The sequence below is a fragment of the Ranitomeya variabilis genome, chromosome 3 (genome assembly GCF_051348905.1).
Source record: "Ranitomeya variabilis isolate aRanVar5 chromosome 3, aRanVar5.hap1, whole genome shotgun sequence".
NCBI lineage: Eukaryota > Metazoa > Chordata > Amphibia > Anura > Dendrobatidae > Ranitomeya > Ranitomeya variabilis.
In genome coordinates, this window is record NC_135234.1 from 521,649,623 (window position 1) to 521,937,980 (window position 288,358).

Below are 288,358 nucleotides of genomic sequence, written 5' to 3' on the forward strand. Positions count from 1 at the left end.
GAACTCATCATCCTTCCTCCATCTCATAGATCTTCCTTACCCGACCTATCTATCGCAGTAAAGGACATCACGCTTTTCCCCGTACTGGAATTCTGCTGCCTCGGAGTGACCCTTGTCTCTACAATGTCCTTCAAACAGCACATCCAAGCTCTTTCCACCTCCTGTCACCTCCAGCTCAAAAATATCTCCAGAATCCATCCTTTCCTCAACCATCAATCTACTAAAATTCTTGTGCATGCCCTCATCATCTCTGGCCTTGACTACTGCAACATCCTTTTCTGTGGCCTCCCTGCTAACACCCTTGCACCTCTCCTGTCCATCCTTAACTCTGCTGCCTGACTAATTCATCTCTCTCCTCGCTGCTCCTCTGCTTCCCCCACTGCAAATCTCTTCACTGGCTCCCATTCCCTCAGCGTATCCAGTTAAAATTACTAATACTGACCTACAAAGCCATAACTGTCTCCTCCATATATCTCTGAACTAATCTCCCGATATCTTCCCTCACGTAATCTCCGATCCTCCCAAGACTTCCGTCTCTCCTCCATACTTATTCGCTCCTCACCCAACCACCTTCAAGACTTCTCCCGAATATCCCCCATCCTCTGGAATTCTTTGCCCCAACATGTCCGATTATCAACCACATTCGGATCCTTCAGACAGAACCTGAAAACCCACCTCTTCAGGAAAGCCTACAGCCTGCTCTGACCCTGCTGCCTCTTCACCACTACCGAAGCTACTGCCTCACCAACTTTGGAGCTCCTGCAACCCTCAACCTATTGTCTCCATCCCCACCATCCTGTAGAATGTAAGCCCGCAAGAGCAGGGTCCTCGCCCCTCTGTATCAGTCTGTAATTGTTAGTTTGCTTACTGTAAGTGATATCTGTAATTTATATGTAACCCCTTCTCATGTACAGCACCATGGAATCAATGGTGCTATATAAATAAATAATAATAATAATTCAGTGGCTTGCAAAAATATTAACCCCCTTGACATTTTTCATGTTTTGCTACCTCACAACTTGGAATTTCACAGGTTTTTCTGAGGGTTTGCATTACTTCATGTGAAGAACATAAACCTAAGATAAAAACATAATAAGCAAATTCCCTGCAGTAAATGTTTAAAAAGCAGTATTTCTTGAAAATAATATAGGGTGTGTTACGCACTGGGATTCTTCCTCTGCACAGGATGGATCCCAAGCCTTGTCTTCCTGATTCACTCCTTGTCCCATGTGAATGCTGCTGAGCAAAGACATCTTGCTCAGATCCAGGCTGTACGCTTGGTTACTGCTGCCTCTCCAGATTCAGCTATAGTAACTGGCAATACTCAGCAGCGAGCAGTCACTCCTGAGACTAAGTTCAGGTTTCACGCTACTGAGCATGCTTGTGGGTCAACTTCTCGCTGGTGGTCACCAGTCACATGCTCAGGTCCTGGTCCGGCTCTGGATTGGCTAATGAGCAAGGTCCTATCAGATTGACAGAAACTATAAAAGGATCTCTGGCTCATCCATCATTGCGCTAAGATCATTTATGTTTGGTGTGTGTGAGGAATCTAATGGTAGTGTGGGCTCTGCTGTTTGTGCTCAGGGCAAGCTCAGTGCCTTAGGAATTCCAGCTTCTCAGGAGAGGAGTTTGTGTGGTTGAATTCAGGGCAGGCACTAGTGCCTTTAGAATTCTGGCCCCTCCAAAGAGGAGCTCAATGATTGTCTGAATCCACTACTGGTTCCCTTGCCTCAGTGAGATAGCAAACACCTGTCAACAGGATTCGTGTTTAGCGTCTATTCACTCTGCGGCTGTGTGCCCATAACACAGTTCTGCTGTAGAGCATCTTTCCATTGCTGTGTGCAATTGGCACTGCCACGTCCTACTCCACTGAGTGACGTTAATTCAGTGCAAGTCTGTTACACTCACTGTAAGTCTCACCATTGTCCTCTTAGCTGCAGTTTACCATCTCTGCCCGGTGGACCCCTGGTGGCGAACGCATTTCATTATTATAATTTATTTAGTGCATTCCGCCCAGCCTAACAGGGTGCTTAGTTAGCACATTAACATTATATTATTATTATTATAGCACCATATATTCCATGGCACTTTAAGCAGTTACCCATGGCTATGTGTCCACTAGCCAGGTTTCAGTCCTTCTCTGCCCTTATCCACAAGTACGTCACTTGACAAATGGTATGGTAATTTAATATTAGAGGTTAGGAACTTCCTAAATAGGGTCACCGTGGTGTGGTGGGATGACTTTTGCATTTTTTTCATAAAAATTATGTTAACCAATCACTCTGTTTTTTTCATGCTGCAGGGTATTTGCTTATTATGTTTTTATCTTGGGTTTTTGCTTTTCAATGGCCAGTGTGAACATGCGCTTACATACTGCATGCACACCAACTTGTATTCCAGTTCATCTCGTTAGGCTTCATGTAAAGAACATGCCTACAAGTGTGAAGTTTTGATTTTCTTTTTATTGTGAAGCAAACATCAAATAGGCAAGATAGCTGAAACCTTCAATGTGCATAACTACTCACCCCACTAAAGTCAGTACTTTGCAAAGCCTCTTTTAAAGCTGCAAGTCACTTTGGATAAGTCTCTATGAGCTTTCCAAATCTTGCTAGTGGGATTTTTGCCAATTTCTCAAAGCAAAACTGCTCTAGCTCCTTCAAGGTAGATGGTTTCCTCTGGTAAACAGCAATCTTCCAGTCTGACCATAGATTCTCAATTGGAATAAGGTCTTGGCTTTATATAGCCCACTCCAAAACATTTACACATTTCCCCTTAAACCACTCAAGTGTTGCTTTAGCAGTATGCTTTAGATCATTGTCTTGTTGGAAGGTGAACCTCCGTCCCTGTCTCAAATTACTGACAGACTGAAACAAGTCTTGCTCAAGAATATCCCTGTATTTTTCACCATCCCTCTTCCCCTCAACTCAGACAATTTTCCCTGTCCCTCCGGCTGAAAAACATCCCCACAACATGATGCTGCCACCAACATGTTTCTGTAATGCTGTGATGGTTTTAGGTTATGAAAGAGGGGCCTCAAACAGTCTCTGGAGCTGGGACCATAACTATCCCTGTCCCAAGGGTACTCTTGACGGTAGAGGGGCCTGAGTCTCCATTCTCACTATGCTCCTGTTAATTCCTGGTCTGTCCCATCCCCCACTCCATGGAGCTTGGGACAGAAATTTAATTTGAAGAAGACACACAAGACAAAACAGGGGTAAGAAAAATCCTCCATAAAGCAAAAGCACCAACCAACAATAGGAAGGAGAATGGGTACAGGGAGGAATAAACTAAACAGGAAACAGGGACCAGGAGATAAACACACACATACAACAGAACACCTCTACAATAACTTTTCTCCAAAACACTTTGCTTAAGCACACCGCACAGGAAGACAAGTCTCCAATAGCAAAAACAAACTCTTATTCAGCACAGCGTCTCCTAAGAGCAAGGAAGCAGAGCTTTCACTGGCAAGACAGAGAGGGTCTGGCCAGGTTTTGTAGGAAGGGTTACCTACCAGATCAGAAACAGCTGAACTGGAGCTGCGTGTTTCTTACCAGCACAGAAAGGGTTGTTAACTTTTTCAGCACCAAAGAAAACAAAATTCATTTAATATGGGATCCAAACACACAGGCTAAATGTAAGATCTACGATTCACAATACGCAGTGATCTTCTACCCCATATCTATGTCTTATAGTGATGGAATGGGTAGATGCTCCAGTCTCTGCTTGTGAACTCTGCAGGTCCTTCAGCATTACCTTTGATCTCTGTGCTGATTCTCTGATTAACAAACTCTTTGCCCGGGTTGAGAGGTTTGGTGGGAGACCCTCTCTTGGCAAGTTTATTGTGGTACCATGTTCTTTCCATTTCATGATAATGGCTTTGATGTTGCTCCAAGGGATCATTAGAGACTGGGATATTTTTTTATAACCTAACCCTGAGTTGTACTGCTCAACAACTTTGTCCCTGACTTGTTTGGAGATGTCCTTGGCCTTCCAGTTGTTGTTTGGTTTGCCTCTTACTTAACAGTGTTGCAGCCTCTGTGGCCTTTCAGCCTCTGTGGCCTTGAAGGAGATATATACCACAGAATGGGCTGTACATAGAGGGGATAGAAGTGAGAAATATACTAAAAGTAGGCTGTATATAGAGATGCCAGAAAAGAGAAACATCTTGCATGATGCACTGTATATAGTGGACTGAAAAGAGAGCTACTCTGCAGCATGGGGCTTTGTGTATAGGGACTAAAATTAGTTGAGCTTTGTTTGTTACCAATTGATGACAGTTTAGTGATGTGAAAAGACATATGCTGCTCGTTTGATGCATATGACAGAGGATTATCTTTTGCAACTTGCATCAACAGAGCAGTATTTTCATTTTCACATGACTGACCTGTTTGCAGCAGGCAACAAACACAACTCTGCATTGCCATTGTGGAGGTATTAAGGACAGATGAGCTATGCTAGAATCAGCTAATGATCTAAAACCATGCAGGCAGGTATACTGATGTAGATGGCAGAACATAATATCATTCATTCAGTATACTGTACAATAGCTACTAGTGCACAGAAAGATGACATAACTTCAACTAGTGGGAGCAAACAGGAGAGTGGGGAGTAGTCTGCAGCACTTAGAAGAATCAATTGCTGCTGCAAATGTAGTTTTAACTGATTATAGGACTGCCCACTGAACATGAATGCACAAAAATGCAGTTAGAGATGAACAAAGACCCCAAAGTTAAAAGAAGAAAACTTTATGTTGCGCTTAGTCTGTTTATTGACAATAATTATTCATTTTCGGTGCTTTGTCAAAAATAATGTAATTCTACGAATAACCCTTTAACCAAGAAGGTAGGGGCTTAATAATGTTTGTATCCTAATCAGTCAGGGTGGAGACAAGAAATCTGACATTATGCTGTTAAGGGGGTAATATATGGAGATATATATAAATTAAATCCAGCTTATATTTAAAAATGGATGCTTTGCTGAATATTGGAATCGTGTAGCTTTAATGTTCTCTGATTCATCATTTGTCACAAGAGTTACTTCTGAGTCCTAAGTTTATAATTGTCATCAAGTTACAAATGAAAGCGCTTAGCTTAAGTGTATACCTACCGGTTAATCCATTACTTGTCAAATTAAAATTTTTACAAGTACGGATTTTTCAGAAAAGGGTTTCCCAATATTCAATTAAAAATGACAATGACAAGATTTCCTATTTTGAAAACATTCATTTTACAAACACAACACAAAAAATTGGACCTAATTATAAAAATTATAAAATCTTAGTTGCTAGAAGCTAAAGATTAGGCATCCCAAAAAAAGGACATTGGTAGATAATGGGTTAACTGTTCAAAACCCCATGAGAACTTGTATCAAGAGATAGACACACATGTCCCTCAGACGGACTCAGAATTCAGATGATAGTATGGGTGGTGGTAACATGAAGCCCATGGTTGTGGAGCAGTGAAGGAGAAAGCATGTTAAAAAGAACCCTCCGATCCAGAAAAGAGGAGGATTAGATAAGAAGGAGTGGAAAAATGTGTTAACGTAGGGGCTTAATAATGTTTGTGTCCTAAATCAGTCAGGGTGGAGACAAGAAATCTGACATTATGTTGTTAATTGGATAATATAGGGATAATATATGAAGATATATACATAAATTAAATCCAGCTTATATTTAAAAATGGATGCTTTGCTGAATATTAGAATTGTGTAGCTTTAATGTTCTCTCATTCGTCATTTGTCACAAGAGCTACTTCTAAGTCCTAAGTTCATAATTGTCATCAAGTTGCAAATGAACTATGAGATGGTTGTATAACCCACTCAGCTTATATTGCCCCTCTCATAAACCAAAGATTGATACAATACGTGCAAAGACAGATGTCAGCTTGACCTAGCAATAACCATTAGAGTAATAATCCTATAGTAATAAAGATAATGACATGGAACATGTGTAATCAGCAATAACTGCAAAAACTTGCAATAATTATAGATGAGCAAACAAATTAAGTAATGTGGAAACCACCTAAATTTTTTCAATAAATACTGAACTGTTCAACCAATAAAAATCAGAAATCATTTTGAGACACAACTGCTTGCATTTGTACTCTATTTTTTCTGGCCATAAGCTTCTCACATACAATTTGGCAGCAGACAATTAAGATGAGAACACACGCATCCTGTGTGGCCTAACATTTGGCGCCCAACATGGGGCTAGGATGAAAGTTTGCACCTGACCGCCCATGAAGAAGACCTCCAATCTTAGACCGGACCATTTGAGGGTGGAGAGTGCACCTCCTACTAGGTAAGAAAATCATTCATCTTACCTGTAACCCTCCAGTGTCTCGTGCTGAGATAATGGTCAGTCGACTGTCAGACTCTGATCTGACCGATCTGATAAGTCCTAGCACCAAAACCCACCCTGGTCATGATTTCCATAATTGTCTGCCTTATTTGTTTGCCTCTCTGCTTTACTATTTTGTTTGTTTGCATTGTTACCTCAGCCAGCCTGAAAAAAGATAGGGAGATGTATTGAGCAAATTCACTGTCACTCTGATTCCGGTCCAAATAGTCCTACCCTATTCCCAATTATTTATGTAGATGGCAACACCTTATGCCACCTCCTGTCCAGCATCCACTATAGCTCCATTAATTAATACAGCCTATAAAAAGAATAAAGAAGAAAAAGATGAGGCTGACATGGAGGTACATGATCAAGCAGAACAGGGAAGACAGGAATCAACAACTGAAGCTGATAATCCACAGCATCCACCACTGTATGGTGGGGACATCATCATCATCATCTTTTAAACATCAAAGCTTACATACTCGTACACAAACTGCTCCCCGCAAAGACTCCTGGAAATACCAGGAGACAGATACTCTAGTGAGCAGCTTGCCATGCCCAGTAAGACATCCCATGCCATTTTTTAAGAGGATGCATCAAATACAGAAGGCACACTCTGCCTCATGGACAGATCTAGAGAAGCTCATTCAAATTACAGCAGGATATTCCTTTTGCCAAGGATGCGACTAGCCATTGAGCCTGACAACCTCCATGTAGAATGCCTTGAATCAAGTGTATCCAGAGAATATTTCCTCCGTAAGCTTTACGTCTTGGCAAAAAACTGGCTGCCAGCCCAGACCCCCACTCTTCAGGATGTCATGCAGGGAAAAGGAGAACCTGTGGATAGTTTCTTCCACCGATGTAATCAAAAGTTTCAGGATTTCAGATTTGACATGCAACTTAGTCCCCCATTGGAAGTAGCTTTGACACTAGCCATTCAGCCATGACATCAGCCATTCCTAGGACCACCCCACCGAGCTCCAGACCTTTATAGGATATTGGCATACTGAAATCGCAAGTGAAGAAAGTATATATACTCTTACAGTCCACAAAAATACCCGAGAGAAACAACACCTGTCAACCAGATAGTGGTTGAGGGTACCCCTCAATTTCCTGGTAGTTCCTGGTACAGCCAGAAGCGTAATCAGGAACATTGACTTCCCTGACACAGACTGTCTAACAGATGGAGTAGTGCCTTGTGTAGGGGTGGATGGTAACACACAGTACACTCCAATGACCCAACCCCTCCATATACTGTAGGCTTACAGCCCACACAGAATATGTTGTCTCAAACAGTAGTCTAATCCACCTGCCCTGTCAATCTACTAGGATCAGATCTACTATCAAAACTCCAAGCCAGCATTCTGTTTCATGAGGACAGAACTGTCACTCTCATAACTACACTCTCACAGGAACATTCATCAGAAGTGTATGGCCTCTTCTCTTTACAGGACACACCTGTAGATCCTGTAGATGCTGAACTGATGGCACAGATCCCAGACTCACTGTGGGCATAAGGTCCAGAAGATATTGGCAGGCTCAAAGTCTAGCCTGTGGAGGTGGAAGTGAAGCCAGGAGCCCTGCTACCACAGAAACCACAATACTCACTCTCCATTTCACAATCTGCTGCCATTACACAACTATAAATCTACCTGGAGAATGGAGCAATCATCCCCACCAAGTCACCCTGCAACATCCCATTGTTTCCAGTAAAGAAAACACCAAAGGGACAACCTACAAAGTTCCACATGGTACATGGCATGCTTTAATTCAAGGCACAGTACTGAAAAAACCCATTGTGCCAAACCCACACACTCTGCTTTCATCACCTCCTTATGGTTCACGGTGACTGACCTGGCCAATGCTTTCTTCAGTGTACCCCTACATCCAGTTTCTATTTGCTTTCACACATGAGGGTCGGCAATATAACTGGACTGTGATGCCTCAGTGGGCACAAAATAGCCCCTCTATGTTCACCCAAGCCATGACCACGGTCCTGGAACCCGGGAAGATTACATATTCCACTGCTGCTCTCTTACAGTACGTGGATTACCTCCTCTTCCTTCTCCTGACTGAAAACAGGAAAGCAGCTGTTCAGAACATACCTCTGCCATCCAAGCCAATACAGCTACAGTCCTTCCATGGATTTGTATCCTACTGCCATCCCTCGATCTTTGATGCCTCTCTACACATGCAACCCCTGTATGACTGCCTCAAGGGCACTCCTTCCAGTCTAACCAAGAAAGCCATCGATGGGTTTTACATGCTAAAAGCTGCAATCACATCCTCTCCTGCCCTAGGACTACTAGATAATAACAAACTGTTCTGCCTGTTTGACATGGAGAAGCAAGGCCATGCAGCCGGAGTCCTGACACAGGTTCACAGAGAAAGACTATACCCTCTGCCAGACTTGACCCAGTTGCCCATGAAGCACCAACCTGCATGTAAGCCATGTGTGCAACCCATCTGATGCTGGATAAGACTTCTGACATAATTTTAGGTCACCAGCTGAAGATCATAGCACCTCTTGACATTACTGCCATCCTGGCCCAGACATGGTCAAAGCACCTGTGCCACCTACATCTGCAATGCCCAATTCTGCTAATCTCCTACCTCTGCCAATGGGGGAGAGGGTGAAGGTCACATCTCTGACACACCAGTGGAAGAGGTAGTTGGCTCTGAAATTGCTCAACACGATTGTCTCACTGTCATGAGACAAGTAACCTCCGGATGTGACTCAGTCACTGATGTACCTTTGGAAGATCCTGACCTGATGCTCTTTGTGGATGGATCAAGGTATGCAGACCAAAAGGCCATTTGCACACTGGTATAGCAGTAGTCACAGAAGATACCTGCTGCTAGGAAAGCCACTGCCTCCACCCAAATGCAGAACTGTGGTCTTGACAGAAGCATACAAAGAGGTCCACTTAACACGAAGCTGCAACCAATTTGGAGGGAAATAGACTTCATCATGGCTAATGGAAAGCTGGTAGGACACCACAAAGGCATACAAGAACTGATGGAGTCCTTGTTGATGCCAGGAGGAGTTGCGGTGGTAAAAGGTGAAAATACACACTGGAGACACTTCAAGGGAAGTAGTGGGCAGCAGATTGGCTGAAGCAACAGCAAGGAAGCAGCAGTGATACCACTTGACACCAAAACATCTCACCTGTACTCTAATATGGATACAGAACCAGAGGAAAGGGCATAACCCTGGAAAAAGATGTTCTGACACTCCAGAAGCTAGCATCCAAAGAAGAAAAAGAAGAAATGGATAAAAGATGGAGCGACACCGGATGAAATACGCCTAACAATGAACAAGGAAAATTTAAGGCCTCAGAACAAAAAAACCCTACATACTTAATGCTGGACAGGAAACAGGGGAGCCATAACATAAGAGTATTAGTCTTGCCCTTGGGTTCACACACGCACACACACAAACACACACACTACCTGCTCCACCAAAACTCAACCCTGTAAGATCCTATTTGTAAATACTCACAGTTTAGGATTATACTTTTCTCACTATAGTAGTCCATATGCAGACTTAGTTTGTTGTTAAGTTAAATAAAACATGTGACTAAAGTATCTTCTCAAGTTCCATCCATCCCAGATCCTGAGAACCTAGAAGGAGCCCACCAGATCCTGCCTGATGTCTGAGTCTTCCTCACCTAGAGGTTCAACAGATGTACCCTCAAACCTAGAGATGACAGCCCTTTCCAAGTCCTGTCTACTACCACAGCAGTCCATGGATCCATGCTTCCCATTGCAAGGAGAGGCCAGATTTAGAGTCCAGTGGCGGGTGCCACGCTTCATCCCTCTGACACTTATCCTTTACCTAGCCCAAGGGGTAGCCAGTTACCAAGAGGTAGTCATGAGAAGGGTATAGTGACCTTCTGGTATAATGTTTCCACCCCAATTCATCTGAGCTGTTCGACCAATAAAGATCAGAAATCATTTTGAGGCACAACTGCTTGCATTTGTACTCTGATTTCTCCAGCCGTAAGCTTCTCACATACAATTTGGCAGCAGACGATTAAGATGAGAACACACGCATCCCATGTGCCCTAACATTGTCTGTCTGAAACTGGCCTTTGAAAAAAAGCATTGCGCAAAAAATTCAAAAATCTATAATGTGATATTTCCATATCAAAGAATGACAAAATAGCAAAATATGTTTATTTTAAAAAGTATCACTAAGAGATTTGTAAATAATAAATAGAAACAATTGTATAGTATATTGTTACATGCATTTCAATGGGTTTAGCATTGTGGAAAAATAATACATGACCTGAATATTTTTCATTTAAAACATTCTCGTTTTGTTCAAAATTAGTCTAAGTCTAAATGAGAAGGTGATAAAGAAAATGCAAAAGAGTAAAACAATGAAGACATTAAAGTGTCACAATACAAAACTCAAAGCTATAGACCTGAAAAACAAAACACAAAAGTTTTAAATAGGAGTAAATGTTTGTGATAGAGTTGTAAAGAATTGCCTGAATTCAATTATAGTTACATATAGGGTTGAGCGACTTTCATTTTTTTAAGATCGAGTCGGGTTTTGGGAAACCCGATTTTGTCCAGAGTCGAGTCGAGTGCAGTCGGCCGATTATCGCTAAAAGTCAGGGATCGACCGAAACACGAAACCCAATGCAAGTCAATGGGGAAGCATAGTCGGCAGTGAGTGGAGGCCAGGAAAACACATACAGTGCCCATTTTAATGCCAAAAACATCCATTCTTGTTTCTGAAGCTTGTCAATCTTAATTGACTTTATAATAATAGTTGGGCATTGGAAATTGGGGGTCATTTGGCCAAAGTTGTGGGGGAGTAGGGCTGGCTCAAGTTTTTCGTGGGCCCAGGAAACGCGAACTACGTCACGGCGGTGGAGCAGGGAGAGGTAAGTATTTCAACGTTGCAAGTGCTGTGATCCTGAGTAAGCAGGGGGGGGCCACTCGTTCGCATTGGCACTGGCACAGGGCCCCTCAAAGTACGGCGGTGTGTTTGCATGGCGGGGGCGCCTCCCACCAGCAGCGACACTTTTGCGTACTCTGAGGGGCCCTGTGCCAGTGATGTCGCCAACGAGTATGCCCCCCCCCACCTTATAAAGGAACCTGCACTTTCATCTGCACCTTCCTCTTTGTCCCTGTGTAAGGTGGTATAACATGCGGGAAGGGGAACCTTACTTTCAGCAGGGTCAGATTCTGGCTGTTTAGAGTGCAAGGGGAATGTAGTGGTCTAGGTCAATGTACCAGCAGACTCATCTAGCAGTGGCTGGGCAATGGGCAGGATGAAGAGGAAACAGATATAGGGCCAAAGAATAAAGTAGGCTAAATGCAGTTCAAAATTGGTAACAGGACTAAACAGGCGGCATTGCTTTGTTCAGTGGAGTAGCAAACCCAAGAGCAGCAGACACTGTTTCAAGGGCCCAACCACACTAGTAGGCCAAATGCAGTTTAATATCTGATAGTATAGGCCGAAAGCCAGAAATTAGAAGCTCAGCTTTATTCAGTTGAGGACAACACCAGGCAGGGGCAGACACCATTAGTAGGCCGGAACCACCAATTTTTTAAAAAACAGCAGTTAATCAGAGCCAGAAGGTAGAAGCTCAGCTTTATTCAGTTGAGGACAACACCAGGCAGGGGCAGACACCGTTAGTAGGCCGGAACCACCAATTTTTAAAAAAACAGCAGTTAATCAGAGCCAGAAGGTAGAAGCTCAGCTTTATTCAGTTGAGGACAACACCAGGCAGGGGCAGACACCGTTAGTAGGCCGGAACCACCAATTTTTAAAAAAACAGCAGTTAATCAGAGCCAGAAGGTAGAAGCTCAGCTTTATTCAGTTGAGGACAACACCAGGCAGGGGCAGACACCGTTAGTAGGCCGGAACCACCAATTTTTTAAAAACAGCAGTTAATCAGAGCCAGAAGGTAGAAGCTCAGCTTTATTCAGTTGAGGACAACACCAGGCAGGGGCAGACACCGTTAGTAGGCCGGAACCACCAATTTTTAAAAAAACAGCAGTTAATCAGAGCCAGAAGGTAGAAGCTCAGCTTTATTCAGTTGAGGACAACACCAGGCAGGGGCAGACACCGATAGTAGGCCGGAACCACCAATTTTTTAAAAAACAGCAGTTAATCAGAGCCAGAAGGTAGAAGCTCAGCTTTATTCAGTTGAGGACAAACACCAGGGAGCAGCAAACAGAGGTACTAGGCCCCATCCAGCAATTAAAAAAAAAAAAAAAAAAAAAACTTAATCAGAGCCAGAAGGTAGAAGCTCAGCTTTATTCAGTTGAGGACAACACCAGGCAGGGGCAGACACCGTTAGTAGGCCGGAACCACCAATTTTTTTAAAACAGCAGTTAATCAGAGCCAGAAGGTAGAAGCTCAGCTTTATTCAGTTGAGGACAACACCAAGCAGGGGCAGACACCGTTAGTAGGCCGGAACCACCAATTTTTTAAAAAACAGCAGTTAATCAGAGCCAGAAGGTAGAAGCTCAGCTTTATTCAGTTGAGGACAACACCAGGCAGGGGCAGACACCGTTAGTAGGCCGGAACCACCAATTTTTTAAAAAACAGCAGTTAATCAGAGCCAGAAGGTAGAAGCTCAGCTGTATTCAGTTGAGGACAACTTGAATTAGGGACTGCAGACAGACTTAGCAGGCTGTCCCCTGTGTGGACCATGCATCCAATACATTAACCCATTGCGCCACAAAGGACACGTAACCTTCCGTGGCCATGCCTACAGGTCCATGTGTCTGTTGTCAGGTGTACCTTTGGACTCACAGATTGACAGAATGCAAGGACAATGCGGTCTTTAACATGCTGGTGGAGGGGTGGGATGGCTTTTCTCGCAAAAGAATTGTCAACTGGGTAGCTCATAGCGTGGTACAGCGTAGTCCATCATGGCTTTATTAATATTAAATAAAATAAAAAAATAGGCTCTATGCACTGTAAAATAGGTTCCAGGGGTACACGGGCAGCAGTGGTCTGGTCAGTGGAGGCCTAGTGGAAGGAGGGACCGCAGACAGGCTTCGAAGGCCTAACATAATAAAATGGGCTGGCTGTAGGCACTGTAAAATAGGTTCCAAGGGTACACGGGCAGCAGTGGTCTGGTCAGTGGAGGTCTAGTGGAAGGAGGGACCGCAGACAGGCTTCGAAGGCCTAACACAATAAAATGGGCTGGCTGTAGGCACTTTATAATTGTTTCCAGGGGTACACGGGCAGCAGTGGTCTGGTCAGTGGAGGCCTAGTGGAAGGAGGGACCGCAGACAGGCTTAGAAGGCCTAACACAATAAAATGGGCTGGCTGTAGGCACTTTATAATTGTTTCCAGGGGTACACGGGCAGCAGTGGTCTGGTCAGTGGAGGCCTAGTGGAAGGAGGGACCGCAGACAGGCTTCGAAGGCCTAACATAATAAAATGGGCTGGCTGTAGGCACTTTATAATTGTTTCCAGGGGTAGACGGGCAGCAGTGGTCTGGTCAACGGAGGCCGATTGTAATGAGTGTCTGCCAGTTAGTAGTCAAAAACAACAATTAAATGTGAATGTCTCGCATTAAAACAAAACAAAAACACTAAAGGGTGCAATCATTAGGTTCAGTGGTGGGATCCTCTGCGTTGTTTCAGACCTACTAATTTAGCGCTAAGTATTTACTGTGGTAAATAGAGGACACTGCCCCTGACTATGTTAAGTACCATCATACATGTCAACACAATGGTATTGTCAGTGGCAGGTATGGAAGGATGTCAGCGCATAGACTAAACATTGGTGGAAGTGTGAGAGATAACTGTGGAAGTGGTAGAGCAATGTTTGACCTGGGGGTGGGTGAACTCTCTTGTGGCCGGCAGTACAGGCCCAGGGCCCCTCATGTTACAACAGTGTGTCCGACGTTGGGTGCGCACCACCACCGCCAGAGACACTTTATTGTACTATGAGGGACCCAGTAGCAATGCCGTCGACCAAAAGCAAGCACACCCACCTCTTCAGACAAACAGCAGTCTCACGGGTGCTTGCGCCAAGTCGCGATACCACGGCCCCGTGTGGGGAGTTTGGCCATTGGAGGTGTAAACATGTCGTATGCTGGACAATCAGCTGCAGAAAATTAGACATTAGAAAAGTAATTCACAGTAGTCCACAGGCAAGAGCTTTTCATAGGAAAGCTAGGTGTCGGCCGGGCAAGGTGGGGCAAAAGATTTTGAAATCCAGTTGTGGTTCATTTTAATGAATGTTAGATCGTCAACATTTTGGGTAGCCAGACGAGTCCTTTTTTCGGTTAATATTGAACCTGCAGCACTGAATACTCTTTCTGATAGGACACTTGCTGCCGGGCAAGCAAGCTCCTGCAATGCATATTCTGCCAATTCTGGCCAGGTGTCTAATTTTGATGCCCAGTAATCAAATGGGAATGACGGTTGAGGGATAACATCGATAAGGGATGAAAAATAGTTAGTAACCATACTGGACAAATGTTGTCGCCTGTCACTTTCAATTGATGCAGCAGTACCTGTCCTGTCTGCGGTCATAGCAAAATCACTCCACAACCTGGTCAGAAAACACCTCTGTCCAACGCCACTTCTGATGTGTGCACCCCTAACACTCCTAGTCTGCTGCCCCCTGTAGCTCGTGTGAGAACGATCACGTGCGCTGTGTGCTGGGAATGCCTGAAGCAAACGGTCAACAAGAGTTGATTGTTTGGTTGCTAATATTAGTTCCAAGTTCTCATGTGGCATAATATTTTGCAATTTGCCTTTATAGCGTGGATCGAGGAGGCAGGCAAACCAGTATTCGTCATCGTTCATCATTTTCGTAATGCGTGTGTCCCTTTTTAGGATACGTAAGGCATAATCCGCCATGTGGGCCAAAGTTCCAGTTGTCAAATCTCCGGTTGTGATTGGTTGAGGGGCAGTTTCAGGCAAATCTACGTCACTTGTGTCCCTCAAAAAACCAGAACCCGGCCTTGCCACGCAACCAATTTCCAGTGCCCCCGGGAAAGCTTCCGCATTAAAAATATACTCATCCCCATCATCCTCCTCGTCCTCCACCTCCTCTTCGCCCGCTACCTCGTCCTGTACACTGCCCTGACCAGACAATGGCTGACTGTCATCAAGGCTTTCCTCTTCCTCTGGTGCAGACGCCTGATCCTTTATGTGCGTCAAACTTTGCATCAGCAGACGCATTAGGGGGATGCTCATGCTTATTATGGCGTTGTCTGCACTAACCAGCCGTGTGCATTCCTCAAAACACTGAAGGACTTGACACATGTCTTGTATCTTCGACCACTGCACACCTGACAACTCCATGTCTGCCATCCTACTGCCTGCCCGTGTATGTGTATCCTCCCACAAAAACATAACAGCCCGCCTCTGTTGGCACAGTCTCTGAAGCATGTGCAGTGTTGAGTTCCACCTTGTTGCAACGTCTATGATTAGGCGATGCTGGGGAAGGTTCAAAGACCGCTGATAGGTCTGCATACAGCTCGAGTGTACAGGCGAACGTCGGATATGTGAGCAAAGTCCACGCACTTTGAGGAGCAGGTCGGAGAACCCAGGATAAGTTTTCAATAAGCACTGCACCACCAGGTTTAAGGTGTGAGCCAGGCAAGGAATGTGTTTCAGTTGGGAAAGGGAGATGGCAGCCATGAAATTCCTTCCGTTATCACTCACTACCTTGCCTGCCTCAAGATCTACTGTGCCCAGCCACGACTGCGTTTCTTGTTGCAAGAACTCGGACAGAACTTCCGCGGTGTGTCTGTTGTCGCCCAAACACTTCATAGCCAATACAGCCTGCTGACGCTTGCCAGTAGCTGGCCCATAATGGGACCACTGGTGTGCAACAGTGTCATCTGCCGATGGAGTGGTTGGAAGACTGCAGTCTGTGGAACAGCTGTAGCTTCTGCAGGAGGACGAGGAGGAGGAGGAGGGGGTGCGAACGCCTACAGCCAACTGTTTCCTAGACCGTGGGCTAGGCACAACTGTCCCGAAATTGATGTCCCCTGTGGACCCTGCATCCACCACATTCACCCAGTGTGCCGTGATGGACACATAACGTCCCTGGCCATGCCTACTGGTCCATGCATCTGTAGTCAGGTGCACCTTTGTACTCACAGATTGCCTGAGTGCATGGACGATGCGCTGTTTAACATGCTGGTGCAGGGCTGGGATGGCTTTTCTGGAAAAAAAGTGTCGACTGGGTAGCTCGTATCGTGGTTCAGCGTACTCCATCAGGGCTTTGAAAGCTTGGCTTTCAACTAACCGGTAGGGCATCATCTCTAACGAGATTAGTCTAGCTATGTGGGCGTTAAAACCCTGTGTACGCGGATGCGAGGATAAGTACTTCCTTTTTCTAACCAGAGTCTCATGTAGTGTGAGCTGGACTGGAGAGCTGGAGATCGTGGAACTTTCGGGTGTGCCGGTGGACATGGCAGACTGAGAGACGGTTGGAGACGGTATTGTTTCCGCCGGTGCCCTAGATGCAATATTTCCTCCAACAAAACTGGTGATTCCCTGACCCTGACTGCTTTCGGCTGGCAAAGAAACCTGCACAGATACTGCCGGTGGTGTGGAAAATGGTGGCCTTACAGTGATGGAAGGGATGTTGCGTTGCTGACTAGCTTCATTGGCCGAGGGTGCTACAACCTTAAGGGACATTTGGTAGTTAGTCCAGGCTTGAAAATGCATGGTGGTTAAGTGTCTATGCATGCAACTAGTATTGAGACTTTTCAGATTCTGACCTCTGCTTAAGCTAGTTGAACATTTTTGACAGATGACTTTGCGCTGATCAATTGGATGTTGTTTAAAAAAATGCCAGACTGCACTCTTTCTAGCATCGGATCCCTTTTCAGGGATTGCAGACTGAGCTTTAACCGGATGGCCACGCTGTCCTCCAACAGGTTTTGGCTTTGACACGCGTTTTGGGCCAGTTACGGGCCCGGCAGATGGAACCTGTTGCGATGTTGATGCCTGCTGCGGCCCCTCCTCCACCTCCGCTTCTGAACTACTGCCGCCTGCACCCTGTTCCCCCAATGGCTGCCAATCGGGGTCAACAACTGGGTCATCTATTACCTCCTCTTCGAGCTCGTGTGCAACTTCGTCTGTGTTACTGTGTCGGTCGGTGGTATAGCGTTCGTGGCGGGGCAACATAGTCTCATCAGGGTCTGATTGTGGATCAGTACCCTGAGAGGGCAATGTGGTGGTCTGAGTCAAAGGAGCAGCATAGTACTCTGGCTGTGGCTGTGCATCAGTGCACTCCATGTCAGAATCTACTTGTAATGGGCATGGCTTGTTAAGTGTTTCACTTTCTAAGCCAGGGACGGTATGTGTAAAGAGCTCCATGGAGTAACCCGTTGTGTCGCCTGCTGCATCCTTCTCTCTTGTTGTAGTTTTTGCTGAAGAGGACAAGGAAGCGACTTGTCCCTGACCTTGAACATCCACAAGCGACGCGCTGCTTTTACATTTACCAGTTTCAGAAGAGGAGGCAAAAGAGCTAGAGGCTGAGTCTGCAATGTGAGCCAAAACTTGCTGTTGCTGCTCCGCCTTTAAAAGCGGTTTTCGTACTCCCAGAAAAGAGAGCGTTCGAGGCCTTGTGTAGCCAGACGACGAAACTGGCTCCACAGCTCCAGACTTAGGTGGAATATTTTTATCCCCACGACCACCTGATGCTCCACTACCACTACCATCATTACCAGCTGACAATGAATGCCCACGGCCACGACGACCTCTTGCACCAGACTTCCTCATTGTTTTAAAAACTTAACCAAAGTAACTTTATTTGTTGCTGTCAAACAACTTACACAGTGAGCTATAACTTCAGTATGATTTCAATATCCCTTAACAGGTTGGTGAGACCACAAGGAAAATCAGGCACAATGTTACACACTCTGTTTTCTGTGGCACCAAATCACAGAGATGCCACACACGCAGGACTGTCACTCAAGCACAAATGTCAATATTAATCTCCCACTGTTTTATTTTTTTTTTATTTTTCAGGGAGACTTTAGAAACCAAATAATAAAAAATATATAGGCTTTCTATGGCCCACTGAGTGAGAGATGGCACACACAGGAGTCAGGAGTGTCACTCAAGCACAAATGTCAATATTAATCTCCCACTGTTTTATTTTTTTTTATTTTTCAGGGAGACTTTAGAAACCAAATAATAAAAAATAAATAGGCTTTCTATGGCCCACTGACTGAGAGATGGCACACACAGGAGTCAGGAGTGTCACTCAAGCACAAATGTCAATATTAATCTCCCACTGTTTTCTTTTTTTTTTCTTTTTCAGGGAGACTTTAGAAACCAAATAATAAAAAATAAATAGGCTTTCTATGGCCCACTGAGTGAGAGATGGCACACACAGGAGTCAGGAGTGGCACACAAGCAGAAAGGGCAATATTAATCTCCCACTGTTTTATTTTTTTTTTATTTTTCAGGGAGACTTTAGAAACCAAATAATAAAAAATAAATAGGCTTTCTATGGCCCACTGAGTGAGAGATGGCACACACAGGAGTCAGGAGTGGCACACAAGCAGAAAGGGCAATATTAATCTCCCACTGTTTTATTTTTTTTTTCTTTTTCAGGGAGACTTTAGAAACAAAATAATAAAAAATAAATAGGCTTTCTATGGCCCACTGACTGAGAGATGGCACACACAGGAGTCAGGAGTGGCACACAAGCAGAAAGGGCAATATTAATCTCCCACTGATTGATGTAGTGATTTTTTTTCAGGTAGATTTTAGAACCCAAATCAAGCAAAAAAATTAATAGGCTTTCTATGGCCCACTGAATGAGAGATGGCATACACAGGGATGGCACTCTAGTAGAAATGCCAATCTTAATCTCCCACAAAAAAAAAAAAAAAGAAACTGTCCTACAATTACTATCTCCCTGCAGTAATCTCAGCCAGGTATGGCAGGCAGCAATAAGGAGTGGACTGATGTACAAATTAAATAAAAAGTGTGGACAAAAAAAAGATAGCTGTGCAGAAAGGAAGGAACAAGAGGATATGTGCTTTGAAAAAAGCAGTTGGTTTGCACAGTGGCGTACACACGGCAATACAGCTATCAGGGAGCCTTCTAGGGCAGTCCAATGAGCTACAGCACTGAGAGAAAAAAAAATGTAGCTTCCACTGTCCCTGCACACCGAAGGTGGTGTTGGACAGTGGAAATCGCTACAGCACAAGAGGTTTGGTGGTTAATGGACCCTGCCTAACGCTCTCCCTGCTTCTAATGAAGTGGCAGCAACCTCTCCCTAAGCTCAGAGCAGCAGCAGTGAGATGGCGGTCGGCGGGAACGCCCCTTTATAGCCCCTGTGACGCCGCAGACAGCAAGCCAATCACTGCAATGCCCTTCTCTAAGATGGTGGGGACCAGGACCTATGTCATCACGCTGCCCACACTCTGCGTTCACCTTCATTGGCTGAGAAATGGCGCTTTTCGCGTCATTGAAACGCGACTTTGGCGCGAAAGTCGCGTACCGCATGGCCGATGCAACGCTGGGATCGGCTCGGTTTCATGAGACGCCAACTTTGCCAAAAGTCGGCGACTTTTGAAAATGAACGACCCGTTTCGCTCAACCCTAGTTACATATATTAACCCCCTAATGCCCCATGATGGATGTATTTGTCAGAGGCATTGGAGCAAGATCATAAGCAAAGCTCAGCACAGGGCAGATGCTGGTTATATTATATAACTGGCATCTGCCTATAACAGCAGCAATGGTATGCCTGCTGATTGCTGCTGTTAACCACTTAAATGCCGCTGTCTGCTGCTGACCGCTGCTTTTCAGCACCACGATCTGGTCAAGACGTTAGTTCGGGCAGATATCTGTTAGGCGTCGGGATTCTTCCACTGTGTGGGATAGATCCCAAGCATTATCTTGTGCTGTGGTCTCCCATCCTGGTCCAGCCACTGGGACTACTGCTCAGCACAGACATCGGTCCAAGCATCCTGCTCAGGCTCATGGTATACGTTTGGTTACTGTTGGCTTTCCAGTCAAGTCTATGGTAACCAGTAATATGCAGGTGCAGTCTTGCACTCTGGAGTCCAGAGATCACCTTACTGAGCATGTCCGTGATGTGGCGTCTTCTCATTGGTGGTCAGACGTTAACTGCTCTGGTGATGTGGCAGCTCCGATTTGGCTCGCGGGCTATGTCACGGCCGTCTGGGTGTGACTGGGATGGAGCCTAGTGTTTAAAAGGCTCTCAGTGGCACACGCTGGCATGCCAGTATCATTTATGTTTGGTGTGTTTGGATCGATACTCTACCACTCTGTCTGCACGTTTGTGTGTGTCTGTTTATGCACAGAGTCTGTACTCGATGGCAGGCAGGTTGCACATTTATGTGGTTTCGTACCCTTGGCTCAGTGCCTGAGTCTCTAGTCTGCTACATGCTTAGGGTGCCGGTCACGCACAGGTTCAGTAGTGTCAGGACTGGGGTTACTAGCTGCTTGGCTGAGCATCTTTTTGATACATGTGCGTGATTGGCACAGTTCAGTTACAAAGCAAGCTCAACCCTTATGCTGTACTTCTTTGTGAAGGCAACCGGGTATTGTACCTAGCGTCATATGAGTTCTTTCTCTTGGCTCAGCATCTGCTTCATTCATGTATGCGGTTAGCAGTTTAGTTGCAGAACAAGCTCTCTCCACGTGCTATCATCCCTGTGACATTTAACAGGGTACAATACTTAGCAAACTCGGAACTCTACCTCTCTGTAAAGTTAACAGAGCTAGGTGTTCTGTGTCCTGTTCATACTGTGTGGAGTTAACACAGTGTGTTTAAGGTAACGCTTGCTGTTTTGTTCCGTCATTGTTCACTAGCAGCCAGAGTCGGACTGGGGTGTCTGGGGCCCACCAGGGGAATGGACTCTAGGGGCCCACCCTACAGATATATGCAAATATCTGTCATTATAGTGGAGCATCGGCTGTAAAACACCGGCGGCTGCTGCACATCTACCGTGTGCCCCAATAACTGGGATGTATAATTACGGTAGTTTACATTAATGGGGTTCTTGGTTAAAACAAGTTATCACCGATCCAATGGCTCCACAGGATAGGTGATTGCTTAGGTCCGACCATTAGAAACTGCACGGATCAGAAGAATGGGGAAGTTTTATCCCTGACAGGACACTTTTATCACTATTTTAAAATGCAGCAGCAGGTGGGATGTCTGACTGCAGCTCCATTCATTCTATTTGGGGCTTCCAGAAAAAAACAAGTGCAGCCACTGAGGGAATAAATGGATCAGTGATCTAGTCGGACATGCCACTCCAGTCTAATGGGGATAAAAAGTTCCACATTTTGCTGAAAGGGTCCAAGCAGTCAGACCCCCACCAATCAATACATTATCACTTATCCTGTGGAGAGGTGATTACTTTTTTCCACAGGAAACCCCCTGTAAGTGCATCTCCGCTGCTGTGTACAAAGCTTTAAAACTCTAAAGGAAATAAAGAATCTTCTCCTAATTAATATCAGAGAGAACAAATGACCACCATACACAACACAATCCACTATACCAAGACCAATATTACCACATACAGGAAGAAATACCACCGCACCATGACCAGACCACATAGTGACCGAATAATACTACATACAAGGGACAAATACCACCACACCATGAACAGATCACATATTACCACCACACAGTGACTGAATAATATGACATATTAGGGCAGCACAGTTCAGAGGTTAGCACTGCAGCCTTGCAGCGCTGGGGTCCTGGGTTCAAATCCCACCAAGGACAACATCTGCAATGAGTTTGTATGTTCTCCCTGTGTTTGTGTGAGTTTCCTCTGGGTACTCTGGTTTCCTCCCACATTTACAAAGACATACTGCTAGGGAATCTAGATTGTGAGCCCCATCGGGACAGTGGCAATAATGTCTGTAAAGCGCTGTGAAATTAATAGCGCTATATAAATGACTCAAAATAAATAAAAGTAAATATTACCAGCATATAGGGACCACATGATACCACATACAAGGAGAAATACTGTCACGCCGTGACCAGACCACAAATTACCAACACATAGTGCCCGAATACTACAATATTGATTATGAATACAAACCACAATACTAACAACACTGTTATTACCACCAGTGACAATGTACACAGTACCTCTGTATATAGTGTCAGTGTACAGGTAATATAGTGATATTATACACAGGAGCTCTGTATATATTGTATAGTGTACGGGTAATACAGTGACCACCAGTGATATTACACACAGGAGCTCTGTATATAGTGTCAGTGTACATATAATACAGTGATCACCAGTGACATTATACAAAGGAGCTCTGTACACAGTATATAGTGTAAGTGTACAAGCAACACACTGACTCACCGGTGACATCTGTAGTTGAGGTCTTTTTTCTTCATCCAGTGCAGACCGCCATTACTTCTTCCAGCAAAGACTCGTCTCTGCAGAAAATAACACAGTTAGCTATAGCTGATCGCTTCCAGAGCACATTCCCCACTATTTTCCTCGACTTCTATACTATGTCAGATGAAGAAAAAAAAGACATAGTGCCACCCTGCTCAGTAGCAGGACCATTTTGTTCTCCCCATGGAAGACAGTAAAATCAAAAGTAAATTACAGCAGTAATAATGTCCCCTGATTGGCCCCTACAACAATTATGTCCCCATTTGCCACCATAAACCAATAATGTATGTTCCTCATCCTGACCTCAATACAGTAATTTTGTCACCCCTTTATTTAATAAGGTGCCAGATCCTTGGTCCCTTTATTTAATGTCTCCATCTTGGACCCCAATGTCCACCTTAATAAGGTCCCTATCCTGGGCCCCTTCCAGTAATAATGTCCTCATCCTGGGCCCCTTTATTTAATGTTCCCTCCCTGGGCCCCTATGTCCGTCCCTATGGCCACTACCTTGCCCAACTACAGAGGGGGGATTCTTCTCACCTTCTTGCGCTCCCCAGCATCCTCTTTTGGCTTCATATTCGGCGTGGTCGTTACAATGGCTGCCGACTGCAGCTGTGACAGGAGTCATTTATCAAAACTGCTATGTGACTTCAACACATGGCCTGTCACAGAGCAGAGCGCCCTGTCACAGAAGCAGCCGGTATTCATCTTGATGTGCATTGTCGCCAGGGTCGGCTCCAGGTTTTCATGGGCCCCTTTAACACATGCCACGATTCCTGATGCACAGATAAAAAAAACAGATATAGTACAAAATATAGGCACCACACAGTGCGCCATACAGTATTATGGGCACCTCATAGTCCTCCATACAGTATTATGGTCAACCACATAGTCCTCCATACAGTATTATGGGCACCTCATAGTCCTCCATACAGTATTACGGGCACCTCGTAGTCCTCCATACAGTACTATGGTCAACCACATAGTCCTCCATACAGTATTATGGGCACCTCATAGTCCTCCATACTGTATTATGGGCAACCACATAGTCCTCCATACAGTATTATTGGCCCCATATAATGCTCCTCCATACAGTATTATTGGCCCCATACAATGCTCCTCCATACAGTATTATTGGCCCCATATAATGCTCCTCCATACAGTATCATGGGCACCTCATAGTCCTCCATATAGTATTATGGGCCCCATGTAATGCTCCTCCATACAGCACATCATGGTCCCCCTGCTCCTACATACAGTATTGTGGGCCCTGTGCTTCTCCACACAGTATTATGCCCCCCAGCTCCTCCACACAGAATTATGGGACCCCCACTCCTCCACACAGTATTACGCCCCCCCCAGCTCCTCCATACAGTATTGTGGGCTTCCCGCTCCTCCACACAGTATTCTGCCCCCCTGCATAGTATTTCCCCCCCAGCTCCTCCACACAGCATTATAGTTACATAGTTACATAGTTATTAAGGTTGAAGGAAGACTTTAAGTCCATCTAGTTCAACCCATAGCCTAGCATGCCCTAACATGTTGATCCAGGGGAAGGCAAAAAAACCCCATGTGGTAAGAATAAGCTCCATCATGGGGAAAAAAATTCCTTCCCGACCCCACATATGGCAATCAGACTAGTTCCCTGGATCAACGCCTTATCAAGGAATCTAATATATATACCCTGTAATATTATACTTTTCCAGAAAGGTATCCAGTCCCCTCTTAAATTGAAGCAATGAGTCACTTATTACAACATCATACGGCAGAGAGTTCCATAGTCTCACTGCTCTTACAGTAAAGAATCCGCGTCTATTATTATGCTTAAACCTTTTTTCCTCCAGACATAGAGGATGCCCCCTTGTCCCTGTCACCGGTCTATGATTAAAAAGATCAGCAGAAAGGTCTTTGTACTGTCCCCTCATATATTTATACATTAACATAAGATCACCCCTTAGTCTTCGTTTTTCCAAACTAAATAGCCCCAAGTGTAATAACCTATCTTGGTATGGCAGACCCCCCAGTCCTCTAATAACCTTGGTTGCTCTTCTCTGCACCCGCTCCAGTTCAGCTATGTCTTTCTTATACACCGGAGACCAGAACTGTGCACAGTATTCTAAGTGTGGTCGCACTAGTGACTTGCATAGAGGTAAAATTATGTTCTCCTCATGAACATCTATGCCTCTTTTAATGCATCCCATTATTTTATTTTGCCTTTGTAGCAGCTGCCTGACACTGGCCACTGAATATGAGTTTGTCATCCACCCATACACCCAGGTCTTTTTCATTGACGGTTTTGCCCAGAGTTTTAGAATTAAGCACATAGTTATACATCTTATTACTTCTACCCAAGTGCATGACCTTACATTTATCCCCATTAAAGCTCATTTGCCATTTATCAGCCCAAGCTTCTAGTTTACATAAATCAGCCTATAATATAAAATTGTCCTTCCCTGTATTGATTACCCTGCAGAGTTTAGTGTCATCTGCAAATATTGAAATTCTACTCTGAATGCCCCCTACAAGGTTATTAATAAATATGTTAAAAAGAAGAGGGCCCAATACTGACCCCTGTGGTACCCCACTACTAACCGTGACCCAGTCCGAGTGTGCTCCATTAATAACCACCCTTTGTTTTCTATCCCTGAGCCAACTCTCAACCCACTTGCACATATTTTCCCCTATCCCCATTATTCTCATTTTATGTATCAACCTTTTGTGTGGCACCGTATCAAAAGCTTTTGAAAAGTCCACATACACTACATCTACTGGGTTCCCTTGGTCCAGACCGGAACTTACCTCTTCATAGAAGCTGATCAAATTAGTCTGACATGATCGGTCCCTAGTAAACCCGTGCTGATACTGGGTCATGTGGTTATTCCTCTTCAGATACTCCAGTATAGCATCCCTTAGAATGCCCTCCAGGATTTTACCCACAGTAGAGGTTAAACTTACTGGCCTATAATTTCCGAGTTCAGTTTTTGTCCCCTTTTTGAATATTGGCACCACATTTGCTATACGCCAGTCCTGTGGTACAGACCCTGTTATTATGGACTCTTTAAAGATTAAAAATAATGGTCTATCAATGACTGTACTTAATTCCTGCAGTACTCGGGGGTGTATCCCATCCAGGAATGGAGATTTGTCAATTTTTGTGATTTTTAGACGCCGCCGTACTTCCTGCTGGGTTAAGCAGGTAACATTAAATTGGGAATTATTATCACTAGTCATATTGGCTGCCATGGGATTTTCTTTTGTAAATACTGATGAAAAAAAGTCATTTAGCATATTGGCTTTTTCCTCATCCTCATCCACCATTTCACCCAGACTATTTTTAAGGGGGCCAACACTATCATTATTTAGTTTCTTACTATTTATGTAGTTAAAGAATATTTTGGGGTTATTTTTGCTCTCTCTAGCAATGAGTCTCTCTGTCTCAATCTTTGCTGCCTTGACTTGCTTTTTACATAATTTATTTAATTTTTTGTATTTATTTAATGCCTCCTCACTACCTACTTCCTTTAATTCTCTAAATGCTTTCTTTTTGTCACTTATTGCACCCCTTACAGCTTTATTTAGCCATATTGGTTTTCTCCTATTTCTAGTATGTTTATTCCCATACGGTATATACTGTGCACAGGTCCTATCCAGGATGCTAATAAATGTCTCCCATTTTCTTTGTGTACTTTTATGTCTCAGGATATCGTCCCAGTTAATTGCACCAAGATCCTCTCTCATCCGTTGGAAATTTGCCCTCCTGAAGTTTAGTGTCCTTGTCACCCCTCTACTACACATCTTATTAAAGGAGACATGAAAACTTATTATTTTGTGATCACTATTCCCCAAGTGACCCCCAACCCTTATATTTGATATGCGGTCTGGCCTGTTGGTTAATATTAGGTCTAGCAGTGCCCCCCTTCTTGTTGGGTCCTGAACCAGTTGTGAAAGGTAATTGTCTCTCATAGTTGTCAAAAACCGATTACCTTTACTGGAACTGCAGGTTTCTGCTCCCCAATCTATTTCAGGGTAGTTGAAGTCCCCCATAATAATGACTTCTCCTTGAGTCGCAGCTTCATCTATTTGCTTTACAAGGATATTCTCCATTCCTTCCATTATTTTTGGAGATTTATAACAAACCCCTATCAGTAATTTATTATTTTTTCCCCCTCCCCTTATCTCCACCCACAGGGACTCTACATTTTCATTAGATTCACCTATATTATCACGCAGGATGGGTTTTAAGGTCGATTTTACAAACAGACACACCCCACCCCCTCGCTTATCTGTACGGTCATTTCTGAAAAGGCTATATGACCCCCCGCACAGTATTATGCCCACCCCCTGCACAGTATTATTGCTCCCCGCATGGTATTATTGCCCCCTGCACAGTATTATGACCTGCACAGTATTTTCCCCCCAGCTCCTCCACACAGTATTATGCCCCCGCACAGTATTCCCCCCAGCTCCTCCACACAGTATTATGTCCCTGCACAGTATTTCCCCCCCAGCTCTTCCACACAGTATTAAGCCCCCCTGCACAGTATTATGCCCAGCACAGTATTCCCCCAAGCTCCTCCACACAGTATTATGCCCCCGTATGGTATTTCCCCCAGCTCCTCCACACAGTATTATGCCCCCCCGCACAGTATTATGCCCCGCACAGTATTTTCCCCCCAGCTCCTCCACACAGTATTATGCCCCCGCAGAGTATTCCCCCCAGCTCCTCCACACAGTATTATGGCCCTGCACAGTATTTCCACCCCCAGCTCCTTCACACAGTATTATGCCCCCCGCACAGTATTATGCCCCGCAAAGTATTCCCCCCCCAGCTCCTCCACACAGTATTATGCCCCCGTACAGTATTTCCCCCCAGCTCCTCCACACAGTATTATGCCCCCCACACAGTATTATGCCCACCCCCTGCACAGTATTATTGCCCCCTGTACAGTATTATTGCCCCCTGCACAGTATTATGCCCCGCACAGTATTTTCCCCCCATCTCCTCCACACAGTGTTTTCCCCTCGCACAGTATTTCCACCCCAGCTCCTCCACACAGTATTATGCCCCCGCACAGTATTTCCCCCTAGCTCCTCCACACAGTACTATGCCCCACACAGTATTTCCCACCCCCAGCTCCTCCACACAGTATTATTCCCCGCACAGTATTTCCCCCCCAGCTCCTCCACACGGTATTATGCCCCCGCACAGTATTTCCCCCCCAGCTCCTCCACACAGTATTATTTCCCACACAGTATTTCCCCCCAGCTCCTCCACACAGTATTATGCCCCCACATAGTATTTCCCCCCAGCTCCTCCACGCAGTGTTATGCCCCCACACAGTATTATGCCCCCCTCCCCCTGCACAGTATTATGCCCACCCCACACAGTATTATGCCTCCCGCTCCTTCATAAATTATTATGGACCCCTGTCAGATGAAATCCTCACCTCTCCCGTTCCCAGTGCAGGTCCGGTGCACTCAGCATCTCTCCGGCTCTGCAACGCTCAGGACAGAGAGGCTGAGCGCGCAGTGATGACGTCATCGCACCCTCTGCTCTGAGACGTCGTAGAGTCAGAGGGCGCTGAAGACATTGCAGCTGCTGCAGGAACCAGGAGAGGTGAGTATTAGAAGGGGGGCCCGATGCCAGCGCCCCTGGTCGTGGCGGCGGTCGGTGCCACCCGAAGATTTAAAGGGCCTGCATCTCTCTTTTTTTTTTCTTCTTCTTCCTCCTCCTTCTCCTCCTTCTCCTCCTCCCTGGGTCGGGGCCCACCGGGCATTTCACCGGTATTCCGGTGGGCCAGTCTGACCCTGCTAGCAGCAATTATACATCTCTGCACGGTGGACCCTGGGTTGCGAATGCACTTTAATTTATATTTTATTTAGTGCAGTCCACCAACCCTAACAAAATCTACTTCTCTACAATATGATTGCAGGTAACCTTTGTGTTGGTCAGATGCCTGGGGCTAGCTGAATGCCCCCATGCCTGTCATGTGATCTCTTCTATGCAGTCCAGCCTGTGGGCATCATAGAAGAGAGGTTTTTTTACAAAAAACTGAAATACTGTGGTATTGCTGTATATTCTTCAATTCCCCTAAAGAGACTAATAAAATAAATAAAATGAAGAAAATAACTTTTTAAAAATATAATAAAAATAAGAAAGATATAAACATTTGAATTTGTGAAAACGATAAAGGGAAAAAATATTGAAATGTCAGAATTGCGGATTTTTCATTGCCGCAATGCTCCAAAAATGCAATAAAAAGTGGTAAATGCATCATATGTACTTCAAAGTAATACCAATAAAAACATCAGGTCATTATGCAAAAAACAAGCACTCATACAACTCTGATTTTTTTTCCCATTTCGAGTACACATGATAAAATGGATAGTATCAGGTATGACTAGTAAATATGGAATTGTCAGTAGGGAAATATAAAAAAATTACAGCTCTTAGAAGAAGAGATGGGAAAATGAAACAGCAGAAATGAAAAATCTCTCAGTTGTTAAGGCATTAAAGAGAACCTGTCACCAAGTTTGGCCGATAAGAGTTTCAGCCACCACCTTTCAGGGATTATTTACAGCATTTTATAATGTAGATAAGCCCCCGGTCCGACCTGCAAAAGAAGAAAAATAACTTTTATTATACTCACCTATGGGGCGACCCGGTCCGATGGGTGTCGCTGGTCCTGATCCGGCGCCTCCTATCTTCTTGCGATGCCGCCCTCCTGCTTGCTTCATGTGGATGATGTGTCCCTGCGTCATCCACATGGGCATCGCGCTCATGTGCAGATGTACTTATCTGCAGAGCAAAGTACTGCAAAGCGCAGGTGCCGGGAAATAGAGGGCCAGCGCTTGCACACTGCAAGAATTTGCTCTGCCCTCAACAGGGCAAGATAGGTATGCCTGCGCAGGAGCACAATGCCGGGGAGCCTGTGAAGCAAGCAGGAGGGCGGCATCGCAAGAAGATGGGAGGCACTGGAGCAGGACCTGCGACACCCATCAGACTGGACCGCTCCCAGGTGAGTATAATAGAAGTAATTTTTCTTCTCTTGTAGGTCGGATAGGGGGCTTATCTACAGCATTATAGAATGCTGTAGATAAGCCCTGAAAGGCAGTGGCCGTAACTCGTATCGGCCAAACCTGGTGAAGGTTCCCTTTAAAACCCAAAGAAAACCAACAGCACATAAATAAAAAAGAGGGTTACAGTGGGCTTAAGAGAAGAAAACATGGATGGTCAATGATTGGATAAAAGTGATATCTCATGGTGATTCATTAGTCTGAAATATTGATGATTTCATACATTTATCTCACCTGTTTATAGATACTTTCTCCTCAAGCTAGTCTTGTGGCATCACTCTGCCTTTAAAACAGATCTGTCACAACATTTAACTATACAAACAGTATACATTATTAAATAGATCTATTAAACCTAATACATCTGATGTACTTACTTTGAAAAAAAGTCAGAATCCTAATATTAAAATGAGAATTTTATGACTACTGTGAAAAAGTGAGAGAGATCATAAATCCAAATGTATTTAGTCTCTGCCATACTAGCCTGACTGACAGCTGCAGCTGTATTGAACAGAGTGAAATCTCACTAGTAGGAGGGACCCTGAGGGCCTATCAATTAGACTAGCTGGGTGGAGACTGAGCTTAAACTTTCAGAAGGAACTACAGGGTGGGCCATGTATATGGATACACCTAAATAAAATGGGAATGGTTGGTGATATCAACTTCCTGTTTGTGGCACATTAGTATATGGGAGGGGGAAAACTTTTCAAGATGGGTGGTGACCATGGTGGCAAGAGGGTCATGTGACACATCAAACTTATTGAGAAAAACAATGGTGTGCTTGGTTTTAACGTAACTTTTTTCTTTCATGAGTTATTTGCAAGTTTCTCTTTGTTTACAGCCATTGACATGTCGCAGAGGTTAACACATAAGGAGCAGATAGAAATTGTGTTGATGTCTGATGGACCCAGTACCCAGGTAATTTTAGCAGATTTCAATGCAAGACACCACAGCCATTCTGACATGGATTTTCAAAGTAAGTATTTCAGCCTCAATAGGGCTAAGAGATCTAGATAATAATGCATGAAGTAAGAATTGTGAAATCTACTGACAGATACACTTTAACCCCTTCACCTCAAAGCCTGCTTTCACCTTCCTGACCAGGCAAATTTTTACAATTCTGACCACTGTCACTTTATGAGGTCATAACTCTGGAATGCTTCAACGGATCCTGGGGATTCTGAGAATATTTTCTCATGACCTATAGTTCTTTATGATAGAGGTAAAATTTCATTGATATGACTTACGTTTATTTGTGAAAAAAATGGAAATTTGGCAAAGATTTTGAAAATTTCCAATTTTCAAACTTTTAATTTGTATGCCCTTAAATCAGAGAGTCATATTGCATAAAATAGTTAATTAATAACATTTTCCAAATGTCTACTTTACACCAGCACAATTTTGGAAACATAATTTTTTTTGTTAATAAGTTATAAGGGTTAAAAGATGACCAGCGATTTCTAATTTTTACAACTAAATTTTCAAAATCATTGTTTTAGGGACCATCTCATATTTCAAGTGACTTTGAGCAGCCTATATAAGAGAAAATACCCCAAAATAACACCATTCTAAAAACTACACCCCTCAAGGCACTCAAAACCACATTCAAGAAGTTTATTAACCATTCAGGTGCTACACAGGAGTTTTTGAAATGTGGAAGAAAAAAATAAACGTTTAGCTTTCCTTCACAAAAATTTAGACCTAAGTTTTTTTTCCTTTCGCAAGGGTAACAGGAGAATATGGACGATACAATTTGTTGTGAAATTTCTCCTGGACATGCGGATACCCCATTTTGAATGTAAAATTTGCTGGAATAACCAGCGGATGCCTTGTCGCGTTTGGAGAGCCCTTGATGTGCCTAAACAGTGAAAACCCTCAACAAGTGACACCATTTTGGAAACTAGACCCCTTAGGGAACCTATCTAGATGTGTATCGAGCACCTTGAACCCCCAAGTGTGTCGCAGGAGTTTATAATGTTAAGCCAAGAAAATAAAAAAACAATCACATTTTTCCCACAAAAATCTTTTTTAGCTACAAATTTTGTATTTTCAAAAAGGAAAAAAAAGAGAAAATGGACCAAAAAGTTTGTCGTGCAATTTCTCTTAAGTTCACCGATACCCCATATGTGGTCAAAAACTACTTTTGAGGCACAGTGCAAAGCTCAGAAAGCAAGTAGCATCATATTACAGTGCAGATTTTGCTGCACTTGTTTGAGGGTGCCATGTTACATTGGCATAACCCATGTGGTGCCAGAACAGCAGAACCCCAATAAGTGACCCCATTTTACCAATTAAACCTTTCAATGAATTCATCTAGGAGTGCAGTGATTATATTGGTACCACAGGTGTGTCATACCATCGGGCAGTGAAGAAAAAATAATTTACATTTTTACCACCAAGAGAGTGTGGTAGCCCCAAGTTTTACATTTTCACACTGGGAAATGGGTAAAAATGGCACCAGAATTTCTCCCACAATTTCTGCTGAATGTAGAAATATACCATATGTGCTGTACAGTACTACTTTGTCATACAGAGTGACTTGGGAGGGACGAAGCGCTATTTGCCTCCTGGAACGCAGATTTTCCTAGACTAGATTGCAGATTCCATAAAAAGAGCCCCCAAGTGCTAGAAAAGCAGAATCCCCACTCAAGTGACCACATTTTGGAAATTATAACCCTTTGGGAAATTATCTACAGGTGTAGTGATGATTTTGACTACATGGGTGTTTTCCAGATGCAGGTATGTTGTGAATTTGGTTTCTGGGCTCCCCCGGTGGTTACTGGTGGTACTGAACTTGTGTGCTTCATCTCCTCTGTTCACCTGTTTCCATCAGGATGTGGGAGTTTCTATTTAGCCTTGCTCCTCAGTCATTTCTGTGCCGGCCAACAATGTTACCAGAAGCCTTTCTGTTGCATGTTCCTGCTCCTAGACTACTATCAGCTAAGTTGGACTTGTAGTCCTAAGATTGTTTTGCATTTTTGTTCCAGTTCTCTGTTTTTGAATATTTCTGAGGCTGGAAGCTCTTGTGAGCTGAAATTGCCACTCTGGTGTCATGAGTTGATATTAGAGTCTTAAAGTAATTTCAGGATGGTGTTTTGAAAGGGTTTTCAGCTGACTGTGAAGTTCCCTTTTCTGTCTTCCTACTATCTAGTAAGCGGACCTCAATTTGCTAAACCTATCTTCATACTTCGTATGTCATTTTCCTCTAAAATCACCGACAATATATGTGGGGGCTACTGTCTGCCTTTTGGGGAAAATTTCTCTAGAGGTAAGCCAGGTCTGTATTTTCCTCTGCTAGGGTCAGTCAGTCCTCCGGCTGGCACTGGGCGTCTAGGGATAAAACGTAGGCACGCTACCCGGCCACTGTTAGTTGTGCGGTAGGTTTAGCTCACAGTCAGCTCGAGTTCCCATCTTCCAAGAGCTAGTCCTTTTGTATGCTTTACTACGGTCTCTTGCCATTGAGAACCATGACAGTTTGGCCGGCCAAGAGTTAAAATAATTGGCAGAAGAAGGGAGAGAAAAGAAGTCTGCAGAGAATTTTTTTTTTTTTTTCTGAGTTTGCTCATTAGTTGATTCACTTGCATCTCTGCTTACTGCAGCCTTCGTCTCTCTCTCCTTCTAATCCTTGAATGGTTCTGATTTCACCTGATTAAAATGGATCCTCAGAGTTTAGCTACTGGTTTGGATAATCTCGCTATGAAGGTTCAAAGTTTACAGGATTTTGTAATTCATGCTCCTATATCTGAACCTAGAATTCCTTTACCTGAATTTTTCTCCGGGGATAGATCTCGCTTCCAGAATTTCAAACATAATTGTAAATTATTTTTGTCTCTGAGATCTCGCTCCGCTGGAGATCCTGCACAGCAGGTCAGGATTGTAATTTCCTTGCTCCGGGGCGACCCTCAGGATTGGGCATTTGCTTTGGCACCAGGGGATCCTGCGTTGCTCAATGTGGATGCGTTTTTCCTGGCTTTGGGGTTGCTTTATGAGGAACCTCATTTAGAGATTCAGGCTGAAAAAGCCTTGATGGCCCTGTCTCAAGGGCAAGATGAGGTTGAAATATACTGCCAAAAATTTCGTAAGTGGTCTGTGCTTACTCAGTGGAATGAGTGCGCCCTGGCGGCGAATTTCAGAGAGGGTCTCTCTGATGCCATTAAAGATGTTATGGGGAGATCGTGCGCGTCCTGCCGCCCCGTGTGAACGCGTCCTTACCATCCATGTCCTCTGCCTGGTGGTGAACTGTAAACATGAAGTTATCCTTCGGAATCCACGGGCCGGCCCTGGCCTACTCCATGACCACATTAGGGGCTGGAATGATGAACAGCATATTCCATTTCTATTACGTGAAGCTGTTTCTTAACCACTACAAAATATCAGAAGGAGCCTTTCACCAAGCGCAGGTAATTTTTATGGTCTGGAATGCCATAAACGACCCGCTATTTGGGTATATCCAAGATAATTCCAAAACCGGCTTCTGCTCTATACGACGCCGCTCCATATTATACGGTGCTCCATTTTATGCCCTCGCTTTTCTGGTTCCTTGGTTTCCTTGGAAGGATTACGCAGAAGGTGAATGGCTCAGTGGTGTCCATCTCATGGTAGCCCTCTGCATTTTTGATGGCATGCTTACCTTTGTCTTGCTTGCCCAATGCGCCCTCTTTGCCGAGATTTCATCCAAGCACGAAAATCGTCTTCAGCTCATTAAGTACAACCAAGTAGCTTCACTTCTGGCATCATCGAGCATTCTCTTCTGCGGACTTGCATCTGATAACATGGATTTTATTTCTGATCTCCCTGTTTCTCAGAAGATGTCTGTCATCTGGGTGGTGTGTGACCGTTTCTCTAAGATGGTCCATTTGGTCCCCTTGCCTAAATTGCCTTCCTCATCCGAGCTGGTTCCTCTGTTTTTTCAAAATGTGGTTCGCTTGCATGGTATTCCGGAGAATATCGTTTCTGACAGGGGAACCCAATTCGTGTCTAGATTTTGGCGAGCGTTCTGTGCTAGGATGGGCATTGATTTGTCTTTTTCGTCTGCTTTCCATCCTCAGACTAATGGCCAGACCGAGCGAACTAATCAGACCTTGGAGACTTATTTGAGGTGTTTTGTGTCTGCGGATCAGGATGATTGGGTTGCCTTTTTGCCCTTGGCGGAGTTTGCCCTCAATAACCGGGCTAGTTCTGCCACCTTGGTTTCTCCTTTCTTCTGTAATTCGGGGTTTCATCCTCGTTTCTCTTCCGGTCAGGTGGAGTCTTCGGATTGTCCTGGAGTGGATGCTGTGGTGGAGAGGTTGCATCAGATTTGGGGGCATGTGGTGGACAATTTGAAGTTGTCCCAGGAGAAGACTCAGCAGTTTGCCAACCGCCGTCGTCGTGCTGATCCTCGTCTTTGTGTTGGGGACTTGGTGTGGTTGTCTTCTCGTTTTGTCCCTATGAAGGTTTCTTCTCCTAAGTTTAAGCCTCGGTTCATCGGCCCGTACAAGATATTGGAGATTCTTAACCCTGTGTCCTTTCGTTTGGACCTCCCTGCATCTTTTTCTATTCATAATGTCTTCCATCGGTCATTGTTGCGCAGGTATGAGGTACCGGTTGTGCCTTCCGTTGAGCCTCCTGCTCCGGTGTTGGTTGAGGGTGAGTTGGAGTACGTTGTCGAGAAGATCTTGGACTCCCGTGTTTCCAGACGGAGACTTCAGTATTTGGTCAAGTGGAAGGGCTACGGTCAGGAGGATAATTCTTGGGTGACAGCCTCTGATGTTCATGCCTCCGATTTGGTCCGTGCCTTTCATAGGGCTCATCCTGATCGCCCTGGTGGTTCTGGTGAGGGTTCGGTGCCCCCTCCTTGAGGGGGGGGTACTGTTGTGAATTTGGTTTCTGGGCTCCCCCGGTGGTTACTGGTGGTACTGAACTTGTGTGCTTCATCTCCTCTGTTCACCTGTTTCCATCAGGATGTGGGAGTTTCTATTTAGCCTTGCTCCTCAGTCATTTCTGTGCCGGCCAACAATGTTACCAGAAGCCTTTCTGTTGCATGTTCCTGCTCCTAGACTACTATCAGCTAAGTTGGACTTGTAGTCCTAAGATTGTTTTGCATTTTTGTTCCAGTTCTCTGTTTTTGAATATTTCTGAGGCTGGAAGCTCTTGTGAGCTGAAATTGCCACTCTGGTGTCATGAGTTGATATTAGAGTCTTAAAGTAATTTCAGGATGGTGTTTTGAAAGGGTTTTCAGCTGACTGTGAAGTTCCCTTTTCTGTCTTCCTACTATCTAGTAAGCGGACCTCAATTTGCTAAACCTATCTTCATACTTCGTATGTCATTTTCCTCTAAAATCACCGACAATATATGTGGGGGCTACTGTCTGCCTTTTGGGGAAAATTTCTCTAGAGGTAAGCCAGGTCTGTATTTTCCTCTGCTAGGGTCAGTCAGTCCTCCGGCTGGCGCTGGGCGTCTAGGGATAAAACGTAGGCACGCTACCCGGCCACTGTTAGTTGTGCGGTAGGTTTAGCTCACAGTCAGCTCGAGTTCCCATCTTCCAAGAGCTAGTCCTTTTGTATGCTTTACTACGGTCTCTTGCCATTGAGAACCATGACACAGGTAGCAGTGGATGTTGCTGAGTGAAAATTGCAAACTGCCATTGTAGTGACCAGTACGCTGTAGTGACCAGTACACTGCATTCTCTAGTACATTATGCCCAGCTCATACTTCTGGAGACATGCACCTGTAAATTACAATACGATACAATACGATACGATACACTTTATTGATCCCGAGGGAAATTATGGTATGGAAATTAGGTGGGCTCTCATCACTGCAGAAATACCAAACATATGGGTGCTAAATGTTATTTAGGCACATTGGGGCTCAGAAGGGAGTTGGGGCATTTTGATTTGGTAGCATAGAAGTTTCTGAATTTCTTTTGGGGGGGTGAAGAACCATTTTGCTTTTCCAGAGCCTTTGTGCTGAAGGACCCAAGTGAGGGCTTGCTTTTTAGTGGATTGAGTTGAAACTTTTATTGGGAATGATTTACATAACGTTTGGGATCACATTTATCCGAGCTCTATGTTGATTACTTACTTTGGGGTCATGGGGTCAATCTCCCAGTGACGTGACAGATGAAACCCCAGAGGAATCCATTCACTATAATGAGTTACTCTGGACTCAGTCTGGCCTCTGTTCAGTGGTGTCATTTTCAGAATGCACAAAACTGTGGCCGATGTCACTTTTATGCAATCCTAAAAAGACGGACACAGCCGGATCACAGGTCCTCCACACTGTGGCATCCACAGTGACTCCATCTGCCTCATTATAATTAATTTTCCACTGGGAGTTCTGTCTGAATCATGTATTTCAAAGTTTCATGGAAACCTCGGTGTAAGCACTCAGTGCAGAGTGCAGGATAAATGTGCGCCAAGCCTTACTGTGTTCTTTGGGAGGCAGAATAAAAAAATCAACAGAATGTAAAGAATTGGCTTTATTTAATTTTTACGCCATTCCTCATGCAGTATAAGTGATTTGGAGACCTTATTCTTTGGGTCGTTGCCATTACAGTGATACCAGATTTATATCGGATTTTTATGTTTGGCTGCTGTCATATACTAAAAGACGCTTTTTATTGTGAAAACTAGTTTTTGAATCCCCATATTTTGAGAGCTACAGTTTTTTCATATTTCGGCCAACAGAGTCATGTGAGGGCTTGTTATTTGTGGGACGAGCTGACATGTTTATTGGTACTATTTTTGGGCACATGACATTTTTTGATCGCTTTCTTTTCTGATTTTTGGGAAGCAGGATTTGCTTTTTTTTATATCGTTCTGCGTGTGGCAAAATTGGTAAGACTGTTTTATTCTTTGGGTCAGTGTGACTACGGCGATACCTAATTTATATTATTTTTATATGTTTTGGCTCTTTTACACAATAAAAACTATTTTATAGAAAAAATAATTATTTTTGCATTGCTCTATTCTGAGAGTTATAACTTTTTATTTTTCTGCTGATGGAGCTGTATAGATGACATTTTCAGCTGTACCATTTTTATTTACATCCGTCTTTTTGATCGTGTTTATTGCACTTTTTGTTTAGCAGTATGATGATAAAACATTGCTTTTTGTCTCATTTTTTTATGGTGTTCATTGAAGGGGTTAACTAGTGCTACAGTTTTATCGAGCGGGTTGTCGCGGACTCGACGATGCCAAATATGCGTACTTTTATTTTTTTTTAATTTGCATAAGTAAATACATTTATTGGAAAAATATTTAATTCTTTTTTTATTTATTTAGGGATTTTAAAAATATATATTTTTATACATTCTATTTTTTTTTTTTTACTTTTTTACATTGTCCCAGTATGAGACATCACTGTATTATATCAGATCGCTGATCTGACACTCTGCATCGCAGAGTATCAGATCAGGATCTGACAGGCAGGGAAGGAGACATGCCATCACCTGCTCTGAGCAGGCGCTCACAAGCCACCTTTCCTGCAGGACCTGGAAGGACCTGCCAAATTGGTGCCGGGGGTCTCCATGGAGACCATCAGGACAACTCTATAGCATCCCCCCTCCCTGTGCAATGACCCTTTATGTCGCAGTTACTACCGACAGCAGCATCAGAGGGTTAAAATCCCACGATTGGTGCTAGCACCATGATCTTTAAAAGGCTTACATTTAAAGATAACACATTTCCTTTTTATTTTAGTAAAAAAATGACATTACAAAATTACAAAAAGTAAAAAGTAAAAGTTAAAAAAAAGTAAAAGTGCAAAAGTTTGGCCACCATCAATGCAAAAGTTTGGCCACCATTGAAAATTTGTGTACTCAAATAACTTTGACCAAGGTTTCAAACCTTAACCCCTTAACCCCCAAGGGTGGTTTGCATGTTAATGACCGGGCCAATTTTTACAATTATGACCACTGTCCCTTTATGTGGTAATAACTCTGGAACGCTTCCATGGATCCTGGTGATTCTGACATTGTTTTCTCGTGACCTATTGTACTTCATCTCAGTAGTAAAATTTCTTTCATATGACTTGCGTTTATTTGTGACAGAAATGGAGAAGTGGCAAAAATTTTGAAAATTTTGCAATTTTCCAAATTAGAATTTTCATGCTCTTAAATAACAGAGATATGTCACACAAAATACTTAATAAGTAACATTTCCCACATGTCTACTTTACATCAGCACAATTTTGGAACCAAAAATGTTTTTGTTAGGAAGTTATAAGGGTTAAAACTTGACCTGCGATTACTCATTTTTACAACACCGGTTTTTAGGGACCACATCACATTTGAAGTCATTTTGAGGGGTCTATATGATAGAAAATACTCAAAAGTGACACCATTCTAAAAACTGCACCCCTCAAGGTGCTCAAAACCACATTCTAGAAGCGTATTAACCCTTCAAGTGCTTCACAGCAATTTTTGGAATGTTTAAAAAAATGAACACTTAACTTTTTCACAAAAAATTTACCTCAGATCCAATTAGTTTTATTTTTACCAAGGATAACAGGAGAAATTGGACTCCAAAAGTTGTTGTGCAATTTGTCCTGAGTATGCCAATACACTATATGTGGGGGTAAACCACTGTTTGGGCACATGGCAGAGCTCGAAAGAGAAGGAGTGAATATTCAAAGCAAAATTGGCTGGAATTGAGATCGGACACCATGTCACGTTTGGAGAGCCCCTGATGTGCCTAAACAGTGGAAACCCCCCAATTCTAACTCCAACCCTAACCCGAACACGCCCCTAACCCTAATCCTCACCCTAGCCATAACCCTTACCACACCCCTAACCTGAACACGCCCCTAACCCTAATCCCAAACCTAACCACACCCCTAACCCCAACAAACACCCTAACCCCAACACAACCCTCACCCTAATCCCAACACTAACCATAACCCTAAACACACCCCTAACCCTGACACCCCTAACCATAATCCCAACTGTAACCGCAATCGTATACGTAATCCAAACCCTAACCCCATCTCTATCCTCAACCCTAACTTTAGCCCCAACCCTAACCCTAACTTTAGCCTCAAACCTAACCCTAACTTTAACCCTAACCCTATCCCTAACCCTAATGGGAAAATGGAAATAAATGCATTTTTTACATTTTATTATTTTTCCCTAACCAAAGGGATGATAAAGGGTGATTGATTTACTGTTTATAGCTGTTTTTTTATAGCGGGTTTTCATGTTTGGCAGCTGTCACACACTAAAAGACGCTTTTAATGCAAAAAATAATTTTTGCATCACCATATTTTGAGAGCTATAAATTTTCCATATTTTGGCCCACAGAGTCAAGTGAGGACTTGTTTTTTGCAGGACAAGTTGACGTTTTTGTAGGTACAATTTTTGGGCACATGACATTTTTAGATTGCTTTTTATAACGATTTTTGGGAGGCAGAATGAACAAAAACCAGCAATTCATGAATTTCCTTTGGGTGGGGCGTTTATACCGTTCCGCGTTTGGTAAAATTGATAAAGCAATTTTATTCTTCGGGTTAGTACGATTACAGCGATATCTCATTTATATCTTTTTTTATGTTTTGGCGCTTTTATACAATAAAAACTATTTTATATAAAAAATAATTATTTTTGCATTGCTTTATTCTGAGGGATATAAATTTTTTATTTTTTTGCTGATGATGCTGTATGGTGACTCATTTTTTGCAGGACAAGATGACATTTTCAGCAGTACCATGTTTATTTATATCCGTGTTTTTGATTGCATTTTATTCCACTTTTTGTTCGGCAGTATGATGATAAAGCATTGTTTTTTGCCTCGTTTTTTTTTTTTTATGGTGAAGGGGTTGACTAGTGGGACAGTTTTATAGGTCGGGTCATTACGGGGGCAGCGATGCTAAATATATGTACTTTAATTATTTTTATATTTACATAAAAAATATATTTATTGGAACAACATTTTTTTTTCTTTATTTAAGAATGTTTTAAAAATTATTTTTACACAGTCTAATATATTTTTTAAACTTTTTTACATTGTCCCAGGGTGGGACATCACTGTACAAAGTTAGATTGCTGATTTCACACTTCGATCTGACAGGCAGTGAAGGAGGCTTCTCAGTTCCTGCCCTCAGCAGGCACTGACAAGCCACCTCTCTGCAGGACCCGGAAGGACCCCATGGCCATCTTGGATCCGGGAGTCTGCAGGCAGGGAGAACCTCAGAACTACGCGGTGACATAAAATGTCATCAGGACACAATGCACTGTGTTACTTACAAATTGTGCTCCCTCCGCAGTCTGCAGCAGCTGAACATGTCAGCTGTGTTATCAGTGATGCCCGCATTGCTCTCTGAGTAGCTCTGAGCACCAGAGCCAGGAGTAGTGGTGATGTCAAGCTGGGAGGATGTCCTGCTTGCAGCTCCTCCCACAGTTATTCATAGAGCAGTGTGGGCATCACTGATAACACAGCTGCCACGATCAGCTGCTGCAGACTGCGGCACACTGTTTGTATGTAACAGAGCACTCTTGTGTTCTGATGACTTTTTCTGTCATTGCTTTGCCCAATAAGCTAAAGTGAAATTAATATTCACCGCTCTCCATGCCCATGTGCGCGTGGGGAGCAGTGAACATTCATTTCTCTTTAGCAATGGGGACAGGCTCCGCCGGCACCGGGGGCCCCCAGAGCAGCTGTCCACTGCCTGGGGGCCCCTGGAGCAGTTGGAGCCCTAGGCAGCTGCTTGCTAGTATGCCAGCAGGTGTCAGTGCCTGGGCCCATCGGAGAACCAGACTCTGTGTCCTGTACACGTAGTATATGGTAAAACTGGCTACTCTTACCGAGTGAGTAAGGTAACAACTTGTCTTTTCACAAGTAGAGTGCAGCAATGTACAAGAAGTTCTGTACTTTAGAGCTGCCCTACTAAGCAAGCAATATAGTATTCGCCAATTTGCTCTACTCTCCCTGTGCATTGATTTACTGTTCACTACTGGTAATCACAGATGTTTTACCAGTGAAATGCGCTGCACACTCATTGACTCAATATTCTAGTCAATAGCATGTGACAGAATGAAGTCATCACCAAACCAAACCTCTGTTCTCTACATAGGTATTGATCTCAGTGATAGGACCTACATCTATCAGGCATATCCTGCATATGACATAAATGCATGACTTTTGAAGACTCTTTAAACTTCCTGTAAACATTGTTTAAACTAAGTTATATAGGATTTTGATTTGAGGATGTCAAAGTTGCAAATGCTGTCGTGTGCCAACTAATGTAATAATTCAGTATGACTGCTAAAGCTTATTTTGAAGCAACAAGGATAAAGAAACTTTCTCTCTTACAAAAAGCATAGCATGAGATTTACAAAAAGCTTGCTATATTATTCTTGCTCAGTGTGTAAGCGGTGCATGCTGTTTAGAAAAAATGCAACTAGATTTAGGTTCAAATGAGTCTCTGATCTGGAAAGCAGAAATTTACACCTTTTACTTATAGATTTTGCACTTCTGTTTTGGTCATGAATCAGTGCTGAAGAAGAACTTCTTTTCATGAGATTCCTAAGAAATATGGAAAATAATAACCACTGTACCTGCTTTACTAGTGATGACCAAATACAGCCTGGAAGCTTAAAAGAATCAGTAGACTGAAGTAATAGGCAGCAGAGAGCATGCTGTGTTTTGTTCTGAATCTAAATAATGTAACAAACGGGAACTGATAAGGGTTTTTTTAGGTCTTAAAAGTCTAGCTAAAAAGCAATGAAAGGATAGCATCACAGAAAAGCAACTATTAAAATATATTTAACTCTTTTCAACCCTTGGGGAATTCCATTGACCTTAGGACATAAGTAACAAATTAAATGATTCAGCAATAGTGGAATCAATTAAGTTTTAAACAAAAAATTTACAATATTTTTTGTACATTGTTAAGAAATTAAAATAATAGAGGATAGATGAACAGATAGATAAGTAGATAGCTGGATGGATGGATGGATGGATAGATAGATAGATAGATAGATAGATAGATAGATAGATAGATAGATAGATAGATAGATAGATAGATAGATAGAAAGATTTGTCATGCATCATACTTATAATGCCACAATTTTATCTTCTTTTTTATGAGATGTTTAATATTTCATATACTTCTTCTATATCTATTGAAGTTCAATGTTTTCTTTTTGCATACCATATTAACCCCTCCTTCACAGCCAGCTTTTTTAAAAATAATTTTTGTCTTTTTATTCCAGCATTCTGCAAGCCATAACTTTTTTATTTTTCCATCTACAAAGTTTCATGAGGGAAATGCAGTTTTCATTGGCACTATTCATTTTTTCATGCAATTTACTGGAAAATAGAAAATAAAATCTTTGTGCAGTGGAATTAAAATAACAGTAATTCTGTGACTGTTTTTGGATTTTGTTTTCATAACATTTGATGTTATTTTGTATAGTTTTATTTATGCTCTACTACTGTTACAAAAATAAAATTGGTTTATATAATCAGGAGGGGCAAAGAGTCAATTATAAGCCATAAAAGTAAAAATTCCAAACATTTTTTATTAATATCAATAGCTTAGAAAAATATTCAACATATAAAACCGTATGATGGATTCAAATAGGTCTTAACACAGTGTGACCCAAGGAGAAAACAAATAAAAGGGACCAAAGTCAGGGCTGAATCAGGTAAGCCATACCAAAGAGAACATGTATACAGTGCTAAAAAATATCCAAATGCATAAGGTGTCAAAGGGTTACATAATGATTCAATATATAAGGCTCCATTAGTACAGTAATAAAGTGCCTGTGCATAAAATGGGGTAAGTGCAATCACATATAGAGAACTTTTCTATCTATAAGGAAGCAAGTCAAGGTACATAGTTATAGGTATTTATCCATGAATGGCATCTAGTCCTGACTTTGATCCGATTCCCCGACGTACTGTACGTTTCGTGTAAGTCACTTCTTCAGGGTGCGTGGTTTATGCTGCTAAATTCTGCGAGTTGTAACTTTTTTTATTTTTCCTTCTATGTAGCTGTGAAAGGGCTTGTATTTAAAAGGGCAATTAGTAGTTTGGTACAATTTTGACATTCAAATAACTTTATGATTAAATGTTGATCCATTTTAAAGGGAACCTGTCACCTGAATTTGGCGAGACCGGTTTTGGGTCATATGGGCGGGGTTTTCGGGTGTTTGATTCACCCTTTCCTTACCCACTGGCTTTATGCTGGCCGCAATATTGGATTGAAGTTCATTTTCTGTCCTCCGGAGTACACGCCTGCGCAAGGCAATATTGCCTTGCGCTGGCGTGTACTACGGGGGACACAGCATGAACTTCAATCCAATATTGCGGCCAGCATGCAGCCAGCGGGTAAGGAAAGGGTGAATCAAACACCCAAAACCCCCGCCCATATGACCCAAAACTGGTCCCGCCAAATTCAGGTGACAGGTTCCCTTTAAGGTAGGCAAGGTAAACTTGAACAACAATTTTGGAATTTTTTATGATGGTCAGCAGTATTATGTGTAAGGTGAATTTAAGAAATTAAAGAGCATGAATATGCGGTATTACAGCCAACAACAAAATCAGTTTTACATTACAAATTTGGCAATCGTCTGCACTACAGTGAATAATGTCAGAGAAGGAGGGCATTGCTTTCATATCTTCTATGTACATCCACCTAGCAAGCAGCCATTTTTGCTTTTCATATGGTTTTAAGAACCTGTAAATTACAAAGGAATTTGTAAAATGCATTTGAGGTACCAAAGTAAAAGAACATACTTCATGTGTATACTATACTATATGATCCTAGCCCATTCTTCATGATAGAGTAAGTTTCACTTTATAAAAATCCTTATAGTGTTTAATCTTTTATATTTAACCATTTTAGAATTTTATGTCATAAAACCAATAAATAATAAAGTATGTGTATTTATATGATAACATTTGTGTTTTATATGTAATATACTGTCTGAAATCTTCTGTGGGATTTTTCATTTGAATTTGCGAAGGGTAAAGTCAACTGTCGTACATTATTTAATAATAAATTATTTTTGCACAGCCCTTCCTTTGATTTTTCATATTTTGTGCTTGAAAGTTATTTTTCCTCTAAATAAAAATTATCTGATAAACCATGGGCTAGTGTTGTAGAGTGATACAAAATCTATTCCATGCATTAATTTAACCCCATGTTTTGACACTTTGCAACACATTTTTGTTGAATGTTTTAACAATTCACAATTAAGAATGTTAAAAATTTCTTGTCAAATTATTTTTTGAATTTTGCTTTTTTCTACCATAACAATAGATATTTATTTGAGAAACCTTTAGTGTTCCAGCATTGTTATTATTAAAGTTTGATGCCTTAGAATGCCGTTTCTTAGAAAAAAAAAAAAAGAAATTGCAATTTAAAGGAGCTTTATGCGAAGACTTCACTGTTTTTTTCTATTTATTATTCATCTATTTTATTTTAAAATTTCAATGTTGAGAGTCAAGAAACCTAAGACAGGTTCTCCTGATCAAAACTGTGCTGAGTCTAGACAGACCATCTTAGTTATATGGCTATTCAATCACATTTCTTTCATCTGAGTAAGCAGAAATATTAGAATAATATATATATATATATATATATATATATATATATATATATATTATATTACATTGTCTAAGCAGCAGGTAATCTGGACTACTATGTTTTCATATTGCTTAAGTAAAAGCTTTCAATATGACTGCTACAAAACATGAATGAGTGGTCATTGAATGGTTAATAAATTTACCTCTAAAAGATGTTTCTCGAAGATCAGTTTAGTATGCCATGAACATCTGATCAGTTGGGACGAATCATTCCGATCTCCAATGCTAAAAAAGTGGGAAGTCTAGTTTCTCATCTACGGTAGATCAGATATGGCATGATAGTCTATGGGGGTATCAATACAGTCAAGCACATTAGCTTAGCTGTTTCAATATCTTTCACAGACTGTACTCACAAGTCAAGTGAATGCACCGCTACTTCTTGTTGTAGGTTTTGGAGATAGAAGTTTGGATGATCAAGAAATTCTAGCGCATCAAATCAGTCATAAATCAGCATATTTAAGTTTATAACAAAATATAAATCGGAATGATAAATATCACTTCCACAAAAAAGTTTCTCAGTCAAATTATGTGTAAGAAAATTACTTTTAGCTAGCAAATTATTTTGTAATATAGCATTTTGCTTTAGAATTCCTATTGAAATGATTAATTCTGTTATTTCTTAATGTTGAGGTAGTATTTAAGTATTTGCTAAGTGTATGGTAACTATTTCTACAGTAAGGGTTAAAGTAATGGTTTTGTAGCAGAGATTTGTGTTGATTGAGAGTATCCTTTCATGAGTCTATTTATTTCTCAAAGCATTCTCTGAATGTATCGATTGATTCTATTATATGGGTCGTACATGTATCTCTAACTAAGATCTTCATTTAACCTTGAGGAAATAGGATAGAACACAGATAACAAATAACACATTGAAGTGCCATGATTGCTTGGAGTGGTAAAAAAAGAAGAATAGCAAAGGTTTACAAAAATTTGCCGACATTCTTGTCTAGATGGAAAAAAAGACAAAGATTGCAGGAGAAAAGAATAGTACATAGCGTATTGTCAAATCTAGTGAAGAGAGAAAAACATAATTAATTTGGCACTTGCTTCCTTGTATTATTGTGTTCACCAGTTTAGTGCAATGAAATAATCCTACAATTTATTAATAACATCCTGTATCCTTGTGATGAATAACCCTGCTTCATGTAAAAACAAACGCAGATAGAATAGTTTGCCAAGGAACTCTACATCCAGAGTGTGATAATTACCCACTTCTACTTATAAATAGGCTGATGCGAAAAGCCCAATGATGGATGTTTTATCATGTCACCTTTAACCTTTTAACAATCGCACAATTAGTTTACAGCTGATGAAAAGTTCTTTTACATTGCTCAACTTATCTAGCAAATTTCAGTCTATTTTGTAGGATGAGCATATAGTAGATCCATTATCTCCCCATGCGATGGCCATGCTCTCCTGGCATCATTTTTGAATGCATCAAAATAAGTCTCTTCTCCTGTCACCATCATATAATGGCTGCCAAAAGCACAAAGGAAACAAGAAAAACTAGTTACAAGTGAAATGCTAGATCTGTCCTTCAATTTTAAATTTTAAAGCCATTTTATGTATGGGGATTTGTAACTAATATACAGGGAAAACAGATTGTCATGAATACAACAGTCACATGTGTATGAGTTCTGCTTCCTTAGTCAAATGTATGCAAAATGATTTAAGCAAATTAAAAGGGTTGTTCAGATAAAAAAAATACTTAAATGTGCTTAAATATGACATTATACAATTTCTTCAGATATCTGTTTCAGTCCTGGTAACCCTACTTCTGTCCTGTCCCATGTCAAGTGGAAACTAATGAGGACCTGCTAGGACCAGTGTCTAGAGCAGATGTATGAAGCTCAGGGTACCTTTAAAGCATTTTAGTTAGGTCTAGAACTGATTTTATTTAAAGGATATTTAAGTTTTTATTTAACTGAACTATTCATTTAACTGTAGTTATTTATTCTGGATCAATATTAATTTGACTGCTCAGATAAATAAACAGATAACATAAATTATGCCCATAATTCAAGGTAGGGCTATTTAGAATTAATACATCTACAGTATGTAACATGAATGAAGACAAAAATAGTAAAAATAAAGAATAATACAGTGAAACATTGCCTAAATGAGTAAGTTGATTATTCTATAGGAAGTCAAATATTAATGAGTATTTATATTATAGTATTAGCAATTAAGTAATTATTATTGGAAGTTTAAGCTGGTATAATTAAGTGTCCACTAGATACAGATTTCCAGAAAATATTTGGGTGCTGAACATTGATGTACTATTTAAATACTGGCTAAAGAAATATAGTCTGGTGGATGGATAAGAAGATACAGTGCATTGTCTTAGGACATAAAATTGTTCCATAGTATAGCTGTGATTAAGATCGATCAAGAATGTATTTATGGAGAGGGTAGTTTCATCTTTCCAGTGTTTGGATAAAATAAAGTTTACAGCAGAAACAATATGTCTGGCAAGTATACGGCCTTTGCACGGCAGCTTAAGAACATTTAGGAAACATAGTACTATAGCTGAATCAGGAAGGTTTGGTCTATTTAAGAAATTGAGAAATTGGTTAGAAAATATGACCACAATAAACAAGTCTTAGAGCATGGCGACCACATATGAAACAGCGACCACATATGAAACAGCGACATTCTATATCAACACATTTTTTCCAGCAGGAATCTGGGTAAACAGCATTTGGTTCATGGACAGTATAAGATACAAAAATGAATATGTTTCGATATGTTCCAAATGGACATTCCATAAATGAACTTTTCAGGACTATTGCATGGCCTTTATGGGCCTCTAGACAACCATTAGCTTTAAACTTCTGGTCGCTCTCTTCATTATTAGACATACTCATAAACATTTATAAGGATTTACACATAATTAATTTTTTTAACAGACTTTAAATTTTAATTTATTTATCAATGTATAATTTCACTTAACATCAATGCAAATTATTATTAAGTAGTGTTGAGCATTCCGATACCGCAAGTATCGGGTATCGGCCGATACTTGCGGGTATCGGAATTCCGATACCGAGATCCGATACTTTTGTGGTATCGGGTATCGGTATCGAAACAACATTAATGTAAAAATGTGTAAAAGAGAGAATTAAAATAAAAAATATTGCTATACTCACCTCTCCGACGCAGCCTGCACCTTACCGAGGGAAGCGGCAGCGTTCTTTGTTTAAAATTCGCGCTTTTCTTTCCTTTACGTGAAGTCCCGGCTTGTGATTGGTTGCGTCGCAGTCACATGGGCGACGCAACCAATCACAGCAAGCCGTGACATAATTTCAGGTCCTTAAGGATTTTAAAATTACGTCCCGGCTTTGTGATTGGTTGCGTCGCAGTCACATGGGCGACGCAACCAATCACAGCAAGCCGTGACGTAATTTCAGGCCCTTAAGGATTTTAAAATTACGTCCCGGCTTTGTGATTGGTTGCGTCGCAGTCACATGGGCGACGCAACCAATCACAAGCCGTGACGTCACGGGAGGCTGGACACGCGCGCATTGTAAAATGCGCGCTTGTCCAGACTCCCGTGACGTCCCGGCTTGTGATTGGTTGCGTCGCGGTCAACAAATTTTAAAATGCGCGCGTGTCCAGCCTCCCGGCTTGTGATTGGTTGACCGCGATGCAACCAATCACAAGCCAGGACGTCACGGGAGGCTGGACAAGCGCGCATTTTAAAATGCGCGCGTGTCCAGCCTCCCGGCTTGTGATTGGTTGACCGCGACGCAACCAATCACAAGCCGGGACGTCACGGGAGGCTGGACAAGCGCGCATTTTAAAATGCGCGCATGTCCAGCCTCCCGTGACGTCACGGCTTGTGATTGGTTGCGTCGCCCATGTGACTGCGACGCAACCAATCACAAAGCCGGGACGTAATTTTAAAATCCTTAAGGGCCTGAAATTACGTCACGGCTTGCTGTGATTGGTTGCGTCGCCCATGTGACTGCGACGCAACCAATCACAAAGCCGGGACGTAATTTTAAAATCCTTAAGGACCTGAAATTACGTCACGGCTTGCTGTGATTGGTTGCGTCGCCCATGTGACTGCGACGCAACCAACCACAAAGCCGGGACTTCACGTAAGGAAAGAAAAGCGCGAATTTTAAGCAAACAACGCTGCCGGTTCCCTCGGAGAGGTGAGTATAGCAATATTTTTTATTTTAATTCTTTCTTTTACACATTAATATGGTTCCCAGGGCCTGAAGGAGAGTTTCCTCTCCTTCAGACCCTGGGAACCATCAGGGATACCGTCCGATACTTGAGTCCCATTGACTTGTATTGGTATCGGGTATCGGTATCGGATTGGATCCGATACTTTGCCGGTATCGGCCGATACTTTCCGATACCGATACTTTCAAGTATCGGACGGTATCGCTCAACACTATTATTAAGTGAAAAGTTGTATATTTCATATATGAGTATTGCATGCACTACATTAGCACTAAAACTATTATGACATTTGAAAAATATTATCCTGTGATTATTGTTGGACATTTAATTTGTGAAAAATAACTGGTGGAAAATCAATAAAATATAACTTTTAATGATAACTAAATAAAATAAAAAATATCCACTGTGCTTATGTGCAGAGTATCCAACTTCCCCCTTATATTTATCAAACAGGGGTATTAACATGGACACTAATAAAGTGTAAAATAGGACACAGGGATGTCAAAGATGAGCTGAACGGGTGAATAGTATACCCTATAGTGGAACACTCCTACTGATAAGTGCCTCCCACAATGTAACTACAATGGCGAGGAATATTCCACTAGGTATTCCTTAATTATGGAATGCGCATGAAAATTATTGCACTATGCTCTTAATCAGAGGAATTAACAATATGTCATTAATTACTAAGTGACCCTTCCTAAGTTCAGGATCATCTGCTTAATAAAGTGCATAGCTTATTGCACATTGTCCTCATTAGTCATGTCAGAATTTCATTCGGTGTCCTATGGCTGAATAGATATCGCATTTGCCATCTAATACCGATCCCATTAGATGCACATTGTCATCATTAGATATATACTAGTCTCATTTATTATACTGTGACTAAACATATACCGCCACCTAGTACAATTAAACCAGTGTCGCTACACTTAACTGTTCAATCATTAAGCTACTTAAATAAGGCAAGGCGGAGGGGTGACATATAATGTCTGAAGAGATCACCTCTACTCTCATTCATATGCTAAATATCTCCCCCCATAAGCACATATTGTCCCTTTAAGCTATTTTGGGACTGATGAAATTGCAGCCTAACATTGGTGCTGGCCCCTGATTATATAGTCCTTGGCACCTAGGTAATCTCGTCTCAACGCGTTTCGCCCTTTACTATGATATTTGATACATCAGGAAGCTATTTTTTACACTCTATGCTGTTTAAATTTATATAGGAGCATCATACTCCAAGCCACGATATCAGGAGAAAGTTGGATAGACTGCGCATAAGATTTTTTTTTTCATTTAGTTATTAAAAGTTGTAGTTTATTGGTTTTCTACCACAGTCAGCGATTTTGTTTAATTTGGTGGGATACCGTAATTATTTTGGCCTCTAGGGTGATACATTTAATCTGTGAATATAAAAGAAAGTGTTATGCCCCCCAAAAAATACCGAATTTAGATTGTTTGGTAACCCAGATAAAATACTAAAGATATACTGTTTCACTGTTAGTTACATGTGTTATAAGTAGGTTTTGTGTAGCTGTTTCTTTTCTCCTTCTGTTTCTGTATTTCTAGAAAAGATAGGGATCAACTAATATGATATACAATGCAAATTTTCTGCCATTACACAGATTGTGATATTGTACATTTATATGTTCATGCATGATACAGGTGCTGCTCACAAAATTAGAATATCATCAAAAAGTAAATGTATTTCAATTCTTCAAAACAAAAAGTGAAACTTATATATTATGTAAAGTCATTACAAAGAGAGTGATCTATTTCAAGAGTTTATTTCTGCTAATGTTGATGATTTATGGCTTACAGCCAATCAAAACCCAAAAGTCATTATTTTTCTGTAAATTAGAATACTTTATAACCCCAGATTAAAAAATTATTTTAAAATCCAAAATGTTGGCCTACTGAAAGATATGTTTAGTAAATGCACTCAATACTTGTTTGGGGCTCCTTTTGCATCAATTACTGCATGAATGCAGCATGGCATGAATGCGATCAGCTTGTGGCACTGCTGAGGTGTTAAGGAAGACCAGGTTGCTTTGAGAGCAGCCTTCAGCTCATCTGCATTGTTGGGTCTGGTGTCTCTCATCTCCCTCTTGACAATACCCCATACATTCTCTATGGAGTTAATGTCAGGTGAGTTTGCTGGCCATTCAAGCACAGTGATACTATTCTTTTTAAATGAGGTATTGATAATTTTGGCAGTGTGGACAGGTGCCAAGTCCTGCTTTAGAATCAAATTTCCATCTCCAATAGGCTTTTTGGCAGATGGAAGCATGAAGTGCTCTAAAATTTCCTGGTGGACGGCTTTGCTGACTTTGGTCTTGAAAAACACAGTGGACCTACACCAACAGATGACATGGCTCCCCAAACCCTCACTGATTGTGGAAACTTCATACTAGACCTCAAGAAGCTTAGATTGTGTGCTTCTCCACTGTACCTCCAGAGTCTGGGACCTTGATTTCCACATGAAATGCAAAATGTATTTTCGTCTGAAAACATCACCTTGGACCACTGAGCAACAGTTCAGTTCTTTTTCTCCTTTGCCCATGGTAGGACGCTTCTGGCATTGTCTGTTGGTCATGAGTGGCTTGACACGGGATACGTCTGTGTGTGGTGGCTCTTAAAGCAATGACTACAGCAGCAGTCCACGCCTTGTGAATCTCCACAAAATTTTTGAATGGCCCTTTCTTAACAATCCTTTCAAGGCTGAGGCTATCCCGGTAACTTGTGCACCTTTTTTACCACACTTTTTCCTTCCACTCAACTTTCCATTAATATGCTTGGATACAGCACTCTGTGAACAGCCAGCTTCTTTAGCAATGACCTTTTGTGGCTTACCCTCCTTGGGGAGTGTGTTAATGACTGCCTTCTGGTCATCTGTCAAGTCAGCAGTCTTCCCCATGTTTGTGGAGCCTACAGAAACAGACTAAGGGACATTTTTAAACACTTAGGAAGCCTTTGCATGTGTTTTTTGTTATTTATTCTAATTTACTTAGATAATGACTGTTGGGTTTTTATTGGCTGTAAGCCATAATCATCAACAGAAATAAACGCTTGAATTAGATCACTCTGCTTGTAATGACTCTTTTGATGATATTCTAATTTTGTGAGAAATACCTGTATATCCAGGTCAATAGGAAACTAACAGTTGAATGTGGCTAAGATCATTGATAATATTTATTGCAGGCATGACATCACACGACATAGAGCAACCAATCAGGAGGGACTATCATAACCTCTATAAAAGCAGAACAAAATGTAGCAGTCATTTTATGGTTAATCTGGATAATGAAAGGATGTCACAGATTACAGTTTAGCCATAAAGCTATAAAACATTGAAAAAGCTGCACAGTTAGTGTGAGATAGCACAGCATTGAAGAAGGTTAGTGTGTGAAGAAAAGAGAATAATTGATAGAGAGAGAAGATTATCTTTGTCTGTGAGGCAAGGCCTGGGAGATGTCTATAGCTGGCAACTGCTACTTGCTTGATCAGTGTGGATATAGTGCTATTACAATTTCACACAATTTTTTGGCATTCATTCAGAAACAAACCATCAATTTTTATGAAAGATAAAAAAGCATAACTTTATGACTTCTTCACCAAGGGCATGTGTCACACACAGACCTGATCTTTTGCACATGCCTTTAAGTAGCTGCAACCAGATGCTATTATTATTTTTTGCATTTACATATAATTTTTGGTTGTTTATTTTTTGGGAACAATGAACTCGTGTAAAAAAAAAGTTTAAGAAATAGTTATTTTATGTTGTGACTAACTCATGAAGTGTGCTTCTCAGACATAGTACCGATTTAGATTGACAGAGGAAATAGTCTGATTGCAAAGAAGGGATAATTTTTGAACAGCTTTTTAATTTAAAAATGCAAAATATGTGTAACATGACAGTATTATTAATCATGTGATTTTTTTTAACCACCATTTACCATCCATTTGTCCATAGCCTAATATTCACTTTGACATTAGTAAGGCCAAATTTGTGTTAAAGAGCTTGAAAGGGGTAGAATACGGTAGTAAGAGACCTTAAAATGTCATACACATCTTATCAGGACAATTGGATATTTTACATGTTTTCAATTTGTAGTGAATCGATTTGTTGCTAATCAATTTTCCTATCCAAATTTGGAAAAGGTAACAAGTTCTAAATTCCGAAAACTTGCTCATCACTGTCATTTCTGGGTTTAGAAGTTCAGTGAACAGGTTTCTCATGATTGACTATTTTTCCTGTATAATTGTGAATGCCGAAATAGCTGTCAATCACTGAGTGAGACTACTAGATGGATTTCTAAATCTAGAATTAACAGAAATTTAAAGAAATTGAATGTTAAGTGATACTGACTATTACATAAAACTAGAGTTTCACCACAGAAAACAGAACATTATTTTTATGTTGCTTGATTTGTAAATGATAATGAATCATATTGGCAAATTAAATAAATTGAAACAGCAAATAACAAGTGTGCTACAACATTTGGTAGATTTGAAATGAAGGCTCACCACCTAATACAAATGATACATAATGTGAGCAGGGTCCATAGGGTCTAAATAATGAGTCGGGTAGAAAAACTGTAACACAGCCACTGGTATCTTCATAAATGACACAGTTCAGATGAAATAGAGTGAATAAATCCAACTGATAAGGTACCTATGCTGATAAAAAGGAAATCCACTAGATTGAATGAACAGTAAGAATTGTGCTTATTATACTCACAAATGTAGGTGGAACCAGACCTTTATGTCTTGAAAACAAATGCATGGTGCAATCCATCTCATGCATACTCGGCTTTTGCCCAAGGTGGATTGATCCATGCACTTTCACTCTCTCTTGTTAGTGCAGCTTTCCTCACACACTAACCAGCATTTCTGTCCACACAGTGGTGGCTGGTGATGGAATATGTGACCAGACTTATACAGCCTCCTCCAATAGAAAAGTATCTTATGTCTCTGGGCATTTCACAATTGGAGTAGGCTGATGGATTTTTCTGGATACTTGTTCCTCCATCGGCCACCTTTTTATGGCAGACTTGCTGGTCACTTTGTGAATAAAGCTGCACTAATAGGAAAAAAGTGGCCAACCTAATTACCTGAGAATCCATCAGTGAGCTTGTTCTGATAGTCCAAGAGAAACATTTGCCACTCTGTTTTATTTGTTTGCTTATGACCTGCTCTCAGCTGATTTATGGCCCAGAGTGCATTACAGTTTAATACGCAGTAAAGCAAAGAGCTATTAAAAGAAAATTAGTGTAAATTTTTTTAATAAAACCCAGCTGAAAAATTATTTTTTCTCCAAATGCTTCTAGTATTTGGGTAATAAAAAATGTCAGCAAAAGTGGGGTTGGACACAACTATTCAAACTTATACTTTATATATATAATTATAACAGCAATAGTTTACAAGGCAGCAATTTGCAAACCTTGCTTTGTATAGCCAAATTCTCACTCTTAGGGAACAGTCAGACGGCCGTATAACAGGAGCAAGGTTCGCAGCACAATGCTCGGACTGGCTGTCAGCTCTCCCGGCCTAAGCGTGATAGCTGCATAGAATTTCATACTATCTTGCTCAGGTCGGGAGAACTGACAGCCAGTCTGAGTATTGCATTGTGATCACCATCCAAGTTATATGGCTGTCTAACTCTTCCCTAATAGAACTTAATTTAAATAGTATATATGATGAAACAGTACAGCAAACTCAAGTTGATAAAACTAACTCTCTCTCCCTTTTTGTGTCCCAGAAGGAACCCCCAGAAGATTTTTATAAAATGCCTGAGGCATGTTTTACAAATGCGTGTTTTTTTTAAATTATCTTTAAAGTTCTAATATTCAAGATTATTAGTTCTAGCTGTCCCTTGCAAAGGGTTGAACGCCCCAATATAGCACTTTTTTCAAAATTCCCCAGCACCTTTGCAGAAATGCCCCGTGATCATTATGGCACAAGAGCATAGTTACTAATGAAATACTTTCTTCTATTACATTTACTGTGCTCTTAAAATGAAAATAGTTTTAGGGTTAATTGATTTTCAGAGAAACTGGAAAAGTTCTGAAAAGTTTTAAGAGATTTTTCATGCTGACATTTTTTTTTACCTGTAACTTTCCAGGATATGTAAACAGATAGAAAGCCAGCAAAATACTTTTAACAGTTTGGATATGTTAATTACCCTAATCAGTTACTTATGATAATATTATTTTATCAAGATTATTTTTTATAGTTAATTTTATTATTATATTGCCTTTAAAATTACATATTGTATTTTATATCAAATATAAAAGAAGTAAAATACTGTATATCACATTCTAGTGATAATGGGATTAACAATGCATCTGTGGTGTTGTCCTTAACTTTCTTCCTATATAATGTATTTAATAATTATTATGGTAATTTGTCTCAGAATCATGGGAGAAGAGGTTAAAGAAATTACAAACAAAGAAAGGAAATAATCTCTCTAATAAACAGAAGTAATCAAAAACCTCCAATTCTCATAAATCAAAAAAGTTGTAAGTGGAAAGGTGATAGCTTATAATTTTATCTTTTTATATACTAGTTAACTTTTTCTGATGTCATACAATTTTACAAAATACAAGTGAAGGGGGAAAGACTCACAATTATATATACATAGTTTTATAACTTGAGGTAAAAAATACTAATTTCCAAATTTTAAATTATGATATTTGCATCCAGCTTTACCATGTTCTCTAATAGCTTCTCTGTACATGTTCCGGTCTATAGTGGTGGTATAATTCTAAAGCAATGTTTACTCTATTCTTTGATTGACTTAGCTGACAGATGTAGTACCCTGCAGCATGCCTCAGTGCTCTATGCTATTTTCATAGTGACGCCATTCTTATTGACTTCAAATTAGCAGCTGCACTATGCAAATAACATAAGTGCACTACGATATAGCTGTAGTATGCTGCAGCTGTCAAGTTGGCAGCTGGTACATTTGTGACATCCAATAGTTAGCAATTACATTTTATTTTGCAGCAGAATAATTTTTTTTTTTAATTTCTCAATCACAAATAAAACCTGAATAATGAAATAAAGTAAACAAATTGTACTCCGACACCAAGTGGCAAAACTTGAAACTTGTAGGCCATAATGCTAAATTTTCATCTGTGTTTCGAACTATCCTGGGTCTTTAATAGTGTTGTGTTGGTCTTCTCGTATGGACCAAAGAAACTTTTTGGTGACCCTAAGCTTCAGAGCCCCGGGTCAACTGCAAGCCCTGCACATTGCTACCTATCCATTCTTTCATAATGTTGACAACTGCCAGATTGAGAAAATGTCACCTGGGACTTTACATTTATGGATGCCTTTAAAAAATATTTCATGAAGGTGTAACATTTTGAAAATAAAAAAAAAAATATTTGGGTAGAGCCTGAGAAACATACCTCCTAAAAATGTCCTTGTTAGACACAGTTTATACATGCTCATATCTTCACATAATTATTAGATATGAGCAAATCAATTCAAGGCAAATCAAATTCAACTTGAATTTTAGAAAAAGAAAAATCTGAACTGCCCAAACACTAATTTCTTGGGATTCGCTTCAGGTAAGTCCAGCAAAATACCAGCTGGATGTCATTTTTCTATATTACTAAACAAGGGGTTAAAAAAATTATACTCACTTTGTTGATCAACTATCTCATCATTGGAATTCTATACCCCATTAACAATCAATCACTGCATTTTTGGAGTCTTCTTGTGTTCAGGTGTCATGAAAGATTTCCTTGTCTGGATCTTTTAAGTTCACTGGCCCTTCCAGCATCGACTAGGCCATGAGTGACGAATGTCTTGACCTAATGACATCCTGGTGTACATTCCCAATATGTGTTGCCGAGGCATTTTTGGTGCTGGAATTCTGAAGATACAGAAGAGCACATATGTCACCACATGTTTCGAAAACAAGAAAACTCAGTCACATACCAAGAAAGATTACCAGGCAGGAAGTTTTGGCAGAATAACAGATGGGCAGCAAGCTTAGCCTTTTTCTTTTCCAGAAATATACTTTTATTATGTTTAAGAGCCTGAACAGACCTCAGGCATAATAAGCTACATTTGACTCACATTGAATAAACTATATGCAAATTTAATTTCCTGGTCAAATTTAAGCCAAATACAGAATTTTGGCAGATTTTAGTGTTTGTAATAGCCACACCTGTTCCTTTCTGGTCGGTGAACTAAAAGTTCCAGTGACTACAAGTGAAGGCTGCTGAGTGGCACAGGGGCTGCATTTTAAGAGCATGGGAATTTTTAAACACAATATAATAGTTTGTGATAACTGTAATTTATGTATTTGTTTGGGGTACTGTTTGTCTGTCTGTGTTGCTGTGATTTAAATGTCTTGTGATTTGAGTTCTTTGTAGTAGCCACATCTGTTAATTGGTGGTTGGAGAATTACAAGTTCCAGTGACTCCAAGCAAAAGCTGCTGACCAGAGTGGGGGGTGCGAGGGCTGCATAAACAGTGCCTTGCGAAAGTATTCGGCCCCCTGGAACTTTTCAACCTTTTCCCACAAATCATGCTTCAAACATAAAGATACCAAATGTAAATTTTTGGTGAAGAATCAACAACACGTGGAACGCAATTGTGAAGTTGAACGAAGTTTATTGGTTAGTTTACATTTTTGTGGAGATTCAAAAACTGAAAAGTGGGGCGTGCAATATTATTCGTCCCTTTTAACTGAATACTTTGTTGCGCCACCTTTTGCTGCGATTACAGCTGCATGTCGCTCGGGGTATGTCTCTATCAGTTTTGTACATCAAGAGACTGAAATTCTTGTCCATTTTTCCTTGGCAAACAGCTCGAGCTCAGTGAGGTTTGATGGAGATCATTTGTGAACAGAAGTTTTCAGCTCTTTCCACAGATTCTCGATTGGATTGACGTCTGGACTTTGACTAGGCCATTCTAACACCTGGATACGTTTATTTGTGAACAATTCCATTGTAGACTTTGCTTTATGTTTGGGATCATTGTCTTATTGGAAGACAAATCTCCATCCCAGTCTCAGGTCTTCTGCAGACTCCAACAGGTTTTCTTCAAGAATGGTCCTATATTTGGCTCCATCCATTTTCCCATCAATTTTAACCATCTTCCCTGTCCCTGCTGAAGAAAAGCAGGCCCAAACCATGATGCTGTCACCACCATGTTTAACAGTGGGGATGGCGTGTTCAGGGTGATAAGCTGTGTTTCCTTTACGCCAAAAATATTGTTTGGCATTGCTGCCAAAAAGTTCGATTTTGTTTTCATCTGTCAACAGCACCTTCTTCCACATGTTTGGTGTGTCTCCCAGGTGGCTTGTTGCAAACTTTAAATTACACTTTTTATGGAAATCTTTGAGAAATGGCTTTCTTCTTGCCACATTTCCATAAAGGCCAGATTTGTGCGGTGTAGGACTGATTGTTGTCCTATGGACAGACTGTCCCACCTCAGCTGTAGATCTCTACAGTTCATTCAGAGTGCTCATGGGCCTCTTGGCTGCATCTCTGATCAGTCTTCCCCTTGTTTGAGAAGAGAAATTTAGAGGGATGGCTGGGTCTTGGTAGATTTGCAGTGGTATGATACTCTTCCATGTCAATAAGATCGCTTGCACAGTGCTCTTTGGGATGTATAAAGTTTTGGAAATCATTTTGTATCCAAATCCAGCTTTAAACATCTCCACAACAGTATTACGGACCGGCCTGTTGTATTCCTTGGTCTTTATGATGCTCTCTGTGCTTCAAACAGAACCCTGAGACTATCACAGAGCAGGTGCATTTATACGGAAACTTGATTACACACAGGTGGATCATATTTATCATCATTAGCCATTTAGAACAACATTGGATCATTCAGAGATCCACAGTGAACTTCTGGAGTGAGTTTGCTGCACTGAAAGTAAAGGGGCCGAATAATATTGCACGCCCCTCTTTTCATTTTTTGAATTTCCACAAAAATTGAAAATAACCAATACATTTCGTTCAACTTCACAATTGTGTTCCATTTGTTGTTGATTCTTCACCATAATTGTACATTTGGTATCTTTATGTTTGAAGCATGATATGTGGGAAAAGGTTGAAAAGTTCCAGGGGGCCGAATACTTTCGCAAGGCACTGTAAGTGTATAGTTAACTGCAATATCAGAGTTTAACACAAGAGTATAGTTTGGTGTTTTTCTTACCAGTTTTCAATTGTTTTCTGCTTTTATCTTTACTGTTTTTCCTCATTTACGAAGTGCTCTGTGGACTGCTGCAAGGTGTGCATCTTGTGTGATGTATGCATGCCTTAAACAGCTGTTTGAGGTTGAATATATCTGCACTCAATGTCAGCGAGTTACATGTTTGGAAGCCCAGGTAAATATGCAGCTTGCAACACTGAAAACCTGGAGAGGAGTTTAGAGCTCACTGAGCATGCTCTGGCTGGTGCCAATCATATGAAGGAGGGTGGAAGTGGGAAAGATCAGGACCCAGAAGTAAGTAGTTTGGTAACAGTTAAAAGGGGTAGGGGGTAAAGTGCCAGGGAGCGCAGCCCTGATCTGGCGCAATTTAGTAAATATGCCTGTTTATCTGATATTAGGAATGCAAGCACAGGACTAGGATCACCACAGCAGAACGTTGTTCCCAGCAATCAGGAAAATGACTGCTGTAGGAAGGAGGGAAATAGGAGTACAGCAAAGCCCAGACAGATGCTGGTGGTAGGGGACTCTAGAACATGGTAACATAGTAACATAGCTAGCAAGACCAAAAAAAGACATTTGTCCATCCAGTTCAACCTATATTCTGTCAGAATAAATCCCCAGATCTACGTTCTTCTAAAGAACCTAATAACTTACTGTAAGATAGAATATTGATATGCTTCAGGAAGACATCCAGGCCTTTCTTGAACCCCTTGACTGAGTTCGCCATCACCACTTCCTCAGGCAAGGAAACCCATATTCTCACTGCCCTAATAGTAAAGAATCCTCTTCTATGTTGGTGGAAAAACCTTCTCTCCTCCAGATGCAGAGAATGCCCCCTTTTGACTGTTACCTTCCTTGGTATAAACAGACCCTCGGAGAGATATTTGTATTATCCTCTTATATACTTATACATGGTTATTAGATCTAGAAGGACAGACAGGGTCATCTGCCACCAAGACCGTGAATGCTTAATAGTGTTGTCTGCTGGGTGCTTTGGTTTGGCATATTGCTGATTAGATAAACATTGCTGGGTGAGGCTGGGGAAAATCCAGTCATCATGTTACACATTGGTACCAATGAGAATGTTAGAGGGAGGTGGCAGATCCTTAAAAAAGAGTACAAGGAACTAGGAGGGAAGCTGAAGTCCGGACCTCCATATGATGTTTTCAGAAATACTGATGGTGCCATGAGCATCATTAGAAAGACAGCAGGAGCTAAGGGGGCTACATAAGCTGATTAGAAATTGGTGCAGGAAGGAAGGTTTGGGTTTATGGAGAACTGGACTAACTTCTCTGTCAGCTACAGTCTCTACGGTAGAGACAGGCTGCACCTCAATGGAGAGGCAGCAGTTGTGCTAGTGGACAAAATAGTCAGATGGATAGAAAAGCTTTTAAACAAGGATTTGGGGAGGGTAGTTGTGCAATTAAAGGGACAGATAGAATAGAAAGAGAGAGTAGGAAATCAGGAGATAATGAGGATTTACGGGAGCTGGGACATGCAAGGAAAGGAGGTAAGTAGAAGTAATAAATGTGCTGATATTATTAAATGTCTACTGGCAAATGCAAGAAGACTTGCAAATAGTGTTGAGCGATACCTTCCGATACTCAAAGGTATCGGTATCGGATGGGATCGGCCGATATCCCAAAAATATCGGATATCGCCGATACCGATACCCGATACCAATGCAAGTCAATGGGACACAAGTATCGGAAGCTATCCTGGATGGTTCCCAGGGTCTGAAGGAGAGGAAACTCTCCTTCAGGCCCTGGGATCCATATTCATGTAAAAAATAAAGAATTAAAAAAAAAAATATGGATATACTCACCCCTCCGGCGGCCCCTGGACCTTAGGGATGTAACCGGCAGCCTCCGTTCCTAAGAATGAGGAGTGAAGGACCTTCGATGATGTCGCAGCTTTTGATTGGTCGCGTGACCGCTCATGTGACCGCTCACGCGACCAATCACAAGCTGCGACGTCATCGCAGGTCCTAAACTCACTGCATTCTTAGGAACGGAGGCTGCAGGTTACATCGCCAGGTCCAGGGGCCGCCGGAGGGGTGAGTATATCCATATTTTTTATTTTAATTCTTTATTTTTTACATGAATATGGATCCCAGGGCCTGAAGGAGAGTCTCCTCTCCTCCAGACCCTGGGAACCATACACTGGGAACTTCCGATTCTGATTTCCGATATCACAAAAATATCGGAACTCGGTATAGGAATTCTGATACAGCAAATATCGGCCGATACCCGATACTTGCGGTATCGGAATGCTCAACACTACTTGCACACAAAATTAATGAATGGGAGACTTTTATGTCAGCCATGGATTACGATGTTGTGGGAATTACAGAAGCCTGACTGGATGAAAGTCATGATTGGATGACAACCGTAGAGAGTTACACTGGAAATTCAAAAAAGGTGGAAGGGTGTTATTTTTGTTAAATTCACCTTAAGATGTGCTCAATGGCAACATTGGAGGAAGCTGCGACAATGAGTAAAGTATCAGGATGGCAATAATTGAAAGCAAAGCTGCTAATTAGAGCTGGTTGTAAGTTTACTAATATAGCTGAACAGATAGAGGATGAAATGTTACAATAAATTAAAAAGGCAGGAAACAATAATAAAGCCGTTATTATAGATGATTTTAACTATCCAGGCATTCAATGAGACATTGAATCTTCTGGTTGTGCGAAAAGCTGTGAATTCTTATCTCCAGTTCAAGACACTTACTAGGGAAGAGCGAATGTGCTCTTTGATAATCGGATATCACTCGAATATCTGGGTGTTCGGATGTACTCAGCTCTCAGCGAGCATTAGCCATGCTCGATTTCAAGCTCAAAGCCCAGCATGTTTGTCACCTGTTACACAGCCAAAAAGAGATTGCCTGCAAGTCACTGTAATGCCATAGCCATCTTGGTAGTGCCATTACTGTGATTGGATGGCTGCGTGACATCATCAGGGACTACAAAAAGGCGCCGCCAGGCTCGACACACTGACGTCATTCCATATCTCTGTGACAGTTTTTCTTGGAGGGAAAGAGTTCTTGTCCGGGCATGTGTGTACACAGTTTAACGAATCAGAGTCCTGTGGAGTTGATATTGGTGCTGAAGCCGAGCCATCATACAAACAATCCTTGTAAGAGCTAATTTTGTGCTTTACTATTTGTATTACATACAATCTGCATTTAGCTTAGGGAGGGAGATAGAGTTGCAAGAGCAGGGAGCGTAGCTGAATGTAATATCTGGCCAGGCATTGGAGCTTTAAAGTCCATTGCTAAATATATAGCTGCGACAGTTGACCACATTTTTATTTTTTGGATGAAAAAAATTGACTATATTGTCATCCATAGAGAATTAGGTGTGATGTGGTACATTTCTGTGTTATATAACACTGCCAAAAAGCATTGAAACATTTTAAACATTTTTCTGCATTCATTTATGTACTAATTTATGCTTCTACGGTATATACTACTACCTGGTCAATTACTCATCCATACAGGGCTGGTGTTTGGGGCAGGCATACCAGGCAGATGCCAGGGGCCCCCAGTCACAAAGGGGGCCCCTGCATCTGCAGCCCCTTTATGAAGTGCCCAGAGGGTGGACAGCAGTGAATAATGCTGTGCATCCTCTGTAGTCCCTGAGCGTCTCTCCCAAACCCCCCTCAAGCCCCCCTCCCTCTCTCTTTCTCCCTGCAGTCAGGTTAGAATTTGAGGGGGAAGGGCCCGAATACAGCACAGCAGACAGAGGTCAGAGCTGGGCCAGGATGATGCCTGCAGCCCTGTGTGTCTGTGTCCTCTCATGCTGCTCCTAGCAATCTCCTGGGAATGGATCTGTACAAGTGAAGCCACAGAACCTGGTAAGTATATATGTATATGTGTACCTGGTTGTGTACATGTGCAGTATATAGTGTGTGTGTGTCTGTATATGTGTATATAGTATGTCTGTGCATATATACAGTATATAGTATGATTGTGTATATATGTGGTGCATGTGTGTATATATATATATATATATATATATATATATATACTAGCTATTGAACCCATTCTACGCCCGGTGGCGAGCATTTATATGCCTCCATCCTATCATGTGCTGCTCCATCCTGCGTCCCCATCCTGTCATGTGCTGATCCATCCTGCATCCCCATCCTGTCATGTGCTGTTCCATCCTGCGCCCCCATCCTATCATGTGCTGCTCCATCCTGCGTCCTCATCCTGTCATGTGCTCCCATCCTGCGCCCCATCCTGTCATATGCTGCTCCATCCTACACCCCCATCCTGTCATGTGCGTGCCCTTATTCTGTCATGTGCTGCTCCCATCCTGTGCCCCCATTCTGTCATGTGCTGCTCCTATCCTGTCATGTGCTCCCATCCTGCTCCCCATCCTGTCATGTGCTCCCATCCTGCACCCCCATCCTGTCATGTGTGCACCCCCATTCTGTCATGTGCTGCTCCCATCATGCACCCCCATCCTGTCATGTGCTGCTCCCATCCTGTGCCCCCATTCTGACATGTGCTGCTCCCATCCTGTGCCCCCATTCTGTTGTAATGTGTTGCACCTATTCTGCCTGTTCCTGTTTCCATTCTGCCATATGTTGCTCCCATCTTTCTCTCTCCGGCTCTACTGCCCGAGGGCGGCTGTGCTGAGTGCGGGCAGCTGTGCTGAGTGCGGGCGGCTGTGCGTGGTGGTGCTGAGTGCGGGCGGCTGTGCGTGGCAGTGCTGAGTGCAGGTGGCTGTTCGTGGCGGTGCTGAGTGCGGGCGGCTGTGCGTGGCGGTGCTGAGTGCGGGCAGCTGTGCGTGGCGGTGCTGAGTGCGGGCGGCTGTGCGTGGCGGTGCTGAGTGCGGGCGGCTGTGCGTGGCGGTGCTGAGTGCGGGCGGCTGTGCGTGACGGGGCTGAGTGCGGGCGGCTTTGCGTGGCGGTGCTGAGTGTGGGCAGCTGTGCGTGGCGGTGCTGAGTGCGGGCGGCTGTGCGTGACGGTGCTGAGTGCGGGCGGATTTGCGTGGCGGTGCTGAGTGCGGGCAGCTGTGCGTGGCGGTGCTGAGTGCGGGCGGCTGTGCATGGCGGTGCTGAGTGCGGGCGGCTGTGCGTGACGGTGCTGAGTGCGGGCGGCTTTGCGTGGCTGTGGTGAGTGCAGGCGGCTGTGCGTGGCTGTGCTGAGTGCGGGCGGCTGTGCGTGGCGGTGCTGAGTGTGGGCGGCTGTGCGTGACGGTGCTGAGTGCGGGCGGCTTTGCGTGGCGGTGCTGAGTGCAGGCAGCTGTGCGTGGCGGTGCTGAGTGTGGGCGGCTGTGCGTGGCGGTGCTGAGTGCGGGCGGCTGTGCGTAGCGGTGCTGAGTGCGAGCAGCTGTGCGTGGCTGTGGTGAGTGCGGGCGGCTGTGCATGGCTGTGCTGAGTGCGGGTGGCTGTGCATGGCGGTGCTGAGTGCGGGCGGCTGTGCGTGGCTGTGCTGAGTGCGGGCGGCTGTGCTGAGTGCGGGCGGCTGTGCTGAGAGCGGGCAGCTGTGCGTGTCGGTGCTGTGTGCGGGCGGCTGTGCGTGGCGGTGCTGAATGTGGGCGGCTGTGCGTGGCTGTGGTGAGTGCGGGCGGCTGTGCGTGGCGGTGCTGAGTGCAGGCAGCTGTGCGTGGCGGTGCTGAGTGCGGGCGGCTGTGCGTGGCGGTGCTGAATGCGGGCGGCTGTGCGTGGCTGTGCTGAGTGCGGGCGGCTGTGCGTGGCGGTGCTGAGTGCGGGCAGCTGTGCGTGGCGGTGCTGAGTGCGGGCGGCTGTGCGTGGCGGTGCTGAGTGCGGGCGGCTGTGCGTGACGGGGCTGAGTGCGGGCGGCTTTGCGTGGCGGTACTGAGTGCGGGCAGCTGTGCGTGGCGGTGCTGAGTGCGGGCGGCTGTGCGTGACGGTGCTGAGTGCGGGCGGCTTTGCGTGGCGGTGCTGAGTGCGGGCAGCTGTGCGTGGCGGTGCTGAGTGCGGGCGGCTGTGCGTGGCGGTGCTGAGTGCGGGCGGCTGTGCGTGACGGTGCTGAGTGCGGGCTGCTTTGCGTGGCTGTGGTGAGTGCAGGCGGCTGTGCGTGGCTGTGCTGAGTGCGGGCGGCTGTGCGTGGCGGTGCTGAGTGTGGGCGGCTGTGCGTGACGGTGCTGAGTGCGGGCGGCTTTGCGTGGCGGTGCTGAGTGCGGGCAGCTGTGCGTGGCGGTGCTGAGTGTGGGCGGCTGTGCGTGGCGGTGCTGAGTGCGGGCAGCTGTGCGTAGCGGTGCTGAGTGCGAGCAGCTGTGCGTGGCTGTGGTGAGTGCGGGCGGCTGTGCATGGCTGTGCTGAGTGCGGGTGGCTGTGCATGGCGGTGCTGAGTGCGGGCGGCTGTGCGTGGCTGTGTTGAGTGCGGGCGGCTGTGCTGAGTGCGGGCGGCTGTGCGTGACGGTGCTGAGTGCGGGCGGCTTTGCGTGGCTGTGGTGAGTGCAGGCGGCTGTGCGTGGCTGTGCTGAGTGCGGGCGGCTGTGCGTGGCGGTGCTGAGTGTGGGCGGCTGTGCGTGACGGTGCTGAGTGCGGGCGGCTTTGCGTGGCGGTGCTGAGTGCGGGCAGCTGTGCGTGGCGGTGCTGAGTGTGGGCGGCTGTGCGTGGCGGTGCTGAGTGCGGGCAGCTGTGCGTAGCGGTGCTGAGTGCGAGCAGCTGTGCGTGGCTGTGGTGAGTGCGGGCGGCTGTGCATGGCTGTGCTGAGTGCGGGTGGCTGTGCATGGCGGTGCTGAGTGCGGGCGGCTGTGCGTGGCTGTGCTGAGTGCGGGCGGCTGTGCGTGGCGGTGCTGAGTGCGGGCGGCTGTGCGTGACGGTGCTGAGTGCGGGCGGCTTTGCGTGGCGGTGCTGAGTGCAGGCAGCTGTGCGTGGCGGTGCTGAGTGCGGGCGGCTGTGCGTGGCGGTGCTGAATGCGGGCGGCTGTGCGTGGCGGTGCTGAGTGCGGGCGGCTGTGCGTGGCGGTGCTGAGTGCGGGCAGCTGTGCGTGGCGGTGCTGAGTGCGGGCGGCTGTGCGTGGTGGTGCTGAGTGCGGGCGGCTGTGCGTGGCGGTGCTGAGTGCGGGCGGCTGTGCGTGACGGGGCTGAGTGCGGGCGGCTTTGCGTGGCGGTGCTGAGTGCGGGCAGCTGTGCGTGGCGGTGCTGAGTGCGGGCGGCTGTGCGTGACGGTGCTGAGTGCGGGCGGCTTTGCGTGGCGGTGCTGAGTGCGGGCAGCTGTGCGTGGCGGTGCTGAGTGCGGGCAGCTGTGCGTGGCGGTGCTGAGTGCGGGCGGCTGTGCGTGATGGTGCTGAGTGCGGGCGGCTTTGCGTGGCGGTGCTGAGTGCGGGCAGCTGTGCGTGGCGGTGCTGAGTGCGGGCGGCTGTGCGTGGCGGTGCTGAGTGCGGGCGGCTGTGCGTGACGGTGCTGAATGCGGGCGGCTTTGCGTGGCTGTGGTGAGTGCAGGCGGCTGTGCGTGGCTGTGCTGAGTGCGGGCGGCTGTGCGTGGCGGTGCTGAGTGTGGGCGGCTGTGCGTGACGGTGCTGAGTGCGGGCGGCTTTGCGTGGCGGTGCTGAGTGCGGGCAGCTGTGCGTGGCGGTGCTGAGTGTGGGTGGCTGTGCGTGGCGGTGCTGAGTGCGGGCGGCTGTGCGTAGCGGTGCTGAGTGCGAGCAGCTGTGCGTGGCTGTGGTGAGTGCGGGCGGCTGTGCATGGCTGTGCTGAGTGCGGGTGGCTGTGCATGGCGGTGCTGAGTGCGGGCGGCTGTGCGTGGCTGTGCTGAGTGCGGGCGGCTGTGCTGAGTGCGGGCGGCTGTGCTGAGTGCGGGCAGCTGTGCGTGTCGGTGCTGTGTGCGGGCGGCTGTGCGTGGCGGTGCTGAATGTGGGCGGCTGTGCGTGGCTGTGGTGAGTGCGGGCGGCTGTGCGTGGCGGTGCTGAGTGCAGGCAGCTGTGCGTGGCGGTGCTGAGTGCGGGCGGCTGTGCGTGGCGGTGCTGAATGCGGGCGGCTGTGCGTGGCGGTGCTCAGTGCGGGCGGCTGTGCGTGACGGTGCTGAGTGCGGGCGGCTTTGCGTGGCGGTGCTGAGTGCGGGCAGCTGTGTGTGGCGGTGCTGAGTGCGGGCGGCTGTGCATGGTGGTGCTGAGTGCGGGCGGCTGTGCGTAGCGGTGCTGAGTGCGGGCGGCTGTGCGTGGCTGTGCTGAGTGCGGGCGGCTGTGCGTGATGGTGCTGAGTGCGGGCAGCTTTGCGTGGCGGTGCTGAGTGCGGGCAGCTGTGCGTGGCGGTGCTGAGTGCGGGCGGCTGTGCGTGGCGGTGCTGAGTGCGGGCGGCTGTGCGTAGCGGTGCTGAGTGCGAGCAGCTGTGCGTGGCTGTGGTGAGTGCGGGCGGCTGTGCGTGGCTGTGCTGAGTGCGGGCGGCTGTGCGTGGCGGTGCTGAGTGCGGGCGGCTGTGCGTGATGGTGCTGAGTGCGGGCGGCTTTGCGTGGCGGTGCTGAGTGCGGGCAGCTGTGCGTGGCGGTGCTGAGTGCGGGCGGCTGTGCGTAGCGGTGCTGAGTGCGGGCGGCTGTGCGTGGCGGTGCTGAGTGCGGGCGGCTGTGCGTGACGGTGCTGAGTGCGGGCGGCTTTGCGTGGCGGTGCTGAGTGCGGGCAGCTGTGCGTGGTGGTGCGGAGTGCGGGCGGCTGTGCGTAGCGGTGCTGAGTGCGAGCAGCTGTGCGTGGCTGTGGTGAGTGCGGGCGGCTGTGCATGGCTGTGCTGAGTGCGGGTGGCTGTGCATGGCGGTGCTGAGTGCGGGCGGCTGTGCTGAGTGCGGGCAGCTGTGCGTGTCGGTGCTGTGTGCGGGCGGCTGTGCGTGGCGGTGCTGAGTGTGGGCGGCTGTGCGTGGCTGTGGTGAGTGCGGGCGGCTGTGCGTGGCGGTGCTGAGTGCAGGGGTGTGTGCGTAGCTGTGCTGAGTGCGGGTGGCTGTGCGTGGCTGTGCTGAGTGCAGGCGGCTGTGCGTGGCGGTGCTGAGTGTGGGCGGCTGTGCGTGGCTGTGGTGAGTGCGGGCGGCTGTGTGTGGCAGTGCTGAGTGCGGGGGTGTGTGCATAGCTGTGCTGAGTGCGGGTGGCTGTGCGTGGCTGTGCTGAGTGCGGGCGACTGTGCGTGGCTGTGGTGAGTGCGGGCGGCTGTTCGTGGCTGTGATGGGCGCCGAGTGCTGGGGGGCCTGAGCAGGCGGGGACACCGGCGCGCTGTGGGGGTCAGGTGCCGGAGTCGCCGCAAGCTCAGGCCCCCGGCACTTGCTATAGTCACCTGTCCCCCGTTCCACCGATGCGCGCCGCTCCGTCTTCCAGGTCCTGTGCCTGTGACTGTTCAGTCAGAGGGCGGCGTGCATTAAGCGCGTCATCGCGCCCTCTGAACTGAACATCACAGGCAGAGGATGTGGAGGATGGAGCAGCGCGCATCGGTGGAACGGGACAGGTAAATATTGCATACTCACCCTCCTGGCACGTCCCTGCTTCTCCGTTGGAGATCGCGGTGTGCGTTCAGTGCTTACGCATACCGCGATCTCCTGGGAGCGTCACTCTGTGGGGTCCAGACTGCGCCGGCACTTGCGCAGCCTATAAAGGCTTTGGACAGAGTGACGCTCCCAGCATTATATTATAGACATACACACATGTACATACAGTATATATTATGTGTATGTATACAATATTTGTATAATGCATGTGTGCAGCATATTGTGTAGAGATATATAATCTGCATATGTATGTGAGCATACTGTATCTACTATATATAAATGAATGTTTCTGTGTGTGTATATACTTTGTATAGTGTGTGTTTCTATATTTATAAAGTATATATAATGTGTGTAGATGTATAGTGTGTATATGTGCTGCATACAGTATATAGTTCTGTAATTGTAGTGTCACTATAATAGTTGCATGGCATGGTTTCCTATGCGGTGGACTCGTGGGAAAATGGCATCCGGGGGCAGCACATACGTAGATGGAGGTCTCGACACCAAGATCTCGGGAGCTGAGATCTCAGCCCTGAAATCTCATCTCCCGAGTTCTTGGTGCCAAGATCTCCATCTGCTCATGCGCCACCCCCGGCAGCCATTTTCCCGGAGTCCACCCCATAGGAAACCATGCAACTGTGGGGCCTCTGACCTTTCACAAAATGTTTGGCAGAGCCCCCGCAGCACAGTACACCTGCAGCGGTGCACTGCACATGCAATAACCCCTTCATCCCAGTCTGCGGCCTGCAGAGACCCAGGCCTCTGCTCCACCATGGCAGGTAAGGTATATCTGCATTATAAGATGCACCCCCATTTCCCCCCCCCAATTTTTTTGGGAAAAAAGTGCATCTTATAATCTGAAAAATATGATATGTCTAATGCCTGTCTTACATTACGACCTGTTCACACTTTCTTTACTGCTCCCAGTGCGTTCTGCCTGCATCCTGTATAGATTTATAGATTGCAATGACAGGAATGGAGATCAAATTAATTCCACATGTGCTGTTTTTTTTATGAACATGTCCGTCTGTCCCAACAGACACAGAAAAATGGACACTTTTAGACAAAAAAAAACAAACAGACTCTGAGGGTAGGTGCAGTCAGTAATCGCTGCTGGTTGGACGCTGTGTACTTGTGCAGCGTCCAGATGTTACAGCATAGTGGATGGAATCTCAAGAAACAGGGCTTAACCCCTTCACCCCGGAGCTTTTTCCGTTTTTTCATTTTCGTTTTTCACTCCCCTCCTTCCCCTCATTTTCTGTCAATATGGCCATGTGAGGGCTTATTTTTTGCAGGACGAGATGTACTTTTGAATGATACCATTGGTTTTACCAATTCCAAGTGTGATGAAATTGCAAAAAAAGGGCAATCTCACACTTGTTTTTTGTTTGGATTTTTTGCTAGGTTCAGCAAATGATAAAACTAACCTGCCATTATGATTCTACAGGTCATTACGAGTTCATAGACACCTAACATGTCTAGGTTATTTTTTATCTAAGTGGTGAAAAAAAATTTCAAAGTTTGTTAAAAAAAAAAAAAAGAATTGCGCGATTTTCCGATACCCGTAGCGTCTCCAATTTTCGTGATCTCGGGTCAGGTGAGAGCCTATTTTTTGTGAGCCGAGCTGATGTTTTTAATGATACCATTTTGGTGTAGATACGTTCTTTTGATCGCCCGTTATTGCATTTTAATGCAATGCTGTGGCGACCAAAAAAACATAATTTTGGAGTTTTGATTTTTTTTCTCGCTACGCCATTTAGCAGTCAGGTTAATCCTTTTTTTTATTGATAGATATGGCGATTCTAAACGCGGCAATACCAAATATGTGTATGTTTGATTTTTTTAATTGTTTTATTTTGATTGGGGCGAAAGGGGAGTGATTTGAACTTTTATATATTTTTTATTTTTTTGTTTATATTTTTAAACACTTTTTTAAATTTTGGCATGCTTCCCAAAATTGCAGAAGAAGCATGCACTACACGATCGCCTCTGCTACATAGAGGTGAAGCACAGATCACCTCTATGTAGCAGAAATGCAGGTGTACTTTGAACGCCGACCACAGGGTGGCGCTCAAAGTAATCGGCCATCAACAACCATAGAGGTCTCAAGGAGACCTCTGGTTGTTATGGCAATGCACCGATGACCCCCGATCATGCCGTCTGTGTGCCATACGTGTGATGTACATGTGCCATCCTTGTTTAACATTGAAAGTATATGAGAAACTTTGTAATTTCATTTCCATTATCCATACCGGAAAAACACAGATGGCACATGGATGGCACACTGATTGAAAACACTTGTGATGCCGATATCGGTGTAACATGTACTGTACGTGTTTTATATGGACATGGGGGCCCAACTTTGAATTTTGCCTAGGGCCCGAACTTGTCTAAGATGGCAGAAATATGTGAGACTCCGGAAGGAATGACCAGAAAAATATTGTAGTCAGAGTAAGCTAGTGCAGCAGTAGAGGTGGCATTAGCCTGTTGTCTAGAACCGGCTGTTTTCTCTGAAATACCAAGGTCCAAACCCTGGCCGCAACCTTCACCTCTGGGGTTCTTGCGGACTGCGAATGGGTGAGCCAGGATCCAAGAATTGATGAGCATACTGCGGGGCCTAGGCTGGTTGGAAGAGACAAGGAGGCGAGTCAGGATCAGGGCTAGAGAAATTCTAAAGGCCCTGCTAGCCGCAAGGCACCTGGAATTGGAATCTCGGAGGGAGGTCATTACATACGACCGGCATCAGAAATGGGGGTTCATAGAAGAGTTTAGGACTTGTCATCACATCTTGTTCAACCAGCGGGCAGTAGAGACAGAATACTTGTCTCGAAGGCTGCAAGAGTTGACGGCTAGAACCATGGTCACATTTTTAAAATTGGATGTTCAACATTGCAGCTATACACCCATTTTTACAAGTTAGGGGCTCTGACACTACCTGAAGCTGGATCATTTACAGCCCAGGCACCTGGGAATCGGGCTCCAAGAATTAGTTGGAAGCAGTACCCCCAGCTTTCCAAGGGAGGAGAAGAAGCAGACACCTGAATAGGATTAGCCTCCTTAGAATTTTTTCCTAGCTTTGCACTTTGTGTAAGCCTTTATGAGTGTAAAAGTACAGCAATTACACTTTAGAAATATTTGAATGAGGCCCGTCAGTTGTTGTCTTTCAGGGGTCTATGGATGGTTGGAGGACCCTCCTAAAAATAAATTTGAATGAGGCCTGCCAGTAGTGATGAGCGAGGATGCTCGCCACTACTTGTTACTCGCCCGAGCATCTCACTGCTTGAGATGCTCGGAGCTCACAGATTATTTCCGGGGTTGCTCGGCGGGAGCTTGGGTCCCCGCCCTGCATGTTTGGCACTATTTAGAGAGCCAATGAACATGCAAGGATTGTCTTTCACACACTGTAATGCCGCAGCCATGTTGGTTGTGCAATAACAGTAATTGGCTGGCCGCACAGTGTCATCAGGTCTATATCAGACCTGGCGACACCATGCTCGCCACAGTCTACTACAAAATCAGGCAGTGTAGGGAGAATTGCTGCTGAGCTACGGAGAAATTTGCTTGGTTCTTACTTAGTGTGGGTATATCATATATTATACACATATCCATCTCAACTAACAGCCATTCTGAGGACTAATAAAGATGGAGAGATATACAGTTAGGTCCATATATATTTGGACAGAGACAACATTTTTCTAATTTTGGTTATAGACATTACCACAATGAATTTTAAACAAAACAATTCAGATGCAGTTGAAGTTCAGACTTTCAGCTTTCATTTGAGGGTATCCACATTAAAATTGGATGAAAGGTTTAGGAGTTTCAGCTTCTTAACATGGGCCACCCTGTTTTTAAAGGGACCAAAAGTAATTGGACAATTGACTCCAAGGCTATTTCATGGACAGGTGTGGGCAATCCCTTCGTTATGTCATTCTCAATTAAGCAGATAAAAGGCCTGGAGTTGATTTGAGGTGTGGTACTTGCATTTGGAAGGTTTTGCTGTGACGTATACATGCGGTCAAAGGAGCGCTCCATGCAGGTGAAACAAGCCATACTTAAGCTGCGAAAACAGAAAAATCCCATCTGAGGAATTGCTACAATATTAGGAGTGGCAAAATCTACAGTTTGGTACATCCTGAGAAAGAAAGAAAGCACTGGTGAACTCATCAATGCAAAAAGACCTGGGCGCCCACGGAAGACGACAGTGGTGGATGATAGCAGAATAATCGCCATGGTGAAGAGAAACCCCTTCACAACAGCCAACCAAGTGAACAACACTCTCCAGGAGGTCGGCGTATCAATATCCAAATCTACCATAAAGAGAAGACTGCATGAAAGTAAATACAGAGGGTTCACTGTACGGTGCAAGCCACTCATAAGCATCAAGAATAAAAAGGCTAGACTGGACTTTGCTAAAAAAAAACATCTAAAAAAGCCAACACAGTTCTGGAAGAACATTCTTTGGACAGATTAAACCAAGATCAACCTCTACCAGAATGATGGAAAGAGAAAAGTATGGCGAAGGCGTGGTACAGCTCATGATCCAAAGCATACCACATCATCTGTAAAACACGGCGGAGGCAGTGTGATGGCTTGGGCATGCATGGATGCCGGTGGCACTGGGTCACTAGTGTTTATTGATGATATGACACAGGACAGAAGCAGCCGAATGAATTCTGAGGTATTCAGAGCCATACTGTGTGCTCAGATCCAGCCAAATGCAGCCAAACTGATTGGTTGTCGTTTCATACTACAGATGGACAATGACCCAAAACATAAAGCCAAAGCAACCCAGGAGTTTTTTAAAGCAAAGAAGTGGAATATTTTGAATGGCCAAGTCAGTCACCGGATCTCAACCCAATTGAGCATCCATTTCACTTGTTAAGACTAAATTTCAGACAGAAAGGCCCACAAACAAACAGCAACTGAAGACCACCGCAGTGAAGGCCTGGCAGAGCATCAAAAAGGAGGAAACACAGCGTCTGGTGATGTCCATGAGTTCAAGACTTCAGGCAGTCATTGCCAACAAAGGGTTTTCAACCAAGTACTAGAAATGAACATTTTATTTAAAATTATTGATTCTGTTCAATTACTTTTGGTCCCTTTAAAAACAGGGTAGTACATGTTAAGGATCTGAAACTCCTAAACCCTTCATCCAATTTTAATGTGGATACCCTAAAATGAAAGCTGAAAGTCTGAACTTCAACTACATCTGAATTGTTTTGTTTAAAATTCATTGTGGTAAAGTCTATAACCAAAATTAGAAAAATGTTGTCTCTGTCCAAATATATATGGACCTAACTGTAAGTGCTAGGCAGGCAGGCAGTGTATGTGGCAGACTGCAGTGCATATAGCAAGAGGGTCCATTCCAGTTCTCTCTGCTGCTGCTATTACAGATATTTCTAGACATAGCCCCAGGTATCAGGGGCCAGGAATTTTTTTTTACAGGCCAGTTAATAAAAAGTTACCTACAGGCCAGCTATTTAAAACTGTGGTTTGTCCATCACACACGGATCAGAGATAAAGTGTGCTCCAAATTCTTCCATTTGTGGCCTCCCTTTAAATTTTGTTGCAGTGTGTTAGCGAAGTTATTGAAACAGTTTGCTGGTAAAAATAGTTACCTACGTTCCAGTTATTTAAAACTGTGCTTTGTCCGTCACGCACTGATCAGAAATAAAAAGTGCGCTCCAAATTCTGCCATTTCTGGCCTCCCTTTCAATTTTGTTGCAGTGTGTTAGCAAAGTTATTGAAACTGTTTGCTGGTAAAAATGATTACCTACAGGCCAGCTATTTTAAACTGGCCGTGGGCAAGCTGAAATTGTGCCACAACAAACACCCATATCTTCTTGCCCGACCTTCCTGTACAAATTACTAGGGGACCACAGCACATCACTTTTGAACCCAGAGCAGTGTCAAAAGGTTGTTTGTTGGATAGCGGATAATGCTTTAAGTCACTTTGCCACCACCCTGTGTAATAATTATAGGGGATAACTCAGGAGACTCGTTGCGTGGAACAAGACAACTACAGGACACAGTTTTATAAGTGGTAAATAGTGTTGAGCATTCCGATACCGCAATTATCGGGTATCGGCCGATACTTGCGGGTATCGGAATTCCGATACCGAGATCCGATACTTTTGTGGTATCGGGTATCGGTATCGAAACAACATTAATGTGTAAAAGAAAGAATTAAAATAAAAAATATTGCTATACTCACCTCTCCGACGCAGCCTGGACCTCACCGAGGGAACCGGCAGCGTTCTTTGCTTAAAATGCGCGCGTTTACTTCCTTCCGTGACGTCACGGCTTCTGATTGGTCGCGTGCTGCCCATGTGGCCGCGACGCGACCAATCACAGCAAGCCGTGACGTAATTTTCAGGTCCTCAATGCCTAATTCTAGGCATTCAGGATTTTAAAATTACGTTCCAGCTTGTGATTGGTCGCGTCGCGGTCACATGGGCGACGCGACCAATCACAAGCCGTGACGTCACGGGAGGCAGGAGACGCGAGCATTTTAAAATTACGTCACGGCTTGTGATTAGTTGCGTGCCGCCCATGTGACCGCGACGCGACCAATCACAGCAAGCCGTGACGTAATTTTCAGGTCCTGAATGCCTAATTCTACATTCAGATACAAAAAAACCGTGTGCACTACTGGAAGGTTTGGTGCTAAGGATAGGTTCCCACACCTTCATAAACTACGAAAAAGAACCTAGCACTCAACTTGATGCTTAGAAGTGAGTTTTATTGTAGTGGTACTCAAACGTTTCGGTCCTACATATGGACCTTCGTCAGTTACTACATGTGAAAAAAACCAGATGTGAAAACCATAACATAAATAATAAAAATAACAAAACAATTATACAAATAAAGTATATACATGAATATTGGATAAAGATTACAGCATCTGTTCAAAAATTCTGGTCACTGATATCAGAGTAATAGAGATGGGGAGACGCCCCAAGTATCAAGGCTATAAGCTCCACTTAGCCTGAAAAAGAGGATCACCCAGACATAATAGGGAAGAGAAAGGTACATACCGTACTAGAGAATAGTAGGAAGACCATAGGGTCAAGAAGCACAAAAGGCAGCGTCTGCAAGTGTATAGAACAAAAACCCCTTTTAAAGGATCCTGTTAGTGGATGGATAGATAATGTGGGGGGATGTGGAAGACATTACCTTTACAAGAGCGTCAGATAGGAGCGGTACTGTGGGTGTACAAATGAAGGGTTACATACCGGATGGGGAGAGAGACAGAGAAAGATCTGCGTTAGTGCTGTAATTACCTGCGGAGACCGTGGCTGCTGGAGAGCATGGACAGACGCGGATTCCACCGCTAGTCTGTCAGGAAGTGACAGAGACTGCCATGTAATAGAGGGCGGGCGGGACCAAGGGAGGCAAAAAGCCAATCCGTGGCTGGGAGGCCGACCGTAAGTGACGTCGCGCTGCGATTGTATGTGTGTGCAGCTAAGTGCCGGGCTGAGAGAACGTAGTGAGCGGAAATGACGTAGCATTGTCATGGTAACCCAGCGAAACAGTGCCACTTGTAAGGAATAGAGCAGGTTTGATAGCGCTGAAAGGGAAAGAGACCGTGCAATCAGAATAAGGGTTGCTTGACTAGACCGGTAATGGTACACATAGACATGGAACTGAAGTGCCCAGATGGGAATCTGTTGAAGGTGAACGGTCTCCTTGGTGATGGTGCTCCTATGTTCTATCGTACTGCCGTGTGACACAATAGGCAGGTGTGGATAGTGGACCTGGTCCAGTGAGACATATGTGAAGACAAAGAAATTTCAGTACAGACGACTCTCTAATGGCAAAAAAGAAAAGGAGAGTTAGCAAACGGTATAATATACTTCAAATACATAGGTAAAAATTAGACAAGTACATAAACAATTGGATTACTGGAGTCGGTAGTAACCTATGGATTAAATGTATAACACCATATCATTGAGATTTCAAACATTGGAGTGATATAGTCTCAGAGAAAAGAGGCTAGATCATAGTCTCTGTTAAGCCCCAAAGGGTGAAGGGTCTCTAGTGTATGAATCCAAAACGCTTCCCGTCGCTTGAGACGGGCCACCCAGTCACCACCCCTCCGGATAGGGGGGATGTGTTCTATGACCTGAAATTGTAACTGAGACACATTGTGGCCCTGATTGTGGAAATGAAGGGGAATGGGTAACAAAAGGTTCTTCCGGCGTATTGTCGATTTATGTTTAGAAACTCGATCACGTATGGGTTGCGTGGTTTCCCCTATATATAGGAGTCCACAGGGACATTTGATTAGGTAAATAACCCACGATGAAGCACATGTGAAGTACTCTGGAATGCGAAATGACCTACCGGACCGGGGATGGTGAAAGGAAGAGCCTTTAAGTACATTGTGGCATTGAGAACAATTGAGGCATGGGAAAGTGCCTGTACGTGGACTCTGTAGAAACTGTTGGCGAGGGGATACAATGCCTGACCCCAGGTCTGCCCTGACTAGAGAGTCCTTGAGGTTAGGTGGGCGTTTGAAACAGGGAAGGAAAGGATTCTGGAATTCAGGTACTTTAGGATATCCCTTGGACAGCAGGTGCCAGTGTCGACGTATAGACCTATGTAAGATGTATGTGAATGGATGATATGAATGAACAAAAGGAATCCGATTGGAGGCTCTATTGGATTGTGGGATAGGTGGGGCTGCAGCTTTTTCCAATACGGATGGTGGGTAACCCCGTTGAGTAAATTTGGAGGCCATTTCCTGGAGGCGGACCGGTCTCAGCTCTGTATCCGACAAGATTTTGGAGACCCGTTGGAATTGGGACTTGGGTACTGATTTTTTAGTGGCAGGAGGGTGGAAGCTTGTGAAGTGAAGTAAGCTGTTGCGATCGGTACTTTTTGTGTAGAGATCAGTGCCCAAAGAGCCGCCGGATTGGAGAATGACCATGGTGTCCAGAAAGTTAATCTGAGTTGTGCTATGAGCCATGGTGAAAGAGATGCCTGGCCAGGCCGTGTTAAGCCAGTCGAAGAATGTCGTGAGGGCCTCCAATGAGCCCCCCCATATGCAGAAAACATCATCGATATAACGTTTCCACATGATGACGTTGTCATGGGCCTATCCTGGGGGTTTCTCTAGATTTTTGTGGATTTTCGGAATGGTGTAAAACACCGGAGTAATGGGGTGTGATTTAGTCAGAAAATCCCGTGTTTTGGGGTCTAGAACACCCAGTTCGGTATATATTTTTCCAGTGTGTCGGTAATGATTTGTCGGGTTGCGGACAAAGGGTCGCGTGGTAATTTAACATAAACCGTGGAATTATCCAACTGGCGTTTTATCTCCTGAAGATAATCAGATCTATTCATTAACACAAGGGCGCCCCCTTTATCCGCGGGTTTAAAAATGAGATTGCTGTCATTCTGTAGGCTCCGCAAGGCTTGTCGTTCTATAGAGGAGAGATTGGGAGGAAAGAAAAGTTTACCCCTTTTGATGTCCTCACATAATGATTTAAACGACTCTGTGACGAAGCCAATAAAAGACTCCATGGCATGTGAGCCGTGTGGAGGTCTGAAGTGACTTTTAGTGTAGAGACCTACTCCGGTGTTTTACACCATTCCGAAAATCCACAAAAATCTAGAGAAACCCCCAGGAAGGCCCATAGTCGCTTCCACCGACTCCATTCTTTCCCCGCTGGCTATCTACCTAGAAAAGATCCTCACCCCATTGATCAGGTCATCCAGATCCTTTATCCTGGATACAGGTTCTTTCCTCAAGATCCTGGAAGACATATGCCCCATTCCTCCACACTCCATACTAGTAACCATGGATGTAAAGGATCTTTATACATCCATCCCCCATGTGGAGGGTATCAACTCGGTCCGTAAACTCCTGACTAAATCCGGCCTTTCAGCAGACCAGATTCAAATGTGTATAGAATTACTAACCATTATCCTTACCCGGAATTATTTTTTATTTCAGGATGATTTTTACCTACAAATTCGTGGCACCGCGATGGGCTCCAATGTAGCACCCCCATATGCCAACTGCTATATGGCTGACTTTGAGGAGGATCTGATTTACCCTCACCCACTTTTTCGTGACAACGTCATCATGTGGAAACGTTATATCGATGATGTTTTCTGCATATGGGGGGGCTCATTGGAGGCCCTCACGACATTCTTCGACTGGCTTAACACGGCCTGGCCAGGCATCTCTTTCACCATGGCTCATAGCACAACTCAGATTAACTTTCTGGACACCATGGTCATTCTCCAATCCGGCGGCTCTTTGGGCACTGATCTCTACACAAAAAGTACCGATCGCAACAGCTTACTTCACTTCACAAGCTTCCACCCTCCTGCCACTAAAAAATCGGTACCCAAGTCCCAATTCCAACGGGTCTCCAAAATCGTGTCGGATACAGAGCTGAGACCGGTCCGCCTCCAGGAAATGGCCTCCAAATTTACTCAACGGGGTTACCCACCATCCGTATTGGAAAAAGCTGCAGCCCCACCTATCCCACAATCCAATAGAGCCTCCAATCGGATTCCTTTTGTTCATTCATATCATCCATTCACATACATCTTACATAGGTCTATACGTCGACACTGGCACCTGCTGTCCAAGGGATATCCTAAAGTACCTGAATTCCAGAATCCTTTCCTTCCCTGTTTCAAACGCCCACCTAACCTCAAGGACTCTCTAGTCAGGGCAGACCTGGGGTCAGGCATTGTATCCCCTCGCCAACAGTTTCTACAGAGTCCACGTACAGGCACTTTCCCATGCCTCAATTGTTCTCAATGCCACAATGTACTTAAAGGCTCTTCCTTTCACCATCCCCGGTCCGGTAGGTCATTTCGCATTCCAGAGTACTTCACATGTGCTTCATCGTGGGTTATTTACCTAATCAAATGTCCCTGTGGACTCCTATATATAGGGGAAACCACGCAACCCATACGTGATCGAGTTTCTAAACATAAATCGACAATACGCCGGAAGAACCTTTTGTTACCTGTTATGACCCCAATGGCGAGGGTCTCAGAGGAACGTGGAAGTCTGCAGAATACAAAAATCCAGCTCATAGGGCAGTGGTAACTGGGTTGACCATATATCTACTCCTAACGCCAACACTAGAAGTAGCCGGGGATCATTCCTACGTTGATTCTAGATGACACGCGCCAGCCGGAGAATCTAGCTACCCCTAGTAGAGGAAAACAAAGACCTTTCTTGCCTCCAGAGAAGGGGACCCCAAAGCTGGATAGAAGCCCCCCACAAATAATGACGGTGAGGTAAGAAGAAATGACAAACACAGAAATGAACCAGGTTTAGCACAGAGAGGCCCGCTTACTGATAGCAGAATAAAGAAAGGTAACTTATATGGTCAACAAAAACCCTATCAAAATCCACACTGGAAATTCAAGAACCCCCGAACCGTCTAACGGTCCGGGGGGAGAACACCAGCCCCTAGAGCTTCCAGCAAAGGTCAGGATATAGATTTGGAACAAGCTGGACAAAAATACAAAACCAAAACAAATAGCAAAAAGCAAAAGGCAGACTTAGCTGATATAACTGGAACCAGGATCAGTAGACAAGAGCACAGCAGACTAGCTCTGATAACTACGTTGCCAGGCATTGAACTGAAGGTCCAGGGAGCTTATATAGCAACACCCCTAACTAACGACCCAGGTGCGGATAAAAGGAATGACAGAAAAACCAGAGTCAAAAAACTAGTAACCACTAGAGGGAGCAAAAAGCAAATTCACAACAGTACCCCCCCCTTAGTGAGGGGTCACCGAACCCTCACCACGACCACCAGGGCGATCAGGATGAGCGGCATGAAAGGCACGAACTAAATCGGCCGCATGAACATCAGAGGCGACCACCCAGGAATTATCCTCCTGACCATAGCCCTTCCACTTGACCAGGTACTGAAGCCTCCGCCTGGAGAGGCGAGAATCCAAGATCTTCTCCACCACGTACTCCAACTCGCCCTCAACCAACACCGGAGCAGGAGGCTCAGCAGAAGGAACTACAGGCACAATGTACCGCCGCAACAAGGACCTATGAAATACATTGTGAATAGCAAACGACACAGGAAGATCCAGACGAAAAGATACAGGATTAAGGATTTCCAATATCTTGTAAGGCCCAATAAAACGAGGTTTAAATTTGGGAGAGGAGACCTTCATAGGAACAAAGCGGGAAGAAAGCCACACCAAATCCCCAACGCGTAGTCGGGGACCCACACCGCGGCGGCGGTTGGCAAAGCGCTGAGCCTTCTCCTGTGACAACTTCAAGTTGTCCACCACATGATTCCAGATCCGCTGCAACCTATCCACCACAGAATCCACCCCAGGACAGTCAGAAGGCTCCACATGACCCGAAGAAAAGCGAGGATGGAAACCAGAGTTGCAGAAAAAAGGCGAAACCAAGGTGGCGGAACTAGCCCGATTATTAAGGGCAAACTCAGCCAACGGCAAGAATGTCACCCAATCGTCCTGATCAGCAGAGACAAAACACCTCAAATAAGCCTCCAAAGTCTGATTGGTTCGCTCCGTCTGTCCATTAGTCTGAGGATGGAAAGCAGACGAAAACGACAAATCAATGCCCATCCTACTACAAAAGGATCGCCAGAACCTGGAAACGAACTGGGATCCTCTGTCTGACACAATATTCTCAGGGATGCCGTGCAAACGAACCACGTTCTGGAAAAACACAGGAACCAGATCGGAAGAGGAAGGCAGCTTAGGCAAAGGAACCAAATGGACCATCTTGGAGAAGCGATCACATATCACCCAGATAACGGACATGCCCTGAGATAGCGGAAGATCAGAAATGAAATCCATGGAGATATGTGTCCAAGGTCTCTTCGGGACAGGCAAGGGCAAGAGCAAACCGCTGGCACGAGAACAGCAAGGCTTAGCTCGAGCACAAGTCCCACAGGACTGCACAAATGACCGCACATCCCTTGACAAGGAAGGCCACCAAAAGGACCTGGCCACCAGATCTCTGGTGCCAAAAATTCCCGGGTGACCTGCCAACACCGAGGAATGAACCTCGGAAATGACTCTGCTGGTCCACTTATCCGGGACAAACAGTCTGTCAGGTGGACAAGACTCAGGCCTATCAGCCTGAAATCTCTGCAACACACGTCGCAGATCCGGAGAAATAGCTGACAAGATAACTCCATCTTTAAGAATACCAACAGGATCAGCGACTCCAGGAGCATCAGGCACAAAGCTCCTAGAAAGAGCATCGGCCTTCACATTCTTTGAACCTGGTAAATACGAGACAACAAAATCAAAGCGGGAGAAAAACAATGACCAGCGGGCCTGTCTAGGATTCAGGCGTTTGGCAGACTCGAGATACATCAGATTTTTGTGATCAGTCAAGACCACCACACGATGCTTAGCACCCTCGAGCCAATGACGCCACTCCTCAAATGCCCATTTCATGGCCAACAACTCCCGATTGCCCACATCATAATTTCGCTCGGCAGGCGAAAACTTCCTAGAGAAAAAGGCACAAGGTTTCATAACAGAGCAACCAGGGCCTCTCTGCGACAAAACGGCCCCTGCCCCAATCTCCGAAGCATCCACCTCAACCTGAAAGGGAAGTGAGACGTCAGGCTGGCACAAAACAGGCGCCGAAGTAAACCGGCGTTTCAACTCCTGGAAAGCCTCCACGGCAGCAGGAGCCCAGTTAGCTACATCGGAGCCCTTCTTGGTCATATCCGTCAAAGGTTTCACAATGCTAGAAAAATTAGCGATAAAACGACGGTAGAAGTTAGCGAAGCCCAAGAACTTCTGAAGACTCTTAACTGACGAGGGCTGAGTCCAATCAAGAATAGCTCGGACCTTGACTGGGTCCATCTCCACAGCAGAAGGGGAAAAAATGAACCCCAAAAAGGGAACCTTCTGTACACCAAAGAGACACTTTGAGCCCTTGACAAACGAAGAATTTTCACGCAAAATTTCAAAGACCAACCTGACCTGCTCCACATGCGAATCCCAATCATCAGAAAAAACCAAAATATCATCCAGATAAACAATCAAAAATTTATCCAGATACTTCCGGAAAATGTCATGCATAAAGGACTGAAAAACTGAAGGCGCATTGGAGAGCCCAAAAGGCATCACCAAGTACTCAAAATGACCTTCGGGCGTATTGAATGCGGTTTTCCATTCATCACCTTGCTTAATGCGCACAAGGTTGTACGCACCACGAAGGTCTATCTTGGTGAACCACTTGGCACCCTTAATCCGGGCAAACAAGTCAGACAACAGCGGTAAAGGATCCTGAAATTTGACAGTGATCTTATTTAAAAGCCGATAATCAATACAAGGTCTCAAAGATCCGTCCTTTTTTGCCACAAAAAAGAATCCCGCACCAAGAGGGGAAGAAGACGGACGAATATGTCCTTTTTCCAGAGACTCCTTGATATATGAACGCATAGCGGTATGTTCAGGTACCGACAGATTAAACAGTCTTCCCTTAGGAAATTTACTGCCTGGGATCAAATCTATAGCACAGTCACAGTCCCTATGAGGAGGCAGTGCACTGGACTCAGACTCACTGAAGACATCCTGATAATCAGACAAATACTCCGGAACTTCCGAAGGCGTAGAAGAAGCAATAGACACAGGCAGGGAATCCTCATGAATACCACGACAGCCCCAACTTGAGACTGACATAGCCTTCCAGTCCAGGACTGGATTATGGGTCTGTAACCATGGCAGCCCTAAAACGACCAAATCATGCATTTTATGTAAAACCAGGAAACGTATCACCTCGCGGTGTTCAGGAGTCATGCACATGGTAACCTGAGTCCAATACTGCGGTTTATTTGCTGCCAATGGTGTAGCATCAATACCCCTAAGAGGAATAGGATTTTCTAATGGTTCAAGAGTAAAACCACAGCGCTTAGCAAATGAGAGATCCATGAGACTCAGGGCAGCACCTGAATCTACAAACGCCATGACAGGATAAGATGACAGTGAGCAAATCAAAGTTACAGACAGAATAAATTTAGGCTGCAAATTACCAACGGTGACAGGACTAACAACCTTAGCTATACGTTTAGAGCATGCTGAGATAACATGTGTAGAATCACCACAGTAGTAGCACAAGCCATTCCGGCGTCTATGAATTTTCCGCTCATTTCTAGTCAGGATTCTATCACATTGCATTAAATCAGGTGTCTGTTCAGACAACACCATGAGGGAATTTGCGGTTTTTCTATCACATTGCACCGAATTAGGTGTCTGTTCAGACAACACCATGAGGGAATTTGCGGTTTTGCGCTCCCGCAACCGCCGGTCAATTTGAATAGCCAGTGCCATAGTATCATTCAGACCTGTGGGAATGGGAAAACCCACCATAACATTCTTAATGGCTTCAGAAAGGCCATTTCTAAAATTAGCGGCCAGTGCACACTCGTTCCAATGTGTCAGCACGGACCATTTCCGAAATTTTTGGCAATACACTTCAGCCTCGTCCTGCCCCTGAGACATAGACAGCAAGGCCTTTTCTGCCTGAATCTCAAGATTGGGTTCCTCATAAAGTAAACCGAGCGCCAGAAAAAACGCATCAAGATCAGCCAATGCCGGATCTCCTGGCGCCAGCGAAAAAGCCCAATCCTGAGGGTCGCCCCGTAAGAACGAAATAACAATTTTTACTTGCTGAGCAGAATCTCCTGATGAACAGGGTCTCAGGGACAAAAACAATTTACAATTATTCACGAAATTCCTAAACTTAAACCTGTCTCCGGAAAACAGTTCAGGAATCGGTATTTTAGGTTCTGACCTAGGATTTCTGATAACATAGTCTTGTATGCCCTGCACACGAGTAGCCAGCTGGTCCACACTTGTAATCAAGGTCTGGACATTCATGTCTGCAGCAAGCATAGCCACTCTGAGGTAAAGGGGAAGGAGAAAAAAAAAACTCAGAATCTTCTTTCTTATAATCCCTCTTCTGCAATGCATTAAACATTTAATACTGGCCTGGCAAACTGTTATGACCCCAATGGCGAGGGTCTCAGAGGAACGTGGAAGTCTGCAGAATACAAAAATCCAGCTCATAGGGCAGTGGTAACTGGGTTGACCATATATCTACTCCTAACGCCAACACTAGAAGTAGCCGGGGATCATTCCTACGTTGATTCTAGATGACACGCGCCAGCCGGAGAATCTAGCTACCCCTAGTAGAGGAAAACAAAGACCTTTCTTGCCTCCAGAGAAGGGGACCCCAAAGCTGGATAGAAGCCCCCCACAAATAATGACGGTGAGGTAAGAAGAAATGACAAACACAGAAATGAACCAGGTTTAGCACAGAGAGGCCCGCTTACTGATAGCAGAATAAAGAAAGGTAACTTATATGGTCAACAAAAACCCTATCAAAATCCACACTGGAAATTCAAGAACCCCCGAACCGTCTAACGGTCCGGGGGGAGAACACCAGCCCCTAGAGCTTCCAGCAAAGGTCAGGATATAGATTTGGAACAAGCTGGACAAAAATACAAAACCAAAACAAATAGCAAAAAGCAAAAGGCAGACTTAGCTGATATAACTGGAACCAGGATCAGTAGACAAGAGCACAGCAGACTAGCTCTGATAACTACGTTGCCAGGCATTGAACTGAAGGTCCAGGGAGCTTATATAGCAACACCCCTAACTAACGACCCAGGTGCGGATAAAAGGAATGACAGAAAAACCAGAGTCAAAAAACTAGTAACCACTAGAGGGAGCAAAAAGCAAATTCACAACAGTTACCCATTCCCCTTCATTTCCACAATCAGGGCCACAATGTGTCTCAGTTACAATTTCAGGTCATAGAACACATCCCCCCTATCCGGAGGGGTGGTGACCGGGTGGCCCGTCTCAAGCGACGGGAAGCGTTTTGGATTCATACACTAGAGACCCTTCACCCTTTGGGGCTTAACAGAGACTATGATCTAGCCTCTTTTCTCTGAGACTATATCACTCCAATGTTTGAAATCTCAATGATATGGTGTTATGCATTTAATCCATAGGTTACTACCGACTCCAGTAATCCAATTGTTTATGTACTTGTCTAATTTTTACCTATGTATTTGAAGTATATTATACCGTTTGCTAACTCTCCTTTTCTTTTTTGCCATTAGAGTCGTCTGTACTGAAATTTCTTTGTCTTCACATATGTCTCACTGGACCAGGTCCACTATCCACACCTGCCTATTGTGTCACACGGCAGTACGATAGAACATAGGAGCACCATCACCAAGGAGACCGTTCACCTTCAACAGATTCCCATCTGGGCACTTCAGTTCCATGTCTATGTGTACCATTACCGGTCTAGTCAAGCAACCCTTTTTCTGATTGCACGGTCTCTTTCCCTTTCAGCGCTATCAAACCTGCTCTATTCCTTACAAGTGGCACTGTTTCGCTGGGTTACCATGACAACGCTACGTCATTTCCGCTCACTACGTTCTCTCAGCCCGGCACTTAGCTGCACACACATACAATCGCAGCGCGACGTCACTTCCGGTCGGCCTCCCAGCCACGGATTGGCTTTTTGCCTCCCTTGGTCCCGCCCGCCCTCTATTACATGGCAGTCTCTGTCACTTCCTGACAGACTAGCGGTGGAATCCGCGTCTGTCCATGCTCTCCAGCAGCCACGGTCTCCGCAGGTAATTACAGCACTAACGCAGATCTTTCTCTGTCTCTCTCCCCATCCGGTATGTAACCCTTCATTTGTACACCCACAGTACCGCTCCTATCTGACGCTCTTGTAAAGGTAATGTCTTCCACATCCCCCCACATTATCTATCCATCCACTAACAGGATCCTTTAAAAGGGGTTTTTGTTCTATACACTTGCAGACGCTGCCTTTTGTGCTTCTTGACCCTATGGTCTTCCTACTATTCTCTAGTACGGTATGTACCTTTCTCTTCCCTATTATGTCTGGGTGATCCTCTTTTTCAGGCTAAGTGGAGCTTATAGCCTTGATACTTGGGGCGTCTCCCCATCTCTATTACTCTGATATCAGTGACCAGAATTTTTGAACAGATGCTGTAATCTTTATCCAATATTCATGTATATACTTTATTTGTATAATTGTTTTGTTATTTTTATTATTTATGTTATGGTTTTCACATCTGGTTTTTTTCACATGTAGTAACTGACGAAGGTCCATATGTAGGACCGAAACATTTGAGTACCACTACAATAAAACTCACTTCTAAGCATCAAGTTGAGTGCTAGGTTCTTTTTCGTAATTCTACATTCAGGACCTGAAAATTACGTCACGGCTTGCTGTGATTGGTCGCGTCGCGGTCACATGGGCGGCACGCAACCAATCACAAGCCGTGACGTAATTTTAAAATGCGCGCGTCTCCTGCCTCCCGTGACGTCACGGCTTGTGATTGGTCGCGTCGCCCATGTGACCGCAACGCGACCAATCACAAGCCGTGACGTCACGGAAGGAAGTAAACGCGCGCATTTTAAGCAAAGAACGCTGCCGGTTCCCTCGGTGAGGTCCAGGCTGCGTCGGAGAGGTGAGTATAGCAATATTTTTTATTTTAATTCTTTCTTTTACACATTAATATAGATCCCAGGGCCTGAAGGAGAGTTTCCTCTCCTTCAGACCCTGGGAACCATCAGGGATACCATCCGATACTTGAGTCCCATTGACTTGTATTGGTATCGGGTATCGGTATCGGATTAGATCCGATACTTTGCCGGTATCGGCCGATACTTTCCGATACCGATACTTTCAAGTATCGGACGGTATCGCTCAACACTAGTGGTAAAGTCTATATTATCACACGGTGATTCAAACAGGTGCAGAGAGAAACTCAAGTCCACAACACTTGGTGCAAATATCAAATGCAGCTCAGCAGTCTATAGGAAACTTCAGAGGAAAATGCAATAACGCAGAAAGTCTATGAAGCACAATTATTCTTGAGGATACTTGACACAAATAAGTCTTTGCTTAGTCCAAAACACAGATAGATATGCTTATAAGGCAGTTCAAATAATATCTTAGCTCAACCAGGGAGGTCTGGGTAATAGTCTCAGGTTCTTGCAAAGCAGCAACAGCTTACATGTCCAGCAAATGCAGATGGAAGTAAACACAACCAGCAGATGAAGGAGGATTACTGGAACTGGTATATGCAGCAGGAACTCAGAGCAGTGTAGCAGCATAACCCCACAGGTTCACAGGAGCAGGTATATAGCCAGGGAGTCACCAGAGGTCAGGAGTTGGATGCAAGGCAGAATACTCTATCACAGACTGAAGGCTGGGGTGGAGTTTTATAGCAGGAAGACACAGTGCACATGAGGCCAAAGATGCCATCTTGGAAAAGGGAAGTAATGCACAAAAAGTTAATAAAAAATGTTCAGAGTCCTGACATTACTCCCTCCTTAGAAGCGGCCTCAGGACGATCCTGGACCTGGTTTCTCAGGGAATCTCTGATGAAAACGAGAAATCTTCTGTTGGGCATTGATGTTTTCCACAGGTTCCCAAGAGTCTTCCTCAGGGGGATATCCCTGCCATCTTATCAGATATTGGAGCCAATTCCTGCGAATCCTGGAATCAACAATTTCCTCCACCACAAATTGTTCTTGCCCATCAATCACCACAGGCTGCGGAGGTGGCACAACACGTCCCTGGAAGGTATTAGGAGATACAGGCTTTAGTAAAGATACATGAAAAACTGGGTGTACCTTCATTGTCCTAGGCAGCTTCAGCCGGCAGGCCACAGAGCTCACAATACGGTTGATCTTGAAAGGGCCAATGAATTTCTGTCCAAGTTTTTGTGAAGGAACGTTTAACTTCAGATTATTAGTTGCTAACCACACGGAATCTCCTACCTTGAACATGGGTGCAGGTTTACGGAATCTATCAGCCGATCTCTTATAACGTTCTTGAGCTGTGGTCAGGGATTTCTTCAGAACCTCCAGATTTTGCCTCATCACAGTCAGCCTTTTCTCCACTGCCGGAACTAGAGAATTAATTGGAGACCTAGGTAAGATACACGGATGATAACATAGATTGGCAAAGAAAGGTGTAAATTTAGTGGAGGCGCTCTGAGAATTGTTACTGTATATGAAAATTCAGCTAACGGCAGCAACTCCAACCAATCATCCTGGAGATGGCTGACATAGCATCTTAGATATTGTTCCAGCGTCTGGTTGGTACACTCAGTCTGACCATTTGTCTGGGGATGCTAAGCGGAACAGAGACAGACATTAATATTGAGTGCAGAGCAAAACCCCTTCCAGAATCTGGAAGTGAACTGCACTTCACGGTCAGAGATGATCTCATCCGGAACCCCATGCAACCGAAAGACATTCTGTATAACAAAGTTCACTGTATCTTTAGCTGAGGGGAGGCCAGTGTATGGAACCAAATGAGCAGCTTTAGTCAGGCGATCAACTACCACCATGATTGTATTCATGCCCCCCAATGTAGGCAGCTCCACAAAAATCCATTGATATAGTCCCCCAAGGGCGGGACGGAACAGGTAATGGTTGTAGAAGACCCATAGATGCCACATGAGGAGTCTTGTAATGAGCACATACCTTGCAAGAGAGAACATAGTCCTTGGTATCCTTCAGGCAAGTTGGCCACCAGAAGAATCGGCTCAGGAACTCTTGTGTCTTCTGTACCCCCCTGTGACCAGCCAACTTGGAGTCATGTACCAACTTGAGGATCTGCAGACGGACGACCTCAGGGACGTAGATACGTCGATCTCTGAACCACATGCCACCCTTAAAGACAAGATATCCACAGGTGGGTTGGCCAGAAATACATCACCGTCATAGGCCTCCCTGCACTCCTTCCACAAGTCCTGATCATGGATAACTCTGATGAAATTGGCATCAGATAGAATGGTCTTGGACGGGGCTCCAGGTACGGAATCCGCAGCATGGATTCGGGATAAAGCATCAGCCTTCCCATTACGAGATCCTGGACGGTACGAGATAACAAAGTTAAATTGATTTAAAAATAAGTTCCAACGAGCCTGACAAGGAGAAAGACATCTAGCGGATCTAAGGAACTCTAAATTGCGATGGTCAGTTAGCACTATAATCTGTTGTGCAGTTCCTTGCAGATGATGCCTCCATTCTTTGAAAGCCGCAATAATAGCCAGCAATTCCTTGTCTCCCACGTCGTAATTCTTCTCTGCTGAGGTTAGTCTATGGGAAAAGAAAGCACAAGGATGTAGCAGACCCTTCTCTCCAGTTCTTTGGGAGACAATAGCCCCCAAAGCATCATCAGAAGCGTCCACCTCCACAATGAAAGAAGGTGTTGGATCTGGTGTATCAACAGCGGTGCTGATGTGAATCTTAAGCCGATCAAAAGCTTCTTGAGCCTGTGATGACCACTTAAAGGGCTTTTCCTTCTTTGTCAAGGAAGTAATGGGATGGACAATATCAGAAAAATTTCGAATGAAGCGTCTGTAGAAATTTGCAAAACCAATAGGGGTCAGTATTGGGCCCTCTTCTTTTTAACATATTTATTAATGACCTTGTAGGGGGCATTCAGAGTAGAATTTCAATATTTGCAGATGACACTAAGCTCTGCAGGGTAATCAATACGGGGGGGACAATTTTATATTACAGGCTGATTTATGTAAACTAGAAGCTTGGGCTGATAAATGGCAAATGAGCTTTAATGGGGATAAATGTAAGGTCATGCACTTGGGTAGAAGTAATAAGATGTATAACTATGTGCTTAATTCTAAAACTCTGGGCAAAACCGTCAATGAAAAAGACCTGGGTGTATGGGTGGATGACAAACTCATATTCAATGGCCAGTGTCAGGCAGCTGCTACAAAGGCAAATAAAATAATGGGATGCATTAAAAGAGGCATAGATGCTCATGAGGAGAACATAATTTTACCTCTATACAAGTCACTAGTGCGACCACATGTAGAATACTGTGCACAGTTCTGGTCTCCGGTGTATAAGAAAGACATAGCTGAACTGGAGCGGGTGCAGAGAAGAGCAACCAAGGTTATTAGAGGACTGGGGGGTCTGCCATACCAAGATAGGTTATTACACTTGGGGCTATTTAGTTTGGAAAAATGAAGACTAAGGGGTGATCTCATGTTAATGTATAAATATATGATGGGACAGTACAAAGACCTTTCTGCTGATCTTTTTAATCATAGACCGGTGACAGGGACAAGGGGGCATCCTCTACGTCTGGAGGAAAGAAGGTTTAAGCATAATAACAGATGCGGATTCTTTACTGTAAGAGCAGTGAGACTATGGAACTCTCTGCCGTATGATGTTGTAATGAGTGACTCATTGCTTCAATTTAAGAGGGGACTGGATACCTTTCTGGAAAAGTATAATATTACAGGGTATATATATTAGATTCCTTGATAAGGCATTGATCCAGGGAACTAGTCTGATTGCCGTATGTGGGGTCGGGAAGGAATTTTTTTCCCCATGATGGAGCTTACTCTTACCACATGGGTTTTTTTTGCCTTCCCCTGGATCAACATGTTAGGGCATGCTAGGCTATGGGTTGAACTAGATGGACTTAAAGTCTTCCTTCAACCTTAATAACTATGTAATAAAATGTTGGACCTCCTTATCGTTCTTGGGTACCGGCCAGTCAAGGATAGCCTGAATCTTACCAGATTCCATGTTCAGCCCCTGGGGAGAGATGATATAACCTAAGAACTGTATCTCAGGACGATGGAACTCGCATTTCTCCAGCTTAATATACAGATAGTTCTCTATCAGATGTCTTAAAACAGTTTTGACATGTTCTTCATGTTCCTGTAGAGAGTCAGAAAAGATTAGTATATCGTCCAAATAGATCACTACAAACTGGTCCAACAAATCTCTGAAAATGTCATTAGCAAGGTGTTGAAACGTTGCAGGGGCATTACAAAGCCCGAAGGGCATCACAAGAGATTCAAAGTGTCCATACCGGCATCTGAATGCTGTCTTCCACTCATCCCCTGGACGAATACGCATCAAATTATAAGCCCCACGAAGATCCAGTTTAGAGAACACCTTAGCATGGAGGACTCTTTCCAGTAATTCAGGAATCAGAGGCAAAGGGAAACGGTTTCGTACGGTTACCTTATTGAGTTCCCGATAGTCAACACAGGGTCTCAGGGTCCCATCCTTCTTCTTTACAAAAAAGATAGGTGCCCCTGCTGGTGAGGAAGAAGGACGTATGAAGCCTTTGGCCAGATTTTCAGCAATATACTCTTTTAAGGCATGAAACTCAGGTGCCGCCAAAGGGTATACGTTACCAAAAGGAATAGCTGCCCCAGGAAGCAACTCAATGGGACAGTCATAATGCCTGTGTGGAAGAAGCTGATCTGCATTCTTTTTGTCGCAGATGTCAGAGAACTCTTTATATGCTGGAGGTAAAGAAAATACCTGTACATGTGGTTCCGTAGCCGTGGACTCGGGACAGCTTCTGTTAACGCTGAGTTGCTCCTTGTTGGAAAGATAATCTCCTTGGACTCCCAGTTGATAATTGGGTTCTGAGAACGCAACCAAGGAATGCCTAAAATCACAGGAAAATGAGGAGAAGAAATTAGCAAGAAAGAAAGTTGCTCCTGATGATTAGGCTCCAACAAAATTTCAGGGTATGGTCTCCTGATCCACAGGCCCAGAGATTAAAGGTGACCCATCCACTGTTTCTATGGTAATTGGGGAGGCTCTTTGCTGAATTTCAATACCATGTTCTTTGGCAAATGCGATATCCATGAAATTGCCACCTGCACCAGAGTCAATTATAGCTGCACTGGAAATCCACTGTCCTGAGCACAGGATCTTAGTAGGGAGAGAACAGTGAGAGTTTTTTTCCTTAAGCTCCTTGGGGGGGTGAAGTCATAGAAAGTAAATGGAATACAGCGTTTAAAGGCAGGCTACATTCAGAGATGTCAGATTCATCATCACAGTTGTCATACTCCCCTACTGCTGCTAGCACCTTGTTAGGCCGTCTAGGACACTTAGGACAATTGATCAAGAAGTGGTCAGACTGGCCGCAGTAGAAACATAGACTTTCACGAAGGCGATGCTCCCGGCGCTCATTGATCTCGCGCCTCTGAACGGAATCAATTTGCATGGGCACCTCCTCCACCTCCCGAGATGTTTTATCTGCAGGATCTTTGGAAGGAAGGGAAAAGTTAGAAATACGGTTATATGCAGCAAACTTCTCCTGCCTACGCTCAGTAAGGCGAATGTCAATGCGCACTGTAATGATCTGGTGGTTTAGGAGCAACATGGGGCGAGCTCTGGAGGAGGTGGTACCTGTACTGACCGCAGTTCCTGAGCTTAACACAACACTAGAAGTAGCCGTGGGATGTTCCTGCCACTCCCTAGACACCTCGTCACAGCCGGAGGACTAACTACCCCTAAAGATAGAAACAGGAAAGCTATCTTGCCTCAGAGAAAATCCCCAAAGGATAGCCAGCCCCCCACAAATATTGACTGTGAGTGGAGAGGGAAATGACATACGCAGAATGAAACCAGAATGAAGCAAAGGAGGCCATGCTAGCTAGATAGATAGAATAGGACAGAATACTGTGCGGTCAGTATTAAAAAACTAGAAAAATCCACCACAGAGTTTACAAAAATCTCCACACCTGACTAAAGGTGTGGAGGGTAAATCTGCTTCCCAGAGCTTCCAGCTTAACTGAATAAATCCATACTGACAAGCTGGACTAGAAAAAAACATAGAATGTGCTGAACGAGAAAGTCCACAAAATGTGGACTGCAAAAGAACAAAGCAAGGACTTATCTTTGCTGAACTGGTCAGAATATCAGGGAAATCCAAGAAGATATGTGAATCCAACCAGGAACCATTGACAAGTGGCACTGGCTGAAGGATAGAGCCAGGCTAAATAGCCGAGCCAGAATAGACGATCAGTGGAAGCAGCTGCTGACTGCTAAATCCAAGGAGCAGCCGTTCCACTTAAAACCACCGGAGGGAGCCCAAGAGCAGAATTCACAAAAGTGCCACTTACAACCACCGGATGGAGCCCAAGAGCGGAATTCACAACAGTACCCCCCCCCTTGAGGAGGGGTCACCGAACCCTCACCAGAGCCCCCAGGCCGATCAGGACGAGCCAAGTGAAAAGCACGAACCAAATCGGCGGCATGAACATCGGAGGCAACAACCCAAAAAATTATCCTCCTGGCCATAACCCTTCCACTTGACAAGATACTGAAGCCTCCGCCTCGAAAAACGAGAATCCAAAATTTTCTCAACCACATATTCCAACTTCCCCTCCACCAACACCGGGGCAGGATGATCAACAGAGGGAACAACGGGCACCACATATCTCCGCAACAAAGATCTATGGAAAACATTATGGATGGCAAAAGAGGCTGGAAGGGCCAAACGAAAAGATACCGGATTGATAATCTCAGAAATCTTATAAGGACCAATAAACCGAGGCTTGAACTTAGGGGAAGAAACCTTCATCGGAACATGACGAGAAGATAACCAGACTAAATCCCCCACCCGAAGCCGGGGACCAACACACCGACGGCGGTTAGCAAAACGTTGAGCCTTTTCCTGAGACAACGTCAAATTGTCTACCACATGAGTCCAAATCTGCTGCAACCTGTCCATCACAGAATCCACACCAGGACAATCAGAAGGCTCAACCTGCCCCGAAGAAAAACGAGGGTGAAAACCAAAATTACAAAAGAAAGGTGAAACCAAAGTAGCCGAACTAGCCCGATTATTAAGGGCAAACTCGGCCAACGGCAAGAAAGCCACCCAATCATCCTGATCAGCAGACACAAAGCATCTCAAATAGGTTTCCAAGGTCTGATTAGTTCGCTCAGTTTGGCCATTTGTCTGAGGATGAAACGCCGAAGAAAAAGACAAATCAATGCCCATCCTAGCACAAAAGGCCCGCCAAAACCTAGAAACAAACTGGGAACCTCTGTCAGACACAATATTCTCCGGAATGCCATGCAAACGAACCACATGCTGAAAAAACAATGGAACCAAATCAGAGGAGGAAGGCAATTTAGGCAAAGGTACCAAATGGACCATTTTAGAGAACAGGTCACAAACCACCCAGATAACAGACATCTTCTGGGAAACAGGAAGATCCAAAATAAAATCCATGGAAATATGCGTCCAGGGCCTCTCAGGGACCAGCAAGGGCAAAAGCAACCCACTAGCTCGGGAACAGCAAGGCTTGGCCCGGGCACAAGTCCCACAGGACTGCACAAAAGAACACACATCCCGCGACAAGGAAGGCCACCAAAAGGACCTAGCAACCAAATCTCTGGTACCAAAAATTCCAGGATGACCAGCCAACACTGATCAATGAACCTCAGAAATTACCTTACTTGTCCATCTATCAGGAACAAACAGCTTCCCCACTGGACAGCGGTCAGGTTTATCAGCCTGAAATTCCTGAAGCACCCGCCGTAAATCAGGGGAGATGGCAGAAAGAATCACACCTTCCTTAAGAATGCCAACCGGCTCAAGGACTCCAGGAGAATCAGGCAAAAAACTCCTAGAGAGGGCATCAGCCTTAACATTCTTAGATCCCGGAAGATACGAGACCACAAAATCAAAACGGGAGAAAAACAGGGACCATCGAGCCTGTCTAGGGTTCAGCCGCTTGGCCGACTCGAGGTAAATCAGATTCTTATGATCGGTCAAGACCACTACGCGGTGCTTGGCTCCCTCAAGCCAATGTCGCCACTCCTCAAATGCCCACTTCATAGCCAACAACTCCCGATTGCCAACGTCATAATTGCACTCCGCAGGCGAAAACTTTCTGGAAAAAAAGGCACACGGTTTCATCAAAGAACCATCAGAATTCCTCTGAGACAAAACGGCCCCTGCCCCAATCTCAGAAGACTCAACCTCAACCTGAAAAGGAAGAGAAACATCCGGCTGACGCAACACAGGGGCAGAAGTAAATCGGCGTTTAAGCTCCTGAAAGGCCTCAACAGCCGCAGAGGACCAATTCGTCACATCAGCGCCTTTCTTCGTCAAATCGGTCAGGGGCTTAACCACACTGGAAAAGTTGGCAATGAAACGGCGATAAAAATTAGCAAAGCCCAAAAATTTCTGAAGACTCTTCACAGATGTGGGTTGAATCCAGTCATGAAAACCTTAACAGGATCCATTTCTATAGACGAGGGAGAAAAAATAAAACCCCAAAAAGAGACCTTCTGAACTCCAAATAGGCACTTAGACCCCTTCACAAATAAAGCATTATCACGAAGGATCTGGAATACCATCCTGACCTGCTTCACATGAGACTCCCAATCATCGGAAAAAATCAAAATATCCAAATACACAATCATGAATTTATCAAGATAATTGCGGAAAATATCATGCATGAAGGACTGAAATACAGAAGGAGCATTAGAAAGCCCGAAAGGCATCACAAGGTATTCAAAATGACCTTCGGGCGTATTAAATGCAGTTTTCCATTTGTCACCCTGTTTAATACGAACAAGATTATATGCCCCTCGAAGATCAATCTTAGTAAACCAACTAGCCCCCTTAATCCGAGCAAACAAATCAGAAAGCAAAGGTAAAGGGTATTGGAATTTGACCGTGATCTTATTAAGAAGGCGATAATCAATGCAGGGTCTCAAGGAGCCATCCTTCTTGGCAACAAAAAAGAATCCCGCTCCCAATGGTGACGAAGACGGCCAGATAAGAGAAATTTAGGCTGTACAGTACTCATGGTAACAGACCTAGCAACCCTCTTAGTACGCTTAGGGCAAACAGAAATAACATGAGCAGAATCACCACAGTAAAAACACAGCCTATTCTGACGTCTGAATCCCTGCCGTTCTGCTCTAGTCAAAATCCTATCACATTGCATAGGCTCAGGACTCTGCTCAGAGGATACCGCCATATGGTGCACAACTTTGCGCTTGCGCAGGCGCCGATCAATCTGAATGGCTAGAGACATAGATTCGCTCAAACCAGCAGGCGTGGGGAACCCCACCATAACATCTTTAAGGGCTTCAGAAAGACCCCTTCTGAAAATTGCTGCCAGAGCATCCTCATTCCATTTAGTGAGCACAGACCATTTTCTAAATTTCGGGCAGTATAATTCTGCCGCTTCCTGACCCTGACACAGGGCCAACAAGGTTTTTTCTGCATGATCCACAGAATTAGGTTCGTCATACAATAATCCGAGCGCTTGAAAAAATGCGTCTACATTAAGCAATGCCGGATCCCCTGATTCAAGGGAGAATGCCCAGTCCTGAGGGTCACCACGCAGCAGAGAGATGACAATTTTAACCTGCTGATTGGGATCACCAGAGGAACGGGGTTTCAAAGCAAAAAACAATTTGCAGTTATTTTTAAAGTTCAAAAACTTAGATCTGCCCCCAAAAAACAAATCAGGAGTAGGAATTCTAGGCTCTAAAGCCGGAGTCTGGACAACATAATCTTGGATACTCTGAACTCTTGCAGCAAGTTGATCCACACGAGAAAACAAACCCTGAACATCCATGCCAGCGCCAAAATCCTGAACCACCCAGAGATTAAGAGGAAAAAAAAGACAAAACAGACTGCAAAAAAAAATGGCTCAGAACTTTTTTTCCTTCTTTTGAGATGCATTTAATTCATTTTTGGCCACTTGTACTGTTATGATCTGGTGGTTTAGGAGCAACATGGGGCGAGCTCTGGAGGAGGTGTTACCTGTACTGACCGCAGTTCCTGAGCTTAACACAACACTAGAAGTAGCCGTGGGATGTTCCTGTCACTCCCTAGACACCTCGTCACAGCCGGAGGACTAACTACCCCTAAAGATAGAAACAGGAAAGCTATCTTGCCTCAGAGAAAATCCCCAAAGGATAGCCAGCCCCCCACAAATATTGACTGTGAGTGGAGAGGGAAATGACATACGCAGAATGAAACCAGAATGAAGCAAAGGAGGCCATGCTAGCTAGATAGATAGAATAGGACAGAATACTGTGCGGTCAGTATTAAAAAACTAGAAAAATCCACCACAGAGTTTACAAAAATCTCCACACCTGACTAAAGGTGTGGAGGGTAAATCTGCTTCCCAGAGCTTCCAGCTTAACTGAATAAATCCATACTGACAAGCTGGACTAGAAAAAACATAGAATGTGCTGAACGATAAAGTCCACAAAATGTGGACTGCAAAAGAACAAAGCAAGGACTTATCTTTGCTGAACTGGTCAGAATATCAGGGAAATCCAAGAAGATATGTGAATCCAACCAGGAACCATTGACAAGTGGCACTGGCTGAAGGATAGAGCCAGGCTAAATAGCCGAGCCAGAATAGACGATCAGTGGAAGCAGCTGCTGACTGCAAAATCCAAGGAGCAGCCGTTCCACTTAAAACCACCAGAGGGAGCCCAAGAGCAGAATTCACAAAAGTGCCACTTACAACCACCGGAGGGAGCCCAAGAGCGGAATTCACAACAGCGCACACAATGCTGTATAAATGTCCCTAGCTCTTGTGGTGACTCAGAGCGAGCTAGTTCATCTTTTACAATACTACACAGACCCCTTTTAAAAATAGGCAATTGTGCATAACTGTCCCAATTGGTATCTACCGCTAATCTCCTGAATTCAGTAGCATACTCAATAACAGAACGTTTTGCTTGGCGTAAAGACAATAAAGCAGATTCAGCGGTTTCACAGAGATTAGGATCATCAAACATTAATGCCATAGCGGCTAAGAAATCATCCAAGTTATTTAACCGTGGGTCACGAGACTCAATCATCGGATTCGCCCAGGCGAGCGATCGTGCGGTCAGCAGCATTATTACACACAATACTTTGGATCTATCATTAGGAAAACGGTCAGCATGCACATCAAAATATAGCATACATTGATTCACAAAGCCACAAAATTTGTCACGATCACCATTAAATCTGAATGGGGGCAACTTAGGTGGGCTAGCTGGTGGTGGTTGCCCAGAGGGAAAAGTCGCTTGTGCAGCTATTTGCGTGCTTATGTCCTGAAAAGCCCATCCATACTGGGACTCTATGCCAGCAAGTTTGTTTTCCTGGGCTGCCATGCGGTGCTTAAGTCCTGGAAAGTCTGTCCAAACACTTGTTAACTGTGTTCAAAGCTTCCAAACTTCTTTTGCAGACCTTCCACATCTTTCTGCAGTGATCTAATTATGGAAAACACCTGCTCTAGTCTGCTTTCTGCAGTCATTGTTCCAGCAGTCTCCTTTTTTTTTTAGGCTAGAGTATCCTGTAATAATTATAGGGGAAAACTCAGGAGACTCGTTGCGTGGAACTAGACAACTACAGGACCCAGTTTTATAAGTGGTAAAGTTTATATTATCACACGGTGATTCAAACAGGTGCAGAGAGAAACTCAAGTCCACAATACTTGGTGCAAATATCAAATGCAGCTCAGCAGTCTATAGGAAACTTCAGAGGAAAATGCAATCACGCAGAAAGTCTATGAAGCACAATTATTCTTGAGGATACTTGACACGAATAAGTCCTTGCTTAGTCCAAAACACAGATAGATATGCTTATAAGGCAGTTCAAATAATATCTCAACCAGGGAGGTCTGGGTAATAGTCTCAGGTTCTTGCAAAGCAGCAACAGCTTACATGTCCAGCAAATGCAGATGGAAGTAAACACGACCAGCAGATGAAGGAGGATTACTGGAACTGGTGTATGCAGCAGGAACTCAGAGCAGAGTAGCAGGATAACCCCACAGGTTCACAGGAGCAGGTATATAGCCAGGGAGTCACCAGAGGTCAGGAGCTGAATGCAAAGCAGAATACTCTAGCACAGACTGAAGGCTGGGGTGGAGTTTTATAGCAGGAAGACACAGTGCACATGAGACCAAAGACGCCATCTTGGAAAAGGGCAGTAATGCACAAAAAGGTAATAAAAAATGTTTAGAGTCCTGACACCCTGTCTTCTACACGGTGAAGTCTCAGTAGCTGTGATTCTGGACCACATATTCCTCACACTGATCCTCCTTCCTCCCACCATGTCGAGTGCCCGAAGACAACTGCTGAAGAGCTGTTCTCTTTTCCATTTATTGATTTGGGTCTCTCGCCTAGTCCACTTGAAGCGGGGCAAGAGAAGATTGCATGTAGCGATGCCCAAATATTTGAGCAGCCACGGTCACATGAATGCAATGGTGGGAAAGTGTCACAAGAGGTGGATGATGATGATACACAATTGCCAGAAAGTCAGGAGGAGGACCAGGGTGCGGAACTGGAAGATGAGGTGGTGGATGATATAGTAACTGACCCAACATGGCAGGAGGACATGCAGAGCGAGGAAAGCAGCACACGGAGAAGGAGATGTAGCACTCCAACAGGCAGGAAGAAGCAGTGTGATGGCCACAGACAGAAGGCGGTCATCCGTTCCCCGTAACACCAACAGTCCAAATGTTAGGTCTTCCTGAGTTAGGTTGCTTTCTAAAGACTCTGCCGATAACTTCAAAAAGGCCATTTGCACCACCTGCCAGGTCAGCATCAGCAGGGGTAGCAAAACTACCAGCCTGACCACGACCAGCATGATCAGGCACATGGCAGCAAAGTAACTGACTTTGTGGGCCGAACCCCAGGCTCCAGGAACAGTGTCAGCGGTTGACACCACTGCTTCTTCCGCTGTTGTGCATGCAAGTCAATCCCCTGTCCATGGTGCATGCACACACTCAACTAGCACCATCAGCAAGCACGTCCACATCCTTGTCTCAATGCTGCCTTCTTTTATCCATACCTCAGTCCTTGGAAGACTAGCACAAATGCACAGCCAATGCCCCACAGGCCACACTACTAAATTCATACATTTTGCGACTATCTAGAAATGTTGCCTTTTAGACTCGTGGAGATGGAAGCTTTCTGCAACTTGATGGCGGCGGCCATCCCTAGGTACTCGGTCCCCAGTCGCTATTATTTCTCCCGGTGTGCCGTCCCCGCATTACAAAATCACGTGCACCACAACATTAGCCAATCCCTCAACAATGCAATTACTGGGAAAGTCCACCTAACCATGGACACGTGGACAAGGGCTTGTGGGCATGGACGGTACATCTCGCTGACGGCACACTGAGTTAACAAAGTGGAAGCCAGGACCCAATCGGATCTTGGGATGGAACACGTCTTCCCAACGCCAACGATTTCAGGCCATAGGTCAATCAGGGTTACCCCTACAGTCTACAGCTCCTGTGCCTCATCCTCCACCTCCTCTTCAGCCTCCATCTCTGAAATGACAACATCAGTCACAAGCTGGAAGCACTGCAGCACTGCCTCAGCCAAGCAGCAACAGACTGGTGTGAAGCTAATATGCTTAGATGACAAACCACACAATGCTGAAGAGTTGTGGACAGCTCTGAAAGAGCCTGGCCCATGTGCTTAACGTCATGGTTCAGCAGTTTCTCAAAACCTACCTGGAGCTGCCGGATCTGCTTATGAAAGTACGCCACCTGTGTGCCCGTTTTAGAAAGTCAGCTACAGCTTCCACTGCCCTTGCCATGCTTCAGCAGTGTTTGCAGCTTTTGGCTCATCGACTAGTGTGTGATGTCCCCACATGTTGGAACTCTACACTGCAGATGTTGGAAAGGATTTGTGAGCAGAAGAGGGCAGTTGTTGACTTCCAGCATCAACAAGGCCATCAGTATTCAGTTCAGACTCAACACATAAAACCTTAGGAGTGGACATGGATGCCAGACATTTGGATGGCCTGAGGATAGTGAGGAGGAGGAGAGCATGGTCAGTCATCCCCTTGATGAGGACACGGAAGTCTTGCCTGTTAGCAGTCTTGCACTCATGGCTGAGTTTATGTTATGCTGCCATTCCCGTAACCCTCGCATTTTCAAAATTTTGGGTGACAGTCATTACTGGTTGGTGACACTTCTAGACCCGTGCTACAAGGAGAACTTTCTATCTCTTATTCCCGAGGCGGACAAGTCTACTAAAATAGGGCAGTATCAGAAGGCCCTTGTTGTGGAATTATTTAAAAAAATTCTCATCTGAAAACACTGGTGGCAGAGGTCACAGTTTGTTAGACAACCAATGAGTACAGGCGAGAGAGACACAACTCCAATCCAGCAGAGGCAGGGGAACACAGTCATAGTTTTGGGAGAGTTTTCTCAGACTCTCTCATCACACAGGCTCTGAGGCTCGGGGTACTCTCCCTAGGAGTGAAAAGTTTGGGAAGATGCTGAGGGAGTACCTTGCTAACCATACCAACGTTCTCCATTATTCCTCTGTGCCTTATAATTAGGGTTGAGCGACTTTTACTTTTTTAGGATCGAGTCGGGTTTCGCAAAACCCGACTTTGTCAAAAGTCGAGTCGAGTGAAATCGGCCGATTATCGAGCAAAGTCGGGGATCAACCGAAACACGAAACCCAATGTAAGTCAATGAGGAAGCAAAGTCGGCAGTGAGTGGAGGACAGGAAAACACCTACAGGGCCCATTTTAATGTCAAAAACATCATTTTGTGTCACTTAAGCTTGTGAATCTTAATTTACCTTATAATAATAGTTAGGCATTGAAAATTGGGGGTCATTTGGCTAAAGTTGTGGGGGGGTAGGGCTGGCTCAAGTTTTCCGTGGGCCCAGGAAATGCAGACTACGTCACGGCAGTGGAGCAGGGAGAGGTCAGTATTTAAACTTTGCAAATGCTGTGATCCTGAGCAAGCAGGGGGGCCCACTCGTTCGCATTGGCACTGGCACAGGGCTCCTCAAAGTACGGCGTTGTGTTTGACGGCGGGGGCGCCTCCCACCGGCAGAGACACTTTTGCGTACTATGAGGGGCCCTGTGACAGTGACGTCACCATCGAGTATGCCCTCCCCACCTGATGAAGGAACCTGCACTTTCATCTGCACCTTCCTCTTTGTCCCTGTGCAAGGTGGTATAGTATGTGGGAAGGGGAACCTGACGTTCAGCAGGATCAGATTCTGGCTGTGTAGAGTGCAAGGGGAATGTAGTGGTCTGGGTCAATGTACCAGCAGACTCATGTAGCACTGGCTGGGCAATGGGCAGGATGAGGAGGAAACACAGATATAGGCCCAAATAATAAAGTTAGCTAAATGCAGTTCAAAATTGATAACAGGACTAACCAGGCGGCATTGCTTTGTTCAATGGAGGACAACTGTAATGAGAGGCAGACACAGTTAGTAGGCCCAAATAATAAAGTGGGCCAAATAAAGTTCAAAATTGGTAACAGGAGTAAACAGGCGGCACTGCTTTGTTCAGTGAAGGAGAACACCAAAGAGCGGCAGACACCGTTAGTAGGGCCCAACCAAACTAGTCGGCCAAATGCAGTTTAATATCTGATATAGGCTGAAAGCCTGAAAATTGAAGCTCAGCTTTGTTCAGTGGAGGAGAAAAGCAAGCAGTGGCAGACACCGTTAGTAGGGCCCAACCAAACTAGTAGGCCAAATGCAGTTTCATATTAAAAATATAGGCCGAATGCCTGAAGATTGAAGCTCAGCTTTTTTCCGTGGAGGACAACACCAAGCAGCGGCAGACACCGTTAGAAGGCACAACCAAACAAGAAGGCCAAATGCAGTTTAATATCGGATATAGGCCGAAAGCCTGAAGATTGAAGATCAGCTTTTTTCCTTGGAGGACAACACCAAGGAGCGGCAGACACCGTTAATAGGGCCCAACCAAACTAGTAGGCCAAATACAGTTTCATATTAAAAATTAAAGCTGAAAGCCTGAAGATTGAAGCTCAGCTTTGTTCAGTGGAGGAGAACACCAAGGAGAGGCAGACATCGATAGTAGGGCCCAACCAAACTAGTAGGCCAAATGCAGTTTAAAATTTGTAAATATAGGCCGAAAGCCTGAAGATTGAAGCTCAGCTTTGTTCAGTGGAGGACAACACCAAGGAGCGGCAGACACCGTTAGTAGGGCCCAACCAAACTAGTAGGCCAAATACAGTTTAATATCTGATATAGGCCGAAAGCCTGAAGATTGAAGATCAGCTTTTTTCCTTGGAGGACAACACCAAGGAGCGGCAGACACCGTTAGTAAGGCAAACCAAACTAGTAGGCCAAATGCAGTTTTATACTAAAAATTAAAGCTGAAAGCCTGAAGATTGAAGCTCAGCTTTGTTCAGTGGAGGAGAACACCAATGAGAGGCAGACACCATTAGTAGGGCCCAACCAAACTAGTAGGCCAAATGCAGTTTAAAATTTGTGAATATAGGCCGAAAGCCTGAAAATTTAAGCTCAGCTTTGTTCAGTGGAGGAGAAAAGCAAGCAGTGGCAGACACCATTAGTAGGGCCCAACCAATCTAGTATGCCAAATGCAGTTTCATATTAAAAATATAGGCCGAAAGCCTGAAGATTGAAGCTCAGCTTTTTTCCGTGGAGGACAACACCAAGCAGCGGCAGACACCGTTAGAAGGCACAACCAAACAACAAGGCCAAATGCAGTTTAATATCTGATATAGGCCGAAAGCCTGAAGATTGAAGATCAGCTTTTTTCCTTGGAGGACAACACCAAGGAGAGTCAGACACCATTAGTAGGGCCCAACCAAACTAGTAGGCCAAATGCAGTTTCATATTAAAAATATAAGCCGAAAGCCTAAAGATTGAAGCTCAGCTTTGTTCAGTGGAGGAGAACACCAAGGAGCGGCAGACACCGTCAGTAGGGCCCAACCAAACTAGTAGGCCAAATGCAGTTTAAAATTTGTAAATATAGGCCGAAAGCCTGAAGATTGAAGCTCAGCTTTGTTCAGCGGAGGAGAACACCAAGGAGGGGCAGACACCATTAGTAGGGCCCAACCAAACTAGTAGGCCAAATACAGTTTAAAATCTGATATAGGCCGAAAGTCTGAAGATTGAAGATCAGCTTTTTTCCTTGGAAGACTACACCAAGGAGAGTCAGACACCGTTAGTAGGGCCCAACCAAACTAGTAGGCCAAATGCAGTTTCATATTAAAAATATAAGCCGAAAGCCTAAAGATTGAAGCTCAGCTTTGTTCAGTGGAGGAGAACACCAATGAGAGGCAGACACCGTTAGTAAGGCCCAACCAAACTAGTAGGCCAAATGCAGTTTAAAATTTGTAAATATAGGCTGAAAGCCTGAAGATTGAAGCTCAGCTTTGTTCAGTGGAGGAGAACACCAAGGAGCGGCAGACACCGTTAGTAGGGCCCAACCAAACTAGTAGGCCAAATGCAGTTTAATATCTGATATAGGCCGAAAGCATGAAGATTGAAGATCAGCTTTTTTCCTTGGAGGACAACACCAAGGAGCGGCAGACACTGTTAGTAGGGCCCAACCAAACTAGTAGGCCAAAAGCAGTTTCATATTAAAAATATAAACTGAAAGCCTGAAGATTGAAGCTCAGCTTTGTACAGTGGAGGAGAACACCAAGGAGTGGCAGACACCGTTAGTAGGGCCCAACCAATCTAGTAGGCCAAATGCAGTTTAAAATTTGTAAATATAGGCTGAAAGCCTGAAGATTGAAGCTCAGCTTTGTTCAGTGGGGGACAACACCAAGCAGCGTCAGATACCGTTAGAAGGGCCCAACCAAACTAGTAGCCCAAATGCAGTTCAATATCTGATATAGGCCGAAAGCCTGAAGATTGAAGATCAGCTTTTTTCCTTGGCGGACAACACCAATGAGCGGTAGACACCATTAGTAGGGCCCAACCAAACTAGTAGGCCAAATGCAGTTTAAAATTTGTAAATATAGGCCGAAAGCCTGAAGATTGAAGCTCAGCTTTGTTCAGTGGAGGACAACATCAAGGAGCAGCAGACACCGTTAGTAGGGCCCAACCAAACTAGTAGGCCAAATGCAGTTTCATATTAAAAATATAGGCCGAAAGCCTGAAGATTAAAGCTCAGCTTTTTTCCGTGGAGGACAACACCAAGCAGCGGCAGACACCGTTAGTAGGGCCCAACCAAACTAGTAGGCCAAATGCAGTTTAAAATTTGTAAATATAGGCCGAAAGCCTGAAGATTGAAGCTCAGCTTTGTTCAGTGGAGGAGAACACCAAGGAGCGGCACACACCGTTAGTAGGGCCCAACCAAACTAGTAGGCCAAATGCATTTGTAATATCTGATACAGGCCGAAAGCCTGAAGATTGAAGATCAGCTGTTTTCCTTGGAGGACAACACCAAGGAGCAGCACACACCGTTAGTAGGGCCCAACCAAACTAGTAGGCCAAATGCAGTTTAAAATTTGTAAATATAGGCCGAAAGCCTGAAGATTGAAGATCAGCTGTTTTCCTTGGAGGACAACACCAAGGAGCAGCAGACACCGTTAGTAGGGCCCAACCAAACTAGTAGGCCAAATGCAGTTTAAAATTTGTAAATATAGGCCGAAAGCCTGAAGATTGAAGCTCAGCTTTTTTCCTTGGAGGACAACACCAAGGAGCGGCAGAAACCGTTAGTAGGGCCCAACCAAACTAGTAGGCCAAATGCAGTTTCATATTAAAAATTTAAGCCGAAAGCCTGAAGATTGAAGCTCAGCTTTGTTCAGTGGAGGAGAACACCAAGGAGCGTCAGACACCGTTAGTAGGGCCCAACCAAACTAGTAGGCCAAATGCAGTTTAAAATTTGTAAATATAGGCCGAAAGCCTGAAGATTGAAGCTCAGCTTTGTTCAGTGGAGGACAACACCAAGGAGCGGCAGACACCGTTAGTAGGGCCCAACCAAACTAGTAGGCCAAATGCAGTTTAATATCTGATATAGGCCGAAAGCTTGAAGATTGAAGATCAGCTTTTTTCCTTGGAGGACAACACCAAGGAGCGGCAGACACCTTTAGTAGGGCCCAACCAAACTAGTAGGCCAAATGCAGTTTCATATTAAAAATATAGGCCGAAAGCCTGAAGATTAAAGCTCAGCTTTTTTCCGTGGAGGACAACACCAAGCAGCGGCAGACACCGTTAGTAGGGCCCAACCAAACTAGTAGGCCAAATGCAGTTTAAAATTTGTAAATATAGGCCGAAAGCCTGAAGATTGATGCTCAGCTTTGTTTAGTGGAGGAGAACAACAAGGAGCGGCACACACCGTTAGTAGGGCCCAACCAAACTAGTAGGCCAAATGCATTTGTAATATCTGATACAGGCCGAAAGCCTGAAGATTGAAGATCAGCTGTTTTACTTGGAGGACAACACCAAGGAGCAGCAGACACCGTTAGTAGGGCGCAACCAAACTAGTAGGCCAAATGCAGTTTAAAATTTGTAAATATAGGCCGAAAGCCTGAAGATTGAAGCTCAGCTTTTTTCAGTGGAGGACAACACCAAGGAGCGGCAGACACCGTTATTAGGGCCCAACCAAACTAGTAGGCCAAATGCAGTTTATTATCTGATATAGGCCGAAAGCTTGAAGATTGAAGATCAGCTATTTTCCTTGGAGGACAACACCAAGGAGCGGCAGAAACCGTTAGTAGGGCCAAACCAAACTAGTAGGCCAAATGCAGTTTCATATTAAAAATATAAGCCGAAAGCCTGAAGATTGATGCTCAGCTTTGTTCAGTGGAGGAGAACACCAAGGAGCGGCAGACACTCTTAGTAGGGCCCAAACAAACTAGTAGGCCAAATGCAGTTTAATATCTGATATAGGCCGAAAGCCTGAAGATTGAAGCTTAGCTTTTTTCCTTGGAAGACAACACCAAGGAGCGGCAGACACCGTTAGTATGCCCAACCAAACTATTAGCTTAAATGCAGTTTCATAGTAAAAATATAGGCCAAGAGCCTGAAGTTTGAAGCTCAGGAAAAAAAAAACGGAGAACACCAAGGAGCGGTTGACACCGTAAGTTGGCCCAACCAAACTAGTAGCCTAAATGCAGTTTAATATTCTAAATACAGGCCGAAAGCCTGAAGATAGAAGCTCAGGATAAAAAACCAGGAGAATACCAAGGAGCGGCAGACACTGTTAGTAGGCCCATCCAAACTAATAGCCCCAATGCAGTTTTCAAATTCCTATAGGCTGAAAACCTGACAATTGAAGCTCAGCTTTTTTCAGAGGAGGACAGCTGTATTGAGTGGCGCAGACAGACACAGGTAGTAGGCCTTAACCAAAAAAAGTTGGCTCAATGCAGTTTAAAAAAGGATACAGGGGTACACAAGCAGCATTGTTGTGGTCTGCGGAGGACAATTGGAAGGAGTGGTGCAGACTTACTAGGCCTAAAATAAAAAGTGGGCTCTATGCAGTTTAAAATAGGTTACAGGGGTACACAGGCAGCATTGGTGTGGTCAGCGGAGGACAATTGGAAGGAGTGGCGCAGACTTACTAGGCCTAAAATAAAAAAGTAGGCTCTATGCAGTTTTAAATAGGTTACAGGGGTACACAGGCAGCATTGGTTTGGTCAGCGGAGGACGATTGCAAGGAGGGACCGCAGACAGACTTACTAGGCCTAAAATAAAAAAGTAGGCTCTATGCAGTTTTAAATAGGTTACAGGGGTACACAGGCAGCATTGGTTTGGTCAGCGGAGGACGATTGCAAGGAGGGACCGCAGACAGACTTACTAGGCCTAAAATAAAAAAGTTGGCTCTATGCAGTTTAAAATAGGTTACAGGGGTACACAGGCAGCATTGGTGTGGTCAGCGGAGGACAATTGGAAGGAGTGGCGCAGACTTACTAGGCCTAAAATAAAAAAGTAGGCTCTATGCAGTTTTAAATAGGTTACAGGGGTACACAGGCAGCATTGGTTTGGTCAGCGGAGGACGATTGCAAGGAGGGACCGCAGACAGACTTACTAGGCCTAAAATAAAAAAAGTTGGCTCTATGCAGTTTAAAATAGGTTACAGGGGTACACAGGCAGCATCGGTTTGGTCAGCGGAGGACGATTGCAAGGAGGGACCGCAGACAGACTTACTAGGCCTAAAATAAAAAAGTTGGCTCTATGCAGTTTAAAATATGTTACAGGGGTACACAGGCAGAATTGGTTTGGTCAGCGGAGGACGATTGCAAGGAGGGACCGCAGACAGACTTACTAGGCCTAAAATAAAAAAGTTGGCTCTATGCAGTTTAAAATAGGTTCCAGGGGTACACAGGCAGCATTGGTTTGGTCAGCGGAGGACGATTGCAAGGAGGCACCGCAGACAGACTTACTAGGCCTAAAATAAAAAAGTTGGCTCTATGCAGTTTAAAATAGGTTACAGGGGTACACAGGCAGCATTGGTGCGTTCAGCGGAGGACGATTGCAACGAGGGGCAGATACAGTTAGTAGGGCCAAAAAAGTAATAGGCAAAATGCAGTTAAAAATAGGGTACAGGAGTACGCAGGCGGCCTAGCTTTGTTCAGTGGAGGACAACTGTAAGGAGTGTCTGACACAGTTAGTAGGCCAAAATAATAAAGTAAGGTTAATGTCTGGCAAAAAAAAAAATTTCACAAATAAACAGGTGGCATACCTAGGTACAGGGGTGGGCTCCTCTGCTGACTTGCAGACAGTGGTAGTTGGCGCAAAGTATTAACTGGTGTAAATGTAGGACAGGGCCCCTGAATATTTTTACTAGCATCAATCATGTCAACAAATTGGTATTGGCAGTGCCATTGAAGGATTTAACAGCACAGACTAAACAGTGGTGGAGCAGTGAGAGGTAATTTTGCAAGTGGTAGAGCACTGTTTGAGCTGGGGGGAAGAACACTCTCTGGTGGGCGGCGGTACTGGCCCAGGGCCCCTCATGTTACGACGGTGTGTCTGACGTTGGGTGTGCACCACCACCGCCAGAGACACTTCATTGTACTATGAGGGACCCTGTGCCAGTGCCGTCACCCAAAAGTGGGCACACCCACCTGTTCAGCCAAACGGCACTCGCACGGGTGCTTGCGCCAAGTGGTGACCACGGCCCCGTGGGAAGAGGCAGCCCATTTAGGGAGGTGTAAAAATGGCCTATGGTGTACATACAGCAGCTGCAAATGCAGAAATTGGAGCAGTCAATAAGATGAGTCCAAAAGCAAGACCTTTTTACAGGAAAGCTAGGTGTCAGCAGGGAAAGGTAGGGCAAAATAATTAGAAATCCATGATTGGTTCATTTTAATGAAGGTTAGATCATCAACATTTTGGGTAGCCAGAAGAGTGCTTTTTCAGTCAGTATTGAACCAGCAGCACTGAATACTCTTTCTGATAGCACACTAGCAGCTGGGCAAGCAAGCTCCTGTAATGCATATTCTGCCAATTCAGGCCAGGTGTCTATTTTGGATGCCCAGTAATCAAATGGGAATGACATGTGAGGGAGAACATCGATAAGGGTGGAAAAATAGTTAGTAACCATACTGGACAAATGTTGTCTCCTGTCACTTTGAATTGATGCTGCAGTACCTGTCGTGTCTGCGGTAATTGCAAAATCACTCCACAACCTGGTCATAAAACCCCTCTGTCTAACGCCACTTCTGATTTGTGCACCTCTAACACCTCTGCCATGTTGCCCCCTGCAGCTCGTGTGAGAACCATTACCGCCGCTGTGTGCTGGGAATGCCTGAACCAAACGGTCTACAAGAGTTGCTTGTTTGGTAGCAAATATTTGCTCAAGGTTCTCATGTGGCATGATATTTTGCAATTTCCCTTTATAGCGTGGATCCAGGAGGCAGGCCAACCAGTTATCGTCATCGGTCATCATTTTGATAATGCGGGGGTCCCTTTTAAGGATACGCAAGGCATACTCAGCCATGTGGGCCAATGTTCCAGGTGTCAATTCACTGCTTGTGCTGGGTTGAGGAGCACTTTCTGGCAAATGAACATCACTTGTCTCCCTCAAAAACCCTGTACCTGACCTTGCAACGCCACCAGTTTCTATTGCCCCCTGAGAAGCTTCCTCCTCCCATAAATATTCATCCCCATCATCCTCCTCGTCCTCCTCTTCTTCGTCCGCCACCTCGTCCAGGAGACTTCCCTGAGCAGACAATGGCTGACTGTCATCAAGGCTTCCCTCGTCCTCGGCTGCAGATGCCTGCTCCTTTATGTGCGTCAAACTTTGCATCAGCAGACGCATTAGGGGGATGCTCATGCTTATGATGGCATCGTCTGCACTAACCAGGCGTGTGCATTCCTCAAAACACTGAAGGACTTGACACAGGTCTTGTAGCTTCGACCACTGCACACCTGACAACTCCATGTCTGCCATCCAACTGCCTGCCCGTGTATGTGTATCCTCCCACAAATACATAACAGCACACCTCTCTTCGCACAGCCTCTGAAGCATGTGCAGTGTGGAGTTCCACCTTGTTGCAACGTTGATTATTAGGCGGTGCTGGGGAAGCTGCAAAGATCACTGATGGTTCTGCATACGGCTGGAGTGTACGGGCGAACGGCGGATGTGCGAGCAAAGCCTTCGCACCTTCAGGAGCAGGGCGGGTAACCCCGGATAACTTTTCAGGAAGCACTGCACCACCAGGTTCAAGGTGTGAGCCAGGCAAGGAATGTGTTTCAGTTGTGAAAGGGCTATGGCAGCCATAAAATTCCTTCCGTTATCACTGACTACCTTGCCTGACTCTAGATGTACACTGCCCAGCCATGACTGAGTTTCTTGTGGCAAGAACTCAGACAGAACTTCTGCAGTGTGTCTGTTGTCACCCAAACACTAGATTTCCAACACAGCCTGCTGACGCTTACCACTAGCTGTTCCATAATGGGACACCTCGTATGCCACACTGGCAGCTGCGGATGGAGTGGTCGTGCAACTGCAGTCTGTGGATGAGCTCTCGCTTCTGCTGGGGGACGAGGAGGAGGAGGGGTGGCGAACGCCTACAGCCAACTGTTTCCTAGACCGTGGGCTAGGCAGAACTGTCCCAATATGGCTATCCCCTGTGGACCCTGCATCCACCACATTAACCCAGTGTGCCGTGATGGACATGTAACATCCCTGGCCATGCCTACTGGTCCATGCATCTGTTGTGAGGTGCACCTTTCTACTGACAGATTGCCTGAGTGCATGGACAATGCGGTCTTTGACATGCTGATGGAGGGCTGGGATGGCTTTTCTCGCAAAGAAGTGTCGACTGGGTAGGTCATAGTGTGGTACTGCGTAGGCCATCAGGGCTTTGAAAGCTTCACTTTCAACCAACTGGTAGGGCATCATCTCTAACGAGATTAGTCTAGCAATGTGGGCGTTCAAACCCTGTGTACGCGGATGAGAGGACAAGTACTTCCTTTTCCTAACGAGAGTCTCTTGTAGGGTGAGCTGGACTGGAGAGCTGCATATGGTGGAACTAGCGGGGGTGGTGGTGGACATGGCAGACTGAGAGAGGGTACTAACCTGATGGTATTCTTGCTGTTGGCCTTCATACAGTGTTTTCTACCAAGAACCTGTTGATTCCCTGACTGCTTTGGCCTTGCGATGATACCTCCACATTTGCTGCAGGTGGTGTCATAAACGGTGGGCTTACAGTGAGGGAAGGAATGTAGCGTTGCTGCCTAGCTTCATTGTGAGCGGGTGCAACAACGTTATGGGACGTTTGGTAGTTAGTCCAGGCTTGCAAGTGCATGGTGGTTAAATGTCTATGCATGCAAGTTGTATTTAAATTTTTGACATTCTGACCTCTGCTAAAGGTCCTTGAGCATTTCTTACAGATCACTTTGCACTGATCATTCGGATCTTGGTTAAAAAATTGCCAGACTGCACTCTTCCTACTATCGAATACCTTTTTTAGGCATTGCACACTGTGCTACTGTAACCGGATGGCCACGCTGTCCTACAACTGTTTTTGGTTTTGACGCACGTTTTTGGCCAGATAAGGGCCTGCCAGATGAAAGCTGTTGCGATGTTGATGCCTGCTGCGGCTCCTCCTCCTCTGCTTCAGAGCTACTGCCAGCGGCACCCTGTTCCCCCAATGGCTGCCTATCGGGGTCAACAACTGGGTCATCTATCACCTCCTCTTCTATGTCCTGTGCACCTTAGCATTCGGGATGGGGCACCATAGTCTCATCAGGGTCAGATTGTGGCTCAGTACACTGCGAGGGCAATGTTGTGATCTGAGTCAATGGAACAGCATAATAATCTAGCTGTGGCTGTGCATCTGTGCACTCCATGTCCGATTCAACTTGTAATGGGCATGGCCTGTTAACAATTTCCCTTTCTAACCGAGGCATGGTATGTGTAAAAAGCCCCATGGAGTAACCTGTTATGTCACCTGACACATCCTTCACTGTTGTTCTGGGTGAAGGACACAAGGAAGCGACTTGTTCCTGACCAGGAGCATCCTCTGACGACGCGCTGCTTTTAAATTTTGCACTTTCCGAAGAGGAGGCGAAAGAGATAGAGGCAGAGTCAGCAAGGAAAGCCAAAACTTTTTCCTGCTGCTCCGGCTTTAAAAGCGGTTTTCCTACTCCCAGAAAAGGGAGCATTCGAGGCCTTGTGTAGCCAGACGATGACGCTGGCTCAACAACTCGAGACTTAGGTGCTATTTTGCTTTTCCCACGACCACCTGATGCTCCACCACCGCTACCATCATTACCAGCTGGCAATGATGGCCCACCGCCACGACCTCTTCCACCAGACTTCCTCATTCTTGGAAAAATGTAACCAAACTAACAACCGTTATATGGTACTGTAAAACCAGGTAGAAGGTGTACGTAAACTTGTTGTGAATTTAAATCTCCCTTTATAGGTGTGGGAGACTGTTTGAAAAATCTGGCCCACTGTATTACACTACACAGTTTCAGTGTCAGAAAGTGGCTGACAGATATGCCACAAACAGGACTGACGCAAATGCCCTTAGTGGCAATAGAAATTTCCCTTAATAGGTGTGGGAGACTGCTGGGAAAATCAGGCCCACTGTATTACACTACACAGTTTCAGTGTCAGAAAGTGGCTGACAGATATGCCACAAACAGGACTGACGCAGATGCACTTAGTGGCAATAGAAATTTCCCTTTATAGGTGGGGGAGACTGCTAGGAAAATCAGGCCCACTGTATTACACTGATAGGGAATTTAGATTGTGAGCCCCATCAGGGACAGTGATGATAATGTGTGGAATCTGTAAAGCGCTGCGGAATATGTTAGCGCTATATAAAAATAAAGATTATTATTATTATTATTATTATTACACTGCACAGTTTCAGTGTCAGAAAGTGGCTGACAGATATGCCACAAACAGGACTGACGCAGATGCCCTTAGTGGCAATAGAAATTTCCCTTTATAGGTGTGGGTGGGAGACTGCTGGGAAAATCAGGCCCACTGTATTACACTACACAGTTTCAGTGTCAGAAAGTGGCTGACAGATATGCCACAAACAGGACTGACGCAGATGCACTTAGTGGCAATATAAATTTCCCTTTATAGGTGTGGGAGACTGCTGGGAAAATCAGGCCCACTGTATTACACTACACAGTTTCAGTGTCAGAAAGTGGCTGACAGATATGCCACAAATAGGACTGATGCAGATGCACCTAGTAGCAATAGAAATTTCCCTTTAAAGGTGTGGGAGACTGCTGGGAAAATCAGGCCCACTGTATTACACTACACAGTTTCAGTGTCAGAAAGTGGCTGACAGATATGCCACAAACAGGACTGACGCAGATGCACTTAGTGGCAATAGAAATTTCCCTTAATAGGTGTGGGAGACTGCTGGGAAAATCAGGCCCACTGTATTACACTACACAGTTTCAGTGTCAGAAAGTGGCTGACAGATATGCCACAAACAGGACTGACGCAGATGCACTTAGTGGCAATAGAAATTTCCCTTTATAGGTGGGGGAGACTGCTAGGATAATCAGGCCCACTGTATTACACTGATAGGGAATTTAGATTGTGAGCCCCATCAGGGACAGTGATGATAATGTGTGGAATCTGTAAAGCGCTGCGGAATATGTTAGCGCTATATAAAAATAAAGATTATTATTATTATTATTATTATTATTACACTGCACAGTTTCAGTGTCAGAAAGTGGCTGACAGATACGCCACAAACAGGACTGACGCAGATGCCCTTAGTGGCAATAGAAATTTCCCTTTATAGGTGTGGGTGGGAGACTGCTGGGAAAATCAGGCCCACTGTATTACACTACACAGTTTCAGTGTCAGAAAGTGGCTGACAGATATGCCACAAACAGGACTGACGCAGATGCACTTAGTGGCAATATAAATTTCCCTTTATAGGTGTGGGAGACTGCTGGGAAAATCAGGCCCACTGTATTACACTACACAGTTTCAGTGTCAGAAAGTGGCTGACAGATATGCCACAAATAGGACTGATGCAGATGCACCTAGTGGCAATAGAAATTTCCCTTTAAAGGTGTGGGTGGGAGACTGCTGGGAAAATCAGGCCCACTGTATTACACTACACAGTTTCAGTGTCAGAAAGTGGCTGACAGATATGCCACAAACAGGACTGACGCAGATGCACTTAGTGGCAATAGAAATTTCCCTTTATAGGTGTGGGAGACTGCTGGGAAAATCAGGCCCACTGTATTACACTACACAGCTTCAGTGGCAGACAGTGGCTAGCAGATATATAAAAAGGGGACTGTGCTACAATAACAATCTCCCTACAATAATCTCAGGACAAGTATGGCAGCTAGCAGTAAAAAGGACTGCTGCACACAAAAGTGTGGACAAACAAAGAAACAAGAAAACTGTGCAGAAAGAGGCAACAGGATTTTTGCTTTGAAAAAAGCAGTTGATTTACACAGCGGCGTACAAACAGCAATGCAGCTATCAGGGAGCCTTATAAGCTACAGAGCTGATGCACAGAAATCTAGCCTCCACTGTCCCTGCAAAGAAAAGGTGGTGTTGGACAGTGGAAATCGCTACAGCACAAGCGGTTTGGGGGTTTATATTTCCTCCCTAACAATATCCCTGCTTCTGACGAAGCTGCAGCAACCTCTCCCTATGCTACGATCGGCAGAAGTAAGAAGGCGGTCAGCGTGCACACCCCTTTATAGCCCCTGTGACGCCGCTGAAAGCAAGCCAATCACTGTAATGCCCTTCCCTAAGATGGTGGGGACCGAGACCTATGTCATCACGCTGCCCACACTCTGCGTCCACCTTCATTGGCTGAGAAATGGCGCTGAATGCGTCATATGAAACGCGACTTTGGCGCGAAGATCGCCGATCACATGGCCGATCCCACACTGGGATCAGCTCGGGTTTCACGAAACCCGACTTTGCTAAAAGTCAGCGATTTATGAAATTGACCGATCTGTTTTGCTCAACCCTACTTATAATTATTGGGTATCCAAGCTGGACACATGGCATGAACTGGCTCTCTATGCCTTGGAGGTCCTGGCCTGCCCTGCCACTAGCATTTTGTCAGAGCTGGTTTTCAGTGCCACTGGTGGAATTATAACTGATAAGCACATCCGCCTGTCAGCTGAAAACGTGAGAGGCTGACTCATAAAAATGAACAAGGACTGGATTGGGACAGACTTCTCAACACCACTGAATGATAGCAGCATAACAAACTCAAACCCAGTCTCTTTTTGAAAGTTCTATTCCCATGCACTTCTTCACACCCACACATGGGTATATGCTTCCTGATTTTGATTATTTGCTGTTGTCCTCCCCCTTCTCCCCATCCTCATCTTCCACTACTATATCACCAGGGTGACTGTGGTCCGTGATGCAACACCCACATCATTTTGTTAAAGGGTGTTTATGATGCCTGTAAAAACAATTTACTAGACAGTATGTTCACGTACACCCCCCGGGGTAAATGTTTGTCAGCCCATACACTTAGTGCATGAGCATTACAAGTATAGGAGACCCACTCCTTTCTAATTGGAACATTTTTGTATGAGGCCCTTGCATTCCTTGCATACTCAAACACTATGGGAGACCCACTTCCTAATAATGGGAAAAGCTTTTTACGAGGCCCTCGTCTACGTCTCTTCAAAGGGGAATTGGAGTGCCTGCAAATTTTTGGCAGCCTTTGCATTCACTGCATAGGCAAACAGTATGGGAGACCCACTTCCTAATAATGGGAACATTTTCTAATAAGGCCAATCCCTATGTCTCTTCAAAGGGGCATTGGCAGTCCTTGCATTCACTGCACAGGAAAACAGTATGGGAGATCCACTTCCTAGTAATTGGAATATTTTTTCATAAGGCCCTCCTCTACGTCTCTTCAAAGGGGCATTGGAGTGCCTCCAAATTTTTGGCAGCCATTGCTTAACTGCATAGGCAAACAGCATGGGAGACCCACTTCCTAAAAATGGGAACATTGTTTTCAGGAGGCCATCATGTACTTCTCTTCAAAGAAGTATTGTGGTGGGTCCAAATTTTGGGCTGCCCTGCCACTCACTGCATATGCAATAACAGTATAGGAGACCCACTAATAATGGGAACAACAAAGCATAGCCGGCTAACAGCTCTCTAAGAATAGTGAGGGCCGACTGCTGGTCCTTTAAAAATAGTAAAGGCCGCCTGATGGCCCTATAAAAATAGGCTTTGTGACTTTCAGAGTCCCTCCTTCATAAATGAAACAGGATGTGTCTGATGATGTGTCACACACCACATGGCCAGATAAGGTTGTAAAATGTTAAATTGACATTTCCTAGTGAATGCATTTGTCTTGGTTGAAAGCAATTCTAAAGTTGAAAAAGGCATCAGAAATGCTACACGTGAACATAGCCCAAGGTGTGAAGGAGCATTATTGTTTTTTGTTATTTATTTTGCCTTATATACAAGTCATTACCCTGGAAAGGATGTTCCTTAACATATTTCCCAGGAAAATCCATTTGGTTTCTTTTTTGAATGTTTCTTTTTTGTATGTCAGAGTAAGACTCTGACAACATTATTCACAGCAGTGACCTGGGAGTCAGAAATGCTTCAAGGAGTATTCCCCATGCTGTTCCCATGTCATCTGAGCACTGTTCCCATCGATTTCCACAATTTCTAGTCCCTTTGCAGACCGCCAGGGGTGCCGCCACCAAAATGCTCAACTTTCCCATAGACTTACATAGGGCTAGCTGCTCGAGTCGAGCACACGAGCATTCTAATTTGCTCGACCCAAGCAACGAGCATCCGAGCATTTTAGTGCTTGCCCATCACTAACCGCCAGTTATCGCCTTTCATAGGTCTATGGATGACCCTCCTAATAATTTTTTCATGCCTTTGCACATTCTGCAAAGCCTTAATGTACAAATACATCAACTAAAATATTTATGTTCAAATATTTTTATGGGTTCAATTAGTCATCCATAAAGTTTAATGCAGCTCTTGTTACATTACGGTGGTATGTTACACTCCAAAAAAACATGTACATTATTTTATGAATTCAATTACTCATCCATACAGTATTAAGTGCTCTATGGTACAGTTCAGAGGTTATATAACACTCCCAGAAACTGTTGAAACATTTTTCTGTTTTCAATTAGTAATCTATATACTATTGCGTGGTCTGTGGGACATATTGATGTTATATAGCACTCCCAAAAAGCGTTGAAAAATGTTTCAGTATTCAGTTACTTTTATGTATACTTTTGCGTGGTCTACGGAACATATTGATGTTATATAGCACTCCCAAAAAGCGTTGAAAAATGTTTCTGTATTCAATTACTCATCCGTATACTATTATGTGGCTGGGGTACATTTCGGTATTATATAACAGTCCTAAAATGCATTGTAATTTTTTTCTGCATTCATTTACTCAACCATAAACTATTGTGGGTTATGTGGTACATTTTGGTGATATATACAGTGGTTACGGAAAGTATTCAGACCCTTTTAAAAAGCAATGTTGAAAAAGGGGAGACACGAGAGGTGGATGGTAACAATTTCTTTAGTTGATGATGATGGTGCTATTTGAGTGTGGGCAACGGCAGTGGCAGGGCAGGAGTCATCTTCGCATGCACCATGGACAGGCGATTGGCTTGTATGCACAACAATGGAAGAACCAGTGGTGTCACCCGCAGACACTGTTCCTGGAGCCTGGGGTTGGACCCACAAAGTTGGGTGCTTTGCTGCCATGTGCCTGATCATGCTGGTGGTGGTAAGGCTGGTAGTTTTGCTACCCCTGCTGATGCTGGCATGGCAGGTGGTGCAAATGGCCTTTTTGAGGTTATCGGCAGAGTCTTTAAAAAATAACCAGACTCGGGAAGACCTAACAGTTGGACTGGCAACTTCCGTCATGTTGGTGTTAAAGGGAATGGTTGCCGCCTTCTGTCTGTGGCCACCACATTGCTTCTTCCTGCCTTAAGGGGTGCTGCGCTTCCCTCTTTCTGTGTGCTGCTGTCCTCGCTCTGCATGTCCTCCTGCCAGGTTGGGTCAGTTACTATATCATCCACCACCTCATCTTCCACTTCCGCACCTTAGTCCTCCTCCTGACTTTCTGGCAATTGTATCTCATCATTGTCTACCTCTTGTGACCATGGCTGCTCAAATATTTAGCCATCACTACATGGAATCTCATCTTTCCCTGCTTCAAGTGGACCAGGCGAGAGGGCCGAATCTATAAATGGAAATGTGAACAGCTTTTTGGATTGTCCAAGTATGGGATCAGTTTTCTCAGGGCACTCAGCATGGTGGGAGGAAGGAGGATCAGGGTGAGTAATATGCGGTCCAGATTCATTGCTACTCAGACTTGACCGTGTTGAAGACAGGGTGCTGGTGGTGATGGCCAAGTAACTGGAAGTATTATTCGCAATCCAACCAACAACCTTTTCACACTGCTCTGGCTTCAACAGTGCTGTCTTGCTGCAGTCACCTATGTCTTCGGACACTAAGGTCCAGAGAGAAGATGTGGGTGTTTTTTGTTGCCCAATTTCAGCTTGCCCATGGCCTCGGCCTTGGCATGCACCATCACCATCACATCCACTTGCCCGTCCCTTGCCACGTGCCTTGCCCATTGTAAATGGACTAGAATTTTTTACACGTTCACTATAAATGGCTGAACTGGGAGCAAACTTGTATGTAATACGTGTGCGGGAAAATCACACTGTAAACTAGTTAAAAAATGTTTTGGTTATCAAATTGGTGTCAATAAGTAGGGTAACAGACAGCAAAAACACTAGAATATGTAGGCCTTAAATGGCCAAATTTTTAGCACAGATATATGAGACCTTTAACGGAGATACCACACTGCCAAATATGTGGCCTGTATTTTTTTTATGTTTGCTAAATAGTGCTGTATATAATTAGAGTACCAGACAGGAAAAAACTGCAATAATGGCCTAAAATGTCCAAACTTGTAGCACGCACATATATGAGGCCTGTCACGGAAATACAACACTGCCAAATATGTGGCCTGTATTTTTTGGAGGTTTGCTTAATATTGATGTATATAAGTAGAGTAACAGACAGAAAAAAAAAACTGGAATAATGGCCTAAAATGCCCAAACTTGGAGCACGCAGATATGAGGCCTGTCACAAAAATACCACACTGCCAAATATGTGGCCTGTATTTTTTTGGAGGTTTGATAAATAGTGCTGTACATAAGTAGAGTAACAGACTGGAAAAAAACCTGAATAACGGCCTAAAATGACCAAACTTAGAGCACGCAGATATATAAGGCCTGTCATGTGAAATACCACACTGCCAAATATGTGGCCTGTATTTTTTTGAGGTTTGCTAAATAGTGCTGTATATAAGTAGAGTAACAGACAGGAACAAAATGGAAATAACAGACTAAAATGCCCAAACTTAGAGCACCCAGATATATGAGGCCTGTCATGGAAATACCACACTGCCAAATATGTGGCCTGTTTTTTTTTTTGAGGTTTGCTAAATAGTGCTGTATATAAGTAGAGTAACAAACAGGAACAAAACTGGAATAATGGCCTAAAATGACCAAACTTGGAGCATGCAGATATATGAGGCCTGTCATGGAAATATCGCACTGCCAAATATGTAGCCTGTATTTTTTTGGAGGTTTGCTCAATAGTGCTGTATATAAGTAGGGTAACAGACAGGAACAAAACTAGAATAACAGACTAAAATGCCCAAACTTGGAGAACCCAGATATATGAGGCCTATCACGGAAATACCACACTGTCAAATATGTGGCCTGGTTTTTTTTGAGGTTTGCTAAATAGTGCTGTATATAAGTAGAGTAACAGACAGGAGCAAAACTGGAATAATGGCCTAAAATGCCCAAACTTGGAGCACGCAGATATGAGGCCTGTCACGGAAATACCACACTGCCAAATATGTGGCCTTTATTTTTTGGGAGGTTTGCTAAATAGTGCTGCATATAAGTAGAGTAACAGACAGAAAAAAAAATGGAATAATGGCCTAAAATCCCCAAACTTAGAGCACCCAGATATATGAGGCCTGTCACAGAAATACCACACTGTCAATTATGTGGCCTGTATTTTTTTTTTTTTAGGTTTGCTAAATAGTGCTGTATATAAGTAGAGTACCAGACAGGAAAAAACTAGAATAATGGCCTAAAATGCCCAAACTTGAAGCACGCAGATATATGAGGCCTGTCACGGAAATACGACACTGCCAAATATGTGGCCTGTATTTTTTGGGGGGTCTGCAAAAATAGTGCTGTATATAACTAGAGAAACAGACAGCAAAAAATGGAATACAGGCCTAAAATGCACACATTTTTAGCACACGGATGTATGAGGCGTGTCACAGATATACCACACTGTGAAATATGTGGCCTGTATGTATTTTTTGGGGGGTCCAGCAAAATAGTGTCACGAAATTGTGTAAGACACTCAAAAAAAATTCTACTCTACCGTACCACAAAAAAATTAAAGATGTTTCTGCGCACTCATAAATTATTTTTGTGACCCCTTTAAAATTGCTGGATTTTCACGCTGTGCTAGGAAAAGGATCTGGCTGTATTGTGCAGTGTGAAAAAGCAAATTGAGAATCAGAAAGGGCTCTGGATTGCTATGCAATAAAATAATCTCTATTAACCTAGCCAAAAAAAAATTCCTAGTCAATTATACCTGGGGCTAGGTATATACGGTCAATATATGCTATAGGTAGCAGTAGCAGCAGACAGTAATGGAATGGACCCTCTTGATGTATGCAATTATATCTATATACACACATACAATGCCTGCAGATCTTGCACTGATATGTATAGAGCAATGTACACTCCCCTGCCTACCTAACAATGCAACCTATATACTCCAGAATTAGTCCTTAAAAGGACTGTTGGTTTAGCTGGATTTGAGTAGTTTAGGATGGTAGACACCCACACTGACTAAAGGTACCGTCACATTAAGCGACGCTGCAGCGATAGCGACAACGATGCCGATCGCTGCGGCGTCGCTGTTTGATCACTGGAGAGCTGTCACACAGACCGCTCTCCAGCGACCAACGATGCCGAGGTCCCCGGGTAACCAGGGTAAACATCGGGTTGCTAAGCGCAGGGCCGCGCTTAGTAACCCGATGTTTACCCTGGTTACCAGCGTAAAAGTAAAAAAAACAAACAGTACATGCTCACCTGCGCGTCTCCCAGCGTCTGCTTCCTGACACTGACTGAGCTCCGGCCCTAACAGCACAGCGGTGACGTCACCGCTGTGCTTTCACTTTCACTTTAGGGCCGGATCTCAGTCAGAGCAGGAAGCAGACGCTGGGGGACGCGCAGGTGAGCATGTACTGTTTGTTTTTTTTACTTTTACGCTGGTAACCAGGGTAAACATCGGGTTACTAAGCGCGGCCCTGCGCTTAGTAACCCGATGTTTACCCTGGTTACCAGTGTAAAACATCGCTGGTATCGTTGCTTTTGGTGTCAAACACAACGATACACGGCGATCGGACGACCGAATAAAGTTCTGGACTTTATTCAGCGACCAGCGACATCACAGCAGGATCCTGATCGCTGCTGCGTGTCAAACTAAACGATATCGCTAGCGAGGACGCTGCAACGTCACGGATCGCTAGCGATATCGTTTAGTGTGACGGTACCTTAACAAATCCCCAAATCTGACCCTATCTCAGCAGTAGCTCTCCCTACACTGATCCTGGAGATGAATGCGCCGAGCTGGGCGGAGTCCGGTATCTTATACCCATGATGATGCTGTGCAGCCAGCCAATCACTGCAAAACCACAGCAAAGATGGCTGCGGCATTACAGTGCCTTGCAGACAATCCCTGCATGTTGATTGGGTCTCTAAAGACCGCCAAAAATGCAGGGTGGAGACCCAAGTTCCCGCTGAGTAATCCTGGAAATGCTTGGTGCTTGCCGAGTACACTGAGTACAGTGATACTCGGGCAAGTAACGAGTTGTTTGCTTATCACTAGTTAGGACCCATAAGTTTTGAGACCACCTTGTCGTTGGTTGATGGGCATGCATGAATTGGCCAAATTATGTGCTAAGTATCTCATTTTCCCTAGTATCCAGAAGCAGTATTGCTATTCTTATTTCATATATTTCACATATACATGCTTTAGCACTACACAGTGCAATTTTTTTGTTTATTTCTTCTGTTGTGGCATACCAGCACATGTCCAGGAACATCACCCATGCCCTTACAAATGCCATTGCTGGGATTGTCCTCAGAATGACGGACATGTGGACAAGTGCTTGAGGCCAGGGATGCTTCATTTTCTTGATGGCACACTGTGTGAACATTGTAGAGGCTGTGGCTGGGTCCCACTCTGCCTTGGCACATGTTTTACCGATGTCACGGATTGCTGGCCATACTTCTATCAGAGTTTCCTCCACCTCAGATAGCAATTCCGGCACCCACTCCTGCTCCTCTTCATCCTCCATCTCCAATCAGCTATCTCAAAACACGTCGTCCACATCAATATGAAGCTCTGCAACACAACCTCAACAAACCGCCAACAGGCTCTGTTGAGGCTCATTTGTCTAGGAGACAAACCACACACTGCTGCAAAGTTACTTAAAGGAATAAGAGACTAGACATATCTCTAATTTTTGAATTGCTGAACCTCCAACCAGGCATGGTCATGTGTGATTATGGGTGTAACCTGGTGGTGGTTGTGAAGTTTGGCAAGCTCACACATGAGTATAGTTAATAGCCCTCTGTGTCTGTACTGCTACATACTTAGGCAGTGAACTGGTTCATGCAGCTTTACATGAACACCCGAGCCTTACACTATGGCTGGTCCGAATAACTAAAGCAATTGTTACCATCCACCCCTCGTGTCTCCCCCTTTTCCTCATAGTTTGTAAGCTTGCGAGCAGGGCCCTCGTTGCTCTTGGTATCTATTTTGAACTGTGATTTCTGTTATGCTGTAATGTCTATTGTCTCTATAATTTGTAAAGCGCTGTGGAATATGTTGGCGCTATATAAATAAAATTATTATTATATTATTATTATGTATCATGCTTTGCACATGTGCTCAACTTTGTAATATATTTAGGTAGGTATTTAGGCTCATTATCTTTAGGCATTTATTGAAAAATTAGTAAGGTTAAGGTAAAGAACAACCTCTTTAATTAATTTTGTGCATTTTATCACTGGAAACCAGCTCTGTGTGCCTCCTCAAAAATGTTACTACAGTCAAATACTGGAGTAACATTTCTGGCATAAGTTACAATGCAGCTTTTAACAAATTTGTTAGGTGGACATTGCTATGCCTCATTCTGAACCAGCTCCTCCCCAGCTCCATCCATTTTGGTGGAACTGGACAAAAATGGCAAGAAAAAAAGTCACAAATTGATTCTGTAACAAAAAGTTGAGCAAAAATGTTACAACTTTTGAAGGTGATTTATGCCGTAATCTTCTGTATCAATTGAGACAGAAGTTTCTGTGTTAATAAGCATATTGGTCTGTTAGCAAAATTAGAGCCTTCCTTCATGTTTCTTTACATGTTATTGCATAATAATAAACAGGGATTGTTTGTCCTTTTCTGTTACTATCTTTAGAGGTGAAAAAGGTTGGCATGTTCATTGCCTATGTTAGTTTTTGATAAAAATGTACAACATTTGGAGAAGTAGCCATTGCTATACTGTAAAAGGGACAGAGTCCTGTTCCACTGTGACAAGACACATAGCATCAGTCTGGATTGCATATTTTTTCTGCAATTATTATTTTAATTTATTTATTTTGGAAAGTTCAGTTTAATTTTGTTTTTGACAAATTAGTTAGCGCATTTTACAATATTAGAAATGTACGATTGTGAATGCAACTGTTAGAAAAAAAAATTGTCAGTATACACATTCTAATAACCTTCTAGCAGAAGACTTAAATTAGATTATATTCATGTTTAATTCCGTCCATGTCAGGATCCAGTAAGGGAACTTTGGGAAATCGCGTTTAATTTAATGGACATGGGGAATTGATAGAGACGCCAACTAAATTACAAATGAAAAGACAAGAAGAGCCCAAGGGAGATTTCAAGCAGTAGAGCTGCTGATGATGACCAGTGATCGGACAACCTTGAATTGGAAATGTCTTCTATCTCATTATCATAACAAAAGTCTCAACATTTAAAATAAAGCTTTTTAATAAATGAAACATAAAAGCAGCTTGAAAAAGATGTTTAACTTGTGTAACTGTAATATATTCACTTTAGGAGAAGCAGTGAATCATTTCCTTTCTTTAGCATCCTCCGTTTCACCTGGATTAAAGCTCTGATAAATGTAAATACTATGATGCTCATTTATTTAAAAAATAATAATTGAGGAGGAGAAGTGATGCAAAAAATACTATGCGCCATACACTGTATATCACCTTATTCTTATTCACACTGGTGAATTGTGGGCATGAATAGCTGAATAGAAAACAGCCATGATCTTGTTTAACCCCTTAACGACCGCCGATACGCCTTTTAACGGCGGCCGCTAAGGGTACTTAAACCACAGCGCCGTTAATTAACGGCGCTGTGGAAAAAGTGAATAGCGCCCCCCAGAGTCGGATTTTCTCTGGGGTCTCGGTTACCGGGGGTAGCCGAGACCCCAGAGAACATGATTCGGCGTTTTTTTACCCCTGAGTTGCGATCGCCGGTAATTAACGGCAATCGCAAAAAAAAAAAAAAAGGCGATTTCCCATTTAATTTCTCTGTCCTCTGATGTAATCGCACATCAGAGGACAGAGAAATGGGGTCCCCGATAGCCCCCGATACTCACCTGTCTCCTCCGGTGCTCCTCGTGGCTCCCGATGGGCGCCGCCATCTTCTTCCAGCAAAAAAATGGCGGGCGCATGCGCAGTGCGCCCGCCGGCCGGCACCAGGGAGATCTTTGGAGTCTCGGCTGCCGGGGGTAGCCGAGACCCAAAAAAACATGATTGGGGTTGGTTTTTACCGACCCCTGCTTTGCGATCGCTGGTAATTAACTGTTTACCAGCGACCGCAAAAAAAAAAAAAAAAAGCGATGTGTAATTCTCTGGACAGAGAAATAGGGGGATTCGGGGACCCTATCATACTTACCGGTGTCCCTGGATCCTCCTGTGTCCTCTTCTGGCCACCGGCTTCTTCCTTCAGTAAGAAAATGGCGGGCGCATGCGCAGTGCGCCCGCCATGATCTGCCGGCCGGCAGTTAAAGGAGTTGGGGCTAAATTTAGGGTTAGGGTTAGGGCTAGGGTTAGGGCTAGGGTTAGGGTTAGGGCTAGGATTAGGGTTAGGGCTAGGGTTAGGGTTGGGGCTAAATTTAGGGTTAAGGTTGGGGCTAAATTTAGTGTTAGGGCTAGGGTTAGGGTTGGGGCTAAAGTTAGGGCTAGAGTTAGAGTTGGGGCTAAATTTAGGGTTAGGGTTGGGGCTAAAGTTAGGACTAGGGTTGCGGCTAAAGTTAGGGTTAGAGTTGGGGTTAGGGTTTGGATTAGGGTTGGCATTAGGGTTACGTTTGGGATTAGGGTTAAGGTTAGGGTTGGGATTAGGGGTGTATTGGGATTAGGGTTAGGTTTGAGGTTAGGGTTGAGATTAGGATTAGGGGTGTGTTGGATTTAGGGTTCTGATTAGGGTTATGGTTGTTTTGGGGTTAGGGTTGCGATTATCCTTAGGGTTGTGATTAGGATTATGGATCGGGTTGGCATTAGGGTTAGGCCTCTTTCACACTTCAGTCTTTTGGCATCAGTCTGAAACCGCCATTTTCATCAAATAGCGGATACGCCATTTTCTTTGGCGGATCCGCTATTTTCCCATAGACGTGCATTAGCGACGGATTGTGGCAGATGGTCTTTTGTTCCATCCGCCATGCGACGGATCCGTCGAGATTTGGCGGACGTCATCTAGACATTGACGGCCATTGTAACGTTTTTTGCCTGCGCCGAAATGGCGGTTCGCGACGGATCCATCGCGTCCGTCATTCCATAGAATGGCCGCCTATGGGCGACGGATCCGTCGTTACCGTCATTTCGGCGGATCCGTCACCCCAATCCGCTTTTTCAATTGCGCATGCTCCAAAAAGTTGATACTTTTCCCAGACAACCCCCAAGTAACGGATCCGTCCAAAAAACGGATCCGTTAGAACCGTTTTCTCAACAATTGTGATGGATCCGTCAATCCGTCACTATGTCGGAGCTGACTGACGCCAAACAACTGAAGTGTAAAAGAAGCCTTAGGGGTGTGTTGGGGTTAGGGTTGGAGTTTTGGGGGGTTGGGGGGTTTCCACTGTTTAGGTACATCAGGGGGTCTCTAAACACCACAGCCAATTTTGCGCTCAAAAAGTCAAATGGTGCTCCCTCTCTTCCGAGCTCTGCCGTGCACCCAAACAGTGGTTTACCCCCACATATGGGGCATCAGCGTACTCGGGATAAATTGGACAACAACTTTTGGGTTCCAATTTCTCCTGTTACCCTTGTGAAAATAAAAACTTGGGGGCTAAAAAATCTTTTTTGTGGAAAAAATTTTTATTTTATTTTCACAACTCTGCATTATAAACGTCTGTGAAGCACTTGGGCATTCAAAGTTCTCACCACACATCTAGATAAGTTCCTTGGGGGCTCTAGTTTCCAAAATGGGGTCACTTGTGTGGGGTTTCTACTGTTTAGGTACATCAGGGTCTCTGCAAACGCAACATAATGCCCGCAGACCATTTTATCAAAGTCTGCATTCCAAAATGGTGTTCCTTCCCTTCCGAGCTCTGCCATGCGCTCAAACAGTGGTCCCCCCACACATGGGGTATCAGTGTACTCAGGACAAATTGGACAACAACTTTTGGGGTCCAATTTCTCTTGTACCCTTGTGAAAATAAAAACTTGGGGGCTAAAAAATCTTTTTTGTGGAAAAAAAAAATATTTTTTTTTTCACGACTCTGCATTATAAACTTCTGTGAAGCAGTTAGGCATTCAAAGTTCTCACCACACATCTAGATAAGTTCCTTGGGGGGTCTATTTTCCAAAATGTGGTCACTTGTGGGGGGTTTCTACTGTTTAGGTACATCAGGGGCTCTGAAAACGCAACATAACGCCCGCAGACCATTCTATCAAAGTCTGCATTCCAAAACGGCGCTCCTTCCCTTCCGAGCTCTGCCATGCGCCCAAACAGTGGTTTACCCCAACATATGGGGTATCAGCCTACTTAGCATAAATTGCACAATAAATTTTGGGGTCCAATTTCTCCTGTTACCCTTGAGAAAATAAAAAATTGCAGGCTAAAAAATCATTTTTGAGGAAAAAAGGATTTTTTATTTTCATGGCTCTACTTTATAAATTTCTGTGAAGCACTTGGGGTTTTAAAGTGCTCACCACACATCTAGATAAGTTCCTTAAGTGGTCTAGTTTCCAAAATGGGGTCACTTGTGGGGGGTTTCTACTGTTTAGGCACATCAGGGGCTCTCCAAACGCGACATGGTGTCCGATCTCAATTCCAGCCAATTCTACATTGAAAAAGTAAAACGGCTCTCCTTCTCTTCCAAGCTCTGCGATGTGCCCAAACAGTGGTTTACCCCCACATATGGGGTATCACCGTACTCAGGAAAAATTGTACAACAACTTTTGTGGTCTAATTTCTCCTGTTACCCTTGTGAAAATAAAAATTTGGGTGCAAAATATCATTTTTGTAGAAAAAATGTGATTTTTTATTTTCACGGCTCTACGTTATAAACTTCTGGGAAGCACCTGGGGGTTTAAAGTGCTCACCACACATCTAGTTAAGTTCCTTAAGGGGTCTAGTTTCCAAAATGGGGTCACTTGTGGGGGGTTTCCACTGTTTAGGCACATCAGGGGTTCTCCAAACGCGATATGGCGTCCGATCTCAATTCCAGCCAATTTTACATTGAAAAAGTAAAACGGCACTCCTTCTCTTCCAAGCTCTGCGGTGCGCCCAAACAGTGGTTTACCCCCACATATGGGGTATCGACGTACTCAGAAGAAATTGCACAACAACTTTTGTAGTCTAATTTCTCCTGTTACTCTTGTGAAAATAAGAATTTGTGGGCGAAAATATCATTTTTGTGTAAACAAATGCGATTTTTTATTTTCACGGCTCTACTTTATAAACTTCTGTGAAGCACTTGGGGGCTCAAAGTGCTCACCACACATCTAGATAAGTTTCTTAAGGGGTCTAGTTTCCAAAATGGTTTCACTTGTGGGGGGTTTCCACTGTTTAGGCACATCAGGGGCTCTCTAAACGTTACATGGCATCCGATCTCAATTCCAGCCTATTCTGCATTGAAAGTCAAACGGCACTCCTTTTCTTCCAAGCTCTGCGGTGCACCCAAACAGTGGTTTACCCCCACATGTGGGGTATCCGTTTATTCAGGAGAAATTGCACAACAAAATTTATGGTTAAATTTCTGTTTTTACACTTGTGAAAATAAAAAAAATGGTTCTGAAGTAAAATGTTTGCAAAAAAAAGTTAAATGTTAATTTTTGCCTTCCACATTGTTTCAGTTCCTGTGAAGCACGTAAAGGTTTAATAAACTTCTTGAATGTGGTTTTGAGCACCTTGAGGGGTGCAGTTTTTAGAATGGTGTCACACTTGGTTATTTTCTATCATATAGACCCCTCAAAATGACTTCAAATGTGATGTGGTCCCTACAAAAAAATGGTGTTGTAAAAATGAGGAATTGCTGGTCAACTTTTAACCCTTATAACTTCCTAACAAAAAAAAATTTTGTTTCCAAAATTGTTCTGTTGTAAAGTAGACATGTGGAAAATGTTATTTATTAACTATTTTTTGTGACATATCTCTCTGATTTAAGGGCATAAAATACAAATTTTGAAAATTGCTAAATTTCAATTTTTTTTGCCATATTTCTGTTTTTTTCATAAATAATCGCAAGTAGTATCGAAGAAATGTTACCACTAACATGAAGTACAATATGTCATGAAAAAATAATCTCAGAATCAGCAGGATCCGTTGAAGCGTTCCAGAGTTATAACCTCATAAATTGACAGTGGTCAGAATTGTAAAAATTGGCCTGGTCATTAAGTACCAAATTGGCTCTGTCACTAAGGGGATAAAGAAAACTATAGTTGCTCAATACCTTAGCTTATAAAAAAAATACAGATTAGTTGATATGTCACATAGCAACATCAGTAAACAGGCATAAATAAATTTATATACTTGCCCATACAATAGACTCATGTTGAATCATGTGACATTTCCTTACGTAACAGAAAACAAGGAAGACCTGGCATTCATAGGCAAACAAACCACAGATAAATTAATATCTCAATAAAATCCACAATAATACAAGGAAAAGTGGCTTACACATTTGGGCCATTTGGCCCTTTGTCATGACTCTATCAAATACAGAGTAAGGAGAGCTAGAGAAAGGGCATTGTAGCCAATCATGTTTCAAGAAAACATAGCTGTGACTCGAACCAGAAACATATCAAAAATCAGAAAGATATACATGTCAGTATATCAACATATAATTACACAATGCATGCTAAACAAGATCTCTATTGCGGTTACCCCGTGACAGTAATGCACTCAATCTTTATGGTCTGTATGCATTCTCACCATTCAAGACTCCATTGCTAAACAAAAACATGTTCAAGCACATTTATTGTTTGCTCATCAACATTGAAATATTGGGAGAATATAGTCTGGTCAGACAAAACCAATATTGAACTCTTTGGATGCTACAGTACACATCATGTTTGGAGAGCAAAAGCCACTGTATATCACCCCAAAAACACCACACCAACAATGAAGTTTGGAGGTGGAAACATTGTGGTGTGGGTCTATTTTTCAGCTTGTGGCACTGGCAGACTTCATAAAATTAAAGGAAGAATGAATGGACATACTGTATGTACTAAGACATTCTTGATAAACATCTGCTGCCATCTACCAGGATGATGAAGATGAAATGAGGATGGACATTTCAGAAAGACAAAGATCGCAAAAACACAGCAAATGAAACTCTCAACTGGTTTCAAAGAAACAAAATAAAGAATGACCCAGCCATTCACATTACCTGAATCCAATAGAAAATTAATGAAAGAAACTAAATCTCAGAGTTCATATAAGGAGTCTATGGAACCTTCGGGCTTTGAAGAGTGTTAGTGTGGAAGAATGAGCCAAAATCACACCTGAGCAATGCATTCACGAGAAGGTGTCTTGAAGCTGTTATCACCAACATAGACTTTTGCACAAAGTATTAAATACATTTCAGTAAGCGTGTTCAATACTTTTCCCCTGTGTAATTTCTCATTATGATTAGGTCAAGAGTGGTGCACTCTATATTGTTATGTGGTGCTCAAAGGAAAAAAGTAAAATATAGTCAAGAAAACCTTTGGCACTCAACTAGTCCACAATTCTTTGCTTTTGAATTCAAGTTTATTTTGGCAGCCAGCAAAAAAATATAACAGACAAATCCAACGTTTCGGCATATATTGCCTTTTTCAAGGTAGTCTATAATAGAAATTTTTTTTTTTCATAATTTACAACAGTTTATTTTTGCAAGGAAGAAAATGGCCGACCGCACAATATGCTGAATAAGTTTCACCAAAAGTAGGTGCAAGATTGAAAAGAGTCCTTTTCTATAAAGTAAAAGTAGTGTGTAACCCAAAAAACACCATGAAAAGGTAATGGTTAAATTTAAGAAGAAACTTAAGTTGCCAAACTGACCTAGGGAACAAGTAGGTAAGATGCACAGAAAGAAATGTGAGATAAAGAAAACCACCAATCCAGAAATCGTACAAAAAATGTGATTTAGAAGAAAAAGGCGTGAGCCAATAGATAAAATGTATGTACATATATATGTACACCCATATACACACACAAACATGTGCATATACACACAGGGAGGTACATACAGCCATATGTCCACTAGTAGCTATATAGCAGTAGGGAAAGGGACGGTCTAGTAATATGGAAAATACCTGCACATAGTATATAGCGCTCCTAATGGGTTAATTAGTCAAACATGACAGGGAAACAGGGCGCATACTGAAAAAAATAAGATACAAAGCTGTAAAAGTAATAAATTGGTAAAATATAACACCCAAATATCATAAGTAAATCAAAGAGGTCCCATAGGGCAAAAAATAAAAAGCATCGGGCATATCCACCCCACATATATAAAAAAGGCATATGGAGAAACCCGGTCTCCCATATGGAGATCCCGTAAAAAGAAACAAAACAAGCAATACAGAAATAGAGAACCACCAATACCTGAAAAGGATGAGAGGCTGGCGTGTGTCCAGTGGCCCAGAGCAAGACGTCATGTGAGTGCCGTACTTCGAGCCTAAATATCGCAAAGTATATGACGTAACTTCCGGTGATACGAGTAAGAACTTGTGTCAGGTCCGGAAAAAGCCGAATATAGAAGACAGCGCAGGCGCATCACATAAGCTGTATAACGCAACGTGCGTTAGAGACCCGAAAGAGGTATATGCCCGATGCTTTTTATTTTTTGCCCTATGGGACCTCTTTGATTTACTTATGATATTTGGGTGTTATATTTTACCAATTTATTACTTTTACAGCTTTGTATCTTATTTTTTTCAGTATGCGCCCTGTTTCCCTGTCATGTTTGACTAATTAACCCATTAGGAGCACTATATACTATGTGCAGGTATTTTCCATATTACTAGACCGTCCCTTTCCCTACTGCTATATAGCTACTAGTGGACATATGGCTGTATGTACCTCCCTGTGTGTATATGCGCATGTTTGTGTGTGTATATGGGTGTACATATATATGTACATACATTTTATCTATTGGTTCACGCCTTTTTCTTCTAAATCACATTTTTTGTACGATTTCTGGATTGGTGGTTTTCTTTATCTCACATTTCTTTCTGTGCATCTTACCTACTTGTTCCCTAGGTCAGTTTGGCAACTTAAGTTTCTTCTTAAATTTAACCATTACCTTTTCATGGTGTTTTTGGGTTACACACTACTTTTACTTTATAGAAAAGGACTCTTTTCAATCTTGCACCTACTTTTGGTGAAACTTATTCAGCATATTGTGCGGTCGGCCATTTTCTTCCTTGCAAAAATAAACTGTTGTAAATTATGAAAAAAAAAATTTTCTATTATAGACTACCTTGAAAAAGGCAATATATGCCGAAACGTTGGATTTGTCTGTTATATTTTTTTGCTGGCTGCCAAAATAAACTTGAATTCAAAAGCAAAGAATTGTGGACTTGTTGAGTGCCAAAGAATTTCTTGACTATAATTTCTCATAATTACACGTGATTTAATTTATGGACACCTACAATGGGGAAATAAATATTTGATCCCTTGCTGATTTTGTAAGTTTGCCCACTGACAAAGACATGAACAGTCTATAATTTTAAGGGTAGGTTAATTTTAACATTGAGAAATAGAATATCAAAAATAAAATCCAGAAAATCACATTGTATAAATTGTATAAATTTAATTGCATTTTGCAGTGAGAAATAAGTATTTGATCCCACTGGCAAAGAAGACTTAATACTTGGTGGCAAAACCCTTGTTGGCAAGCATAGCAGTCAGATGTTTTTTGCAGTTGATGATGAGGTTTGTGCACATGTCAGGAGAAATTTTGCTCCACTCCACTTTGCAGATCATCTCTAAATCATTAAGATTTTGAGGCTGTCGCTTGGCAACTCGGAGCTTTAACTTCCTCCTTAAGTTTTCTATGGGATTAAGGTCTGGAGACTGGCAAGGGCACTCCATGACCTTAATGTCCTTCTTTTTGAGCCACTGCTTTATTGCCTTGGCTGTATGTTTTTTGTCATTGTCTTGCTGGAAGTCCTAGTCACGACCCATTTTTAATGTCCTGGCGGAGGGAAGGAGGTTGTCACTCAGGTTCATGGCTCCATCCTTTCTCCCATTGATGTGGTGAAGTAATCCTGTGCACTTAGCAGATAAATATCCCCAAAACATAATGTTTTCACCTCCATGCTTGACAGTGGGGCTGGTATTCTTTGGTCATAGGCAGCATTTCTATTCCTCCAAACACGGCGATTTGAGTTAATGCCAAAGACATAAATATTTGTCTCATCTGACCATAACACCTTCTTCCAATCACTCACAGAATTATCCAGGTGTTCATTGGCAAACTTCAGATGGACCTGCACATGTGCCTTGTTGAGCTTTAACATTGTGATGTGTTACCAATGGTTTTCTTGGTGACTGTGGTGAAAGCTGCCTTTAGATCATTAACAAGATCCATCGTGTAGCTTTAGGCTGATCTCTCACCTTCCTCATGATTAAGGATATCCCACAAGGTGAGATTTTGCATGGTGCCCCAGATCGATGTCGATTGACAGTCATTTGTATTTCTTCCATTTTCTTACTATTGCACCAACAGTTGTCTCCTTATCACCCAGCATCTTACTTATGGTTTTGTAGCCCATTCCAGCTTTGTGTAGGTCTATGATCTTGTCCCGTACATCTTTATAAAGCTCTTTGGTCTTGCGCATTTTGTAGAGGTTAGTTTCACAGATTAATTGAGTATATAGACAGGAGTCTTTTATAAAGGTTACTATGTAAGACAACTGTCTTTAATTATGGTTTATTAGGAGCATCTAACTGGTCTGTAGGAACCAGAAATCTTAATGGTTGGTAGGGGATCAAATACTTATTTCTCACTGCAAAATGGAAATAAATTTATATAATTTATACAATGTAATTTTCTGGATTTTATTTTTAATATTCTATCTATCAATGTTAAAATTAAAATACCCTTAAAATTATAGACTACTCATGTTTTTGTCAGTAGGCAAACTTACAAAATCAGCAAGGGATCAAATACTTATTTTCCCCACTGAATGATTTGATTTATTTGACTGTGTGGAATGAATGGGTTCTTACCGTCATCTGGTGAGAATTTTATGTCAGTAGCACCTTTAGAAATATATTAACTTAGAAAATTGGTGACATGTTGAATACTTATTTCATTCGCTGTATTTATTGTGGTCACATGTATTATTTTGTAATCCTATTTATTTGCATCACAGATAAATGAAAAAATTAAAAACACACATTTTTCAAATTGGAGTCAAATTTTGGGTTGTGTTGCATCTTATCTTGATTTATCTTACTGGATGCTGAAACTTTCTTTTCTGCTGTTTTGAATTCTGTATTCCCGTAAATCCATTATTGAAACGCTTGGAAAGCCAACTATGTGCATGTTTTCCCAAAGCTGAATAAAGTGCATGTGTGATAAAACCTACTTTACAAAACTAGCAGCAAAACAATACTACAGGAAAACTGGAGGCATTCTAGACCCTTGAAAATAAACTGTAGAGCAAGACTTTTCAACTTTAATTAAAGTAAATCATGCAAGCAATCTCAACTTGCATGAAACTTACAGAAACAGAGGTAAAACAGTATTTTCTAATATTTGTTTAAAGACAAAGTTTACTGGAAGGACTATATTATACTTCTGTCTATCTCCATCAACCCTAAGAGTTATATTAAAATGATAACAATTACTTACCAGAGAGGTAGTAAGTATAGGAATTAAATAAGAAAGTAAATATACAAATATTTCTGGACACAATATATAGCATCTATCCATCTGAATCTCCACCTCTGACCTTCTATTCATGAAAGTCATATTAGAAATTGAGTTTTGCACCCCATTTCATGTGTTATCTTAAAAGCAACATAGTGAATTTAAAGGAATTTGGTATGGTGGAAATAAGAATACACACTTTCTGCTATGCTGAAAATTTGCAGGATCAATAGAGACCCCAATGGCCAGACTTTTGGTAATCACATTTAGTTCTATCTCTAACTGACATAAATACAAACACCTAATATTTGTTGCATAGTAGCTATACTTCTAGAGCTTCATATTAAGCCTAAAATAAAGAGAATTAGAAAATTCTATCTACTCTTCTGTGAGATAGATGGAAGTAAAAAATTGCTACCTTATTAGAAAAAAGATTTTTATCAGTGGACCTATATTTCAGCGGTCAGATTGTCTAATTAAGGAGGGATTAAGGTCGTGGACTTCAGAAAATGATTTCCTTGTTTTGTATATTTTAATACATTCATAAATAAATATACATTCTTCTAGTTTCAATTTCCTGTTTCTCGCCTTCTACCCATAATACTGGACAATATCTGATACTTATATAGAAAATTAATTTTTCATCTGCAAAATTGAAGCTATGGTAACTAATGTAAAATCATAAATACAATTCAAATATTTTACATATGAGTCATTATTTGTGATTTGTAACTAGGTAAATATGTTCTTTTTGTGGACACACTTTGTCCCAGGGCAACAGCTTAAAAAAATGATATTTTTGGGTAGAAATCAACATCCAAAAAAATCAAAGTTTTCTCAATGTTAATGAAAAAATATTAATGAATAGATGCTTTTGAAATGTCAGTTTCTAGCAGTAGAATGGTTTAGCCTAAATAATGACAGCATTGAGTAAATGTACGCCATAGATAGATTTTACATAACAATGAATGGATCATTTGAAATTTGCATTTCACAGATTTTCCACATTTTCCCCCAAAATTTGATTTATAAAGTACCTGCAAATCACAATAGTGCAAAATCTCTATCACGAAAATATGTGTATATCACTCAAAGATCTCCTAAAATTATATTGAACCCATTTTAGGCTCTTTAAATCAAACATAGCTTTACTAATCTTCAAGTGATCTGAGCGTATCTGGCAATGGGAAAACAGATGGTTAACCCCTTTCCAACATCGGGCGTAATAGTACGCCGATGTCGAATTCCCTTCCTTTGATGTGGGCTTCGGTGCTGAGCACACATCATTTCTGGCACATGTCAGCTGTTTTGAACATCAGACATGTGCCTCTAACAGCTGCATGTGAAATTGTAATCCACCCATGGCTGTAAACTAGTTAAATGCCGCTGTCAAACTCTGATAGCAGCATTTAACACATGCTTCCGGCAAGCGCTTCGGAAATCTTGCCCATTGGTGCCCATGTCACATGACCGCAGCTCACCTATAGGTTGGCTTGACAACCAGAGCTCTTCAGCAGAGACCTCTTGTTGTTGCTGCCTGATTGCTATGAGCGCCGTTCGGTGGTTGGCGCTCATAGCAAGTGAGAAATTCTGCTACATACAGGCAATCTGATCATTGCCTGTATCTAGCAGAGCCGATTGGGTTATGGCAGCTACTAGTTTCCCATAGAGACCATTGAAGCATGCCAAAAATAAAAAAATGTTTGTAAAAATGTTTAAAAAAATAAAAAAGTATAAAAGTTTAAATCACCCCCCTTTCGCCCCACTCAAAATATAACAATAAAAAAAATCAAGCAAACACATATTTGGTATCACCGCTTTCAGAATTGCCCTATATATCAATTTAAAAAAAATAATTAACTTAAAGGTATAATGAGAAAAAAAGTAAAAACTCCAGAATTGCATTCTTTTGGTTGCCACAACATTCCATTAAAATGCAATAAAGGGCGATCAAAAAATCATATCTGCACTAAAATGGTATCATTAAAAATGTCAGCTCAGAGCACAAAAAATAAGCCCTCACCCAACCCGTGATCATGAAGAATAAGGACACAATGGGTATCAGAAAATTGCACAATTTTATTGGGAATTCTTTTTCACCACTTAGATAAAACAACCTAGACATGTTTGGGGTCTATGAATTCATAATGACCTGGAGAATCATAATGGCAAAAAAAAATCCTGTTTTCCAGTACACGATATGTTAAAACCAATGGGGTCGTTCAAAAGTACAACTCATCCCGCAAGAAACAAGCCCTCACATGACCATATTGACCAAAAAAGAAAAAAGTTGTGGCTCTGGGAAGAAGCGAAGCAAAAAACAAAAATGGAAAACGAAAATACTTCCAGGGTTAAGGGGTTAAAAATAAGCAAGGACGTGTACAAAAATAAAAAAAATATATATATATTTTATTATTAACATGTACAATTTTTTTAGGCAGTTAGTTGGTTTCAATGTTTTTGTTTGCTAATTAAATTATGGCAGAGGGATTGTAAACTGCCCTCCTTGTTTGCAGTGTGTGATAAGAAGAATAAGAAAAAAATGTTGTTATTAAGGTGCTGTTTCTGCAGTATATCACTGGTGAATTCACAGTCACACTGACTATGCAGGTACAGCACCTCACTTCCATGCGCTTCAGTGCTGCATTAGTACACCACAATCACATTAGGCCTTTTTTTATCCTTATGTGGACCAAGCTGTGCACTATGACCTCCATTTCCTATATTGTAAAGCACTAAAATTGCACTGCTTGGTAAGCCCTCATTTGTAATAGTATCACTGATAGTTCCCCCTGATTGGCTGATCATGTGATGTGTAAGGCACGCACCTGAAGTTATTAGCCTGCTCTCTGAGTCTTCAGTGCAGTAGTGTGTGAAATGGTGGCATGCTTTTTTTGTGATCTGCTCAAGTCACAAAGCATTTGAGTTTGTGGTGACTTGCGAATTTGAAGGAATTCTGCACAAAGTCAATCCTTCGCATGTCGATCTTCTGATCTCTAACTTTAACCCTTTATTAACAAGGTCAGAAAGGACGTTAATAAAAGTCCTATTCTTTTTTGTTTGTTTGTTTGTTTTTGCTTTTTTTTTAACAGCAGTAATAACTTTTTTATTTTTTCACCAATGATTTTGTGATGCTTTGTTTTATGCAGGACAAATTGTATTATTTTTAAGCACTTTTTGGGAATACATATAAATTGTGAAATTTATGAAATTATTTTGCAACACAAATGTGAAAAAAACTTTTTTTGTTTTGTTTTTCTGTTTTTTTTAATTATTCTTATTTCACATAAAAAAAAACTTCAAAAGCCGTTAAATGGCTAAAAGAATTTACTGGACCATACTACTGGTGATTTCTAGAAGCCATTGAATAGTTTATATACACACAATAAAAAAATATTCTTGTGGTAAGTCCTATTTGTTGTCCTACTTCAGTCTACATTTGAAATTTTCTACTAATTAGCTTTCAGTGCACAGGGGATAGACTGTATAGGGGTTCTTCTCCTCCGTGTCTGTGATTTTGCAGCCTCTATTACTGCCTCTGTTCTGCGATTTACCTGCATCCTCTGTTTGAAATCTTACCAGTAATCTGTTATTCAAAGACCAGAGACAGCTTGGTGGCTGGGGAATCACAGACCAAAAGGAGAAGACCCAGTGTACAGTCCAGCCCCTGTGCACCGAAATCTAACTAGCAGAAAACTTCAAATGGTGGTTTAAAAAGAACAGCAAAGTGGATTTTTTTCACCAAAGGTATTAATGTAATCTGTATTATAGCACCATTATAGCCATACCTTTACATTAAATAACAAAATAGTGTGTACAGATCCTCTTTAAAGAAAATCTATTGTCACTCCTGACATGGTGCGTGTTTTAGTTAAAGGACTGCATTTCTAATTGAATAATAATTCATGATCATTTATTTCTTAGAAATGTGCATTGAGCTTTTCTTCTAATATTCCTCCTGGAAATGTTTGAAGAAATTATCAACTAGATTTAACCAATTCCATTGTCAAAAAAGTATGTCCCTACCAAAATAAAGACCGTAAGCACTGACTGGAGATTGTCAGACTGTGTTGGGACACAGCTCTATGGTATCTCCTAGTTACCAATTTATTCATACATTCTATGAGGAATTTAAATTTTTTATTTTATTTAACTATCTTATATAGCACCATTAATTACACAGCGATTTACAGACATTGGTACTGTCCCCATTGGGGCTCACAATCTAGATTCCCTATCAGCATGTCATTGGAGTGTGGGAAGAAACTGGAGTACAAGGAGGAAATCCACACAAATACGGGGAGATCATACAAACTTCTTGGAGATGTTGTCCTTTGTGGGATTTGAACTCAGGATGCCATCCTTGTAACCATGGAGCCAATGTGCTGCCCAACTACAGAGGAATGACACAATGTAGAAGGTTCTCTTTAATAGACTAGCAGTTGCACATGTTCACTACTTTGGTGATTTTGAGATATTCAATCCTGTGATCAGTGGGAATATGAGTAGTCATTTATTTATTCATCACCTATCCTATAACTAATTATATGTTCTGTTTTGAAAAGTTCTCTTACGGTTGCAGTTATCCAAAACTTCTTAAAGACTAACACTTTTTTAACTTAAAGAGTTACAGTGGCCTCTGGTATGTAGTCGCTTGGCTGAGCAAGTAAATGGTAGTATAGGGTTGTTGACAGGACTTATAGAAATTAAGAGATAACACAAGAAAGCAATTCCTGTTACTATGGTGAACCCAGATTTGTTTGAAGCATTTCATATAAGCTGTCTTGCAGACAGATGAGACCAAGATAGACATTTTTGGTAGAGCACATCATTCTACTGTTTACTGAAAATGGAATGAGGCCTACAAGGAAAATAACACAGTATCTACAGTCAAACATGGTGGAGGTTCAAATATGTTTTGCGGTTGTTTTGACTGCGTTTAAGGCATCATGGAATCTGAAAATTACCAAAGGATTTTAGTTTGAAATGTAGTGCCAAGTGTCAGAAAGCTGGGTCATGGGTCTTCCAGCAGTACAATGACCCCAAACATACTTCAAGAAGCACCCAGAAATGGTTGGAAACAAAGCGCTGGAGAGTTCTGAAATGTCCACATCTAAATCCCATTGAACACCTGTGGAGCGATCTTAAAATTGCCATTTGGAGAAGGCACCCTTCAAATATGGGACATCTGGAGAAGTTTGCAAAGGTAAGCGATTGCAGTTATTTATTCCAATGTGTGTCCAACCAAATATTTTATCATCCCATTCTGGTGGCTTTGTGTGAAATTATGTCCAACTTTCCTTTAGTTATTTTCCAATGCACACAAAGGAAATAAACATCTGCATGATAATTTTCTGGGAGAAATACTTCATTTTCTGGAAGAATATCAAGGGTGCCAACACTTTTGGCCATAGTAATAACCTTTATTTTTATATAGCGCTAGCATATTCGGCAGTGCTTTACACACATTATTATTGCTGTCCCCGTTGGGGCTCACAATCTAAATTTTTCTTTGGAATGTGGGAGGAAACCAGAGTACCCAGAGGAAACCTAGGCAAACATGGGGAGAACACACAAACTCCTTGCAGATGATGTCCTTGGTGGGATTTGAACCCAGGACTCCAGCGCTGCAAGGCTGCAGTGCTAACCGCTGAGCCACCATGTTGCCCATGCTACTATGACTGTATACATATAAATAAACGTATATATAGACATATACGTATATGTATACATTTACAGTATGTATACAGTATGTATGGATTATATGAAAAAATGCAGAATTGACCATGCGTTACTTAACTAATTGTTTTCTTCTCGATAAAGCCAGCCCTGTCTAATTTTGTAAAAAAAAGTTTATCATTGTTATTAATACAGAAGAATATTACACAGTTCTATTTTTTCTTTCCAACTCACCACTGAACTGTATTTTGCTTGAAATGTAAAAGATAATAAGTTGCTGGAAGAAAAAAATAAACTAATTTCCAACACTCTAATGTGAATTACTTTTATTTATAGGCATGTCTCCCAGGCATTTACACCAGTGGAATCTATTCTTAATTGCCACTGGCAGTAAAATGGTCCACAAGACCATCACAGTCCCATGATGCAAAATGTACCTGCTGCTAGCAATTCTAGATAAAGGTGTGTGTTTACCTCACTATTGCATAGCAATTATTTGGTTCCTTTCACTAGATGAAGAGGCTTCGATTTGTAATGTATAAGACTAGCAATTAATCCAATATTTTGTTTTCCAGTTGTAGCAGAACATTCATTTCAGTAAAGAGTTAGAGTAAGGAAGGCCTATCTATATCTGTAAATGAATGATATCATTATTTTGGGAAATGAAAGTTTAAGCTCTGTAAAACATACAATCCCACTGAGATCTCAGCAGAGAAACTTGTACGTGCAGGTGTTTAATGTGATAAGGTACGATGCCATTTATCTGTGTACTTGCAGACAAATATTAACATAGGCATGAATTAAGCTTTTAATCCCTTTATTATGAATTGAATATCTTTATTTTAACAAACATCAACAATGCACAATATTGTATTTCAAACTATTCATTATGATTCCCCACAGTGCACCATTACATGATACACCATAATACATGTGTTAATATAATGCTAGACATCTGCTTCACGTTACCTAGTATATATTTATATTATTGAGGATGCTTCATGGAAACGTGAGCTATTCAATTCTTCATTAACTACTACAAATAGAGACAGTGGCATGTTGTTTTCGGGAAGATATGGCAATCATTCATATTAACTAATTCATAATTTATTTAGTGAAAAAATGACTAGGTACACTTTGTGAAATAATGGTTAAAGTTGAAAAAATGTTCTAAGCAAAGGGCTGTTTGAATTACTTTTTTCTGATAATGATGTGTGACAAATGAGTTATAAAATTTTGTTTCTATAAAATTAATGAAAGTGGGCTGAATTCAATGTTTCTTCAATGGTAATTTTCAGACTTGTGATGTAACACATTATATTCCTTTTTTTCTTAAAATAGTATAAAAAATGTAAACAATCACTTATATTTCTGAAAACTTTCAATCCACGTGCAAGTCAAATTCTTGTATCTAAAGATGAGCGTGTTAGGCGTCGAGTTCCTGCCACTGCACAAGGGGAATCTCGAGCCATGTCCGCTGCGGTCTCCCATTCTTCTCCACCAGTAGTGGAGCCTGCTCAGAGGAGACGTCGGTCCCAGCGCCTGGCTCGGACTCATACTGCATGTTTGGTTACTGCTGCCCTTCCAGGTCCAACCATTATAACCAGTACTGTTCAGCGGCGAGCAGGCGCTCCTGGGACGAAGTCCTGCTTTTCTCCTCCTGAGCATGCCCAAGGGAAAACCTCTCATTGGAGGTTGGGGGTCACATGCTCAGGTCCTGTAGCAGCTCCTATTGGTCCACTAGGAAGGTCCTGAACTGCTACAGCTATAAAAGGTTCTCATGGCCACACGGCCATACGCTAGTATCATTTGTGTTTGGCAGTTGCCAGTGGATACTCTGCCACACTGTATATAAGTGGTGTGAGCAGGGCCGGCTCCAGGTTTTTAAGGGTCCCGGGTGAAAGAGTCTCAGTGGGCCCCCCTTTAACCCATACCACAATTCATGATCGCATATAACACAGCCATGTAGTATATAACACAGCCCATGTGGTATATAACACAGCCACGTAGCATATAACACAGCCATGTGGTATATAGCACAGCCCACGGAGCATATAACAGCCCATATAGTATATAGCACAGCCACATATTATATAGCACAGCCCACGTAGTATATAACATGGCCCACATAGTATATAACAGCTCACGTAGTATATAGAACAGCCATCTAGTATATAGCACAGCCCAAGTAACATATAACAGCCCATATAGTATATAGCACAGCCACATAGTATATAACACGGCCCACGTAGTATATAGAACAGCCATGTAGTATATAGCACAGCCCACGTAGCATATAACAGCTCATATAGTATATAGCACAGCCACATAGTATATAACATGGCCCACGTAGCATATAGAACAGCCATGTAGTATATAGCACAGACACGTAGTATACAGCACAGACACGTAGTATACAGCACAGCCCCCCTCCCCCATAGTCCACTACTCACTGTTATAGTTACAAAAAAAACCCACTCCTCACCTCTCAATGTGCCCGCGCTGCTCTCTGCTCCGGTCTCGGCGGCTGTCGCTGCACCGCCTGACACACAGCGAGTGCACGATGACGTCATCGCGCACCCACAGCGGCAGTGTCAGAGGCAGAGTGGAGAATGATGGGAGAGGGAGCATCAGGTGACGCTCTGTAATACTATTGTAGGAACTCAAGGATTGTGATAGCATGGGGCAATGAACAGACAGAGAAGGGTTTCTTTAGTGCAAATAGTGTATTTGTACAACAGCAATAACACCCATAACAATATACTGATAATCCACAGTGTCCTAGAATGAAACAAGTCCTTGAAATATATACAGTAAATCAGTGGAGTTCTTAAGGCAGAGTTCTCAGCAAGGTGAGTGTGACGGGTGACGTGGTGCAGATCCAAACACTGTCGGCATAGAAAGAGTCAAATCCAGGTATGAAGTAAACACAGGGAAGTCCAGAACAAGTCCACAAGTTCATACCAGGTGTGGCATGAACATGGGTAAGTCCAGAAAGTAGTTCTCAAGTTGATCCCAAATGTGGCATAAACACTGGTAAGTTCAGAAACAGGTTCACATGAAAGTATTATACTGGTGTTGTTTCCAACAGCTCCAACCGGGGGGAGTAAATGAAGGATTAAGTAGCAACACACAGTCCCGAAACAAGTCCTGAAACAAAGTTCCAAAAACACAGTTCTTACCAGAAGGAGTGAACCGAGGGTTAAGTTCCAAGTCAGCAGACTAATGATAACCTAGAGAGTGTAGCTTACAAATGCAGGAAATGTCCAGAGCCAGAGGTAGAGACACACTCGGAACCAGCAGCTGAGCTGAAGGAGAACAGAATCAGAATACCCCAGCAAAGAGACTGACACCTGACCCGGCTTTTAAACAAACGAACAGGAAGTAGGGCAGACAAAATCAGCAAACTCCATCTTAACAAAGGGTAAAATCATTCACAAGGTGACTTAGAAAACCCGGAATACTGACACGCTCTCTCCTTCATTATTTGCTTTGAACTTTACCGGCAGACACCGGTATAGTTCAATGCAGCGGCGGGGGAGTTGGTGCTGGGGACAGGTGGCCCCCCCTGCCTCACAGAGGCCCCATAGCGGCTGCGTGATGTGCTGCTAGCTGAGGGCCCACTCGGGGCTCTAGGTAGCTGCCTGCCCCTAACGCCGGCCCTGAATGGGCCCCCCTGTCTTGCCAGGGCTCCGGCACTTGCCCGGGTATGCCGGGTGCTGATGCCGGCCCTGGGTGTGAGTCTGTTTAGCCTTCAGGTTGTACACTCAGGCAAGCAGCTAGCATCAGTGGGGACAATTAGCCTTGGCTTAGCATCTGGTTCCTTCATGTGTGCGGTTAGCACAGAAGAGTTCCAGAGCAAGCACAACTTTTAATTAGGGTTTTAGTCCCTCTGTACAGCGAGACTCTGTGAGGCAACAGAGCTCGCTATCATTTCACAAGGGGTGAAGTTTTACCCACGTGTGAGCACAGTGTCTATCTGCCATTACTTGCAGCAGGTATCTCTGCATGGTGGACCCCAGGATGCGAACGCACCTCGTATCTATCACCTTTTTACTTGGTGCGTTCCGCTAGCCCTAACAGTGTACTAGCGCCAGGGTCTGGTTAGCAATTGCGGAGGAACAGCAACTGCTGTGGTACATCCAGCAGTTGGAGGGCAGGTTGGAGGCTCTCAAGTGCACAACCTCAGCTGTGGATATTTCCGCCATAGCTGTTCAGGCTGCAAGCGTGGCTGCAGCAAGTTTGTCCACTGCCACCCTTGTTCCAACCTTATCTCGCCTCCCACTGCCAGATAAATACTCTGGTGATAGCGCATCTTGTAGGGGTTTCGTGAGCCAGTGCGCAATACACCTCGAGCTCCTAGCTGCACGTTTTCCCACAGAGTGGGCAAATGTGGTATTTGTTATATCTCTTCTATCGGACAGGGCGTTGGAGTGGGCTATGCCGCTGTGGGAGCGTGGTGATCATGTGGTGCAGAGTGCTCTGCTGTTCTTGAGCACTCTGAAACAGATCTTTTTGGGACCTCATGTCACCCATGATATGGCACTCCAACTGTTGGCATTGACTCAGGGCTCGTCCATGGTCAACCATTTTGCCGTCCTCTTCCGGACGTTAGCATCTGAGCTGGAGTGGTTGGAAAAAGCCCTCATTCCTGTATTTTGGAGGGGGCTGGTTGACCATGTGAAGGATGCTTTGGCCACTAGGGAGATTCCTGCCACACTGGAGGTGCTAATAGCTGTATCCACTCGCATTGACCCCCATTTTAACAAGCGGAGGTTAGAGTGAGCCCAGTGTAGGCAGTGTATTCCGTCCATGTGGGGTGGGCCCTAATTCCCAAGGACGGAATAGTACGTCCAGCACGATCGGCCGCGCTCACGGGGGGAGCGCGGCCGATCGCGGCCGGGTGTCAGCTGCCTATCGCAGCTGACATCCGGCACTATGTGCCAGGAGCGGTCACGGACCGCCCCCGGCACATTAACCCCCGGCACACCGCGATCAAACATGATCGCGGTGTGCCGGCGGTACAGGGAAGCATTGCGCAGGGAGGGGGCTCCTTGCGGGCTTCCCTGAGACCCCCGGAGCAACGCGATGTGATCGCGTTGCTGCGAGGGTCTCCTACCTCCTATCCCTGCAGGCCCCGGATCCAAAATGGCTGCGGGGCTGCATCTGGGTCCTGCAGGGATTACTTCCGGGTGCCGTGCAGGCTGCAGATGAAAGCTGCAGCCTGCACGGCTGTAAGTGAGATCGGTGATCTGACAGAGTGCTGTGCACACTGTCAGATCAACGATCTGTAATGTCCCCCCCTGGGACAAAGTAAAAAAGTAAAAAAAAAAATTCCCACATGTGTAAAAAAAAAAAAGAAAAAAAAAATTCCTAAATAAAGAAAAAATATATATATATTATTCCCATAAATACATTCCTTTATCTAAATAAAAAAAATCAAACAATAAAAGTACACATATTTAGTATCGCCGCGTCCGTAACGACCCCACCTATAAAACTGTATCACTAGTTAACCCCTTCAGTGAACACCGTAAAAAAAAAAAAAAAAAACCCGAGGCAAAAAACAACGCTTTATTCTCATACCGCCAAACAAGAAGTAGAATAACACGCGATCAAAAAGACGGATATAAATAACCATGGTACCGCTGCAAACGTCATCTTGTCCCGCAAAAATTGAGCTGCCATACAGCATCATCAGCGAAAAATAAAAAAGTTATAGTCCTCAGAATAAAGCGATGCCAAAATAATTATTTTTTTTATAAAATAGTTTTTATCGTATAAAAGCGCCAAAACATAAAAAAATGATAGAAATGAGATATCGCTGTAATCGTACTGACCCGAAGAATAAAACTGCTTTATCAATTTTACCAAACGTGGAACGGTATAAACGCCTCCCCCAAAAGAAATTCATGAATAGCTGGTTTTTGGTCATTCTGCCTCACAAAAATCGGAATAAAAAGCGATCAAAAAATCTCCCATGCCCGAGCATGTTACCAATAAAAACGTCAACTCGTTCCGCAAAAAACAAGACCTCACATGACTCTGTGGACTCAAATATGGAAAAATTATAGCTCTCAAAATGTGGTAACGCAAAAAATATTTTTTGCAATAAAAAGCTTCTTTCATTGTGTGACGGCTGCCAATCATAAAAATCAGCTAAAAAACCCGCTATAAAAGTAAATCAAACCCCCCTTCATCACCCTCTTAGTTAGGGAAAAATAAAAAAATTTAAAAAATGTATTTATTTCCATTTTACCATTAGGGTTAGGGCTAGGGTTAGGGCTAGGGCTAGGGTTAGGGCTAGGGTTAGGGCTAGGGTTAGGGCTAGGGCTAGGGTTAGGGCTAGGGTTAGGGCTAGGGTTATGGTTGGGGCTAGGGTTAGGGCTAGGGTTAGGGTTGGGGCTAGGGTTAGGGCTAGGGTTAGGGCTAGGGTTGGGGCTAGGGATAGGGTTTGGGCTAGAGTTGGGGCTAGGGTTAGGGTTGGGGCTAGGGTTAGGGTTGTGGCTAGGGTTAGGGCTAGGGTTAGGGTTAAGGCTACAGTTAGGGTTGGGGCTAAAGTTAGGGTTAGGGTTTGGATTACATCTACGGTTGGGAATAGGGTTGGGATTAGGGTTAGGGGTGTGTCTGGGTTAGAGGTGTGGTTAGGGTTACTGTTGGGATTAGGGTTAGGGGTGTGTTTGGATTAGGGTTTCAGTTTTAATTGGGGGGGGTTCCACTGTTTAGGCACATCAGGGGCTCTCCAAATGCGACATGGCGTCTGATCTCAATTTCAGCCAATTCTGCGTTGAAAAAGTAAAACAGTGCTCCTTCCCTTCCGAGCTCTCCCGTGCACCCAAACAGGGGTTTACCCCAACATATGGGGGATCAGCGTACTCGGAACACATTGGAGAACAACTTTTGGGGTCCAATTTCTCCTGTTACCCTTGGGAAAATACAAAACTGGGGGCTAAAATATAATTTTTGTGGAAAAAAATATTTTTTATTTGCATGGCTCTGCGTTATAAACTGTAGTGAAACACTTGAGGGTTCAAAACTCTCACAACACATCTAGATGAGTTGCTTAGGGGGTCTACTTTCCAAAATGGTGTCACTTGTGTTTTTTTTTACTGTTTAGGTACATTAGAGCTCTGCAAACGCAATGTGACGCCTGCAGACCATTCCATCTAAGTCTGCATTCAAAATGGCGCTCCATCCCTTCCGAGCCCTCCCATGCGCCCAAACAGTGGTTCCCCCCCACATATTGGGTATCAGCATACTCAGGACAAATTGGACAACAACTTTTGGGGTCCAATTTCTCCTGTTACCCTTGGAAAAATACAAAACTGGGGGCTAAAAAATAATTTTTGTGGAAAAAAATATTTTTTATTTGCATGGCTCTGCGTTATAAACTGTAGTGAAACAATTGGGGGTTCAAAGCTCTCACAACACATCTAGATGAGTTCCTTAGGGGGTCTACTTTCCAAAATGGTGTCACTTGTGGGGGGTTTCTACTGTTTAGGTACATTAGGGCCTCTGCAAACGCAATGTGACGCCTGCAGACCATTCCATCTAAGTCTGCATTCCAAATGGTGCTCCTTCCCTTCCGAGCCCTCCCATGCTCCCAAACGGTGGTTCCCCCCCACATATGGGGTATCAGCGTACTCAAGACAAATTGGACAACAACTTTTGGGGTCCAATTTCTCCTGTTACCCTTGGGAAAATACAAAACTGGGGGCTAAAAAATAATTTTGGGGGGAAATTTTTTATTTTTTTATTTTCACGGCTATGCGTTATAAACTGTAGTGAAACACTTGAGGGTTCAAAACTCTCACAACACATCTAGATGAGTTTCTTAGGGGGTCTACTTTCCAAAATGGTGTCATTTGTGGGTTTTTTTTCTGTTTGGTAAATTAGGGCTCTGCAAACGCAATGTGACGCCTGCAGACCATTCCATTTAAGTCTGCATTCAAAATGGCGCTCCATCCCTTCCGAGCCCTCCCATGCGCCCAATCAGTGGTTCCCACCCACATATGGGGTATCAGCGTACTCAGGACAAATTGGACAACAACTTTTGGGGTCCAATTTCTCCTGTTACCCTCGGGAAAATACAAAACTGGGGGCTAAAAAATAATTTTTGTGGGAAAAAAATGTTTGTTTTATTTTTACGGCTCTGCATTATAAACTTCTGTGAAGCAGTTAGTGGGTCAAAGTGCTCACTACACCCCTAGATAAGCTCCTTAGGGGGTCTACTTTCCAAAATGGTGTCACTTGTGGGGGTTTTCAATGTTTAGGCACATCAGTGGCTCTCCAAACGCAACATGGCGTCCCATCTCAACTCCTGTCAATTTTGCAGTGAAAAGTCAAACGGCGCTCCTTCCCTTCCGAGCTCTCCCATGCGCCCAAACAGTGGTTTACCCCCACATATGGGGTATCAGCGTACTCAGGCCAAATAGTACAACAACTTTTGTGGTCCAATTTCTTCTCTTACCATTGGGAAAATAAAAAATTAGGGGTGAAAAGATGATTTTTGTGAAAAAATATGATTTTTTATTTTTACGGTTCTGCATTATAAACTTCTGTGAAGCACTTGGTGGGTCAAAGTGCTCACCACACCTCTAGATAAGTTCCTTAGGGGGTCTACTTTCCAAAATGGAGTCACTTGTGGGGGGTTTCAATGTTTAGGCACATTAGTGGCTCTCCAAATGCAACATGGCGTCCCACCTCAATTCCTGTCAATTTTGCATTGAAAAGTCAAACAGCGCTCCTTCCCTTCGGAGCTCTCTTATGCGCCCAAACAGTGCTTTACCCCCACATATGGGTATCATCGTACTCAGGACAAATTGTACAACAACTTTTGGGGTCCAATTTCTTCTCTTACCCTTGGGAAAATAAAACATTGGGGGCGAAAAGATCATTTTTGTGAAAAAATATGATTTTTTATTTTTACGGTTCTGCATTATAAACTTCTGTGAAGCACTTGGTGAGTCAAAGTGCTCACCACACCTCTAGATAAGCTCCTTAGGGGGTCTACTTTCCAAAATGGTGTCACTTGTGGGGGGTTTCAATGTTTAGGCATATCAAGGGCTCTCCAAACGCAACATGGCGTCCCATCTCAATTCCAGTCAATTTTGCATTGAAAAGTAAAATGGCGCTCCTTCGCTTCCGAGCTCTGTCATGCGCCCAAACAGTGGTTTACCCCCACATATGGGGTATCGGTGTACTCAGGAGAAATTGTACAACATCTTTTGTGGTCCATTTTCTCCTGTTACCCTTGGTAAAATAAAACAAATTGGAGCTGAAGTAAATTTTGTGTGAAAAAAAAGTTAAATGATCATTTTTATTTAAACATTCCAAAAATTCCTGTGAAACACCTAAAGGGTTAATAAACTTCTTGAATGTGGTTTTGAGCACCTTGAGGGGTGCAGTTTTTAGAATGGAGTCACACTTGGGTATTTTCTATCATATAGACCCCTCAAAATGACTTCAAATGAGATGTGGTCCCTAAAAACAAAATGGTGTTGTGAAAATGAGAAATTGCTGGTCAAATTTTAACCCTTATAACTCCCTAACAAAAAAAAATGTTGGTTCCAAAATTGTGCTGATGTAAAGTAGACGTGTGGGAAATGTTACTTATTAAGTATTTTTGTGACATATCACTGTGATTTAATTGCATAAAAATTCAAAGTTGGAAAATTGCAAAATTTTCAAAATTTTCGCCAAATTTCCCTTTTTTTCACAAATAAATGCAGGTAATATCAAAGAAATTTTACCACTATCATGAAGTACAATATGTCACGAGAAAACATTGTCAGAATCACCGGGATCCGTTGAAGCGTTCCAGAGTTATAACCTCATAAATGGACAGTGGTCAGAATTGTAAAAATTGGCCCGGTCCATAATGTGCAAACCACCCTTGGGGGTGAAGGGGTTAAGGGGACAATTACCGTAGGCTCATCCACTCATTCGGTAGAGCTTTGCATGGATTCCGGGGCAGAGGGCAATTTTATTTCATCTGACTCGCCCAACGACACGCAATACCCCTGGTGATGCTCACCAAACCAGTGACCGTACGAGTGGTGAATGGGTTGACACTGCCCTCACAGATAACACACCAGACCATCCTATTTACTCTATCTATGTCGTCATTTCGTCAGGAGATTATAAATCTGCTCATCATTCCTGAGGGAATTGATGAGGTCCTGTGAGGGATACCTTGGCTACGGTACCACTCCCCTCATATTGAGTGGTCCACAGGCAGAATTTTGGGATGGACTGAATCTTGTAGGGGTAGATGTTAGAGGGAATGCGTTCAGGTTGCTACTACTGAGGTACCCACAGATCTTTCCTCTCTCCCCAAGCAATATTGGCCCTATGCGGACGTGTTCTCCAAAAGGGCTGCGGAGACCCTTCTGCCCCACTGCCCCTATGACTGTCCTATTGACCTCTTGCCTGGTGCTGAGCCGCCCCGGGGTCGAGTCTACCCGTTGTCTCTCCCAGAGATGGAGGCAATGTCTCAGTACATCCAGGAGAATCTGGTAAGAGGATTCATTAGGAAGTCAGTGTCACCTGCAGGGGCTGGGTTCTTCTTTGTGCAGAAGAAGAATGGAGAGTTACGTCGATGCATAGATTACAGGGCTCTTAACACCATCACCGTTAAGAACAAGTACCCATTGCCCATGATAGCTGAGCTTTTTGATAGGCTTCGGGGAGCAAGGTATACCAAACAAGCAAACAAAGAACCACAGTCAAAAAGGTCCCATAAATATATAAACTTCATTCAATAACAAATTTTAAAAGATATTGATACAGGTACAGTGGCATGGGTAGGGGAAGTAACTACCTGCCCACAGTGGTCTAATATGGAAAAAGGGGCCAATTTAACCCAACACCCATGCACCCTCGCAATTCAATGCCACAATCCGGCAAATATGAATACTGGGGCAGTACTAATAGCACTACATAACAAGCCTAATGCAGAAATAGCAAACCACATGGTGTATACTTACGGGGTGCAGGAGTGTAAAGATAATGGCCCACCCCGACATGCATTTCGGAGTAAGAAACTCCTTCCTCAGGGGGCGTATGGGACTAAATGCTAGTGGCGTTTAAGTATATACAGCACCACTGATGAATATGCCTTTCACCTGAACACTGCACAACCATCGCCGCATGCCGTACCACAGCCCTCCCCCATCTGTGAGCGTCAGGCACACGTGTGGCCCCATGTGACTGGATGACTACGTCAGAGGGGGGCCGGCACCGTGGGATGGAAACACACATGCGCATTGAGAGCAGCAGCACAGAGCAGCCATCATGGAAATGGGGCACAGCGAAAGGGTATTTATTAAACTAGATCTGTGGGGTGCTTACAACCTTATTCGCATCGGTGAGGGGATGAATGGAAGACAGATTTTAACACCAGGGATGGGCACTATGAATACCTGGTGATGCCCTTCGGGCTCTGTAATGCCCCAGCTGTTTTCCAAAACTTTGTGAATGATATCTTCTGGGATATGCTCTCCACCTCGGTTGTAGTCTACCTGGATGATATTCTCATCTACTCTCCAGATATAGGCTCCCACCGGAGAGGAGTTTGCAAAGTCTTCGACCTCCTACGAGCAAACTCCCTCTATGCCAAGTTGGAGAAGTGTGTGTTTGAGCGGGAGTCTTTGCCTTTCCTGGGCTATATCATCTCGGCCCAAGGATTGGCTGTGGATCGCGCCAAGCTACAGGCTGTGATGGACAGACAGGAACCCCATTCTCTCAAAGCAGTGCAGCGCTTTATGGGGTTCATCAACTATTATCGCCAGTTCATTCCCCACTTCTCAACATTGGTAGCTCCTCTGGTTGCCCTCACCAAGAAGGGAGCTAATCCCAAATTGTGGTCGGAGGAGGTTTCCAAGGCCTTCCTCTCTATCAATCAAGCAAATAAGGCAGCACACTGCAGCGCTAAAACATGCAAACATGAAACACGAAAATTGAACTGTATTACTGCACTAGAAATGTGAAAAATGAGAGTGTTTAGCGCTTAAAAAAGGCCAATTTTATGTGTACCTGGTAGCCACTTTACGGCATCTCTCTTATACCAGGTCCTATGCTTTCCTTCCTCGCTGAGAACAAACGTCTCCATGTGAATGGGTACCTATGAAAACCTCTTATGAGACTAACATTCTCTCTCTCTGTGGAGGGGTACTGGACCTGTTGCAATTAAAACACCTGTGACTAGGAGGCGGAGTGCTCGGTCAGAAGGCTAAATAATACATTTCAAAAAACTGACCGTCACATCCAAACATAGACTAAGTGTGAACAGGTGCTGAACCTTAGAGTCACCAACTCCTATACAGTCAAGCAAATAAGGCAGCACACTGCAGCGCTAAAACATGCAAACATGAAACACGAAAATTGAACTGTATTACTGCACTAGAAATATGAAAAATGAGAGCGTTTAGCGCATAAAAATGGCCAATTTTATATGTACCTGGTAGCCACTTTACGGCATCTCTCTTATACCAGGTCCTATGCTTTCCTTCCTCGCTGAGAACAAACGTCTCCATGTGAATGGGTACCTATGAAAACCTCTTATGAAACTAACATTCTCTCTCTCTGTGGAGGGGTACTGGACCTGTTGCAATTAAAACACCTGTGACTAGGAGGCGGAGTGCTCGGTCAGAAGGCTAAATAATACATTTCAAAAAACTGACCGTCACATCCAAACATAGACTAAGTGTGAACAGGTGCTGAACCTTAGAGTCACCAACTCCTATACAGTCTAGCAAATAAGGCAGCACACTGCAGCGCTAAAACATGCAAACATGAAACACGAAAATTGAACTGTATTACTGCACTAGAAATATGAAAAATGAGAGCGTTTAGCGCATAAAAAAGGCCAATTTTATGTGTACCTGGTAGCCACTTTACGGCATCTCTCTTATATAAGAGTGCAGAAATACAGTTCAATTTTCGTGTTTCATGTTTGCATGTTTTAGCGCTGCAGTGTGCTGCCTTGTTTGCTTGACTGTATAGGAGTTGGTGACTCTAAGGTTCAGCACCTGTTCACACTTAGTCTATGTTTGGATGTGACAGTCAGTTTTTTGAAATGTATTATTTAGCCTTCTGACCGAGCACTCCGCCTCCTAGTCACAGGTGTTTTAATTGCAACAGGTCCAGTACCCCTCCACAGAGAGAGATAATGTTAGTCTCATAAGAGGTTTCCATAGGTACCCATTCACATGGAGACGTTTGTTCTCAGCAAGGAAGGAAAGCATAGGACCTGGTATAAGAGAGATGCCGTAAAGTGGCTACCAGGTACACATATATTGGCCTTTTTTATGCGCTAAACACTCTCATTTTTCATATTTCTAGTGCAGTAATACAGTTCAATTTTCGTGTTTCATGTTTGCATGTTTTAGTGCTGCAGTGTGCTGCCTTATTTGCTTGACTGTATAGGAGTTGGTGACTCTAAGGTTCAGCACCTCTTCACACTTAGTCTATGTTTGGATGTGACGGTCAGTTTTTTGAAATGTATTATTTAGCCTTCTGACCGAGCACTCCGCCTCCTAGTCACAGATGTTTTAATTGCAACAGGTCCAGTACCCCTCCACAGAGAGAGAGAATGTTAGTCTCATAAGAGGTTTTCATAGCTACCCATTCACATGGAGACGTTTGTTCTCAGCGAGGAAGGAAAGCATAGGACCTGGTATAAGAGAGATTCCGTAAAGTGGCTACCAGGTACACATAGAATTGGCCTTTTTTATGCGCTAAACGCTCTCATTTTTCATATTTCTAGTGCAGTAATACAGTTCAATTTTCGTGTTTCATGTTTGCATGTTTTAGTGCTGCAGTGTGCTGCCTTATTTGCTTGACTGTATAGGAGTTGGTGACTCTAAGGTTCAGCACCTGTTCACACTTAGTCTATGTTTGGATGTGACGGTCAGTTTTTTGAAATGTTCCTCTCTATCAAGTCAGACTTCGCTGGCGCTCCCATTTTACATCACCCCGATGTTGATAGACCTTTTATCATGGAGGTGGATGCCTCTTACGTCGGTGCTGGAGCTGTGCTCTTCCAGAAGGATGCTCAAGGTCGGATGCATCCTTGCTTCTTCTTATCCAAGACCTTTACACCGGTGGAGAGAAATTATTCCATCGGGGATAGGGAGTTACCCTTGGCCTTTTCGGAGTAGAGACACCTCCTGGAGGGGGCTCATTTTCTCTTCCAAGTTTTCACCGACCACAAAAATTTGGTGTATTTGCAAACCGCCCAGAGGATAAATAAACTCTCGCCAGGCCAGATGGTCCCTGTTCTTCTCCCGATTCTACTTTACCCTCCATTTTCTCTCTGGGGAGAAGAACACTTGTGCCGACGCTCTCTCCCGCTCCTTATTGTCATCAGAGGAGGAGGAGCCTCGGCTTACTGTCCCTTCGGAGAACCTGAGAACTGTGGCTCCGGTTTCGCTAGAGTCTGTTCCCCCAGGCAAGACTTTTGCTTCATCTAATTTGCGACCGGAGGTTCTCTCTTCGGCTCACTCATCCAGGGTGGGTAGACATTTTGGGACCAAGAGGACATCTGAGCTTTTGGCGAGGACGTACTGGTGACCGCATATGGCCCGTGACATTGGGGACTATATTCGGGCATGTGTCTCCTGTGCCAAGAATCGGTCTCCTTGGCAATGGCCTGCTGGGCTACCTTACCCCCTGCTGGTGGCAGACAGGCCCTGGGAGATGGTTGGGAAGTACTTCGTGGTAGGCTTACCCAAGTCTCGTAGCTGCACAGTTATCTGGGTTGTCACCAACCCTTTTTCTAAAATGGTGCACTTGGTTCCGCTTCCACTGTTACTTTCTGCACGGGCCTTAGCTGCATTGTTCATAACACATGTTTTCCGTCTACATGGTGTGCCTGACAAAATTTCAGTGACCGGGGTCCTCAGTTTGCATCTCGGTTCTGGAGAGAGCTCTATCTTTTACTCAGCATTGAGCTGAATCTCTCTTCTGCATACCATCCCGAGATGAATGGGTTGGTAGAGAGGGCCAACTAGACTCTGGTCACATACTTACGACATTTTGTCTCCCCCAGGCAGGATGACTGGGCATCTTTGTTTCCTTGGGTGGAATTTGCTTTGAACAACGCTGTAGCCAACTCTACCCGGCAGACTCCATTTCTCATTAATTACGGCCAGCATCTGCATGTCCCTTTGCCCATGCCCGTGTCATCCACAGATTCTTGGGTGGCAGACTGGGTGGTGGAGGCACGTGACATTTGGGACCACACACAGGATGCCATCCGGGCCTCCAAGGAGAGAATGAAGGTTTCTGCTGATGCACACCGGTGCCCCGCTCCGACCTTTGCTCCTGGTGACTTAGTGTGGCTCTCTGCCCGTAACATCAGGCTGCGAGTTGAGTCCGCTAAGTTTGTGCCTCGCTACATAGGCACAAGGTTCTGGAACTGGTCAACCCTGTGGTCTACCGTTTGGCTATTCCTCCGCACCTAGGTATCACTGACACTTTTCATGTATCCCTCTTAAAGCCCATCTATATGTCTCGCTTGTCTGGGTCATCTGCCGGGGCATCAGGTTCGTCCGCAGATGAGTATGAGGTGAACTCTATCTAGGGGTGCAAGGTTGTATGTGGCAAAAATACTATCTGGGGGACTGGAAGGGCCACGGCCCAGAGGATAGAACCTAGTTGCACAACTTTTAATTAGGGTTTTAGTCCCTGTGTACAACGCGACACTGTGAGGCAACAGAGCTGGCTTTCATTTCACACGGGGTGAAGTTTAACCCACGTGTGAGCTCAGTTTCCATCTGCCATTACTTGCAGCAGGCATCTCTGCATGGTGGACCCCGTGCTGCGAACGCACCTCGTATCTGTCACCCTTTTACTTGGTGCGTTCCGCTAGCCTTACCGGAGCGAATATTTCTGTCATGATCTGTTCTGGTTTTTAGTCCTGTCTGCCCTTTTCCTGGACTGATCATGTTAAGGGTTAGCTTTGCTCTTCCTCAATCTGGGTTCAAGTTTGCTATTTAGCTCCATTGCATCCTGCAGGTGGTGTTAGTTATAGCTTCTGCCTACGGCATGAGTAGCTGACTCTGGTTATATCCTGATTTGTCTTGCTGTGATCCCTGACTGTTCCTGTGTCTGTTTTATTCCCCTTTCCTCATTCCAACTCAGTGTTTTCCCTTTGTGTTTGGACTCTCTGGTACTTGATTCAGCTTTGTCTCTGACCTGACTCTGTCTTTTGCACCTGGTACTTCTGCTTCCATATGGTATTGACCCTCTGGCGCATCTCTGACTCTGAGTTGATTTCCCCCTTTGTACTACGCTACACTCTTGGTTTTGATGCAGGCTTGACTACCCTGTTGCCACCTGGTGGTGTCCTCGCTGCAGGTCTCCTCTGGCAAGTGTTGCAGTCTTTCCTCCACTCCACTCTACTGCCATCTAGTGGACCATGCATCTACCTGCATAGCTGCGGTGTGACAATATAACTGACCACTTTTTTTTTCTTTGCTCTGCTCCTTATGGATCTGCTGCACACTCTTGCGAGTCAAATTCAACCCAAATGATGCAGAATTTGTCAGTGGAACATAGGGCTCTTGCTTCCTCTCGCAACCAACTCCAGCGGGAGCTTACTGAAACTGGAAAATCTTTTCAGGGTTCCATGACAAAATCAGCTGTTAAGTAATCAAACCCCATTGATATTTCCTCACACTTTCCTGAACCTATGGTCAGGCTCGCTTACATTTTCTTACATTCAGGGAGGGTTGTAAGCTATTTTTTTTCCCTTAGACCCAGATCCTCAGGAGATGAGAGTCAACAGGTGAGGATAATTATTCCGTTGCTCCAGTAAGGTCCTCTAACCTGGGATAACTCTGCTTTGAGATGCCAGTTCAGGAGAGGATGTTCGAATCGTCTCAAGGATGCTCTGGCCCTCCATCAGCCACCCAGTTCCATGGAGGAGGCCATGACCCAGGCCATTCACATGGACTGGAGATTATGGGAAAGAGGAATTATCCAGTGAGAGATTCCCGTATTGCGTGCTAAGTCTGAGGTGATGCCATTTACGGAGACCATGGAGGTTGGTGACACCAACTTCAAGGAGGAAGCGATGACGTGATGGGAAATTATGTTTTTATTGTGGAGAGCTGGGACATTAGAAGAAGGACTGCCCCTCTTGTCCATCAATTAACAAGCTTCAAGGTCTGGGTGATTGTTGAGGAGGTCACCCAGACTCTCAAGTGCCATTTTCATCATTTCAAAAAGTTTTGTTAGAGGCGGAACTGTGTTATGGAGGTAGTTACGTATCTACTTCAGCTTTTGTGGACTATGGATCTTCCATGAACTTCATTGACTCTAGTCTGGTGTTCAAGTTAAAGTAAAGGTACCGTCACACTAAACGATATCGCTAGCGATCCGTGACGTTGCAGCGTCCTCGCTAGCGATATCGTTTAGTTTGACACGCAGCAGCGATCAGGATCCTGCTGTGATGTCGCTGGTCGCTGAATAAAGTCCAGAACTTTATTTGGTCGTCCGATCGCCGTGTATCGTTGTGTTTGACACCAGAAGCAACGATACCCAGCGATGTTTTACACTGGTAACCAGGGTAAACATCGGGTTACCAAGCGCAGGGCCGCGCTTAGTAACCCGATGTTTACCCTGGTTACCAGCGTAAAAGTAAAAAAAACAAACAGTACATACTCACCTGCGTCATACCTCCCCCAGCCTCTGCTTCCTGACACTGACTGAGCGCCGGCCCTAAAGTGAAAGTGAAAGCCGCTGTGCTGTTAGGGCCGGCGCTCAGTCAGTGTCAGGAAGCAGACGCTGGGGGACGCTGGGTGAGTATGTACTGTTTGTTTTTTTACTTTTACGCTGGTAACCAGGGTAAACATCGGGTTACTAAGCGCGGCCCTGCGCTTAGTAACCCGATGTTTACCCTGGTTACCCGGGGACCTCGGCATCGTTGGTCGCTGGAGAGCGGTCTGTGTGACAGCTCTCCAGCGATCAAACAGCGACGCTGCAGCGATCGGCATCGTTGTCGCTATCGCTGCAGCGTCGCTTAATGTGACGGTACCTTTAGGGACAGTTAGGCTAGAGATGCCCATTGATATCATTGCCATTGATAAGACACCATTGGTTCAAAATGTTATTAAGTTTGTCTTTGAGGAGTTCCTCCTCAAGGTGGGTTCCTTGCACGAGGAACAAATTTCATGATATGTTGTGAATAATCTTCCTGCGGGACTGGTGTTGGGGTTCCCCTGGTTATAGAGGCATAATCCTGTCTTAGACTGGGGATCTCGTGATTGCACAGCTGAGACACAGAGCTGGCAGAGACACTGGACTGGCAGGAAGGACAGAGACACAGGGCTGGCAGGTAAGGCAGAGACACAGGGCTGGCAGGTATGGCAGAGACACAGGGCTGGCAGGAACAACAGAGACACAGGGCTGGAAGGTATGGCAGAGACACAGGGCTGGTTGGTGTGGTGTATGAAGGAACAGGTAGGGACCTGTTCACACAGGAGGTGCAGGTACGGATATGTAGTATGAAGGAACAGGTAGGGACCTGTTCACACAGGAGGTGCAGGTAAGGAAACAAACAAAAAGGAATGAAGTATGAAGGAACAGGTTGGGACCTTTTTAGACAGGAGATGCAGGTACAGAACCAAGCAGGAAGGAATGGAGTGTGAAAGAACAGGTTTGGACCTGTTCACACAGGAAGAGAACCACAAGGCTGTGAATAGGAATGGTAGAGCAGCAGGAGATGGAACAGTAACAGAAGCTAAGCAGAGCGAAACCGCAAGGAATGTGGAGAGGAGCTGCAGCAAGAGGTTTCTGCAGCAGCAAAGCAGAGCGGAACCACAAGGAATGCAGAGAGGAGCTGCAGCAAGAGGTTTTTGCAGCAGCAAAGCAGAGCAGAACCCCAAGGAATGCGGAGAGGAGCTGCCGCAAGAGATTACTGCAGCAGCAGAAGCTAAGCAGAGTGGAACCACAAGGAATGCGGAGAGGAGCTGCAGCAAGAGATTCCTGCAACAACAGGAGCGGAGCAGAGTAGAATGGAGCAGAACCACTGGAGTGCGGAGCAGAGGTGAAGCCACATAGGTACAGAGCAGGCAGAGCCACAAGAATGCGGAGCATAAGCAGACACAGAACACAAGGAAAGACACAGCAGGGAAGGAAGCCACAGACAAGGAGACCGAGATAAGAATAAGTTCAGACAAGGTAATGGAACAAGACAAGGAACAAGAACAAAGACACAGGGACCAGGATATTCTGCCTCCTGGAGGGCAGACAACAAGATCAAGGCAAGAACACTGAGAAAAGCCTCTAGAGAGGGAGTAACACAGAGCAAGGCTTGGCAAACTCAGAAGCTAAACACAAACTGAGGTAACACATTGCACAGGCCCAGTCCACTGGGTGGAGCTGCACTAAATACTGGAGGCCTCTTGGTAATTGGTCAGGAACAGATTAGACAGGTGCACCTGATTCCTATAAGAACCAAAGAGTTCAGGTGCCGCCCCCCCTATGCACACAGCCAGGAAGCATGCAGAGAGCAGAGGCACAGAATATGGAGCTGGCAAGAAACAGAAGCCACATCATGACCTGGAGCAGTGGGTAAGATAGTGTAAGAGATGAGAGGCCATGCCATGATGCCAGCAGAGTTGTTACACTGTTTTTCTGTTTGCCATTAATTTGGAGGGTATTCTGGAGTACCTGAAGGATTTTGGGGATGTGTTCTCCAAAAAAGACGCTGAGGTCTTGCCACCACATCATCATTATGATTGTACTATAAATCTTATTCGGGGTTCTAAATTGCCCAAGGCCTGTTTGTACAATCTTTCTGGCCCGCAACGTTCCGCTATGAAAAACTTCATCTCTGATAGTCTAGGTTATATCCATCCCTCTGCCGCTCCTGTGGCTGCTGGATTCTTTTTAATTAAGAAAAAGATTAAGGTTTACGCCCATGCATCGATTTTCAGGAACTAAATATAATTACAGTGAGAAATACCTACTCTCTCCCACTCACTCCAGATCTTTATAACCAATTGTCTGGGGCTAAGTGGTTTTCTAAACTTAATCTCAGGGGAGCATATAACCTTATCCACATTCGGGAAGGTGATAAGTGGAAAACGGCATTTCTCACCTCTGAAGGTCTGTTTGAAAATTTGGTCATGCCCTTCGGTCTCGTGTATGCGCCTGCAGTGTTTCAGAACTCTTTGTATGATGTTTTTTCTGATTTTGTCAGGCGCTTTATGGTTGTATACCTTGTTTTCTCTCCTGACAAAGAATCCCACATTGGCCATTTACGTGCTGTACTTCATAGGTTACGGGGAAATTCTCTGTTCACTAAACCCGAGAAATATTCGTTTTTGTGTCCAGGACCTTTCCTTTCTGCGGTTCATCTTTTCTGCCAATGGGTTTTGGATGGATCTCGGAAAGGTACAGGCCATTGTTGATTGGGTGCAACCCAGAGATGTCAAGGGTCTGCAGCATTTTCTGTGTTTCACCAATTATTATCGAAAATTCATCAAGGGGTTTTCTCAGGTGGTCAAGCCACTCACCAATCTCACTCACAAGAAGGCTGATCTCAAGGTCTGGTCACCCCTGGCGGTTGAAGCATTTACTACATTAAAGAAGCGTTTTATGTCTGCTCCTGTATTGGTTCAACCCGCTCCATCAGAACCAATCATTGTAGAGGTGGACGCATCTGAGGTGGAAGTAGGGGCGGTGTTGTCTCAGGGACCCACGACTTTGACCAATTTAAGACCATGTACCTTTTTCTCCAGGAAGTTTTTCTCTGCGGAGAGGAATTATGATGTTCGTAACCAATAGTTATTGTCCATAAAATTGGCTTTTGAAGAATGGAGGCACTTTTTGGAGGGGGCGGTTCATTTGATCACGGTGATTACGGACCACAAGAACGTGTCCTACAATGAGTCTGCCAAGAGGATAACTCCTAGACTGGTGAGGTGGTCACTCTTTTTTCTCATTTTCATTTTTCTATCACCTTTCGGCCTGGTTCCAAGAATGTCAAGGTGGTTGCCTTATCTCGCAGTTTTGATCCGATATCACCTCCCAAACCCCGGGGTATTCTCTGAATTGGAGCTTGAAATTCGGGAGGCTCAGTCTCTTGCTCCTCCGTCTTTACCTGGCAATAAGCTCTTTGTCCAGTTTCAGTATCGGTTGAGGGTTCTCCAGGAGTTCCATGATTCTGCTCTCCATGGACAACCAGGAATCTCGGCCACCTGAAAAGCCATTGCTAGGCTGTTTTGGTGGTCCTCCATGACCTCTGATGTCACTGTGTTTGTGTCTGCTTGTGATACCTGTGCCCGTGCTAAGAGCTCCCTTAACCGGCCAGCTGGGGAATTGGTGCCATTGCCAATTCTGGATAGACCTTGGACTCATTTGTCCATGGATTTTATCACTGATCTCCCTCCTTCCAATGGCAAAACTGTGATCTGGGTAGTTGTTGACAGATTCAGTAAACAGGCACATTTTGTACCTTTGGCAGGACTGCCTAATGCAGAAACATTATCTAAGTTGTTGGTTGAGCACGTTGTGCGGTTGCTTTGTGTGCCTTTGAGTGTGGTTTCTAATAGAGGGATACAATTTGTGTCCTAATTTTGGAGGGCATTTTGGGTTCAGGTTTGCTATTTTTCTCCGTTGCATCCTGCAGGCGGTGTCAGTTATAGCTTCTGCCTACGGCATGAGTAGCTGACTCTGGTTATATCCTGATTTGTCTTGCTGCAATCCCTGACTGTTCCTGTGTCTGTTTATTCCCCTTCCCCCATTCCGACTCAGTGTTTTCCCTTTGTGTTTGGACTCTCTGGTACTTGATTCAGCTTTGTCTCTGACCTGACTCTGTCTTTTGCTCCTGGTACTTCTGCTTCCATCTGGCATTGAGCCTCTGGCGCATCTCTGACTCTGAGTTGATTTCCCCCTTTGTACTACATTACTCTCCTGGTTTTGAAGCAGGCATGTTTGACCCTGCTGAAAAAGCGAAAACGCGAAACGCGCGTCTAGGGGAGCCACACCTGGAAGGGGAACCTCACTATAGCCAACTATACATGGGTAAGCTTGAATGGATATATGGCGCATTTTGCATGTCATGCATAGTCACTTATATGAAGGGGATACCGGTAGGACCTCGTATAGGTTTGTGTATGGGCTATAACTTTCAGGGATAAAGGTATATATGAGGTATATTACATATTACTTTTTCCCTTCTGGTGCTTTTTGGTAAACCATCATGTCTCTTTTCTGTAACTGCTCTGTTTGTGCAGAGTGCATACAGCACTTACTGCAGTATTAGTAATGATGTTGTTTAGGATATAATATTTAATAAAATGTATACCTTTTATACATAAAAATATGGTATTATGGATATTTTTGCTCCGTTTTTTGTCTACAAGTTTTGTTTGGAGCCATCCAATTTTGCTAATGCCTGGCGGGCGTATAGGGAGAGTGTATGAGAGTTTCTCTCCAGTACTATGTAATGTGTTGCTTCATGATTTTGCATCTAAATGTTTGACTACCCTGCTGCCACTTGGTGGTGGCCTCGCTGCAGGTCTGCTCTGGCAAGTGTTGCAGTCTTTCTTCCACTCTACTGCCATCTAGTGGAGCATGCATCTACCTGCATAGCTGCAGCATAACAATTTCAATGTTCACTTCATTGTGATCACCAAATTTGCAATATTCACCGATTTATTTGTCGAATATTCGCTGAACACAGCCAAACGTCATACAAGTCAATAGGACACAAAATAAATACATGTACAACACCTTCAAACAGCCCCAAAAACTGCCAAAACATATCAAATTAGGGGCAGACACCAGGAAAGGGGTGTACATACAATTCACTCATAGTACAAATTGTAGCATGGCACGGAAGCAATCAGCCATGCATGAGGTATCGGGGTCTGGGCCAACATTTACATCTTTCTATTGACCGTCAAAGTAAGACAAGATGGGTGAGGGATCAGTTTAGGCTTGTTGTGCTGAAAGCCCTGATACCACATGCAACAGTTCAACCTGCTTACATGCTGAGCCACAGTCAGGTGGCCCAAAAGTCAGTTTTGTAGACTACCATTGTCAGAAAACTCTAAGGACAGTAATATGGGTTGTTGACTCAAAGGCAGTGGTGGACTGATGGTCTTGGCGGCCTACTGCTACAGGCAACACGCATTAAGGAGACCCAACCAGGAGTGTTCACATTTCCAAAAATGAATGGCAGACACCAATAAATTTCACCACAGTAGAAATAGTATAATAGGGATCGACAGGTCTTCCTCTATACCCAACCCTGAAAATGGACAGTTGGACACCCAACCAGGAGTGTTCACATTTCCAAAAATTAGTGGCAGACACCAACAAAATGGCATCAATTTCACCACAGTACAAATAGTATAATAGGGACAGACAGATCTTCCACTACACCCAACCCAGCAGATGGACAGTTGGACACCCTACCAGGAGTGTTCCTATTTCTAAAAATTAGTGGCAGACACTAGTGATGAGCGAGCACAAAAATGCTCGGGTGCTCGTTGCTCAGGTCGAGCAGATTGGAATACTCAGGTACTCGGCCAGAACGAGCCCAATGTAAGTCTATGGGAGACCCGAGTATTTTTACCATGATCCCCCCAGGGGTCCATTTATGATCTAAAAATGTTTGAAAATGATGTAAACACTGCTCAAAAGACACAGGGACATCATGGGGATCGCCCCTGGAAGCATTCCTGACTCCTATTTTACAGCTGTAAATATTTTTTTCCGAGATTCATGCCACTTTTCCCGCTGCAACAAAAAACACACTAAAACAAAACTAAAACGGATTTTACTGGGAAATATGTTAAGGTACATCCTTTGCAGGCTAATGACTTGCCTGTAAGGCCAAATATTTAACCCCAGACCGAAAATTTCCTCCCCCACTTAGACTTAGTTCAGACGCAGCGTTTTTTAAGTGTTTTTCAACTTTAACATTGCTTTTAACCACTACAAATGCATTCACTGGGAAATGTCATTGTAACATTTAACAACCCTAGCTGGCCATGTGGTGTGTGACACATAAGCAGACCCATCTTGTTTCATTTATGAAGGAGGGACTCTTAAAGTCACAGGGCCTATTTTTACTGGTGCATCAGGAGGCATTCATCTTCTTAAAGGGCCATTATAAAACAATGGGTCTCCTAAGCTGTTGTAGCCTATGCTGTGAGTAGATGGGCTGCCAAGAATTACGACGCACCACAATACCCCTTTCATAAGATGTCCAGGGGGAACTCCTGAAAAAGTGTTGCATTGAATTCAAGGCCTGCCCTGCTACCAATTCATTTGCACCCCAATAAGCCTTTGAACCCACATACTGGATGGGCCCCTGAAAATCCACTTCACAATATGCATTTTGTACTCCGTACTCCTTTGTTTTACACATTGGCAGGAAGGCGAGCCTTGCTGTATAGTCAGTCATATGCACCCCATTACGCCTTGGAACCCACATACTGGATGGGCCCATGAAAATTCACTCGTATTTTTTAATAATATGATGTTTCCCTCTTTGCAGAATTATTTACAGGAGAATTCGGCAATTTTATTTGCCATGTTTTTAACACTTCAGATACGGCTTTAAATAAGGCTAATACTTGCAATACAATGCAATTTTATATCAAACTACAAAATTCAAGGAACAGTATGATTGAATAGTGTGAGTGCGTACACTTTTGTATATGTTAACATACAAAGGTTAATAAGTACATATAAGGCTCAAATACATATAGTGATTACATATTTATGAAGATTAACTACATACAGTATACTTACATCATCCACAAGAGGCTTTTAAACATCATCTGTCTGGAATATCAGAGAAGCAAGACCAAGACAGAGAACCCCTTGGAGATTATCTACACTGCATGGGCGTCCCCAATTATGCCGGAATCAGCACACTGTACATGTACAGGTATCCCAGCTTTGGCATCTGTCTTAGTCATGTTTCTCTGGTCTTATATAGTGATTTACACTATGTAGTAACTCTACTTTGACCCAGACCTTCAAGTGGCCAGCTTTCAAGGTTGTATGAAACTGAGATATCATGGAGTCATCAGACGAGGGGCCATAAACCCCTAGAAAATAAAAGCCACAAGAATTTAGATCAAACCACCACAGGCAGAGTTTCAGTAAACTTTAATGTTTTACAATGACAAACAGCAAACATATAGAGGCTTAGAACTATTCGTGAAGTGAATAAACAAACATGTCTCGAGATTGTGTCACTATGAGCATTGTCTGTCGCATCTGTAAATGTTTTACAAGAAATGCAGCTATGTAATTGTCTGAATGCATTCGGTATACAGTTTTTTAATCTGGATTCCAAATCGCCACTTGTATATTCGCCATTTGTAAATTTTAGGCAGCCAAAGTTATCGCTCTCAAGGAGAGAAAGTAATATAGTCGAAATATTTGTAATGATCTACTGAGCCAAACTAACAGCATTGCTTTATCAAAGTTATATGATGTCTATTGTGTCCAATGTGAGCAAACAGGCAACACAGAAAGGAACATTTCAAGTGAGCTCTTTAAGATACACCAATGTTATGAAGTCTTTGCCAACAAGGATGTGGTTTCACAAATGGGGGGTACCTTTTTTAAAAATATACTATTGCCATCACAGCACACCTTGCTCTAAATTCTGTGGCCTATAAAAGTACAGAACACGTTCACCCAGGTCATGTTGTCTGAGATAAGGTAGAGACATTGCGGGAAACAGAGTTAAGAGGTAAGCCCAATGTAGGGGTGTGGGTCTCTGAGACTTGTAATGGAGGGCATGAGCTGACAAACAATTTCCCAATGAGGGATTATTTTTTTACTAAATAAAATAGTTACATCACAGCCCCCTTGCCCAAAATTCACCATACAGAGCACCTTCACCCTGGTGATCTAGTGGCAGGTAGAGGACACATTGCAGGAGGCAGAGTTAAGAAGTATGCCCAATGTAATGCAATGCCCAATTCCCCAATGTGGGGTCCTTTTTTACTAAGTAAAATAGTGCCATCACAGCCCCCTTGTCCAAAATGCACCATACAGAGCACGTTCACCCTGGTGATCAAGTGTCAGTTAAAGGACACATTGCAGGAGACAGAGTTAAGAAGTATGCCCAATGTAATGTAATGCCCAATTCCCCAATGTGGGGTCATTTTTTTACTAAATAGAAAAGTGCCATAACAGCCCTCTTGCCCAAAATTCACCGTACAGAGCACGTTCACCCTGGTGATCTAGTGGCAGGTAAATGACACATTGCAGGAGACAGAGTTAAGAAGTATGCCCCATGTAATGTAATACCCAATTCCCCAATGGGGGTCATTTTTTTACTAAATAAAATAGTGCCATCACAGCCCCCTTGCCCAAAATTCACTGTACAGAGCACGTTCACCCTGGTGATCTAGTGGCAGGTAAAGGACACATTGCAGGAGACAGAGTTAAGAACTAGGCTCAATATAATGTAATGGCCAATTCCCCAATGTGTGGTCCTTTTTTTTCTAAGTAAAATAGTGCCATCACAGCCCCCTTCCCCAAAATGCACGGGCCTATGACAGTACAGGGCACGTTCACCCTGGTGATCTAGTGGCAGGTAAAGGACACATTGCAGGAGACAGAGTTAAGAAGTAGGCCCAATGTCATGTAATGCCCAGTTCCACAATGTGGGGTCATTTTTTTATTAATTAAAATATTGCCATCACAGCCCATCCCCCTTGCCCAAAATTCACGGTACAAAGCACGTTCACCCTGGTGATCTAGTCGCAGGTAAAGGACACATTGCAGGAGACAGAGTTAAGAAGTAGTCCCAATGTAATGTAATGCCCAATTCCCCAATGCGGGGTCCTTTTTTTACTAAATAAAATAGTGCCATCACAGCCCCCTTGCCCAAAATTCATCGCACAGAGCACGTTCACCCTGGTGATCTAGTGGCTGGTAAAGGACACATTGCAGTGGACATAGTTAAGACGTAGGCCCAATGTACTGTAATGCCAAATTCCCCAATGTGGGGTCCTTTTTTACTAAATAAAATAGTGCCATCACAGCCCCCTTCCCCAAAATTCACGGGCCTATAAGAGTACAGAGCACGTTCACCCTGGTCATCTAGTGGTTCTGGATGATGAGGATGAGGATAAGGAGGAGGATAACAACAAACAGACCAAATCTGGAAGCATACACTCATGTGTTGTTGTGAAGAGGCACATGAGAATACACCTCCCCAAAAGAGAGAATGTATTTGAGGTTATGTTTTGCTGTTTTCACTTGGTGGTGTACAGAAGCCTTTTCGCAATCCAGCCCTTGTTCATTTTTATAAGAGTCAAGCTGTCAGCATTTTCAGTTGACAGGCGGAGGCGCTTATCTGTTATAGTTCCACCAGTGGCACTAAAAAAACGCTCTGACAGAAAGCTAGCAGCAGGGCAGGCCAGGACCTCCAAGACGTAGAGAGCCAGTTCATGCCACATTTCCAGCTTGGATACCAAATAATTAAAAGGCACAGAGGAATCACGGAGGAAGTTTGTATGATCTGCAAAGGAATTCCCTCACCATCTTCCTAAACATTGCACTTCTTGTGACAGCACCCCTTGCCTCTTTGCCATCACGATGGGAGGGTCTGAGAAAAGTGTCCAAGAACTTTGCCATTGTTCCCCTGCCTGAGTTGGATTGTACTTCTGTCTCTCTCGCTTGGACTGTACAACAAACTCTGGCGTCTGCTGCCAGCGTTCTCACATGGGAATTTTCTAAGTAATTCTGCTACAAGGGCCCTCTGGTACTGCAACATTTTAATATACCTCTCTGCCTCTGGTTGAAGAGTTTGAAAGTTCTCCTTGTAGTGTGGATCTAGAAGTGTCACCAACCAGTAATAAGTGTCACCAAAAATTTTTATAATGCGAGGGTCACTTGAAACGCAGCACAACATAAAGTCAGCCATGCATGCCAGACTGCTAACAGGAAAGACTTCTGTGTCCTCACCAACAGGATGACTGATCATGCTGTCTTCCTCATCCTCATCCTCCTCCTCCCTGTCCTCAGGCAATCACCGCTGAACAGATGGTATGACAGCTGTGTTTGTAGTACCGTCTATAGTGCATGAAAGTAGCTCCTGTTCTTCCTCCTCCTCCTCATTGACTACCAATCCACATTGAGAAGACATGAGGCTGGGCTGAGTGTAATCCCCCTGTATGGTTCCTGATCCATGTCCTCGTGCTCTGTCGGCAATGCATCCTGTTTAATTGTGAGCAGAGAGGTTTTTGGAATGCTGAGAAGAGGGATGGTGATTCTAGTTATGGCGTCATCACAGCTCACCATCTTGGTGCAGTCCTCAAAGTTTTGGAGGATGGTACATGTCAGACATCCATGTCCACTCCTGAGGTCTTATGTGTGGAGTCTGAACTGAATATCGAAGGCCTTGTTAATGTTGGTAGTCAACAACTGCCCTCTTCTGCTCACAAATTCCTTTCCAACATATGCAGCGTAGAGTTCCAGCATGTGGGGACATCACACACCAGCCGGTGAGCTGGAAGCTGCAAATGCTGCTGAAGCACGGCAAGGGCGGCTGAAGCTGTAGCTGACTTTCTAAAGTGGGCAGACAGACGGCGTACTTTCACTAGCAGATCCGGCAGCTCTGGGCAGCTTTTCAGAAAACGTTGAACCACGAGGTTAAGCACAAGGGCCAAGCAAGGTACTTTTGTGAGCTCACCTTGCCTCAGAGCCGCCACCAGGTTATGGCCATTGTCACACATGACCATGCCTGGCTGTAGGTTCAGCTGTGTCATCCAAACATCTGACTGCTCTTTCAGCACTGTCCACAACTCTTCGGCATTGTGTGGTTTGTCACCTATGCAGATTAGCTTCAGCACAGCCTGTTGCCGCTTGGCTGAGGCAGTGCTGCAGTGCTTCCAGCTTCTGACTGATGTGTTGATTTCAGAGATGGAGGATGAAGAGGAGGAGGAGGTGCAGGAGCTGTAGACTGTGGGGGCAACCCTGATTGATGTAGGGCCAGCAATCCTCGGCATTGGAGGATGTGTTCCATCCCAAGGTCCGACTGGGTCCCGGCTTCCATTATGTTAACCCAGTGTGCAGTCAGTGAGATGTACCGTCCCTGCCCACAAGCACTTTTCCATGTGTCAGTGATTAGGTGGACTTTCCCTGTAACAGCATTGTTGAGGACACGGGTAATGTTGTGGGACACATGCTGGTGTAATGCTGGTACGGCACACTGGGAAAAATAGTGGCAACTGGAGACCGAGTACCTTGGGATGGCTGCCGACATCTGGTTGTGGAAAGCTTCCGTCTCGACAAGCCTAAAAGGCAGCATTTCTAGCGCAGGCAGAAGAGAAATATTAGAATTTAAGACTGTGGCCTGTGGGGCGTTGGCTGGGTATTTCCACTTGCATTCCAAAGACTGGGTTATAGACAACTGAAGGCTGTGCTGAGATAAGGACGTGGACAGGCTTGATGATGGTGCTGCTTGACTGTGGGCCACAACAGGTGTAGGGCTAGAGGCATCTTCACATGCACGGTGTACTGGTGATTGGCTTCTACGCAAAACAATGGAAGAAGCAGTGGTGTGACCAGCAGGCAGTGGTCCTGGAGCCTGGGGTTCGGCCCACAAAGACGGGTGCTTTGCTGCCATGTGCCTGATCATGCTGGTGGTGGTCAGGCTGGTTGTTTTGCTACCTCTGCTGATGCGGGCATGGCAGGTGATGCAAATGGCCTGTTTGGGGTTATTGGCAGAGTCTTAAAAAAATAACCAGATTCGGGAAGATCTAACAGTTGGAATGGCAACTTCCCTCATGTTGGTGTTTCGGGGAACGGATCCACGCCTTCTCTCTGTGGCCACAACACTTCTTCTTCCTGCCTGTTGAGGTGATATGTTCCTTCCCCATGCGTGCTGCTGCACTCACTCTGCATGTCCCCCTGTCAGGTTGAGTCAGGCACATAGTCATCCACCACCTCATCTTCCACATCCGCACCCTGCTCCTCCTCCTGACTTTCTGGCAATTGTGTCTCATTATCGTCCACCTCTTCTGATTCTTTCCCACCATCGCCTTCGCATGACCGGGGATGGTCAAAGCTTTGGGCATCTCTACATGCGATCTCATCTGTCCCCACTTCAAGTTGACCGGCTGAGATGTTCTGAATCTTGAAATGGAAAACTGAACAGCTCTTCAGAGTGTCCAAGTGTGGGATCAGTTGTCTCAGGGTGCTCTGCATGGTGGAAGGAAGGAGAATCAGGGTGAGGAATATCCGGGCCACACTCACGGCTACTCAGACTTGACCATGTGGAAGACATGGTGGTGGCGGTGGCTAAGTGACTGGAATCATTACCTGCTATCCAACCAACAACCGCTTCACACTGCTCTGGCTTCAATAGTGGTGTGCTGTGGTCCCCTAGAAACTGGGACAGGAAGGTTGAGTGAGAAGATGTGGATCTTTGCTGTTGCCCACTTTCACCTTGGCCATGGCCTCGTCCTCTGCATGCACCATCATCATCACATCCTCTTCCCCGTCCCTTGCCTTGCCCATTTTAAATGGACTAGTGCACCATTTCAAATGCTCAGCACAAATATATTTATTAGTTGTGAAATAATATCTGATCAGTATGCCTGCAAATCTATGATTTTTCAAACCCAAACACCAAGCAGGCCTCAGCCTGACATAACAGACTGTATTCAATTTTTGGAGGCTTTTTTGTGAAGATAATTTATGTAAAAATAGTGCTGTAAATAAGTAGAGCAACAGACAGCAAAAAAAGGGGTACACCGGCCCACAATGCCCAAACTTGGAGCACGCAGATATATGAGGGCTGTCACGGAAAGACCACACTGGCAAATATGTTACCTTTTTACAATTTTTTATGCTAAATAGTGCTGTATATAATTAGAGTATCAGACAGCAAAAAAAGTGGTACACCAGTCTACAATGATGAAACTTGGAGCACGCAGATATATGAGGGATGTCACGGAAAGACCACACTGGCAAATTGTGGCCTGTTTTTTTTTTTAAAAATGCCAAATATTGCTGTATGTAATTAGAGTAACAGACAGCAAAAACAGTGGCAAAACGGCCTACAATGCCCAAACTTGGAGCATGCAGGTATATGAGGGTTCTCACGGAAATACCACACTGGCAAATATGTGGCCTTTTTATTTTTTTTATGCTAAATAGTGCTGTATATAATTTAAGTAACAGACAGCAAAAAAAGTGGTCCCCCTGTCTACAATGACGAAACTTGGAGCACGCCGATATATGACCGATGTCAAGGAAATACCACACTGGCAAATTTGTGGCCTGATTTATTTAAAAAAATGCCAAATAGTGCTGTATATAATTAGAGTAACAGACAGCAAAAACAGTGGCAAAATGGCCTACAATGCCCAAACTTGGAGCATGCATGCATATGAGGGTTCTCACGGAAATACCACACTGGCAAATATGTGGCCTTTTTATATTTTTTATGCTAAATTGTGCTGTATATAATTTAAGTAACAGACAGCAAATAAAGTGGCCTAAAGTACAAAAACTTGGAGCACGCAGACATATGAGTCCTGTATTGGTGAATTTAAAATACCAAAAAAAAAGTGGCACAAGTCTAGCACATACAACTATGCTACATATGCCTGACAAACTATGATTTTTGCAAATAGCTATATAGAAATGCAACTAGCTATATAGTAAAGAAGCTGCAGCAGCAGACAGTTATGGAGCTTTGGGAGGGATGAAGTGGGAGCAATGGACGCACATATAGTGCCTGCAGGCCTTGCACTGATGGATGTGGATATGCTGTGCCCTGCCTACCGAGTACAGCAATATCGGGACCCACGAATTATCCCTAAAAAGGACTGTTGGTTTCTCAGGAGTTGTGGATTTAAGAGTTGCAGATAGTGTTGAGCAATACCTTCCGATATCCAGAAGTATCGGTATCAGATTGGATCGGCCAATATCCCAAAAATACCGACCATAGCAATACCCGATACCAATGCAAGTCAATGGGACACAAAAATTGGAATGTAAATAAGCCCTTTCTGTCCTTCTACATCCTGTTCCGGAAGGGGAAAAAGTGTGGGCAGTGCATGGGCGGACACTGTGCGTGTCTGTGTGTGCGGGCGGGGACTGTGCGGGCCTGCCGGGGATCTGTACGGGCCTCTCGGTGCTCTGTGTGGGCTGCCGGGGCTCTGTGCAGGCTGCCGGGGCTCTGTGCGGGCTTCTGGGGCTCTGTGTGGGCTGCTGGGTGCTCTGTGCGGGCTGCCGAGGGTCTGTGTGGGCCTGCCGGGGCTCTGTGCAGGCTGTGGGGGCTCTGTGCGGGCTGCCGGGGGCCCTGTGTGGGCTGCGGGGGCTCTGTGCGGGCTGCTGGGGGCTCTGTGCGGGCTGCTGGGGGCTCTGTGCGGGCCTGCCGGGGCTCTGTGCAGGCTGCCAAAGCTCTGTGTAGGTTGCTGGGGCTCTGTGTGGGCTGCTGGGGCTCGGTGCGGGCTGCCGGGGCTCTGTGCGGGCTGCCGGGGCTCTGTGTGGGCTGCCGGGGGTCTGTGCGTATGTGCAGGCATCGTCTGATGGGACTATAAGTCCCATCGGACGATGCCTGCTACAGTGACAGTGATTGACACATTAGCCAATGATGGGACAGTAGTAGTCCCATCATCCGGCTAATGTGTTGAATGTAAAAAAAAAGCAAAACAAAAAAAAACCAAAACATACATACTACATACTATACATACAAAACACTACATATATACAACATACATACTACATACATACAACATACTACATACATACTACATACATACTACATACAATACATTCATACATTACATACAATACATACATACAGACATTCGAGTCTTACAGATGCGCAATTTCCGGGGCGGCTGCGGACTGGTATTTGTAGCCAGGGGGCCAATATCCATGGCTCCTCTCTAGGCTATGAATATTAGCCCGCAGATGTCTGCGTAGCCTTTCTGGCTATTAAATATAGGGGGACTGCACGTCATTTTTTTTGGGGTCCCCCTATTTTAATAGCCAGTAAAGGCTACGCAGACAGCTGCGGGCTGATATTCATAGCAGGCTACAAATATTGGCCCCCGGCCGTCCCGGCCGTCGGCTTTCCCCCTCTGGCGCAGAAAATTGGGAGGGAGCCCACGCTATTTTTTTCCTTTTTTTTATAAATTCAGCACTCATTAAGGCCTCTTTCACCCTTGCGTCAGTACGCGTCCGTCGCTATGCGTTGGGCCTACGTACCGACGCATGTTGTGAAATTTGTAAATGACGTGGGCAGCGGATGCAGTTTTTCAACCCATCCGCTGCCCATTCTGAAGTCCGGGGAGGAGGGGGCAGAGTTTCGGCCACGCATGCGCGGTAGAAAATGGCGGATGCGATGGACAAAAAAGTTCACTTGAACGTTGTTTCGTGCCGATGGTCCACCAAAACACGACGGATCTGTTGCACGACGGACGCTATGTGTGGCCATCCGTCGTGATCCGTCGGCAATACAAGTCTATGGGTAAAAAATGCATCCTGTGAGCACATTTGCAGGATCTGTTTTTTTCTGCGGGATCCTTTTTTTCCGCCGGATCAATTTTTTTCGCCGGATCCATTTTTTTCTCATAGAGTTGTATTAGTTCCGGATTGCGCCACATGTTTCATCCGTTTTTTGCCAGATCCATCAAAAAAGCTGTTTCTGTCAGACGGAAAACACATCCAGAGGAACGTTTTTCCTGTCCAATGAAAAAATGCACAGTTTCATACTTTTTTGCCAGATCCATCGCTGTGTGTTTTTTCGCCGGACAGAAAAAACGTTCCTCTGTATGTGTTTTCTGTCCGGCGGAAACAGCTTTTTTGATGCATCCGGCAAAAAGCGGATGAAACATGTGGCCATCAGGTGTAATCCGGCGCTAATACAACTCTATGAGAAAAAAACAGATCTGGCTGAAAAAAATGGAACCGGCGGAAACAAACGGATCCGGCGGGAAAAAACGGATTCGGCAGAAAAAAACAGATCCAGCAGAAAAAATGGATCCAGCGGAATAAAAAAAGGATCCGTCGGAAAAAAAAACGGATCCTGCAAATGTGCTCGCAGGATGCGTTTTTTACCCATAGACTTGTATTAGTGACGGATCACGACGGATGGCCACACGTCGCGTCCGTCGTGCAACGGATCCGTCATGTTTTGGCAGACCGTCGGCACGAAAAAATGTTCAAGTGAAAGTTTTTTTGTCCGTCGCGTCCGCTATTTTCAACCGCACATGCGCGGCCGAAAGTCCGCCCCCTCCTCCCCGGACTTCAGAATGGGCAGCGGATGGGTTGAAAAACTGCATCCGCTTCCCACATCGTGCACAAATTTCAAAACGTGTGTCGGTACGTCGGCCCGACGCATAGCGACGGACCCGTACCGATGCAAGGATGAAAGAGGTCTTAATGAGTAGGGTTGAGCGAAACGGGTCGGCCATTTTCAGAAGTCGCCGACTTTTGGCAAAGTCGGGTTTCATGAAACCCGACCCCTGTGTGGGGTCGGCCATGAGGTCGGCGATCTTCTGAATCTGGTATCGGAATTCCGATACCGAGTTCCAATATGTTTGCGATATCGGAAATCAGTATCGGAATCCACATTTAAGTGTAAAATAAAGAATTAAAATAAAAAATATTGATATACTCACCTCTCCGGAGGCCCCTGGACATCGCCGCTGGTAACCGGCAGCCTTCTTTGCTTAAAATGAGCGCGTTCAGGGCCTTCCATGACGTCACGGCTTCTGATTGGTCGCGGCCGCCCATGTGACCACCACGCGGCCAATCACAAGCCGTGACTTAATTCTCAGGTCCTAAATTCCTAATTCTAGGAATTTAGGACCTGAGAATTACGTCACGGCTTGTGATTGGTCGCGTGGCGGTCACATGGGCGGCCGCAACCAATCACAAGCCGTGATGTCATCTAAGGCTCTGAACGCGCTCATTCTTAAGAAGGAAGGCTGCCGGAAAGAAGCAGGGCACGTCCGAGGGTGAGTATATACCTAATAGGAATATACTCACCCTCGGCTTCTTTCCGGCAGCCTTCCTTCCTAAGAATGAGCGTGTTCAGGGCCTTAGATGACGTCACGGCTTGTGATTGGTCGCGGCCGCCCATGTGACCGCCACGCGACCAATCACAAGCCGTGACGTAATTCTCAGGTCCTAAATTCCTAGAATTAGGAATTTAGGACCTGAGAATTACGTCACGGCTTGTGATTGGTCACGTGGCGGTCACATGGGCGGCCACGACCAATCAGAAGCCGTGACGTCATGGAAGGCCCTGAACGCGCTCATTTTAAGCAAAGAAGGCTGCCGGTTACCAGCGGTAAGGTCCAGGCTGCGTCAGAGAGGTGAGTATATCAATATTTTTTATTTTAATTCTTTATTTTACACATTAATATGGATCCCAGGGCCTGAAGGAGAGTTTTCTCGCCTTCAGACCCTGGGAACCATAGTATCCCATTGCACTGCATTGGGTTTCGTGTTTCGGCCGACCCCGACTTTTTTATAGGATCGGCCGATTTCACTCGACCCGACTTTTGAGAAAGTCGGGTTTCGTGAAACCCGACCCGATCCTATAAAAATAAAAGTCGCTCAACCCTATTAATGAGAGCTGAAATTAACAAAAAAACTGAAAAAAATGGCGTGGGCTCCTGCGCAATTTTCTGCGCCAGAGGGGGAAAGCCGACGGCCGGGGGCCAATATTTGTAGCCTGCTATGAATAACAGCCTGCAGCTGTCTGCGTAGCCTTTACTGGCTATTAAAATAGGGGGACCCCCCAAAAAATAACATGCAGTCCCCCTATATTTAATAGCCAGAAAGGCTACGCAGACATCTGCGGGCTGATATTCATAGCCTAGAGAGGGGCCATGGATATTGGCCCCCCCGGCTACAAATACCAGTCCGCAGCCGCCCCGGAAATGGTGCATCTGTAAGATGCATCAATTCCAGCACTTAGCCCCTCTCTTCCCACTCCCGTGTAGTGGTGGGATATGGGGTAATAAGGGGTTAATGTCACCTTGCTATTGTAAGGTGACATTAAGCCGGGTTAATAACGGAGAGGCGTCAATAAAATGCCTATCCATTATTTAACCAATAGTAATAAAGGGTTAATAAAACACACACATTAGGAAAAAAGTATTTTAATATTCTTCATTTAACCATACTTACCATACTTCAGCGCCTGCAAAAAACATAAAATAATAAACCACATACTACCTGTCCGCCGTAGTCCAATTAATAACGAGTGTTCCACAACAATCTCCCCTATAGAACAGTGACATCGGTTAATGTCACTGCTCTATAGGACCCTCAGTGACACACTGATAGGAGACAATGGCTCCTGCAGTGCATCACTGAACTATAGTAACCTCTCAGTCTCACTTTATGGCAATTGCTGCGTGGGAAAATTTCTCACACAGCAATGGCATAAAGTTAGACTAGGGACTATTTTTTACAGTGGCGGAGGAATACAGTGCGGAAGGATACCTTCCTCCTGTCATTGTGTTCCTGGAGCCCCTGGAGAGCGGTCGCATCAGCTGACGCTGCCATTCTCCACGAGAGGTCGTCATGGGACACTCGTGGATTTTTGCAGTCAGGGAGTATATTGGTTGTTTTTTATTTTAATCTTTTTTACAGATGACACTGGCTTCGGGGAGCAAAGTGACAAGTAATGGTGAGTATGAACTCTATGTTTAATGTACTGTATGTCTGTATGTATGTATTGTATGTAGTATGTATGTAATGTATGTATGTAGTATGTATATGTATGTATGTAGTATGCATGTAATGTATGTATGTAGTATGTATGTATTATGTATGGAGTATGTATGTAATGTATGTAGTATGTATATAGTATGTATGTATGTAGTATGTATGTAGGTATGTAGTATGTATGTAGTATGTATGTTGTATGTATGTAATGTATGTATGTAGTATGTATGTATGTATGTATGTTGTATGTATTTATGTAGTATGTATGTAGTATGTATGTAATGTATGTATGTAGTATGTATGTAGTATGTATGTAATGTATGTATGTAGTATGTATGTAATGTATGTAGTATGTATGTAGTATGAATGTATGTAGTATGTATGTTGTATGTATGTAGTATGTATGTATGTAGTATGGATGTAGCATGTATGCAGCATCTACAGGGGTTGGCCAAAATAATGGAAACACCTGGAAACATCAACAAAAGTTAGTTTAATATGGTGTAGGTCCAACTTTTGCGGCAATTACAGCCTCAATTCTCTGAGGTATGGATTCATACAAGGTGTGAATTGTTTCCAAAGGAATTTTAGCCCATTCTGCAGTTAAAACACCCTCCAGTTCTTTGAGCGACGATGGCGGCGGAAATCGACGTCTAACTTGAATCTCTAAAATCGACCATAAATGCCCAATAATGTTGAGGTCTGGGATTGTGGGAGCCAGATGAGATGCTCAACTTCATTAGAATATTCCTCGTGCCATGCTTTAACGATTCTAGCTGTATGAATTGGTGCATTATCATCCTGAAATATGGCGTTCCCATCCAGGAACAGTGCTTGAACCATTGGATGCACTTGGTCGCCCAAAATGCCTAAATAATCTCGGCTGTTAATTCTTCCATGAAGGGATATCATTGGCCCGGCGGATCTCCACGAAATAGCACCCCAGATCATCACAGAACCTCCACCATGTTTTACGGTTGGGAGAAGGCAGTCTGGATGGAATGCTTCTTTCGGCTGTCTCCAAACGTACACTCGGCCGGAGGTCGGGAATAGGGTAAACGATGATTCGTCTGAGAATATCACATGTATCCACTGCTCTAGGGACCAATTCTGGAGGTTTCTACACCACTCTAAATGCTTGGAAGCATTTGTCATTGAGTGCAGCGGTTTTCTAATTGCAGCTCTTCCGTGGAATCCAGATTTGTGCAGCTCCTGACGAACAGTTTTTGTGGAAACTGGGTTCTGTAGGTGTTCATTGAGCTCAGAAGTGATTTTCGGAGTCGTGCTCTTGCAATCCTCTCTCACAATTCGCTTTAGAGTTCGATGGTCTCTCTCAGTCAACGTTGACTTTCGGCCAGACCTGTGCTTTGCTGCGGATGTTTTTCCTTCTCTTTCAAGCGCAGTCATTACTTTTGAGACAGTACCTCTTGATACCCCAAGCATTCGGGCACTTTCTGTTACATTAGTGCCTGCCTTACGAGCACCAACAATTTGACCTCTTTGAAAATCCGAGAGGTCTGTCATTGGTATCAGGTTCTCATTAATGTTGTTACAATTATGCAAAACAAACAGTTAATTTACATACACATATCACATAACACAAATAATCAACTACAAAACATTACCATATGTCACGGTTTGCATGTTTATAACGTGTTCGAAGATAATGATGCCAAAACGTTAGGTGTTTCCATTATTTTGTCCAACCCCTGTATGTAGCATGCAGTATGTATGTAGCATGTATGTAGCATGTATGTAGTATGTTGTATGTATGTAGTATGTATGTAGTATGTATGTAGCATGTATGTAGCATGTAGTATGTATGTAGCATGTATGTTGTATGTATGTAGTATGTTGTATGTATGTAGTATGTATGTAGTATGTATGTAGCATGTATGTAGCATGTAGTATGTATGTAGCATGTATGTTGTATGTATGTAGTATGTATGTAGTATGTTGTATGTATGTAGTATGTAGTATGTATGTATGTAGCATGTATGTAGCATGTAGTATGTATGTAGCATGTATGTTGAATGTATGTAGTATGTATGTAGTATGTTGTATGTATGTAGCATGTATGTAGCATGTATGTAGCATGTACATAATATGTTGTATGTATGTAGTATGTATGTAGTATGTATGTAGCATGTATGTAGCATGTAGTATGTATGTAGCATGTATGTTGTATGTATGTAGTATGTATGTAGTATGTTGTATGTATGTAGTATGTATGTAGTATGTATGTAGCATGTATGTAGTATGTATGTAGCATGCATGTAGTATTTTTTTTACATTACTACTACTGTCCCATCATTGGCTAATGTGTCAATCACTGTCATTGTAGCAGGCATCGACCGATGGGACTTGTAGTCCCATCGGACGATGCCTGCACAGACACAAAGACCCCCGGCAGGCCCACACAGACCCCCGAGAGGCCCGCACAGACCCCCAGCAGCCCGCACAGACCCCCCGGCAGCCCGCATAGACCCCCGGCAGGCCGCACAGACCCCCGGTAGGCCGCACAGACCCCCTGGCAGGCTGCACAGACCCCCCAGCAGCCAGCAGAGACCCCCAGCAGCCCGCACAGACCCCCGGCAGGCACGCACAGACCCCCCCACGGTCCCGCCAGACCCCGCCCGCACAGAGACACACAGTCACCGCCCATACACCGCCCACACTCCATTATAGTGCATAATTGCATGGGAACATCCGATTCCGGTATCCGATATCGCAAAAATATCGGAACTCGGTATCGGAATTCCGATACAGCGAATATCGACCGATACTCGATATTTCGGAATACTCAACACTAATTGCAGAGCTACACCAACTCTAAAAACCACAATTCTGACCCTATCTTGGCAGCAGCTCTCGGATCTCGGTATCCGAATTCCGATACCGGCAAGTATCGGCCGATACCCGATACTTGCGGTATCGGAATGCTCAACACTACTGCTGAAATGATGTCATGATGCACTATAAAAGTCGCCGCTGCCATTTTGGGCTCACTCTGCTGTGAATTCAGTTAGGGACAGGACGCTGTGTTCTGACTGAGGGCCAGTTTAGAGATAGCGATTAGCTTCATTGTGCTTTACCCAGGCCAATTTAGCAACCGCAGTGTGAGAACCTTGCTTTTGCCTTGCAGCGCTGTTCACAGCTGTCTGCAAGGTCTCTGTGTGTGTGAGTGCACCTCACTCTGTAGTCTGTCTGCAGCCACAGCCGGTTGTAGTCAGCTCAGGGTGCGTCACTGCCTCATACTGTTCCATTGTCCGTTTTGCAATTAGTGCAGCCTGCTGCACATTTTTTCAAATTTATCCTATTAGTGGCTTTCCATCCGTATCCTGCTAGATTGTGGAAAAACACTATATAGGATTACGTAGAGGAGCTTTTTTGGCCTTGCAGCGCCGCTTATGGCTGTCTGCACGGTCTGTGTGTGAGTGCAGCTCGCTCTGGAGTCTGTTCTGCTGCCACAGCCGGTTGTAGTCAGCTCAGGGTGCGTCACTGCCTCATACCGTTCCATTGTCCTTTTTTGCAATTAGTGCAGCCTGCTGCACATTTTTTCAAATGTATCCTATTAGTGGCTTTCCATCCGTATCCTGCTAGATAGTGAAAAAACACTATATAGGATTACATAGAGGAGCTTTTTTTGGCCTTGCAGCACCGTTTATGGCTGTTTGCACGGTCTGTGTGTGAGTGCAGCTCGCTCTGTAGTCTGTTCTGTGGAAAAAAGTTCACCAAACACTCCACTTTAGAGTTGTGTAGGCCACATTAGCTCATATTAAAGTCTAGTCCACACTTGATAAAATTAGTGTTCCTTATACCTGTTAGCAGCTGTTCAGGAATAAGCACACTAAGCACTTAGTACTTTTCTGCCTATCTTTATCAGTCTACCAAGATGAAGAAGGCAGGGAGTAAGGCACGTGGGCGTGGAGCAGGGAGAGGACATGGGGATTCTGTGCCTGCTGCGGGCACCGGTGAATCATCATCCCCCAGTTTTAGCAGGGAACAGCTCTTCATGCGCAGCTTTGTAGGAGCTCGCCATGACTCCCTGCTGCGGGACAAACAAATTGAAGCCGTTGTCGGATGGATGGCAGCTAACGCATCAACTTCGATTAGTGCCACATCCTCTCAGGCACAGAGAACTGACGAGCACCCATCTGTCTCTTCACCACCTGCCAAATTGCCCAGGCAGTCAGAGAGCCCAGGACAGGAGCCATCTCTACTTCTGTTCTCTGAATCTCTTGGCTTGGAAAGAGGGGGCCAGCCAAGCAGCATTGGAGAAATGGAAGAAGAGGCAGTGATGCCCAACAGCTTTGTCTCTCTGACTCTGAAGAGACAGGTGGGCCAGTGCCTCCGGTCAGCACACCTCAGTACGCATCTGATGATGAGACTCAGGTGTCACTTTCAGGAACATACTGTGCTGCCGAGACTACCCCGGAGAAGCAGTTGGTGGAAGAGGGGAGTGTAGATGATGAGGTCCTTGACCCATCGTGGCGTGAGGTACAGGAAGGTAGTGGGAGCAGCCCTGAGGAAGAGATTCCCCGAACGGGCCAAAGAGGGATAGGGAGGGGGAAGAATGCGGTTCCTGTAGGCTCCACTTCAGCACCCATTAGGAGCATGCCTCTTCCAAAAGCCAAAACGGGCGCTCCCAAGACTTCCAGTGCCTGGTCCTGGTGTGTCATCAGAAAGTCAAAAGAGGGAAAAGTGTCTGCAACCTCAAAACCACAAATATGTGGAAAAATGTGCGGACCAAGCACGCGATGGAGTTACAAAAACACACTGAAGACCTAGGCCAACCTACAGCGGCACCTACCACCTCTTCAGCTCGTGTTGTTGCCTCTTCCTCCAGCTCACAGACAGCTGGTTCAGCTTTCTCACAGGATCGCCATGGAAGAACCTCTGGCACTGTTGTCCACAGACCCAGTGTAATTCCACCCACAGCACCACGTTCCCAGTCATCCTCACACTCCCAGCCCAGTCTACAGCCATCGGTAGCACAGGCATGGGAGAAAAGGCGGCCATTCTCGGAAAACCACCCCCGAGCACAGGCTCTGAATGCTGGCATTGCAAAACTACTGTCCCTTGAAATGCTATCATTCAGGCTGGTGGAGACTGACAGCTTCTGTAACTTGATGGCATTGGCAGTCCCACAATACAATGTGCCCAGCCGCTTTTATTTCAGCAGGCAAGCCGTCCCTGCCCTGCACAAGCATGTGGAGGGACACATAAAACACACGCTACTGAACGCCGTCAGTAGCTAGGTCCACCTCACCACCGATGCGTGGACCAGTCACCATGGACAGGGGCGATACCTTTCCCTCACTGCCCATTGGGTTAATGTTGTTGAGCCGGGTACAGATCATGCGAGTGGCGCAGGACATGTTCTGCCAACTCCAAGGATTGCAGGAATCCAGTCGGTATGCATTGACTCCTCCTCATACTCAAGTTCCTCAGAATCATCGCTGCAGGAGCCGTCACAGTCCACCTCCACATGGACCCGTGAACATTTACCTGTTACGACCGATATGAGCACAGCCGTGGCCAAATATCAACAGGCCGTCTTGAAATTAATTTCTTTGGGGAATCGAAGCCATGCAGCGCAGAAGCTCTGGAATGCTATCAAGCAGGAGAGCGACATGTGGTTTGTGCCAGCGAATCTCCAGCCAGGCATGGTAGTATGTGACAATGGCCGAAATCTGGTGGCAGCTCTGCCCCTAGGCAACCTCACTCACATCCCATGTCTGGCACATGTGCTCAACTTGGTCATGCAGAGTTTTTTGAGGGACTATCCGGATCTGCACAAGGTCCGCCTAGAGTGTGCTCACTTGAGGCGTTCCAGCATGGCAAGATCGCGCATTGCAGCTCTGCAGCGCCGATTCCGCCTTCCGGAACATCGCATCATATGTGACCTACCCACCAGGTGGAATTCCACGTTACATATGTTGGAGCAGTTGTGTGAGCAGCAGCAAGCATTAATGGAGTACCAGCTGCATCAGGCGCAAAGAAGTCGCACTGCGCGCCGTTCAGTCTTCACAACCACAGAGTGGGCCCACAAAAAGAAAAAAAACGTCTGTAAAAAGCCGTAGCCAGCTCACCAAGCAGACCATCAGATGCGGTGCACGGAAGTTCGTCCAGACCAAGACGTCCTGCAATAGCAATCTCAAAAAAAACGTGGATACTCCAGCTCCAGCAAGATGGGTAAAAAAAACCACAAACCTTTTTTTTCCTTTATATTTTATTGTAAATCCAACATGAAGATAAAAAACAAATCCTTACAAAAGGTAGACCAAACAGGTGATTGTGAAGATATGGCTACGCGTTTCGACCAAAATAGGTCTTACTCATGCCTAGGCATGTTGGATTTACAATAAAATATAAAGTAAAAAAAGGTGGGTTTTTTTTTTGTTTTTTTTACCCATCTTGCTGGAGCTGGAGTATCCATGTTTTTTTGAGATTGCTATCACAGAGTGGGCCACTATGAAGGACGTCTGCCAGGTTTGCATTCCCTTGATGATTCCACGCGGATGGCGAGTGCAGATGATGCACTAGTCAGCATGACTGTCCCCCTAATCTGCCTGCTTCAACAAACACTGCAAGAGCTAAGGGATGATGCTGTGGAAGAGGTGGAGGATGAGGAGTCACCAATTCCATCAGCTTCTGGACAGTCAGCGCTACGTGGTTCCCCACAAAGGCCTAGGCAGAGGACACTTTGCGAGGATGAGGAGGAGTCAAAGGAGGAGGAAGACATCGGTCCAGAGGAGGGAGTTACACGATTCTCCAATAGTCAGTGTGTTGAGCAAGGGTGGGGTGATGCAGAGCAGGCAGAGATCACGCATCAAGCAGGGGACAGCGTTTGTTGGCCAATTGGCAGTCTGAAGCACATGGTTGATTACATGCTGCAGTGCCTGAGAAATGACCGCAGCGTCGCCCACATTCTCAACACGGCTGATTATTGGGTGTACACTGTTATGGACCTGGTGGTTAGGTGCACCTGGAATGACCTGATGGTTAAACTAGAAGGCAGGACGAGCTCTGGGAAGTGGGAACTCTGCTGACCGCAAATCCTAATCCTATAACACACACACTAGAAATAGCTGTGGAGCGTACCTAACTCTCCCTAGATGCCTCTTCACAGCCTAAGAGCTAACTACCCCTAAAGATAGGAAAATAAGCCTTACCTTGCCTCAGAGAAAATTCCCCAAAGGTAAAGGCAGCCCCCCACATATATTAACTGTGAGTTAAGAGGAAAGTCACAAACACAGGGATGAAACAGGTTTCAGCAAAGGAGGCCAGACTTACTAGATAGACTGAGGATAGGAAAGGGATCTATGCGGTCAGCACAAAATACTACAAAAAGCCACGCAGAGTGTGCAAAAAGACCCCCACACCGACTCACGGTGCGGAGGTGCCACTCTGCAACCCAGAGCTTCCAGCTAGCAAGGCAATATCATGTTAGCAAGCTGGAATAGAACTTAGCAAGTACTAAGAAATATATTCAGTACACAATGAACAACAAATGAACTAGCAGGGACTTAGCTTCTGCTGGAGTAGACAGGTCATCAGAAAGATCCGAGAGAGATCTGAACCAGTGATAATACATTGACAGCTGGCATGGAGTAACGATCTGAGTGGAGTTAAATAGAGAAGCCAACCCAGCCGCAAACGAGGCCAGCTGAGGAAGCATCCTCAGAACCAGCAGTTCCACTCACAGCCACCAGAAGGAGTCCATGGACAGAACTCGCCGAAGTATCATTCATGACCACAGGAGGGAGTTCAAGAACGGAATTCAAAACAGTACCCCCCCTTGAGGAGGGGTCGCCGAACCCTCACCAGAGCCACCAGGCCGATCAGGACGAGCCAAATGAAAGGCACGAACCAAATCGGCCGCATGGACATCGGAGGCAAAAACCCAGGAATTATCCTCCTGACCATAGCCCTTCCATTTGACCAGGTACTGAAGTTTCCGTCTCGAAATAAGAGAATCCAAAATCTTCACCACATACTGCAACTCCCCCTCGACCAACACCGGAGCAGGAGGGTCAACGGACGGAACCATAGGCGCCACATATCTCCGCAACAACGACCTATGGAACACATTATGGATGGCAAAAGAAGCTGGAAGGGCCAAACGAAACGACACAGGATTGAGAATTTCAGAAATCTTATAAGGACCAATGAAAAGAGGCTTAAGCTTAGGAGAAGAAACCTTCATAGGGACATGACGAGACGACAACCAAACCAAATCCCCAACACGAAGTCGGGGACCAACACAGCGACAGCGGTTGGCGAAACGTTGAGCCTTCTCCTGGGACAATGTCAAATTGTCCACTACATGAGTCCAAATTTGTTGCAACCTGTCCACCACAGAATCCACACCAGGACAGTCCGAAGGCTCAACCTGCCCTGAAGAAAAACGAGGATGAAAACCAGAATTACAAAAAAAAGGCGAAACCAAGGTAGCCGAACTGGCCCGATTATTAAGGGCGAACTCAGCCAATGGCAAGAAAGTCACCCAATCATCCTGATCAGCAGAAAGAAAGCATCTCAGATAGGTCTCCAAAGTCTGATTAGTTCATTCGGTTTGGCCATTTGTCTGAGGATGGAAAGCCGAAGAGAAAGACAAATCAATGCCCATCTTAGCACAAAAGGGCCGCCAAAACCTTGAAACAAACTGGGAACCTCTGTCCGACACGATGTTCTCCGGAATGCCATGCAAACGAACCACATGCTGGAAAAATAGTGGAACCAAATCAGAGGAGGAAGGTAATTTAGGCAAGGGTACCAAATGGACCATCTTAGAGAAGCGATCACAAACCACCCAGATGACCGACATCCTTTGAGAGACAGGGAGATCTGAAATAAAATCCATGGAAACATGCGTCCAAGGCCTTTTCGGGACTGGCAAGGGCAAAAGTAACCCACTGGCACGAGAACAGCAGGGCTTGGCCCGAGCACAAGTCCCACAAGACTGCACAAAAGAACGCACATCCCGTGACAAGGAAGGCCACCAAAAGGACCTAGGCACCAAATCTCTGGTACCAAAAATCCCAGGATGACCAGCCAACACCGAACTATGAACCTCAGAGATAACTCTACTAGTCCATCTATCAGGGACAAACAGTTTTTCTGCTGGACAACGGTCAGGTCTATCAGCCTGAAACTCCTGCAGTGCCCGCCGCAAATCAGGTGAGATGGCAGACAGAATTACCCCCTCTTGGAGAACACTAGCCGGCTCAGGAACTCCTGGGGAATCAGGCACAAAACTCCTTGAAAGGGCATCGGCCTTCACATTCTTAGAACCCGGAAGGTATGAAACCACAAAATTGAAACGGGAGAAAAACAGCGACCATCGAGCCTGTCTAGGATTCAACCGCTTAGCAGACTCGATATAAGTCAGATTTTTGTGATCCATTAAGACCACTACGCGATGCTTGGCTCCCTCAAGCCAATATCGCCACTCCTCGAACGCCCACTTCATAGCCAACAACTCCCGATTGCCAACATCATAATTACGCTCAGCAGGCGAAAACTTTCTAGAAAAGAAAGCACATGGCTTCATCAGAGAGCCATCAGAAGATCTTTGAGACAAAACAGCCCCTGCTCCAATCTCAGAAGCATCAACCTCAACCTGAAAAGGGAGCGAAACATCTGGCTGACACAACACAGGGGCCGAAGAGAAACGACGTTTCAACTCCCGAAAAGCCTCAACGGCCGCAGAGGACCAATTCACCACATCAGCACCTTTCTTGGTCAAATCAGTCAACGGTTTAACAACACTAGAAAAATTAGCGATGAAGCGACGGTAAAAATTAGCAAAGCCCAAGAATTTCTGAAGGCTCTTCACAGATGTAGGCTGAGTCCAATCATAAATTGCCTGAACTTTACCAGGATCCATCTCGATAGTAGAAGGGGAAAAAATGAAACCCAAAAAGGAAACCTTCTGAACTCCAAAGAGACATTTAGACCCCTTCACAAACAAAGAATTAGCACGAAGAACCTGGAACATCATTCTGACCTGCTTCACATGAGACTCCCAATCATCCGAAAAGACCAAAATATCATCCAAATATACAATAATGAATCTATCGAAATACTTTCAGAAGATGTCATGCATAAAGGACTGAAACACAGATGGAGCATTAGAAAGCCCGAATGGCATCACCAGGTACTCAAAATGGCCCTCGGGCGTATTAAATGCTGTTTTCCATTCATCGATTCGCCATGTTTAATACGCACCAGATTATAAGCCCCTCAAAGATCTATCTTGGTGAACCAACTAGCCCCCTTAATCCGAGCAAACAAATCAGACAGTAGAGGCAAAGGGTACTGAAATTTGACCGTGATTTTATTGAGAAGGCGGTAATCTATACAAGGTCTCAGAGAACCATCCTTCTTGGCCACAAAAAAGAACCCTGCTCCCAACGGTGACGACGACGGGCGAATATGCCCTTTCTCCAAGGACTCCTTTATATAACTCCGCATAGCAGCGTGTTCTGGCACAGATAAATTGAAATGTCATCCCTTAGGAAATTTACTACCAGGAATCAAATTAATACCACAATCACAATCCCTATGAGGAGGTAGGGCACTGGATTTGGGCTCATCGAATACATCTCGGTAATCCGACAAAAACTCAGGGACTTCAGAAGGAGTAGAAGGAGAAATTGACAACAACGGAACGTCACCATGTACCCCTTGACAACCCCAACTGGACACAGACAATGATTTCCAATCCAATACTGGATTATGGACCTGTAGCCATGGCAAACCCAACACGACCACATCATGCAAATTATGCAACACCAAAAAGCGAACATCTTCCTGATGTGCAGGAGCCATGCACATGGTCAACTGAGTCCAGTACTGAGGCTTATTCTTGGCCAAAGGCGTAGCATCAATTCCCCTTAATGGAATAGGATACTGCAAGGGCTCCAAGAAAAAACCACAGCGCCTGGCAAACTCTAAGTCCGTCAAATTCAGGGCAGCGCCTGAGTCCACAAATGCCATAACAGAGTAGGACGACAAAGAGCAAATCAGAGTAACGGACTAAAGAAATTTAGGCTGTACAGTACCAATGGTGACGGACCTAGCGAACCGCTTAGTGCGCTTAGGACAATCAGAGATAGCATGAGTGGGGTCACCACAGTAAAAACACAGCCCATTCTGACGTATGTGTTCTTGCCGTTCAGCTCTGGTCAAAGTCCTATCACGTTGCATAGGCTCAGGCCTCTGCTCAGAGGACACTGCCAAATGGCGCACAACCTTGCGTTCACGCAAGCGCCGATCGATCTGAATGGCCAAGGACATTGATTCATTCAGACCAGCAGGCGTGGGAAACCCCACCATAACATCCTTAAGGGCTTCAGAAAGACCTTTTCTGAAAATTGCTGCAAGGGCACACTCATTCCATTGAGTAAGCACAGACCACTTTCTAAACTTCTGGCAATATACCTCCGCTTCATCCTGACCTTGACACAAAGCTAGCAAGATTTTCTCTGCCTGATCCACAGAGTTAGGTTCGTCATAAAGCAATCCAAGTGCCAGAAAAAACACATCTACATTAAGCAATGCAGGATCTCCTGGCGCAAGGGAGAATGCCCAGTCTTGTGGGTCGCCACGTAACAAAGAAATAATGATTTTTACTTGCTGAATGGGGTCACCAGAGGAGCGGGGTTTCAAAGCAAGAAACAGTTTACAATTATTTTTGAAATTCAGAAATGTAGATCTATCTCCAAAAAACAAATCAGGAATTGGAATTCTAAGCTCTAACATAGGATTCTGAACTACATAATCTTGAATGCTTTGTACCCTCGCAGTGAGGTGATCAACACAAGAGGGCAGACCTTGAATGTCCATATCTACACCTGAGTCCTGAACCACCCAGAGGTTAAGGGGAAAAGAAAGACAAAACACACTACAGAGAAAAAAAAATGGTCTCAGAACTTCTCTTATCCCTCTATTGAGATGCATTAACACTTTGTGGGCCAGCTGTACTGTTATGGACCTGGTGGTTAGGTGCACCTGGAATGACCTGATGGTTAAACTAGAAGGCAGGACGAGCTCTGGGAAGTGGGAACTCTGCTGACCGCAAATCCTAATCCTATAACACACACACTAGAAATAGCTGTGGAGCATACCTAACTCTCCCTAGGCGCCTCTTCACAGCCTAAGAGCTAACTACCCCTAAAGATAGGAAAATAAGCCTTACCTTGCCTCAGAGAAAATTCCCCAAAGGTAAAGGCAGCCCCCCACATATATTAACTGTGAGTTAAGAGGAAAGTCACAAACACAGGGATGAAACAGGTTTCAGCAAAGGAGGCCACACTTACTAGATAGACTGAGGATAGGAAAGGGATCTATGCGGTCAGCACAAAAAACTACAAAAAGCCACGCAGAGTGTGCAAAAAGACCCCCACACCGACTCACGGTGCGGAGGTGCCACTCTGCAACCCAGAGCTTCCAGCTAGCAAGGCAATATCATGTTAGCAAGCTGGAATAGAACTTAGCAAGTACTAAGAAATATATTCAGTACACAATGAACAACAAATGAACTAGCAGGGACTTAGCTTCTGCTGGAGTAGACAGATCATCAGAAAGCTCCGAGAGAGATCTGAACCAGTGCTAATACATTGACAGCTGGCATGGAGTAACGATCTGAGTGGAGTTAAATAGAGAAGCCAACCCAGCCGCAAACGAGGCCAGCTGAGGAAGCAACCTCAGAACCAGCAGTTCCACTCACAGCCACCAGAGGGAGTCCATGGACAGAACTCGCGGAAGTATCATTCATGACCACAGGAGGGAGTTCAAGAACGGAATTCACAACAGTACACCCTCCTAGATCCTTGCTACTGGGACAACTTACAAAGCCTCATAACACCGTTGAACCGGGTGCGTAAAATGAGGGAGTACCAAGACACACTGGTGAATTCCATCATCTTCTCCAGTCCAACTGAGAGCAGTGCTGCTAGTGCTTTACAAAGCAGCTCAGTGCGTCGAGGCAGTGGAGGAAGCTCTGCACAAATAGGGAGCAGAAGCAGTGCCTCAGCACAAGGCAAGTCCAGTATGGCCCAACTGTGGCACAGTTTTGTGTGCCCACCACAAATGTCTACACCATCCCAGGCAGCTCCAGTCAGCAGGAGGCAACGTTTCCGTCAGATTGTGACAGACTACATGTCTTGCCCTCTTACTGTACTCCCAGATGGCTCTTCCCCCTTCAAGTTTTGGGTCTTTAAGCTGGATACATGGCCAGAGCTAAGCCAGTATGCATTGGAGGTGCTGGCTTGCCCTGCTGCTAGTGTATTTCGGAACGCATATTTAGTGCTGCAGGTGGTGTACTAACAGACCGTCGCATGCAACTATCCTCCGATAACGTTGACCGGCTTACTTTTCTGAAAATGAACAAGGGCTGGATCTCACAGGAATTTGCCACTCCTCCTCCAGATTAAATAATTGGTTGGCAACAGTATCCATGTCTCCTGTTGCATTCATGTTTCTACCACCTGAACTGTAATCCCTGGGCTCCAACACCGCCAGTTGATGCTCAGAAGTGCCGTCTGCACAGTCAAAACACATGACCCAGTGTTATTGGGTTTCAGTAACGTCAGCTGATCCCCAGCTGTGTATCCGGCAATGTGTCCTGCGACCACCACGCTGACGCAACAACTGAAATTTAAGGGAGCCTGTTCCCCCCCCAGCGTTTGTTACTGAAAAAGCCACCTTGTGCAGCAGTGATGCTGCACAAGGAAAAGGTAGCTCTTTTAGTTTTGCTTCTTGCACACGCTGAACTTAACACTTATAAAATGTGTCCTGTTGTGAATTTGGATTCTGGGCTCCCCCGGTGGCTACTGGTGGAATTGAACTGGTGTTTTCATCTTCTCTGTTCACCTGTTCCCATCAAGATGTGGGAGTCGCTATATAACCTTGCTGCTCTGTTAGTTTCTTGCCGGTCTGCAATGTTATCAGAAGCCTCTCTGTGCTTGTTCCTGCTCCTAGACAACTACTAGATAAGTTGGACTCTTGTCCATGTTTGTTTTTGCATTTTTGTTCCAGTTCACAGCTGTAGTTTCGTTACTGTGTCTGGAAAGCTCTTGTGAACAGGAATTGCCACTCTGGTGTTATGAGTTAATGCCAGAGTTTTAAAGTAATTCCTGGATGGTGTTTTGATAGGGTTTTCAGCTGACCATGAAAGTGTCCTTTCTGTCTTCTGCTATGTAGTAAGTGGACCTCAAATTTGCTAAACCTATTTTCATACTACGTTTGTTATTTCATCTTAATTCACCGCCAATACATGTGGGGGGCCTCTGTCTCCTTTCGGGGTATTTCTCTAGAGGTGAGCTAGGACTAAAATTTTCCTCTGCTAGCATTATTTAGTCCTCCGGCTGGTGCTGGGCATCTAGAATCAACGTAGGCATGCTACCCGGCCACTGCTAGTTGTGCGTTAGGTTTAGTTCATGGTCAGCTCAGTTCCCATCTTCCAAGAGCTAGTTCCTATATATGCTGATGCTATGTTCTCTTGCCATTGAGAACATGACAGTTTGACCGGCCCACAAAGTGTTAATTGTTTGGGCTGAAGCAGGAGAAAAAGAAGTGTTTAAGGGAATTTTTTTTTTTCCCCTCAGAGTTTTGCTGCCTAGCCCTTAATTGCTGTCTAGCTGCTTCTTACCTCCTCTTAACCCTTGAATGGCTCTGTGTCCACCTGTTTGTAATGGATCTTCAGAGTGTAACTGCAGGTTTGAATAATCTCGCCACGAAGGTACAAAATTTGCAAGACTTTGTTTGTCATGCACCTGTATCTGAGCCGAGAATTCCTTGGCCGGAATTTTTCTCGGGGAATAGATCTGGGTTTCAGAATTTTCGAAATAATTGCAAATTATTTTTGTCCCTGAAATTTCGCTCTGCCGGAGACCCTGCACAGCAGGTCAGGATTGTGATTTCCTTGCTCCGGGGCGACCCTCAAGACTGGGCTTTTTCATTGACACCAGGGGATCCTGCGTTGCTCAATGTGGATGCGTTTTTTCTGGCCTTGGGGTTGCTTTATGACGAACCTCATTTGGAGCTTCAGGCAGAAAAAACTTTGATGTCCCTATCTCAGGGGCAAGATGAAGCGGAAATTTACTGTCAAAGATTCCGTAAATGGTCTGTGCTTACTCAGTCGTATGAGTGCGCCCTGGCGGCGACTTTCAGAGAGGGTCTCTCTGATGCCATTAAGGATGTTATGGTGGGGTTCCCTGTGCCTGCGGGTCTGAATGAGTCCATGACAATGGCTATTCAGATCGATAGGCGTTTGCGGGAGCGCAGACCAGTGCACCATCTGGCGGTGTCCACTGAGAAGTCGCCAGAGAGTATGCAGTGTGATAGAATTCTGTCCCGAAGCGAGCGGCAGAATTTTAGACGGAAAAATGGGTTGTGTTTCTATTGTGGTGATTCTACTCATGTTATATCAGCATGCTCTAAGCGCACTAAAAAGCTTGATAAATCTGTTTCCATTTGCACCTTACCGTCTAAGTTTATTCTATCTGTGACCTTGATTTGCTCTTTGTCATCTATTACCACGGACGCCTATGTCGACTCTGGCGCCGCTTTGAGTCTTATGGATTGGTCCTTTGCCAAACGCTGTGGGTATGATTTAGAGCCTTTGGAGACTCTTATTCCTCTGAAGGGGATTGACTCCACCCCATTGGCTAATAATAAACCACAATACTGGACACAAGTAACTATGTGTATTAATCCGGATCACCAGGAGATTATTCGCTTTCTGGTGCTGTATAATCTACATGATGATTTGGTGCTAGGATTGCCTTGGCTGCAATCTCACAACCCAGTCCTCGACTGGAGAGCTATGTCTGTGTTGAGCTGGGGATGTAAGGGGGCTCATGGGGATGTACCTGTGGTTTCCATTTCATCATCTATTCCCTCTGAAATTCCTGAGTTCCTGTCTGACTATCGTGACGTCTTTGAAGAATCCAAGCTTGGTTCATTACCTCCGCACCGAGAGTGCGATTGTGCCATAGATTTAATCCCGGGTAGTAAATACCCAAAGGGTCGTTTATTTAATCTGTCTGTGCCTGAACATGCTGCTATGCGAGAATATATAAAGGAGTCCTTGGAAAAGGGACATATTCGTCCATCCTCATCTCCCTTAGGAGCCGGTTTTTTCTTTGTGTCAAAAAAAGACGGCTCTTTGAGACCATGTATCGATTATCGGCTTTTGAATAAAATCACTGTAAAATATCAATACCCATTGCCGTTGCTGACTGATTTGTTTGCTCGCATAAAGGGGGCCAAGTGGTTCTCTAAGATTGACCTTCGTGGGGCGTATAATTTGGTGCGAATCAGGCAGGGGGATGAGTGGAAAACCGCATTTAATACGCCCGAGGGCCACTTTGAGTATTTAGTGATGCCTTTTGGTCTTTCAAATGCTCCGTCAGTTTTCCAGTCCTTTATGCATGATATTTTTCGCGATTATTTGGATAAATTTATGATTGTGTATCTGGATGATATTCTGATTTTTTCGGATGACTGGGACTCTCATGTCCAGCAAGTCAGGAGGGTTTTCCAGGTTTTGCGGTCTAATTCTTTGTGTGTGAAGGGTTCTAAGTGTGTTTTTGGGGTACAGAGGATTTCCTTTTTGGGATATATTTTTTCTCCCTCTTCCATTGAAATGGATCCTGTCAAGGTTCAAGCTATTTGTGATTGGACGCAGCCCTCTTCTCTTAAGAGTCTTCAGAAATTTTTGGGCTTTGCTAACTTTTATCGTCGATTTATTGCTGGTTTTTCGGATATTGCTAAGCCATTGACCGATTTGACTAAGAAGGGTGCTGATGTTGCTGATTGGTCCCCTGACGCTGTGGAGGCCTTTCGGGAGCTTAAGCGCCGTTTTTCCTCTGCCCCTGTGTTGCGTCAGCCTGATGTTGCTCTACCTTTTCAGGTTGAGGTCGACGCTTCTGAGATCGGAGCTGGGGCAGTGTTGTCGCAGAAAAGTTCTGACTGCTCCGTGATGAGGCCTTGTGCCTTCTTTTCCCGTAAATTTTCGCCCGCTGAGCGGAATTATGATGTTGGGAATCGGGAGCTTTTGGCCATGAAGTGGGCTTTTGAGGAGTGGCGCCATTGGCTTGAGGGGGCCAGACATCAGGTGGTGGTATTGACTGACCACAAAAACTTGATTTATCTTGAGACCGCCAGGCGCCTGAATCCTAGACAGGCGCGCTGGTCATTATTTTTCTCTCGGTTTAATTTTGTGGTGTCATACCTACCGGGTTCTAAGAATGTTAAGGCGGATGCCCTTTCTAGGAGTTTTGAGCCTGACTCGCCTGGTAACTCTGAGCCCACAGGTATCCTTAAGGATGGAGTGGTATTGTCAGCCGTTTCTCCAGACCTGCGGCGGGCCTTGCAGGAGTTTCAGGCGGATAGACCGGATCGTTGCCCACCTGATAAACTGTTTGTTCCTGATGATTGGACCAGTAGAGTCATCTCTGAGGTTCATTCTTCTGCGTTGGCAGGTCATCCTGGCATTTTTGGTACCAGGGACTTGGTGGCAAGGTCCTTCTGGTGGCCTTCCCTGTCACGAGATGTGCGAGGCTTTGTGCAGTCTTGTGACGTTTGTGCTCGGGCCAAGCCTTGTTGCTCTCGGGCTAGTGGATTATTGTTGCCCTTGCCCATTCCTAAGAGGCCTTGGACGCACATCTCGATGGATTTTATTTCAGATCTGCCTGTTTCTCAGAAGATGTCTGTCATCTGGGTGGTGTGTGACCGTTTCTCTAAGATGGTCCATTTGGTTCCTCTGCCCAAGTTGCCTTCTTCTTCCGAGTTGGTTCCTCTGTTTTTTCAAAATGTTGTTCGTTTGCATGGTATTCCTGAGAATATCATTTCTGACAGAGGGACCCAATTCGTGTCTAGATTTTGGCGGGCATTCTGTGCTAGGATGGGCATAGATTTATCTTTTTCGTCCGCTTTCCATCCTCAGACGAATGGCCAGACCGAGCGGACTAATCAGATCCTGGAGACATATCTGAGGTGTTTTGTGTCTGCTGACCAGGATGATTGGGTTGCTTTTTTGCCATTGGCAGAGTTCGCTCTCAATAATCGGGCCAGCTCTGCCACTTTGGTGTCCCCGTTTTTCTGTAATTCGGGGTTTCATCCTCGATTTTCCTCTGGTCAGGTGGAATCTTCGGATTGTCCTGGAGTGGATGCTGTGGTGGAGAGATTGCATCAGATCTGGGGGCAGGTGGTGGACAATTTGAGGTTGTCCCAGGAGAAGACTCAGCTTTTTGCCAACCGCCACCGTCGTGTTGGTCCTCGGCTTTGTGTTGGGGATTTGGTGTGGTTGTCTTCTCGTTTTGTCCCTATGAGGGTCTCTTCTCCTAAGTTTAAGCCTCGGTTCATCGGCCCGTATAAGATATTGGAGATTCTTAACCCTGTTTCCTTCCGTTTGGACCTCCCTGCATCCTTCTCTATTCATAACGTTTTTCATCGGTCATTATTGCGCAGGTATGAGGTACCGGTTGTGCCTTCCGTTGAGCCTCCTGCTCCGGTGTTGGTTGAGGGTGAGTTGGAGTACGTTGTGGAGAAAATCTTAGACTCTCGTGTTTCCAGACGGAGACTCCAGTATCTGGTCAAGTGGAAGGGATACGGCCAGGAGGATAATTCTTGGTTGAATGCATCTGATGTTCATGCCTCTGATCTGGTTCGTGCCTTTCATAGGGCCCATCCTGATCGCCCTGGTGGTTCTGGTGAGGGTTCGGTGCCCCCTCCTTGAGGGGGGGGTACTGTTGTGAATTTGGATTCTGGGCTCCCCCGGTGGCTACTGGTGGAATTGAACTGGTGTTTTCATCTTCTCTGTTCACCTGTTCCCATCAAGATGTGGGAGTCGCTATATAACCTTGCTGCTCTGTTAGTTTCTTGCCGGTCTGCAATGTTATCAGAAGCCTCTCTGTGCTTGTTCCTGCTCCTAGACAACTACTAGATAAGTTGGACTCTTGTCCATGTTTGTTTTTGCATTTTTGTTCCAGTTCACAGCTGTAGTTTCGTTACTGTGTCTGGAAAGCTCTTGTGAACAGGAATTGCCACTCTGGTGTTATGAGTTAATGCCAGAGTTTTAAAGTAATTCCTGGATGGTGTTTTGATAGGGTTTTCAGCTGACCATGAAAGTGTCCTTTCTGTCTTCTGCTATGTAGTAAGTGGACCTCAAATTTGCTAAACCTATTTTCATACTACGTTTGTTATTTCATCTTAATTCACCGCCAATACATGTGGGGGGCCTCTGTCTCCTTTCGGGGTATTTCTCTAGAGGTGAGCTAGGACTAATATTTTCCTCTGCTAGCATTATTTAGTCCTCCGGCTGGTGCTGGGCATCTAGAATCAACGTAGGCATGCTACCCGGCCACTGCTAGTTGTGCGTTAGGTTTAGTTCATGGTCAGCTCAGTTCCCATCTTCCAAGAGCTAGTTCCTATATATGCTGATGCTATGTTCTCTTGCCATTGAGAACATGACAGTGTCCCCTCATACCGTGAAACTGTCCCGGAGGTGGGACTTTCCTTCGTAATGGGATATAACACAGCCATCATTCCTACCCCCTAGGCGCCGGGCACGGCCTCCTCAGCGTTGTTTGAATCTGTCCCAGAGCCTGCGCTGTTATGTTATCCCTTGGCCATGCGCAGTTAGCGCTGCCCGTCTTCTGACATCATTTGTTGTCAGGCTGCCTGTGTGGCCGTGCTGCCCGAGATCCTGCCTCACAGTGTCTTCTGATTTAATCACACTGTGGGCCTGGGATCCATGGGCATGCGCAGTGCATATCTTCACCTCAGGCTCTCACTCATTTCCCTCCACCTTCTTCAGACTGTGCGCCGTCAGCTGATCCCTAATAGCATGCCGAGACGCCGCACAGTCTGAAGAAGCTGGAAGGAGGTGAGTGAGAGGCAAAGATATGCACTGCGCATGCCCATGGATCCCAGGCCCGCAGTGTGATTACATTACACGACACTGCGAAGCGGGATCTCGGGCAGCGCGGCTGCACAGGCGCAGCCAGCCTGACAACAAATTATGTCAGAAAACAGGCAGCACTAACTGCGCATGGCCAAGGGATAACATAACAGCGCAGGCTCCGGGACAGATTCAAACAACGCTGAGGAGGCGGCGCACGGTGCCTAGGCGGTAGGAATAACGGCTGTGCTGCGTCCCATTACGAAGAAAAGTCCCACCTCACGGTATCAGGGAACACATTTTATAAGTGTTTAGTTCTGCGTTTGCAAGGAGCATAATTAAAAGAGCCACCTTTCCCTTTTGCAGCATTAGTGCTGCACAAGTTGGCTCTTTCAGCTACAAACGCCTGGGGGGTTAAAGGTTCCCTTTCAACTTGCTCCAATTAGGCCTCGGCCTAGACTCTGCTTCTCCTGCTTTCCCTGGGCTTCAACACCGCCAGTTGCTGCCCGGAAGTGCGGTCTGCACAGTTAACAGTTGCTCCTCTGTTATTGGGGTTCAGTAACGCCAGCTGCTCCCCTGCTGTGTTGCGGCAATAACTCTAGCCTGCTGCTCCTGCTATCCCTGGGTTTCAACACCACCAGTTGTTGCCCGGAAGTGCTGTCAGCACAGTAAACAGTTGCTCCTCTGTTATTGGGGTTCAGTAACGCCAGCTGCTCCCCTGCTGTGTTGCGGCAATAACTAAAGTCTGCTCTTCCTGCTTTCCCTGGGCTTCAACACCGCCAGTTGTTGCCCGGAAGTGCTGTCTGCACAGTAAACAGTTGCTCCTCTGTTATTGGGGTTTAGAAATGCCAGCTGCTCCCCTGCTGTGTTGCGGCAATAACTCTAGCTTGCTCCTCCTGCTATCCCTGGGTTTCAACACTGCCAGTTGTTGCCCAGAAAACACTCGTCACTGTGTTAGTGGGGTTCAGTAAGGCCAGCTGCTCCCCTACTGTGTAGCCGGCAATGTGTCTTGCGACCGCCACGCTGACACCACAACTGAAATTTAAGGGAAACTGTCCCCCCAGGCGTTTGTTACTGAAAGAGCCACATTGTGCAGCAGTAAAGCTGCACAAGGAAAAGGTAGCTCTTTTAGTTTTGCTCCTTGCACATGCAGAACTAAACACTTATAAATTGTGTCCCCTGATATTGTGAAACCGTCCTGGAGGTGGGACTTTCCTTCATAATGGGACGCCGTCATTCCTACCCCCTTGGCACCGTGCGCTGCCTCCTCAGCATTGTTTGAATCTGTCCCGGAGCCTGCGCTGTTATGTTATCCATTGGCCATGCGCAGTTAGCGCTGCCCATCCTCTGACATCATTTGTTGTCAGGCTGGCTGCACAGGTGTGTGCATTCCCTGGGTTCCAACACCGCCAGTTGCTACCCGAAAGTGCTGTTTGCGCTGAGAAAACCACTTGCTCCTGTGCTATTGGGGTTCAGTAACATCAGCTGCTCCTCTGCTGTGTATCCTGCAATGTGTCCTGCGACCGCCACGCTGACACTTCAACAGATGTTAAACTTCCTCGAGTGCAGGCCTCAGCCTACACTCTGCTCCTCCTGCATTCCCTGGATTCCAACACAGCCAGTTGCTTCCCGGAAGTGCTGTTTGCACAGAGAAAACCGCTTGCTCCTGTGTTAGTGGGGTTCAGTAACATCAGCTGCTCCCCTGCGGTGTATCCGGCAATGTGTCCTGCGACAGCCACGCTGACACTTCAACAGATGTTAAACTGCCTCGAGTGCAGGCTTCAGCCTACACTCTGCTCCTCCTGCTGACCCTGGGCTCCAACACCGCCAATTGCTGCCCGGAAGTGCTGTTTGCACAGTCAACACTTGCTGCCGTGTTATTGGGTTTCAGTAACGTCAGCTGATCCCCAGCTGTGTATCCGGAAATGTGTCCTGCGACCGCCACGCTGACACTCCAACACAAATGGGGAACCTGTCCCCCCCAGGCGTTTGTAACTAGAAGAGCCACCTTGTGCAGCACTAATGCTGCATTTTGACAAGGTGGCTCATTTAGTTATTCTCCTTGCAAACGCAGAACTAAACACCCTTGGCGTTGTTCGCCGTCTCCTCAGCATTGTTTGAATGTGTCCTGTAGCCTGCACTGTTATGTTATCCCTTGGCCATGCACAGTTGGTGCTGCCCGTCTTCTGACATCATTTGTTGTCAGGCTGACTGCGCCTGTGCAGCTGCCCTGCCTGAGATAACGCCCCGCAGTGTCTTATTTATTCTCACTGCGGGGCTGAGATTCATGGGCATGCGCAGTGCATATCTTCGCCTCTCACTCATCTCCTTCTGCCTTCTTCAGACTGTGCGGCTTCATGGCCGTGGCATGTGATTAGGGATCAGCTGAATCCACACAGTCTGAAGCAGGCATAAGGACATGAGTGAGAGGTGAAGATATTTACTGCGCAAGGCCATGAATCCCAGCCCTGAAGTGTGAATAAATTAGAAGGCACTGCGGGGCTGGGATTCATGGGCAGCGAAACCGCACAGGCTGACATCAAAACATGTCAGAAGACGGGCAGCGCTAACAGCGCATGGCCAAGGGATAACATAACAGCGCAGACTCCGGTACACAAAAAAGCAACGCTCAGGAGGCTGCGCCCAGTGCCAAGGGGGTATTTTGACAGCTGTGCTGTGTCTCATTAAGAAGGAAAGTCCCGCCTCCATGACGGTTTCACGGTATGAGGGGCACAATTTTATAAGTGTTTCGTTCAGCGTGTGCAAGGAACATAATTAAAAGAGCCACCTTTTCCTTGTGCTGCACAAGGTGGCTCTTCTAGTTACTAACGCATGGGGGGGTTTAAAGGATCACTTTCAATTTGCTCCAATTAGGCCTCAGCCTACACTCTGCTCCTCCTGCTGTCCCTGGGCTCCAACACCACCAGTTGCTGCCCGGAAGTGCTGTTTGCACAGTCAACACTTGCTACCGTGTTATTGGGTTTCAGTAACGTCAGCTGATCCCCAGCTGTGTATCCGGCAATGTGTCCTGCGACCGCCACGCTGACACAACAACAGATATTAAACAGCCTCGAGTGCAGGCTTCGGCCTACACTCTGCTCCTCCTGCATTCCCTGGGTTCCAACACTGCCAGGTGCTTCCCGGAAGTGCTGTTTACACAGAGAAAAACAATTGCTCCTGTGTTAGTAGGGTTCAGTAACGTCAGCTGCTCCCCTGCTGTGTATCCGACAATGTGTCCTGCGACCACCACGCTGACATTCCAACAGATGTTAAACTGCCTCGAGTGCAGGCTTCGGCCTACACTCTGCTCCTCCTGCTGACCCTGGGCTCCAACACTGCCAGTTGCTGCCCGGAAGTTCTGTTTGCACAGTCAACACTTGCTGCCGTGTTATTGGGTTTCAGTAACGTCAGCTGATCCCCAGCTGTGTATCCGGCAATGTGTCCTGCAACCGCCATGCTGACACAACAACAGATATTAAACTGCCTCAAGTGCAGGCTTCGGCCTACACTCTGCTCCTCCTGCTGTCCCTGGGCTCCAACACCACTAGTTGCTGCTCGGAAGTGCTGTCTGCACAGAAAAAAACACTCGCTCCTGTGATAGTGGGGTTCAGTAATGTCAGCTGCTCCCCTGCTGTGTTGCGGCAATAACTCTAGCCTGCTACTCCTGCTATCCCTGGGCTTCAACACCGCCAGTTGTTGCCCGGAAGTGCTGTCTGCACAGTTAACAGTTGCTCCTCTGTAATTGGGGTTCAGTAACGCCAGCTTCACCCCTGCTGTGTCGTGGCAATAACTCTACCCTGCTCCTCCTGCTGTCCCTGGGCTCCAACACCACTAGTTGCTGCTCAGAAGTGTCTTTGGCACAGGTACTCCCTCCTGCCCAGCCCGGTTACAGCACGCCAGCTGTTTCTGGGTAGTGTCAAGGTCACTTGGCCTCCAATACATTGTCCTGTCGGGTTGAGGTCAGGTTAGCCAACTCCATGGTGCCTGCAGTTTAGGTGCTTCCTATGTGGGCTGCGGGAACTGGCAATCAAGGCTGGTTCGGTAGTGCCAATAGGACAAGCTCCCCCTGTAGGACTGTGGATTTTCGGTAACCACGGCCAGCTCGTGGCCTAACTTCTTTTGTTTTTCCTGTGGACCTTCTTCTGCCTATCAGAGTTCCAGCACCATTAGCTGGATCTTAGGAAGACAATCTTGAATAGGTCCCCCTGGTTCCAGTACTGTCAGCTGGTTCCAGGTAGAGCCTTTGGCTTAGGTGCCTCCTTCTGGGTATCCGAGTTCCACCAACGTCAGGTGGTCCTTGGTAGTGCTTTCTGGCATGGGTACCTCCTGCTTAGTAACCGGGTTCCAGTAACGTCAGCTGGTCCTCGGTAGTTCCATTGGCTCTTGTACCTTCGGCTACCCATCCGGGTTCCAGTACCATCAGCTGGTTTTCGGCAGTGTCTTTGGCTCTTATACCTTCTGCTCCCCATCCTGGTTCCAGTACCGTCAGCTGGTTCCAGGCAGAGCCTTTGGCTTAGGTGCCTCCTACTGGGTATCCGAGTTCCACCAACGTCAGGTGGTCCTTGGTAGTGCTTTCTGGCATGGGTACCTCCTGCTTTGTAACTGGGTTCCAGTACCATCAGCTGGTCCTTGGTAGTTCCATTGGCTCTTGGACCTTCGGGTAGCCATCCGGGTTCCAGTACCATCAGCTGGTTCTCGGCATTTCCTCAGCCTTCTTGTACCTTCTGCTACATTTCCAAGTTCAAGACCCTAAAGATGATGACCCTGAAGACCACCACTAAGATAACGACGACCCCAGAGACGACGACCCCTGAGACGACGACCCTGGAGACGACGACCCTGAAGACCAAGAAACAGAGGAACGAGAAGCGGCAGAACAAAGAGCAGAAGAACATTAAGCATAAGACTAAACATCAGAGCAAAATATATTATCTAAATTATAAGCAGAAGAAGACTAAGCAGTGTATGGGGGTGAGTCCGTTCCTCCTTGTGGTGCCCCTGGAAAAAGCCTGCTACTGCAGGCCTAACTGATCGCGGACAAATCCTGTTGTTGTAACTCTTTTGTGACAGGCAGAACGGAAGGTGTAATCTTCAAACTTTTATAGATAACAACTACAGGAATGCCTGTCACAAATAAGAATATGATGAAGAAGTAGAATATGAAGAAGAATAATAGTTGACTAAAAAGAATATGAAGAATGTAACAAAAATGAATAATAGGTAGAAGATGAAGACGATGAATAAGGTGAAGAAGAAGTTGATGTAAAAGATGCTGCTGCTGAGGATGATGAAGAAGAAAATGTCGGAGAAGTAAAAAAGAAGGTGAAGAGCATGGAATTAGTGAAACATCAATATCTGACAAAATATAAAAAATCTTAACATAGTCAATATCTTTGTAACTCCGAACGTCTTAAAAAAAAACCTTAATTCTTGCTATTCCATTTGATTGGGCTAAACCTCTATGCCTTTAATGTCTCCTCCACATCCCACACGGGATGCATTTTAGCACTGGGCAGCTCGCCATAGGGCGTCATTAATAGGCTGGAGCCAGATGCTTGCATTCCTTGTTTGAACATGCCACATACAGAGTTTTTATCTTAGTGCATTGGTGTACCACACGGCCAAATCCTTATTGAAGGCTGGCTGTTTCATTAGGTATTGCACCTGTGCATTTGCTATTTTATTTGGGTCTGCTGCACCCTGTTTGTGCATTTGTATTGAGGCCCATTCAGACAGGTAAGCATCGCTGCCTGTTTTTGGTGTATTTTCTTGAATTTTTCCTTTTTGGTGTTTTTCATGTTAGAGTAGGACTGGCAAATCGTAAGGACCCTTGGCGCGGGTTGCCAGCTTGCATATTATGGCCAGAATATCAAGTAATACCTTACATATATTAACATAGTAACATAGTAACATAGTAACATAGTTAGTAAGGCCGAAAAAAGACATTTGTCCATCCAGTTCAGCCTATATTCCATCATAATAAATCCCCAGATCTACGTCCTTCTACAGAACCTAATAATTGTATGATACAATATTGTTCTGCTCCAGGAAGACATCCAGGCCTCTCTTGAACCCCTCGACTGAGTTCGCCATCACCACCTCCTCAGGCAAGGAATTCCAGATTCTCACTGCCCTAACAGTAAAGAATCCTCTTCTATGTTGGTGGAAAAACCTTCTCTCCTCCAGACGCAAAGAATGCCCCCTTGTGCTCGTCACCTTCCTTGGTATAAACAGATCCTCAGCAAGATATTTCTATTGTCCCCTTATATACTTATACATGGTTATTAGATCGCCCTCAGTCGTCTTTTTTCTAGACTAAATAATCCTAATTTCGCTAATCTATCTGGGTATTGTAGTTCTCCCATCCCCTTTATTAATTTTGTTGCCCTCCTTTGTACTCTCTCTAGTTCCATTATATCCTTCCTGAGCACCGGTGCCCAAAACTGGACACAGTACTCCATGTGCGGTCTAACTAGGGATTTGTACAGAGGCAGTATAATGCTCTCATCATGTGTATCCAGACCTCTTTTAATGCACCCCATGATCCTGTTTGCCTTGGCAGCTGCTGCCTGGCACTGGCTGCTCCAGGTAAGTTTATCATTAACTAGGATCCCCAAGTCCTTCTCCCTGTCAGATTTACCCAGTGGTTTCCCGTTCAGTGTGTAATGGTGATATTGATTCCTTCTTCCCATGTGTATAACCTTACATTTATCATTGTTAAACCTCATCTGCCACCTTTCAGCTCAAGTTTCCAACTTATCCAGATCCATCTGTAGCAGAATACTATCTTCTCTTGTATTAACTGCTTTACATAGTTTTGTATCATCTGCAAATATCAATATTTTACTGTGTAAACCTTCTACCAGATCATTAATGAATATGTTGAAGAGAACAGGTCCCAATACCGACCCCTGCGGTACCCCACTGGTCACAGCGACTCAGTTAGAGACTATACCATTTATAACCACCCTCTGCTTTCTATCACTAAGCCAGTTACTAACCCATTTACACACAGTTTCCCCCAGACCAAGCATTCTCATTTTGTGTACCAACCTCTTGTGCAGCACGGTATCAAACACTTTGGAAAAATCGAGATATACCACGTCCAATGACTCACCGTGGTCCAGCCTATAGCTTACCTCTTCATAAAAACTGATTAGATTGGTTTGACAGGAGAGATTTCTCATAAACCCATGCTGATATGGAGTTAAACAGTTATTCTCATTGAGATAATCCAGAATAACATCCTTCAGATATAAACATATTTATATGTTTTGTTTTGCATGTATATTTTTGGCAGGGTGCAGTTGGGCCCAAATTGTTCTGTACACTGTGGCCTCTGGTCACACAGGATGCATTTTAGCACTGGGCAGCCCGCCATAGGGCGTCATTAATAGGCTGGAGCCAGATGCTTGCATTCTTTGTGTGAACATGCCACATACAGAGTTTTTATCTTAGTGCATTGGTGTACCACACGGCCAAATCCTTATTGAAGGCTGGCTGTTTCATTAGGTATTGCACCTGTGCATTTGCTATTTTATTTGGGTCTGCTGCACCCTGCTTGTGCATTTCTATTGAGGCCCATTCAGACAGGTAAGCATCTCTGCCTGTTTTTGGTGTACTTTCTCCTCCACCTCCCCCAATACATCCTACATTATTCTTAGTTGTTTTACTTCATGTAGAATGAACCTACAAGGAAAGAAAGGGTTTATTTTCATTCCGATATTTTGGTCATATTGACTTGCATTGGTATCGGGTATAGGTATCGGTGATATCCGATATTTTTTGAATATCGGCCAATCCAATCCGGTACCAATACTTTTGGATATCAGAAGGTATCGCTCAACACTAGTCATTGGTCCACAGAACTTGTTTTTAAAATGCATTGGGCTTGTTTAGGTGTTCTTTTGCAAACTTCTCATGCTGAATTTTATGAGGAGGATGCAGGAGAGATTCATTAGTATTAATGTGTTGTTGGTGGTTCTGATGATGTATTCATGTACTGATCATGGATCTGGTGATGTACTCCAGTACTGATAAAGGTTCTGTTGCTTTATTCATGTGCTGATGGTGGGTCTGGTTTTGAATTCATCTAACGCTGATGGTTCTGGTGTTATACTCCTTCATAGTAGGTGACCACAGGTTCAAGTCCTCAAAGAGGACTAAATAATAATAAAAAAATTATGCAAAAGCAAAATCTAAAAAAACAATAATGGAATTGCATTTGTCCATTTTGGGCTTATAATGTGCACTGCTGGGAGGGACACCATTTACATTTTTTACTCAAGCACCAGAAAAGCTTGGATTGGCCCTTGTTGTTAGATGTGACATTTTCTCACTGTCAAGATTTACCACACAATGGCTGCTACAGTTCCTGATTCTGCTTTTAAACAGACTATGATAGTTCCTCTTGATTCACAGTGCTATACATTGCAATGTGACAGCTGTAAGGCATTGTGAGGAAGTCTGCCCAGCTCAGCCCTAGGTCATGAGATCCATTTCTGTTTGATGCAGCCATTTCATGTAATTCATGTGAATTGAATACCAAATTGTACAAGTTCCTAAAATTTGATACAAATGTGCATAGAATCAATTCAATCATCTCTATATATTATGATCCTTCATGTTCTGCCTAATGTATTTGTTCCTTTTTCATAATGACCTATGCTTAACTTATGTGGCTTCCACTTATTTACTAGACAATTTGCATATATAATATTGTAAATAATTTAGAAGATGATATCACTGCCTCACAATATATAAATTAGGACTATACAGACTCAGTGACATTGTGTCTAATCAATATGAACAGCTCCTGTTTACTTTATAGAAGAGAAAGCTTAAGAACTTTAAATGTACATCTTCAACTGCATAGCCATATATAAGTACATAATGTGCACTTCTAAATGGACAAATAAGAAAATGACATTAAGAAAAACCTTGGAATGGGCATAATGTTAAGGAAAGTGTATAGCTGTTGAGAATAAATAAATTATACATTGTTCTGTGTTAATGTTTCTCCTTTTTTCATGACATTGCAAGGAGCACATTTGGTTTATAATTGCTATAAGCATTTATGTTACATTCATACTCTCAACTTCATTAATATGTTTATTTAAGATTTCTTTGCAAAGCCTTGCTTTTATGTTAACTTATTTTCTGATATTTCCTATATCCCTCTTGGAAAATCATTTGCTGCCCTTTTACCTGGACCAGCCAAAGTGGCCTTTGCCAATAATTTAGCCTTTGCTAAGATGAGAGCATATAATGAGGACATTTCTGTTGTCTGCTGTGACCAATCCTCTTTTTTGTAAAGTCCCTCTAGCAATAAGCAGATTAGAGGTCCCACCAGTATGATTCCTTACAGTGACGCCAATGGAGAAATAAAGCATTCCTTATTTCCGATCCTCCACAGCAAGAACATGCTTTGCAGCACAATTTTCTAATAGATTATTTGAAACATTATTTTTTAAAGCCACAAAACCATTTTGTAAAAAACCTGTCAGCTCACCGCAGGTTTTAATAAATACTTGTATTCTCCATGAAACAAAAATTTTGGAGATTTTTCTTCTGTTTAAAGGGAACCTGTCACCCCCCAGGGCGTTTTTAAGTAAAAGAGCCACCTTCAGCAGCACTAAGACTTCACAAATCTCGCAAGACTTCGGCACTATCTTCAATGGAGCACGGTGACCCGCTCCACCGTGCAGGCACCAGATTCCCAGCCCCGCAGTGTGAATACATCATAACACACTGTGGGACGGGATCTGGGGCCTCGTCTACACGAAGGCACTGGTGATGTCATGACAGAGAGGATGCGGCGCCCGCTGGGATGATGGACAGTTGCGTGGCGCTTGAGTCAGGGAGAAATCATACCTCCCTTACTCAATAGAGGTATGGCGCCAAATTTATAAAAGTGATTATTTCAGCATTCCTAAGGATGCTAAACATAAGAGCCACCTTTACAGAATGCAGCCCTAGTGCTGCTGAAGGTGGCTCTTTTACTTAAAAACACCCTGGGGGGTAACAGGTTCCCTTTAATGCCATTTTTATTATTTATCTTGAAACTGTTTGAATAAATTATTTCATGGCTAAGACAAGTATTACTTACATATGTGTTGGTCAAGTGTTCATTGTCAGCAGCCTTTTTAACTCCCCTCCAAAAAGTTTTTTAAGCATAGAGAGGCAGATCAACCATTTTTAGCTTTTTAGCTTATCCCCTGTTCAAGCAAAGGATTAGGCAAGCTGTAATCTTATATTTTCATTTCTCCTTTTTCATAACATCTGCCATCATGGGTTAGTTAAAAAATGAATACACCAGTTAGTCTGCAAATCATATCAAAATTATAGTGTTCAACCAACAGTTAGGTAATATGTAATATGTACCTTAGCACAGGAACAATATTGGTACCCAAAATGTTGTAAACATTAATTTTTCATTCTAATTACACTTATATAATTAAATGTATAGCATTAAGATGATACAGCATACCTGCAAATGAAAACTAAAAAATTAAAAAATAAATAAAAAAGGGGGTAAAAGGTAATTTTGTTTAACTCTTTGCTGACCATCTGAATTTTTAGATTTTACCCTCTCCATATTCCAAGGGTCATAACCCTTTTTTATTTTTCAGTTGACATACGCTACCATTCAAAAGTTTAGGGTCACCCAGACAATTTTGTGTTTTCCATGAAAACTCATACTTGTACTAATCAAATGAGTTGCTAAATGAATTAAAAATCTAGTCCAGACATTGACAAGGTTCGAAAAAAAGATTTTTATTTGAAATAAAAATTTTCTTCTTCAAACTTTGCTCTCTTTGCAGCAATTACAGCATTGCAGACGTTTGGCATTCTAGCAGTTAATTTGCTGAGGTAATCTGGAGAAATTTCACCCCATGCTTCCAGAAGCCCCTCCCACAAGTTGGTTTGGCATGATGGGCACTTTTTGCATACCATACGGTCAAGCTGCTCCCACAACAGCTCAATGGGGTTGAGAACTGGTGACTGCACTGGCCACTGCATTACAGATAGAATACCAGCTGCCTGCTTCTTCCCTAAATAGTTCTTGCATAATTTGGATTTGGGTCATTGTCCTGTTGTAGGATGAAATTGTCTCCAATCAAGCGCTGTCCACAGGGTATGGCATGGCATTGAAAAATGGAGTGATAGCCTTCCTTATTCAAAATCCCTTTTACCTTGTACAAATCTCCCACTTTACCAGCACCAAAGCAACCCCAGACCATCACATTACCTCCACCATGCTTGAAAGATGGTGTCAGGCATTCTTCAGCATCTTTTCAGTTGTTCTGCGTCTCACAAATGTTCTTCTGTGTGATGCAAACACCTCAAACTTGGATTTGTCTGTCCATAACACTTTTTTCCAATCTCCCTCTGTCCGATGTCTGTGTTCTTTTGCCCATATTAATCTTTTCCTTTTATTAGCCAGTCTCAGATATGGCTTTTTCTTTGACACTCTGCCCTGAAGGCCAGCATCCCGGAGTCGCCTCTTCACTGTAGATGTTGACACTGGCTTTTTGCGAGCACTATTTAATAGAGCTGCCAGTTGAGGACCTGTGAGGCATAGATTTATCAAACTACAGACTCTAATGTACTTGTCTTGTTGCACAGTTGTGCAGCAGGGCCTCCCACTTCTCTTTCTACTCTGGTTAGAGCCTATTTGTGCTCCTCTGAAGGAAGTAGTACACACCATTGTAGGAAATCTTCAGTTTCTTGGCAATTTCTCTCATGGAATAGCCTTCATTTCTAAGAACAAGAATAGACTGTCAAGTTTCACATGAAAGTTCTTTTTTCTGGCCATTTTGAGAGTTTAATGAAACCAACAAATGTAATTCTCCAGATTCTCAACTAGCTCAAAGGAAGGTCAGCTTTATAGGTTCTCTAATTAGCCAAACTGTGTTCAGCTGTGCTAACATACTTGCACATTGTTTTCAAGGGTATTCTAACCATCCATTAGCCTTCTTACACAGTTAGCAAACACAAAGTACCATAAGAACACTGGAGTGATGGTTGTTGGAAATGGGCCTCTATACACCTATGAAGATATTGCATTACAAATCAGATGTTGGGGCATGGCTTGGGCATGGAGCTGTGAGCACACATCTCTCCTGAGCTCCAGCGTGCCTGAGGTCTCTGCAGTAATTATATAGCCACCATCAGCTATACTCACCCACTGATGTTGAAGAGCAAGGCCGGGCTCCACTCCCAGGCACCCAGGGAGCTCACAGCGGGTCCAGCAGGCTCTAGTATCACCAGGTACATGTCAGTGTCTGGAAGCGCGGGAAAGAGAGCAGCTCCTTCAGCCATGGTGGAGGGGGGAGGTGCCTCCTCCTCCATGCAGCAGCATGCACACAGGAGTTCCCCAACTGGGACTACAGGCACACAGAAGAATGGGGCCACAGCAGAGAGGGCACAGGAGAGAGGATGGGTGACTGCCGCACCAGAGGCCAGCCGCTCACCACAGAAGCTGACAGGAGGGAGCCGAGCACAGAGCAAGGGAAAGATGAGAGGTGTGATCTGCCCCTCCCCCCTGGACAGACCGTGTCACAGGCTGAGCTGGCTGAGGACCTGTCTCCCCCTATACTGCACCCTTATCAGGCTCAGGAATCTGAAATGGGCCCCCCACTACTACCACCAGGGAGACATGAGAGAGGGGCTTCTCCCAACCTAGTGACCCAGGGCATTGTGCCCACCATCACTGCATCTCATGGCCTCCCCACACAGGCTCCTGTTAGGTCCCTGGGCTCTGATGACTATATAACTGCCTCTGAGCTGAGAGCGCAGCTGAGTGCCTTCCCTACAAAGGCTGACATGGAGGGCTATATACAGCGTCTGGAGGCAGTGTGCAGGAGTGAAGTGGGGTCCCTTAAGGAGGACGTGTCCCATCTTACCACCACTGTCTCAGCACTAGAAGCTAAAGTGGAGTCGCTTTCCTCACAATTGCAGAGTCAGCAGCAGCTTCTGGACCTACACTTGGAGACTTTCAATGTGGTTCTAGATATGCTAAAGGACTCTGAGAATTGGAACCGGAGGAATAATATCAGGCTCCGTGGGAACCCTGAGTTCGTAGCCCCACGTGACCTCTCCTCGGCCCTCCATGGCATTTTCAATTCTCTCTTAGGGAGGTCACCCACTGAACACATTGAAATTGACAGAGCCCACCGCTCGCTAGGCCCAAAGAACCCCGATACATCTAAGCCAAGGGACGTCATCTGTGGGATTCACTACTTCCAAACTAAGGATGACATCATGCGTAAGGCGAGGGACCACGATGCTATTGACTTTAATGGGTCTGATGTCCTTCTCTTGTCTGACCTCTCACACTTCACCTTGGCTAAACGGAGGGCTCTGCGCCCCATCCTGGAGGTGCTGCGAGAAAATAAGATCCCCTACAGTTGGGGGTACCCATTTCAATTACAAGTACGCAGTGATAAAGTATTGATAATTTTGATATCCCCATCAGATCTGCAGAACTTCACCGCTGCACTGGGCTTACCCATGGTCACACTGGGAGACTGGCCTCACCTTACTGCATCTGACCTATGGTGCCCACGCCATACTGGTAGCCCCCCTGCCGGGTCGCTGGGAAAGAGGAAACGGGGCTCCCACCGTAAACGTGCCTCCGTTACTCATGCAGATGACACTTGATCACCTAAGTCAGACCTTATGATCACTACCGCCCCTTTTCTCTTTTTGCTTTCTTGCCGCCTATATTGTCCCTCCATGTTGCCGGGCTCCCACGGGGGGCTTGGTCGTGACTTTGCTTTAGCCTGTTAATTGTGGATGGACTGGAGCCACATGTTTTGTAGCGGTGACATTTCTACTTGATTCTACCTGGGACTCCTGAGCGGGGTTCCTAGCATGGTTCATTTTGCACTATTTATGAATGTCCACCTACTTCAATTGACTCCTCATGTACTGTGCTCAATTGTTGCACTACCGCATTAATGTGCTAATGTTATTCTATGTTGGCTAACGCTGCTCTTTCTCCTGAAATGTGACTTTTGATGATACCCCTTCGGGGGCTTGTTATGACTCTGCTCATTTCGACAAATGTTCTTGGCCCACGATCCGCTGTTATGCTCGTTAACAATGTTTATGTTACCAGGGTCATGGGCCTACTGGGTAGAGTTGGATTTTTTTATTTTCTTTTTTGCTGCAGGGGCTCAGCTGGTTGCTCTCTGCTCAATCACCTCCCCACTAGGGTTTGTCTCTGACACTACTTCTCAGAGTTTTCTCTGATATTGTTCTGTACCCTTGAGGCCTAGTGGCTTCTTGGTTTTTCTCTTTCTTTTTGGTCGGAACCCTGTCTTCCGGCTGAACTACTATCTTTCCTTGGTGCTTTACTTTCTCTGTTTCTATTTTTCCCCACTTTCCACCCCTTCTACTCCTTTCCAACCCGATTGTACCACCTGCAGGCCCAATAGTTCCTATGGCATCCCTACAGCTCTGCTCGCTTAATATCAGGGGGTTTAATGTCCCTGAAAAACGATCAAAGGTTTTATACGGTATGCATAAGAAACGGGTTGACATACTTCTGCTGCAGGAGATGCATTTCTGATCAGACAGGTCCCTAAGCTTAGCCATAAACACTAAACAAAGTGGTTCCGTGGCAGTAACTCTGACTCCAAGTCCAAAGGAGTTAGCATTGCATTGCACAAGTCTTTACAGGCTCAGGTAGTTGCCTCTAAAGCGGATTCTGATGGTCGATATGTGTTTTTGAAGCTTAAAATTGCCCATGATTTGTTCACCATAGCTAACATTTATCTCCCCAATCAAGACCAGGTCCAAGTTTGCAGAAAGTACCTACGGGACCTCTCGGCCTTTGCGGAAGGCTATGTGATTATGGGAGGGGACTTCAATATGGTGTTGGACCGCGCTGTGGATTCCTCTTCGGGTAGGTTGGCAGTGTCCCTCTCACAGCTGGGGAGACTACGGCGGGCCCTGACGGACTCAAGGTTGGTGGATGTATGGAGGTTACTGCATCCCACTACCTGAGATTATACCTACTTCTCCACAGCACATAATTCCTATAGTAGATTGGATTATTTTCTGATCAGCCACGGGCTCCTGTCTCTTGACCCAAAGTCTGACATTGAGACACGATGTTGTGGTCAGATCATGCCCCGGTTTTGCTCTCCCTCCGGCTGCCGAGCCTTTCTCTGAGAGAATGGACCTGGTCCTTAAGCCCTGGTCTCCTCAGAGATCTAACGTGTCAGGCGGCCGTGTGAACAGCAATCTCGGACTTTCTAGATTTTCACAAGCATGACCCCACGGCCATCCCATACCAATGGGAGGCTTTGAAAGGAGTTATACGGGGAGTATTTATACAAGAGGGGGCACGACTGAAGAGAGAGAGGGAGACTAACATTGTAGGTTTGTTGACTCGTATCCAAACTCTAGAGTTGGATCATAGATGGACTAGAGATGCTGGGGTGCTGGCTGATCTCCTCCGGGCACGCTGTGAGTTGAGTGTCTTGTTGGACACGACGTTAGCATGACAGAGGGACCACTTTCATAAATTTCTGTACAAGTACTCTGATAAACCTGGGAGAGCTCTAGCAAGGTTTTTGCACCCCCGTGCCCCCACCACTTATATCCATACCATGAGGTCTGCTACGGGTGAACTGGTCCATTTTCCTAAGGAGATTGTGGACTCATTCAGAGCATATTATGACTCTCTCTACAATTTAAGCGGCCCGGTGTCTGATATGTCCCCTTCCGAGTTCCAAGCACGGGTGGACGGCTACATCTGGGACACTGAGCTCCCGCCTATGTCGGTGGAGGAGTCTGAGGCCCTGGAGAGTCCTCTCTCGGAACAGGAGGTTTTAGACACGATAAAATCTTTGGCTAATGGTAAAAGCCCTGGTCCTGATGGATTCTCCGCCGCTTTCTATAAGTTATATGCGAATTCCCTGGTCCCCTTCGTCACCAAACTGTTTAACTCCATCTCGGCCAGCTGCCCCTTTGCCCCCCAAATGCTGATGGCCACAATCACTGTGATTCCTAAACCGGGAAAAGATCCCCTATTGTGTGCAAGCTATAGGCCCATATCCCTCATTAATGTGGATGTGAATGTGTTTGCGAAAGTGTTAGCTGGTAGTCTGAACCCTATTCTCCCTGGGTTCATCCATAGTGATCAGGTGGGCTTTGTGCCACACAGGGAGGCCAAGGATAACACGGTGAAGACGTTGCTTCTGACCTTGTACATGCGCACAGGAAAGGTACCAGCATGCTTATTATCTATTGACGCTGAGAAGGCGTTTGATCGCCTAGGCTGGACCTTTCTACGTGCCTCCCTGAAGCAACTGGGAGTGGGACCTAACATGTTGGAGAGAATTTTTGCTCTGTATCACAGGCCTACGGCCCATCTTGGAGTGAACGGCACCCTTTCCCCGCCCATTGACATAAGAAACGGGACCCGTCAGGGCTGCCCCTTTTCCCCCTTACTTTATATCCTTGCGATGGAGCATCTGGCAGTGGCATTACGGAAGACACCTGATATTGGGGATCTGCGGATTGGCCAACATGAGTTTAAGATATCCCTGTATGCGGATGATTTATTGCTGTACATTACCAACCCGACCGTGGCTTTTTCTGTACTCCTCCAAGAGTTCCATAGGTTCAGTGAGGTTTCAAACTTTAAAGTCAACTACTCCAAGACAGAGGCGCTCAATATCTCCCCGCCTGATGATCTAGTCTCCCAGCTCCAGGCGTCCTTCTCTTTTAAGTGGAAGACCGACGCCATAAAATATTTAGGAGTCTTAATACCTGCTGACATTAGCGCAACATATGCTCTGAACTACGTCCCACTCCTGCAGAAAACTATCTTGGACCTTACACAGTATGGCAGACCTCAGCTATCTTGGTTCGGACGGTTGGGAGTGGTCAAAATGGATATTTTACCCCAATTCATCTATCTCTTTCAGATTGCTCCAGTGCAGGTTCTGGATTGGTTTTTCAGGCGCCTGCAGTCGGCCATCAATAGCTTTATTTGGGGAACTAAGAAGCCGTGGACTCGATTTTCAGCGTTAGTGAGACCCAAGACTAAAGGGGGGGTAGGCCTTCCTGATTTTAAACATTATTATCAGGCAGTCTTGCTCTCTAGGATTGTCGACTGGAGGTTCAGTGATGCTCATAAACAGTGGGTGCTCCTGGAGAAACTTTTATCGCCCTCTTCTTTGTACTGGCTGCCTTGGCTTGGGGGGACCGGACGCCCACCTGTGTCGAGTTTTGCTCCACTCACACAGATTGTTTTGAGGTTTTGGGATAGATCCTATGTGAAATTATGCCTGACCTCCTGAATGAGCAGGCTGAGTCCCCTTTTTGACAATCCGACCTTTCCCCCAGCAATGAATAGCTCTTCGTATCTGTGTTGGTCATGACTTGACGGGGTAGGACTGGGTCAGGTGAAGGATAAGCTTGCGGGGCTCTCCGGCATGCGGGGGTTACGAGGTTCTGATCTTACGACACCGCTGTCCTGGCTAGAGTTTCTGCAATTGCGGAGCTTTCTTTCCAGTGTGCCGATGGGGGCGCTGATGCCATTTGAGTCCCTGATGCTCCCTACCGAGGGTCCCTCCCACGTGGTTTCGGTGCTCTATGGCCTGGTCTTGAATTCACTTCCCCTACTACGCTTGGATTTATGGAGGCTTGGGAGAGGGACCTGGGGATCACCTTTTCTGAGGCGGATAGTCTGAAAATCTTTACTCTTGCACATAAGATGACGATGTCCAGTCAGGCGCAGGAGAGGAATTATAAATTACTGACACATTGGTATAGGTGTCCCTCCCTTCTCCACAGGATTAACCCGGAGATCTCGGACGCCTGCTGGAGATGTGGCTCCGCCATGGGCTCTATGCTTCATGTTTGGTGGTCCTGTGGTCCCCTGCAACCCTTCTGGAACTCAGTTTTCGATGCCTTTCACTTGATGACTGGGGTCCGCCACGAGCCCTCCCCCCAAATGGCCCTACTGTCCCTGATACCCAGTTTGATAGCTTCCATTAAAAAGGGGATCCTGAGATTTTGCCTAATAGCTGCCAGGGCAGTTATTCCCCGACATTGGAGGTCCACTGAGGTTCCCTCCACGGAGGAATGGATAGCTGAAATGGATAGATTACATCGTCTGGAGTCGCTGGTGGCGGGTGATGGTGATGCTGCATATGACCAGGGACGCACCTGGTTCCTCTGGCAATCCTTCAAGGAGCGCACAGGGTTCCTGACTTGGCTGCGTACATACTCATAATTCTCAATACGTGGGTGTGTACATTGCTGGGTCTCCCTTAACCCCCCTCCCCTCTCCCTCCTTTCTCCCCTTCTCCCCCATTCCCTTCCTCCCCCCCCCTTACTTTTTCTCTTTCTTTCCTTTTTTCCTTTCTCTACAATTGCTTTTCTTACAGGTTCAGTATTCTGTATATAAGGTCCATGTCCTGAGGTGATTCTCAAGATGAGAAGCATGTACCCTTTATGTGCCAGAGTCCTTGTTCAACTACACTTGTGCTGCGTTCTCAGAGGCATAATGTATAGCTCTGGACATTGTAATGATTCTTTTTATTGTTTTTCCTGTTTAAAATTTCAATAAATATATTTACTGAAAAAAACAAACAAACAAACAAAAAAAAAAATCAGACGTTTGCAGCTAGAGTAGTCATTTACTACATTAACAATATGTAGAGTATATTTCAGAATCAATTAATGTTAGCATCATTGGAAAAAAATGTGCTTTTCTTTCAAAAATAAGGAAATTTCTAAGTGACCCTAAACTTTTGAATGGTAGTGTATATAGGCTTGATATTTTTTCAGGATGTGTTTCGGTTTTCAGTGACACCATTGATTTATTATATAATGTATTGTAAAGTGGAGAAATATTCTAAGAGTGGTACAGTTGCAAAATTCCACAATTACGCCATTATTTTTTGGGTTTCGTTTTTACAGCTTTAATTATGTAGTAAAAATTACTTACCAACATTATTCTCCTGGTTAATATAATTAGAGCAATACCATTCTTGCCCAGTTTTTATTTTCATATGATATGGATTTTAACGGAAATTTGATAAAATTGTGATTTTTGTTTTTTAATGGTTGGACAGAGATGGACAACATTGTTCCCTTTTTGTTGCTTTTTATTGGCACTGCCATTTTTAATTGCACCATTTTGGGGTACATATGACATTTTGATCCATTTTTATTGCATTTTTTTGGTGGAAACCAAAAAATGTCAATTCTGGCATTTTATTTTATTTTTTCTTTCTGAATGTCTTTTGCAATAAAGGGGGATTCTGATTTGCCTCTCTATCAATCCTATGATTAGCTCTCACTGAAATATTGCTTGGTCTTCCAGACTTTATCTTCACCTCCACTGTTCCTGTTAACTGCCATTTCTTAATTACATTTTGAACTGAGTAAAGGGCAGCTTAAAAACATTTTCCTATCTTCTTACAGCCCTCTCCCACTTTGTGGCCCTCCACCATTTTCATTTTACACTGCTAGGCAGTTGCTTAAAAGAACCCATGGCTGTTGTTTTTTTGCACAAGGTTAGAGGAAGCTGGGTTTTTATAAAACTTTTTTCAGAAAATCTAATTTACTTCTGTCTGATTGTTGTGATGCCATTTTCCTGGTGATTTTAATAAACTGTAAGCAAATGGTTGTCAGCTATAAAAATGGAAATTGTGACTGACATTATTTTTGTTAGTTTACAACATTTGCTGGGCCATTTTTGTCATATGTAGTAAAATTTTGCCTACTTTTTTGGTGTTTTTTGGTTAAAACATGGCAAAGACAAAGCCAAATGTATCACCATATGTCAGCAAGCTTAGTATTCTGAGAGTGAAGTCTGGCAAAAGCCAAAAAGAGGTAGCTATGGAAATCAACTGCTCTCAGAATCAAGTGTCATGGACAATAAAGAAAGAACGTTATGGAACAGCTGGCAAATCTAGATGTGGACAACCATGGAAAATTTCCTCCACAGTTGATCACATTATTAAGAAAACATCAGTATCTGATGTCCATAAAAGTGCTGTATAGATTTTGCATGAAATGAACGCAAAATATGGGGTTAAAGTGAGTCGCCAAACTGGGCTGCTACAGCTAAGAGTAATAGGGTTGAATGAATGCGTTCGAGTTAAGAAGTCTTTCATCTCTGCAAGGATTCGGAAGGTCTGACTTGAGTTTGCCAAAGAACACAGCCAATGGATAGAGACAGATTGGTTTAAGGTGTTGTGATTGGATGAATCCAAGTTCAATCAGTTTGGTAATAATGGCAAGCACTATATATACCGCCCAATTGGAAAACGTAATGATGTAAGGAACACCTAGAGTGGAACACGGTGGTGGCAATGTCGTGGTTTGGGGCTGATTTTCTGCATCTGTCATTAGCCCTCTGCATAGAATTAATGTAAATATGAATGCTACCATGTGCAAGGATATACTGGAAAAATCTAATGCTACCACATGACAAAAGCAAAGTAGGCAGGGGCTGAAAATTTCCAGCAAGAAAATGATCCTAAGTACACATTCAATTTAGTCAAAAATTGGTTAGCAAAGAAAAACATTCACCTGTTGCAATGGCCAAGCCAATCACCTGATTTAAACACTGTAGAGCAGAGGTGTCAAACTGCATTCCTCGAGGGCCGCCAACAGGTCATGTTTTCAGGACTTCCTTAGCATTCCACAAGGTGCTGGAATCATTCTGTGCAGGTGATTAAATTATCACCTGTGCAATACATGGAAATCCTGAAAACATGACCTGTTGGCGGCCCTCGAGGAATGCAGTTTGATACCTCTGCTGTAGAGTACCTTTGGGATGAGTTAGGGTGACAAGGTGGGGCCCGTTCCCATAGCAATAAAGATGAATTGTTTGCAGATTTGGAAATGGAATGGAGCAAGATACCTCAAGATGATTTGAACACCCCAGTGGCTTCAATGCCTCTTCGCTGTGGTACAGTAATTAAAGGGTTATACTACTAAATACTAAGTTATGGCACTGTAAGCAATGAATTATTCTCTATGTAGTGATCAATAAATAGTATATGCAAAACTTCTGGCAGTCAGTTTTCTTTAATTAAATTACCATACCTGTAGTCTAAAGCATTTTTCTTAAAATTAAGGTCTTGCATGATGACAGCTCCATGCACTTTAGCTTCATCACCAGGAAAATACATTACAACAAGACAGAAATAATCACACTTTAAAAAAATATATATTCCATATATACTCATGTATAATCCGACCCAAGGGTAAGCCAAGGCACCTAATTTTGCCTCGAAAAAACTGGTAAACCTTATTGACTTGAGTATAAGCCACCTAGGCTTATGCATTGTCCTCTAATACCTATTCAGGAATGCATGGTTCCTCATCCCCATCCTGGCATACATGATTCCTCATGCCCATCCTTGCATGCATGGCTCTTTATCCCCATCCTTGTATGCATGGCTTCTTATTCCCATCCTTGTATGCATGGCTCCTTATTCCTATCCTTGTCTGCATGGCTCCTAATCCCCAGCCTTGAATGCATGGCTCCTTATTCCCATCTTTGTATGCATGGCTCATTATTACCATCCCTGTCTGCATGGCTTCTTATTCCTATCCAAGTCTGCATGGTTCCTTATCCCCATCCTTGTATTAATTACTCCTTATTCCCATCCTTTTATGCATGGTTCCTCATCCCCATCCTTGTATGTACGGCCCCCATGAGAAAAGCATAAAAACTTACCTTCTCTGCATGCCCTCACAGCATCTTGTTCCAGTGCTAGGAGCTCTTGCGGCGTAACGATCATGTGTCCCTGCTCATTAAGGTAATGAATATTCACCTCTCTCCATTCCTATAAGAGTGGAGAGAGGTGAATATTCATTACCTTAATGAGCGGGCACTCATGATAGCCTGGCAGCTGCTTTGATGTCAGCGACTGCTGCTGACACTATGCAAGCGCTATAAGAGAAATGAATGTTCACTGCAAGTGCAGTGAATATTCATTTCTTTCTAGCAGTGGGCACTGACTTTAGCCTCAGCTGTCGGCTTCTGCCTCCTGTCACTCGCTGCTCCGCCGCTCTCCCTTCCCTGCCATCTTCTGGGACAATGACTCGTGTATAAGCCGAGGGGGCATTTTCAGCATAAAACAATGTGATGAAAAACTTGTCTTATATTATACACAAGTATAAATGGTATATACACTGCTCAAAAAAATAAGGGGAACACTAAAATCCCACATCTTAGATATCACTGAATGAAATATACCAGTTGTAAATCTTTATTCATTACATAGTGTAATGTGTTGAGAACAATAAAACCTAAAAATTATCAACGGAAATCACAACTAATATCTCACATAGGTCTGGAGTTGGAATAATGCTCAAAATAAAAATGGAAAATGAAGTTACAGGCTGATCCAACTTCAGTGGAAATGCATCAAAACAAGGAAATGACGCTCAGTAGTGTGTGTGGCCTCCACGTGCCTGTATGTCCTCCAAAAATGCCTGAGCATGCTACTGATGAGGCATCAGATGGTCTCCTGAGGGATCTCCTCCCAGACCTGGACTAAAGCATCCACCAACTCCTGGACAGTCTGTTGTGCAACGTGACGTTGGATGGTGCGAGACATTATGTTCCAGATGTATTCAATCAGATTCAGGTCTGAGGAATGGGCGGGCCAGTCCATAGCTTCAATGCCTTCATCTTGCAGAAACTGCTGACATACTCCAGTCACATGAGGTCTGGCATTGTCCTGCATTAGGAGGAAGCCAGGGCCAACCGCACCAGCATATGGTCTCACAAGGGGTTTGAGGATCTCATCTCGGTACCTAATGGCAGTCAGGCTACCTCTGGCAAGCACATGGAGGGCTGTGTGACCCCCCAAAGAAATGCCACCCCACACCATTGCTAATTCACTGCCAAACCAGTCATGCTGAAGGAGGTTGCAGGCAGCAGATCGCTCTTCATGGCATCTCCAGACTCTGTCACGTTTGTCACAAGTGCTCAGTGTGAACCTGCTTTCATCTGTGAAGAGCATAGAGTGCCAATGGCGAATTTGCCAATCCTGGCATTTTCTGGCAAATGCCAAGTGTCCTGCACAGTGTTGGGCTGTGAGCACAACCCCCAATTGTGGACGACGGGCACTCAGACCATCCTCATGGAGTCGGTTTCTAACCGTTTGCACAGACACATGCACATTTGTGGCCTGCTGGAGGTCATTTTGCAGAGCTCTGGCAGTGCTCCTCCTGTTCCTCCTTGCACAAAGGCTGAGATAATGGTTGTGAAAGAAGTGGTTAATTTCTATTCTGAATAAAATAGAAGAAAATAGTATTATGCAATAATGGCCTATGTTCCAGTTATCATCTGTCTACACGCCGATATCCACATTGGCCGGTGGTCAGTTTTAGATTCCGAGAAATTGTCAAAGACATGTTGTTGTTTTCAATATGGTCTGTAACCACCCAGAAATTCTATTTGTTCAGCCAAGTTTTCTTGGGAACTTTAACTTTTGAAACAGAACACATTGACATGCTGGACGTACCCCCACATTTTCTTATGTACTTTATCTCATATCCCAGGATGTGTTTGACAACCCATTGTATAACTCATATTTCTGCCAGATTATTGTGTAATGCCTCCTTTCCCTTTGATCTTCTTCTACAGTCATATGAAAAAGTTTGGGCACCCCTATTAATCTTAAGCTTAATGTTTTATAAAAATTGGTTTTTTTGCAACAGCTATTTCAGTTTCATATATCTAATAACTGTTGGACACAGTAATGTTTCTGCCTTGAAATGAGGTTTATTGTACTAACAGAAAATGTGCAATCTGCATTCAAACAAAATTTGACAGGTGCATAAGTATGGGCACCCTTATCATTTTCTTGTTCTAAATACTCCTACCTACTTTTTACTGTCTTACTAAAGCACTTTTTTTGGTTTTGTAACCTCATTGAGCTTTGAACTTCATAGCCAGGTGTATGCAATCATGAGAAAAGCTACTTAAAGTGGCCACTTGCAAGTTGTTCTCCTGTTTGAATCTCCTCTGAAGAGTGGCATCATGGGCTCCTCAAAACAACTGTCAAATGATCTGAAAAGAAAGATTATTCAACATAGTTGTTCAGGGGAAGGATACAAAAATCTGTCTCAGAGATTTAACCTGTCAATTTCCACTGCGAGGAACATAGTAAGGAAATGGAAGAACACAGGTACAGTTCTTGTTAAGGCCAGAAGTGGCAGGCCAAGAAAAACATCAGAAAGGCAGAGAAGAAGAATGGTGAGATCAGTCAAGGACAATCCTCAGACCATCTCCAGAGAGCTGCAGCATCAACTTGCTGCAGATTGTGTCACTGTGCATTGGTCAACTATCATACAATGCACTGTTTTTTGCCGCCATACATAACACCTTTTTGTATTACCAAACAACTCAATCTTGGTTTCATCAGTCCACAAGACCTTCTTCCAAAAAGAAATTGGATTTTCCAAATGTGCTTTTGCATACCTCAGCTGACTCTGTTTGTGGCGTGCTTGCAGAAACGGCTTCTTTCCCATCACTCTCCCATACAGCTTCTCCTTGTGCAAAGTGCGTTGTATAGTTGACCGACAGTGCACAGTGACACCATCTGCAGCAAGTTGATGCTGCAGATCTCAGGAGGTGGCCTGAGGATTGTCCTTGACTGATCTCACCATTCTTCTTCTCTGCCTTTCTGATGTTTTTCATGGCCTTCCACTTCTGGCCTTTACAAGAACTGTACCTGTGTTCTTCCATTTCCTTACTATGTTCCTCACAGTGGAAATTGACAGGTTAAATCTCTGAGACAGCTTTTTGTATCCTTCCCCTGAACAACTATGTTGAATAATCTTTCTTTTCAGATCATTTGACAGTTGTTTTGAGGAGCCCATGATACCACTCTTCAGAGGAGATTCAAACCGGAGAACAACTTGCAAGTGGTCACTTTAAGTAGCTTTTCTCATGATTGCATACACCTGGCTATGAAGTTCAAAGCTCAATGAGGTTACAAAACCAAAAAAAGTGCTTTAGTAAGTCAGTAAAAAGTAGGTAGGAATATTTAAAACAAGAAAATGGTAAGGGTGCCCATACTTATGCACCTGTCAAATTTTGTTTGAATGCAGATTGCACATTTTCTGTTAGTACAATAAACCTCATTTTAAGGCAGAAACATTACTGTGTCCAACAGTTATTAGATATATGAAACTGAAATAGCTGTTGCAAAAAAACCAATTTTTATAAAACATTAGGCTTAAGATTAATAGGGGTGCCCAAACTTTTTCATATGACTGTATAAAAGAACACCCTAACACCCATTAAACAAAGACTATATGGAAAGACAACGAGCAGTGTGTCTCTCTGATTATTGCTTCAACGCTTGGGCACCTAAGACAGAGAACACCTGAGTAGGTTAGAAATTCTTCATCTAACATTGCCCTGCAGCTGGGTTGTTGCCCTCCTAAGGCCCCCTCCACATCTCCTGGTGTACTTGCCAATCCTGCTGTTCTGTGGCAAATGCCAATCGTCCTGCATGGTGTTGGGCTGTGAGCACAACCCCATCTGTGGATGATGGGCACTCAGACCATCCTCATGAAGTCAGTTTCTAACCGTTTGTGCAGACACATGCACATTTATGGCCTGCTGGAGGTCATTTTGCAGGGTTTTGGCAGTGCTCCTCCTGTTCCACTTGCACAAAGACTGAGGTAGTGGTCCTGTTGCTGGGTTGTTGCCCTCCTACCACCCCCTCCACATCTCCTGGTGTACTGGCCTGTCTCCTGGTAGCACCTCCAGCCTCTGGACACTACGCTGGCAGACACAGCAAACCTTCTTGCCACAGTTCAGATTGATGTGCCATCCTAAATGAGCTGCACTACCTGAGCCACTTGTGTGGGTTGTAGAGACCGTGTCATGCTACCATGAGTGTGAAAGCACAACCAACATTCAAAAGTGACCAAAACATCAGCCAGAAAGCATTGGTACTGAGATGTGGTCTGTGGTCCCCACCTGCAGAACCACTCCTTTATTGAGCGTGTCTTGATAATTGCCAATAATGTCCATCTGTTGTCTATTCCATTTGCACAACAGCATGTGAAATTGATTGTCAAACAGTGTTGCTTCCTAAGGGGACAGTTTGATTTCACAGAAGTTTGATTTACTTGGAGTTATATTCTGTTGTTTAAGTTCTACCTTTATTTTTTTGAGCAGTGTATATACAGCAACCCCAGTGCTTCCTATATGTATATGCACCAGCAGCATTGCCTCATTTATGTATATACACCAGCTCCAGTGTTCCTATTTGCATTTTTCCCAGCCTCAGTGCCTCTTATATATCTATAAATATAAATATACTTATACACCTGTTTCAGCGCCTCCAATAGGTATGCACACCAGCCTCAGTGCATCTTATATGTATATACACCTGCATCAGTGCCTCCTTTATGCATGTACATGAGCCTCAGTGCCTCCTCTATGCATATACACCACTACCGGAGAAATTAGTGTCTGTATGCGTGTTTGTGTAATACTTGTGGCATACATGTGGCAACCGTGTGCAACCCGTGTGCTGCATCAGTACCACACGGTACGTGCATGGGAAGCAGCGGTACTGTTAATGATGTTCCCCATTGCCAGGTAGTAAAGACAGTTCTCATCATTCTCCCCTGTTTGTGTTGTGATCAGCTCCAGCAAGGGAGAATTTTGAAATTTGAATTCAAAAGATAACAGCAGATATCTATCAGTTTTAGCAAGGCTAGTTGTCAAAAATAGGGGGGAACCCACACCATTTTTTAAAATGATTTAAATAATTAAAAAAACAGAGTGGGGACCCCTCTACTCTTGATAACCAGCCTTGCTGAAACTGACAGCTGAAGGTTGCAGCCCGTAGCTGTCAGTTTTACCTGGCTGATTATCAAAAATACAGGGGAACCCATGCCGTTTTTTTTATTAATTTATTTATTTACAGTGCAGGTGGTGGCTGATGAATACTCTCATCAGCCACTGCTTGCTATCACTATTATTAGTGGCAGCAGGTGTATGCTCATGGGAGAAGTAGTTCCATCAGCCTCTGCCTGCTCTCGCTGTTATCAGTTGAATACAACGTTCTCCCCTGATAGCACTGATCTCAGTACCTCCTTTATTCATGTACACCAGCCTCAGTGCCTCCTTTATGGAAATACCCAAGCCTCAGTGCCTCCTATTTGGATTTTCACCAGCCTCAGTGCCTTTTATATGTCTACACGCCTGCATCAGTGCCTCCTTTATGCATATACACTCACTGGCCACTTTATTAGGTACACCATGCTAGTAACGGGTTGGACCCCTTTTGCCTTCAGAACTGCCTCAATTCTTCGTGGCATAGATTCAACAAGGTGCTGGAAGCATTCCTCAGAGATTTTGGTCCATATTGACATGATGGCATCACACAGTTGCCGCAGATTTGTCGGCTGCACATCCCTGATGCGAATCTCCCGTTCCACCACATCCCAAAGATTTCATGTTGTTTACGCCAAATTCTGACCCTACCATCCGAATGTCGAAGCAGAAATTGAGACTCATCAGACCAAGCAACGTTTTTCCAATCTTCTACTGTCCAATTTCGATGAGCTTGTGCAAATTGTGGCCTCAGTTTCCTGTTCTTAGCTGAAAGGAGTGGTACCCGGTGTGGTCTTCTGCTGCTGTAGCCCATCTGCCTCAAAGTTCGACGCACTGTGCATTCAGAGATGCTCTTAGGCCTACCTTGGTTGTAACGGGTGGCAATTTGAGTCACTGTTGCCTTTCTATCAGCTCGAACCAGTCTGCCCATTCTCCTCTGACCTCTGGCATCAACAAGGCATTTCCGCCCACAGAACTGCCGCTCACTGGATTTTTTTTCTTTTTCGGACCATTCTCTGTAAACCCTAGAGATGGTTGTGCGTGAAAATCCCAGTAGATCAGCAGTTTCTGAAATACTCAGACCAGCCCTTCTGGCACCAACAACCATGCCACGTTCAAAGGCACTCAAATCACCTTTCTTCCCCATACTGATGCTCGGTTTGAACTGCAGGAGATTGTCTTGACCATGTCTACATGCCTAAATGCACTGAGTTGCCGCCATGTGATTGGCTGATTAGAAATTAAGTGTTAACAAGAAGTTGGACAGGTGTACCTAATAAAGTGGCCAGTGAGTGTACACCACTACCGGAGAAATCAGTGTCTGTATGTCCGTTTGTGTAATACTTGTCATCCGCCACTTGCTCTCACTGTTATTAGCAGCAGCAGGTGTAGGCTGATGGGAGTAGTAGTTCTATCAGCCACTGCCTGCTCTCACTGTTATCAATTGAATACAACTCTCAACATTCTCCCCTGCTAGCGCTGATGTTAGCACATGCATAGAATGATGAGAGCGGTCTTCAGCACCCGGTCCTGGGGAACAGCGCTAACAGTACCTTGCTTCCCAGGCACTGGTACATGTCCCACTGATGACACACGAATGTCATCCGTATGTCATGAGTGTGCAGGTGTGCAGAAAGTGTTTGGGACGTGCTGCTTTTAAAAAACATGCCAGCGTTTTTTGCTCACGGACACACAGTCTGTGGAAAAACACTGACATGTGCACAGACCCCTTCACTTGTGTGTCTCCGGTACGTGTGAAAACTGTCACCATACATACTGGACACAAGAGCCCTAAGAGAGTGTTGAGGAGCATAGCCAAGTAAAGAATAACTCACTGATTGGGGTGTGGGGAGTGTTAAAGTATGTAGGCTGTTGGTGTTTCCGTGCCAGGTCTGGTTTTTTTTGTCCTAGTCTTTCCCTTATTAAGCATGTTGCCATTCAGGGCTTGCGCACAAAGCTGTGGTGTGTGCATGAGCCCTTAACATTACTTAATTCATTACATGACTTGTGATTATTCTTGTATATATGTAATTAAAAGCATTTTTAAAGTTAATTTTTGATATTTTTGAAGATACAATAAGGGCATTTTTTCCAGAAAATATATTTGCAAAGGATAATTCAGTTTTCTGTTGATCAGGTCCAGATTATTCAGCTTTAGTCAGTAACTAGTTGAAACATGATGTAAATACGCAATATAATGGTAAAGCTGTTCTCTCTGTAAACAGATTGAATTATTATGTTACTTGAGGAAGCCAAATTGCCATTGTTGTATAATCTATTTGAGCTGCCAATCATGTTGTCTGGCAGCTGACAGCAAGTAAAATGACACAAGGTCAGTCAGTGACCTTCAGATAAAGGGGACAGATGGTGAGTACTATGACAATTTTGGTATATTTGGTTGTTTTTTTCTCATAGTACAAAAGCACCAACACATCAACATATGTAGTGAAGTAATCAATACATGTATACTGAATTTTATTAAAAAAAAATTATTTTAACTTCCAGAAATATTAGAATCCACTATGCATAAATTGTGTTTATTTCATACCAAAACTTTTACTTCCAAATACTTGTTGGAGACTGTCAATTTTTACATTTACACAAAATCTATTTGTGACAGCTCAAAAACATAATTTTATCATTTTTCTGCTATATATAACTACATACTGTGTGTTTTTGCATGTAAAGGATCTCTGTCCTACAGATTGTACATAAGCATACAGCGTGGGATGTCCTTTATCGATAGAAGAATGTTTTTAACAGTTTATTTCTTGAATATCCATTATCAGAAAAAGGTAAATAAAAACTATTTCTGGTTCCTTTTATGTTAAACCATTGGAAAATAATGTCATATCATCCATATTATTGAATATAATAGAATAATGGTCAAAATAGACCCTAACAACAGGAAATTATGGCATGGCCCAGGCAGGTAGTCACACATATCATCTTGAATTCTGTTTGGGTCTACCTACATATGTTAAGCATCTCTCCTGGAACCGGGATTTGCTTCCCTCACCCCGGAAACCTATACTCTGTTGTGCACCACGTCAGGCTTTGATGATTCTCCGGTGTGATTAAATGTGATCATCTGCCTAGGTCTATATAATGCTCACCAAGACAAACAGCCGTGCTTTAGTAATACAACTTTTAGCTTGCCTATACACAGTTCCCTGTCTCCTTGAGTACCTCAGTAATCTGTCTGACTGTGGCTTACGTTCCCTGAGTCTTCTGTCTGCTTCTAACTTAATCTGCATCAAAGATTGATGAATGAAAGAAAGCATTCTTCAGCACCTGCGATGATCACTATGAAAATTAAGTGATGCATTTGTGCAGTGCACTGACTGTGTTCCAGCAGTTTCTGAACACGATCTTTCGTGATGTACTGTAACCCGACATGCATTTTGGATCAAACCAGAACTCCTTCGGGGTTCTGGCACCACACAACTCATTCAGCATCCTACTCTTTCTGGTATTTACGCTCTTGCTTTGGTCATCATCCAATAATCATGTCTCATGCCTCACATCTGGTCTAAATAAGCTATGCACAAGGAATCTCTACCTACTATGACTTAACCCTTAAAAGCTATGAGTGGGTATATATATATATATATATATATATATATATATATATATATATATATATATATATAGTACAGAAGTACAGACCAAAAGTTTGGACACACCTTCTCATTTAAAGATTTTTATGTATTTTCATGACTATGAAAATTGTAAATTCACACTGAAGGCATCGAAACTATGAATTAACACATGTGGAATTATATACTTAACAAAGAAGTATGAAACAACTGAAAATATGTCTTGGTTCTTCAAAGTAGTCACTTTTTGCTTTGATCACTGCTTTGCACACTCTTGGCATTCTCTTGATGAACTTCAAGAGGTAGTCACCGGAAATGGTTTTCACTTCACAGGTGTGCCCTGTCAGGTTTAATAAGTGGGATTTCTTGCCTTATAAATGGGGTTGGGACCATCAGTTGTGTTGAGCAGAAGTCTGGTGGATACACAGCTGATAGTCCTACTGAATAGACTGTTAGAATTTGTATTATGGCAAGAAAATAGCAGCTAAGTAAAGAAAAACGAGTGGCCATCATTACTTTAAGAAATTAAAGTCAGTCAGTCTGAAAACTTGGGAAAACTTTGAAAGTGTCCCCAAGTGCAGTTGCAAAAACCATCAAGCGCTACAAAGAAACTGGCTCACATGAGGACCACCCCAGGAAAGGAAGACCAAGAGTCACCTCTGCTTCTGAGGATAAGTTTATCCGAGTCACCAGCCTCAGAAATCGCAGGTTAACAGCAGCTCAGATTAGAGACCAGGTCAATGCCACACAGAGTTCTAGCAGCAGACACATCTCTACAACAACTGTTAAGAGGAGACTTTGTGCAGCAGGCCTTCATGGTAAAATAGCTGCTAGGAAACCACTGCTAAGGACAGGCAACAAGCAGAAGAGACTTGTTTGGGCTAAATAACACAAGTAATGAACATTAGACCAGTGGAAATCTGTGCTTTGGTCTGATGAGTCCAAATTTGAGATCTTTGGTTCCAACCATCATGTCTTTGTGCGACGCAGCAAAGGTGAACGGATGGACTCTACATGCCTGGTTCCCACCGTGAAGCATGGAGGAGGAGGTGTGATGGTGTGTACATGCTTTGCTGGTGTCACTGTTGGGGATTTATTCAAAATTGAAGGCATACTGAACCAGCATGGCTACCACAGCATCTTGCAGCGGCATGCTATTCCGTCCGGTTTGCGTTTAGTTGGAACATCATTTCTTTTTCAACAGGACAATGACCCCAAACACACGTCCAGGCTATGTAAGGGCTATTTGACCAAGAAGGAGAATGATGGAGTGCTATGTCCGATGGCCTAGCCTCCACAGTCACCAGACCTGAACCCAATCGAGATGGTTTGGGGTGAGCTGGACGGCAGAGTGAAGGCAAAAGGGCCAACAAGTGCTAAGCATCTCTGGGAACTCCTTCAAGATTGTTGGAAGACCATTTCCGGTGACTACCTCTTGAAACTCATCAAGAGAATGCCAAGAGTGTGCAAAGCAGCCATCAAAGCAAAAGGTGGCTACTTTGAAGAACCTAGAATATAAGACATATTTTCAGTTGCTTCACACTTTTTTGTTAAGTATATAATTCCACATGTCTTAATTCATAGTTTTGATGCCTTCGGTGTGAATTTACAATTTTCATAGTCATGAAAATACAGAAAAATCTTTAAATGTGAAGGTGTGTCCAAACTTTTGGTCTGTACTGTAGGATATATATATATATATATATATATATATATATATATATATATATATATATATATATATATATACAAACACACTGCTCAAAAAAATAAAGGGAACACTTAAACAACAGAATATAGCTCCAAGTAAATCAAACTTCTGTGAAATCAAACATATAGCTCCAAGTAAATCAAACTTCTGTGAAATCAAACTGTCCCCTTAGGAAGCAACACTGTTTGACAATCAATTTCACATGCTATTGTGCAAATGGAATAGACAACACATGGAAATTATTGGCAATTATCAAGACACACTCAATAAAGGAGTGGTTCTGCAGGTGGGGACCACAGACCACATCTCAGTACCAATGCTTTCTGAATTATGTTTTGGTCACTTTTGAATGTTGGTTGTGCTTTCACACTCGTGGTAGCATGAGATGAACTCTACAACCCTCACAAGTGGCTCAGGTAGTGCAGCTCATCCAGGATGGCACATCAATGCGAACTGTGGCAAGAAGGTTTGCTGTGTCTGTCAGCATAGTGTGCAGAGGCTGGAGGCTCTACCAGGAGACAGGCCAGTAAACCAGGAGATGTGGAGGCAGCGGTTAGAGGGCAACAACCCAGCAACAGGACCGCTACCTCAGCCTTTGTGCAAGTGGTTCAGGAGGAGCACTGCCAAAACCCTGCAAAATGACCTCCAACAGGCCATAAACGTGCATGTGTCTGCACAAACGGTTAGATGCTGACTCCATGAGGATGGACTGAGTGCCTTTCATCCACAGATGGGGGTTGTGCTCACAGCCCAGCACCATGCAGGGCGAATGGCATTTGACACAGAACACCAGGATTGGCAAATTTGCCACTGGTGCCCTGTGCTCTTCACAGATAAAAGCAGGTTTCACACTGAGCACATGTGACAGACCTGACAGAGTCTGGAGATGCCATGGAGAGCGTTCTGCTGCCTGCAACATCCTTCAGCATGACTGGTTTGGCAGTGGGTCAGTAATGGTGTGGGGTGACATTTCTTTGGAGGGACGCACAGCCCTCCATGTGCTCACCAGAGGTAGCCTGACTGCCATTAGGTACCGAGATGAGATCCTCAAACCCCTTGTGAGACCATATTCTGGTGCGGTTGGCCCTGGGTTCCTCCTAAAGCAGGACAATTTCAGACCTCATGTGGCTGGAGTGTGTAAGCAGTTCCTGCAAGATGAAGGCATTGAAGCTATGGTCTGGCCCGCCCTTTCCCCAGACCTGAATTCGATTGAGCACATCTTGGACATCATGTGTCGCTCCATCCACCAAAGTCACGTTGCATCACAGACTGTCCAGGAGTTGGCGGATGCTTTAGTCCAGGTCTGGGAGGCATTCTCTCAGGAGACCATCTGCTGCCTCATCAGGAGTATGCCCAGGCATTGTAGGGAGGTCATACAGGCACGTGGAGGCCACACACACTTCTGAGCATCATTTCCTTGTCTTGAGGCATTTCTACTGAAGTTGGATGAACCTTTAACTTCATTTTCCACCTTGATTTTGAGCATCATTCCAACTCCAGACCTCCGTGGGATATTAGTTGTGATTTATATTGATAATTTTTAGGTTTTATTCTTCTCAACAAATTCCACTATGTAATGAATAAAAGATTTACAACTGGAATATTTCATTTAGTGATATCTAGGATGTGGGATTTTAGTGTTCCCTTTATTTTTTTGAGCAGTGTATAAACCAAATAAATATCCTGTTTAGGATTCATTTTATTTATGTTACTTCACCATATGTATATGCTCCCCTCATCAGACTATCATTGACACTTAGCACTTCATATATGGGAATACCACTTATGCTTTTTATGGTTATTTAATAGCACAATTGCACTTTTGCAAACCAAAATCTTTATGTTCTTGGTATGATTGCTACCATTCTCATATGCATTTCTTGCTGGCTGTTATGCAATTTTATTTCATGCGTGCACCTCTGTGCCACCACTTGCCTTCATACTTTGTTCAAAGGCTACTTTTATTATTACTTCTTTGTCCTTCTACTTCAATTTACAATTTAATTGTTCCTCGGTTCTTTCCTCCTTTGGTTTTCAAGGTGGAGCAATATCTGAGCAATAAAAATTGCCATTCCTTGGCTACATCATCTTTTCTGGGCTTTGCTTTTCTAATTATTACCCCCAATTTATTAAAAACTTCTCTCAAGTGGTTGCCCCACTGACAGCCCCAACTTAAAAGAGAGCTGATTCCTTTTAATTAGTCAAAATCTGCTGTTCAAACCTTTCAAGAACTTAAGTCTTGTTTTTCTACTACTCCCGTCATGTACCATTCTTATGTTAACATTAACAGACCATTCTTTGAAGTGGATACTTCAACTATTGATGCAGGAGCAGTTCTCTTGCAAAGTTTCTTTAGAGCAAGTAATCATCCATGTGGATACTTTATGCCATTGGTGACTGTGAGGTTTTTAGCCATAAAATTGGACCTTAAGAAATTGCGACAACTTCTTGAAGTAGCTAAGTTCCCAGTGACTATCTATGCTAACCACAAAAACGTGGAGTACCTTCAGTCTGCTCATAGGCTGAATCCCTGTCAAGCTGAATGGTTCCTCTTTTTCTCACAATTTGATTTCATTCTCACCTATTGCCCAGCAGAGAAAAAACAAAGGGCTGAAGCTCTATTCAGGTCCTTTAATTGATGTGATGCTGTTGATAATCCACCTTCACATGTAATTGAACCTGAATGTATTGTTGCTCCCATCTCTTCTTTCTTTAGTTCACCATCTAAGAAAAATTCTCTGATTTCAATCTATGCTGGAAGGTCTTGTCCTGGGCTCAATCATCTCTCCTCTCTGGTCACCCAAGAGTTAAAAGTACCGCTGAATGTTTCTTCCAGTTTTTCTTGTGGCCCAACTGTAGACCAACCCTCTTGTCAAGCATCATTCTGTCCTCTTCAGCCTCTTCCAATTCCTTCAGCTTCTGCCAATTACTCAAGAACCTTGGGCTGAGCTGTTTCTAGACTTTATTACTAGTGTTGAGCATTCCGATACCGCAAGTATCGGGTATCGGCCGATATTTGCTGTATCGGAATTCCGATACCGAGATCTGATACTTTTGTGGTATCGGGAATCGGAATCGGAAGTTCCCAGTGTATGGTTCCCAGGGTCTGAAGGAGAGGAAACTCTCCTTTAGGCCCTGGGATCCATATCCATGTAAAAAATAAAGAATTAAAATAAAAAATAGGGATATACTCACCCTCGGACGCGCCCTGGTAGTAACCGGCAGCCTTCTTTGCTTAAAATGAGCGCATTCAGCACCTTCCATGACGTCACGGCTTCTGATTGGTCGCGTGCCGCTCATGTGACCGCCACGCGACCAATCACAAGCCGCGACGTCATCCCTCAGGTCCTAAATTCCCTCCTAGGGTCATAAATTATGTTTGTGTCCCCACAGCTGCCTGATTTGCGGCTGCTAGACAGCCTGAATACATGTGGGGATTCCCTAACAAACAGGCAACCTCAAGTATTGAGGCTGTCTAGCAGCAGGAAATCATGCAGCTGCGGGAACACAAACATAAAACATGAGCATGCCCTAGATAGTCAGAGAACACCCGAGCATGCTCGGAAATCGCGAGTAATGAGCACACTTGCTCATCACTTATAACTATGCAATAGCCAGAACAGAATGCTATTTCACATTTTGATGTGGATGTCTGCAAAAACATGCAAAAAAAACCTAATATTTTTTGTTGCCAGGTGAAAACATACCAGTTTTACACAGTTCTTTTTTTCGTGCATTCATTTTTTAATGAAAGGGTTAGTATCATAAGGTAAATACAACACAAATTCAATAGAACTTATATTCAAAACAACGAAGCTAAATGTATCCAAAAAGAAAAACAGGAAATACTTTCTACTGCTGACATGTTTCTTCTATGAAACCAATACTTCCTATTATTTGATTCAAAAACTAGAAATTTTGCAGCAAGAAATCTTATTTTTGGAAAAATAAGTTTAACTGTCAATCTTTTCCATATAGTATGACAAATCAGTGTAAATTCAGGTCTTAAAGTGATTAATTTAAAACTGTTGTTGAAAACAGCCAGATATTGTGGGCGGGAGTTAAGTAGCAGTCATCAGTATGGTATAAATTTATGTCAGATTTTTAATGCATTCATTTAACATTCCATTATTTTTGAAGGACAAGTTATACAGTATATGGCTAAAATTTGGAGTTTATGTAAATGCCCAATCGGTCAGCTTATCTCCATGACACTTTATATTGTAAGTGTGTTATCCAAACCATCATCACCTAGTTGCACTAGTTGTTTTTTTCTTTTTTCATATTTTCTTTCTGTGACCTAACATCACCACATTAAATTGTACTGTGAACAGTCAGGCACCCGTAAAGTATTTGTCTTAAGATTTGATTGGGTAGCACAGTGAAGCTAATGCTATGGCCTGTCCTCATCACCATAATTTATAGGGCAAGTACAATATTTTCAATGCTAGTTACTAAGCACAAGAATGAAGATAAAAATCGTGATTTTTTTCAAAGTTTTCAATAGGTCAAATGCACTTTACTGCAAAAGAGTTTGACATGTATAAATGGCTGTTTGACATATTTCAAAGGTGAAACACAGTATTAGGTAGTGTCAAAAATTAGATCATGGTACTTAATTTTAACCATGCAAACCATTTGAATAATATACATAAAGATTCATCTAATGGATAAAAACAAGATTATGGAGATTTCACTTGGCTCATAAGAAAAATAGATCTATCGAAACTTCTCAAATATGTTTTATTTATTTTTGTTTCAATTTCTCAGCAGAAACCTGAGCTGTACGGAGTATTGTGAAATTATTTTCACATTCTTTTGACATTTAATTATTTTTTCACACAGTATTTGAGCCTACTGCATACAGAGAAGTCTACCCCAACATTAGAAGCCACAGTCTGGACACACCAAACCCATCAAGCTCTGTCAAGAAAAATAATGTACTGGACGAGTTCTTAGGCACATAGAAATGTATTATAAGTTCTGGTGTAAGTCATGTAACGGGGTGTGCTCCTCAGTATACAGCAAAGTCATGAGAAAGAAAACCGACTCCCACATCAGTTTGCTCACCGTAAATATTTTTACTTAGTTATGTGAATAAGTTAACCAGAAAGTAGAAAACATTCAAAACATTATACATTCAACCGTGATGCTGTGAACCTTGTGCTGTACAGCGTGATGCCCAAATGATTTGTATCTATTCTACTTTCTATAAATCTACATACTGGCTGTCTAAACTACTGCCTGTTACATATTAATACCCTTGGAACTGGAAAAATTATATGAGTGTAAAGCACGGGCTCCTCTGCACTACAGCACAACAGTTTACAACCTTACAATAAATTACCTCCACTCCCTAATCAAATATCCCTCTACCGATGTGACTTCAATGAACTCAGAGGAATTGTCTGTCCTCAACTATACTGAGAATATCCTACCAATTAACCAGCTACGATGGCTATTAAGCTGGAAACAAATTCTAACAAAGTTGAGCAATTATCCCATGCTATAATGTTCCTAAGAAACTCTCCTCAAACAAAAAGAGGTTCAAGTTTGATCTGAAGTACATTGCATCGGTTGTCGATACCTAGACGTTACTTAGAATTCTAACTTACGTAACAAATAGGAAACTTAGCAACAAATCTGGAAACTCCAGATGCTGGTCTTGGCAATAACCGTGTCAATATGCCTATCTAACTAACTACAGACCCTATCTCAGTCTTGAGTATTTGGTGCCATAATGTGGTGAGGTGCATGCACGGCTACCCACTCCGGCTGTGCAGTGGGCCTTAGTTTTCTTACTGACCCAGGTCTGCTCCAGACAAACAATCAATGGATATGGACAGATGCTGGGTCCCTTCAGCAGGTGAATGGTACCGCTAATAACTGTGACCTTACTCTTCAGCGACATCCAACACCTCTTACACTAGGTCCAAGCCTTTTCTGTCTCTTAGCAGTGTTCCTGCCAAAAATCTGCCATCTGGACAGGTGCTAGTTACGGACAAAATTAACTCTACTCTGCTGCTGCTCTTATCCTGGTGGGATGTTTCTATGAGTGGATTTTGTTGGATTTATCTCCGGCATGCCCTCTTTCTGTCCTTAATAACAGCAGACTACATCCAAGATGGCAGCACTTTCCGTTCCTGTGATCGACATCCTTCCGAGCTTATATCACCACCCCTGTCCCGAGCAAGTAATTGCCCCACCAAAATATCAGTTTATTGACATCACCAGAAATAGATTTAAATATGGGACTGATCAGTGCATATCAACATTGATTTCTTTTCTAAACTCCTGCATGTTTTACACATGTGACAGGGTCACTGGTACTGTATGTAAGGGAAGATATATATCACAGAGATTGCTTTTTTCCATGATCTAGAAACCCATAAGTTTCTCTCCAGCCTGCTATGTGCTGAAAGAGTTAATCAGCCATGATAAGGGACAGGTTTGTAGGTGAGTAGGTCAGAGATGGGCAGGACGCCTACTCACTATATCTCCACCTCAAGGGTGTGGCTGGGATGTTAGATGTATAGCCCCCCTTTTTTCTGTGTTGTGGTTTGGAGAGCAGAGTCTCCAGACAGTGGCAGAAGACATACTTTGCTATACATCATCTTTTGCCGTTATGCCAGAAAGGCCATGTTTACTTGACTAAACCCTGCTAAAGTTTATGCTGTCTCATCATAAACCAGCAGGTGACTTACCTAAGAAGCGTTCCTGTGTTTACCTTTTAAAGCAGCTGAGTGAGTCAACCCCTCACATACAGCATACATATCTATTGCAGTCTTTCAGTTGTATTTAGTGAACAGTAGCCCCTGGTGACTGAATAACATTATTGCAGATTATTAAACTTATTTACAACAGGTACAGTATATACTAATGCAGACACAGGTTTATATCAAATTGGTGAGCCAACACACATCTCACACAGGACCGTCATCTTTAAATGGGGTACCTATGAATGTGGTGTCTGACAGAGGTGTGCAGTTCGTGGCCAAGTTTTGGAGGGCTTTTTGTAAGAAGTTGGGAATCATATTGTCTTTTTCCTCTGCTTACCATCTGGGGTTGAATGGGCAGACAGAAAGCACTAATCTGTCCTTGGAGCAAATTCTGAGATGTTTGGCATCTTCCAGACAGGATGACTGTTGTGAGGTGTTGCCCATGGCAGAATTTGCTTTCAATGGTCGAGTGAGTCAATCCACAGGGATGTCTCCCTTCCTGGTCAACTATGGGTTTAACCTGCATTTTGGGGAGTTTTTGCGCATGGACTCTGCTTTTAAGCTCAAGGCTCCCTTGGCCAAATTGGGGCCTAAGTTTATTGGCCCATATAAAATTGTGGAGGTAGACAACCCAGTGGCCTACAGGTTACAGCTTCCCACCTCCTTCAAAATATCCAATGTTTTCCACAAATCCCTCTTAAAGCCATTGGAAGCAGTTGAGGAGGACTCCTAGTCCATCACTCCTCCAGTATTGGTGGAGGGACAAATGGAGTGTGAGGTGGGGCGCATCATTGACTCTCGGTGGATGCATTGGAATCTCCAATATTTGGTGCACTGGAAGAGGCATGCTCTGAAGGATCGGTCTTGGGTCCCAGCCAGTTTGGTGCATGCCGATCGGTTGGGTTCGGGCTTTTCATGCCAGGCATCCAGAAAAGCCTGGGGGTCCAGTGGACCCCCCGTTAAGAGGGGGTACTGTCATGGTTGAGGTCAGGGTTCCTTTTTGTCTGATTGTCTCTCATGTATGACCTGGTCCATTTTCTTGTTTTGTGCTTTGCTCTGTGATTCTGTTATTACTGTCTTTTCCAGCTCTGACCTTCTAGCTTGATTACTCTTATTCCGCCTCCACCTGCCCCACTTGTACTGTACCGCTATCTCCGGCTCCCTGACCTTTGGCTATGTCCTGACTTCCCTTTTCGTCTCACTCTTCGGCACCTCATTGACCACCTGGCTTAACTTTGGTACGTTCTGACTGCTCTCCGGCATTGCCGGTCTCCGCCGCTACTCGGCATCTGGCTCTGCCTCCAGCCACTTCCCTTAGGCATCACATGTTTCAGGTCCAGTGCTCAGATCAGTAAGCTCACGGCAGCTCTCCTCTCATGCCCCCTGTTCTCTTTGTATTTGTTCAAGCCTGCATCAGGGGTCATGACAGTAATGTATTTTAATGCTCAAATCTCAACATAGATCATACTTGGGCATGTATTGACGTGTGGGCTAAATCAGGACAATTGGCTACTTCCATAAGTCCCATGGATCAGGACAGCCAAGAGCTGGAAATCAAACGTAACTAACAGGCAGTGCAGTGCTGGCAGTGGTCTGCTTGGACCTAGTGTGCACCTCATGCATAGCTGTAGGTGAGATGCACATGTGATATTGGAAACTGGAGGGACAGACAAAGAAAATGTAAGCCAGAGAGTAAGAACAGGACCAAGACAAAAGCCCACAACTCATCAAGACTGGCTTTTTGTAGTCCAGTATGGATAAAGGGTGTGCTGGAGTTAGATATACAAAATTAATTCAAGTGCCTCTTAATGGATTTAGTGAATCTTTCAGCTACTGTGCAACACTACATGGAATGTACAGTATTCCAGTTTTCAAAAAGTTGGGGCAATCCACTTTTAAAAATGTAGTGATTTTATTACAAAGGTTGTTTTGAAGATCAAATGATAACTTTTTATAGTTAAAATATATGACGCTAACATAAGATTATTGGAAATTTTTATATTGGTCATGTAATGCAAGTGCTTCTCACTAAATTAGATTATCATCAAAAAGTTAATTTATTTCAGTTCTTCAATACAAAAAGTAAAAGTCATATATTATATAGAGTCATTACAAACAGAGTGATCTATTTCAATTGTATATTTCTGTTAATGTTGATGATCATGGATTATAGCCAATGAAAACCCAAAAGTCATTATCTCAGTAAATTAGAATAATTAAACACCATACTCTGTTTCAGTAGCCTCCACAATCATGGGGTAGATTGCTGACATGACAGATGTCCAGAAGGCAGTCATTGACACACTTCACAAAGAAGGTAAGCCACAAAAGGTCATTGCTAAAGAAGCAGCTGTTCACAGAGTGCTGTATCCAAGCACATTAATGGAAAGTTGAGTGGAAGGAAAAAGTGTGGTAGAAAATGGTGCACAAGCAACTGGCATAACCACAGCCTTGAAAGGATTTTTAAGAAAGGGCCATTCAAAAATTTGTTGGAGATTCACAAGTAGTGGACTGCTGCTGGAGTCATTGCTTCAAGAGCCACCACACACAGATGTATCCAGGACATGGGCTACTAGTGTCTCATTCCTTGTGTCAAGCCACTCATGACCAATAGACAACGCCAGAAGCGTCTTATCTGGGCTAAAGAAAAAAAGAACTGGACTGTTGCTCAGTGGTCCAAGGTATTGTTTTCAGATGAAAATACATTTTGCATTTAATTTGGAAATCAAGGACCCAGAGTCAGGAGGAATAGTGAACAGGCACACAATCCAAGCTGAGGTCTAGTGTGTAGTTTTTACCATGTCAGCTGCTGGTGTAGGTCCACTGTGTTTTTTTTCAAAACAATAATCTGTGCAGCCGTCTACCAGGAAATTTTAGAGCACTTCATGCTCTGACGTCAAGCTTTTTGGAGATGGAAATTTCATCCTCCAGCAGGACTTGTCACCTGTCCACACTGCCAAAAGTACCAATATCTGGTTTAAAAACAACAGTATCACTGCTTGATTGGTCAGCAAACTTGCCTGACCTTAACCCCATAGAGAATCTATGGGGTATTGTCAAGAGGAAGATGAGAGACACCAGACCCAACAATGCAGATGAGCTAAAGGCAGCTTTCAAAGCAACCTGGGCTTCCATAATACCTCTACAGTGCCACAGCTGATCGCCTCCATGCCACCCCACATTGATGCAGTAATTGATACAAAAAGAGCCCCGGCCAAGTATTTAGTGCATTTACTAAACATACATTTCAGTAGACCAATACTTCAGATTTTAAAATCATTTTTCAAGCTGGTGTTAAAAAACATTCTAATTTACTGATATAATGACTTTTGGGTTTTCATTGGCTGTAAGCCATAATCATCAACATTGACAGAAATAAACACTTGAAAAAAATCACTCTGTTTGTAATGACTCTATATAATATATGAGTTTCACTTTCTGTATTGAAGAGCCGAAATAACTGAACTTTTTAGATGATATTCTAATTTAGTGAGAAGCGCTTGAATATCTCTATTCATTTATGCCCATTCAAATCCCCTTTGCACATAAAATTTTACATAATGACATGTCTAACAAAGATGCTGTTGAAAACACCTCTAACTAAGTTTGAACTTGACAGAGAAGAAAATATGCTGCATGAATATGGTTGACTATATTAATTTGCCGACATCTGATGGTAATAATACCCAAATTTGTGTTTAACTTTTCAAAAGTACAGTTTAATGAGTGTTAAACCTTAATTTTTGTTAACAATGATATTATTAGTAGTACACCATATTCAGCTTATACTCGCAGTATATTAAAAAATATTGTTACATAGTTCCTGCATTAAAAACATACCCAGAAAGATTACATGTTCATTCAATCTAGAATTCAAAGTGGTTTAGATTTTGTGACAAAATATTATTTAAAGCTAAAAATCCTAGCCTAGCCTTACATAAACACAAGATGTTTGTGAAAACTACAACTGAAGCCAGCAGTCAGTTGAGGAAAATTATATTCATCAATTGATGCTAATTAGCCCGTCTGAGATCTCCCTTTACATAATACACCAACCCCCAGTCCTTTTTCAAGCACAAAGGAACACGATTACAAAAAAAATGAGAGAAACCAGAAATCCCACCTACTCTATAGGGTGAATCACATCAGACTATCTTCAGTTTTTCATAAATTAAGCCCTGCAAATTTTTTGAAAAGCAATAAGTGCACTAAATGTTGTGCAGAATTGTAATTTTAATAATTATGATTGCATAACCCCCTAATTAATCATTACAAAGTGAGCATATTGGTCATCTAATGATCATTACCTAGTTAAATGGAATTAGGTGTCACAAAAAAAATCACACTAGGTGCATTTATAGGATAATAAGAAAATGTATCAGATATACAGTATGTAAGGTAATAGCTATCACAAACACGCTTGTCAATGTGTTAGGCAACTCATTAGATTGCTAAAATGAATGATAGATTATTCTACCAGGATTGACCCAGGCATATGCTTATGATATAAATAGGAATAGACTACTAGGCAGAAAACAAAAAACAAAACCTGCTTTTTTGCTGTGATAAAAAAAAGACAAAAAGACACAAAAGCAAATAGTGAAAATATACATGTTTTAATGTGCCCCGTAAGTCTTTTTTTTTATTTAACTGACAAAGGGAAATGTAGCACAGTATTAAACTATTTTAATCAGTATAATCTTTTAGCAGATAACTTTTTTCACACATTTTCTGCTGTTTATTTCAATTGTTTTTTTTACAACCAATTCTCTGCAACCAATAAGGAGATGTTAAACAATACAATAACAATTTTTGCAGTGTTTTTGAAACTTTTGGTGTGTTTTGGGGTCCGACTCCTTAATATCCATTTCCCAAATGCATAATGCTCAATGCATGGCACTTTTTTCATTAATTTCCCATTGGCTCACTCTTTTTAAGATATTAAAACATATAAAAAAAATGTTTGTCAGAACAAAAATAATGGTGCAAAAACGTTTGTAAAAATCATGAGATTTATTATGCTTTTTTACCAGCCTAAAAAAACTTTGGGTACTGGAAGCATTAATCAGCAGTTGTTTTGACTCATTAACAGAGCACCTGCTGATAATTAATGATAATTAGTAAGTGACACCAATAATTACCCCAGAAAAAAAAAACATCTGACTATTTCAGGCATTAAAGCCTGTGTCATGAATGAATGCAGAGCTGAGGGTAATTTCAATGCACTGGTGATGGTGTGAATGGGACAGAACAGCCAGTAGCTTAGGTGTCGATTCACATGCTGCAGACTACGTCACAGAAAATCAAATGGAGTAATTTCAGATGAAAAGGACACCCGCAAAAAAAGTTTGCAACAAAATTCATACTAAGACTGTTGATTTTTTTAAATAATTGGCCATGGGATGAGTATCATACTGTAGTTTTCTTCTACCCAATTTCATAGGAATGGAGCCTCAATACAATGTACATCTCAAAAAACAATAAAGTCAAATTATTATTAAAGAAGCTCTCCCATCAAAATTGTTATCCTCTTAATATAATGCAACCATCAACTGGTACATCTGCAGCAGATAAAACTGTGGTAGTAACAAAAGTACAGCAAGAAATCCAGTAAATGACACATTACTGGAATCAGGGACCATAACCCTATGCTTTGCCCTTGTGCGAGGTTTGTACGTTTGGTTTGGAAGAACTCAGCTGACCTGCCCAGAGTTTTGACCACAACACAAGTACACACCTTTGATGTGAGTTATAATACTGACTGATAGCCAGACCTTCAAATTCATCAATAAGGTCTGACTTCACAAATGCTTTTTTTGTACTAAATGGACACAAAATCTCAGAAAACACACACTATAAAATCTTCCCAAAAAAAGTGATGGCTTTTTTTTTGTCACAAAAGGACTCCTGACTTTAAATTAATGCCAATGGTTTTGTAATGTACAACAAGCTCACTCATATAGGAATATTGGTGTCCACAAAACTTTGATTATAAAGTGTACCTATCCATGTTCTCATTCGATACTGACCACCAACACAAGCATATCAATGAGTCCCATTTCCAGATGAATAGATCCTAAAAGTGTTGATTCAGTGACATACAGTGGGGAAAATAAGTATTTGATACACTGCAATTTTGAACGTTTTCCCAACTACAAAGAATGGAGAAGTCTGTAATTTTTATTGTAGCTATACTTCAACTGTGAGAGACAGAATCTTATAAAATTGTGTCCTTTTGGAATACTGAAGGATTTATCTGCTTAAACTCCATTTGAGGTCAAACAGTTTAAAGTTCAGAGTAATGGGAATATTATTCTTGTCTATTTCTGAGAGCAGGTTAAACCAGGTTATTCCTGAAGTGTTTTGCACACAGAGACCCTGGCTACAGGGCATAGTAGAGTATAAATTGAATCATAACAATTCATAACAACCAATTACTTTCTTCTACTGTATCCGCAAAGTTCTTGTGCATTTACTATGAACATTCACAATAAATGCTGCTAATGTCTTTAAATTCTGATTTAAAGAAAAATATATATTTTTTATATAAAACACAGAATATATTGTATTTAATCTCTGATACACACATAGTCAAAATTGTTGGTACCCCTTGTTTAATGACAGAAAAACCCACAATGGTCACAGAAATAACTTGAATCTGACAAAAGTTATAATAAATAAAAGATCTATGATAATGAACAAATAAAAGTCAGACATTGCTTTTCAACTATGCTTCCACAGAATCTTTAAAAAATAAAACTGAGGAAATAGGCCTGGACAGAAATAATGGTACCCTTAACTTAATATTTTGTTGCACAACCTTTTGAGGCAATCACTGCAATCAAACGATTCCTGTAACTGTCAATGAGACTTCTGCACCTCTCGACAGGTATTTTGGCCCACTACTCAAGAGCAAACTGCTCCAGTTGTCTCATGTTTGAAGGTTGCCTTTTCCAGGCAGCATGTTTCACCTCTTTCCAAAGATGCTCTTTCTTTCTTTCAACGTTATTTTTATTAAGAAAATTGATAACAGAGAAACAGAATAATGGAGAATATCCATATCAATATGAATCAGATAGTAACAATCATATTTGGAGTAGACTATAGATACGTAATTCCTCCGCAGGCAATGCATAACAAAAAAGAAAACACAATGCACTTCTCAGGAGGAGAGATTGATGATTCAAGTACAGTCACTAAATCAAGTTAATCACATTTATAAAAATCAGGGGATAGAGAAAGAGGGAAGGGGGAAAGAAGGGAGAGAACTTGATAGGGAGAGAGGAATAGAAAGAGGAGGGAGGGATGATCCGATGGAGAGTAATCTAGACAAGAATAAGTGTCATATAGATATTACTATTGATTTATTCCACTATCTGAGACTTCAAGAAAAAATTTGGAACTAGATCTGAATTGAACCCAGGGTTCCCATATATTTCAGAAATAATTTAGTGACTACTGCGTATTAGCTACCAATTCTGCAGTAAAATATAGTAAATTGATTTTATCAAGAACTTGTCTTTTAGTGGGAGTTTGAGTTGTTTTCCACAAGTGGGAATTAAGAATTTACCAGCAGCTATTATATTGCTAGCCATTTTGGAGGCTAATACATTCTCTGGCCATAAAGGTAGATTAAGTAAAGTGGAGTGGGGCTGCAGCACAGGGAGCCGATCCAGTACTTCAGAAATTATCTCACCCACCATTTTCCAAAAGGGAATAATTACTGGGCAGGACCACCATATGTGAAAATAAGTACCTGGCTCCACACTGAATCTCCAGCACACCTCCAAAGTAGAGGGATGCCATTGATTCAATTGAGATGGAGTGCGGTACCATCAGGATAACACCTTATAAGAATTTTCTTGCATTTTTACACATTGGGAGGGGCCATGGGATCTATTATAAATAGAAACAATTTGATCAGCTGTGAAGTGAATATTGAGATCCTTCTCCCAGAGCCCTATGAATGCCCTTTTGGCATCAGCCTTCTTTAGGACCAGAGAATTATAAATTTTTGATAAAACCTTCTTTGGAGGGTTTTGCTGAATACATAATTGTTCAAAGTGTGTGATTGGACAGAGTAAGTAAGGCTGATTCTTATATTTAAAGCAATAATCCTTAAGTCTTTTGAGATGGAGAAAAGAGATGTTGAGTTGTGGTTTAAAAGCCTGGAGCTCTAAAAGAGTCATTAAAGAGCCATCTATAATCTCTTGGTCAATCGGTATTGGCAGATCAGAAAATTCACAAGTACCACTAGCAGGGTCTTTAGGTAATTTAGAAGAAATAGGACCTGCGACATCTTGTAGTGATAAGATTGGGGATAGAAGGGGAGTTGATTTGAGAAATTCTGTCCTCCATACTTTAAGGGTAGCCGAGGTGATCTCATTTGTAATTAATCTAGGTAGACTAATATGATCATATAGAAGGACCATAGATCTTAGAGGGGCAGGGGCTATGTGTTCTTCAATAGAGAGCCATAATTTGCTTCGGGGGTTTCTGATACAGTCCACTATTCTAGTGAGCATGGCAGCCCTATAATACTTAAAGATGTCAGGGGCACGCATTCCTCCTTTTGATTTCGGCAAAGTAAGCATGTTGGAATTGATTCTGGGATGTTTATTATCCCAAATATATCTAATAAAAAAGGAGTTAATTTTAGAAAGGTAGTGGTTAGGAATATAAATCGGGAGCATCTGAAATAGATATAAAAATTTAGGTAGGATTATACTTTACAGCAGGTTTTTTCTCCCCATCCATGATAAGAAAGGCGCTTTCCAAGATTGAACTGTGGAAGTAGCTTTATTCAACATAGGTAAAATGTTGAGCTCAAGAAGCTCTCCGGCTGATCTTCCAATCTTAATACCCAAATTTGTTATAAACTTGGATGGCCAGTTGAAAGGATAAAATTGCTTTAGTTTGTTTACTGAGGATTTAGGGATATTTAAACTAATTACTTCTGATTTATTAGGGTTCACTTTAAAATTAGATATTCTCCCATATAAGTCTAACAAACGAACAAAGGCAGGGATCCCATTATTGGGTTCAGACAAAAATACTAAAAGGTCATCCGCAAATGCTGCTGATTTGTGGTGGAAACCACCTACTTGGACCCTTTAATTTCTGTGTCTTGTTGAATGCCTTGAATAAGAGGTTCCATGGCAAGCACATATGGAAGCAGAGAGAGGGGGCAACCCTGCCTCATGCCGTTTTGAATTTGAAAAGGGTCTGATAATAAATTGTTGATTTTAAGTCGGGCTGAAGGGGAGGAGTACATTTGGAATATTGCATCAACTAATTGTGTAGGTATACGGAATGTGAGGAGAGTTTCACGAAGGTATGTCCAGTCCACCCTGTCGAAGGCTTTTTCAGTATCTGTTCCTATTAGAACAAGAGGGGTTTTATTAATTCTCGCATATTGTGTTAAATGCAGGATCCTACTCGTGTTGTCTCTCTCCTCTCTTCCAGGTACGAAACCAGTCTGGTTAAGAGATGAGTTTCTTCAATAGCTCTGCAAGTCATTTAGCTATGAGACTCACATCAATTTTTAGGTCCACATTCAGAAGAGAGATAGGTCGATAACTCCCGCAGCATTCAGGATCCTTTCCTTCCTTATGAAGGAGGGAAATATGTGCTTCCAAGGCCTGAGAGGGGAAGGATTCACCACCTAAAACCGCATTACACATGTTTAATAAGTGAAGGACTAGTTTTCCCATAAAAATCTTATAATAGGCCTTTGAAAACCCAACAGGGCCCGGTGATTTTCCTTTTGAGCTCCCCGACAGGATGGCTGGAGTTCAAGCAAATCGAAAGGCCTGAGTAAACTCTCTTGTTGGGAGTCCGATAATGTGGGGAGAAGTAAGGAAGATAAAAATGATTGATCGTCAATTCTCCTTTGATTCCTATCGTCAGCCGATTCATTTTGAGAGAGTTGATATAAGTCTCTATAGAAAGACAGAAATGAGTCAATAATCTGATTATATTGCTGGGTTACAAGGCCAGTTTTAGTTTTAATTTGGTGTATAAATGTACGGTTTGGCTTTTTTAATCAAGGAAATCATGAGTTTAGAAGATTTGTCTCCATGGGAAAAGATCCTATTCTTCCAAGAAATATATTGTTTGGAAGATCGCTTATTTAAAAGGTCTTTGAGGGACTGTCGTTTTTCTGTGAGTTGGATAAGGGTGGTTTGTGTTAGCTCTTTTTTGTGGAGAGCATCCAAGGCGACTATATCCCTGTATAAAGACTGCATTTCCAGATTCCTCTGTTTATTCAGATATGAAGCTATTGAAATGAATACACCACGTATTGTGGCCTTGTGCGCCTCCCACAAAACAGTAGGATTAATGTCTGGATTGATATTAATATCAAAGAATTCTTGGAGAGATTCATGGATTTGAGCTTTAATATCCTCTCTTTGTAGCAATGATTCATTAAGCCGCCATGTTCTAAAGTGGGAATAGGGCCTATGAAATTCCAGATTAACCAGTACAATAGAATGGTCAGAATGAAGGGAGGGGATTATGTCAGCTTTTGAAGTAGAAGGTAGAATGGATCTAGAGGCCAAGATGTAATCTAGACGATGGTAAGAGTTATGCGGATGGGAATAATAAGTGAAGTCGATATCTGAGATGGGTGCTGATATCTCCAGATATCTATTAATTCTAAAGAGTGGAGAAGTGTTTTGAGTCGAGCTAAATCTCTAAGAGAAATAGAGCTTTTTTTTGTTGATGTGTCCAAGAGGGGTTCTAATGCAACATTTAAGTCTCCCCCAATGATAACTACGCCTTCCTGGAAAGAGCGTAATTTAGCAAAAGCCTTGCGCAACCAGGTGAGATGATGTCTGTTGGGAGCGTGCAAGCTGCCTAAGGTCAGCATGTTGCCAGCAATTAAACCTTTAACAAAGATATAGCGAGCCTCGATATCACTTAAGCAGCTCAGAAGAAGGAAAGTGATATCTCTGGCAAAAGCTATTGAAACTCCTCTTGAACCTTTCTGAGGAGTGCTGGCATGGTACCATCTATCAAAAAAAACATTTCTCAAAGGAGGGGGTTTTATCTGTGGCAAACTGAGTTTCTTGTAATAGTAAAATATCATACCCCAATTTTTTAAATAGATTTAAAGTTTGCGACCTAGGGATTGGAGAATTGAGACCATGTGTATTGTGAGAGACAATCTGAAAAGACTTATGGTTTGATGTCATGGCGGTTGTGGAAATGGATGCTCCAAAGAAAAGAAAAACTTGTCCATTGGAACTAGGGAAGAGAGGAAGTAAACAGGAACAGAAGGGAACAAGAAAGAGAGGTAATTAAAATAAGAGAAAAAAGGGTAGATGGAGTCTACCCGATTAAAACTGAGAACTTTTGGATGTATTAACTTCATCCAGGTTACATTTCAACATTTCATGGGGAAGAGAACCGAAATAGGGAAGTTAAATAATGCAACAAGAAGAAAAACCGGAGACTTTAAACCCCAGTTAATAATGACAATAGCGCAACACAACTATATGTCACAATATTCTACCAGAAGATCCGAATGAACCTAAAAAAAACCAAAAAACATGAGATAGGATAAACACTCAAAAATTATAGCAGGTGTTCAAGTCCTCATCCGCCTGGATCATCATCATCAACTCTCGGTGACGTGGCTTTGGAGGACCGGCGTCTTGCTCGTGAAGACCTTGAGAAAGGCGAGTCATGCCAAGGAGGTGGAAGAGGAAGAGATTTCAAACGGTGGGCATCACAAGATGTCTCCAAGATTGGAAATTGGCCGAAGTGAATCTCCAGCTCCTTACAGGCATCTTTAATATAAGCAGTAGACCTTATGAGGAATCTTTTATCTTTAGCTGAGATGGAAAGTCCAAAGGGAAATAGCCAACGATAGTGGTAGTGTCTTTGTTAGAGTATAGAGGTAAAAGGTTTTAAGAGACGCCTTTTGTACAATGTAGAAGCTGAGAGGTCTTGAAAGATTTGGACTGGAGATCCATCGTGAGTGATCGAGTCTGCTTCTCTAGCTCTTTTTAGTAGGAGGTCTTTGGTTCTGTAATCCGGAAAATGGCAGAGAACATCACGAGGTGGTTTATCGGGTTTTGGTTTGGGCCTCAATGCTCTGTGGACTCTCACCATTTTGATCTCTGTTGGATCAGTGGGAATGAGAATGGCTCAAAAGATTTCAATGACTGTTGTAGACAGAGCCTCGGGTAAAACCGATTCAGGGATACCTTTTAACCTTAAGTTATTTCTCCTTTCCCTGTTTTCGTGGTCTTCTAGATTGGTATAAATCCGATTGATATGGTCTTCTTGCTGCTTGTGACAGGTTATGGATGAGTTGGAACATTGCATGATTTCTGATTGGGTAGATTCGACCACTTCAATCCTATGACTCAACTGGTTAAGGTCTTGTTTAATAGACATAAGATCCTTTCCCAAAGGTTCAAGTGCTTTGCTTAAAATCCTTTTAATAAATGATCTAGTGACATGAGTACCTTTGTCTTAATCGTCAGATTCTCCATCACTCTCTAGATCAGATTCTGTATGTTCCTCCATAGCAGTCCCGAATGATCGGGGGGGATTTAGAAGTGATAGATGAATTTCCTTGTTTCTTTAAAAACTTATCCATGTCAGCTTGAGATCCTGGTCTGATGGACTTGGTGCTCGATTTTGTCAGCTTTTGAGAGGATTTAACCATTGTGAGTAAGATGTGCAGCTAATAAAGAATTCCCTCAGTTCTCCTCAAAGTCCCATTAGCAAATGATTACATCTTGTAAGGCATAGTGAGGTAAAGTTAATGTTTCACTCAGGTTAGGGCAGTACAAGCGTGTTGCAGCCAAAAAAAGATACAGTCCCTTTAATAAATGTAGGGAGGCAATCAAAGTACCTTAAGTTCTGTGAGGCTCTCCTGTTCAGAGCCTGAGACAATATATCATCTCAAACCCCACAGGCACCTTTTTTTTTATTATTATGCAGGGGAGGTTCAGTGCCTAATAATGTCTCCGCTTTCCACTCTGATTATGGCTGTGCCCCTATGAGAGCAGTTTCATAAGGTTGCTGGAAATCAGGGGGGATGCCAAACTTGTCCTTCTGCCCTGTATGGGCAGCACTACTGCTAGTTGCACTAGGGAATACCAGGAGAGAGCATGCACACTGGAACCAGTCGGAACTATATATATCCCTCAGCCCGATATTTGCGATGCAGTTCACAGAGTGTTGCAGGCAATTTCATGCTTGTGCCACCGAGGGCCGGTTATGAGAGGGTCTCCCGAAGTTGGGGTAAGTGCTCGATGGTACCTTAATGTGTCGGTAAAGCGACACACCTCTTTTTTACCGTGTGGGGTGGGCGCTGACTGGTGGTATTCCTCCGCCTCACTTCTGCTGTTATACACTTCTCTGGGTCAGTGCTACCGATGTTCCTGCCTCTGTGACTCACAAGGAGGATGGAAAGGCTCTCCTGGGGCTGTGGGATTAGTTTGGTAGGGTCTCTGCTGCTGTCCTCTTAAAGTCCTGAAGGTGTGGCACTACTTTTTTGTTTCTCCACGTCGAGTTGTTCAGGGCGGAAGTTTTCTTGCCTCCTCCACACCGCTGCTGACAGCTCTGGATCAGTGTAGCAGGGAATATTACTGTTGTGCCTCCATAAAAAGGCACAGTGGAATCTCCTGGGGCTGTGGGCACAATTTAGAAGTGTCCTGAAGAGCTAAAAAAGCAGCACCACTTTGTCCTTCTTGTGTGGTGAACTCTATGAGGAGATATCCATCCGCCCCACCTTCACCACTTCTGTTCGTAGCTCAGGAGCGAAAATGCTTCTTATAGAGGTCCAAAATGCCAGAAACTGATTCAGGATGGTCCCAATTCCCTTTGGGAGGTGATAGTCCATTTTCTGGTCCGCTTTTAAGTTCTTTATCCATTGTCCTGATGGGAGCCTAAAGCACCTGCGTCTTACAAGGCCAGTGCTCAAACCACGCCCCCTTTCCAAAGATGCTCAATAGGATTTAGGTCAGGGCCCATAGAAGACCATTTCAGAATGGTCCAATGTTTTCCTCTTAGCCATTCTTGGGTGTTTTTAGCTGCGTGTTTTGGGTCATTATCCTGTTGCAAGACCCATGACCTGCAACTGAGACCAAGCTTTCTGACACTGGGCAGCACATTTCTCTATAGAATCCCTTGATAGTCTTGAGATTTCTTTGTACCCTGCACAGATTCTAGACATCCTGTGCAAGATGCAGCAAAGCAGCCCCAGAACATAACATAGCCTCCTCCATGTTTCACAGTAGGAACAGTGTTCCTTGCTTGATATACTTCATTTTTCCGTCTGTGAACATAGAGCTGATGTGCCTTGCCAAAAAGTTCCATTTTTGTTCATCTGTCCATAGGACATTCTCCCAGAAGCTTTGTGGCTTGTCAACATGTAGTTTGGCAAATTCCAGTCTGGTTTTTTTATTATTTTTTTCAGCAATGGTATGCTCCTTGGTCGTCTACCAAGAAGTTCACTTTGGCTCATACAACGACGGATGGTGTGATCTTGATCTGACACTGATGTTCCTTGAGCTTGAAGTTCACCTTTAATCTGTTTAGTTTTTTCTGGAATCTTTTGTTACCATTCGTATTATCCGTCTCTTTGATTTGTCATCAATTTTCCTCCTGCAGCCACGTCCAGGGAGGTTGGCAACAGTGCCTCTGATCTTAAATTTCTGAATAGTATGTGCAACTGTAGTTACAGGAACATCAAGCTCCTTGGAGATGGTCTTATAATGTTTAACATATTTGGCTATAATTTTCTTTCTAATATCCTGAGACAACCCTTTCCTTTGCTTCCTCTAGTCCATGTTAAGTGTGATACACATAATGTTACCAAACAGCACAGTGAGTATCTGTAGCCCTATATACAGGCCCACTCACTGATTCCAAGATTGTAGACATCTATGATGCTAGGTAGTGGACACACCATGATTTAACATGTCCCTTTTGTCACATTATTTTCAGGAGTATCATCATTTCTGTCCAGGCCTATTTTATGATTTTTATTTTTTCCTTTTAAATTCTGTGGATGCATGGTTGAAAAGCAATGTCTGACTTTCATTTGTTAATTTTCATAGATCTTTTATTATTACTTTTGTCAGATTCAACTTATTTCTGTGACCATTGTGGGTTTTTCTGTCATTAAACAAGGGGTACCAACAATTTTGACCACGTGCATATATTGAGGTTTGTGTGCACTACAGTGGGAAAAATATGTATTTGATGCACTGACCATTTTGCACATTTTCCCACCCAGAAGGAATGAAGAGATCTGTCAGAATTAAAAAAAAATCCAGATAATCACATTGTATGATTTTTTACATAATTAATTAGCATTTTATTGCATGAAATAAGTATTTGATACACTACAAAAACAATTTAACATTTGGTACAGAAACTTTTGTTTGCAATTACGGAAGTCAGACGTTTCCTAAAGTTCTTGACCAACTTGCATACACTGCAGCACGGACTTTGGCCCACTCCTCCATCCTCCATAGAGATATTTTCCAGATCTCTCAGATTTCGGGGCTGTTGCTAGACAACATTGAGTTTCAGCTCCCTCCAAAGATTTTCTATTGGGTTCAGGTCTGGAGACTGGCTAGACCACACCAGGACCTTGAAGTGCTTCTTATAGAATCACTCCTTAGTTGACCTGGCTGTGTGTTTTGGGTCAGTCATGCTGGAAAACCCAGTTATGCTTCAATGCTCTTACTGAGGGAAGGAAGTTGTTGGCCAAAATCTCATGATACATGACCCCATCCATCCTTCAATATGATTCATTCGTACTATCCCCTTTTCAAAAAAACACCCCCACAATATGATGTTTCCCCACAATACCTCACGGTTGGAACGGTGTTCTTGAGATTGTACTCATCCTTCTTCTTCCTGCAACCAGGGCGAGTGGAGTTGATACCAAAAACTTTTATTTTGGTTTTATCTGACCAAATGACCTTCTCCCAGGCCTCCTCTGGATCATCCAGATGGTCATAAGTGAACTTCCCATGGGCCTGGACATGTGCTGGCATGAGCAGGGGGACCTTGCATGCCCTGCATGATTTTAATCTATGACGGTGTAGTGTTTAACTAACGGAAATGTTTGAGACTGTGGTCCCAGCTCTCTTCAAGTCATTGACCAGGTACTTCCATCTAGTACTGGGCTGATTATTGACCTTTCTCACAATCATCCTTACCCCACGAGGTGAGATCTTGCACGAAGCCCCAGACCAAGGAAGATTGACAGTAATCTTGTGTTTCTTCAATTTTTTAAGAATTGTGCCAACAGTTGTTGCCTTCTCACAAAGCTGCTTGCTTATTGTCTTGTAGCCAATCCCAACCTTGTACAGGTCTACAATTTTGTGCCTGTTGTCCTTAGACAGCTCTTTGGTCTTGCCCATGGTGGAGAGGTTGGAGTGCTATAGATTGAGTTTGTTGACAGGTGTCTTCTACACAGGTGCCAAGTTCAAACAGTTGCAATTAATACAGGTAATGAGTTCTGAGTGGGCGGGCTTCTTAAAGAAGAACTGACAGGTCAGTGAGAACCAAAATTGCTGGTTGGTATGTGAGCAAATACTTATTTTATGCAATAAAATGCAATTTCATTATTTATAAATAATTAGTGTTGAGCATTCCGATGCTGCAAGTATCGGGTATCGGCCGATACTTGCTGTATCGGAATTCCGATACCGGGATTCCGATACTCTTGTGGTATCGGGTATCGGGTATCGCAACAACATTAATGTTAAAATGTGTAAAAGAGAGAATTAAAATAAAAAATATCGCTATACTCACCTGTCCGACGCAGCCGGGACTTCAGCGAGGGAACCGGCAGCGTTGTTTGTTTAAAATTCGCGCTATTACTTGGTTACGTGAATTCCCGGCTTGTGATTGGTCAGGTCGGCCACGTTGCCGGGACGCGGACCAATCACAGCAAGCCGTGACGAAATTACGTCACGGCTTGCTGTGATTGGTCCGCGTCCCGGCAATATGGCCGCCCTGACCAATCACAAGCCGTGACGTCACGGGAGGCTGGACACGCGCCCATTTTAAAATGAGCGCGTCCAGCCTCCCGGCTTGTGATTGGTTGACCGCGGCGCAACCAATCACAAGCCGTGACGTCACGGGAGGCTGGACACGCGCCCATTTTAAAATGAGCGCGTCCAGCCTCCCGGCTTGTGATTGGTTGACCGCGGCGCAACCAATCACAAGCCGTGACGTCACGGGAGGCTGGACACGCGCCCATTTTAAAATGAGCGCGTCCAGCCTCCCGGCTTGTGATTGGTTGACCGCGGCGCAACCAATCACAAGCCGTGACGTCACGGGAGGCTGGACACGCGCCCATTTTAAAATGAGCGCGTGTCCAGCCTCCCGTGACGTCACGGCTTGTGATTGGTCAGGGCGGCCATATTGCCGGGACGCGGACCAATCACAGCAAGCCGTGACGTAATTTCGTCACGGCTTGCTGTGATTGGTCCGCGTCCCGGCAACATGGCCGACCCGACCAATCACAAGCCGGGAATTCACGTAACCAAGTAATAGCGCAAATTTTAAACAAACAACGCTGCCGGTTCCCTCGCTGAAGTCCCGGCTGCGTCGGACAGGTGAGTATAGCGATATTTTTTATTTTAATTCTTTCTTTTACACATTTATATGGTTCCCAGGGCCTGAAGGAGAGTTTCCTCTCCTTCAGACCCTGGGAACCATCAGGAATACCGTCCGATACATGAGTCCCATTGACTTGTATTGGTATCGGGTATCGGTATCGGATTGGATCCGATACTTTGCCGGTATCGGCCGATACTTTCCGATACCGATACTTTCAAGTATCGGACGGTATCGCTCAACACTATAAATAATACAATCTTATTTTCTGGTTTTTATTTTTAGATTCTGCCTCTCACAGTTGAAGTGTACCTTCAAAAAAATTACAGACTTCTCCATTCTGTCTAGGTGGGAAAACTTGCAAAATTGGCAGTGTATCAAATACTTATTTTCCCCACTGCATTGAATGTATTTTCACCCAATATATGAGGAACATTTCAAAAATGTATCTTTTAAACATTTTAAATATGGCCCATAAAGAACAGAACATTAAACAAAGGCCCCGATTCATCAGTTACATGTGGCTTTTCTTTTTTTGTATTGTGACATTCATTGTTATTCTTTGAAATGGCACATGTGACCTTATAGATTAGTGATGAGCGAGTATACTCGTTACTCGAGATTTACCGAGCATGCACTGGTGGTCTCCAAGTATTTCGGCGTGCTTGGAGATTTAGTTTATGTTGACGCAGCTGCATGATTTGCGGCTGCTATACAGCTTGAATACATGTGGGGATTGAATAACAAACAGGCAATCCCCACATGTATTCTGGCTGTCTAGCAGCCACAAATCATGCAGCTGTGTCAACATAAACTAAATCTCCGGGCACGCCAAAATACTCTGAGACCACCCGAGCATGCTCGGGAAATCTCGAGTAACGAGTACACTCGCTCATCACTATTATAGATATTTCACAGAATGTAATATGTTCTGTTTTCTTGTCTTTTACTCTTGTGTGCTTTTGTAGTGAAAAAAGTGGCATGATCCTGTTTAGTTGTACATTACTCTTCAACTGCACAAGAATTAAATTAGATTTTGTACTTCAGTTGAGTAATTGAATAAAATTGGGCAAACATTTTTCAACATTTCAAAGTCACAAATTATGGGTTAGACGAAAACATCTGGGTGGCCTAAACCACGGCCATATTGTTGAAAAAAAGAAACAGACAAAGCCAAGTTAAGTTATCTTAAAAAGGAGTAAATTAAATAATGTATAAGGTGCAAATAAAAATAAATCAGAATTAGAGAAATTTTTACTCCAAAAATAGGTGCAATGACAATGATGAATGACAGCAAAAATGTTTAGCCAATTTATATCTCTGCACTACACTACACAACAAAATAACTTAAAGGTGTTTTTATTTTTAAGGGTAAAAATGTATAAATGCCAAATGTATACTTTGTATTATATTATATGATCTATTACTTCTGATACTCATTTCTGATCGGAGTCAGGGATTAAGATCCATGTCTAATCAGTGTGCTGTCTGATTACCATTGCAATATATAGGATACATTTTTCAAATAATTTATTTCATACGTGAAAATTACTGAAGAAGGACTGCAGGGACAAAACTGACACATGGACGAAACACTGATAAAAATTTGATCTAAAATACTGCTGACACTCGGACCGATTTTTGCCTATGTGAAAAATCACTGATGTCTGATTTAGATCTTATCCTTCCCAGAAGTATTATTCATTTGAATACAATACTTCACAGAGATACTATTAGGACGCCTTGTTTTTAATGATTACACAATGTTATGTTCTATCATCTCTAATCCTGATAAATATTCTTAGAGAAGTGTTCATTATGTACGGCATTATGGCTCGCTTGATCACCAAACATTACACTATACACAAGAGATAGAGATTTAACTGCTGAACGATCTTATGATTGAGACAGTATAAATAATCCAAAACTTAATGCCAAGCAAATGCCTCACAGCAGTGGAAAAACCACAAGTGGCAAACCTATTAATCCAGATTGGAAAAAATAGACTCCTGGGAAAGACTCCCATTAAACATACAACTATGCCATCAGCAAATTAAAATCAATTGAAATCTATTTAGTTGGATAAAAAGTCTCCTTCCCCCTCTGCTGCTCATCTGCTGTGCCAACAGCTTCCAGTGATGAAACAGGTGCTTGTAAATTAATTAGCCTGATGAAACACACCTTAGCATGAATTTCCCAGAACACCCTGGCAGACAGCCATGCTGGTCCCAGGAGCTGATCAGCGTTCTGTAAATATTGAGATTTGATAAAGTGAATGCGGCTCTGGCAGCAGATGGCTTAGAATGCTCTGTTGACACTGTCTGCGATTACTTGGATATGAAGACTTTACTTCTCACGGACCTCCTCTGGGAGTCACCAGAGGACTTGATCCCCTCTCCAGTTATTTGCCTTCTAATTGAAAATCCTTATTCCCAGATGGAGCATAAAACCTCAGCTTCAGGCAACTCACACTGCACTGTTTCACTGTTGAGACACGGGTAATTGCTTTCTCTAATGCAGGTTAAATGTGACATTTAGTGCTTAATAAAAATTATCAAGGCCAAAGCCGTTTATCATTCTTACACTTTGGCTTGTCGGTAGTAGGGGAATTAAATCTGATGAATCTAATTTCTCCACACAGTGTTCCTGGAAACTACAGGAAACTTCAGAGATCAATTCCCAATGACACATACATACTTACAGCTATCTGCAAACAGACAACTAAAGAGTGATACAGTAAATAATAGAAGCAATGCATTTTCATTGATGATAGTAAGATAGAACTCTTAACACATTTATATTAGATCCATTCAGTGTCAAACTAATATACTTCGAGCCATCCAGAAGTAACTGTTCTGAGGTGGCCCAGACAATTTTCGGGTAAAATAAGGAAAAAAAATCCTTAGAAATTTAAAATTAACTGTACACGATAGCCTGGCAGCATTTGAAAGGGCATTCATGGACAGACTTTGGTCAAGTACGCATGACCCTGGGAATTATGATCACAAGTGGCTGCTGGCTAGTGGAGCAAGTTGGCAGAGCAAAGGGTCATCAAGTCACCTCATTCCAAAGAGGGCAAAAACAGGATAAAATTAAAATATAGATACAAGGTCAGGAAATAGCAAAACTCAAGGAGGATGTAATCAGGGTCAGAATCGTAAGTCAATTGGAGGGTCAAACAGTCTAAGGTCAGTAACTAGTAGCAACAACAAAACTAGTAGCTGGGTAACATGAAAGGTAAAAAGCTATAGATGGCAGTTTGCAGAAGACAGCTAGGGGTTTAAACAACATGTGACTCTGCCCAAAAGTCCCAACAGGCAGCAAACTAAAACAGCTGACATAGCTCAGTATTAATCCACAAGCAGGGCCAGACTGGCCATCGGGCACTTCTGGCAAATGCCAGAATGGCCGGTGCCAGAAGTGGGCCACTCAATCCCCGCATGCTCAGCCACTTGGCCGACTCCCCGTCACCACCGCTGACTCACCCCCCGCCAGTGCCACCGTATTCAAGTATACCAGCGTCTATGACCCAGTCCGGCCCTGCCCACAAGCTCCCAGACTCGATGAAAACGGAAGTCCCAGCAAAGCTAATGCTTTACTGGAGAGTGTCTACATTGTTTATTAGCAGAATCCACAATGTAAGTGTGGTGCCACCTAGCGACAGAGGCAGAATTAGTAGGGGCACATTCAGGCAAGGATAGAACAATAAAGAGGCACAATTTGATTAGCAGCTAATGCCACTTTAAGTAAAAAAAAGAAAACAAAATTGCTGAAGTTATTTTCAGGGGTATATTACCCTTTCTCTCACGTTTTTCTGGATATACTGTATACTGTTAACCCTCCGTCAGGAACAACGCCTTCACTAACGAGTTCAGATACAATGTGCCTGTCAGGAGCAGGCTAGAAAAATGCATGTAATATGCTCTAAAAGTGATCAGTGACCTTCTTAGGGATGTAATAAAAGAGAGTACACATAATCAGGTACAAAAACACCCCCATTTGCTTCCCCTAAAAGTAATAACTCTAAAAGTACACACATTTCACAACTCTCACCAAATAGCTCTCTGTTTTCAATGCATAACTATTATTAAAAAGTAAATATATGGGAAAAGTCTAATTTTAAGGCACCTAAAATAGTTTTAGACACATATTTATTCAGAATTAGATGTTAAAGGTTCACCAGAAAAAATACATATTTGCAGAGCAAAGAGCAGTAATAATGTTGAGCTGTGAAAATAAAAAAAATCACATTTTGCCTACAAAAAAGTTATTTGAGCCCCATTTTTTTTATTTTCACAAGAGTAAGAAGAGTAAGAAGAGGCATTGCACCATATAATTTGTTGTGAAATTTCTCCTGAGTAGGCAGCTCAGAAGGCACATAGCGCCATACTGGAGTTCAGATTTTGCTGGAATGGTTTAAGGGTGCCATGTAACATTGGCAGAGCACCTGAGGTGCCAGAACAGCAGATACCCCCCATCAGTAATGTAATTTTACAAACTACACCTTTCAATGAATTAATCAACTGAATGTATGCATCTGCCAGTAATAGCATTTTTCACTGTAAATGTAATTGTTGCAAGGATTTCTAAAAACTTAATTATTTTCATGGGAATACAAAAAAATATTAACAACTAAACATTAAAATATGTTAAGAAGATTGATATTTTAACTATAATGAAGTAATTGACACGTTTAATATATACGGTTGATGTGTTGTTCCTTAATGGGAAACTGTCAAAAGGGTTTTGCCATTTAATCTGAGGATATCATGGAGTAGAGGTTAAAACACTGAATTAAGCAATGTGTCACTTAGCTTGTGTGGCTGTTATTTACTTACAATGAAGGTTTTATCACTAGAATATTATCACTGCTGGACTAGATCTCCCACATCTGTAAGATCGACCACATCCCCTCTTCTGATAAGCAGCTCACTGTCAACACACAAGGTACATACAAAGCCTGGGCGGGACAGCTTTCCCAGATCTGCTGTATGCTACATCTAAGATCTTTGATTGTGCCACAACTCATGCCCTCTGTAAAATAAGGGATACATTGTTAGATTCAGAGTCTCTTTTTCTACATTATGGTGCTCTCAGATGAGGTAAGAAAAACCTTCCTACAGATTCCCCTTAACTTGGGCTATGTTCATATTACCTTTTATGAACTTTATTTAATGTACCATATTTTTGGGACTATTAGATGTACATTTCCCCAAAAAAAATTTTGTGGGAAAATTGGGGTAGGTCTTATAGACTGAATGTAGCTTACTGGGGGGCCACCGGTGGCAGGAGTCGGGCAATACTGTGGGCACTGCTGCGGGTCCTGGGTTAGGAGGAGAGGTGGTGTTTGACCGTGCGATCCTGCGAGTCCCAGGCTGATGTGACTGTTCGTCAGTGTGAGTTAGCTCTGCCGACATTTTGTGAAAGACTGGAGCCCCCGCACTTCCACGGTTTCAATGCAGTGGACTCCAGCAAAATGACCACGAATTGACATCTCCGTGCAACTGCCGAGCAAAGCCAAACACCCGCTTCTACCAGCCTAGGTTGGGGCTCGCAACATCATCCCACAGAGTCACACTTCTGAACACCTGATGTAACCCCACTCTACCACCGCCATCACCCCTATCTTGCCAGACTGAATTAGGGCTGTGAGACAGACCCTCATTTGACACATTAAAAATGTTTTCCCTCTTTTCCTCTTGAAAATTTGTGTAGCGTCTTATAGTTTGGTGTGTCTTAAAGTCTGAAAAATACGATATAATGATATATACCACAAAAAGCTTCTGACATAAACGTTGATCCTATTCTGTGATGTTAACCCAGGTGGAATGGATAAGTCATGATAATTTTTCCCTTTGTGTCTGTTAAATAGATGTCATTGCTGTCTTTGGGCTATAACATCCATTTAAAGCACCACTCCAGTGGATTTTTTTATTGCACCCCCGGACTGGTGCTTTAAATGTAAGTCCACTGCCCCTGTCTCACCTTTCTGGTGTTTTCATCTGTTTTCACCTCCATTCCTTTCAGTTTCTAGCAAAGAGTGACCTGCTGACTGCTCCAGTGTTTCATGGAGCTGCATGGATGTCACTTTTCAATACAAGTCTATGGCTGCGTGTCCACGTTCAGGATGGCCGGCGGTATCGCCGGAGCGGCGAAGCCGCTCGGCGCTAAGCCCCGCCCCCTTTTTGGACGCGATGATGCCGGATGTGTTAACTGTACACATCCGGGATCATCGCCCCCCTCCCATAGGGCCCTGTGTTATTCCTTGCGGAGATGCTGCGTCCCCGCAAGGTGTACGGACATGCTGCGATCTGAAAAGATGCGCAGCATGTCCGGAGTCGCAGGCCCGCCGCGTGCGGGTTTCCACGCATAGTGGACACGGGATTTCAAAAAATCCCCTCCACTATGCTGGAACATCTGGACGCTGCGTGTTTGACGCTGCAGCGTCAAACACGCAGCGTTTACTGACCGTGGACACATACCCTATTAGAGCCCCATTCTTGCTCTCATAAACTTGCATTGAGAGCTTGTGATGCAGCTTCTAACGTCCGGCTAGTCAGACTCTACTGTTACAAAATGGCACCATGTGACTTGAGCGACATCAAAAAACGGTGAAGACGCTGGAGGGTGAGTATATAACCAGGGGCTGGGGGCTTATATTTAAAGTATCACTTCAGCTCTGAAAAACAAAACACTGGATTGGTGCTTTAATGCAGACATTATTATTATTATTATTATTATTATTAGAGCAACATTGATTCCATGGTCCTTTACGTGAGAAAGGGTTACATACAAAATACGAATATAAATTGCAGTGAACAAACTAACAATGTCAACTGGTACAAAGAGGAAATGGCCCTTCCTTTGCTTGCTTACTCTCCGCAATCATCATCCTTAGACCAAAATGGCATCCACATAATAGATGTATTATGAACAGCTACAGAAAAGCTTGCAGCACATTCATTATGATTATGTTATTTAATAATTTTTTGTTAGTTTTTTTCAGAATATTGACATATACCGGCCAGGTGTAGGCCACAAAAACAATCTTCAGTGTGTACATTGGGAGCTTACCCGGTATACACATTAAATGTACGGTAAGTATTGAAGGAAACAGTGTAAACCCTGTATACTCTAAAATCTATAAGGCAAGATGTTAAAAAACAACGTATATTTTCAAAGATGCCTCAAACTGTTGGGCAGCCATCCATCAAACATCTATTTTCCCAAAATGTTAATTGTTAATAATACATTTATTTATTGATGATATTATTTATTAGTCATCCATCACCAATAGGCTGTTATGTTAATAAAGTAAACACATAGGAAAGTTTTTAGGAAACTCAGAATACACAAAAGTTTTAAGAACCACTTTTGACAAAAACTGAAAAAATATGTTTTTTTGGAATAGTGAAGGATTTCTCGACTCTAAAAGTTGCAAAGTTCAACCTAATGGGAATAGTATTCTTGTCTATTTCTGAGAGCAGGTTGAGCGAGGTTATTCCTGATGTGTTTTGCACACAGAGACCCTGGCTACAGGGCATAGTAGAACATGAATTGAATCATAACAAATCAAAACAATCAATTACTTTTCTTCTAGTGTAAATAAACAAATATTTTATCTATCCACATATTTGTTGTACATTTATCCTTAAAAAATTCAGAAAATCACATTGATTATTGCAGATGAGCATTTTAGCCATACTGTACATAGATTGTTAAAAAAAAGTAAAAAAAAAATAAATGTTAAAAAAGTATGAAATGAAATCAAATCTCTCCCACATTTGTCCCATTTCAATTAAAACAATGAAAAAATAAAAAAATACACATATTTTGGTATCGCTGCATTCAGAAATGCATATCTATTAATATATAAAAATAATTAATTTGATAGGTAAATGGCGTAACGAGAAAAAAAAAAAATCCAGAATTTCCTTTCATTTGGTAGCCGCAACATTGCATTAAAGTACAATAACGGGCGAACATAAAATCGTATCCACACCAAAATGGTATGAATAAAAAATTGAGCCCTCACCCAGCCCCAGATTACAAAAAAATGGAGACGCTACAGGTCTCGGACTTTCTTTTTCACAAATTTTGGATTTTTTTTCACGATTTAAAAAAAATGAACCTATACATGATTGGTATCTACGAACTTATGACCTGGAGAATCATAATGGCAGGCCAGTTTTAGCATTTAGTGAACATGGTAAAAAAAAGCCCCCCAAAAAATTGTGGAATTGCACTTTTTTTGCAACTTCACCGCACTTTGAATTTTTTCCCCGTTTTCCAGTACGCTATATGGTAAAACCAATGGTGCCATTCAAAAGTACAACTCATTCGGGAAAAAACAAGCCCTCACATGGCCACATTGATGGAAAAAAAAGTTATGGCTCTGGGAAAAAGGGGATCAAAAAAGGAAAACTCAAAAACGGAAAAACCTAAGTTGATGAAGTGGTTAAAAATGTGCAATTAATACAGGTAATGATTGCAGAGTATTAGGCCTTCTTTTTTTTTTTAAACCAATAAATTTTTATTGAAAGATTGTATATCAAACAACATTTCAAAAAGAAACATCAGGAGGGGGAGAGGAGTAAGGGAGGGGGAGAGAACAAGGAAAGGAGGGCAACAAAAACCCCAGTACATAATACAATAGGACCATAATGTAGACAAAGCAAAACACATAAAATCCACAATAATAGAGTCAGTCATGACGAGCGACAATAGTAGACGCGAGGCCTTGCATAAAACTTTAAATGAAAAGCAAAATTTTAAATTAAAATGCTAGATGAGGGCAAGTGCCGACTGAGATATGTGTGTGGAGGAGATCCATGGGTCCCACCACGAAAGAACCCTGGACCTCCGCGATAGATCCTGCGCCATAATCACCTCATAACAGAAATGCAGTTCAATTTTCGCAATCAACTCGGCTCTGGAGGGGAGGACCGGGGACTTCCAGTACTTTGCAATACATTGTCTGGCGGCCACAAGAACATTAGAGATTACGGGCCGGAGAGAGGAGGGGAGGTCGATGAGAGAAATACCCAGAACCGCAAGCTGCCCACTCAGCAGAAGGGGGAGACACGTCAGCTCAGTAATCAGTGCCTCCACCTCACGCCAAAAAGCCCGAACCCGCGGACATGACCACCAGACATGGGAAGCCGACCCCACAGCACCACAACCCTTCCAACAGAGGGGGGAGGAAGATGGGGAGAACCTCGCCAGACGGGACGGAGTAATATACCAATGTAATTGTATCTTTTTTACCTGTTCCAAGTGGCCAATGCATGAAGAGAACTTAGCGGGATGTATCATTGCAAACCGCCAGTCCTCCAGGGAAGCCTCAAAACCCAACGAGGACTCCCAGGAGGTCATGAATTGAAATTTGTCAGCAACGCCACAGGATAGGAGGGCTTTGTAAATAATGGAAATGCCATGGGACAGTATAGTGGAAGGTCTAAAAAATCTATGGACCAAGTCCTCTGTCAAAGGCGGGGGGGCCCCGAATGAGGGACGAGACTTGAGGAAACTACGGAGTTGGAAGTATTGAAAAAAGTCAGAGGCGGTCAGGGAGAACCTCCCCGAAAGCACCTCAAATGACAGAAGGCCATCTGAGCCGAATAGGTCCGCCACCCGAAGCACCCCGCGCCTCCTCCAAGAGGAGAGAGATATGTGTCCAATGGCATATTCCAGAGCCCTTAGAGAGACATGATCATGCATGAACCCCAGTAGAGAGGGAATGAGCAGCGACCACAGTTTTGTAGCAGTCCTGACAGAGCGGAGACACCTGCCCACAAGGGGAATCCGGAGAAACTGGAGTTCCAAGAGCAATTTTAACGAATTTTGGGGGGCAAAGTGAGATTCGATAAGAAACCAGGGTAGACGTGAACCCCCTTCCCACCATATTTTAAGGGGCTCAAGGATCGCCGCTTTATAATAAGATTGAACCGCCGGGACACCCAAACCTCCCAATGAGTACGGTAAACACATAATCCGACGCTTGACCCTATGCGGTTTCTTGTTCCAAACGAACCTATCAATCAGCGATTGGAAAGCAGAGATAAATTTCGAGGGAATAGAAAGGGGAAGGCAACGGAAGAGGTACATAATTTTAGGTAGAAATAACATTTTCGCAGTTTGAATACGAGCCATCCATGATAGAGTCGCACTCGATAACTGATCCATACCTCTTCTGACCTCTGTAAGGGTTTCCTCACAGTTCGCACGGACTATGTTGTCTAACCTAGTTATCTTGATGCCCAAGTATGTGAATCCCAGGGGGGCCCAAATGAACGCATATTTCGATTGAATCTGGACCTGAAGGGAGGTTGGAAGAAACAAAGGGAAAATAGTGGATTTTGTCAAATTAAGCTTATAATACGAAACCGCTGAAAATTCAGTTAGAATAGAAGTAATGGCGTTCAACGAGGTTAGGGGCGAAGTGCAAGTTAATACTACATCGTCGGCATAAAGACCGATTTTATGTTCCGACCCCCCCACCACAATTCCCTTTATATCCGACGACTGTCTAACTCTCGCGGCCAGGGGTTCCATAACCAAAGCGAAGATAATCGGTGAAAGGGGGCAGCCCTGACGCGTACCATTACGAATAGGGAACGTCCGAGAGCTAAAACCCGCCGAGCGAACCGACGCACAGGGGTTGGAGTACAACGCCATAACAGCTCTAGCAATCTGTCCAGTAAGCCCAAATTTCCCCAAAGTGAGTTCAATATAGTCCCAGTGTACCCTGTCGAACGCTTTTTCAGCATCAAGTGACAGGAATACACTGGGAATGCCCCCCTCCTCCACCACATCCAAAAGGTCTATCAGGCGTCTAGTGCCATCCCTGGTCTGCCTACCCGGGATGAACCCAACTTGATCTGGGTGAACAAGACTAGGGAGAACTGCAAATAGTCTGTTGGCCCAAATCTTGGCATAGATCTTCACATCACAGTTTAGCAGTGCTATCGGGCGGAAATTCCCCGGAGATGTTGGAGGTTTTCCTGGCTTGGGGAGAGTCGCAATGGAAGCCTCCAAACCCTCAGCCCTAATACTACCCGCCGACATCCAACCATTGAAAAGCCGCAGGAGGAAAGGGGAGAGAACAGAAAAGAACTGTGCGTAGTAGAGAAAGGAAAAACCATCTGGTCCAGGAGAGGAACCTTTATTAGCCTCTCTAATAATTTGTGATAGTTCAGACTCAACAATGGGGGAGTTTAGGAATGCGAGCTGCTCCTGGGTAACCGAGGGGAGATTAGCCCCATCCAAGAACGCCAAAATTGACTCCCGCGAAGGCTGGGGAATCCCTAGGTCAGACCCGAGGTCGTAGAGCGAGGAGTAATAGGAGGCAAACTCCTCAGCAATCTGAATCGGGTTCCTCACCTGGGAGCCGTCAGTCCTAAGTAAGAATGGGATCTTAGACTGAGCTTCTCTCTTCCTTACACGTCTGGCCAGGAGAGCGCCCGCTCGGTCCCCCATTGCGTAGAACTTCGCTCTAGATTTCCTCAGGTTCCTCTCAGCTCTATGGAGCAGAAGGTTACGGACATGTATACGGGCCCTAGAAAGGTCAGAAAGAAGGGCTGGGGTAGGAGATAGTTTATGAGCAGACTCCAGACGAGATAAATCCTCCAGAGCCGAGTGTAGGACCGCATTATACTTCCTCTTAGCCCTGGCAGCCAGTTTAATGAAGTGGCCCCTAATTACCGCCTTGTGCGCAAACCAGAGGGTGTCATCCGCTATATCAGGAGTGTCATTGTAGGCGAAAAATTCACCCAGAGCCGCCTCTATGCATTGGGAGTTGGTTTGGTCAGCAAGGAAATGGGCGTTAAGACGCCAATGTCCGGGGGGTCTAATGGCCAGGGGGTCCTTCAGGGTGAGGGACACCGGAGCATGGTCCGACCAAGTAATGCCTCCAATATCTGCTGAAATACAATGAGGGAGAGCCACGTCATTCACCAGCACAAAATCAATCCTGCTATAGGAACCGTGCCTGGGAGACAAAAACGTGTAGTCTCTCTCGCCGCAATGCAGATATCTCCAAATATCATGAAGGTTGAAAGAATTAATTAAGGGCCCCGCTTCACATCTTGAAAGCGAGGAGGCAGAACAGTCCAAATCCTTAGACATTGGGACATTGAAGTCGCCAGCAATCAACTGGTGACCATGTTGGATATCGTGAAGGGTTTGAAAAACCCCCTCCAGGAACCTAAGCTGCCCCACATTAGGGCCGTAGATCGAGGCGATGGTATAGGGTACATTGTTAATGAGACATAACACCACAATAAACCTACCCAGCGGGTCTGCAATGGAACGGACCAATTGAAAGGAATTGGACCTACTAAAGAAAATGGCTACTCCCGCCTTTTTAGTCGGGGCGTTAGCAAAAAACTGGTGCGGATATAAGCCTGAGTGCATTCTCTGGTTGTCACATTCCAGCAAATGCGTTTCCTGAAGGCACAAAATATCATGGCGGGATTTACCTAATTGGCGCCACACAACAGACCTCTTGCCCGGGGAGTTAAGACCATTAACATTAATTGAAAATAGCGAGATACTCATAATGAGAACATAAAAACAATTTGATAAACATCAAATACTGACAATCTGTGAATAAAAGAAAACACAATATGGTCAATGAATTAAAGCATATATGCGAGCAGACCGGGGGGAGGGGGGAAGGGAAAGGGAGGACACAAACAAGACATACAACAAGCAACAAATAAACTAGCGGACTGGAGTCCATTCAGGAAAACCCTGAGTCCAAAAAGGTGAGGATCCAAAAAACAATTCACCTATGGGGCACAAGAAAGCTGTAGAGAACCTCAAAAGAGGACTCAATACAGCAGCAAAACCAAGAAAAAATAAAAAGAAAAAAAAAACCAGAGTACAACCGTGTGGGAAAATAGCCAGGAGCCACAAAAGCCGTGAAATCAGACCTCCTCCCAATCAGGAACAATGCGGGCCCTGGGGCCATTGTTACCTCCAGTCTTGGTAAAGGATGCAGAAACCGGAGAATCAGGAGTCGCGAGTCCCCATTTGGAGAGAGCGGAGGCCGCGTGGGCCGGAATTAAGCAGGTAGTAATCGAACCATCTTTACGGATGAGCAGCTTGGTAGGAAATCCCCAGCGGTACTGGATACCTTTCTCTCTGAGGATGGTGGTGTAGGGACCAAAGGACCTCCGAAGCGCCAAAGTACCTGGGGAGAGATCTGGAAAAACAGCAATGCGCGCGAACTTATCAGGAAGCGCTGGATTTTTCCGTAGAGCCTGTAGAAATTCTTCCTTTATTTCGTAGAAGTGTATTCGTGCTAACACATCTCTTGGGACGGAGGGACCCAGGCCAGACGGTTTAGGGATCCTGTGTATACGATCAATTATGACCTTCTCAGGGGCAAGTTGAGGAAGAGCTGCAGCCACAAATTCCTGCAGGAAGAGTTTCAAATCTCCTGACAAGATAGATTCATCAATGCCCCTGAGTTTGACGTTGTTTCTCCTGGACCTATCTTCCAGATCCAGGGCTTTAGATTGGATTTTAGAAGCCATGGTTTGCAGGGCCTCATGAGCGTCCCAGAGGTCATTGTGTGAAGAGACCAGCTCCGCCATCTTACGCTCCAGACGGTCTGTGCGGTTACCCAGTTCCGCCACTTCCCCTTTAAGCTCAGCCAACATATTGCGCATATCCTCTTGAATGGAAGCTCTGAGGTCTCCAAGAAGGTTTTTGAGGAGAGCAGCAGTCACCGGACCATCAGCCGAATCCGACGCCGCAGCGCCTGAACGCGACGCCTCTCCGCCAGATTTGAACGCTGCAGCGTTGGACTTCGGCGCCGCACCACCCGATTGCGACGCCTGAGCGTTACGTTGCGCAGAGCGGGAAGACCTGGGAGGGGACGGCGCCATCTTGGCTGTCGGCGGGAGCTGCGGGGCAGCGGCAAAGAAATCAGGAATTCTCCTTGAGGGGTCCCGGGCGCCTGCTTTCGCTTTCCCCATGCACTCACCACTGCAGCAGGGATCAGCGGCGATATCGTGGAGGCTAAGAATACAGCAGAGAAGGTAGATAAGTGCCGTTTTAGGGATCCTGGCTGAGGAGCTCCCACTCTGTGCGACCTACTCCATCAGCAGTTAGGCCACGCCCCCAGTATTAGGCCTTCTTAAAGAAAAACTAACAATTCTTGCTGGCTGGTAAGTGATCAAATTCTTATTTCATGCAATAAAATGCAATTTAATTATTTAAAAACCATACAATTTCTAGTTTTTATTTTTAGATTCTGTCTCTCACACCTATGATAAAAATTACAGAACTCTCCATTCTTCGTAGATGGGAAAACGTTTCAAATATTTTGCCAAAATTCAATTTTTTCATAAATAACCGAAAGATATTTCGAAGAAATATTACCACTAACATGAAGTACATGTCACGAAAAAACAATCTCAGAATCAGTGGGATGCGTTGAAGTGTCCCAGAGCTAAAACTTCATAAAGTGTCTTTTCTTATTGTAACACACAACTAAATATATGGACATCTATGGTTTGCTTTATTTGCCTGACTGAGCTGGATGGGCTGTTAGTAATATCTGAATTTCATGACAATAGCACCTTTAGAAATATATTTACTTAGATAATTGGTGACATGTTTAATACTTATTTCACCCACTCTATGGCTCCTTCAGGCCAAAATCTTACAAATTTAAAGGGCAGGCAGAATCCGGCACTAATGGAAAATACCCTAAATGCCTCCATACACATTAGAGTAATATCAGTTGACATGTTCAGCTGTTGGTCTAATGTGTATTGAGGCACCAGTTGACACATGGCTGCAATGTTCTCCTGGAGATGAGTTTTTACCCCTTAGTGACAAGCCAATTTGGAACTTAATGACCAAGCCAATTTTTACAATTCTGATCACTGTCACTATGCAGTAAGTAAAAAAAATGCCTTAAAACACACACTCCCTCTCTCATTATTCTGGCATTTGGCAAATATTAATTCCAACGCATCGGGTATTGTAGAATACTTAAATCCCACACCAATATCGCTGAATGGTCACGTCCGGCCAGCCGCAACCAATCAGTGAAGCATGGTTCAAATCCCGTGCCAATTCGCAGCCGGACTGTGCCTGTTGCTGATTGGTCGTGGCCAACAGGGCCTGTCGCTGATTGGTCGCTGAAGACCGGGCACGACCAATCAGCAAAGCGGTGTTTAAATCCCGCAACAATATCGCTGATTGGTCGTGGCCGGCCAGGCACGACCAATCAGCGAAGTGAGGTTCAAATCCCATGCCAATCGCGGCCAGTCTGCGCCTGTCGCTGATTGGTCACAGCTGGCCAGGCGCGACAAATCAGTGAAGCGGTGTTTAAATGCTGCACCAATATCACTGATTGGTCGCAGCCAGGTGTGACCAATCAGCAAAGCGGGGTTTAAATCCTGCACTAATATCGCTGATTGGTAACGGCCGGCCAGGCGCATCCAATCAGCGAAGCGGGGTTTAAATTCCACGCCAAGTCACAGCCGGACTGCATGTGTCGCTGATTGGTCGCGGCCGACCAGGCGTGACCAATCAGTGAAGCGGTGTTTAAATCCTGCACCAATATCGCTGATTGGTCACGGCCGGGTATGACCAATGAATGAAGTGGGGTTTAAATCCCACGCCAATATCGCTGATTGGTCACGGCCGGCCGTGCGCGACCGATCGGCGACCCGTGGTTCAAGTTCGGTGCCAATTCACGGCCGGACTGCGCCTGTCACTGACTGGTCATGGCCACCCAGGCACGACCAATCAGGGAAGCGGTGTTTAAATCATGCGCCAATATCGCTGATTGGTTGTGGCCAGCCGAGCGTGACAAATCAGCGAAGCAGTGTTTAAATCCAGCGCCAATATCGCTGATTGGTTGCGGCCGGCTGGACGCGTCCAATCAGCAAAGCGTGGTTCAAATCCCGCACCAATTCGCGGACAGTCTGCGCCTGTCGCTGATTGGTCATGGCCAGTTGGGCGCGACCATTCAGCAAAGCAGGGTTTAAATCCCGCACCAATATCGCTGATTGGTCGCGGCCGGGCATGACCAATGAACGAAGCGGGGTTTAAATCCCATGCCAATATCGCTGATTGGTCACGGCCGGCTGGGCAAGACCAATCAGCGCAGCGTGGTTCAAGTTTGGCCCCAATTCGCAGCCGGACTGCACCTGTCACTGATTGTTGCGGCCACCCAGGCAAGACCAATCAGGAAAGCGGTGTTTAAATCCTGCACCAATATCACTGATTGGTCGCGGCCAGCCGAGCGCGACAAATCAGCGAAACAGCGTTTAAATCCAGTGCCAATATCGCTTATTGGTTGCGGCCGGCTGGATGCATCCAATCAGCAAGGCGTGGTTCAAATCCCGCACCAATTCGCGGACGGTCTGCGCCTGTCGCTGATTGGTCACGGCCAGCCGGGCGCGACCATTCAGCAAAGCGGGGTTTAAATCCCGCGCCAATATCGCTGATTGGTAGATAGATAGATAGATAGATAGATAGATAGATAGATAGATAGATAGATAGATAAAAAGATTTCTGTGAGATATATACTGTAATTAGTGTTGTGCGTGTTTAACATGCTGTACATGTATTAACAAATAAATGAAAAAGATTATGTGGTCCCCCCATTTTTGGTAACCAAGGAAAGTAAAGCAGACAGACAGCTGTGAGCTAATATTTTCAGGTTGGGATGGTCCATGGTTATTACTGTTTTCACCTTCATGACCAGGCCAAATTTTACAAATCTGACCAGTGTCAATTTATGTGGTATTAATGCTAAAACTTTTCAACAGATCCCAGTGATTCTGAGACTGTTATTTAGCAACATGAAACATGAAAACTTTTTAAAATTTTTAACTGCATTACTGCACTAGAAATATGAAAAATGAGAGCGTTTAGCGCAAATAAGGTAGTACACTCTAGCGCTTATTTGCTTGAATGTATAGGAGTTGGCGACTCTAGGTTTAGCACCTGTTCACACTTAGTCTATGTATGGATGTGACGGTCAGTTTTTTCAAATGTATTATTTGGCTTTCTGACCGAGCACTCCGCCTCCTAGTCACTGGTGTTTTAATTACAGCAGGTCCATTACCCCTCCACAGAGAGAGAGAATGGTAGTCTCACAAGAGGTTTTCATAGGCACCTATTCAGATGGAGAAATTTATTCTCAGTGAGGAAGGAAATCGTAGGACCTGGTATAAGAGAGATGCCGTAAAGTGGCTACCAGGTACACATAAAATTGGCCTTTTTTATGCACTAAACACTCTCATTTTTCATATTTCTAGTGCAGTAATGCAGTTAAAAATTTAAAAAAAATTTCATGTTTCATGTTTGCATGTTTCAGCGCTACAGTGTGCTACCTTATTTGCTTGAATGTATAGGAGTTGGCGACTCTAGGTTTAGCACCTGTTCACACTTAGTCTATGTATGGATGTGACGGTCAGTTTTTTCAAATGTTATTTAGCAACATACTGTAACTTGTGATAGTGGTAAAATTTGTTCAATATGACTAGCATTTATTTGTGAAAATATCGGGAATTTGATGACAATTTGTAAAATTTTGCAATTTTCAAACTTTTAAATCTTTTGCCCTTAAACAACAGAATTATTTCACACAAAATTGTTAATAAATAACATTTATCACATAACTACTTTATGTTTGTATAATTTCTGAGGCATGATTTTTTTGTTAGGACCTTAGAAGGGATAAAACTTGATTAGCAATTTCTCATTTTAAAAAAAATACTTGCAAAGCCATTTTTTAGTGACTACCTCACATTTGAAGTCACTTTTGGAGGCCAATATGGCAGAAAATACTCAAAACTGACACTATTCTAAAAACCACACCCCTGAAAGTCCTCAAAATCAAAGTTTACTAACCCTTCAGGTGCTTCACAGGAATTAATGCAATGTGGAAAGAAAAAATAAACAAGCGTAACAGAAAAAAAATGTTCGCCAAAATTTGTTGTGCAATTTCTTCTGAGTATGTAAATAACTCATACATGAGAAAATACTATTGTTTGGCTAGAAGGAAAGCAGCACTGCTTGACTTTTTGAACTAAAAAATGTCTGGAATCGATAGCAGATGCCATATCATGTTTGTAGAGCTCCTGTTGTGCCTAAACAGTGGAAACACCCCACAAGTGACCACATTTTGGAAACTATACCCATAAAGGAACTTTTCCATATGTGTTGTGAACACTTTGAACTCCCAGTTGCTTCACACAAGTTTATAACATTGAGCCTTAAATGTAAAAAATCACATTTTTCCCACAAAAATGTTGTTTTAGGCCTTTTTTTTATTTTAATAAGGGTATCACGAGAAAATGAAACACACAATTTGTTGTGCAATTTCTCCTGAGTATATTTATACCCCATATGCGGGGAAAAGTATTGTTTGGGTGTATGGCAGTGCTCAGAAGGGAAGGAGCACCTTTTAACATTTGTGAGGCAGTGACTGGTGTTACATGTGAGGGTCACTGTATGTTCCCCCCAGGATGCGCTCAGAAGCATATTGAGGCCATGAGAGTGCATTGCAGTCACAGGCATAGCTGTGGTTGCAATGCAGACTAAAGTGAGGATAGGTCTTGGACATGCTAGTTGTCACAGGCAGATTTAGGGAAAATCTGCTCTGGACTTTTTGTGTTTTGAAATGAACTACAGGATGGTAGTCGTGCAGTCCACTTCATTCCTGGCTGGGATTTCCAAGTAGCTAAAGGCCACAGACTCTAGTTAAAAACCCTGCAGTATAGGGTTTGGGTGTGTCAGGTTCAGAGTCAGTGTCAGTCTCGTTTTGGCAGGAGTACAGAGCAGGAAGTTCTGCAGAGCACCACCTGTGTGAGGCAACATAGGCCAGCAGAGCCAAATGACCAAGGCAGCTAAAAAGCCTGTCACCCACATCATACATAGTGGTGCAGTCAACCACGGCAACTCGTCTCAGGAGGTAGACTGGCGTGTTTAGTGATTGTATATTGGAGGATGTGGTTCCCGGCTGTGATCCGGAGGATATTGTGTACTCTGTAATGCTGTGAGTAGAACATTAACAAGGCAGTGCAGTCACCCATGGCAACCGGTCAGAGGTGAACTGGCATGTTTAGTGACTGTAATCCAGAAGATATGGTTCCAGGCTGCAATCTGGAGGATATCATGTGCTGTGTTTTTTGAGATTAACATTAAAGAGACGTTTTGCTTTGAACTTTGCTGGGTCACTGCTTCATCACTGCACAGAGTGCTACAGCTGGACTACATATGGTAGAAAGAATGCAGGCAGTGTGAACTGAGGCATACCCCAAAGAGTGCTATATATCAGTGAGTAAGTCAGTATCACTACAGCTCAAGCCTGCTGGAGAAATGGAGGAGCTTTTGAGACAGATGGTCCTCATGCAGCAAGAGCAGGAGCTGCAGTTTCAGCGGCAGCAGCAAGAGGCGCTGCAGTGGCTGCAGCAGGAGCTGCAGTTCCAGCAGCAGTGGCAAGAGGCACTACAAATGCTGCAGCCACAGCAATAGGAGCTACAGTTATAGTGATCGCGTTGCTCCAAGGGTCTCTTACCTCCTCCTCCCTGCAGCAGGCCCGGATCCGGGTCCTGCAGGGAGATGGCTTCACAGTGTCTGCTCAGAGCAGGCGCCGGGAAGCCTGGAGGAGCTGTGCACGTCAGATCGCCAATCTGACAGAGTGCTGTGCAAACTGTCAGATTAACGATCTTACACTATAACATGATGCCCCCCTGGGGCAAAAAAAAAATATTCCCATGTAAAAAAAAAATTCAAAAAAATTCCCCCAAAAAAATTCAAAAACATAAAATATATTGTTCCTATAAATACATTTCTTTATCTAAATAAAAAAAATCAATAAAAGTACACATATTTAGTATCGCCGCGTCTGTAACGACCCGACCTATAAAACTGTCCCACTAGTTAACCCCTTCAGTGAACACCGTAAAAAAAAAATGAGGCAAAAACAACGCTTTATTATCATACCGCCAAACAAAAAGTGGAATAACACGCAATCAAAAAAACGGATATAAATAACCATGGTACCACTGAAAACGTCATCTTATTCCGCAATAAAAGAGCCACCAAACAGCATCATCAAAGAAAAAATAAAAAAGTTATAGTCCTGAGAATAAAGCGATGCAAAAATAACTATTTTTTCTATAAAATAGTTTTTGTCATATAAAAGCGCCAAAACATAAAAAAATGATATAAATGAGGTATCGCTGTAATCGTACTGACCCGAAGAATAAAACTGCTTTATCCATTTTACCAAACGCGGAACGGTATAAACGCCTCCCCCAAAAGAAATTCATGAATAGCTGGTTTTTAGTCATTCTGCCTCACAAAAATCAGAATAAAAAGTGATCCAAAAATGTCACGTGCCCGAAAATGGTACCAATAAAAACTTCAACTCGTCCCACAAAAAACAAGATCTCACATGACTCTGTGGACCAAAAATTATAGCTCTCAAAATGTGGTAACGCAAAAAATATTTTTTGCAATAAAAAGTGTCTTTCAGTATGTGACGGCTGCCAATCATAAAAATCCGCTAAAAAACCCGCTATAAAAGTAAATCAAACTCCCCTTCATCACCCCCTTAGTTAGCAAAAAATTAAAAAATTTAAAAAATGTATTTATTTCCATTTTCCCGTTAGGGTTAGGGTTAGGGCTAGGGTTAGGGCTGGGGGTTAGGGTTAGGGCTAGGGTTAGGGCTAGGGTTAGGGCTAGGGTTAGGGTTAGGGCAAGGGTTAGGGTTAGGGCTAGGGTTAGGGCTATGGTTAGGGCTAGGGATAGGGCAAGGGTTAGGGCTAGGGTTAGGGCTAGGGTTAGGGTTGGGGCTAGGGTTAAGGCTACAGTTAGGGTTGGGGCTAAAGTTAGGGTTAGGGTTGGGGCTAAAGTTAGGGTTAGGGTGTGGATTACATTTACGGTTGGGAATAGGGTTGGGATTAGGGTTAGGGGTGTGTCAGGGTTAGGGGTGTGGTTAGGGTTACCGTTGGGATTAGGGTTAGGGATGTGTTTGGATTAGGGTTTAAGTTATAATCGGGGGTTTCCACTGTTTAGGCACATCAGGGGCTCTCCAAACACGACATGGCGTCCGATCTCAATTCCAGCCAATTCTGCGTTGAAAAAGTAAAACAGTGCTCCTTCCCTTCCGAGCTCTCTCGTGTGCCCAAGCAGGGGTTTACCCCAACATATGGGGTATCAGCATACTCAGGACACTTTGGACAACAACTTTTGGGGTCCAATTTCTCCTGTTACTCTTGGGAAAATACAAAACTGGGGGCTAAAAGATAATTTTTCTGGAAAAAATGTTTACATTTTCACGGCTCTGCGTGTTAGTGGTTGAGTTCCCGCCTCTGCACAGGGGGACTCTCAGGCCATCTCCGCTGCGGTCTCCCATTCTTCTCCTGCCGCAGTGGAGCCTGCTCAGCGGAGACGTCGGTCCCAGCGTCTCGCTCAGTCTGACTCTGTACTGAGAGTTACTGCTGCTTTTCCTGCTTCTGCCATTGAAGTCAGTGCTGGGCAGCGGCGATCAGACACTTCTGGGACAAAGTCCTGCTTTTCTCGTTCTGAGCATGCCCAGAGTAAGATCTGTCAGTGGAGATCAAGGGTCACATGATCAGATACTGCAGCTAAGGCCATTGGTCCTTCAGGAAGGTCCTGTACATGCTGCAACTATTTAAGGCTCACATGGCCGCACGGCCATGCACTAGTATTGTTCTATGTTATGTTCTTTGCGCCAATGTGGTCATGTGAGTTTGTGTTCAGGGACCCAGCTGAAATAAGCCCCTAGAATGCTGGCACCTTCGGCGAGGAGATTTTGTGTGAATGTATTCAGGGACCTGGCTGAAATAAGCCCCTAGAATGCTGGCACCTCCGGCGAGGAGTTTGTGTGCATGCATGACCACTGACTGCTCTCAGTTGGGTAGTTAGTCTGTGCCACTGTGAAGTCAAACAGGGCGCAGTGCTTTGAGTTTCGGCTACTCTGTGAAGTAACAGGGTTAGCTCATACCGCCATATAGTTCCGCCGTTTGCTAGCAGCAGGTTCTCCTGCACGGTGGACCCCGGGCTGCGAATGCATCAATTATAATAAAACCTATATATTTACTCGGTGCTTTCCGCTAGCCCTAACACTGCATTATAAACTGTAGTGAAACACTTGGGGGCTCAAAGTTCTCACAACACATCTAGATAAGTTCCATGGGGGGTCTAGTTTCCAATATGGGGTCATTTGTGGGGGTTTCTACTGTTTACGTACATTAGGGGCTCTGCAAATGCAATGTGACCTCTGCAGACCAATCCATCTAAGTCTGCATTCCAAATGACGCTCCTTCCCTTCTGAGCTCTGCCATGCACTCAAACAGTGGTTCCCCCACATATGGGGTATCAGCGTACTCAGGACAAATGGCAGAACAACTTTTGGGGTCTAATTTCAACTGTTACCCTTGGAAAAATACAAAACTGGGGGCTAATACATCACTTTTGTGGAAAAAAATTTTTTTTATTTTCACGGCTCTGCGTTATAAACTGTAGTGAAACACTTGGGGGTTTAAAGCTCTCACAACACATCTAGATAAGTTCCTTAGGGGGTCTACTTTTTAAAATGGTGTCACTTGTGGGGGGTTTCAATGTTTAGGCACATCAGTGGCTCTCCAAACGCAACATGGCGTCCCATCTCAATTCCTGTCAATTTTGCATTGAAAAGTCAAACGGCGCTCCTTCCCTTCCAAACTCTCCCATGCACCCAAACAGTGGTTTACTCCCACATATGGGGTATCAGCATACTTAGGACAAATTGTACAACAACTTTTGGGGTCCAATTTCTTCTCTTACCCTTGGGAAAATAAAAAAAATTGGGGGCGAAAAGATAATTTTTGTGAAAAAATATGATTTTTTTATTTTTGCGGCTCTGCATTATAAACTTCTGTGAATCACTTAATGGGTCAAAGTGCTCACCACACATCTAGATAAGTTCCTTAGGGGGTCTACTTTCCAAAATGGTGTCACTTGTGGGGGGTTTCAATGTTTAGGCACATCAGTGGCTCTCCAAACGCAACATGGCATCCCATCTCAATTCCTGTCAATTTTGCATTGAAAAGTCAAATGGCGCTCCTTCCCTTCCGAGCTCTGCCATGCGCCCAAACAGTGGTTTGTTCCCACATGTAGGGTATCGACGTACTCAGGACAAATTGTACAACTTTTGTGGTCCATTTTCTCCTTTTACCCCTGTTAAAATAAAACAAATTGGAGCTGAACTAAATTTTGTGTGAAAAAAGTTAAATGTTCATTTTTATTTAAACATTCCAAAAATTCCTGTGAAACACCTGAAAGGTTAACAAACTTCTTGAATGTGGTTTTGAGCACCTTGAGGGGTGCAGTTTTTAGAATGGTGTCACACTTGGTTATTTTCTATCATATAGACCCCTCAAAATGACTTCAAATGAGATGTGGTTCCTAACAAAAATGGTGTTGTAAAAATGAGAAATTGCTGGTCAAATTTTAACCCTTATAACTCCCTAACAAAAAAAAAAATTGGTTCCAAAATTGTGCTGATGTAAAGTAGACATGTGGAAAATGGTACTTATTAAGTATTTTGTGTGACATATCTCTGTGTTTTAATTGCATAAAAATTCAAAGTTGGAAAATTGCAAAATGTTCAAAATTTTCACCAAATTTCCATTTTTTTCACAAATAAACGCAGGTAATATCAAATCAATTTTACTAGTATCATGAAGTACAATATGTCACTAGAAAACAGTGTCAGAATCACCAGGATCCGTTGAAGTGTTCCAGAGTTATAACCTCATAAATGGACAGTGGTCAGAATTGTAAAAATTGGCTTGGTCATTAACGTGCAAACCACCCTTGGGGGTAAAGGAGTTAAACTCCAAATTTTTTCATCCTCACAAGAATAGCAGGAGAAAGTGGACCCTCATCATTTGTTGTGCAATTTCTCTTGAGTACACTGTGTTCCAAATTATTATGCAAATTGGATTTAAGTGTCTTAAAGATTTAATTGTTTTGTTTTTCAAATAAACTCGTGGATAGTATTGTGTCTCAAGGCTCAATGAATCACTGAAATCAATCTTAAACACATGTGATAATTAGTTTTCCATGTGATTTTAATTAAAGGAAAACTACTCAAAAATGATGTTCCACATTATTATGCAGGTCACAGGTTTCAAGCAATATGGGAAATAAAAAGGATCTCTCTGCTGCTGAAAAGCGTTAAATAGTGCAATGCCTTGGACAAGGTATGAAAAAATTAGATATTTCACAAAAACTTAAGAGTGATCATCAAACTCTGATGAGATTTGTGACTGAAACAGAGCACAGACAGAGTTCATGCAAATAAAGGCATAATGAGGAAGTTTTCTGGCAGACAAATTCATTGGATTAAGAGAGCAGCTGCCAAAATACCATTACAAAGCAGCAAACAGTTATTTGAAGCTGCTGGTGCGTCTGGAGTCCCTCGAATCTCAAGGTGTAGGATCCTTCAACGGCTTGCTGTGGTGCATAAACCTACTATTCGGCCACTCCTAAACAGTGTTCACAAGCAGAAACGTTGCAGTGGGCCCAGACATACATGAAGACTAAAGGCCCCGTCTCACTAAGCGATTTACCAACGATCACAACCAGCGATACGACCTGGCCGTGATCGTTGGTAAGTCGCTGTGTGGTCGCTGGGGAGCTGTCACACAGACAGCTCTCTCCAGCGACCAACGATCAGGGGAACGACTTCGGCATCGTTGAAACTGTCTTCAACGATGCCGAAGTCCCCCTGCAGCACCCGGGTAACCAGGGTAAACATCGGGTTACTAAGCGCAGGGCCGCGCTTAGTAACCCGATGTTTACCCTGGTTACCAAAAAAACCAAACAGTACATACTCGCCTTTCGGTGTCCAGGTCCCTTGCCGTCTGCTTCCTGCTCTGACTGAGATCCAGCCGTACAGTGAGAGCAGAGCGCAGCGGTGATGTCACTGCTGTGCTCTCACTTCTCACTGTATGGCCGGATCTCAGTCAGAGCAGGAAGTAGACGGCAAGGGACCTGACGGACATCAGAAGGTGAGTATGTATTGTTTGTTTTTTTTTACATTTACGCTGGTAACCAGGGTAAACATCGGGTTACTAAGCGCGGCCCTGCGCTTAGTAACCCGATGTTTACCCTGGTTACCAGTGAAGACTGTTATGACCCCAGTGGACAGGGTCTCAGAGGAACGTGTAAGTCTGCAAGATACAAAAATCCAGCTCATAGGGCTGTGGTAACTGGGTTGACCAAATAGCTACTCCTAACGCCAACACTAGAAGTAGCCGGGGATCATGCCTACGGTGATCGCTAGATGACTCGCGCCAGCCGGAGAATCTAACTACCCCTAGGAGAAGAAAACAAAGACCTCTCTTGCCTCCAGAGAAAGGGACCCCAAAGCAAGATACAAGCCCCCCACAAATAATAACGGTGAGGTAAGAGGAAATGACAAACACAGAAATGAACCAGGTTCAGCAAAGAGAGGCCAGCTTACTAATAGCAGAATATAGCAAGATAACTTATCTGGTCAACAAAAACCCTATAAAAATCCACGCTGGAGATTCTAGAACCCCCGAACCGTCTAACGGTCCGGGGGGAGAACACCAGCCCCCTAGAGCTTCCAGCAAAGGTCAGGATACAGATAGGAACAAGCTGGACAAAAATACCAAACAAAACAAAAGCAAAAAGCAAAGAAGCAGACTTAGCTTGAAAAACAGGAACCAGGATCAGAGGACAAGAGCACAACAGATTAGCTCTGATTTCAACGATGCCAGGCATTGAACTGAAGGTCCAGGGAGCTTATATAGCAACGCCCCTGAACTAACGGCCCAGGTGAGGATATAGGAAAAGACAGACGCTCCAGAGTCAAATCACTAATGACCACTAGAGGGAGCAAAAAGCAAAATCACAACAGTACCCCCCCCTTAGTGAGGGGTCACCGAACCCTCACCACGACCACCAGGGCGATCAGGATGAGCGGCATGAAAGGCACGAACTAAATCGGCCGCATGAACATCAGAGGCGACCACCCAGGAATTATCTTCCTGACCATAGCCCTTCCACTTGACCAGGTACTGAAGCCTCCGCCTGGAGAGACGAGAATCCAAGATCTTCTCCACCACGTACTCCAACTCGCCCTCAACCAATACCGGAGCAGGAGGCTCAGCAGAAGGAACCACAGGCACAACGTACCGCCGCAACAAGGACCTATGAAACACGTTGTGGATAGCAAACGACACAGGTAGATCCAGGCGAAAGGATACAGGATTAAGAATTTCCAATATCTTGTAAGGACCAATAAAACGAGGTTTAAATTTGGGAGAGGAAACCTTCATAGGAACAAAGCGGGAAGAAAGCCACACCAAATCCCCAACACGTAGTCGGGGACCCACACCGCGGCGGCGGTTGGCAAAGCGCTGAGCCCTCTCCTGTGACAACTTCAAGTTGTCCACCACAAGATTCCAGATCCGCTGCAACCTATCCACCACAGAATCCACCCCAGGGCAGTCAGAAGGTTCCACATGACCCGAAGAAAAACGAGGGTGGAAACCAGAGTTGCAGAAAAACGGCGAAACCAAGGTGGCGGAACTAGCCCGATTATTAAAGGGAACCTGTCACCACGTTTTTGGAAGATGGGATAAAAATAGCGTTAAATAGGGGCAGAGGTGGGCGTTACATTAGTGTGTGTGTTATGCGTTTATTACTCACCTAAGTTGCCGAAATAACTTTCCAAAGTCTCCGTTTTCGCCTGTCAATCAGGCTGGTCAGGTCGCATGGGCGTTGTCTTCCCCCAGATTTGGCGTAGTTTTCCGTTGGTGGCGTAGTGGTGTGCGCATGCCCAAAGTCCGGAATCCTCTTCCAGGGGATTTAAAATAGCGCGGTGTTCGTTATTGCATTGGTGATCGGTGGGCGCGGCCATCTTCCTTTGGCCGCGCGTGCGCAGAAGCGGCGCTCTGCTGGCCGCGGCTTCAGGAAAATGGCCGCCGCGATATCCATCTGCGCACGCGCGGCATCCCGCGGCCATTTTCCTGAAGCCGCGGCCAGCAGAGCGCCGCTTCTGCGCACGCGCGGCCAAAGGAAGATGGCCGCGCCCACCGATCACCAATGCAATAACGAACACCGCGCTATTTTAAATCCCCTGGAAGAGGATTCCGGACTTTGGGCATGCGCACACCACTACGCCACCAACGGAAAACTACGCCAAATCTGGGGGAAGACACCACGCCCATGTGACCTGACCAGCCTGATTGACAGGCGAAAACGGAGACTTTGCAAAGTTATTTCGGCAACTTAGGTGGGTAATAAACGCATAACACACACACTAATGTAATGCCCACCTCTGCCCCTATTTAACGCTATTTTTATCCCATCTTCCAAAAACGTGGTGACAGGTTCCCTTTAAGGGCAAACTCAGCTAACGGCAAGAAGGTCACCCAATCGTCCTGATCAGCAGAGACAAAACACCTCAAATAAGCCTCCAAAGTCTGATTAGTTCGCTCCGTCTGTCCATTAGTCTGAGGATGGAAAGCAGACGAAAACGACAAGTCAATGCCCATCCTACTACAAAAGGATCGCCAGAATCTGGAAACGAACTGGGATCCTCTGTCTGACACAATATTCTCAGGGATGCCGTGCAAACGAACCACGTTCTGGAAAAACACAGGAACCAGATCGGAAGAGGAAGGCAGTTTAGGCAAAGGAACCAAATGGACCATCTTGGAGAAGCGATCACATATCACTCAGATAACAGACATGCCCTGAGACACCGGAAGATCAGAAATGAAATCCATGGAGATATGTGTCCAAGGTCTCTTAGGGACAGGCAAGGGCAAGAGCAACCCGCTGGCACGAGAACAGCAAGGCTTAGATCGAGCACAAGTCCCACAGGACTGTACAAATGACCGCACATCCCTAGACAAGGAAGGCCACCAAAAGGATCTGGCCACCAGATCTCTGGTGCCAAAAATTCCTGGGTGACCTGCCAACACCGAGGAATGAACTTCGGAAATGACTCTGCTGGTCCACTTATCAGGCACAAACAGTCTGTCAGATGGACAAGAATCAGGCCTATCAGCCTGAAATCTCTGCAACACACGTCGCAGATCAGGAGAAATAGCTGACAAGATAATACCATCCTTAAGAATACCAACAGGTTCAGCGACTCCAGGAGCATCAGGCACAAAGCTCCTGGAAAGAGCATCGGCCTTCACATTCTTTGAACCTGGTAAATACGAGACAACAAAGTCAAAACGGGAGAAAAACAATGACCAGCGGGCCTGTCTAGGATTCAGGCGTTTAGCAGACTCAAGATACATCAGATTTTTGTGATCAGTCAAGACCACCACACGATGCTTAGCACCCTCGAGCCAATGACGCCACTCCTCAAATGCCCATTTCATGGCCAACAACTCCCGATTGCCCACATCATAATCTCGCTCCGCAGGCGAAAACTTCCTAGAGAAAAAGGTGCAAGGTCTCATAACAGAGCAACCAGGGCCTCTCTGTGACAAAACGGCCCCTGCTCCAATCTCTGAAGCATCCACCTCAACTTGAAAGGGAAGCGAGACATCAGGCTGGCACAAAACAGGCGCCGAAGTAAACCGACGTTTCAACTCCTGGAAAGCCTCCACGGCAGCAGGAGCCCAATTAACCACATCGGAGCCCTTCTTGGTCATATCCGTCAAAGGTTTCACAATGCTAGAAAAGTTAGCGATAAAACGACGGTAGAAGTTAGCGAAACCCAAGAACTTCTGAAGACTCTTAACTGACGAGGGCTGAGTCCAATCAAGAATAGCTCGGACCTTGACTGGGTCCATCTCCACAGCAGAAGGGGAAAAAATGAACCCCAAAAAGAGAACCTTCTGTACACCAAAAAGACACTTTGAGCCCTTGACAAACAAAGAATTTTCACGCAAAATTTTAAAGACCATCCTGACTTGCTCCACATGCGAGTCCCAATTATCAGAAAAAACCAGAATATCATCCAGATAAACGATCAGAAATTTACCCAGATAGTTCCGGAAAATGTCATGCATAAAGGACTGAAAAACTGAAGGGGCATTAGAGAGCCCAAAAGGCATCACCAAGTACTCAAAATGACCTTCGGGCGTATTGAATGCGGTTTTCCATTCATCCCCTTGCTTAATGCGCACAAGGTTGTACGCACCACGAAGGTCTATCTTGGTAAACCACTTGGCACCTTTAATCCGGGCAAACAAGTCAGACAACAGCGGCAAAGGATACTGAAATTTGACAGTGATCTTATTTAAAAGCCGATAGTCAATACAAGGCCTCAAAGATCCGTCCTTTTTAGCCACAAAAAAGAATCCCGCACCAAGAGGGGAAGAAGACGGATGGATGTGTCCTTTCTCCAGAGACTCCTTGATATATGAACGCATAGCGGTATGTTCAGGTATCGACAGATTAAACAGTCTTCCCTTAGGAAATTTACTGCCTGGAATCAAATCTATTGCACAGTCACATTCCCTATGAGGAGGCAATGCACTGGACCTGGACTCGCTAAAGACATCCTGATAATCAGACAAGTACTCCGGAACTTCCGAAGGCGTAGAAGAAGCAATAGACACAGGCAGGGAATCCTCATGAATACCACGACAGCCCCAACTAGACACTGACATAGCCTTCCAGTCAAGGACAGGATTATGGGTCTGTAACCATGGCAGCCCCAAAACAACCAAATCATGCATTTTATGCAGAACGAGAAAACGTATCACCTCACAGTGTTCAGGAGTCATGCACATGGTAACCTGTGTCCAATACTGCGGCTTATTTTCTGCCAATGGCGTAGCATCAATACCCCTAAGAGGGATAGGATTTTCTAATGGTTCAAGAATAAAACCACAGCGCTTAGCAAATGAGAGATCCATAAGACTCAGGGCAGCACCTGAATCTACAAACGCCATGACAGGATAAGATGACAGTGAGCAAATCAAAGTTACAGACAGAATAAACTTAGGATGCAAATTACCAACGGTGACAGGACTAACAACCTTAGATATACGTTTAGAGCATGCTGAGATAACATGTGTAGAATCACCACAGTAGTAGCACAAGCCATTCCGGCGTCTATGAATTTTCCTCTCATTTCTAGTCAGGATTCTATCACATTGCATCAAATCAGGTGTCCGTTCAGACAACACCATGAGGGAATTTACGGTTTTTCTATCACATTGCATCACATCAGGTGTCTGTTCAGACAACAACATGAGGGAATTTGCGGTTTTGCGCTCCCGCAACCGCCGGTCAATTTGAATAGCCAGGGACATGGTATCATTCAGACCTGTGGGAATGGGAAAACCCACCATAACATTCTTAATGGCCTCAGAAAGGCCATTTCTAAAATTAGCGGCCAGTGCACACTCGTTCCAATGTGTCAGCACGGACCATTTCCGAAATTTTTGGCAATACACCTCAGCCTCGTCCTGGCCCTGAGACATAGCCAGCAAGGCTTTCTCTGCCTGAATCTCAAGATTGGGTTCCTCATAAAGTAAACCGAGCGCCAGAAAAAACGCATCAATATCAGCCAATGCCGGATCTCCTGGCGCCAACGAAAAAGCCCAATCCTGAGGGTCACCCCGTAAGAATGAAATAACAATTTTTACTTGTTGAGCAGAGTCTCCAGACGAACAAGGTTTCAGGGACAAAAATAATTTACAATTATTCCTGAAATTCCTAAACTTAAATCGGTCTCCTGAAAACAGTTCAGGAATCGGAATCTTGGGTTCAGACCAAGGATTTCTGGTAACATAATCTTGTATACCCTGCACACGAGCGGCAAGCTGGTCCACACTTGTAATCAAGGTCTGGACATTCATGTCTGCAGCAAGCTTAAGCCACTCTGAGGTAAAGGGGAAAAGAAAAAAAAAATGAGAGAGGGAAAAAAAAAAACTCAAAATTTTCTTTCTTATAATCCCACTTCTGCAATGCATTAAACATTTAATACTGGCCTGGCATACTGTTATGACCCCAGTGGACAGGGTCTCAGAGGAACGTGTAAGTCTGCAAGATACAAAAATCCAGCTCATAGGGCTGTGGTAACTGGGTTGACCAAATAGCTACTCCTAACGCCAACACTAGAAGTAGCCGGGGATCATGCCTACGGTGATCGCTAGATGACTCGCGCCAGCCGGAGAATCTAACTACCCCTAGGAGAAGAAAACAAAGACCTCTCTTGCCTCCAGAGAAAGGGACCCCAAAGCAAGATACAAGCCCCCCACAAATAATAACGGTGAGGTAAGAGGAAATGACAAACACAGAAATGAACCAGGTTCAGCAAAGAGAGGCCAGCTTACTAATAGCAGAATATAGCAAGATAACTTATCTGGTCAACAAAAACCCTATAAAAATCCATGCTGGAGATTCAAGAACCCCCGAACCGTCTAACGGTCCGGGGGGAGAACACCAGCCCCCTAGAGCTTCCAGCAAAGGTCAGGATACAGATAGGAACAAGCTGGACAAAAATACCAAACAAAACAAAAGCAAAAAGCAAAGAAGCAGACTTAGCTTGAAAAACAGGAACCAGGATCAGAGGACAAGAGCACAACAGATTAGCTCTGATTTCAACGATGCCAGGCATTGAACTGAAGGTCCAGGGAGCTTATATAGCAACGCCCCTGAACTAACGGCCCAGGTGAGGATATAGGAAAAGACAGACGCTCCAGAGTCAAATCACTAATGACCACTAGAGGGAGCAAAAAGCAAAATCACAACAGAAGACATCGCTGGATCGGTGTCACACACACCGATTCAGCGATGTCAGCAGGGCCTCAACGACCAAAAAAAGGTCCAGGCCATTCCGACACGACCAGCGATCTCGCAGCAGGGGCCTGATCGCTGGTACGTGTCACACATAGCGAGATCGCTACTGAGGTCGCTGTTGCGTCACAAAACTTGTGACTCAGCAGCGATCTCGCTAGCGATCTCGCTATGTGAGACGGGGCCTTAATTTTCAAACAGTCTTGTTTACTGATGAGTGTCGAGCAACTCTGGACGGTCCAGATGGATGAAGTAGTGGATGGTTGGTGGATGGCCACCATGTCCCATCAAGGCTGCGACGTCAGCAAGGAGGTGGAGTCATGTTTTGGGCTGGAATCATGGGGAACCAGCTGGTAGGGCCCTTTAAGGTTCCTGAAGGTGTGAAAATGACCTCAGCAAAGTAAATAGAGTTTCTGACTGACAACTTTCTTCCATGGTCTAAAAAGCAGAAACGTGCCTTCAGGAACAAAATCATCTTCATGCATGACAATGAATACCTCTGAGTAATTGGCTGCTATGGGCATAAAAGGACATAAACTCATGGTGTGGCCACCATCTTCCCCTGACCTCAACCCTATAGAGAACCTTTGAAGTATCATCAAACAAAAGATCTATGAGGGTGGGAGGCAGTTCACATCAAAACATCAACTCTGGGAGGCTATTCTGACTTCATGCAAAGAAATACAAGCAGAAACTCTCCATAAACTCACAAGTTCAATGGATGTAAGAATTGTGAAGGTGATATCAATGAAGGGCTCCTATGTTACCATGTAACTTGGCCTGTTAGGATGTTTTGGAGTTAAATAGCTTTTTTGTTCAGTGAATGTGACCTCCTAATGCTGCAAATTCCACAAATGAGCATTTTCAGTTCTTTAAAACATATCAAATGTTTAGAAATACTACTGTACCTAATAATTTGGAACAGTGCATTTTGTGTTATGGTTCTCAATGGCAAGAGAACATAGCCCAGCAAACATAAGAACTAGCTCTTGGAAGGATGGAAACTAAACTGACCATGAACTAAACCTGTCGCACAACTAACAGTAGCCGGGTAGCGTAGCCTGCGTATTATCCCTAGACGCCTAGCGCCGGCCGGAGGACTAACTAATCCTGGCAGAGGAAAATATAGTCCTGGCTCACCTCTAGAGAAATTTCCCCGAAAGGCAGACAGAGGCCCCCACAAATATTGGCGGTGATTTTAGATGAAATGACAAACGTAGTATGAAAATAGGTTTAGCAAAATTGAGGTCCGCTTACTAGATAGCAGGAAGACAGAAAGGGCACTTTCATGGTCAGCTGAAAACCCTATCAAAACACCATCCTGAAATTACTTTAAGACTCTAGTATTAACTCATAACATCAGAGTGGCAATTTCAGATCACAAGAGCTTTCCAGACACAGAAACGAAACTACAGCTGTGAACTGGAACAAAATGCAAAAACAAACAAGGACTAAAGTCCAACTTAGCTGGGAGTTGTCTAGCAGCAGGAACATGCACAGAAAGGCTTCTGATTACAATGTTGACCGGCATGGAAGTGACAGAGGAGCAAGGCTAAATAGCGACTCCCACATCCTGATGGAAACAGGTGAACAGAGAGGATGATGCACACCAGTTCAATTCCACCAGTGGCCACCGGGGGAGCCCAAAATCCAATTTCACAACAGTACCCCCCCCTCAAGGAGGGGGCACCGAACCCTCACCAGAACCACCAGGGCGATCAGGATGAGCCCTATGAAAGGCACGGACCAAATCGGAGGCATGAACATCAGAGGCAGTCACCCAAGAATTATCCTCCTGACCGTATCCCTTCCATTTGACCAGATACTGGAGTTTCCGTCTGGAAACACGGGAGTCCAAGATTTTTTCCACAACGTACTCCAACTCGCCCTCAACCAACACCGGAGCAGGAGGCTCAACGGAAGGCACAACCGGTACCTCATACCTGCGCAATAATGACCGATGAAAAACATTATGAATAGAAAAAGATGCAGGGAGGTCCAAACGGAAGGACACAGGGTTAAGAATCTCCAATATCTTGTACGGGCCGATGAACCGAGGCTTAAACTTG

At 44.0% G+C, this 288,358-nt stretch overlaps 1 protein-coding gene across 1 annotated transcript; it reads left to right on the top strand.

Moving 5' to 3' along the window:
• Positions 1–33,959: 33,959 nt before the first annotated feature.
• Positions 33,960–162,592, top strand: LOC143817728 (transmembrane protein 180-like). Its single transcript, XM_077299215.1, has 2 exons — positions 33,960–34,616; positions 162,399–162,592. Exons 1-2 carry the CDS (start codon positions 34,034–34,036, stop codon positions 162,590–162,592), a joined length of 777 nt encoding a protein of 258 aa, XP_077155330.1. The 5' UTR covers positions 33,960–34,033.
• The last annotated feature ends 125,766 nt before the right edge of the window (positions 162,593–288,358 follow it).

What these genes read in the sequence shown, in the direction of transcription:
- LOC143817728 (XM_077299215.1), top strand. Translation starts at nt 34,034, where the DNA reads ATGAAGTTATCCTTCGGAATCCACGGGCCGGCCCTGGCCTACTCCATG. An exon ending in GTCTGTCATCTGGGTGGTGT is followed by an intron (nt 34,617 to 162,398) that starts GTGACCGTTTCT and finishes CTTATCTCGCAG; the next exon opens with TTTTGATCCGATATCACCTC.